Here is a 288,358-nt window from a genome sequence, read left to right as displayed (position 1 = left end):
ATGATCAGCAATTGTACCCAGGATTTAGAGGGTCAAAAATTAGAAATCCGAGTTGATGGAGGTAATCTATTCAGTTGATTCCAAGATATGAACAATCAAAAATCGGTTTCCCATGTATTCCCATGAGAATAATTATGGATATGATCGTTGCTTGATAGATTCCTCGCTACTGTTCCCGACAGAAAGTCTAGAAGTTCAGACCCCAGTCGCATCGACTAACGAGCCACACAAAACCTCAGGTGTTTCTGTTAGTGTTGGTCTTCGGCAAACTCCAACTCTTCGCCACTCACCTTATATCGCCGGCCTAAACCTTAGTCAGCATTTACGCTAACTCAATGGTACAGTTCTCTCCCCGAAAAGGACAAAATCTCCCCTGTTCGTAAGCTACACGTACCTGCAGTAGTTTTTTAAATCTGATATGGTGGAAGATGCTTTCTCCACTTGGAAAGGTTCGCTTGAAACGCTAATTTCTGACTTTATATCGCTTTTTTTTTTACTCTTTCTTGTTGTTGTTATATATTTTCTCTATATATAACAGTTGAGAAATTTTTGCGAAGGTGGAAGACTGCTTGGCTAATTTAATGCAGCTCGTAAATGTGCAGTATGTGACCTAGGGATTTTTTTCTTCTTCTTCTTCGATGCTTTTTCTGCGTCGATCTTGGCCCGTCTATTTAGATACAGTTTTGGAATTGGAATAACAGATGTTAGCTGTAAACGAGATGTTAGCAAATCCACCTTGGTTGCAAGGAAGCCATCAAATCCATTTTATTCTTAAAACATTAATTTGAAGTTTATTAGGAACATCGTTAGTAACATATGTCCTTTGTTAGTCTACCTTAATAAAATAATCGTTGTGAGGTTGTGTTTTACCTGTCTATGTTTTCATGTTTGTTTCCTCACCATTTGTCACATGTATGACGAACATTTTAATTACGATTGTAACAAATCAATTATTGAAACATTGTTTAGCATATCTGCATCAGTTTAGGCTTTTTAATAATTTCGTCCCCGACCTTCACATAATCAAAATCACTCTTTTTGTTGGTTGTTCCACTATTTAAGATTTTTCACATAGTTTTAGCTTTATTAGTAGATTTAAGTATAATGGAACTAATTAGATCGTAATTTAGCTGTTTTAATTACTCTTCTATATGTTTTCCTGTAGTTAAAAATATAATTGCGAAACTTTTTATTGTTTGTTGATTTATACAATATTGTTACAGTGTATTTTATGCGAATAACATTACATTACCTTTTTTCTATTGTTACTGTTATTATAGTTAATTGTTATATATATTTCTCTATAGTTACTATTCTATTTGTTCTTATTTTTATATATTTCTCTATTATTACTATTAATTCTGTTTATTGCTATCGATATATATTTCCTATTTATTGTTGTTATATATTTATTCTCACATATTTATTACATTATCTCTTCTTTTCGGCTTTTATTTATATTTTGCAGCAGTTTTTGGTTTCTTTAACTTTAAACGGACATATTAAAGTTAAAGAAACCAAAAACTGCTGCAAAATATAAATAAAAACCGACATATAGTCCGTGTTGATCGTGACGGGGACAAATAACCTCGATGCTGACGTCCTCATTAACCCTCAGCCAATCACTACTCGCACTGCGTTGAGATAGGCAGGTAGTATAATGCTCAGGATGCAGAATACTGATACGTCCAAGGAATACAGTGCTAAAATGAAATCAAATGATTTTCTTCTCGATAAATCTAAGGACCTAATTATTTTCTATTTTCATACATTGATGCAAAGATTCAAATTTCAATTTCGACATTGTGTACACTGTAACAAACCAAACTTTTTCACGTGGTGTACACTGTTGTCACTCCTACTTGTTCTTCATGTTAAACTATTTTAAAATGTCACTTTCTTTTTCAGCTGTTTGAAACTTCGGCAAAGGATGAATCGGAGTGTGACCATGTGGAAGCCATCTTCTTAACACTAGCTCATAAACTGAAGAATCGTAAGCCAATGATGCCTGTATCGCCTACATCAGCTCCACAGGGACTTCACAGAGCAGATGTGATATCAATTGAGAGGGAGTCTGTATCAAATTCTGAAAATAATAACGAAGCAGCTTGCTTTTGCTGAGCAAAAGCATATATGTAGAATATGTGGAGTTTTAAATAATTGTTACCAGTACATAAAATATGTATAAGAGTTTTCTTGCGATGATTATCAGTGGTAGTCCGTATAATGTATTCTGCTGTACAGTTATATCTCAGACTAATATGTAAAGAAAGGAAAATATTTTGATAAGTAAATTTAGTATAGAAATGATGCATTCCACGTTATTTTGAGGTTCAAATTCAATCTTCTTCAGTACTCCAGTTAGAACTTCAATGTAGGTATGTTTATTCATAAATAGTTTTATGATTGAGAGATATCGCGCAAGAATTGGATAAATGGGAACTGAAGCTGAGATCACAATTATGAAACATATCTGACTATTGTAAAAATGAATATTCTTTGTCAGATAGTTTGTATATAGTCATGTGTGTGTGTGATGAAAGGTTGTGCTTATCGTTTTTCGTGAAGAATTTATGATTTCTTACCAAACATTACGTGCCATAATGCTTCGTAAGCAGTCAGAAACAATTATTCCGTGTATTTAGCAAACAGTTAAGAATGTGTTGAGTCTTCTTGTATGTACAGTCACATTCAGAAATATTGCAGTTTTCATGTATCTTTTAATAGCCGTACTGTATATTTTCCTGTAGAGTTACTAGAAGCTTTAATTTTTGGATCTTTGTTGTAAGCTTATATCACTCTTTCTCTCTCCGTTTATCTTCTCGGGTCAGCTATCTTTTGATTGAGTTGACACAACTTTTCTACTCTTCCCTGTGCCGAACCAGACTTTTCATTTCCATGTACCTATTCTTACCTACAGTCTTGTATTATTTGGTCGGTATATTTCAGTCACAGCTTTCCTCTAAGTATTTTTCCTTTCTTTCATAGCTAATAGCGTGATTCCTCCGTGTCTCATAGTGTGTCCAATCATCTTTTCTAATCTTTTTGAAATCAGTGCGCTTACCTCTGGTGTCCCTAGTTTGATCCTTGTTCAAGTTAGTTTGTGGTGCATGACATCGTGTCCGTGGGTTTTCTCGGGGTTTTCCCGTTTACTGCCACTTTCTCATTCCACCAATTCTTCCATCATCATTCACTTGCTTTAATCTTCGTCTCCCTTAGTCTAACGGGCATAATCGTGGGACGTTAAACTCAAAAATTTAATTTTTTATCACTATATTCGTTTCTCTTATCATTTCCAGTGCCTTTTCATTTGATACTTATCCTCCCACCTAAGTGTTAACGTGTTAACATCCTTCTACAATACCTCATTTCGAAGACTTCCGTCTTTTATAAGATAAGTGAGTACTGCAATAATTACGAACGTGGCAACGTTTATAATCATTGAAATGTAGATATAAATTGTGAGAGTAGTGTATTTCTGTTAAATCATCTCTCTCAAATCTTTGTTATGGCTGTCTAATTCACGATTTGTAACGGTGCCCACACCATCTTTAATTTTTAGCCCTTTGTTTTATATGGAGAATTATTTTGCTGTTTTCTTTGAAATAAATTTTAATTTTAATAATGTGATTTTACTAATTTCTTACTCAAATTAGTTTAAATGAGGATCCCTTGCTTTTTCAAAATGAGTTTGCGTTATATCGGATGTTTTAAAAATGGCGCCCACAGACAGCAGAGCGCTATTCTACATGTTAAAGAAAAAATGTTGTATAACGGATTGGAACTATGAGCATTTTTCTACTTGGTTCTAGTATCAACGTCGATCGACTTTAATTGCGATCTGGAAAGAATCGATGTAACTGATTTCAAGGAGTGGTAGATCTATTTTATAGTTCTTCAGCGGCGAATTTGCCACATATAATTCGCGTCGCGTCTCAAGTGCCGAAAGATATATATATATATATATATATATATATATATATATATGTAGACGCAAATCCAAGGGGGGCCTATAGCCCTTCCTTGACGCTTAGGTACACACTGGATAAAATGGGCTTCAATCCTGCTTTACACTGGGTAAAGCTGCAAACTATGGTTTAGCCCCTCCCTTGATCATATCCTAGATCCGCCATTGGGTATATATATATATGGTTTTATTTTGATTTGTAGAATAGTGCTTTGTAGTCATGGGCACCATTTTCAGGACACCCGCTATATAAATTTAATGTTACTTAAACTAAATTCGATTATTAAATATATATTAAAATTCTGAATCACAAAATTTAATTTTCATGAAATGAAGGACATTTGAATACATTTGGGAAAGAAATTAGTAAGATCAAAATCAGTATTTAAAATCCAGTTCATTTAAAAAATAATAATTCCTATATAAATCAATGGGCTAAGAAACAAAGATGCGCAGGTATTCAGCACCGTTAATTAAAATGAGAGAAAAGAGGGTGGAACATGACTTTTGTGTTATTTATAGTGAAATCGATACTGATGATTTTCCTTCAGCAGTTACATCTAGTTTTAGGTAAACGGTAGGTTTAATGTATAAGGTACAGATTCATTTTATGCCAGCATACTTGCAACATTTAAAAAAAAAATAATGAAAAAGCACTACATATATATTTTTTCATATATTCACATATACATGTGATATACATTTTCACAAATTTAGACTTGCTGTCACGGTAGTCGTCTTGATCAGAATCTTCCAAGCTCTGCGAAACAAGGTTCCTAATCGTAGTATCTATTATTAATAATAATTTAATCCAATCTACTCTGATTTTTTCTTTTTTATTTACAACAGGCGTTATTTGTCAACTTTCATCTATTAATCCACTCATTTTAGTTTGCAAATCTGATGCCTAATAACGTAAATGGACTGAATAGACGAAAATCTAAAGAACCAAGATAAGTTTTCGTTTATAAGAGATCCTGGTCTGCCTCTGTAATTCTGTTTACTCACTGAAGATTATTCGAATATATAAAAAAACCTCATTCGAAAGTGAGGATCAGTATTCACTAAAACGATCATTCTTATGTATGTACGCTTTCTCTCTGTAAGAATCCGAAAACTCTGCTTCTCTTGGGAAAATTTAGTCACTTCGGCGATTTCGTATGTGTGCCAAGCACACATATTTATGTCTTGAGCTTCCTTATGGATGAGTGATAAACGTTTTCGCCTTTGTAGGAGTCCTGAGTTTGATTTTGTAAATGCGTGTGATTTGGATTGCATGTAAAAGTGCAGGTTCATGTCTAATGTAACCTTTGATTGGTACCAGTGATTTGTAAACAGTGACATGTGCTAGTCAACTAATATAAACGAGGGTTATTTTTTTTTTTAAGTAAGGTCTGTGTTGTAACAAAATAAAACAAGAAAACATTTATTTTTTTTAAATATACATACCATTTTTTTCTGTGTAATTTCCTCGTTGGTTTAAACAATTATCGTAACGAACAACGAGTTTTTGGATACCGTTTTCGTAAAATTCTGTCATTTTTTATGATAGTCTGTTACTTACGGTCATTTTCACGTCTTCACTGGTATCTAAACGCTTACTTCCCAGGAAGGTCTTCCGATGGCGGAATAGATCGGACTCTAGGTGGAAGAGCTGAACTGTATGGCAGATAATCGAACTCCTCCAAATGAAAAGATTTGATCAGATTTTGATTTTCTCTTCTCTCTGTAATCTGTTGAGTAATCTGATTTATTTTCGTCCGTTACTGTTTCTGATTGTGTTGTCTTCATACACCTTGCATATCCGATGGCGATAAATATTTTCAGCTGTCATGTTTCTTGTTGTTAGGAATTGTATGATTGATTGTATTTCATGGTCGACGGGCCGATCGATTTCTTAAACAAGTTAATCACACATTACGAAGTATACAGACACACGATGTGAATGCAAATGGCGTCCGAGTACACAAGGGATGTAGGGAGCCTGCGTATTTTCATCAGTATGTAAAATTTCAACCATCATTCACAAATGGGTTTTACTTAAAATATGACCCTCGTGTATTGGCCTCACACAACTAAGTAGAAAAAAAGTGTACAGTGCTGTGGACAAGTAACTAAATTCAAATCGCAATATTTCGCATAGATTTCAAGCTTTATAAGCTCGCCTAGTCTTAAGCTACAATTATTAGTTATTGTGGTTCGTATATTGTTACATGTCTAAACAGTCTTTTTTTTTTTTTTTTTTCGCTGTATATCTATAGTTTTGTAATATAGGAATTTCACATTGATATGTATGATAAGAAAATGTCCTTAGAACGGAACCATATCAGTATTTTTAACAAATTATTATTTTTCATTGGTAGTGTAAGGTTAGAAATAGAATTTGTTGCAATGTAAGATAAATCATTTGAAATGTGAAACGACCAGAGAAGTATGAAAGTTTACATTGTCATGTTTGCGATAGTTACTCATGTAAAGCCTAGATAAAAGTCTAAGAGAAATGTTAATCTGTAATTATGATCTAGAAATAAGTTTTTAAAAAATGGTTAACTGAAAACCTTTCATTATGTATATATCTCTGCTAAGTGATAACCCTTTATATGATTTGGTAATGGTTCTATCTAATAGTGTAGCTAGAATTGTAGGTTCATTGACAGAAAATTAATGATAGCTCTCATTAAAAAAAAAAAAAAAAAAAATCATTTATGATATTTAATACTCCAAGAATTAATAATTATAATGGAGGCAACTGTAAAATGCACCAAATTATTATGAAAATATAACGTAACTACGATAATTTTGCTTGGAGGATAGCTCGCGTAATTAAATAACTTCTGTTGTCGCTTTACTGCAAAAAATCCGAGTTTAAAAAGAAAAGAACTTTTCTCCCTGCTCTAATCCTTGGCTCTCAAACAGACAAGAGAACAAAGAGAGAGAAGGGAACTGAAAGATAGAGGAAAAGAAAGAAAAAGAGAGAGGACTGAAATATTGAGAAACAGAGAGATAAGTGAAAGAAAGAAAAGAGAGAGAGAGGACTGAAAAAGAAAAAGAGAGAAAGGGATTACTTTGAGTTTGTTTTTGTTTCATAAATAAATAAAAAAGAGACGAAGAAACGAATCTTGTTAAAGGAGAAAGAAAGAAAGAAAAAACGGTGAAGAAAAGAAAAGAATAGAAAGAAACCTAGCCCATCTCTCTAGCTATCTCTGTTTTTACTCCTTCCCTCTTGCTTTCCCCTTTTCTTCCTGGCCCTCCTCAGGGAAATGGAAGGGGCAGATGATTCTTTCTTTTCCAGAAAGATTTTTTTTTTAGAAAGAAAATGTTATCTGGGAACGAGAGGGAAGAAAAGGGAGAAAGGGCACTTAACCTCTTTCTTCCCTTTCCTCTTCCTAAAAAAAAAAAAAAAAAAAAAAAAAAATCATCTCTTTCCTCCTTTTCATTGAAGAAACGAAGGATATCTGGTGGGAGTTCACGTCTTTCGGACCTTACGTTAAGCTATACGTTCACGTCTGATGTCGGATCTGTGCACAAAATGGATGTTTAATTTTAAAGTTTGTTTTAATGAAAATTAATGAAAACTCCATCCATACCCTCTATCTGCCCATCTCGCTGCGCAGCTATCCAATCTACAAATTAATCGAATTATGTAACGAAACCGAAGAAATTAATATTTTGATTATTAAATCCTTGGCCAGCCGCACATTGAGGATGCTGAGAGATAGGACTGAGTGCATTGATTTCGTGTCTGAATCATAACGTTGGAAGGCCTTTGTCTAGCACGTGTTTGAGTAAATAAACACTGCGAGGCTTTGTTGCATTGTTCACATTACAGTATCTTGCCTCGACTGTCCTGTCCTCTGCGGCCTGCCTTACGATGTACACAAGGAAAGAGTTTTTTTTTTTTAATGTATATATATATATATATATATATATATATATATATATATATAACATCATCGTGTGGGACACGATATTTCAATAGTAATGTGTTCATCTCTAATAGGTAAAGTTTCTGGTTCGATCCCATACGTTTGCTTTCTCGAGAATCTGTCTATTATCTACTTACAAAACTCTGTTGTGGGAATTAATATTAAAAACAAAGCACAAGGAATAAATCTTTACCGAGTTCAATAATTCAAAGTTCCGTGTTAATTATTTATTCGCATGGAATTTTCGGACAACATAATAGCCAACGAAGAACTTGTATAAGTAAATTCAGTATATTTTGGACAATTGCAATCACCAGCAAAAATGTTCATATTATATTGAAGTACTAACTTGGAACTCTACTTTAGCACCCGTTTTATTTATTAATTTAATTATATACAATTCGATGGTTCCTTGCCATCATCATCGGTATGTAATTGTTAAGGAATTTTCGCATTACTTCGTGTACTCCCATTATCGTGAATTTTTAAATCATTAGAAAATACCTTATTTATATTTCGTTAACAGCTAAAAGCACAACTATGAAGTGAGTTCACGATTTAATTTTAAAAACTCCTTAACAGTCATGTACCGATAATAATGGTAAGGATTCGTCGAAACATATACAATTAAATTAATAAAGCAAATGCTTAAGTAGAGTCCATTGTTACGTAAATATGCATCTTATCAGTTTTTAGTACTTTAAGATCATACATGTGTGTTTGTCGATAGCATCGAAACAAATAATTCTATTTGAGTACATTTTTTTCTGACAGATAACTAACTTTCAGTGTGCAGGTAAAGGACAACGCTATTATTATTTTTAATTTTTCTTTTATTTAATGGAATTGAATGCCTACTTTATTTTTTCATTCAATGATTTAATGAATTAATCTTCTCGTTTTCTTTGAAATGAACTGAAATTTTGGTAACTTTGTTTTTAATAATTTCTTCTTTAATGGTTGTTAAATATCCCTTTCTTTTTCAAAATTAATTTTGTAAGATATACGATATTACGTACTGGGTGGTCCGGCGTACCTCTCCCCTTTAGTTTAGACAGAATAGTGTTAGTTATGGTAGAATGTCTGTACACATTTACCCAGTGGCGTAACTAAGGGGCCTGCAGTGCGGGGAGGCCCGCAGGGTTTGGGAGTCCACCGCGAAGCAAATGCCATGAACTATAGGCTACAGAAAGTGAGGTGAATACGGAATATCCATTTCCCTGAACAACATTATTTACTTTAGAAAAGAAAAATCTGCTCTGGGTGAAAATTGATCCATTCTAGCAACATCAGTTTAAAAAATCATCTTAGCACTCGAAGGTTAAGGAAAAATAAGTTTTGCCTTGTAAGGTGAGTATTAATTTTAATTGTAATTTTATTATATTCTACGGATTCATTAATCTTTGTCTTCTACAGGGACATTATATGGTGGGAAGGGGGTCCCAAAAATAATCCTGCGGGTGGAGGGGGCATTTTTGCGTTACGCTACTGCAGTTACCTTGAAGTCTTAAAATTTGTTAAGAGTCATAAACATCGGTATGATCACTATCCATGTCATAACACAGCTGAATTCTGCTCCAAGTCCAAACAAAAACTCCAATTAGGGGTACGCCCACTTCCGGACTACCATGTACTTTAACTTTGGCTATTAAGTATTAATAACAAAATGTAATTTTCACAAAGTATGGGAAATTTAAATAAATTAGAAGAAAAAATCAGTAAAGTCAAACCATTAATATTTATGTTTATTTCAAAGAAAACCAAAATAATAATTATCCAATCGAACTCAACACTAAAGATGGCACAGTTATTTAACACATATTCGAATTTGAAGTATATTAAATAGTAAGGAATATCTCAAGGTTTTTCGTATGAAATTGTTGATCTTAATAGGAAAAATGTAAAATAAGTAATTTTCCGTTGCCGAGAATTTATTTAAGTATCTAACGCATTATGCTTACTTCTAGGTATTTAATCTCCATAATAAAATCGTGCTCGGTATGTGCAGAAGAAGAGTATATTTAACTCAGGATTCTTGACAGGAAAGACTGCGCTGAATATTAAAATATTACATTAAGCCTATCTTTGCATGAGCTTTTCTATGAAAACCAAATTTTGTTGTCAGTATTTCTTCTGGTTGTTCTGTGTATGGGTTTCGTATTTTTTTGTAAAATGTAACATTAATAACAGTTGTTACTGTTAAATTTTCTTCAATTTGAAAATGTATCCAATATATACAGGTACGGAAAAAATTACTATCAAAATTTGGTGGGTGATTTCTTAAAACTAAGTAAAGGGAAAAAGTCGTAAAACACTTCTTCCCAAACTATAAGTTGTCAAAAATTGGAAAAAATCAGTTTTAAAGCACTTATCTTGAAAACTTTGGGACCTAGCCAACACAGTAAGATAAAATATACAGCAAAGGTTCGAAATATCCGTGTTTGTAATATACAGCAAAGGTTCAAAATATCCGTGTTTGTAAATCTTACCCCGCTTTCCATTACTCTTGCCAACTGCAGGTGGTGACAGATGGCGAAGGACCTCCAGGAATCCATATTTACTTGGCGATTTGGGGCGCTGTGAGACGAAGGTCGCATATGGATATGCAAATGTTGTTATGATCGAGCAACGGATCAGTGGACGTGAACGGGCGCTTGATATTTTCTTTATATATCGCCGTGCAGCTTTCACCGCTTCAGAAACTCCATCATAGTTGTTCGGGAAACGCCAAACAGCAGAGCAAGCTTAGTATATATCATCATTCGTTTTCGACCTTCTCTAATGGCTTACTGTTGTCTTATCCAGCTTTGCAGCTGTACTCTTAATCATATCTTTGAAATATTAAAGACGTTTGTAAAACAAAACAAATGTGAAAACTGTAAAAGGAAAGAAAGAAAATACATACAAAAGAACTAGTATCAGTTCCATGTAATTATGGGCAAAATTTAAAAATAATAATAATAAGAAGAAGAAGAAAGAAAATTTTCTCCTTCATCCAGTTTCAACCTGCTTTGCAGTGAAATGCATGTAGCTCGCACCATTTCCTGTAAAAATTTCAGCGCCCACGATGTGCTTAAAATTAGTTGAGCTCCCTCATGGCTAAGCGGTTAGTGTACGCACCTTTCGCGTGGGAGACCCGGGTTCGATTCCCGGCGGGAGCTCATGTGGTTCGGATTCCACGTTAATCAGTAGGTCCACGTCTCATATAGCCTCGCTGCTGAAAGGGACGCTAAACTAAAATCAACTCAACTCAACTTAAAATTAGTTATACTCTAAATTTGATATTAGGGCCGCAGTGCCTCAATGGTAGAGCGTTTACCTCTGGTGCGTGAAGTCCTTGGTTCGATCCCTATCGCGCCAAGTAAACTTTGTAGTGGACAAACACCATCTGCGTGGGTTTTCTCCGGGTTCTCCCGTTTCCTCCCACTTCATTAGACCATTTCATTCATTTTTCATTATCACCGTCTCCTTTAGCTTAGTCGGCATATCCGTTGGATGTAAAACTTTACGATATCATTTCTAAATCCGATATTGTCATATCATTTTGGCCGGTGCTGTAGTACCTACGATTTGCTAACATGGATTTGTATATAGGATTCGTAATAATTCCTGTGTAACTTATCACTGTTGAAACTAGATCCGATAGTTTTCAAGTTATGGCACATGAAAAAACTTACATTTTCGGCAGCTTGTAACTCGGAGAAATTGTAGATGATGACACGAAACTTTGTATTCAGTTTGAAATTATGTCCAAAATGTGATTAAAAGTGTGATGTGACGTGTATGCCGATGACATTTGTGTGCGCGATTAAAACCTTGAAAACGCTTTGTTATTGTTCAATAGTACTGAAGCCTATGCTTAACAGAATTTCGCAGTGTTGTTTTATTTTAATTATAAACAAGTTTCTACTTAATGTATATTATATTAAACTCAAATAACGTACAAAACTGCAGGGTAACGCAGTCAGTTAAGTACTATAGTGTTATTCACGTATCTGTGTTACCACTTCATTTTTACTTAAACTTTTTTGTTATAGTTCAGTCATGTTACAGGAGAACAGTAACATAATTTATAGGGAGTTATTGGAGTGAATGAAGAAAAAATAAGATTACCTGTTATTTTTCTTCGCCTCAAGAATGTACTATTATTAGTAGTATTCAATTTATATTTATTAATAACTATAAGTTTTTAATTCTTAAAATTTTCGGCCAAGTGAATTATCAGCAACATATCCTATAGAATCCTTCCATATCTTGATCAATTTCTTTGGATAATTCTTACTAAAAATTTTAAAATGGCCATATAGTAACCACGCGACTTACGTAAGTAAGGCGTTTCGTAAATCTTTACGTAACTTGCATTTTATGCAAGTCGAATTTGTAAATTACTTAAAGGTGTAACTTCGTAAGAAATTGCAATTATTATTATTGGTATTAGTAGAAGTAGTAGTAGTAGTAGTATGTGTATGTATATGAATGTCTTTATTTATAATTATTATTTTATAAATGAAACATCATGAAATAGTATTTACTTGATATTATAAACTTTAAAAATTTGAAAATATAAAGGTTCTTATATATAGTATATATTGTTTTATACAGAATAATTTATATTTCGTATGTCATGTATACTACAGTGGATGTCAAAAAAGCCACAAACATATTCATACGCGCCAACGTAAATACAAATTGACGTAAATCGCTGGGTTACTTTATTTACCAAAAATAAGTTATTTCTTCTTGGCATGTCTAATACAATAAGAGATTTAATATAGAGAAAAGGCCTTGCTTCTTTGTAAAAATGAAACTTGAAAATTTCTGTGGCAAATGAAACACCTTATTTTCGCTGTACTTTACATGCGCACACACATCATATACGTATTTTGTAATAATTACATGTTTAAATTCAAAATTGCATGAGTTAAATAGAAGCGGGTAGGTACCTTTGCACAGCTGTTTGGTAAATATTGATCTTATTCGGGCATCTGTCATCAACCATGGATACTTCTGGTAAAATATAGTGGAAAATTTTGAGGTCAAACTTTTTAAAGTTAAAACCAGTTAAAGGGGACAATAAAATACAGTTTAATTACATCTGCGTTTTCGACAAAGTACTTTCACGAATTCTATTATGGATGACTTAATACCTAAGTGTTTACAATCTGTAAAAGTAATAATAATAATTTCTACGAAGGAACTAATGGTACATAAGAGCGACGGTACATTTTCCGTTATTTAGAGTAAAAAAATTATCGGTTTTCGCGTTAGAGATGTTCAGCATAGGCTTCACTGTATCTTGCTTCCGTTTTGATTTGCTAGTTCCTTGAAATTGACTGCTGTATAGAAAGAAAATAACAAATAATAGGTTTATCGTAAACTTACCAAGTGTATAAAATATCCACATTTCACATAAAATGCTGTGGAGAATGACTTTTGATAAGCATATTCATTGTAAATAAAAATATAGGGATCAAATTAAACTGTATATACAAAGTAAATAAAAAGGTAAAATGTGATGTAGTTGTATTTAATTAGTTGTTTAATTAAAGCCAAAATTAGAGCTAGTCAACTGTGTACTGCAAAGCACACTTCCAACCTAAACAAATTCCAATATTCACTTTCGGAATAAAGAGAGAGAAATTTAAATATTTTATAAATTTCCTCCTTTTCTTCCTTACAGAAGAGTTTCCGGAAAATATTTTTCTTACTTTTAAGAGTTTATATATAGCGAATTTCACACTTCCAACTTGAGCATACTTAGATTGGTCCGTTTCTGAATAAAGAAAAGGAAATTAGGATATTATAGAAATGAATTACTTTCCATTCTTAGAAGCGAAATTTTAGGATCACTCAAAGACATATTTCCTTATTTAATTAAAAAAAAATATATATCAAAATTCACACCTCCTTGTTAAACGAATCCTTATTCGGCACTTTAAAATAAAGGAAACAAAGGGAAATTTGGATATAGAAATAACCCCGTTAGGAGCGAAATTTTTTGAAACACTGAAACATATTTCATTACTTTTAATTAAAAAGCCTATATGCCAAATTCCAAACCTCCAACTTAAGCGAATCTTTACATTCAGCATTTTCTGAGTAAAGAAAGGGAAATTTTAATATTAGAGAAAGACACCCCTTTCCTCTTTAGAAGCAAAGTTTCAAGAACGCTGGAACACTTATTTCCTTGTTTTTAACAAAGAGTCTTTCTTTTCGGAGACGTTGAATGGTCTTTCCGCTCCCCGAATTTATCACCATGCGATTATTTTTCCTATGAGCTATTTGAAGGATATTGTCACCAACGTCACACTATAAAGGAATCACAGTATTTTATTATTATTTTAGATCAATTACAACAGTTGTAAAATTCATTCCACTGGTTCAAATAACCATGAAAAAGTCATTGGTTTATTTAAATTTTAAAGGGACAGAACTTTAAATACTCATAAGATGCGTCGAACGGTTCTAGGAGTTAGGTGTACGGCGACTGGTTAGTGACAAGCAGAACCGATGAGGACTATGCTGAAAAGCTTGTGGCACTCTGTGTATACATCGATTTTTGTCATATCACTTCGATTAAAATGTATATCCTAAGGTAAAGTAAGGGGTTCAAAATATGTGCCAAAATAGAGTATCTCACAAGCTTTCATTTTACAGATTTGAAACTTGAAATATGAAGTCCTTAAATAAATTAATGTGCCCAGCGTTTTAAAAAATTCCCCTTCTAAGGGGAGGGGAGAAGGGAGTCATTTCTATAACACTTTTCTCAATATATAAAAACGATATCGACGTTGTCTCTTGACTAACATGAGGAAAGCGTTAGATGTATTTCGGAAAGTAGTTAGACTTGGACAGAGCTGGGTTTTTATAATTTCATGTCAATTCAAATGCGTATCCTAAGAGGGAGAAAAGGGATTCAATTATATCTTTTAAATATTTTGTATAAATCCATTTTTCTCTTGGAAAGAACATATTTCAGCTAATCTTTCCATGTTGCTTTCTTATCAAAGGTGCTTGCTTTACATTACAGAGAGTTGTAATTTTATTTAGGAAATGCGTATATATGATGGCGACATTCGTGGCAGTAATATATTTTATAATTTATAATACCTTTTCGATTGCATTAGGGAGAATTTCATTGAGTCTATTATTACTAGATAATATCGTTGTATGTTGTAGCAGTACGCTGGGAAATTGTAAGTCTGAATTGAAGTCAAGTTACAGGAGAAATGGGTGGAGTTAGGCAGATTTCTAAAGTGCTTTTTGTGTTGATTGTGGCTTTATCCAATACTAGTATTTTGTGTAGTCCCCATTAGCTTCTATTACCGCTTTTAATCGCCTTGATACGGAGTTAACTAAGCTGGCGACATATCGGCGTCCCTGTGCTATTTCTTCCCACACATTAAGAACTACCTTCCATAGCTCATCAGCTCTCAAAAGCTCAAAGAATTGTCAGAACAATTTTCTGTATAGGTCTAGTACCTTCTGCCCAGTGGCGTATTTAGGAAGGGGGGGCTTCCGGGCTTAAGCCCCTTCCAAAACAAAATCGTAAACACGCCACTGCTTCTGCCCATAAATTTTCTATTGGATTCGGGTCAGATGCTTTAAGAACCAGGTCGAATAATTAGGAAAAAGAGTATTTTCAAAATATATCTTGAAAAACATTAATTAAAGAATTTTTTAACTCTTTTGTATGTATTTTTCTTTTATATATATATATATATATATATATATATATATATATATATATATATATATATATATATTACTAGCTGAAATGCACGTTCTTCGCCAAAAACAGGAAAGGTCAATAGAGAACATTTGAAAGCTATATTTATTGAATTGAATTGAATTTCTCTTTATTTCAGCGGGCGAGGTTCAGCCGGAGGCTGCTCTGCCACCTAACCCTTGTCATCATTACAAAGAAAAGAAAAAAAAATAAAGACACAAATAAGATACAAGATACAAATAACAACATAACATGATACATTCAATAATACTAAGGATAAACAAAACACTCAGTAAATGTAAATGAAAAAAAAAAAACTATACTCATACTGCTAGTCCAATTTCAAACTGTAGTAAACATTTCATGTGTGCCAATGCTTTGTCTCTGATCTCTAAATAAATTTATACCTCCTGTTCCCCTTAGGATATTCATTTCAATTGAAGTATAAAATCCCAGGTGCACCGAAGTGTTAACTAGGCCCATATTGAAATATTCATTTATAAACGGTTCAACTGTTGTCTCACTTTCGCCTATTTCTGAATAAAAATGGGAAATCAAAATATGGACATAGAAACTGCCCACTTTCTTCTTCAGAAGCGGAAAGTGCTAACTCAATTCAAAAAAATTCAAACGTATTATCCGTCTTCTAATGACTATAAGACAAACTTGATGTATTGATAAAAAAAAAAATGGATATTGCCCTTCTTCCCTTAAAAGTATAATTTCCGTAAACTTTGTTCGCTTTTTCCTAATAAGGAGTTTAGATACCAAGTTTAATCTCCCTAACATGAGGAATTAATGAGATACTCTATTTTTGGCACACATTGAAACCCTCTCCTCCTTGGCACCCATTTTAAAAATGAGTTGACAGAACCTTAGTCCATCATATATATATACAGGGTGTTTCAAAACACCGACAACGTTTGGGAGGTGATTCCTAACACCAAGATAAGACAAAAAGTATAGACCAACCTAAGTCCATAAATGCTTCGTTTCGAAGTTATGGGTGCCGAAAACATGAAAAAAAAAAATAATTTTAAAGGTCCATAGCTCCAAAACGGGACCTACCATAGTCGGAGCAAGACTTTACTTAGGAACTAGTATGTGTCCTATCCAAATATCCGTATCTCAGAGTCCTGCGGTACTTCCGCAAAAATTTTTATAGAGGTACAGGCTCCAGATTATATGCCTGTAGCCAAACTCCTGAATAAAAATTGTTGCGTGAGTATCGCAAGATTCTTAAACATATATTTTTGGATAGCGCACATGTTGTTTTGAAACAGCATGTATATATATTTCTCACAATAAAACATTCTCTTTTGCTTGCAGAATAGTACAGGGTGGCCCAAAAGTAGGTATACAGTACCGTGCTCATCAACTCATTACATTTTATGTCATTTCTTATTGTTATGCATTAGGTAAATTTAGTTTCTTTATTATTTGTTCCTAATACATTTTTCTTAACTTTATTATTTGTTCCTAATATATTTTTTCTTATACCTTAAACTTTGAACAGTCGTAGCAAATAAACCCATAAATTCAAATGTTATACTTGATCAATGCGGGGGTGTATACCTACTTTTGGGCCACCCTGTATGTTTTGTCCCTTCATTATGGAAAATATGGGAAAATCAGTTCACATAAGCATTTGATTGACCTTATTAAAACTTTTAAAGCTGTAAATCTTAATAAAGAAATAAAATATGTTTGCAAATGCAGTTTACACAACACACAACAATAGTGTAACAAGCAAGAAAAACAGAAATACTTTTAAATGTTAAGTTTCGCACAATATAGATATAAAAATCATGTGAATGTTTAAATTTTATCGCAAGAGTGCAGCATGTAAATATTAGATATAGTTAGTATCGTTCTTACCCACAAATTTACTGGTGCGTGTTCGAATCTTCACGGAATACACTTTTTTCCTTTTAGAGTAAGGAATAGCTATAAAATGTATTACTGTTTTAGATCTTGTTTCATTCTGTTAGTTTTTCTTACTTTTTTTCTAAGATAATAGCAGCAAGTGTAAATCGAGATCAAAAATAAGGGTGCTAGATTTTCTTGCATTTATAAACTATAGAAATAACCTTACATCCGAAACTAAATATACACATAATTTAAACGAATCTAACGAGTTTCTACCACTTGACTTAACCAGTGTTCGTGTCTCTGTCCGTCTGTCTGTTTCACTATAATTCTCTTAAAGCTTATTCGATTTTAATGAAACTTGGTATGTGCCTGCTTCCAATTTTTCAAAACAACCTTATTGTTTGATGTTACAAGGATCTATCATAAATAAGGGAGAAAAAGGACATAATATCTTCCCAATGTTGCAAATTTGCACATAGAAAACCACTTCCTGGTAGGAGCTATGTAAAACTTATTTGATATTCGATGAAATGTAGTATACACCTTTGGGGTATACCAATCATCTCGCGGTTGATACCGGTCAAGGATTTCTGATTACGTTACTTATGTACTTTGTAACGTTTAAATATTGCTGACGCCCAATGCAATGTAGGAATCGGAGATTGACAGGCCCCCGATTCATATGCGTCCCGTTTCTGTAAATAAAAATTCTGATCACACGAAAGAGCCTCTAGTTCTAGGCATCTTTGTTGCTATCAATTAAACCACGGACGAAATATTCCACTGATTGAATGAATGAATGAATGAATGTGAAGGCGTGTGTTCAGGATCAGAGTAATATTATGTGTTGATTTATTTATTGAATCATGTTTCATTATTGTGAGTGCTATTACTTCTATTTTAGTAAAGAATGGTTTTAATCATATTTTCTTTTACAAAAAAAAAAAAAAAAGCATGCACTTTATTTAGGTGTGAGACTGTCGACTCAATGATCTCTTCCGGGTTCGATTCCCGGTGGGGACGCTCGATCGAAAAAGTGTAACAGCTTTTTCAGTCTAGCCATCTTTAGTGAGGTTTTCCTGGGTTTCCCCTCATTCACACCAGGCAAATGCCGGGAAGGTATAGTTACGAAAAAAATAAGTCAGCCGGGCAAGAGGAGAAACTATTCCCAACTCTGTTCACATGAGTTAACTTCTCCGAGAGACTTTCTGCTTTCACGTGGGGTCTGTAAGCACCTCTCCCAAACAAATCCAGTGTCTGCTGTAAAGCAACGTTCTTTTCGATACTAAGCTGAGTGTTTGTAGACAGAGAAGGAAAACAATACTTGAATTAGTTTTCGAGGAAAACAAATAATTCATACATAATAGTTTACAAATGCCAGATTACCTATTATAATTAATTTAGGTATCTAAATACTCGTGATCTACTCACAGGTAATTGAGTAGTGAACAATGAAAAGTGATTTCGGAAATTCAAGACTGCATTATTGGTCTAATATTATGAAATGAAATGGGAATTTTAACAACGCACGATTATGTCCTGGAGACTAAAGGAAGCAAATGATGAGTGAACAAGATGATTAATTAAAGGAACTGAGTAATGAAGTGAAAGGCAATAAAAATCTCTTAGAAACAAATGGACACAATCTGCTCAACACAAACTTACATAGTATAGTCTGGAATCGAACCTATAACCTTGAAACTAAAAGTGAGCGCTCTATTATTGAGCCACCATACTCTAATTGTAATGTAAAGGCGCTTCCGATTCCAACGTCGATTGGTTGGGTGGTGATTGATTGGAGTTTAGTATTCTGTTCAGCGCCGAGGACCTATATCTTAACTTGGAATCTTAACTACATAAGCTCCCACCAGGAATCGATCTCGGGTCTCCCGTGCTGAAGATAAGCACCCTAACTATTATGAGGGAATTCCCCACGGTCCAGTGGTGCTATTCAGCAGCTTCGCACCGGTTCGCTAGAACTGGTTGTTAAAATATTTTCAGTTCACAGAACCGTTTGTTAAATCCAGACAGCAGTAAATGTTACCCAGTTATACCCAGAAACAGTAAATTCTTGTTTAACTATCTTTGTTTTTCGAACCTCTTACAGCTACAGGGTTAAACATATGGTCTCTTAGAACAAGGTATAAGCGTTTATTTCTTAATCTCAAATGCTTGGATATCAAGAATGAGAACTGCGATTACATCAGTATGGTTGTGAGGGTTATGTATTCGAAACGCATACATACCATTATCAACAATTTTTGATCCATTGCTGGATTAAGGTCTTTCCAATATATATAATATGTCTTGGAAACTAATTATCCTATATAGGATGGTTGTAAAAATTATTGGAAAGACCTTAATCCAGCAATGGATCAAAAATTGTTGATAATGGTATGTATACGTTTCGAATATAAATAACCCTCACAACCATACTGATGTAATCGCAGTTCTCATATATACACAAAACCGCTTGTTAAAAAATTAGAATAACACCAACTGCCACGGTCACGACGTAAACTTCGTGACTTTTGCTAGTGTTGTTCACGAAGGGGGTCTCTCTCGTCTCGTGAAGTATCATGGAAATTCAATTTCGTTTTCAAAAAGTATTAACTATTTCTACTGGACGATGTCGTCTTTTCTCGTTTCCTCAGCAACACTACTTTCTGCAAACAATAACACACACAAATAGCATGTGTGTCCGTTTTCAGTATTATAGCGTTTCGCTTATTCCTCATACATTTCAATTAAAGTATCATATAGTTGTAGCATCTCTACTATCATATAGGTTGTGTTTTAAATATCCTAATCATCAATTGCTTAATTGCTGCTCGTGAAATTTTCACCAATTTCACGTGTTTAAATCAACAGGTTTTGTTATTTCTCTTTGTTAAGGGGGAAGTTTGGATTACAAATTCTTTGTAAGTGAGAGTAGGAGGTTAAGGAAGAATCTTGCTTAGACTTGAAGGAAGTAGTAAAAAAAAAAAAAAAAAAAAAAAAAAGAAACCCTTAGGCAACAGGAATAAGAGAGACTTTGTAGTTGAATATTATGCTGCCCACACCAAACGAAAAAAATTGTTTCCCGATGGAAATCTTCATCTTCCATTAAATAATCAAGGATCAGATTTCATGCAAAATGCTTCAACAAAACTGTTGATTTAAAGCGTTGAGAAATAAGATGTTTCATTCACTTGGTCAAAAATTTGTAACAGCTTTTTCAGTCCAGCCATTCTGAGTGAGGTTTTTCTTCGGTTTTCCTCATTCATACCAGCAAATGCCAGGATGGCACCTAACATACAGGTCCCAGTCCACTTTCTTCCTTTCCCATTCCTTTCTTCCTTCGTCACTAACTGACTCCATGTCTCCTCGAATCAATGTGATGATAGATAATCATGGTTCGTGGACACGCTATTAGGTTTAAAATTATAAGATTTTTATGTTTATTGAAAAGTGTTTTGTTCAAGACTAATATTAGTTTGAAGATATGAAGTGTTCACGAACAGAAGGAAAAAAAAAATAGTTCCAAGCATTTGGAATTGACAAGACAGAATGAAGTACTTTATCTTGTTCTTTTTGTTTAATAAGTGTAATTATATTTTTTTTCTTTTCCTATGGGAATTAACAGTTCTTTTTATTTCTTCATTTTTCTGTTTGAATTAGGAAAAACATTCTGAACAATTTTGAAACACACAAGACCAAGGCGTAGTTAAGTAGAATATTTTGTTTTGTTATCTGTGTGAAATATAATTTTTTCTTTCTTCGTATATATGAGAATGAACATTTCCATTTATTCTTATTATGGAAATTAGAAAATGGATATTCAGAACAGTTTTTGTTTTCAAACACTTAATGCCAAGAAGAAGGCATATCTCCATGAAATAAGCATATCTTTTTCTTTCTTTCTTTCTTTACTCTTATCTAGTCGATCGTCAGTAGTTCACCTGAAGGCAAAACATCGCACAGCAAACAAGCTGATTCGACACGTGCCAATGTACCTTCTGAACAGGGTTGGATGTTCATTTTTTCTCTTTCCTGCTTTCATAAAAAAAAATACATCTCTTCTGTACCTAACATACAGGTCCCAGGCCGCTTCCTTCCCTTTTATCGGTTAGTGTGCTCGCCGAGGGACGTCATCCATTATATACCTGACGGGCTAAATGATCTTAGATGCCGACAGCCCAGAAATCTCATTCCTAATCCTAATCCTAATCAACGATCTCTCCTTTACCACTTATTAATTGAGTCGTCATTGAACGCTATGGGACGAGAGAGCAAAACAATATTACCTCAGGCGTTCTATGAAATGCGTGTCTTATCTCTGTTTTAACTATGAAGATACTTTTTATACAAGATTCTGATACGCATTATGCCAATAGACTACTTGTCTGTGTATGAAACCATAAAGAGAAGAGGAGAGAAAAAAAACATTAGTCATATTCTGTTCGAGTGCTTTCAGTGTGTTGGAAAACAAACTTCGTCACTATTTAATCAGAATATGGTCAATAATCTAGCGTTGTTACTGAATGGAAAGACAATATGTATCTTGGAATTTTATATTCCATTCTCGTTATGGTGTATCAGTCTTTTCATTTGTATAATATAGATATATATTAATAATATTGGTGATGTCCTGTATGCATCAGTTATTCATTAATATAAAATATTAGTTATTACATTTAATACAGAAGAACATTTTCCATGTTGCCAACAGTCAAGTTGTGAATTTAGTGTTAAGATTTATCTTACGTTGAATGTAATATGTCACACTAGTAACAATTTAAGCTTAAATGCTGAAACATTGTTCAGTTTCATTTTCCAAGATACTTTCCTCCTTAGCCGTTATTCTGTCAATAGCTTACAAAACACTGGCACCAGATTTTCTACATGAATAGTCTTTAAAACTTTTTTCCCGTATCTTTGTCACAACTGTCCCAGGTGCTATACAGCTATAACTTTTACTATTAAAAATAACTACTTCTAAACTAAGGTACTTTTTATTTACGGACACTGGTACATGCATACAAACTTCAAAAGTACTTTTCTAATTTTTATCATCATGCTACTAAATAGTATTCTTCACAGTACTTCTAACAAGCCCACTTGCATACTCCAACTTCATTCTTGCTCACACGAACTCCTGACTCATGCCAAAGCCGGCCATACTCATGCCCATCACACACTATTGACGGTAGTCTAACACTCTTCACAGACTATTTGCTATACCACATTCTCCACAGATTATTCACTATTTAATTCTTCCACATTCTTCACAGATTATTCACTATTACACTCTTCCACATTCTTCACATATTATTGACTATTACACCAGGTTTAGTTCAATATTTTCTTTATCACCTTTTCAGTACTGAAAATTGTTCATCTAATAATTTAGCACTAGCGCCTAACTTTAAAAGTGTTTTTGATAAAAAGGAAAATTAAACTGAATACACATAATGTCATTTAGATTACTTACCTTGCAAAAGTTTCTTTCCTACTGATTCCATATATTCTTATTTCGTAGTAAATTATATCTTACTGCTGTAACTTGGGTCACAACTTTTCCATGTCGCATGAGTCTGGGTCTTACTGATCAGATTCGGTCTCATTCGGACACACCTGGTGATCCAGGCAAATCTAGCGACCCTGGTAGACGCGATGGCCCAGAAATAAGCCAAATATCATCTCTACAGCATTTTATATCATTAATGGTTTCCATTACCGAGCTTGAATATTTATGTGTTTCATCTCCGGTGTGACATTTCTTAATCAAGGTATTATGTTTTGACAATTTGAAACATAATTTCATGTTTATTTGTCTTCCCATACTGAAATATAATGCATTAGCTTTGAACACAAACTACCGAAAGATTTAACAAAGCACTGTATGGACTCAGTGGTATCTTTTATACTCTACATAACAAGTTTTATGGGCTCGTTTGATTAAATTTTGAGGATCCCTTATAAGAAAAACATATAACTTATCTTTTATGCAATTCTCGTGCATTTATACTCTTATAGACCTTGTAGCTATCTTTCAAGGCAATGTTTTGACATATACAAATGCAGATATCAAGAAAGAAAGAAGTTATAGGTTTAATGAGAAGGGAGGGGAAAGAGCAGAATCGTGTGTATTAGAATTACATTTAAGAAATGAAATGAACGTAAATAAGAAAACGTCTCGTTGTTATGCCTTTTACCTTAAAGGAGAGGGATGATCATGAAAGTAAATGTTAGTGAAAGTAAAAATTTAGCGATTTCCCATCGGGAATCGCACCCAGGACTGCATGCACCGAATTTCCACGCGCTGGTTAATAGACTAGCGGGAAGGACTATAAATAGATTAACAGCCTAATACAAATTTTCCGTATGTATGACGATATTTCGTCATTCCCGGGTCTGACTGCTTCCAGGTCACGAAATTCGTAACCAGTTTTACCACTGCTTCCCAATACCAAGTATAATATAACATTGGTTCCAACTTCAATGAGTAACAACTGATTGTGCTGTGATATCTTTTTGTTAAAATGGGCTTCAAATACGACGGGAGTTTATGTGGTTCGAAACCCACGTTAAGCTGTAGGTCTAAGCCTCATATAGCCTCGCTGCTGAACGGAGCGCTAAACTCAAATCAACTACAACAATAACTTTAAAAAAAGATATTCTAGAAGGTCCTCTACAAACCATTTCCTTTCTTCATAATGAAATTTTTTGGGGCGCAGTGGCTCAGTGGTAGAGCGTTAACCTCCGGTGCTTGGGGTCCCTGGTTCGATCCCAGCTCGCGCCGTATAGACTTTGTGGTGGATAAACGCCGTGCTCATGGGTTTTCTCGGGTTATCCCGTTTCCTCCCATTTTCTTCATTCCACCACTTCACTCATTTCTCATAATCACCGTCTCCTTTAGCGAAATCAGCATAACCGTGGGACGTAAAACTGAAAGATTTCATTTCATTTCATATAATGAAATTTTATTCGTATCAAACAGAACTAACGCCTGTGTATAAAACCCAAGCTTCTATAAAACCTTCCAAAATATTCACAAACATTTAAAAAGGTTGGATATATATGGGGTTCTATCAAAAATATGTTTTAACAAGCAAAGTAGGCTATTTCAGGCATTATTAAATTTGATCAGTTGCTACATTTGCTGATGAAACGTTGACGTTGCTTATTCTTTCTGAAATGCATGTAAAGTAAAAATAGGTTTTGACCCACACTAACATGTAATAATGTCATTGGTTATGTTAATTTATAAACAAATATGGAGAGAGGTGGTGGTTCAGTGAGGTACTCCCTGGATTTATCGCTACTTTAATCAGTTTGTAAAGACAGTATTATAAACAATGGACGTTTAATTTAAGTGAGTTTCTCAAGGCTTAAAGTTCTTAATATATTTCAGATTCTGCAGAGAATTGAATTAAAGATGTATATTTCAAGGTGAAATATCACGTATCTATTCAAGAAATTTGTGCTTCAGCATATAAGAAAGAATATTTTTGCATTCCATTCCAGTTTATTTTAATACAAACCATTGCTTATTTCATCAAAGAATTATTCTTAATGTTTGTCACATCATCTTCGACATTTTCAAGTACTATATAGATATGTTCATTTTTTTCATTTATTTATCTAATGAAATGTGAGCTCCCTCATGGCTAAGCGGTTAGCATGCGCACCTTTGTTGTGGGAACCACGGGTTCAATTCCCTGCTTGAGCTCATATGGTTCGGGTCCCACGTTAGTCTGTAGGACCAGGTTTCACGTAGGTCAATAAACCAACCATGGTTTACTTCTAAATCTGTTAATCTAAGCACTGAAAACTAGATATTAAACGAAACTAGCAAAGGGATTCAGAGATTGAGTAGAAATAAATTAAGACTCAAGGACTCTGACTACTTGTGGTTTGTCATTGTTATTATTATTTGCTTACTAATAAAATTCCAAACAGAACTGAAATAAGTTTTTTAATAGGGACACAATATCTTGGAAAGGAACTATCACAACATGATTAGGTAGCTAAACGGTCAATTTCATCGCCTACGGCATTCTTTGTGAGAATATATGGTTAGATTCTATATCAAACAATAGGTCCATGTGAACATCTTAACTGGTCACTAACTAATCCGCGAACTTTCTGCGCGTGTATGCCCACGTTTGATTCCTGTAGGAATCCTTATTACGTTTACAAATCCAAGTAGTAGATTGCGTTTCGCATTAAACAACAATTTACTTATTATTTGCTTCATGACAATTAACTGATTTGACCTAGATATTATAGGTATCACCTCATCACATTATTTGTAAAACTGAGAGAGAAGGTAAGAAATTCTACTCTTAAGGGGGAGGTGGGAAGGGCCAATTTCTATGATATTGAAATTCCCCCTTTATTTATATCCAAAGTGCAGAATGTGTGATTTGCTTGAATTTGTGATAGAAACTCAGTTCATAAACTCTTATATAAAACTAAGGAAACGCATGTTTCTTTTCGAAAATTCCGGTCCTAAGAAGGAAATCTGGGGCCGATTATTCTATGAGATCTACAGTTCCCTTTCTTCTTTCAGAAAGTGTCTAATGTAAGGGTTCATTTAAGTTGAAGATGTGATATATTCGGCATATAAACTCATATAAAAGTAAGTGAAAACGTATTTTAGCGTTTTCGAAAATTCCGTTCGTAAGGGGAAAAACTGGGGTCAATTCTATAACATCTAAAATTCCCTTCCTTTACTAAGAAAGTGCACTTGCTTAAGTGTGAGATGTGAAAATCGATATATAAACTCCTAAATAAAAATTAATTACATATTTCAGCGTCTACGAAAATTTCTCCTCTGAAAAGGGTAAGGGGCCGATTACTATAATATTAAGATGTCCCATTATTTGTTTACTTAATGCAAGAATTCGCTTAAGTTGAAAGTGTGAAATTTGTTATATATATATATATATATATATATATATATGTTTGTTTGTTTGTTTGTTATATATACAAGTTATTACAATACTGCTTTATCGTGTCTAAAATAATTTCATGGCAGAAAAAGAATGTTAAAGAATTTATGAAAGAATGTGAAAATGTTAAGTTCAGATTATTCCAGAGTTGGAAATTATATTTTGGATTCATATAGGACTATGCATTGGACTAAGTTATGAAACATAAAGAAAATATGATGTAGATCCATCAGTCTAAGACAATTAAACAAATGAAGGTAGCTGTTACGTTAAACACGAATACAATTATGGATTTTGGTTCAATATTGGCCTATCTCAGAAAAGCAAAGGAAGGAGAAGCAAACGAGCAAAATTTCTTATTTGTTTTCATCGGCGCAAATGGAATGTTATTAAATTTGAAATGACATAAATATACATAAGCTAATGAACTTCTAATAAGGAATGCTGTTACTTTCTTCTAGTCGTCAGATACTATTACTTTAAAATGCGTAAGGGTTATTTTAACATAATGAAACATCGGCATTATTCTTGCATTTTAAATATTCCAATTTCTTTTGCTGACAAAATGTAGAATTGCCATCAAATTTAGCTCAAAAACTTGAAAAAGCCAAGAAATTCGTACTCGCCAAAAATAAGTAGGATACTTAATGAAGAACGGAAACAAGACTATAGTTTTTCATGTAATATTCTTTTTATGAATAGAAACTGCTTTGAATATTTTAAGGAAACAGAAAATGACCTATTAAACATAAACCTAAAAGTTAATACAAGGAATGTACAATATAATTAACCTTTAGGAGAACCTTATCAAAGCTCGATAGGATAAATTTGCTATCTTTGGAGACATTTCCCATAACTCATCTACAGAATTTATTATTATTTTAAATGAATATATTAATTTTAAATGATATATGAATCTATCAATAATCATAATCAATAGACACACTTCCTTATTCGACAGTCAACAACCAAAAAAACTGTCAAGACTCAATAGAATACTCCAAAATAGACTACAATGCAACATTAACAATGATCTTGGAAGAGAGTGATTTATATTAAAAAAACCCTTTGCCTATGTTTCATTGGCTATGATAAAGTGTTTGACTCGTTAAAAATGTCAGCAATAATAGCAGCATTAAGAAAATATATCTCTGAAACAGATACCGAACTCGTAACATACAGTATACTGTGCGTTACGTATACTGTATACTGTATATATATATATACAGTACAAAAGTAACAGCAACTTAATTCTATAACTAACTTAATGCTATTTAGAAAACAATAGATATAATATCAATTAGAGGAGGCATAAGATAGAGATATAGTGTCCCTCCAAAATTAAATCATACTAGCTCTCCAGAATATGATTTAAAATGTAAATTAGGTTAATAGTGATATTAAAATAGAAACAGAAATATTAACGAACTTACGATATGCTGATGATATAATCGTTTTTGATGAGACTCCTAAAAAAATCTTGATAAAAATTATAAAAAAGTCTCTCAAAGAGTCTCTAGAGTCTCTCTGAGAGTAATAAAATTAGTCTCAACATATATATCAATGGAACTAAGATAACGTACAAAAGTTATACATTAAAAAATATATAATTTTAACAAACAAATTTCGAGAAACTGTTAACTTATACATACACTTGGACAACTGTTAAACTCAAAAAACAAAATAGAAGGATACATAAATAGAAGAATACAATTACTCTGGTTGTCATTTGGTAAAATTGGGAATAATTTTACCAGTCTGTCTGAAAATAAATATTTTTAATACTTACATTCCTCTAATCTTGACCTGAGGCCTAACTGAAAGCAAATTAAAAAAAAAATAAAAATAAAATAAAAATAAAAATAAAAATAAGCTTTAACTGGCACGAAGATCACTGTAACAGATAGAATGAGGAATGATTGGCTAAAGAGCCAGAATCAAGGAGTATAAATGAAGATGGGCTGGGTACCTTGCTTAAAAAGAGCATGGTCAACTATCCATAAAGTTTTTCTAAACATTCAAACATACTGATTTATATTTAGTCATCGACTAACGACTGACTTCGCTTCCGACTGCCTAGTCGTAACTCGATTTGGTCTTAAGTTGCCAGCTGGTAGCCTATTATACAGTGAAATACCATTTTGGTCAAACGTCGGCCGAAATATTCAAAATTGGTTATATTTCTATAATCCTTGTAACAGTAGCTTTTCTATAGACTCTAATAGACGCATATGTTACTGTCATTATTATTATTATTATTATTATTATTATTATTATTATTATTATTAGTAGTAGTAGTAGTAGTAGTAGTAGTAGTAGTAGTAGTAGTAGTAGTAGTAGTAGTAGTAGTAGTAGTAATAGTAGTAGTAGTAGTAGTAACTACCTAATTCAATATTCGTAAGCGATCGTAAGTAGCGTGAATTGTAAGTCGACGACTCTGTACATTGATTTTTTTTTTAATATTTTATTTCTGGAAATGTAATAAATAAAATTGTAACAGGTATTTCCACACTTTTAACTACAACTTCGTTAAGCTCTGCGGGCCGCGGTGGCTCAGTGGTAGAGCGCTCACCTCTAGTGCATGGGATCCCTGGTTCGACCCCAGCTCGCGCCAAGTGGACTTTATGGTGGACAAACATCCTGTGTGTGAGTTTTCTCTGGATTCTCCCGTTTACTCCCACTTCATTCATTCCACCAATGCATTCATTTCTCATCATCACTGTCTCCTTTAGCCTAGCCGGCATAAACTAAGACATTTCATTTCATTTCGCTAAGCTCTTCCCCACTTTTTTTTGGATCAAAAGATCCAATATATCTTAATGATTTTTTTTTCTTGTAGGCCTTATCTGGAGAAATACATATAGTGTAGCCAAACCCAAACTATTACTTAACTCACTATGATGTGCTTATTCCGTAAAACTCGATTTAGGGCCGTTCAAAAATTTTGTGGCCCTTGATCCAAAAACTAATTATTGGCCAAGATCGCAATCTTTTGATCCATTTTTCGGAATATTCCTAAAGTTCTTGGTCAAGATCTCAATCTTCTGATCCTACAACGACTCACCAAAGGTAGTCATCAACCCTAGTACAATTAATATAAGTATATCTCTAGTGGCAATACTCGTTTACACTTTAAAATATCTTCGAATGTTATATTCACTAAGATGATCACCTTTTTTTAATGAAATTACAAACCAATGATAAATATTAAGTAATTTATTCTTTGATTACCTTTTAACGTATGTTCACACAAACAACGACGTAGCATCCAACAAAACAATAATATATATTCATTATGTTAGAACATTCTTCTTTTTTTTATTTTTTAATTAACATTATAATAGGTATGGTGCTTGTGTAAAAGCACTTTCTGCCCGAGATATATGCAATTATGAATCGATACAAAGTATCTCGTTATAGAAAAATGCCGCTCGATAAAGGGACTAAATATAAAAGTTACATGGAAGCTTGGCTTTTATATTTAAGAATCACTGGTCCGTTTATAATAATAACATGATAATAGTTGTATTCTTTACATTTTAACCGTCCCTCATATATAACTTCGTTCAGTTACCTCATATAAATACATTTACAACAAAACTTTCATTCCACTATTATTTATCTTTTACCATTAAAAAGTCGTCGCTTACTAATACAATTAACGAAGGATTCGAAATCAAAAGCGTAAGAAATAATTACATTCTGAAACATAAATTACAATGATCAATAGTTCCAATCATCATTAAAAACGGCCATGTTAAAAAAAATGGTTGATCTTTCCAGAGCGAATTATATAATAATTACGTTAGATGGCATTTTAAAGTATGTATCATATCAATAAGGTGTCGGGATACAAAAGAATCTTATCCGAATATCATATAAGGTGACGCATGGGTACGGTCGTCGGATCATTAACTTAATAGAATGAGCCTTATACTAAATATAATCTTTGACAATAAAGTTTCAACACAAATCAATATAATATAAATAACCTTTGTTTTTAATCAATAATAAATCGAATTATAATTTTTCACATTAGCAAAACAGAATTAAAATCGTTTGGAAATGAATATTTGTTAATGAGAATTAAAGAAAATTAAATTAAGTAAAAAAATCAAAAATTAAATGTAACCTATGCTCGGGTGAGCGAAAAGAAGGAAATAAATTTATTTTCACACAAACAGAAGTCTCTTTTCCTTATCATACGGGAAATATGGTGAGAAGATAAAGGTACTAACTGATGAAAATAATGAAGCAACAAGATAGAGGACAAAATCACCCTTAGTTTCCTTCATTCTTATCTATTTGAGCAAGAATGCCAGGTGCAACTAACTTTTTTACCAGCTGCATCCATTTTTCTCTTGTATACTGGGAAGGTCTCCAAACCTTCAACTCGTCTATATTACGAAGTCCAATTGACGTACCTGGCGTTCAACAATTCAAAAACTTTAGGGTTTATTTCCTTGAAACATAAATAAGGACCTGAGAAAACGTCACAAAATTTATAAATCTTCTTTAACAACGCATTACTTTGTGGGTGTTGTTTAACAAAAACTAAGTCATTGGTCTTGATTCGATATTTTCCTTCTTGTAGAGACTCTAATTTAGAATTACGCTTCAAAAATTTGTTGTGTCTTCGAATTTTTACCATATTCACTAAACTTGAAGAATCTACGATTGCCGAATCTTCCAACTTGATATTAAAATGTTGTTCCACAAGGAAAATCAAATCAGAACCGTTATGTACATTAGCAGGAGACACGCCCAATGTGTCTGATATCGAATAATTCAAAAGATACGTGATTTGATTAACATGTTTAATCCATTCGGTATGTTTGTCTTTACAAAAGTGTCGAAACAACATACCAAAATTACGATGCACATTTTCTACAATAGAGCTGCTAGGATGATACGGAGTTACGAAATGAATTTTAATGTTAGCCTTATTCATTGCTTTAATAAACACATCACTTTTGAACTGTGAACCATTATCACATAATATGTGTTTGACAGGACCACAATGTGGAATGTATACATTCAAAATTTTATTTATGATAGCAGCGGAAGTTGCTCTACGCAGAGGGTAAGCTATTACATAGCGCGAAAAAATATCCATAGTGGTAAGTAAATAAGTTTCTCCTGTAGCTGCTCGCGGTAACGGTCCATATAGATCAATAGATATGAACCACGGATTAAGGTGAACGCTTCGTGAAGGCCTAATGATTCCATCTCTTAACATGTCTGCAATTTGTTGACGTACATTTTCTCTGTATCGGTAAGGAATTATATATGGCTTAGTCACAGTAGGTTTGTCTGTCTTAACCTTAAAAGAATAGATAAAATCCTTACAACATCCGGGACGTTGTGAAAAAACATTCTTGTGTTTATATAAGATATCCTTAAAGTGAGTTTTTACTGTATCCTCTATAAAGTCGAGGCTCATTTCAAGTGATTTAACACACTCAGAAAACAATACATCATCTTTCGAATCCATAAATTTTGCGCAACTTGTGTTAATTGATCATTTAATTTATCACTTTCTGAAATTACAGAAACATTATTCAATACATTAGGAACAATATTATATTGACAAGCAATATCATCAGATTTGGGAAGAAGTTTTTGAACGATTTCTTGAGGAATGCCGGGTATCGTTAAAGTTTGATTTCTGAAATCGAGCATTACACGTAATTGAGACAATAAATCTAAACCAATGATTAGTTTTTCATTCAATTCTTTTATCACCAAAATAGGAATAGATATCTCAAAACTTTGAATGGCTATTGTGATATGAGTAATCCCAGCTACCCTCTTTTTGTGTTTACCGGTAAAATCTACTATAATAAGATTCTCTGCTCTTTGTAATTTAAAATTTGAATAATCACTAGCAATTGCTTTCCACAACGAATACGATAGCAAAGATGCATTTGCGCCCGTATCCAATAAAGCTTCTGTGCTTAATCCATTTATTTTGACAGGTATTCTGGCAGTACTATAGGATTTTAAAAATACAAAGTTTTCTTCAACACTAAAACCGTCATTGATGTTATCATCTGTAAACCAACAATGATTTACTACAGGCACAAATTGATATTGACATCTATTGACTGCTATTTCCGAATCTTTATTTACACATACATCATGTAAAAGATTGTTTTCATTATTGACCTTAACACATAAATTTGAAGATAAATATTCATAAGAATCAATAGCTGATATGGGTTTAACCCCTACCACATCAGCTGCAGTCAGTTTAAATTCGTACTTGTATATGGTTCCAATAAAGTACATTGTATTGCACAATCTTGATTAGGTTCCGCATTATTATTTTGTACAGGAATTGCATTATTGTTTTGATTCTGATACGAAGTGCCATCTCTTAAATTAAAGTTACGTCTATCAATACGGTTTACAGTATTTCTAGAATTACGCCATACATTTCGTCTGTTTTGGAACCTACTTCGGTTAAATGGTCTGACATAATTATCATCACAATTAGTTAGGTTAGGTGAATTCGCATTATATCTTTGCCTATTCTGATTATTTAAATTTACTCTATCCAGGTTATGTTCCGTATTGTTTACGTTACAGATATTCATATTCCGGACAGGTACTGACCTAAGGTTATCTGAATTATTTCTAATTTTACCTACTCCAGTTTGATTATTCTGTGCCTGGTATTGACTTTCGTAATATTGAACAAGCATTAGCAGATGATTAAAACTTATGCACGGGTAGAAAGCAGAATTTGTTGCAATTTAAAAGGTAGTAGATTTCGGATAGATGCAATCACTCTGGATTCAGATTGTAATGGATTTACAACTTTTAATTCATTGTAAGTGTTCACAACAAAATCAACAATAGATTTGTGTAGGCGAGGATGAAAAGGTTGGTTTCTAATCATAGCGTCTCTGTTAGCAAGTAAAAAGTCGTTCTCATAATTTGCGATCAACGCTGCTTTGAATTCCTCATATGTTTTGACGTGCTCCCGTACTGCTTTGAACCATAAAGAACACGGTGGAAGTAATAAATGAGGGATTAGTTTCATATATTGAGATCTATACACATGATACTGCATTCATCCTGAAATTTTTCCAGGAAAGAAGTAGCATTTTCATTGCACCTACCACTAAACGTACTCATAGCTCGTATTTCACTCATTTTTACACTTAACTTTATATTTCTTTCACCATTTCGTGTTAAATGAAAATTTCTACCTACTGTGTTATGCGTAGTTCCACCATCTCTTTTCCGCCCATCTATATTCCTTCGCTGAATTTTTTCCAAAATAATATCATCATCGGATGGATTACTTGAAGAAGAGGTAAAGCAAGGTCCACGTCGATCTGCTTCGGGTGGATGCGAGGGCATTTCTTGTGGGTGAGGGAACTCCAAACGATCAGTAACAACGTTGTTGTTGTATGCATTGTCTTTAATCTGTAACGTCTTAATTTCCTCCTGTATGGTAGATATCAATTGTGTATTTGCACGTATTTGGTTAGAATTATCTGTCACCTGAATCTTTTGCTGACGAACAGAAGATTCCATTACTTCAAAATCTTTTTTTACAATATTGACTTCTTGAATTACATGATTGTAGTTATCCTTACAATCTTCAGATAATCTTTTTAGCTTTTCATCAAATTGTAACGTGATGTCTCTCGCAGCTTGTATTACAGATTGTTTCGTTTCTTCTGACTTTTGATCTATTTGTTCTAATCGTCTACTCAATTCTTCATACTGTCTACTAGATTCTTCAGATTTTTGCTGTACCGTTTGTTTTAATTCTTCGGACATCTGAGCTAAATTTTGTTTCATGGCTTCTAAATCATCCTTTCGGCTTTGTTCCAGTCGTTGTTCCTGTCGCTGTAACGCTATTAGGATTCTATCTTCTAGTGTCAACATTCCAGGTGTAATGGGAGCTATATTCTCCTCATTGTTAACACCGTCAACAGTTTCATTCTCTACTGTCTCACCAATCATGACTTTTCTTATGATTACTCTGCCACTTCTAAGAATAGTTGAGTTAATATTCATAAACCTTCTTATTATGGTAAATTCACCCTTACTTTAAACTTCGGGATATGAATTTACAAAATCCCGGGTGAGGTAAACCAAAAATTTTACAACGACTCACCAAAGGTAGTCATCAACCCTAGTACAATTAATATAAGTATATCTCTAGTGGCAATACTCGTTTACACTTTAAAATATCTTCGAATGTTATATTCACTAAGATGATCACCTTTTTTTTAATGAAATTACAAACCAATGATAAATATTAAGTAATTTATTCTTTGATTACCTTTTAACGTATGTTCACACAAACAACGACATAGCATCCAACAAAACAATAATATATATTCATTATGTTAGAACATTCTTCTTTTTTTATTTTTTAATTAACATTATAATAGGTATGGTGCTTGTGTAAAAGCACTTTCTGCCCGAGATATATGCAATTATGAATCGATACAAAGTATCTCGTTATAATCCATTTTTTGGATCATTCCTAAAATTCTTGGCCAAGATCTCAATCTTTTGATCCATCTTTTGGATCATTCCTAAACTTCTTGGCCAAGATCTCAATCTTTGGATTCATCTTTTGGATCATTCCTAAACTTCTTGGCCAAGATCGCAATCTTTTGATCCATCTTTTGGATCATTCCTAAAATTCTTGGCCAAGATCTCAATTTTTTTGTTCCATTTTTTATCACTCCTAAAATTCTTGGCCAAGATCTCAATTTTTTGTTCCATTTTTTATCACTCCTAAAATTCTTGGTCAAGATCTCAATCTTTTGATCCTTTTTTTTTTGATCAGTCCTAAAATTCTTATTGTATTTTAGTGAGTATTTCAAAAACAATGAAGAATATCAAAAATATAGAAAATAAGCTAGTTAGCATCTACAAAATGCTATTACATGCATTAATAACTATTGTTAAGACCTTTCGTATAGTATATAAATTTGAGCGTGCAATGTATGACGTCATAGTTAATTGGGTCTTTAAAGCAGTTATTATTTCATATAATAGCATTTTGTAGATACTACCTCGTTTTGATATTCTCGTTGTTTTCGAATTATCCACTAAGGTACAAAAAAGTGGGGATGACTTTAGCTAAGAGCCTTGCCTTAAGAACCTGACATACAAAAAATAATACAAAATTTACCATTTTTCTTTTGTTTGTTTATTCATAAGCGAAAGGAAATAATGAAATGCAACTTACCACAATCATACATAATGTTATTCTACAACAGAAAATATGAACCTGAAGAATTTTCAGTGATGCCATCCATAGAAATTATAGTGTTATCAGAATAACATTCCCCATGCCGTAAACGTCGCCAACACCTAGTGGCCCACTTGCCGGTAAATGTCGATCGTCGCTATAGCGATGCATCGAAGAACTGCCACTAGTGTGCCACTGGCGGCAGGGTTTCATCGAGTCGAAAGAGATATCTAGAGTCAGAGTATTGAAGTTACCACCGCGTAGCAGCGAGTACTTCATTTTGGTCCGCGCTTCTTCAATTCGTCGCGGAGAATCGCGAAGGGACCAACACGAACTATCGCCAGTCATGTGCATGCGGTTATTTTTATATATTATTTTTCCTGACGAATTGTTCCTAAAGTGAGCTACGGGGCTCAAGAATAACCCCTGCCTCTACATCATGAAGTGAAAAATCTTGAGATGAGTGCGTATAACTGTATGAATTTAGATGACAACTGTAGCAGATCATTTGAAAGTGAATATGGAAGAACCATGAAATTAAGTAAATAGACTCGCGTCATTTTGTTATAAAATTACATGGCAAACGGATTTTATCTAATCTCAAACGGTTATCGTCGAATATACACGGTTACAGGAGCACTCTGATTAGCTAAATTAGAAATACCTCAACGATTTATGCCTCTACAAACGACGTTTCCTCCATCGCCTCCGTGGCCAAGTCGGAAGAGCACGCGTCTAGTAATCCAAAGGTTGGTGGTTTGCGCCTACCTTCGGGCACTTTTTTTTTTTTTTTTTTTTTTTTTTACTCTCCTTAATGTAACAAGTTACGCATATAGGCGATTTAACATACTTTGGGGGAGTAATTTTGTTGTTGATTGGTGTTTCGTCGCGTCTCTGCAGCTGGTGGTATAATTTTCAAAATGGAAGTGGGGCCACCGCGGATCGTCGCTGCGGGGCCGCCAATTTTTGGCGTTATATCTCTAGTTGCCCATCGGTAGTCCTCCGACGCCTACGGCATGGGGTTTCTTCCAAAAGCTAAGTTAAGGCAGAGACTAGGGAAACGAGCTCAACTGCATTTGATTACGTATCATGTTGTTTTGGAATCATGTGAACTACGTTTTAAATAATAGTTGTATTTAGTTTGTAATAAACAAAATAGTTCTAACATACAGTGATTAAAATTAAATAATAATGTTATTTAAAAAGTAGTTCATAGGATACCAAGACAACATGATACGTAATCAAATGCAGTTAAGTTCGTTCCTCTAGTCGCTGCCTTAACTTAGATTTTTGGAGAAATGTTATTCTGGCAACACTGTAATTTCTATGGATTGCAACACTCAAAAATTTTTCAGGTTCATATTTTCTGTTGTAGAATAACATTATGTATGATTGTGGTAAGTTGCATTTCATTATCTCCTTTCACTTATGAATAAACAAGCAAAAGAAAAATGGTAAATTTTCTATTAATTTTAGTATGTCAGACTCTTAAGGATGACTAGTATATTCTGCTCTTCAGTTAATTTATTAAATTTATCAATTTTAAAATTAATCTCATATTTACCTGAAAAACAGTCATCATTTGACTCATATAAATAATAAAAGTATATTCCAACTGTTGCTCCTGTGTTTTCCATCCTGATTAAATTCTCATTAGATATATTTCTCCGCCTATTTCCCGCCAATTTTCTGATTGATCAAATTCCATGTTATAGGTGTGTTCTGCATAATAGTCTTGGAACTGAAAGGTTAAATTTGTATCAAATAAATGTCATCAATTATTTCTTTCTTAACCACATTGATTATAATTAGCTTAAGCTCTTTTTAATTATTTAAATGGATCTATTCATTACAACTAGAACAATCAATTACATCTTTTATTTGTCAATATTTAATTATATAAGTTTAACAACAATATGAAAAAAGAAAAATTTTAATGACAATGCGAACGTATATTTAGAACTTTTTACTTTCGTTATGTGTAGAATATGTCACCTTATTTAAATATTCTGTGTAAGCTGCAAGTCTTAAAAGTTTCGATATCGTAACAGTGTTCCTCACAGTCTGATAAAAACACTCATATGATGCGTAAACGTTACAAGATTTGTATGTTATTATTGTATCTGTAAGCCCTAACTTAAAAGAAACACATTTGTATTATGTGAATTCAAATTATATATTTTTTCGACTTTAATTTATAAGATTGCAGTTCTTATTTATCAATGTCTCCACTTATTACAAATAAAATGTATAATATTTAGAAAAAAAAAATGAAGGGTTTGGGCTATGTCATATTTGGATAGTTTCGAGAAAAATGAAAATTAAGTTTTCAACAGTTTCATTTTTTTCTCGGAAAATATTGTAAAGGAAGATCCCACAAATCTTCAACCAATAAAGTTCAAGTTTGAATGAATTTAAACGTAAGATACTGAATAAACGTAATGATAATAATAATAATGTTAGAATTGAAATTTGTAGCATTATGTTGCTCCTAGATTTTATTATTTATAGAATATAGACTTGAAATAAGATAGTAACATACCATATTAGAACGATTTCAAGAAGAATATTAATGAAGGTTCCAGAATATTCAAATGCTTTTGTTGACATATTCTTGATATATACTTAAATCTGAATGTTTGAAGTTAAATAAATGTGAAGAAAATATAAACACCAAACTTCTCTATAATTTAATTTTGAATAAAACTATAATTTCTATTCTACCTAAGTCCAGCGATATATTTAAAGTAAAATAATGTTTTCTCTGAACAATACAGAGTTATTTTTTCACATATTCTGAACATAAACTTAACTTCCATGTTTAACGACAAAAAGTGTCGTTTATATTAAACTTTATACTCTAGCTTAATGTAATATCGAATTTGTTGTACGTAGTAGATACGATTTGTTAAACAACATTCAAAAGAAACACGGTTAACTCTGAAATACGTTATTTTAATGGCTTGAACTGAATATTCTTTATACTAATTTTAAGCTAGGTTGGAGGAAATGATCTTAAGAGGGCTATCTTCAAATTTTGAGCATCTTGTGGATTTTCCTAGTTAACAAATTAAGTCCATTGTATGTTCTTCCAATGGAAAACAAAGGCTTGCGTCATCCCTTTTGTGTACAATGACGATTTTCACATGAAATTATGACAAAAGCACGTGTTGAAATGATGTACCACGTTAATGAAAACGTTATCTGGTGCCATATTATCTAAATCCTATTTTCTTCGGCGTTGATATATATAAACACCAATGCAGTGTGAAACAAAACGTGTACATTTATTGCTTTGAGCAATATAAAATTCTAAACCCACTTATTATATTTCACTTAATTAAATGAAATCCTCATTACGTTGTGATCGGATACGTTTCTTCATATATTTCCCGCTAATTTTCTAGTTGTTCAGGTTCCATGTTATTAGGTGTGCTCTGCATAATAGTTTCAAAACTAAAAAATTAAATTTAAATCAAATAAATGTCACCAATTATTTCTTTCTTAACCATATTGATTATAATTAGCTTAAGCTTTTTTTTTAATTATATTCATTACAACTAGAACAACCAATTGCATCTTGTATTTTCCAATATTTAATCCTACGACTTTAACAAAAAAAAAAAAAAAAAAAAAAAAAGGTTATCGGTTTTTCTTATGTTAATATTTATTTGTAACTGAGGTGTCCTCATTTGTGTATCACTCTGACTCTAATTTCAAGTATAACATTAAAAGAATAAAATAAAGTTAATGACAATATAAATGCATATTTAGAAATCTTTATTTTCGTTATGTGTAGAATATACTACCTTATTTCGATATTCTGTGTAAGCTGCAAGTCTTTTCACACGTTTCGGCATTGCAATAGTGTTCCTCACGGTCTGATAAAGGCACCCGTACCGTGACGAAACGTTACAAGATTTGTATGTTGTTATTGTATCTGTAAGCCCTGAGTCAGAAGAACTTACACATTTGTATTATGTGAATTCAAATTGTCTATTCGATTTGTAAGATTGCAGTTGATAATTCTCAATATCTCCACTTATAAACAAAATGTGTAATATCTATCTATCTATATATATATCTATATCTATATCTATCTACCTATCTATCTATCTATCTATCTATCTATATATATATATATATATATATATATATATATATATATATATATATATATAACTATTGAAGAGCTTGAAACAAGATAGTGCTATGTCACATTTGGATGCTTTCGAGATAAATAAGAATTTGATTTGAGTTGATTTTTAGTTTAGCATCCCTTTCAGCAGCGAGGCTATATGGAACGTGGACCTACAGATTGACGCGGAATCCGAACCACATATAAATGAGAATTAAGTATTCTACAAATTCCATAAATAGCAGTTTCATTTTCTTCTTGGAAAATATTATAAAGGAAGATCTCACATTTCTTTTATCAATAAAGTTCAAGATTAAGTAAATTTAATAATAATAATAATACAATTGAAGATTATAGCATAGTACCATTTACTCCTTAACTTTATTATTTGTAGAAGATGAACTCAGGATAAGATAATGATATGTCACATTAGAATGATTTCAAGAAGAAAGTTAATGAAGATTCTAGAATATTGAATGATTACCAGTTTAATGATTTTCTTGATATATTCTTGGTAGATACTTAAATTTGAATGTTTGAAGTAAAATAAATATGAAGAAAATATTACTTAAAGAAAACAAATTTCTTTATAAGTTGGATTTTGAATAAAACCATAGTTTCTATTCTACGTAAATCCAGCTATATATTCAAAGTAAAATAATGTTTTCTCTGAATACTACAGAGTTATTTTTCCACATATTTTTAACACACACTTAACTTCCATGCTTAATGATAAAAAATGTTATTAGCTTGTTCATATTGAACTTTTTTACTGTAAGTTTAATAATATCAAATTTGTTGTACGTAATTGATATGATTTGTTAGACATATGCTAACTTTTCAAGGAATACTAAGAGCCATATTCATCAACTACTTGTAGCTCAGTTTAAGAGAAATAGTGTTAACTCTGAAATGTTATTCTAATGGTTTGAACTAAGTATTCCTCATACTGAGTTTAAATTAGGTTCGAGGAAATAATTTTAGGAGGGTTATCTGCAAATTTTGAACATCTTGTGGATTTTCGAAGTTAACCAATTGAGTCTACTGTATGTTCTTCCAATAGAAAACAGAGACTAGCGTCACCCCTTCATGTATACAACAACGATTTTCCCATCAAATTAACACAAAACCACATGTCAAAATGGTGTACCACGCCTGTAAAAACATTATCTGATGTCATATTATCTAAATCCTATTTTCTTTGCCGCTAAACACCAATACAGTGTGAAATAAAACTAGTATATTTATTACTTTGAGCAATATAGTTCTAAGCCTACTTATTATATTACACTTAATTGTAACATCTGTTGGAATTAATTTATCATTGTTCATTGGAGCAAATAACTTTCATAATCTTAAAGTGAATCATCCAATGAGGGATTTACTTTATTATTTCAATAATATAGTATAAAGAAGAAGGTGTATACATTGAAGTGCTAAGACACACTATATTTAAAAAATGCTCCGTTTGCCTCAAATTCGTTTTTTTCCAACAAATTTTCTTCACCAATATGAAAAACATATTCCTCTTCACTATTGCAAAGTAAATCTTCAATATGACTTTCTCTCTCTATGTAACACAATCTCTTTTTTTCGCACGCTTTCTGCAGCTGCTTGTACTAGCATTCGCCATTTGCATTGATACGTGCTCCGATACGTGGCATAGGTTGTTCATGCTGAAATATTTACGACCACACGATGGGGGCAACATAGATTTATAGGGCTGGTGCTGTTATCTCTTAATATTCCTTGGAATTCCTTATCGATAGATAAAAGTATTACAGATGAGGACTCACAAGCAACTCTTAGTGTTTATTTTTAGAAAAAGTGTGGTATAACACTACCTTGCTCCGAGCCCTTGGATGAAAAAGAACTTAATTTAAAAATCTGAGTTATATTTGTTTTTGTAAAGTAAACTGATTTGTAATTTTCTTCTGCAAAATATTTTATTAATTGTCTAAAAAATATGGAAGATTGTAAATGCAGAAATTTGATTTTTCAATTCAGTATGAGTCTTGAAATCATTTACAATATTATTAAATCATTTATAATCACTTTTTAGGTTTAAATTAATTATTTTCATTAAAAAAATCCATCAAACAACTTAAGACAAATAGTGAAAGTGTCAAATGGATGAAATTTTGATTCATATTTATTAATATAGTTTTTGCTATCTTTCCAATACTTTGTCTGTTTCAAATTTTAATAATTTTCCTAAAATCTTTAGATATTCCTTTAAACCTGTAGAATCAACTTTACTCAATAGTCGATCCTTAAAAAGAAATGGTCATATTATATTTCAAGTTATATTTCAAGAGTCATTTTTAAATTATTAATATGATAAATTAAAAAATATAATAATAAGTTCGAATTAGTGCAGCTTTAGCAACATGATCTTTATTATGTACAAAATTAGAATTAATTTATTTAAAAAAAAAAAAAAAAAAAAGAGCATTTCAGATTGAATAAAATCACTAACAATTAAGAATCATTTCCTAATTTAGAAATGTTATAAATGAAAGAGTGCATGGTTTAGTTGAGGTTGTTTTATTATCTAAATACATATTGTTTATTTAATTAGTAATCTCATAATAAATTATTTTTTCTTTTATTCAATTTATTAGATATGTTTATTCGTAATTATAAATCAGAACTGAATACTGTACAATTTTATTCCCTTAATTCTATTTATTTAAGATTTTATTTTACCAAAAGGAAAAGTTGTTATATTGAAAAATACATTACATTATTACATAAGTCATAGTCTTCAAATTAATAATCAGATAAAAATAATAAGTTCTTCTAGATATTAAATTTTAAAATTTTTCTTACTGTAGTCATAACTATTTATATCTAGTGTGGTATTCATAGTGTCTAATAAGTGTAGAATATAAATTAGGACTGTGATGTCGTGACTTCTATAGAATGAAGCCTAATAATTTAGGTGCCCTTCTGCTGATATGATTGATACGTTCGTCAAAGCAAACGTTTGATGAAATATACACATCTAAAGCAGACATTGAATATATTATGTTCAGTTTGATTCAATTGATGTAATAGGAGCGAGTTGCTGCCTGACACAACAATTGACTTTGTGAAGGTTCTTAAGGTGTATTTCTTGAAAATTAGTATCATTTCCACATAAGGATGTCATCTAGCTAAATTCTTTGTATCTTGCTGAATTTTGAAACAATATTTGAAAAATAATAATACGAGAGGGGGGCTAGAAAATTCATGAAATCACCAAGAAAAAATAAAAATTGAAACATATCATTGTAGTCATTAGAAAGGTCATATATTGTGAACCTCTCATCCCGTATATGATCATTTTATCATGTTATTTTTTTGTTACAGGTTCTGTAAGAAGATATGGCGGAGGATCTAAGGGAATTAGAGAAGAATGAGCTTCGTAGTGTCATCAAGTTTTTTGTGCTGCAAGACAAATCATCTATGGAAATTCATAAATCTTTGCAGGATATCTTTGTAGATTTGTAGATTTGTAGATTTTGACATCATCTACGAGCCGAATTAGTTTGGAAGAAGGATTAACTAAGTGTTATGGGTATGTAAATAAAGTATGTCAATTTACTGGAAATATTCTTGAGAAACAAAGTTCGTGGAACGGAAAATATCTTCTTCCTTCCAGATTTGTTGCTGTATGACCTATTCAGTATTCTCGATTTTTCCAAGTGGGGAAATATTAAAAATTATATTTGCAAAATGACTGTCTGAAACGAGGTATGAAGTAAATTTCTGATATCCTTGTAATATTGCAATGTAATAATTTTTGGAAATAGACTATATAATATAATATATGTAGTGTGAAAAAAAATCAGGCCAATGTGTTATATCTGGAACTATGTAAATAAATAAACTGAAAAATTATACGAGACAAATAACTATACATAATTATGTGATTTACGCGTATTTAAAATACTTATTTAGTAGTTATAAAGAAAAACATACTTGAGTATGTTTCTACCAGATGTATTTTCGATGGGGGTTATTTTTCTAGAGCTGAAACCAAAGCCTGCATCTTTATTCGAATTTAAATAGCACATAATGTATCCATACCGTAGAAGCAAAGAAAGGACTCAGCACTGTTTTGATCAAAGAAGTTATTCATCTATTGTATATACACGAACGAAAGGTACACTTCATGTTCGTTATTTGTATTTACTTAAAAGAAAACTAGTATCCTGGCCCAACAGCCTAAGGGCTCAAGAACTATTAGCCCACTTTTGGCGTTCATGCGTTGGGAAGAACTGTGGTCAACAAATCTACTCCCCTTGCCATTGACGCTTGGTTTCTAGACCGGTCCTCACTACTTCTTTCTATCAAGTAGTTCCCCTGGTGAGTGAAAATGGTTACCCGTCTTTCCTCTGACCGAACCTACTTGACTTTGTTAACCTCACGAGAAGCGACATTCCAGTATATCTTAGGCGTTGGCACAAGTTAGTTATATTTCTGCTTCATAGTTACTTCATAGTTATTTAATTTCTTGTAAGTTTGAGTCGATGAGCGAGCATAATTTATCTCTTCAGGGTTAACTCCAGGTTTGACTACAATGTATCTTTTACTAGTTTATCACAATACCACCACCCATCTGAAAGCAGACAGAATAATAATCATATGTCACATACGTAGAAGACCGGAATTCTTCTACAGTTAATCACTGATTGATACGATTTGCGGTAGGCTTACCACATAAATCTCTCGCCATTTCTGGACCAGATACACACACTCTTACTAAATAGGATATATTAAGATATTCTCATCGTGCGATGGGCTGAACCCTATCTTCCAGTTAGTCTACTGGTCTAGCAAGGTGTCTAAAGAAACATCCATTGTCGGCACTGGAGCATTTAGGGCAAGCTCACTTACCCCTAGCGGTTTTCGGAGGCGTAAACACCATCAGACACTGAATACCACGGTTTCACCATAACCCTGTAAAATTCAATCCAAGCAGGGAACTTCCTGAGACTAGGGTAGCTTCCAGACCCCCGTCTTACCCACCTTATGATTACCGCAGCCATACTACCTGCCTTGCCTGGCAAAATTACATGGTCAATTCATCCATTTGTGAGTGAACGAACTTCTCTCCCGAAAGGGGACTAGTTATCTGTCAAGGGATCTGTCCATATCAGCAATTTTTCTGATATATGTTAGCATATAAGCATATCAAAATAAAGTTTCAATGAAGTCCTACTCTACACTCTAATTTTTTCCCTCCCGAGTACGATTTTCTAGAAGAAGGCCTATACTAAAGGCACTACTCGTAAGTACAGGTAGTTAGCTTTCAAATCTAGGGTAGTTCGTCAACATAGTACAACGATGGATGATGAAAACTTGATTTGAGACAAAGTCTCAATATGTGTCAATGATATTCAGTACACGTGACAGTGAAACACAAACAAAATTTCATTATATATATTTCATTTCTCATTCCTCTCTACGCTCCGTTAACAAGCAGCTCTAAACTCGAAACTGTAAGAATAGAAATAGTTTTGTACATTTTGACTTCCACGAACCGAATTAGTTTGGAACAGAGATTACCTGAGTTTTATGAATATACAATATAAAAAATATGGGTCAATTTACCGGGAATATTCTTGAGAAACAAATATTCGTGAAACAGAAAAAAATCTTTGTTTTGAGTCTGTTTCTGTACGATAATTCATTGTTGTTCATTGTTATCGATGTTACCAAGTAAGAAAATTTTACCTGTTATATTTGCAAAATGACTAATCCACAAATTTCTGATATATTTGTAATACTGCAATGTAATAATTAGTTGAAATAGTCAATATTAATATGTGGTGTGAAAGAAAAAAAGATGATCAATATCCCATACATGGAATTATACAAATGAGTAAGTAAATTGAAAAAAAAAAAACATATAGAAGATAAATAACTATACGTATTTTGGTAATTCACAATGTATTTCTTACATGGTAGTTACGAACTAAAACATACTGAACTATGTTTCTTCCAGATGTATTTTCAGTAAGGAATAATCTCTAGATTTGAGTAATAATGTTTGTGGTCCCGCATGTTGATTTCTGAGAAAGAAAAGCTTAATGTAAATAATAGAGCTTCTAATTAAGTTCGATTTTAAGCTATAATGTACAGCGAGACGGAGATTCGGACAAAACAACTAGTAATAATAGTTGTTACTTTACAGCCTTTGTAATCATCACCATATATATTTGGTAACATAAAACAGTCTAAAGTATGTTAATTTTCATAATCTTGTTACGCGTATTCCTAATTAAGGAAAGAAAGTATTTGTGATGAAATGTTAGCGAAGGACTTTGAAGTTCAAGAAGGTAAATATAGTAACAAGCGAAGACAACAATAACCACGCTTATGGAACATCAGACTCGTAACTTCCAAAAAGTTTTGGAGGGTTGAGTCACGCTGTATTTGTAAAGGTTTCTTCGGAATAATTTATAATTTTTCCGGATATAATAATTTTTAAGTGAAGGACAATACTTAAACGTCGAGGTAACTTTGAAAGATCATGCTTTTACAATATAAGGTTTGTGGTAAAATTATGATAGAGATCTCTAATAGACTAATTTAGAATTATCATAGTTAGAAATCAGAATGAACTTGCCATCTCACAAAGAGCATAGACGTCTAATGGAAACACATAAACTCTAAATATTGGGAAGGGAATTATACCTTTAATTGAGATAAAGAGATACCTGGTTTTCATTAAATGAACTAAAAGATTCTAAGAAATAATATCGTGGCGGAATCTTGGCTGATTGTTACTTTATTTTATCTTATTTATTTATTTATTTATTGTAAATATTTAAAGAAGTTTTCATCTATTGACAGGGTACTGATGTTAGCTGTTGTGTCACAGAAGCCGGTATTCAAAGAGTTTTTAGTTGTTTCAGAAATGCTTGGCCAGGATTCATGAAACAGCAAATACGAGGTGCTGATGATAGTTCCTTTGTCTCTTGTTTACTATGATATTTCTAGACAAAAATACATTTCTGTAAACAATTGTGTCGGAAAAGAGAGAAAGAGAAAACAACAATAGCGCAGTAATTTTTTTCAGGTCGGTTAACCACCAAATAGATAAGGTTGAAGTCCCTGTTTCGCATCCTAGCAAAAATCGAAAAATATAATGATCTGGAAGACTATTGAGCTCCCTCAATAGTAGATCTCTTACTGAATGACTGTTGAAGAGTGGAGTCGTAAGATAAGATCAAAAACGTAGTACAGTAAACAAACTATAGGGGAGGAAAGATGTGGACACTAGTTGAAGCGAATAGCAGCGAATTGACGCAACTGGAAAGCTGCTACAAACAAATGTATAAATTGTCAGTTAAAGAAGTTGTTACTTTAGTGTCTTAGTATATAACAGTCACAAGTTCTATCCGCTTTTAAGGATTTCGTACAATAAAAAAGTCCAATTTTTACTCAAGGGTTTTGTTCAAACGAAGATGCCTGTCTTCAGTGATGTTTTCACCACCCATCTTTCTCCTTCGTTGACGAACCATCCTAAACTTGAAAGCTAACTACCTGTATTTACAAGTAGTGCCTTCAATATAGACTTTCTCCTAGAAAATCTTATTTGGGAGAGCAAAATCAAAGTGTAGAGTAGGACTTCACTGAAACGTTATTTTGATATGTTCATACGCCAACGTATATCAGAAAAAATGTGGATATGGACAGATTCCTTGACAGATAACTAGTCCCCTACCAGGAAAGAAGTAGTTCGTCCCATTCACAAATGGTGAATTGTCTGTGCAATTGAGCTAGGCAAGACATGTGGCACGACTGCCGTAACCATGAGATAGGCAATGGGGTCTGGAAGCTCTACTTGATCTCAGAAAGCTCCCTTTTTTTTCTTTCTTTTTTCGTTGAATCCCACTGGGATATGGCGAAACCGTAGTATTTAGTATCTGGTGGTGCCGCTAAGGGTAAGCTTGCTCTAAAATGTTTCGGTAGATACTTCGTTAGAGGAACTCCCTCTATCAGTAGACATAACTGGGAAATGGGCTTCAGCCCATCGTATGATGGGAGTATCTTAAGGTACCCTATTTTAAAAGACTGTTAGTTACTGCTCTAAAAGTGCCGAGAGATTTATGTGGTACACCTACTGCAAATCGTACCAACCAGTGATTAAATGTAGGAGGACTCCAGTCTTCCACATATCAGACATATGATTATTATCTCTCTGCTTTCATATGGGTGGTGATAGGATGATAAACTAAAACATCCATCGTAGTTAATCCAGGGCAGGTATACTAAGCTCGTTCATCGGCTCAAACTTGCACAGATAAAGATTTTTTTTTTTTTAAATGGTTACGAAACATAAATACAACAAACATATTACAAGTAGCATACCGAAAATTTTAGATACTCTTGAAAAATCCATTTATTTACAAAAATCCTTTTACCGATTTTCAAAATAGTCTCCAAAACATTAATTCATTTTTGCATCCTTAAAAGACACGAGACAAATATTTTTAAAAATTCATTTGTTTTTGGAATAACAGACATTTCATTATTACACGGTGCGATAGCCTTTTCATTTATTTGAAAGCGGCGTCCTCGAAACTCTTTTGCAGTTTGGGGATGAAAGCAAAATCACACAGAGCTAAATCTGGAGAATAAGTCGAGTGTGGTAGAATAGGGACCACACTTTCCTGGCTGGGCACTGTCGTGATGAAAAAGATAGACAGTAGAGACTTTCGGTGGGCAATCTTCAAGCTTCAAAGACACTAAGAAGGCAATAAGTAACGTACCACCCTGCTGTCACTATACATCGATCATCTAACTATATAGTTGCTACATGCCTGGTCTTAAATAATAATAAAAAGATACTACCATAATTTAACCACTTCTTGATTGTTTAACTTTTGAAGGTGGAGTTTCATTTTGGAAACACCACACTGTCGGCTGTTGTTTTGTTTCGGTATCATAGTTGTAAATTCATGTTTCGTCACCTGTGACGATATTATAAACGTCTCTACCTTGCCCCTGCAAAAATCTGTTAAGCATATAGCAGCACTACTCTATGCTGTTTTTTTTTTCCTCCAGCGTAAGCATATATGAGACCCAGTGACTGCAACACTTGGAAAGATTGAGATTTCTTTTTTTTTTTCTTTCTTTTTTTAAAATTATGGAGTGAATTATCTTTCAAAAGATTTCTTACTGCTGCGGTATTTTCGTCCGTAATTGCGTGCTAGAACGCCAGAGCGAGGCTTATTTTTCAGGCTTTGTTGGCCACGTTTAAATTCCGTAAACTAATAAAGACAGTTGCGCCTTAAGGGACAGAGTCTCCAAAACAGTTTTCTAAATGACCATGGCACTGGTTTTGCGTTAAACCATACTTAAAATTGTAAAAGATCGTTGTACGAAAATCACGTCGCTTGAGCTTCATTCGCCGACTGACAGGCTCAAACTAACCTACACTTCCAGCGTCTAATTTCCAAACGAACAAACTTGCAGCCTTGTAGTTACATTTTTCACCACTAGAGGGCCTACACTTTTTTATCACTATACGTTTCAGTACGGCAACACTATTCTAATTTTGGTATCTAAAAACTTTCGACATATCCCTCGTAAATAAGAATGTACCAACGCAATAGCTATGTTGGAATACCGATTCTCGTGAGGTCAACGAAGTCAAATGGGTCCAGTCAGAGAAAAGACGGGAAACCATTTGCACTCACCAGGTAGCTTTAGCGTTGGAGCGTCCGACCATAATCATGAGGCCAATTCAGGAGCTGCCTAAAAGAAAGGAATAGTGAACTCAGATTTAGAAATCCACCATCAAACGACGAGGGGAGCAAATGTGCTGACCACTTATCACCCCAATGAGTGAGCACCACACACCGGCTGGTAGTTCCTGGCCTTTTAGGCTGTTGTGCCAAGAAATCAGTTTTCTTTTAACTAAATACAAATAATGGACATGCATTATATCTTTCGTTTGTGTATATACAATAGGTCAGTCACTTCTTTCATGAAAGCAATATTGAGTCCTTTTTCTCCTTCTACGATATGGATACATTATGTGCTATTTAAATTCGAATACATCTAGAAGAAATATACTTCAGTATGTTTTTAGTCATAACTACCACATAATTATTTTGAAATACGTGTAAATCACATAAATATGTATAGTCATTTATCTCTATATTTTTCAATTTATTTATTTGCTTAGTTTCAGACATAGCACATTGTCCAGATTTTTTTTTTCATATCACATAAATATATGATCTATTTACACAAATTATTGCATAGGTAATATTATAAGGATATCAGAAATTTACTACGTGGTCTTTTTTCATACCTAGTCATTTTGCTAATATAATTGATAATATTTCCTCATTTGGTAAAATCGAAAACAGTGAATTGGTCAAACAGCAACAAATCTGGAAGAAAGAATATATTTTCTGTTCCGCATGCATTGTTTCTCAAGAATATTTCCGGCAAAATCAACAAATTTTATTTACATGCCTTAACACTTAGTTGGTCCTTCTCCCAAACTAATTCCGCTCGTAGATGATGTGAAAATCTACAAAATTTTTTTTCTTAAAGATTATCTCCAACTTCAACAAGACACAAACAGCCTAGCTAGATGATGCCCTTCTATGGAAATGATACTAACTTTCGAGAAATACACCTTACCAATCTTCACAAAGCCAATTATTGTGTCAACAATTCGCTCTTATTCTATCAATGGAATCAAACTGAGCTGACCATAGTTAGTATCTGTTTTAGGTGTGTATTTCTTATCAAGCTTTTGCTTTGATAAGCATATCGATCATATTAGCAGAAGGGCATCTAAATGATTAAGCTTTATTCGTAGAACTCTCTATATTCACAGCCCTGATTTATATCCTACATTTGTTAGATATTATAAATATCGTACTAGATATAAAATTATAACTACTCTAACAATAGTTTTAAAATTAAATACCTAGAAGAACTTTTTAATTATTTATCTGATTATTAATTTGAAGACTATGACTTATGCAATAATGTAATATATTTTTCACTGTAACAACTTTTCCTTTTGGTAAAATGCAGTGGCGTATTTAGGGGGTGGCTATCGGGCTCAAGCCCCTCCCCCCCCCGAAATAAGTTTGTTATATGCATAACCTCATTAAAATTTGTACGTACCCACAAGAAAAAATATAAGTACTTATTCACATGTTGTGCATAGCCCCCCCCCCCCGAAACAAAATTCTAAATATGCCACTGGTAAAATGAAATCTGAAGTAAATAGAATTAAGGAAATTAAACTTCTGTACAGTATTCCATTTTGATTTGTAATTGTGAATAAACGTATCTGAGAAATTGAATAAAAGGAAAAATAGTTTATTATGTTATTATTAATTAAATAAACAATACATATCTGAGTAATGAAACATCTTCAATTAAGCTATGCATTCTTTCACTTATCTTATGACATTTTTAAGCTAGGAAATAATTCTTAATTATTAATGATTTTATTCATTTGAGTCTGAAATACTATTTTTTAAAAGAAATAAATTAAAATTTTATATATATTATGAAGATCATGATGCAAAAGCTGTACTAATTCAAACTTATTTTATTACTTAATTTATCATATTCATAATTTAAATATGACTCTTGAAATATAATATGATTATTTCTTTTTAAGGTTCGACTATTGAGTAGAGTTTAGTCTACACCTTTAAAAGAACATCTAAAGATTTTAGGAAAATTATTAAAATTTGAAACAGACAAAGTATTGGAAAGATAGCAAGAACTACTATATTAATAAATGTGAATCAAAATTTTATCCATTTGACACACTTAATTTGTTTGATAGATTTTTCTCAAAATAATTAATTTAAACCTAAAGAGTAATTATAAGTAATTTAATGATATTTTAAGTGGTTTGAAACTCATATTGAATTGAAAAATTAAATTATTGCATTTACAATCATCCATGTCTTTATAGGCAATAAGATAAACTTGAGTTCATTAATAAAATATTTTGAAGTAGAAGAAAATTACAAATCAATTCACTTTATAAAATTAAATATGACCCATCTTTTCAAATTAAGTTATTTTATTTTTATTTTTATTATTTTTTAATATTACATATTATGTTATATTATTACATTACATATAATAAATGGAGACATTTAAAAATATGAATTGCAATCTTATAAATCGAAGTTGAAAAAGTAAACAGTTTGAATTCACAAAATAAAAAAAAAAAGTAAGTTTCTAAACGGAGAACTAAAGGGAGAAAAGCCAGAGGTTACAAATGTAATAAAAACATACAAGTCTCGTAATGTTTCGGCACCAAACGGATGTCATTATCAGACTATGATGTCAAAAATTATGCACAATTATGACTGTTACGAAGCTAAAAGTTACGTATAAGTCTTACAGCTTACAAAGAATATCAAAATAAGTTGGGGTATTATATATAAAGGAAAGTAAAAAGGTCTAAATATGCGTTCATATTGTCATTAAATTTTTTTATTATTATTATTTCGTACTGTTACAGTTGAAATTAAAGTAAGAATAATAAACAAATGAAGACTGCACAGTTAGATATAAATATAACATAACGAAAATCGATAACTTAGCTATTATTAGCTGATAAATTTAATAATTAAACTCAAGAGGAGAATATACTAATCATTCTTAAGTTTTTGTTAAAAGTGTATGAATATCTGTTACAACTTTATTTATTATTTTCTCAGATACTAAACACTTTAAAAAAAAAAAAAACTTTCGTTGTGCAGTTAATCGTCGACTTACAACTGACGCAATTTACGACCACCTCATCTACGTTCGGTTGTAGAGGATAGTTGTAGATGGCTATTCATATCAGTGACCTATAATAATAATAATAATAATAATAATAATAATAATAATAATAATAATAATAATAATAATAATAATAATAATAATAATAATAATAATAATAATAATAATTTATTTATTTATTTATTATGAATGATTGCGACCACAGCCTAAGCCATAATGGTCATATATACAAATATATACAATAGAATATTACAAGAAAAAATACAACAAAACAAAGAAATTAAAATACATGAAATCATGACAATCAAGTAGAGAAAAAGAAAAAAACATTAACACAAGTTAAATTCAAACTAAATTACAAAATAAAATTACAAACATATCCTCAATTCAGTAAAGATTCAATTAAGTAGGATATATCACTAAGAATTTACATATGTAGATCATAAAATAAACAAATTTAAAAAAATTAGTAATAAAACACATGAACAAATATAAACCATAAGGATAAAAGAAAGACATGAAAATTCAATAGGCAATATACACAAAAAAGGTTAAATTATGTATTTAATTAAATATAACAATCCAAAAACTGTTTTCTTAGCACTAAAAAATTCGAATCGAAGAAATCAATTTTGAGTGACTTTTTGTTTATGTTGTCAACACAAATAAATAATGGCGAACCAATTAAATTACTATTACGCAGTATAGGACGATAAAACCTAGATTTATACAAGGGAACTTTAATAAACAAATATTCAATTAAGTTCAGTTTCGCATGTATTATATCATGAATAAATTTAATTTGCCTTAAATTACGTCGAACTTCTAGAGCAAGTAAATCCAATCTAGCAAGAATTGGGTAGATCGTATAGTTTAAATTTATATTTTAACCAGGCCAGAAAGGAAATCTGGACTGACTCCAAAACTTGAGTAATGCTAATGAGGTTCCGGTTCCAAATCAAGCAAGCAAATTCCAAATGGGAACGTACATATGCACAATATAAAATTTTGCAAGTTGTAATATCCTTAAAATCTCTAGCAGCCCATTTAATGAGTCCCAGATTCCTTCTAGCCTTGGAAACCATGGTTGAAACATGATGGTCAAAAAGTAATTTAGAATCAATCATAACACCTAAATCTTTGTTAATTGAAACAGGTTGTATTTTATACTGATTTATTGAGTAAGAAAAATACGATATATTCGTTTTCCTGGAGAACGCTATACTTTTTATTTTGCTCATGTTTAATGGAAGTGAATTTTGTACAGACCATTGGTAAACTGAGGAAATATCGGCTTGCAATTTAAGGTGATCCTGATTACTAGTTATTTCAGAAAATATCTTCAGATCATCAGCGTACAGTAAAAAAGGACATTTCAAATAATTACCAATATCATTCACATATATTAAAAATAATAATGGACCCAAATTGGATCCTTGAGGAACACCCGAAGAAATCCTGTAAACAGATGCCTTAGAACCCATATATCTAACTACGAATTTACGATCAAACAAGTAGGAAGCGAACCAATGAATCAAGGATTTAGAAATTTCAAAGAAATGAAGTTTATTAAGAAGCATATGATGGGATATTTTATCGAAGGCTTTAGCAAAATCAAAATAAATAGTATCAACTTGACCACGATTATATACAACAGGAGAAACAAAAGTCAGAAATTTATTCAAATTTAGCTCAGTTGATTTACCCTTCAAAAAGCCGTACTGTTCAGGTATAATAGAATGTTCAACGGAACTATAAAGATAATTGTAAATGAGCTGATCAAAAATTTTTGGTATTACATCAAGAATAGAAATAGGTCTATAATCAGTTACAGACCTACCATCAGTTTTCGGAATTGGAGTTACAACAACAGTTTTCCATACACTAGGATAGAAATGAGATGCTAAACTCCAATTAAACAATGATGTCAAAATTGGTGCAATTATTTCGGATATACCTTTAATTATAAAAATCGGGATTAGATCAAGACCTACAGAAGCTTTAACATTTAAAGATTTAATAACATCTGTTACCTGTTTGGTAGAAAAGAATATTTGATCACTACAAAATTGATTGGCCATAAGAGTAACATTATTATCATTCACATTAATATCATCATTATGATAAACAGCTGCAAATTGTTTGGCCATGGCTTCAGATATCAGTTGAGGGTCGGAAAGAAATTCGTCATCAACTAATATTGCCTTATGTCCATCTTTACCATTTATTTTATTACTCGTGTACTTCCAAAATCTTTTAGGGTTATTTTTTAAACTATTCTCAATCTTATTATAATATTTAGTTTTATCAATAGTAAGTTGCTTCTTAAAATCAGAACGAAGTTTAGAGAAAACATTATAATCTTGAAAAGATTGGGTTCTTTTATACTTCTTATGAGCATTATTCTTTTTTTTAAGCAAGTAAATTAAATTACGAGAATACCATCTCGGATACTTAGAAATTGATTTGGTTACTAGAGGAACATTGTTTCTGATTGCATTCAATATAACATCATTAATATTTTGAGCAACAAGATCAATATCTGTATTCAACAAAATATTGGCCCAGGGAAACCCTTGGATTTCTTTATATAAAGAAAGATAATCACCCTTTTGATATAACAAAAAGCTATCTCTAGGTATCTCCCGTATAAGAGATAATAATTTAACAGTAATCTCAATCGGATCATGATACTGATCGGGCGGAACCAGAGATACTACTGCATTATTAGATTGGACATAAGTGTTGTACAAAATTAAATCAAGACCAGATGTCCCTGAAACAACGTTCAAATTCATATCATCTAAAAAATTAAATAGGATTTTCGCCTTGGTTTTAGAATAATAGTTTATATCGTTTGATAGATTTCTATTCGTCCAGTCAACTTTGGATATATTAAAATCACCAATAATCACAACTTCATAATTCAAAAAGTTCACTTTGGAAACAATATAATTAAGATAATTCGTAAAACTTGTAACAGAATAAGTTGGATGAAAATAACAGCATGCCACTAATAATTTTTTCCCATTAGACGTGCCAATCTCAATCCAAACACACTCAATTTCAGATTCCAAATCAAATCTCCTTTGACAATTTATATTTGTTTTAACTGCTAGCAAAACACCACCACCTGCACTACACTGATCAATAGTATAATTCCTATCGGAGCGAAAACATTTATAAGTTTCAGGGAAATAGTCATCAGTATGCTGTTTATAATTAAACCATGACTCAGTTACAGCAATAATATCAAAAGAACAGTCAGCAACAGAAGAAAAGAATATATTTATTTTTTGTTCTAAGTCCTCGAACATTTTGGTACAAAATATGGACTTCCATATTGAACTAGTTGTTGTTATTAACATTATTAATTTGAGTTTCAGAATTAGTTGTTAAAAGTTTGCCATAAAATGGACCAATTAATATGCCACTGGGCCAAATCATGGGATCATTAATAATACCAAAGTCAGATTCAAACACTTCAACATGAAAAGAGGCATAAGTATCGTACTTAGTTTTTAATCTAGTACATTTAACATAGGTTACATTTCTATCACACACAATAGACTCAACATCACTTTCTTTTACTGATGGATCAAATCTAGTAACAAATAATGCCCTTTTTCTACTTTTAGCAACCAAATCAATTTTATCAGAACCACTACCAGAAGTCAACTTACGTTGATTTTTATGTAAGCCGGTACTCAAATTCCCTCTATTATCTGTCTCTCTTGGTCTTTTATTCTCTAATCTCCTTTTATTACGTGAAATAACTTGAACCCATTGATCTTTGTTCGCATCAAACTCAACCTCTTCCTGATTAGAGTCAACAAATTGTATATTCTCATTTCTAGTTAAATCAGGAAAATGATCAGGATCACTTATATCTACAACCTTAGGATTCTTTCGAGAAGGTGCAACTGATACCTTCCTCAAACAATTACAGGATTTATTCACAAGTAATTCATTAAGTTTTTCATTTTGAGACCTTAATTGCACTATTTCCTCTTTCAAACTTTCAAATTCCCTTAGAAATATTCTCTTCAGATCATTTAGTTTATTTTCAAAAATTTTCTCCAGAGAATCTTCCAAATTTGACTTTGGAAATAATAATAATAATAATAATAATAATAATAATAATAATAATAATAATAATAATAATAATAATAATAATAATAATAATAATAATAATAATAATAATAATAATAGATCTACTAGAAAAGCTATTGTTACCAAGATAACATAAATAGTTTTGTATATATTTGCCGACAATTGATCAAAATGCTGTTTCATATTATATGTACTATACAGTAGGGTACCATCTGTCAACCAGGCGTGAATAGTAGGGAAAGTCAAATCGGTAAATATTAGTTTTATCGTTTCATACTAAAGGAAGAAAAGTCACTTAATATTCAAAAAGTTGTATACAAAAATGAGATCATTAGTTTACTTGTCTTCCCTTAATTTGAAATAATAATAACAATAAAAAAAGAAATTAGCTTTTGCTCATGTGATTTCTCTCACGAGCCACTTCTGCTGACAATTTACTATCAAATTGAGTTATCACAAGCAGTTATAATTGAAATCGGTTGCAATTTGATTCTAACTATAATTCAATATATTTGAATGTTTAGAAAAACTTTATAGCTCACCTGCCATCCTTTTTTTTTTCAAGCAAAATTCTTACCCCTTCTCCATTTAGACTCCTTGATGTATTCCACAGTATCTTTGACTTTAGTCTGTCTTCTTATTCAATATTTCTCTTTCTATCTTTTAGAGTGATTTGCAACATTGATCTTTACATCTTTCTTCGTGTCAATTGGAGCATTCTTAAACTTTTTGTTTCTTTTTTTAGCCAACGTCTTACTTTCATATGCAAAGACGAAAAGGTTGACAGAAATTAAAACTTTTCTTTTGAAACAAATTGGTGAAAATATCCCTAATATTACCAAATGACAATCAGGATAGTGATATTCTTCAATTTATATATCCTATTTTCTTTTATGAGTTAAATAGTTGTTCAAGTATCTGTGTAAAGTAATAATTTCTGCAAATTTGTTTGTTAAAATTATATCCTTTTTTTCATGCATACCCTTTGAACATTTCTGGTCACAAAAACCTAGACTGCCTTTCAGAAACACTAAGCCTGAAAATATGACCCTAGATCCTTACGAATTCACTTCAGGTCTGCATAATTTTTCCTGCATTTTTGCCATAGTCAGGAATGAAAATTGAAAAATAAAGTTGCCAACACCATGACAGATTTATAAAGGAAAACTTAATGAATACAATGCATTGCTGATTAAGACTGAAGATCACTAACGTGATTTTAAATGACACAGGGTTTACGATCTTGTGTGTGAGTCAAGTCTGTTCATTTTTTTATACTACGGTAAACAGAGGATTTATGCAAAAACGTACTTACAGTTCATGTGAGTTTATAGTTGTAATTCACACCACATTTATTTGAAGCACTACCTTTTAGTGATTGCCAGAACGGAGAGAGAATGATGAGAGAACGACGAGAGAATGATGCGTTAGTAAAATTTGTTAGAGTTTTTATAGTTATTTTTTGAAAATACAAACCTTTTTATTTTTTATTTGTAATTTTATATTCACGGAAGCTAAAGGCCTTGAGGAAGGAATTGTTTATAAAAACGGTTTTATTTTTACCAAAGCCTTCCGTGTTTATTTAATTATGTATATTTATAACTTTATCTTGGTTGTTAAGTAAATATTTTTTGTTTGTTTATTTTGAAACAAAAGTTACTGTTTACCACATATGTGACATTTAATTCCACTTTTACTTTTCTTATTATTGTTTGCACTTGTGAAAAGAGTTCCAGTCTTTATTCCTTCTTCAAAGGTAAAGGTAAGCGCTTGAATTTATTATTATTATTATTATTATTATTATTATTATTATTATTATTATTATTATTATAATTTGAATCATAACTGTAGAACGTCGTACGAAATAACAATACAGGAAATTAGTGCGGTAATTTTAACCCTCCAGCACATCGTTTCGTCATTTGGCTACATCTTACTATAGCCGCATAGTACAACTCCAAACGTCTATATCATGCATTTACTATGCTCTACTGTAGTTCTAATTGTAAATTTTCTCATTAGATCTCATGTAATTGAATTTTGGTAGCGCGTAAACTCTACGTGGTAATATAAAAAGAAAAAAATTCAAAAATTCATGCACTGTAGGGTTAAGTTGCAAATTTGATACATTATTTACATTTTTAATCTAGAGCGATTTAAAAAGAATGGAAGTAGCAGAAATATCATAACTACAAATAGACTACAATGATTAACCATCTTCTTCACGCTATTTGCTAATTGTTTCACTGCTGTTTCAAGTGTTCCCAAATCGTACATTTGTCCGGTTACCTTCTTAGTAGCGAAAACGAAGGAGTAATTAAATAGGTCAGTTCCACTTCAATAAGTGGGATGCGTGGAGTCCCTTGTTCGATCCATGGCCAAGTAAATTTGTGGTGAACAACATTGTGCCCGTGAGTTCTCTTGGGATTTCCTCCCACATCATCATTCCACCGATTCTTCCATCTTCATCCACTTTGCCTTCATCATCCGTCTCCCTTAGCCTAAATGGCATAATCGTGGGACATTAAAGTAAATGTTTTCATTTTTTTTTATAAGTGGTATGGTTCTCTCCATTTTCTCGAAAACTACGCATGAGTTTATACAGTCACGTATATCATTTTGTTCAATGCAATAAGATATATTGATTGGTATATGTTTCATCTTTGGATAGTAATTTTTCTTAAACGTTAAGAACATTGTAGGTGTTATTTTTGGAACCTCTAGACTAAAGAAATAATAATAATAAAAATGTAGGCCTATACGGAAGCTTATTGCTACTTAGCATCAAAATGTCAAATAATACTTTTGACAAAGTAGATACTTTCAAATATTTAGGATCAACATTAACAGACCAAAACCCTGTCCATGAAAGTAGTCATGGGTTCCGTTATGACTCACTCCGCTGATTGGCTGAGAGAAATCATGTGACCTGATCACGTGCTTTAATCAAGAGTCCTTGATGTTGGGTTTTGGAGGGGAAACCTTGATGCGCTCTCTAAAATTTGGAAAGGATGCATAGGATCAACCACCTTAAATGTTGGAAATTGTCAAATTTAAAATTTTGTATGGTAATATAGGCAGTCTTGTGAAACAGGCCCGCAACCAGTGGCCACTCCAGATTAGGGTTGCCAGATTTTGTAAATATAAAACCGGGACACTAATCTCAGGCTATTTGTAAGGTCAAGGTTCCTACTCATTTTGGTTAGTAGCTTATTTGGAAAATGTAACCATCGTGTGTGTTCTTAGAAGAATGGATTGCCGACAATCACCCTTTGTGATCGTAAGAGATGCTTCTTATGGAGCTGTCTCGTAATTTGAACCTTGTGTCAATTAGAGAAATAAGAAGCTGTCACTTAAACGTGACATATGCATGTGTGAGAATAGTGTAACCGTGGGAGGCGAGAAAGAGATGTGAAATAGCTTTTAGAAACATTGGAAACATGAAAGAAAAGGATACAATTTGAAATTGAGAAGCTTCTTGTAACTGTCTCGTAATTTGAACCTTGTGTCATTAAAAGAAAGAATATATTGTCACTTAAACGTGACATATAGATGTTTGAGAATAGTCTAACCATGGGAGGTGAGAGAGAGATCTGAAATGACTTTTAGAAAGATTGGAAACATGAAAGAAAAGGTTAGAATTTGAAATTGACAAGCTTTTTGTAACACTGTTACAATTTGAACCTTCTGTCAATTAAAGAAAGAATATATTGTCACTGAAACGTGACATATAGATGTCTGAGAATACTTTAACTGTTGGAAGCCAGAAAATAGTGTAACAGCAGGACGTGAGAAAGTCATGTAAGCTAAGAATGGCGTAGGAGGGATAGAACCCTTTGATGTCTACTAAAGAAAGGAACATAGACACCTGCTTGTATGTGTGTGTTCCAAAATGCTGGAGGGGTGAACTGTGCTTTCCTATGGAGTAAAAAACATTGCTTAATTGGGGACTGTAACTTGCACCCTATGGAGAAATAGCAATCAGTATACTGAAGGACAGAGAATGTAAGAAAGAGATAGTTACGTGTCACTTTGTGAGAGGTATTACATTACCACATACTGAGAGACGGGGCATACAATTGCATAGGGGAAGTGTAGTGTCCTTTTGAGGAAAGGGTTGATTTTAAATTGGCGTGGGACTTAAGGAATAGTTAAGAACCTTAACATGTAAAGGGACATGTAGAAAATTACTACAATACAAAGCGAAACATTTTTTGTGCAGATGAGAAAATGTGATGTTACTTGCGACCCACCTGTATGTCCAACTCTTTTTTAGAAAAGAAAGAATTGAAATAGTTGAAAAAAAGATCTTTTAAGTTGTTAGGATGTAGAAAGTTATTTGAGAAAACGTATGTGACATTTATTGTTGATGGTTGAGACCCCCTGTAATTTTGAGTTGAACGTAACTCTTTTTTTAAAAAAAAAAAGATTTTTCTGACTTGTTAGACAGAAAAATGTTCCATTTAGCATGCCCTGATAGAATGAAAAAAAGAAAGAAAGAAAAACCCCTTTTTCTGGAAAAGATTCTTGTTAACTTTAAAGAATAGTTTTTGTACTTGTTTTTGTGAAAAAACGGAAGGGTGTGTGTGAACGCTCGAAACACCCAGGTTAACCAGTATATATAAGGAAGTTGAAATGAGACCAGATTATATAGTGTGCTTTTGGGCGTTGTGGAAACTTGGCTTCTGTATTTTTCTGTGAGTGTGTTGTTTGGAGAATAATTTTGGAATTACTGGAAGGGAAAAGGTAAGTTAAAATTTACCATTTATATAAATAAATATTGAACTTGGATTTTAAATGTATTTACATGAATTAAAATGACTTGTGTTTGCTTTTATTTATTGCACAAATGTCAGATATAATCGTTGTTATGATTGAAAAAAGACATTAAGATTGAAATACGCAAACCAGAAATGCTGTGTATTTTGTGGATATTTTAAACGAGAAGAATACCATAGTGAACGGACAGGTTATCTACCTACCTACCTACCAATAGAAGTATGAACGGGAACATATAACAAAGCGAGAGAGAGAGGGAGGAAATGTTGGAAGCATGCATAAACGCTGAGTGCAGGCTAGGGACCGGGGTGGGAGGTGTGGCGGTGGAATTTTGTGATTTTAGTTTGAAGGAAGGAGCAATAGAGACGCGAGGGTAGTTTGACGAAAAGAGTGCGAGCGAGAGAGAGAGAGAAAGCATGTGTGCAAGGATGCATAAATGCGTTAGTGTGCGTGAAAGACACAGAGACATAAAATGCGGGAAGCACACACACACACACACATATGCGTTAGTGTGCGTGAGAGAGAGAGAGAAAAAAATGCAGGAACCACACATACATGTATTGGTGCGCGTGAGAGGGGTGCGAGGGTATACAGGGTTAACCTGAATGCTGCCTCAGGCCCTTTTTTATTCTTAGCTGAATGGAATGGAATTTACAAGGAAAGAAGGAACACGAAAACTGGAAGTTTGTGTAAGCCAAGAGAAAACGAATACCAACTAATTGAATTAAATGAACGAAAACGAATAATTTGATTGTTGATATCAGTGGCGTATGCGCGCGTTTATTAAGATTCTAAGTGAATATGTAAATGCTTTTGAGTGACTATTTTTTTCTTTAGCGTTACTTTAAAAATATGTGTGCCATTTGAAACAACACAAATGGATTTATCAGATATATGTATGTAAAGTTAGATTATAATGTTATGATGTGTACTAAAAAGCACATGTAAAGTATAGAAATGTTAAAATGTTGATACTTACCTAACACAAATTGTTTTCTTTGATGTTTGAAGCACATACCAACAACTAATATATGGCGGGAAAAAAAGACGGGAAACGACAAAATATTTTTTGTCGGTAAACGTATGAGGCAATGCCGGTTGTACAAATAAGACTATTCCGATACGATTTGATGTTAACTGCACAAAAGCATGCATGGTACTGACATGTGTTGGTATATAGGTGGCGTTGATGTAAAAAGGCTAAGATTTTTCCGTATAATAAATTTAAATGAACATAAATCGTAAACGATTAATTGTACGATAAAATGGACTACAGAAATCGATTTGTTAGGTCAAAATCTATATAGAAAGACACCTTACATGATAAACTTGAACAATTTTTTGGGGGCTATCAGTGGCGGCTCGCTATGTAAGGGGTGTGCCATTACATTTTCGGCTTTTTAGGGCAAACTATTGGTCATACAAACAAAAGAAAGGTATTTTCTTAATCGTTAGGACCTAAGGAATACTACTATACAGATTAGAACAATGTAACTTGAAAATAATTTTAAATGGTCGTAGCTCCTAAACGATTTATCGTACGACAAATTGGACAACAGAAATCGATTTGTCAGGTCAAAATCTATATAGAAAGACACCCTACATGATAAACTTGAACACTTTTTATTTTTTTGAAATTTATATACAGGGTGTTCAAAAAGTACAGTTTTTTATTTTTTGGCTTTTTAGGGCAAACTATTGGTCGTAGAAACAAAAGAAAGGTATTTTCTTAATCGTTAGGACCTAAGGAACATTACTATACAGATTAGAACAATGTAACTTTAAAATAAAAATTTAATGAATTTGCGTAAACAATATGGCGTCGATTTTTTTGAAACTTTGGAAATATGCTTGTTAAAAGATATATTTTTATATGAATAGGTAAAATAAATAATATTACTAAAATAAATACAATTTTGCGCGTTTTTTTACAGCGACCGGTGCGCGCCGCGCGTTTTTTACCGCGACCGGTGCGCGCCGCGCGGTATTTGCGCCCGGAAAAAGTTTTCGCGACGCGGGACGCGTAAAATATTGCCGCCCGGAAACTGCGCGGGGTATTGCCGGTTATAAAAAACAAACAACACTCGGTAACTTGCTATGGTGCATGTACACACACGCACAGTCTTATACACACTAATGTAAATGTTATGGTACAGGTGGCGTTGTTTCAAGAAACAAACATGGCGGATGGATTTTAATGTGTTTTCTTTGCATTAATCTAGTATACATTATTTTGAAAACAGCATTAATTAAAAATTTAAACAAGTTAACACGAACTTAACCGAAGTTTCCCGAACATTGCCGAACATAAACATAAGAGTTTATTTACAATTTGTGTACATGTTTATACATGTATTACACAAACGGTTCCGAACTTAACCGAACATAAACATAAAAATGTATTATCATTTGCCGTACACGTTTAGTATACGTATACTTTGCAATAAATATAATTTAATTACCGTCAAAAATAATTATAATATTAACATGAAGTATAACGCTATTACTTGTATAGGCTACAACACAGTTTGTAATCTCGTACCCAAACGCATTTCGTTTTGTAGACTCGTACCCAAAAGCATTTCGTTTTGTAGTCTCGTACGCAGGTGCTTTAACATATTTTAAATTTAGTAACAGTGATATTACACAATATGATGTAATTTGTACCTTATGTTACTGGGTTTAAAAATTCCTTTGTTAGTAATGCTAGGAATTTCCTTTGTTTGCTTTGCTGCAGGTGTTTAAACTGGTTTAAACTAGTTTTATTGTTTTTTTGTTAGGCATTGTGTATATATACCCCGTTGCTAAGGAAATATTATCATATGAATGTTGGTAACCGTACCTTCAACACAATATTTTCTTACTGAATAAATTTATACAAACATATATTAAAATAAATATTAAAATATTATATTTAGAGAAGAGTATTAATATTAACTGTATTGTTACAGTTGTTGAAATTGAAAACAACATAAGAAGAAAAAACAAAAGAAGAAAGGAAGGAAGAAAGAAATCCTGATTTTTTATCAATTTTAGAATACATACCAGATTTACTTAGAAGATCATCGTAAGTATAATTATATATTATACATATTTGAATGATAATGTTTTTATACTTTGATTAAATATAGTTATAAAAAATATTATTTTTAAATTGTAATGTGATAAATATTTACAATAATACCCCATTTTAAAACATACGAAATTTGTTTTACCATTGCACAAAACGTGTTTTTAATAGATTTACACTTTATTTTAAGAACAAAGTTGTTGCAGAATTTAAATACGATTACATTGTATTTTAATAACGAAATTTTTGCAGAATTTTAAAAATGTTTACACAACATTTTAACAACGAACTTTTTGCTGAATTTTAATGATGATCACACTCCATTTTAACATTGAAGTTCTTGCAGAATTTTAATGATGATCACACTCCATTTTAACAATGAAGTTCTTGCAGAATTTTAATAATGATCACACTCTATGAGTGCTCTATTAACAGAAAAATAAGTAGAGCTTCTTAGAAGCAAACTAAATAATATTGTTAACTGAATAAGACTATATTGTTGTATTTATTTTAATGTATACTAATTTTTGTTTTTATATTTTACAGATGGAATTTCTCGGTGCATCATACGTAAATGAGTTCAACGAAATTGATGAAATTTACCTGGCTGGTGTTACAAGGCTTGCACACTAAGGAGCGCGTGTTGGAGACCTGGTGGCGTATTATGGATAAGCAACGCCAAGGATTTCGTGGCAGTGAAAGGTATGATACCTTGTTATCAGCTCTTTTTAATTTTTACCATGATAATCAAGCACTTATATTGCAATATGCAATGTCTAGTGCTGACATTGTTGAGTTATTTGTACACGGATTTTTCCGTGAGCAAATCATGTACCAGTGGGCACATGATAAATTCATTCATTTTAATTATTTTAATTGCGCACAAGGTGATAGGATGAATGCAGCAGAGGTAGCCGAATTTTGTAATTATGGATCGCGTTTTATTTTGGTTCATAATAATGTGATGCCATCTGTTGAAAATTCCGTAACCTCGGTCCACCAAGAAAGTCAACCCTTGGAAAACATATTTCAAGAAGAAGATTTTAATTTAATTGATGAAATTATTAATGAACAAATACAAAATGAAGCAGCAGATGGTACACAAACAAATCAAAATTCCGCAGTTTTAGTAAATTCCGATGAGTTTGGAACATCTGATTATGTGGAGGCTTTATTAAACGAGTTATGTGAAAACGGACAAAATCCTGTGGATGTTGTAAATAATGAACTACAGGTATCAAGTGTACAATGTTCACGGGATACTCGTGGTTACGGAATGGGCTCTCCACAGCCTAGTACTTCCGGTTACGTTCCTCCAAGTGAACGTAGCGGACATACAGATGTTCAAAATACGAGGGAAGGTAATTTCGAAGTAGTACATGAAAGCAGAAAAAGTTTCACTAAGTTTAACTTGGTGGGACATGAAATTGCGGTAAGGCCAATGGGAAATGAAGAAATTAGAAATCCTGCGGCCTATATTGAAAACCTAATGAACTTCGCATTGGATAATGTATTGAACAATGCGAGACCTAACGATTTTGTTGGAATGTACATTGATTCCTCCAATAGTAAGGATAAGAAAGCAGTGTATGTTCCATGGAGACGCCGCAAAGACATTTCTGCTAAGTCCGTTTTAGCTTCCATTACTAGAGTGTTAAATAGTAATGAAGACTTCCTTTTAAGTAATCATGTCCTCTTTCGATTTCATATAGTAAATTCGATGTTTGGTGCTGGAAGAACACGAGATAATAATTCCATACTAAACAAATATTTACCATTAAATGAATTTTTAGTACAACATTTGGTTGAGCTCCCGGGAACTGATAATGAAAAACTTTGTTTACCTAAAAGTATTGCTTGGGGTATAGCAAAGCATACCGAAACACGTGGAAATTTAACTCATTTAACAGATTCAACTAGAGATACATTAAAAGGTAGAGCAATTAAGCTTTGTACTGAGGCAGGTGTTAGCGTTAAAGGAAAAGATGGTTGCGATTTTAATGACGTAGAATTGTTTCAGAAACATTTAACTCCAAACTATCAAATTATTATTTATGAAAAAGTACCCGAAAGCAAGCGTGAATTTAGAGTACGTTATCCGGAAACAGAAGTACAAAGACCAGAGTTACAAAATGCAAAACCAATCTATATTTATTACGATGAAAGGGGAAGTATTGGACAATAACTATCCTATTCGTACAATAACGTCATTTTTAAGAAAAGAAAAGTATTGCTTGCATTGTTTAAAGGGTTTTAATGGTTTGAATCGTTTTCATAAATGTGAGTTAATGTGTTCATCTTGTGAACATATGCCCAAAGTAAATGTTACGATGTATAAAATGAAATGCAATGCATGCAATAGATATTTTACTAGGGGTGAATGTTTCGACAATCACTTAAAAGGTAATAAAATTGGTAAGAATGTGTGTGAATATGTGAAAGTTTGCATCAACTGTAATGCACTCTATGATTTAAGAACACGTAAATCTGATCATACATGTGGTGAATACTTTTCTAGTACGTGTCGTGAACATGTACAGGAAGGTCACTCATGTCATGTTATGTTATGTGAACCTACTCATATCAAGAGGTTTCTTTATATTGTCTTTGACGTAGAAACCATGCTCAAACCGGAAAATGAGCGTGGGGAGCGAGAACACGTTGTTTGCTTGGTATGCGTTAGACATGTATGTCATAAATGTATGAACACAGGCATTGATGAAGCCTGCAGTACATGTGGTGATGAAAACGGTAACCGTTCGTTTTCTTTTAAAACTATTGATGAATTTATTACACATATTTTATTAAATAGACCCCAATTTAGTAAAGTATGTGTCATAAGTCATAATGGTAGTCGATTTGATAACATTTTCTGTTTGAGATCTCTCATCGAGTCCCAGCATATCATTCCAAAAACTTTAATTCAGAGTCAAAAGATTTTTAGTATTTCTATTCATAATAAAATCATTTTTAGAGATAGTTATTTGTTTGTTGGTGTAAAATTATCAAAATTACCTAAGACGTTAGGCCTTTCAGAAAATTTAAAGAAGGGGGATTTCCCATACTTGTTTAATACAGTAGAGAACCAAAATTATGTAGGACCATATCCGGGAATAGAGTACTATGATCCTGAATCGCGATCTGGTGAAGAAAGAAAGCGGTTGGAGGGATGGCACCAAGAACAGGTGCAATTGGGAAAGCAATTTAATTTGCAAAAGGAAATGCTGGAGTATTGTGAAAATGATGTGAGAATTCTCACAGAAGCTGTTATTAAATTTAGTAATATCATAGAAGAGAAAACGGGTGGATTACAATGTTTTCTACTATCGTCTACGATTGCAAGTTTAGCCATGCAAACATATCGTACATCATACCTTCCAGAAGAAAGTATTTCTGTTATACCACCTTTGGTGTACCATTATAAAACAAAAACCAGTGAAAAAGCAATGAAATGGCTAAAGTATATGGAACACCAATTGGGTATAGAAATCCAGCATGCTGGACGAAACGGAGAACAATCTTTTGGAAGGTATAATGTTGACGGATACAATGCAGAACTTAATGCCGTGTTCGAATTTATGGGATGTTACTGGCATGCCTATAAAACGTGTTATCCAAATAACCGTAATTCCATAATAGATAATGCACATGGTCCGTACAACACATTTGAAAAAAGGTACGAACATACGGAAATCCGGCGAAAATATTTCACAGAAATTCTAAAAATGAATTTGTATGAAATATGGGAGTGCTCTTGGGATAATAAAGTACGCACAGATGTAGATTTACAAAAGTTCCTTAAAGAACAATGTGATACTACTGCAGACTTTCTTATTCCTAAGAGTTGCTACAACGGAGGCCGTACTGAAGTATTTCGTTCATATGTGAATTGTGCGGACGATGAATCCATTCTTTATTATGATATTACATCGTTATACCCCTACGTAATGGCAAGGAAACCTCTTCCGGTGGGGGCACCTAAGGTGCATAAGGGGCCGGTTTTCCCAGATGTGGGAAAAATTCATGGGATTGTAAAATGTACTGTATTGGCTCCTAAACAACTCTTTTTTCCCATCTTACCGTATGTAGCGCAAAGCCGATTAATATTTGGACTTTGTAGGCTATGTATGGAAGGAGAAACTATTGATAATTGCACACATAGTGATACTGAACGTGCATTAACTGGAACTTTTTGTACACCAGAGCTTCACCGTGCTCTTGAAAACGGTTATAAAATCGTCAAAATTTATGAAATTGAACTCATGGGTTCTGAAGATCGGAATTCACCTAGTTTATTCCGGGACTATGTGAATACGTTTCTTCAGATGAAGCAGGAAGCTTCAGGCTATCCTGCTTGGTGTAAAACTGAAGAAGACAAAGATAAGTATATTGACGATTACTATGCTCACGAAGGCATAAAATTAAATAAAGATAATATTAGGACGAACCCTGGACTTATACAATGCGCGAAGTTGTACCTCAATTCCTTATACGGAAAATGGGGACAGCGTACAGATATGACACAGTGTGTAATTATTGATAGTGGGGCAGAGTTCCATAGGTACCTTGCTACACCGAGATATGAGGTTCATCGTGTTATTCCAGTTGGTGATGAACATCTTATTCTAACATATAAAGACTTGGAAACTGAAAATGTACTTCTGCAATTTTCCAATGTCATCCTTGCTGGTTTTATTACTTCATGGGCCAGGCTACAATTATATGATTTACTTGTGACTGTAGGACCTGAAGACGTAATTTATTGTGACACAGACAGTATTATGTTTACGTGTAAAAAAGATAGGGAACCTCCGTTGAAGCTTGGAAGCTATTTGGGTGATCTTACTGATGAAATTGAAGAAGGGTGGGAGTTTGTGATGTTTATAGGGTTAGGGCCAAAAAATTATAGTATGCGGCTTAAAAATGCCGCAGGGGAATTTCGGAATATTTTCAAAATTCGGGGAATTACACTAAATGATAGGACCTCTCAAAGAATAAACTTTGAGAGTTTCTATGGATTAGTGACAGGAAATATTAATTGTACAATTATAGAAAATCCAAATAGCATTGTGCGAAAACAGGGCTTCACTATCTTTTCACGTAAAGAGACAAAAACACACCAAGAGGTAAACAAAAAACGTAAACGTATTGACGATATACAAACTGACGAACCAATACCAAAGACAAAAAGTTTACCTCATGGATATGTACAATAATAATTTTAGCTTGGCTTATAAGTGATTTGTTTTATTTATTTATTTATTTATTTATTTTTAACAGATCATTAGTAGAGTTTCACTATTTATTTATTTATTTATTCCATCGTTTGCTGTGCAAACTTATAAATTGTAAACCAAAGTATAGTCATAACATCAGCTAAGCTGTTATTCTAGTCATTTCAAGCTTTAATATTTATTTTTTAACTTATTCTTAATTTATTTTTAATTTATGTTGTTAATTGTGTGAGTGAGTGAGTGTGTGAATGATTGTATATAAAGTAAAGTATCTATTGTGTGCATTCAGTTTAATACAAGATGTTAAAGTTTCAACATCCATCAACCATTTTAATTGCTGGTCCTTCACGTGCAGGTAAAACATGTTTTGTAAATCGATTATTAAATGAACGTGATCAAATGTTTACTATGAAATTTAATGAAATTGTTTGGTGTTATGGTGCAGTCATACCAAATTTAGATGAAAGTTCAGAAATTTGATTTATAGAAGGTATTCCAGATATGAATAATTTTGAAATACAAGAAAATTCATTATTAATATTAGATGACTTAATGTCTGAAACCAATGGTGATGTTGCAAACTTATTTACAAAATATGCACATCATAAAAAGTTAACAGTAATATTTATTGTTCAAAATTTATTTCCAAAAGGAAAACATGCTCGTGATATAATTTTTAAATGCACATTATATTATAGTATTTAAAAATCCTCGTGATAAATTACAAATACAATATTTAGCAAGACAAATTATGCCACGATATAGTAAACAAGTTGTGAATGTGTTCGAAGATGTAACACGTGAACCTCACACTTATTTGTTATTTGACTTAACTCAAAAAACAAATGATGCATTACGATTACGTACAAATATTTTTCCTAATGAAACACTGCATGTATATGCAAATGTAAAAGACAGTAATTCAGTCGTTTACGTTTAGTTTAGTTCAAGATGTTGAAGGTGAAACAACACTTTGATACTCTCCGTGCTTTGTGCAAATGCAAAAGCGCAAAGCGAAAACAAATTATACGACATGCATCTGGTGATTTAATACGTACTATTTCACAAGTTGCTAAAAACACAATAAAAGGAAACATTCCGTTGAATTCGCGTCAGAAGCAACGTTTACGTAGACATAAAAAGATCTTGCGTGCTTTATCTGCACAACGTACAGCACTTAATAAGAAAAAGAAAATTTTATTGCAGAAAGGTGGGGCATTTTTACCATTAATTTTAGGACCATTACTTGGTGCAGTAGCAAGTAGTTTGTTTGGTAGATAAGTATGTCGGAATTTCGTAAAATGATATTAGTGCCTGAAAATGCAATGCAACAAATGCATGCAAATATAAAATCAATAGATTCACATCAATCGCGTTTAGATGAAGAAATGAATAGTATTTTACAACGTCGTAATCTTAGTATTGAAGAAAAATGGAAATTGTATCAGCAAGCATTACAACAATATTTAAATTATACTTCATCAGTTTCACAAAATCCAATTTCATTACCTATTATTGAAAAAGATGTTCCTCAAACATCATCATCAACATCATCTCAAGAAGAAGAAAAAAATAATTCTATTTTACCCTTTGTATCAGACATTTTACAATCAGTACCAAAAACACAACGAAGGAAAACAGATCTCTTATTAAAACAGTTAACAAGTTCTGATAAAATTCATTGGGATCAATCAGGAACAGTACGTATTCAAGGAAAAATAATACCAGGTTCTAATATTATTGATTTAATAAATGATGTTGTTCGTACACGAAAATATTCAAGAAATCCTATAGGCATTCACGAGTTTAAAAATTTATTGGATAATCTTAATGTACCACGTGAATTTATTTCTACTCCTATAGTGAAATCACATAACAAAGTTAAAAAATCACAAAGTCCAACACTAGTAACAAATATTTTTAAAAACTGGAAAGAATATAAAATGTAAATAAAAATGGGAAAATTGTCAAAATTATATTATGATTATACGAATCCTACTTCTTTATCAAGTATTAAAACATTACAAACAAAAACAAAATTATCAAAAAAGAAAATTAAAAATTGGTTAGCATCTCAAGATGCATATACATTACATGCACCAGCACGTAGTGTTTGAACGTAAACAATATTATGTTAGTGCACCAAATGAAACATTACAAATGGATTTAGCAGATATGCAAAATATTGCCAAGTATAACAAAAATTATAAGTATATATTATGTTGTATCGATATTTTTTCACGGTATGCGTATTGTGTTCCCTTAAAAACAAAAACAGGTCCTGAAATGGCAAAAGCAATCAAAAAAATTTTAAAAAATTTTAAACTACCTGTGTTTAATGTACAAACGGATTTAGGTACAGAATTTTATAATCGGCATGTAAAACGTTTATTTAAAGAATACGAAATTAATCATCATAGTGTACATTCAGAAATTAAATGTGCATTAGCTGAACGCTTTATAAGGACATTAAAAGAAAAATTATATCGTTATTTTACGGCTAAAAATACATACCGTTATATAGATGTCTTAGATCAATTTGTAAAAAATTATAATCATTCGTATCATAGTAGTATTAAAATGGCACCGGCAAATGTAAATTACTCTAATGTTAATCAAGTTTTGAATACGTTGTACGGTAATAAAACGAATAAAAACAAATTAACATGTAAATTTCACCCTGGTGATTATGTGCGTGTTAGTAAATAAACATAAATTAGAAAAGGGATATTTACCAAAATGGTCACAAGAAATTTTTTTTGTTGATAAATGTATTCCGACAAATCCTATTACATATAAATTAAAAGATTGGAATGATGAGGAAATTAAAGGAATATTTTACACAGAAGAATTACAAAAAGTAAATGTAAATTCAAACAAAACATTTTTAATTGAAAAAGTACTAAAACGAAAAAAAGATATGATGTATGTAAAGTGGTTGGGATATCCATCAAGTATGAATTCATGGATTAAAACAAATTCTGTTCAGTCTTCAAAATGAGTTCAATGATAGAACATGATTTCTATGTTACTCTTCCTTCAAATGCTAGTAGTGAAATTTTTACTAATAATACAACTTCTTCATTTATAGTAAAGTTAGCACAACCTATTCACTTAAGTGAAGGAGAATGGTATGTTGCCTTAACGCAACTTAATGTTCCTTTTAGTTTTTATAATGTTGGTAAAAATGAAAAAATTGTAATTGAAACCATCGTTAATGATGAACTTCAAATTGTAGATGTTCATATTACACCAGGATACTATACTTCTATTTCATCCATTTTAGAAATGATTCCTGAAGAATTACGCATGTTAAAATATTATAAAAATAAAAATCAAGTTGGAATTAGACATTTTTTAAAATTAAAAGATTTTTGTGTTATTGGAATGACACGCGGGTTACAACATTTACTTGGATTTATAAATGAAAATACAACAGAGTTTACAGATTCTGTTTTTGTAAAACCAGTTAATGAAGATGTTCCAACCGTAACACGTGCAAAATTTCCATGCAATTTAGAATATAATATACCAAACGTTTTTAATGTTTGTGTTGATATTGTAAAACAACAAGAAAATATTGGACCAGTACTTCGTAAAGTTAGTGCCTATAATATTGAGTACGGAGATGTAAAATGTTTTCTCTTTCACACACCACAATATGTTAAAGTTGTAAAATCTTATTTTAATACAATTGAAGTAAACTTAAAAGATGAGCACGGTTTAAAATTGCCATTTGAATTTGGAACTTCAAACTTAACACTTCACTTTAAACGAAAATGATTTCTGAAAGTATTGATGATAGTTTTTACATTACACTTGTATCAAACGCAAGTACTGATGTATATCCTACAAATAGTCCAACACATTTTATTAATCAACTAAAAAATAATATTCAATTATCAGAAACCGATTGGCATGTAGGATTAAGTGAATTACATGTTCCTTTAACATGTTATAATGTTAACGATGGAGAAAATGTTATGTGGTATAAAATAAAAAATGAAGAAGCACAAAAAGGTAAAATTGTAAGTGGATATTATCACTCTGCACATCATATCATTGATGAATTAAATAAAATATCAAAAGATATAAAATTTTCTATATCAAATATTGTACAAGTAGATTGTAGTGATCGTGTTGAATTGGCCTTATTATCAGCAACATTAGCAATGCAATTAGGACTTCGTCAACATAAAGATCTTGTCTTGTATAAACGTGGATTTAAACAACCATATGTTGATATTGGATATCCTCATCAAATTTTTATTTATACTGATATCATACAATATCAGTTTTTAGGTGATACAAAAGCACCTTTATTACGTATTGCAACAATATCAAATGTAAAATACGGTAAAGTGAAAACATTAACATTTCAAGATATTCATTATCTTCCACTTGCAAAGTTTTCATTTAACAGTATTGAAATACTATTAAAAGACCATGCAGGACGAAATTTGCCATTTCGTTCTGGGACACTAAGTGTTACACTTCATTTTAAGCGCTCTCCTAATAAAAAGTAATTAATTAATTATATTTTAAAAATGAAATTTAGACGACATTACGGACATGGTATCCCATACTTTTCAGGACCTGTATATCAACGGGGACATGGTATAGGTAGTTTCTTCCAAGGATTATTTCGTTTTGCATTACCATTTCTTAAACAGGGTGCAAAAACTTTAGGTCGACAAGCATTACAAACGGGAATACAAGTAGCGGGTGATGTATTAGAAGATAAACCATTTAAAGAATCTGTTCGTGCACGTGTAAAACAAGCTGGTGAAACATTAAAGACAAAAGCTGCTAACAAAGTTGGTCAGTTATTAACTGGAAGTGGTAAGAGACGGCCACGCAAGCGTAAAGCTCCGGCAATTATTCGTTTTGGACCTCCAACTAAACGTAAACGTACAAACAAAAGCAAAAGCAAAAGAAAAGTAAAAAGAAAAATAAGTCGTGTTACAGATATATTTTCATAATGGCACTACTTAATTCGAACAGTGTGGAATGCTGTACCAACGATTTCGATTTATTTAGTACTCCAATGACACAAACTGCAATTGAATCTTGCTTTAATGCTGAATACCGTCCAATTTCAACATTAAGTTCTGATGGACCTATTGAATTTTTTATTCCCGGTGAAACAGGAGAATTTATTCATACTGCATATCTTTATCTTTACGTACGTTGTAAAATTACAAAACCTGATGATACACCATTAGCTGACACTGATGTTGTAGCACCAACAAATAATTTCCTACATTCATTATTTAGTCAAATTGACATTTCATTAAATGATAAATTAATTACTTCTTCATCAGGATTTTATCCTTATCGTGCGTACTTTGAAACATTATTAAATTATTCCCGTGATGCTTCTGATACACATTTGAAATTAGGTATGTGGTATAAAGATACTGCTAAACAATTTGATAGCATTGGTAATGCTAATGTAGGTTTTCAACAACGTGCTAATTATATTAAAAATAGTAAATCGTTTGAAATGTATGGTCGTCTGTATACAGATATTGCTGGATTACCAAGAGCACTTGTAAATAAAGTAGGTCTTCGTATAAAATTACATCGTAGTAAAGATGCTTTTTGTTTATTATCTCCTGCAAATACTTCTTATAAAGTAAAACTTGAAGATGTTACTCTACATATACGTCGCATTGATGTTGCACATCATTTGGCAATGGAAATCAATACTAATATGAATCATGAAACAGCAAAATATCCCCTTACAAGAGTACAAACAAGATCGTATACTATTCCTGCAAACGTTAATTCATACAATCTTGATAATATTTTTCTGGGTAACGTACCTAAATGTGTTGTTATCGGGTTTGTTTCTAATTCGGCATTTAATGGAAAATCTGAACTAAATCCATTTCATTTTCAACACTTTAACGTTAACAAACTGCAGCTACAAGTTGGATCAAAATCTTTTCCTCCCAGTCCCCTCATCCCCGATTTTCAAAACAATTTGTACCTTCTAAGTTACCATTCTCTGTTTTCCGGTACTGGTTTATATTATAAAGATGATGCACATACTATTACTCCTGAAGAATATCCACACGGCTATACTCTTTATGCATTTATTCTATCACCTACAGCAACATTAGATGATTGCACTTGGGACCTTGTGCGTGATGCGCCTGTAAATGTTAAAGTTTCCTTTTCTGAAAATTTAACTGAGCCTATAACATGTATTGTTTACGCTCAGTTTGATTCTTTATTTCAAATTGATAAAGATAGAAATATATATACTGATAATACTTTTTAAAAGTATCATTTTAATAAAAGAAGTATAACTGTTCACTTCTAAGCATATGAATTACATGCGCCCTACTGGTACAAAGTGTGTTAAACATTGTATATTGTAATATTTTTGCTTGATTATTCAAAGAGTTGCAAGGTATCATACTATGAAGTTTCTCAAAAGTATTTTTTATGCGTTAGCACCATTCATCGTTATTGGAAAAGTTATAAAAAATCTGTCATGAATATTTTAAACATATTATTTCGTTTTATGAGAATATTCCATATACTCCACTAGGTCTTCCAACATATACGCGTATAAAGTGATGTAAAGTGAAGTGAAGTGATGTAAATTTAAAAAGAAAAGTTATGTACACGGATGATTTAATAAAAGTGTTACTTCGTGATAAACTTACTGGTGCAAATGTGCATGGCATTTATCCTATTGATAGAATACCAAAAACTGTACAACCACCGGCTGGACTTATTATAAATTTAAGCAATTCATCTTCAGGTGGTACACATTGGGTGTATGTATTCATTGATGAAAATCAAAGAGGATACTATTTCGATAGCTTAGCTTTACCATTTCCAAAAGAAATAAAAACTTTTTTAAATAAAAATTGTAAAATATATTTTACAAATAGTTCCGCATATCAAGATGATAATTCAATCTTGTGTGGACAATTTGTGTTGTACTTTCTGCATCATATTGTACGAAAGAAAAGCTTTCAAGAATGTTTAAATTTATTCAGAAAAAATAATCTTAAACAAAATGATAAAATTGTATTCAATCATGTATCCAATATAATGAAAAAGAAAAACAAGTAGATTATTTTAATAAATTTTTTATTTACAATTTAAAATCTTGTATTTTTATTTACAAGAACATATCATTTCCTTTTTACAACTTTGCAAATGCATTAGTTAATGTTATAGTACGTTGAAACTTCCACCAATAACATAACTGTTGTGCATTACGAAATGCACATCCTGATTTTTTCTCAAGTTTAATATTTTGTTCATGAAAAGTACAATAATCATTAAATACGTTTGCATGCAATGTGTTTAATGGTGGACACTGTTTACTTTCCAAATCAATAACATTAGCTAGTGCAAAAATATTTTTAATCCAAAGTGTTTTTTCTGCACCTTTACAATAAAAGGTTGCATCTTGTTTACAAAGTTGATATATAAGGTTACGTATGTGTGATACAGTATAACCGCATTTATCATTCCAAGTTAATCCATGTAAGTTTAATGTTAACCATTCAATTTGTTTTTGACAACCTAATGGAAGTATATTGTATTCTACTGGTGATTTTATTAAACAATGCAAATTTACTGTATCATCACACGCAGTTAAACAAAATTCACGTATAATAAATTCATGATTTGAAATCTTAAAACCTTGTATGTCAATAATGTATTCATTAACACATGGTGAAATTTTATGTTTACGTTCTAAGAAAAATGGTATAATTTGTCCAACAAATTCAGTGTTCTTTAAACAATCACGCACTTTGCGTGTAAAGTTTATACTTGAAATTTCACTATGGTGTTCTTCAAACACTTCAAATAAATCAATAAGAGTTATGTCGTTGGATAAATATCCAACAGCAAAAGTTCCAATATCTTCGTGAAATAAACATTGATGTTCAAGATGCAGCAAACATTGTTCACAAGAAATATTATTATTAAAACGTAAGTATGCACTTATAGTTTTTAAAACACAAACTACACTAATATGTTCTTCACTACATGATACACAAAAATTATTTTCGAAATACATTATGTACAGTATGTTTTCTTAACACACCTCACTATAGTCGTTCGATCTGTCTTTTTCAAGGAAAATACTTAAAAGTTCTTTTCGTACATTCACATCCACTGATAGTTCACCAAATGTAATATTAAAATAATCTCTTGTTAATGTTGTAATAACTGTATGTGTTTCTGCATAAATATCAAATAATTCCTCCTGTACACGTGGATTCACTAACACAGACCAAACACGAATGTCTAAAACGTCTTCATTACAATAAAAACATTCATGAGACCATTCACATGTATCGTGCCAATAGCATGCATAGCATATTAAATAATCATTTGGTTTCCATTTTGCAATGCAGTCTGTTACACAGTTCACATCCACATAGTTAACACTACATTCACAGTTCAAACTTAATTCTGATAAATCAGGTGAACATGGCGGCGTATCCACATTTGATACCACTTCGTCATTTGATTCCGCCTCAAAATCTGAATTATCTTGCGAAACTTCATACACTTCATTATCTATTCCAGCCTCACTATCACTTGTATAAACTTTTATATTTTCGTTTTCATATCTTTCTAATTCATTTTCATCAAATGTACAATCTGGAGAATCTGGATATTCATTCTCAGCGTCTAACTTATGCTTCGCATCAATGTCTTCTACAAACTGACGGTTCTCCATCACTAACAAAACTATACATGCATATTTTTAAAACCAATATTTAAATAAAAATTTCAAATGACGTCACGCGCTCGCGCCCGCGTACGCGGGTATTTTCCGTTCGCGCCCCCGCGCCTTCCCGCCCCGCGTCCGCGTTTCCGCCGCCGGTTTAAAAATTCTTTTCTTTTTCTTTATAACAACCCGCTATTGTTCGTCACCTAAATTAATATTCTTTAACGCATACAGCTGCAAGGTTTCTCTTTACATATTGTTCAACAAGTTTCCAAGGTTTCTCTTTTATTATTTTAAAACATACAGCTGCAGACTATTCTATAGTTCTATTATTTCTTTATAACAAGCTAGCATTGTTCAACAAGTTTTCCAAGGTTTTTTAAAATCATTTATCTTTACAACTTGACATCTTTTATTATTCTCTTTTGTGTAACTTTTATACATACAATAGTACACCAGCCATTACCTGTCATCATATGTCATTTAAACAATAGTGTATTTCTATACAACTATACTATCTACCCATTGTCTGTAGTGCAACCCGCTGATGCTTCACTATTATGAATACAAAAGGTTTCTATTGTGTTTACCTCCCCCAGTTTTGGTTACATTTTCCAAATAAGCTACTTTGGTTAGAATAAATGAATTACTTGCCTTTTCCAGGTTACTACTCACAATTTTCCAGTTCATTCTATACAAAGTAGGATGGAGCGACTTTTTTTCGAAATTCGAATTTGGATAGGGGGCAAAAGTTGCATCATATCGTAGTACTTTACCATAGAAAACTTCAATTCTCTAAAATAATTTTTAGCCGGGGCGCAAGGGGCTTCAAATTTGAGATTTTAGAAATCAATTTCCATTTACTATGTAACTATTTAGCAAATCTTCGATGAAAGTAGACTTTAATTTGTATTGTGTATAGAGGGCAAAAGATGCATCATTTGTCAATAGATAACAACATGAATTTTTAATTCTCTAAAATTATTTTTAACCGGGACGCAATGGTCCTGAAACTTGGGAATAATAAGACGAAAAGTGATCAATTATAAGCATTTTGCGAGTTTGTCATAAAGAAGCTTTTTGCTATTTAATAAGTCTTCTGATATCCTACAATGAACTTTCGGCAGTATTGTTAATAGTACAATAGTTTGGTATGACAGTGACGTAACTAAGGGGGAACGGGGCTTGTGACCCGGGCGTCGAATTGGGGGGCGCAAAACTAGGCAAGTAATTATTTTCACTATAAAGCAAGGAAATGAGTTTTAGCAAACTAAAGATCATAAAAAAAATACCTCAGAAACTTAAGAGGGCAACAACGACTCACCAACCTTAGGATCATATCCATAGATCATAAGTTAGCTTCAAAGCTATGTTTTGAGGACATTATAAAAAAAAACTTTGTATCCAAAAGAGGCCGTAAAGATAAATTTTAGTTCCAGCTTTTTGTGTTTTCATTTAACTTACATCGATTTAAGAGATTTGTAAAATGTTCGAGTATATTCGAGACAACAGCTTCATTGTTTTTCATAATTAAATATTCTATTTTAAAGCAAAGACTGTTGATTCATTTTTGTCAAGCATGCTACTCTCAGATCATTTGTCAATCAGTTACAAAGTAGTTTAGTGTTTTATCTTGTAGTAAAAATTAAAATATGTACTACAATTTTGAAACCAAGTTTTATCACTTGAAACTGTCTGATGCCAATATCAGGTATAGTTGGGGAGCCTTTTGGTTTGGTTGATTGGGGGAGGGGGCGCTAAGGCGAGTTCTTGCCCCGGGTGATAACTAGCCTAGTTGTGTCACTGGGTGGTGAGTAAAAAAATTATATTCGGTATTATTGATACTACTTGGACAAAGAAATTCAAGAAAAGAGAAGGAAGGAAAGCCAAAAAGCGATCTTACGGTGAAGCTTTCAGCCAAAGAGTATTATACTCTACTAGTTACATTATCGAATCTTCACACTACTTGTCTTCGGAAAAAAGATAGGAAGGTAGCAAAGAACACACTGAAGCTGGAGGAGATCATATTTTAGTTGTAAATATCCTTTGAAGAAGACAAGAGAGCAAGCAGAGGTTGGATGCACGCAAATAAGAAAATTCGTCCCAACATTAGCAAAAGTGAAGGAGAAAACCGGCATGACTAGAAGAAAAATTGCAGCAATTGCTACTGTGGTTTTGGAAGATTTTAAATATGTGAGTCTAGAGCAGTCGCAAAACATAATTGAAAGAAGTAAAATTCAAAGAGAGATTGTGAAAAATTGTATAAGTGTAAGAATTGAAGAGACTGTTAATAAAGTGAAACCTCGCGCCGTCTATTTTGATGAAGAAAGACCAAACGCTCACGATGTCCGGAAGTCAGAGATATGAAGATGGAAGGACATTATTCTCTCCGTGTAGAAACGGGTAACAAATATCTCGGCTATGCCGGAAATGCTTTGACCGGATCGGCATGAGCAAAGAATATTGCTAGTTTCATCTGCCGCGAATTACAAGAAAATAATGTGGACCTATCAGATGTGTTAGCTATCGGCTGCGATGGCACTAATATTAATGTTGGGTCAAAAGGAGGAGTGATTAGAGTGCTCGAAAACCATTTAGGGAGGCCCTTGCAGTGGTGCATATGTTTATTGCATTTCATTGAACTACCACTTCGTCATTTACTAAAAGAAATTGATGGTGTAAGTACTGGCCCTTACACTTTCTTTGGCTCTATTGGTAGATCATTTGTGAATTGTGAAACAAATTCAGTGTACGGCTTCGAAAAGATTTCTTCAGAACCTCCTACACTTCTAAATGTGCGTGATCTCAGTTATGATCAGAGGTACTTGTGTGAAATACGCCAATCTGTCATAAAATGAGACTGATAAAAGCCTAGCAGATTAAGAAACCTGGGCATGTTCGCTGGTTAAGAGTGGCTTACAGACTTTTGCGTCTATAGCTGTATATATCAATGCCAAATCCTTCAGAGAAGCTCAAAACTCTATCAAAGTTCGTGGTAAAAGTATATGCACCAGTATGGTTCAACATCAAACTGAAACCTCTTGTCAAATATGGAGCTAAACATTTGTTCCTGACCATAAAACTTTCGCGATCTTTGCAAGAACCATACAAGACTCCAGTCAATAAAGTAATTTCCAGAAATGCATTCTATGCGAATTCTTAAAACATTCTCATTGCCATAATTGGTGTCGACAGATCAACTACACGAATCCTTGCTGCTGATAAAATATTCCAATCCAGAAAGAAGTGTAAACCTTCTGAAATTCGTTCCTTCGAAGTGCCAGTATTAAACTTCGAGACTAATAATTACACAAAAATGATAAACTGGAATGGGTGTAACATAACAGAATACTAATACTGACTCAAGAGACAGATGAAAAATTGCAAGAAATTCGCGCTTCAGAAAATACATGTATTGATATCCATGAGTTCAAATATCACGTAAGTAGTGGAAAGATTAGTGGAAATAATTAGTGAAACTTCTTTCAGTATGTGGGGCACGAGACAGCGATTTCTTTATTCGTTCCAAAATTGACTCGAGAAAATACATGCCTACTTTTGAGACAAAGTCGCAGTATTTTGCAGGAAGACGTGAACGAAACTTATGAAACATTCAATCTAATCTTGGCGGGTGTGTGGGATTAAACTCGACGGCAGCCACCTCTTAATGGTGAATTCTGGCTTGATGTAGCCTGTAACACAGAATATGAACTTCGGTAGCTTTAGAAATTCAACTCGTCACGACATCGAATCTTACACCCTCAAATTACAGTCTATTTCAAGCGAAAAGCTGTCTAATAATTACACAAATACACAACAAACGTGTATTTGTTTACAAAATCTACGCAACTTAAGGCTCATTGAGCCCCGACTGAAAATATTTTAGAGAATTGAAAAATTTTCCAAGGTAAAGTACTGCGATATGATGCAACTTTTGCCCCATATCCAAATTGGAATTTAGATTTTTTTTTTTAATTGGCGTCTTTTCACTTATTTGCATAATCTATCAAACTTAAGGCCCATTGCGCCCCGGCTAAAAATTATTTTAGAGAATTGAAATTTTCCATGGTAAAGTACTATAATATGATGCAACTTTTGCCCCCTATCCAAAATCGAATTTCGAAATTTTTTTTTTTTTTTTTTTTTTTTTTTTTTTTGCCTCTTTTCACTCCACCCTAATACACAGTTAACACGAATGAAGCCCCAGAAAGGGTGTTTAAAGACTGTAAAAAGGTAACCTAAGAAGAGTTGCGTGGCGTCCCTTATTCCGAATTCTGATTTATCGTATTTAACAGGTCCTAAATATTGCGCCAATTACAACACACCCTCCCATTTATGATTTTTTATTTTTATTTATTTATTTTTTGCCTCATCACTCGAGTCGGAAACACTACCCTAAAAGAAATAAATACTTACGCTAAATCCAGAAAGATAAACAAAAAATAAATATCTTTCAAAACTCACACAGACTCTTCAAAAGTTTGTCAGAAAAAATCCAGTATCAAAATTAAACGACACATATCTTTATGTGTTTACATGTAATTCCTTGTGCTAGAGTAAGTTATTACAAAATATTAACCTGAAAGTTACTTAAAATTTTAGCAGGATAAAGGGGGAGGGGGAATACGTTTAAATCCAAAATTATTGAATGCATGTACAGCATCTTTAGGAATATTTATCGAATATTTTCAGGACAACCCAGTTCTGTAATCGTTAAAGTGGGATTTCAAATGAAACTTAGATGTAAGACTACGGATCTAAATGCGACAGACACTTAGGTAACCTTCCATTTTATTCTTACAATACTAGCAGTGAATTGATCGAAAATTAAGCAGATTCTTCACATCAAATGTATAAAACACATAAGAGATCTTTCGGACTCAGATTAATTTCCAAAAGTAATATAGCGAGCGAAAGCTTAAACTACCTACCCCTTCGCAAGAACACGGGTTTTGCTATTACACAATATTTTTCACTGGTGTAAATTTATGTTGGCAAAATTTATCTGATTTTGAGTTTAGCGTCCCTTTCAACAGCCAGGTTGTATTAAACGTGGACCCACTGATTTAACCACATGAGCTCCCACTGGGAATCGAACCCGGGTGTCTCCCGCCAAAGACGCGTACGCTAAACACTTATCCACGAGGGAGCCCTGCAAAAATTATCATTTTATTATTGAAGTGTTCTAAATTTCCCTGCTCTTGCTCAGGGGCGGATTCAGGACAGACTTCTGGGGGGCGGTGGGTTGGAATACTGCTACTTAGTTACCTATAAGAGGTCCAAACTCTGGGATTGGTTTTATTTATACATATAAAATAAGAAAGTTTCCCCTTCTGGGGGGGGGGGGCGATCGCTCCCCTTCCGGATCCGCCACTGCTCTTGCTGCACTAATGTTCGCAAACTTCTTGAACTCTTTTCCACTAGGTCGTAATGTATAATGTATATAGAGGCTCAGTTAGTGTGATTTCCAAAACAAAAATACTGAAGCTAACAATGGATTTTGTCACTGTACGCCCTGCTTGAAAACAATAATAATAAAAGTGGAAATTTAAAACTACGAGTCGGTATCTCTTTCAAGCACGTCTTATAAGAAATGTCTGATGTAGTAGAATGGAAGTTTAAAACTACACGTTCGGAGTTACTCTTATGCCAATACCTTGACTGTTCCAACTTCACGCACTCCTCTCTCACACACACATTATATATATAAAACTTTTTGTTGTTTGTTTAGTAAAATTAATTGGCTACAGAAATCTTTCAAAACCTTCCGTTTTTAGTTGAGACATAGTAGTTCTTCTAGGTTGATTTTTTCAGTCTGAAGAACGAAAACCTGGACAAACAGGAGTCCCGAAAGCCTTTTTCGGGACAGTTAATTATTTCATTGAAAACCGGGACGTCTGGAAACCCTACTCCAGATCTCAATACAAAACGCTCTTATTAATACAAAGAATACAATTGAAATATTTTAAGAGAATTTTTAATGACTTGGCCTCCCCTAATTTATTCATGGTCTCCTCGAACCTCTGCTGCTGGTTGCGAGCCTGTTGGGAAGTAACGTAACGGAAGTAACGCGTTACTTTTTAGTAACGTTTCCTAGTAACGTGTTACATTTTTTCAAAGTAACTGTAACGTTAACTCGTTACTAATTTTTAAGTAACGTATCCAGTTTGCGTTACTTTTTGCGTTACATTTCAGATGAGTAACTATTAGGTGCTTGAAATAATTCCCGCTGTTTTTTAATACCAATCATAAATTGTCATTCCACAAGAACAGAGCACTATCTTTCCTGTACAATACAAGTACTTTCCCTCGGTAGCTACAACTTTTACCCACTTTTTGGGTAACAAATGTATTCCGTGATAAAAAAAAAATGCGGGTTCCTGTGAGACAATCCACCCATTAAGCTAGCTTTGGATATCTTCGACAGTTCTGAAGTGTTGGTCAGAAAGGTCTACATCTGGTGAATATGGCGGATGTGGTAAGAAATCCCATCGCAAGGTTTCTTTCGCTACATTTGCAACATGTGTCTGACATTGCCATGGAGCAGATTCACTTTGTCATGTCATTGGGCATACTCCGATCGCTTTTCTTGAAGTGCTTGATTCAGATGTAGTAATTGTATTCGGTAATGATAGGCATTCATCGTTTGACCCAGTGGAAGCAGCTTATAATAAACCACACCGACTTGATCCCACCAAATGCACAGCATGATTTTCTTTCCATGAATGACCGGTTTTGGCATTGATTTTGATGGTTCTTCGGGCCTCACCCATGATTATCTGCGCTTGGGATTGTCGTTATGAATCCATTTGCATCGCCGGTTACAATGCGATGCAAAAACGACTTCCGTTTGTCTTTTGAAGCAGTGCTTCACAAATGGTTGCATGTTTCGCAATATCTCTTTCCGTCAAATCATGTGGCACCCAGTTTCCCACTTTTTGGTTCATTTCGATGGATTGTAAACGCTTGCCAACAGTTGATTCATCAACATTTAGAGTTTCAGACAAGTGTTTAAGCGTCTGAGATGAAACTTCCAGTAGTGCCTCTAAGTCCCAATCTTCAAACTTTTTTCGGCTAACCAGGACGCACTTTGTCGCTCAAGTCAAAATCATTGTTTTTGAATCGTCCAAACCACTCTACACGTTGTTTCCAATAGAGCATGCTCTCGCCATCACTAGCAAACGATAGCTTTCTGCAGCAGATTTCTTAAGATGGAAGCAGAAGAGTATTGTTTTTAGGCACAAAGCCCGCCATGTTCAAGACACTAAAAACAAATGTTCTTTTCACTTCACTCGAAAGTCAAATAATGCTCTGATAGCGCATATGCTGCAATAGCACAACTAGTGCCCTCTGTTCGTCAACAGGAGAATTAATTCAAGTACCCATATACAATGCATACTTCGTAAACATTTTTTTTTAAATTTTATTTTTAAGAATGGAGCAATGGAGCATGAACTTTGTCAGTGATCGGCAGTCAGTCATCGACAAGCAGAGAAACAAATAAGATCTTAGTTCTACTTGCTGTTTTTGGAAGATGATTACAACCTCAGGGAAATCGGGTGTACTAATTGCAAGCACCTGAAAGATTTTGTCGTAGAGTTTGACAGCTCCAAATCAATATATTCAGTAAGTGGACTGTGAGTGTTGTGGTTATCTAGATTACTTTGGTTAGTATTGTTTTTATAAAGATAAGAGAACATCCGAACATTTAAAAAAAAAATACTTTTTCTTAAAAGCTGAGGATGATGGTGGACAGAATTTACAAGTAAAACGTCTGAAGTGCGCTGGCGGAAAATATTTATCAACAGCCAGGAGTTCGTCTACAAATTCAGGAAGAATTTAAAGTTTTATTATTATTATTATTATTATTATTATTATTATTATTATTATTATTATTATTATTATTATTATTATTATTATTATTATTATTATTTGCTTAAGAGTTAAATTTCTGGAGTAGATCGAAATAGCACCCACGCAAACATTTGGGATCAAGCTATTGTCCAAATATTAGTCTAATAATTTGTTTACACGTGCTCTTAATACTATGATATTAATGCTTTCTTCAATAATTCATTTTTGGATAGTGCTATTCTGTTTATACTTATGGAAACTTTAGAAGTTGCAATTTCTTCGGGAAAAATGATTCAATTGCAACTAAGTAAGAAATAAAATTCAATTTCTCAAGAGATTAAATAAAGAAATGTATGTTGAGTGTAGATGAAGTAGGAAGTGTAATATGTTGATTGGTTATCGTGATAATGATATAGTGATTTTCTATGATATACTCTCTCAACTAAAATAAGTAGGTTTTAAATTAGTAAGCGAAACGTCAAAACTTGATGTAAAAATATTGTAAACTGGTTTACAGAATATGATTATTCTTATAAATCAATAATTAGGAATCATGGTTAATAAAGTTTTTTTTTTTAATTTTTCATTTTTTTATTTGTCAACAAACATGTTTACATTATGCTACAGCAATTACACACGCTGTAAAAAAATATCCTACACTTTTTGTACGCGTTAACAGCAACAACATTTGATCATGAGTGCAACAGGAATGCAAATTGTGTACAAAATGTGTGAGAAATGTGCAGAACCTTTCAAGAGAGCAAGTCGAGTACATTTTTCAGACGTTTTGTACACACTTCGCACTCCTCCTGATGTACAAGTATATACTTGTAAAAGAAAAGAAGTGATCAAAAATCGTTGCAGTTTACGCCTACAAAAAGTGAACTTTTTTTTTTATATAGAATAGTATAGCGTTTCAATAATAGCGCATTGTGAATATGTTTGTTATTTGTCATAATTAGCGATACATAGTAAGAGATTAATATAAATAAACTGCGACTGATAAGCAAGCCTCCTTTTGTTGATGGTATGTGATATTGGAGTTATTTCAGATCAGTTTGCTTTCAGAGTTCCGTTGATTGTAGAGTTTAGTACAAGCTTTAAACAGTATGTGTCGATTTTAGAGATATTAGTAAGTCTTGATTCACTTCCAGTTCATGTATTCTAATTTCATTAGTTGTAGTGTAATGCAGTAGGACATCAATAATCCGAACGTCAAAAATCCAAACGCGGTCCTTAGAAGCTTTTTACATTTTGTCTTAGCGCTAGCGATAAACAAACAATAGGGTTGTCCGTTGGCGTTGTGTGAAGTCAGTGTTTTTACAAAAGCTCATTCATATGTAATAGTTTGTCATACATATTTTTTTCCCCTTAGGCCTATATAAGTTAAGTTTTAAGTGTGAGTTATAACAACAGTGTAATTTAGTGTACGAGCAGGTTCTTCAGTACTGTATGTACTGTATAACCACTGTATCGATAAAAGAGCATACGTGCAGTATATTTAAGCCTAAATGACATTTTCTTGGTCATTTTCGAAAATCCGAACAATTTGAAAATCCGAACTACCTGTGGTCCCCAATTAGTTCGGATTTTCGACTTCCTACTGTGCTTCTCTATGTTCTGTATCTTCTTTTTTTTTTTACTTTACATAACAATGTTCTTATTATTTTATAATTAGTTTAGCAGAAAAATAATGATTAGTCAGTGTTACCTTATATAAAAATATTCATATAGCTGTCAAGTAAGAATTTGTTTTTGTATCTACATAAAACAATTCAGAACGTGCAACATTGCCTGTATAAAGTTAACGAAGCACATCAAATTTCCAATAAAGTAACTGTCCGCATGAAAGAATAAAGCAACGCTACTATCATCAACCTACAGCTCTGAACATTTGCGATGATTGAGGAAAATCAGAATGTGCAGTAATAATAGGGGGTCTAATAATAATAATAATAATAATAATAATAATAATAAATAGTGGTTGTAGTAGTAGTAATAGAAAAAATTGAAATAATAAAAATGTTTATATATATATATATATATATATATATATATATATATATATATATATATATATGGTAGTTGTACCGATTATGGCCCGGGTCCCTAATATGGCCCAACCACCATATCTCTGCAGATTTACGTTGGTGCTACTAGATGACAATATAAACTATGTCCTCATGAAAAGCGTATACGTATTTGCGCGGCTCAAAGCACATAGTTTATATTGTCATCTAGTAACAACAACGTAAATCTGCAGGGATATGGTGGGCGGGCCATATTAGGGACCCGAGCCATAATCGGTACAAGTACCATATATATAATATATGTTCAAAGTTTCGGACCTAAAAGTATCGCGTTACATTTTGACAAGTAACTTATCCAACAGTGAGCATAGGACCAGGGTATGTGCCTCTATAAGTTTGGTTAGTCTATCCCGTTTTCTTCATTGATTCAAATTTTGTAGGTTTTTTACATTTTATTTTCATTGAAGCTGAAGATCGACAAAGGTGGAAGAAACGCCAAAATCTAAAATTGAAAAAAAAAATCCTCATAGTCCTAGGACCCGCCGAAAGGCAGAATACTTAATAATAATAATAATTTCATTGATGAAGTTTTATTATCTTATATGGCTATATGAATGAGTACAGGGATCCATTCCCTTTCATAAGACATGGGTAGATTGATGCACCCACTTTCAAAATTTGAAATGGGTATATTGACCCATTCTTTAAATTTGGGAATTGATAAAAACTAAAACTTTGGTAAATGTTCTATATGATTCGTATATACATACACAGCATCAACAAATTTGAACACAGTTCGCGGGGAAGAGATGATTTAGGGCAACAGGAGGATCATGTTACAGCATCTGATGGTAGAATTGGGAGTGTTGTTCGGAAGCACCTAGAAGGCCGTCGCTTCGCTTCAGACGAGGAGATGAAACATTTCGTGACAACGTTGCTGAACACGCAAGGACAGGAGTTTTATCAGGAGGAAATTTTCAAACTCATCCCACGATTCGACAAGTGCCTCAACCGACATGGAGACTGTCGAAAAATAACGTAATGTACAGTCTGTACTATTTGTTGGCTGTATGAAATAATATAGGGTAAAGTATGGTATATTCGTGATAAATCACTATAAAGTCGATATTTCTACTAAAAGTTAAAATCTAAGCAAAAAGTAAGGCTGCATATAGATTATGCGTACATTGCTTTATACTGTTCCGCTGTATTGTTTTTTTTTTTTTTTTTTTTTTTTTTTTGCATACAATCTGTAGTGTGTATCAAGTTAGTTTACAAAATGAATACGTGCATACGTAATTTCGTGAGAGGTAGAGAAAGTTCGTAGTAGTGGGTAGGTATATTCGGGATAACACTGTAATTAGTACAATATAATAATGCTGATTGAACATAGGAATGAAATATCAGCAAGAAGCTCCTTCCAGTTATAAAGCGTTTCATACACAAAATACGCTAACTAATTGACAGGACTACCTAGGACCTATCCACTATGATGTGGGTATGTAACTATCTCTCATCAATTCTTAATAGCAAATCATACATAGAAACAAACACACAGATTAGGTGCATCACAAATAAAAACGAAGTTCGTTTGAACAAATTCGTGTAACAGTCAGCCCTCATCAGAACTTGAAGGAGTTGTGGCGCACACATAAACACATGAACACACCCGAAATGTCGTCCTGCTTTTGACAACGCACATGGTATGGCACTAAACAGAAAGAACATTGTATCCACTTATCCCCTGTCTTATCATGCGCATTGTCTTCATAGCTTTCACCATACACATCACATTCCCAATCATCATCACGAATTGCCTGTTTCTAACGTATAGGCCTAGCTTTATTGTTATAGGAAGATCGTGAAGTCTAAGGTTGATGAGCAGAGTTTCTATTTTGCACGTTAGTAGGGTTAGAAACCGAGAGCTTTCTCGGTCGACCAACTTGCTTTCTGTCAGTAGTAGTAGGACTAAGTTCGTTCAGACATTTTTCGGATGAATCTCTCTGCTTTCGTCTTTCGGATGGAACTCTCAGATTTAGTCCGTATCTTTTCTTGAACTCACCCCACCGCCATTTATTTGCACATTCACTTTCAGTGTTAGTGATATTTTTCTAACTGCTGATATAGCAATCTTGTATGCGAGACTCCTGATTTGCTTTACCGTAAGTCCAAAGCCAGCTTCCTGCATATTATCGATTATGTAGTGATAAACTTTTAATTCCAGTTCAGGTGTCAAAGTAATAGGTCTTCCCATTTTCGGCACTACAGCATATGTTTCATCTCCAATATAAGCTAGGCCTTGTCTCTTGAGGAAATCGTTTAGGATACAGCACGGAATTTTCATCACTTTTGAGGCTCTTCACACAGAATAACCTCCCACGTTCACCATCTTAGCTGTCCTCACAAAGTATTTCTGCTCACATGCTCGGTATTTTCCTTTCTTGGGTTGCATTTTGAAAGGCATTGACGTTTGGATAGGCATTTTGAAAGTCATTTTCAGTGATCATGTCGAGTATATCCCTTGGGTTGGACTTATTGAGATCAGGCAAGAATATAACAACCTGGTCTTTAAGACTCAATTTCTACACACAATTCTGCAGCATTCAATTCATCTTGGTATTTGAAAGTGAGATCCGCGCACGATTTTTCAAGTCCTTCGGAGACATTTCACACAATTAGCTTTCTCTGAGGAAGCTGAGATCCTTACTTACTTCTTTGATCCTGTTCTACTAACGAGTTCTTCCCGTAAGAGATCAAGAATTCTGAAGAAAGATTGGCTAAGGCGATTCTCAACAAAACGTATCGTTTTACCTCCTCCATTCTCTCATGATATTCTCGTCTTGGGATACGCTTTTCTCTGAACTGATCTTCCATATCTATCAAATTAACAATAACCTTGACTTCCGACAGCCATCCGTCGAATCCTTGATTCCTGAACCAGGAGACTGTGTTCAAAACACCTGATAATAAATCAAGATACCGTTGCAAAGTCAAATCCTTCTTCTGTATTTGTTTGTTCACTCGATATATTTCATGCAAAATTGTGTCCCAAAATACTAAGTTAATTACAAATTTCAGTTCTTTGATTTTTTTTTCTTTTTACAACCGATTTGACTTCTGAGTTAGAGGAAGTAGTTATAATTTCATCAAATGCTGAGTGAACATTTTTCAGTTCAGACTTTAGGGCTGTTACTGCTTCTGAGTTTGCACTCCATCTTCTGTTCGAAGTATCTTTGAGAATGATTTTCACCTTTTTTTATTTTTTAAGATATCGTACTTTATTGTCGATGAAATAAAATACGTACACTTTCTGAACGATGCTAAACAGGTTTTCAGCTTCTGGTTTTGATTTCGATGCATATACTCCTACAATATTCAAGGAATGTGCTATGAATGTCGCAAACAGCGCAAGGTTGTTTAAAGATTGAATCCTTGCCTGAACTCCACGATATTTTCCAGCCATATTTGCACCATTGTCATAAAACTGTCCTCTACATTCTGCTAAATTGAGACCATTTTTTTCTATCCTTTGTAAAATATTTCCCGCTAAATCTTTGCCAGTTTTTCCATCCACTTCAATGAAATCAATGAAGTTTTCTTTTAATTCACTCTTCCTTCCTCTATTTTCTTGAAATGTAACATAGCGCAGAACATGACTCATTTGCTCAGTGTGAGATATATCTAGAGTACAGTCAAACATTATGGAGTAGTATTAAGCCTTCCGCACTTCATTAAGCATTTCTTGCCTTATTCTGTTAGTTATTAAGCCAATGAATTTATTTTGAATGTCATCTGAATTGTAAGGCACCTGGGTTTAAATATATATATATATATATATATATATATATATATATATATATATATATATGGTGAGACAATCCTGAGCTGGATCACCAACTTGAGACGTCCATGGCTGGGTACGTCAACTTGAAACAACACAATTTAGATCCTATGCTAGGTTGTCAACTTGAGACGATACATTACTCTAAATTTTGAACTGGGGTGACAAACTTGAAGAATACGAGTTCGATTCTATGGCGGAGTAGCTAAACCTGTAACGACCTTATGATCTCGTGGCTGGAAAGCCAACTTTGTAATGTACAAGTTAGCACCAATTATTTACGCTCTCATTCGTAGCTAACATTATGTTGGAAAGGGGAACAAAGAAAGAAAAAAAATCAATTGGGTCGCCGATATTATTTCCTTTCTTAAGCTACGATTATGGACCAGTGAGCACAACGCTATTCAATTCCAGACTCTTGCACACTAATGGTATTATCGGTACCATGAGAAGGAAAGAAAAAAAATCATTTCAAAACAACACCACATACGTACCTTGCAAATCATGTTTATTTAACTCTCCTGCAAATAGCATATAATAATGAGAATTGCATCGATATTAGCGATCATGAACAGCTAGACTCAATCGCCAGAAAAAAAAATCATACGTATTTCAGTCCTTGAAAATTCCAAAAAGTTCTCACGCCAACTCAACTAAGTAATTAGTAACAACAATATTTAAACATTATCCTCAATAACAATAGAAGAGTTTGTTTACATTCCTCGACCAAGTATTGAGACAAAATCTTTAGTAGGCTACATCACAGCGAGTGAAGGGAGATTACAAAATACATTACTGTTTACAAAACATCTCACCACAGAGGGAGTAAGTGCGCGGTTGCGTCGACTAACCTTCCTCCCCACAAGCATAACGTTTCCACTACTTTTCCGCAACCAACTGTTAAGAGGGCGATTTCCCTCGACATAGCTTACAACTAAACAGCGGCGGTAATAATAATACATACAGTAGAAACATTTATAGGAAGTACAAGACCAGCCAGCAAATTAGACTCTACCCCTGACACCATCACATCTAGGTGTGAATACTATCGCAATGCCCACTGTCTTCGACGCGTCCAACTGAACTAGTAAGTAGCTTTATAATTAGAGATAAGACATGAAGACAACTCGAGGATTTACATAGACCTTTCCTTGCGTGGCGACTTAATACTTAAACTACGAACTATATATTATAGTAACCAATACGGAATGTCCACTACTGGACGAACATGAGCTAGCTGTCGCTAATCAAGCTTTAATTTCACCAAACCTAATACTTATAAAATAAACAATACGGAGTACCCACAACTGGGACGAACATGAGCTAGATGGTAGCGAGTGATACATTATACATCTACGCAACTCGGAAGCATAATTTCATTTAAAGCAAGAGAGAAAATGGTGTTGACATCAGACTACCCCGTCGGCGTATGAATTGACTTACTGGATAGAGGCTCACTTCTGTCTACTCAGACATGTTACGGACAAAATTTACATGAGAACAATAAAATAGACACACGACATTGATAATATTGCACCAGATATTATGAACGGAGACAAACACTTGAATGAATTATATGAGTTATAAACAAAGTTCCTTTACAGTTCCCGGAATGGCGTTACTTCTTCCATAGATTGAAACAGAAATAATAAAGACAGAGTTATCTGAAACGGTGACCACAGCTCACCCAACCGCTACTTCCAACACCTACTGGTAAACAATACTGGCACCACGGGCCAGTTCAAAGAGCACAGCTTCGGGCAGCGACCAGTCTCCGACGACCTCTCAGGCAGCTCAACACGCGGTAATCGCAAATTCTAGCCACAGGTACAGATTAACCAAATGGCGACCTTCCTCTTAGTTAGCAGCAACTAGAGACACATCATCAACGTTCACCAGATAGACATAAGTTCACCGTATAAGTCGTTGTAGCACCTTTGCTCACAACGACAACCACGGGCGACGATCTAACAAGGCGACAGGCCTGGGTCCCACTGAAGCAGGTGGAGTCAGTCGGCAAAATAATAAAGGACCAAGTCCCCAATCAGGGAAAGGAAGACGAGGAGTCGCTACGGAGAATAACCACGTTGACAACGTTGTAGGCACTATATCTAGGAAAGAGGCAGCAGGCCAGGTTAAAACTTAATCGAAGAAGTGGTTCCCGATGTAACTGTCATATTTCCACCTATGACACGACGAACTGTTAGCGAGCAGTAAGCCAAACTCAATAGTAACCGGAGTAGGCACAAACTGAATGTTTTCAGGCTAATTTGTTATAGTTCATCACACGTTACGCAGACTTTCCTATCATTGTTCCGTTATGACATCTCCTATCGAAAGGTTTGTGATAGAGAACAAGTCACTTCACTGCATAATATGCAGTAACTCCATGTTTAAAGGACAGGACGAAACACTATCCCTTCTTCCTCGTCGCCATGATGTTTTGTTCAGAGAGCTAAGACAAAGGAGGACGCGCTCGTAGATCCCGCTCGTTCTCTGATTGGCCGCTCCTTTTTACGCAACAGAGCGTAAAACTAAAACGACGATTTTTAATATTAACATATATATAACTAAATGAAAATAAAAATTACGTAAGTTAGTATTTATATATATATGTCCATAACAAATTACTCAGTTTAAACGAAAAATAAATTCCAGTTTATTTCAAAACAGCCAGTGTCATCTACCGAGATTGTAAGATATCCACCAGTGTTGCCAACAAGTTGATACAAAAAGTCGCTAAATAGAAGGTAAAATTACTCCAATTTTGGGTGAAAAGTCGCTAAAAAATTTTCGTGGGATTTTGCCTCTTTATATATATATACAGTGGCGTATTTACGATTTTGCTTCGGGGGGGCTTTGCTAACTTTCGGGGGGGGGGTTTGCCTGAAAATGTAAAAATTCTGCAAGATATTTCATATACTTTACTATAGTAAGTAAGATTTCGGGGAGCTTAAGCCAGGAAGCCCCCCTAAATACTCCACTATATATAAAGTGTGTGTGTGCGTAATATACGTGATCAATTCAAGCTATAGTACTATCTACACTACAAGAACGTATATGAAAGACTCATATATAACTAACAACAATTTGCTTTTTATAGATATTTTTAACTTTATGATCACTTTTGCTTCAACAAAATCAAATATGAGTTTAGAAAAACGAGCAATATTAAAGGTCTATAAAAAAATCTTGGTCTAAAAGGTCTACTCACGCTTCTACAGATAATCTGTTTGCTATCGGTAATGTATTATTTGTGCCTCTAAACGGAAGCTCTAAATTAAAGGGCATTAAAAGCTGGAGTTGGTTCCCATTAGAAGGTAAGAGATAACAGCAATCAAAGCGGGAATATAGAGATAAATGTTATGTACTTTCCCAGCTCGTCAACATTACACTGAGTCAAATAAGCAAAATGAAAATAAACATATATCTGAATTGATTCGAGCTAGTAGTACTTATTTTAGGACAAGTTGTTCGCAGCACAAAAGTCGCTAGATTTGTAAGTAAGTCGCCAAATCGTCATTCCAAAATCACCAAAAAGTCGCCAACCAGAAAAATTATTTTTTGTCGCTATCCTGGAAGACGAATCCCCTAGATTTAGCGACTTTTCGTCCAAATTGGCAACACTGATATCCACTCGATGCAGGCCATAGACGTACAAAGAAAGTAACATATTTCGATTACACATACTAGTCCAATTGTCGACCATCTTGAATCCTTCATGAGGTCGAGAATTGAGAGAATATAAAGAAAGAAATAACACTAACTAAGAGCTGATTAAATATCTCTATAAAGTAATCTCTTTGAGAAAATGTAACGCTCAAAGAGGACCGTTACAATGGGTGATTCTGAAATTAAGGGGAATTTTCAGTCCCTCTGATTTTTCAGCCTTTAGATATGCAATATTAAAGTAACAAAGTTATTATTAAATAAAAAATAATTAATACTTTGTGTTCCCAGATTTTATTTTAACATTTATTTTATTTTTCTGCTTTTAAAAAAGAGAAAAATGAAATGTTACCTCCGTGGAGTGTCCCCACCAGCATTTTTCAACATTAACAGAAGAGAAAAATATGTTTTCACTAGGAAATTTGTGAAAAATCCGCATAAGTTACTACTGTAAGACATAAATAATGAAACTACTTAGCAAGAAATTAAATTTTAAGGTCATTTTCATGGCCTATTTAATGCGAAAATATTGTCCCTGGGTTGTGAGGTAACCTCCATGGAGTACTTTTAAAATTACCAGAAACTCTACTAAGAACCAACACTGTCCAGTCTCTAGATCTGAAAGTGAAGCTCAGAGCAGCCATTTTGTGATTGATATGTTGATAAGTGTGTGTGTGTGCAGTATTGTGTTTGTGAAAAATCTTCACATCTTGTGGAAAATAGGTGCGTACTCTTTGATCTTGTAACCTCCATGTATTTGCTAGTTTTATTATTAAAAATGTTGAAAATGTTTTTTCAATTGATCATTGTTAAAATAGCAGTTTTCCTACTAAAAATGAAGTAATTGCATATATAGTCTTCTAGCTTTGAGTATCATGCTACTATAATATAAATTACATGCTGTTTTCAATAATATATGATTTGGCTGATGAATATTGAATTAAAATTTAATTAAATGTTATACATGAGTAAAATTTCGAAATAGAACATATGTACTATTTGTTGTTGCTTATCTCTTTGAACAAAAGCACTAAATGTTTGAAGTTAGGTGTTAGGATGTGCACTTTGTAGAGTCCAAGCTAATAAAAACAGGTTTATTGCTGATTAAACTTGGATTATTAAATTTATTGATTTACTTTTTCATTTTATAGAGAGAATAGCACGAAGAAAAAAAGAATGGTAGTGAAAAAGTAACAATGGAATCAAATAAAAGCGTTAATTGTGGAGAGAAAAAGCCAAGTAAGGTATCAGAAGTAGGAAAATGAAAAGGGAATCAGAAAGACGAAGAAGAGAAAGAATAAAATCAGATCCTGTATTATACGAAGAATTCAAAATAAAAGAGAGAGATAGATACAAAGCCAGAACTACAAGCGGAATAATTTTAAAAAATAGCAGACATGAGTAAACGAGAGAAAAGAGCCCAGAGAAAAAATACGTGAAAAAGTTAGAAGGCATAAAGAAAAGAAGAAACGAAGAAAAGAAGGAAGCAGTAAATAAAGTGCTGGAAGAAGCAACTCTTCCTGACAGTGATAATGGTGGTAACAATCGAAATGTCGTAAGGGATGATATTGTTGGGCTTAATTTTGAAGGGTAGAAACCAGCCGAAAGAAAAGTGGTAAGAAAATTGCAAAACGAAATAAAACTAACAAGGAGAAAGCAGACTTTGGTAAATGAGCTTCGGGGTCATTTTTCGCGAAGTGCTAGTGCATATTTAGAGTGTTAATATTACAAACTGGGAGAGCGCAACAGCCAAATATTACGGAGAAAAAGCGTCTTGAAGTTTTCGACTGACCGCATATATCGTACGACGCATTAAGTTATCAAGTGACGGCGTGTCAGATTGAGGAATATCTACGACTCACGTGCAAAGGGCGCCGGGTTCGGTTTCCGCCCGAGTCAACTTTACTTTTTTTTTCTTTTTTGCTTCAACCAATAAAGTAGCCATTTGTAGCTACAAGTAAACTATTAATTCTCTATATGTTTATAATGAATAAAACAATAGATATGTTGAAATCAGTTGTAAAATCCTTCAATGTTCCATGTTAACTATCAACAAAATGTAATCTATTCCGTAAATATATTGGTATCACGGGTTATATTATGGTTGCCGCAGTCATTGTGTAAAAAATGTTCTTCACGCTTTGTGTTTACATCTATTGACAATGTGCGAATTATAACTGAAATGAGGGGGGCAATCTCCTTTGGTTATAGCTACCAAAGGGGATGGAAGTGCCGTCAAGTGACATGGGGAAGAAACACATTGGTATTAAATATGCGCAGACTAAGCTGCTTTCAGTGTAAACCTGACACTAAATGCAGTCATTTTCATGAGGGACAATACAACTCAATGCCTGCTGCACAGAGAAAAATCCGTTCTCCAGACAGCGGTAATAAATATACGGTATCATCTTGCTTACTATAGAAATCAGTACGGAGCATACGTTATCCGCATGCTACATAGGCACTGCCCTTAGATGTTACATCATGCCGTTGCAGGATGTCTGACATCTAACAGTTTTCCGAATATAACATGCATATACTTCTGTTACCTTCGTCAGCTATATCTTATATACGTACATTTGTATGTGAGATCCTGACCGCCGACATTGTTTCATACGGAAAGTACGTATAGATGGAACACTTACACAGAAAGTATTATAAAACATGCGTTTTCAGTTATACGTCTGCTGTACGTTGTCCAAAAACTACAGGAATTACGCATGTAACCTTTTTAAGTACGCCACCTACAATTTTTTTCTCAGTGTGTTTCAACCATAACGTGTATTCTTTTATGTAACAGCATTTATGAACTGCTACAGCTTGTTTTCAGATCTTCGTACTCTTACTCTAATCTAACGATGTTCAGAAGTTTAATTATAGTTACGTGTTAAATGTTCCGTATTTTTACTTAACTACTGCATCCAGTACCAAATAAATCTCAACAAACGTTGTTATCAAGATGTGTAATCCGCCAGTGACAACGAAAACGATGCCAATTTTTTTTTTGGGATATCGACAGAATTTACACAGCAAGCTCTTTTGTTATGTTGAAATTATGTACTCCAGAAACACCATCAGACATTACGTAGCCTTAAAATGTCTACTAACATCTCCGAATAAAGTCGAGTTTTTTTTTACAGAATAGAGGCAGAACTCATAATTGTGTTTCCCTCAAAAGCAAATAGAGTCACTGTGGATACTAAAGACATTGTTGCGGGATTGGAACAGCTTTTCTTGGAAAATAGAACATTCCGGTTTACGTTTACTGCAATTTTAGCTGTGTGCACAAATCTATATTAAGCATTCAATTCAAAATATTACATTGTCTTACATTTTACCAGTGAATAAAACTTAAATATATCTTCACTGAGTATGTTTTGTAACCTCCTCCGTGGATATTAATGTAACCACCGTGTTTGTCAAAATAATAAATTACCATTTAAAAAATATATATATATATTTTCTTGACCTCATCCACTGTAATGATTGTATTTGTTTAGCCCTTAGGCGTGTAAAAAATAAATTATACATTATTTCTCCGATTTTTAATTTTAAGATTTTTCCAATGCCAAAATTCTCCTTAATTTCAGAAACACCCATATATATATATATATATATATATATATATATATATATATATATATATATATATATATATATATATATATATATATATATATATATATATATATATATATAATCTTTTCTAGTAACATAGGATTCAGAGGCGCAAATCTGTCGCAACATTGGGGGGTACGGTTGAGACCGTTCCCATATTTTTTTTTTTTTTTTTTTTTAAGCGACGTTCAAAATATTTATGAAGATGAGAAACAATTCTGTGGAGGATCAGGGGAGCAGAGTTGTATTCAACATTGGGAGGCGGGCAGATTTGAGGCTTATTCTAGGGAGAACATCAATTCCTTCTCACTTTCCTTTTTGGCAATCGGACACAGATCATCACATTTCTCCACAAAAAAACACATTTCAAATCGGATTATGGGGGGGACTGTCCCCCCAGTTCCAAGATTGGAGGGGACATGTTCCCCTAATTCTCCCGGAATTTGCGCCAGTGGTAGGATTGTACTTTGAGAGAAGAAGAATGAGGTTAAGAAAGTTGCCACTCTAGGTCAAAACGAAACGGTCAGAGCAACGTAGTTCTGTGTTCCCTTTTTTACTACAACGGAAGGATAAGCAACTTACTAATAAAAACAACACCGTATCAATAATTATCGATAAAACTTCCTTCCACTTCTCTTTTTCTCTTCGAATACATTCCACTTGTTTGTCTAAATTGAGGGAGTTCAGTAGACACTTCCATTTCACAACAAACTTCTTATGGGAGACTGAAATTTCATGATTTGGTATTCTTTCAGATACTTTCTGGCAATCTGCCCAAAACTTGCTAATTTTGCTATGGCACTAGAAGACGAAGATGTAATTTGTTTGGAGTCAGAACTTACAGGGAAAGCAAAGGAGAGCATTTTCACTTTTTAAATACACGAAACAGGACCAGGCCCGTATTCAGGGGGTTTAAGGGGCCGGGCCCCCTAAAATTTTCAAGGTAGGCTTGCAAATGAACTATAATATGGGGATGAACTATCATATGGTTGGATCGCTCGCCCTAACTTCAGCCGGGCCCCCCTACATTTTTGGACTGGCTACGGCCTCGACAGAACCGCTTGGTTTTCGTCCCGTTTGGAAGAACTTTGTACCACATGTGGTGAGTTAATTGCTTTCCTTTTCTGGTGGTATATACAAGAAAAGTCTATGTTGTCTGAATTCAATGACGAAACCATGAAATTTTGTATAAAAGGGCAGCGTACTTTGTCTGATATTTCGTTTGGCCAAGTACTAGGATCTTCAACGCACTATCAACTTTTTTCTCGTGTCTTGGACTTGAAATTTCTTGTTTTGGTATTTAACTATGTTCAGCAACTGGGAAAACAGTGTGTTCCTCTGGTTTAGAAGAGCCGTCTTATCATTGCGAGAAAGAAATTCAGGAAAATTGTCTTCATTTTTTGCAATACTTTGAACTGGTGAACTGTCATTTTACGATTTTCCATACTTTTGGAAGAGGAATCATCGAAGCTGTGAAAGTCATCCTTTTTGTCTAACCACTTCATTGCCATTTCATATACCTTATTTTCTTCCTCTCTTAGTTTCCTTTTGTTCTATTCCCGTTGCCAGAGAATTTCTTTCTTCCAGACATCGAAGCCATTTCGTCAACATTTCTCTAACCTACAACATAAAAACACTATGCTCTTTAAATCGAAGAGATACTCTAGTTTTATAACGAACAGTTTTGGTTACGAAAAGTAAAGTAAAAACAAACAGAATTGTGCGTATCAAACTTAGAAATTTTATACTCTGACTATGAGTAATTTTGTTTCCTATTTCTTCTCCATCTACAACAATTATAATACTGTCAGATTACTGACAAATTATCAAGAATTATAAACTCTTTTGCCCAAAGTAATTGCAGTCTTGCCTCAGTAGTCTTCAATCTTCAGAAACACCTTGAGATAAATGTTTTGACTGATTTTCTATAATTTTCCTATTCCTTTCTTAATTTGAAATAGTAGCATTTAAAATGTTTATATATTAAAATGTACTTAAAAATATGTTTAGCACATTCAGCTACCTTTATTATCTTCATTAAATAAAAATAGAAATTGCATTTGACAAAATTGAATTATTATGCGTATCGCGTAAAAAGTAATATCAACCAATTAAGAAAGGAAAAGTGTCTTTTCGGCACTTTTCATAAGATCAATTGATTTATTTTTGGCATTAGAAAATGTAAATCCATTGAACTAATTCCAGTGAACAAAATTAATAAATTTTGGAAACCTGCCAATACTCCTCTTATTTGACTCGTGTGCATTGGTTTTCTCGGAATTTTCCCGTTTCCTCCTACTTTCTTAATTCCATCAATAATCCCATCATCGTCCATATGGCCTGAGCCAAACTTGCCAGTATTAATCTTGCATTCGATATGGCGCCCCCTACATACTCTCAACCTTTTGCAGCCCGGGGCAAAAGCCCCAAATTACCCTCCCCCCGTAGATCCGGCCCTGCTATCAGCCATTGAGGTGTTTCATAGTCTAGCCCCACAGACTAGCATTACATCCTCATAGGGTTTCCAACTGGCTAGTATTTCACCGGCCTAGCCGGAAATATTGCTGTTATTTTGATTAAGGCCGATGACTGGTATAAACTTTTTACGGGTTACATGCTTAGGATCGAAATAGCATAGGACCGAAACGGCATAGAATCGAAACGGCGTGGGACCAAAACGGCATAGGATCGAAAACAGTTACTTGCATACGATGGAAATAATAATAATAAAAAAAAAAACATTATTTTATAATCACACAATATTAAATACCAATCATTTTCTTGGGGGAAACCGTCTAGCCCCTTTATGACCGGTATTTTGAAATCTGTAATTCAGAATAAAACATCGAACGTCAAAATTCTTCAACAGTGCCCTTACAAATACAAATTTCCGTTGTATTATACATTAAGCGGCATTGTTAAAAAATATATTGCAGTTTTCTTTTTCAATTTCCTATAGTTGAGGTACAAGTTTAAAGAGTAGAATTCAATTTGTAAATCCAAAATTGTCACGTAAGGATTAATATACTTTATTTCGTCTGTTTCGATTAGGGTTGCCAACTCTGGAAAATAATAATAATAATAATACGGCATCCCCTCAAAATTCCCTATGATATAGGTCAAAGTGTGAAGTATCTCTGTTCGGACCCATCCATGGGAAGGAAATGTAGGGGAAAGTCCTCTGGTATCGGAGAGCGGGTGGTATCGGACAATAGCAGTTTTCGTTATTTCCTGCTTAAGGCGGCACCTGTCAAGCACACATTTGGTTTATCGGAATGGATTAGCCAAACCCACGCCATAATGGATTTGTCCGATGAACGGTGTATCTCGTGCTTCAAAGTTTTTGTATTTTTGGGAGTAATCAGGTGCATGGAGATAGATTTGTGTGGCTGCAACTTGCCACAAAGTAAATGTATTGATATATTATTGCTATCACAGCATTTATTAGGGTATATATATTATAATTTAGGCGTATAGTTGCATTTTTGTTGTTACAAGCCGGTAGTTAGCCATTCATAAGTTGCAAGTCTTTCGGCTGGTATCGGACAAAATGGAATCGGGTGGTATCGGACAAAACATTGGTAAGTAAACTTGACGTTTTTAAATGGTTTCTGGTTTTTCAAGAAACCATGAGGAAAATAGGTGGCAATTTGGATGACGAAAATATGAAGTTTGCCATGGGCAAAGTTATTTCCAAAGAAGCACGTGCGGCCAGTGATAGATATGGTGTTCCTTAGAGTACTTAGGAGATCGTGTTGAAAAATTGTCGGAAGGGAAGAAGACAACAGCTAAGCCTCGCTGCTCGGATAAGAAAGGCACATTTAGTAGAACGTGATCAAGAAGAATACTATACAATCGTGTAAAGGTTTTGTATAGTTAACTAGTCTAATGCCACTAAGAATAACAGAATATTTAAAACTAGTTCACAAACTTGCTGAAAAATTAACATTATAATCTGCGGGGAATCTTTTGATGATTGGATAAAGCGCCATATATGTAAGGATTTGGTCCATGAACAATGTGCAAATTTTGAAGGCAGACTGTTTTATCATTGCGATTTGTGTCAGAATAAAAAATGTCAACTCTTGATGAGACTAAGAATTATGAGATCCATTTTTATTTTTATTTTAGGTTGTATTACTAACCGTAATAAAACTGTATTTTGTGTGTAAGAACCCCTGTAAGCAAGTAGCTAATATTTGCAATTTGTTCTCTTATTAAATTACCTCAAAAGATCAATTCTCTGTAGTTTTATGTTTGTCCGATACCACCCTCCACTTTTTTAAGAACGCTAATTTGTGTTACCTTTGATTTTTTTTTTTTTTACAAAAATATATATTATTAGTTTTTACCTGTCAAATCACCTTTAACATCTTCTGTATAACATACCAAGGTATCATTTTGTGCATTAAGTAATTTGATATAGCTATTTTTCAGCCTGAAAAACTAAAAAAAGCTAAGGTGTCCGATACCAGACGACCTTCCCCTACTGTCAACAAAAGGGCATTATCCCCTGTATTCTGCATATCCTTAGTACATTCACTAATAAGCTTAATAGATACATCGTGCTATAAATGAAAAGCTGAAATCGGCATTGATCATTTTATTGTATTTACCAGTAACTGCCACTTCTTTAAAATTATGGAAACAGATGAACGAAAGTATATTAATCTTTATGTGACAATTTTGGATTTGGAAAATGAAATTTATTCTTTAAACTTATACTTCAACTGCAGGAAATTGCTTTAAAAAGTCCCTTTTGACTCTCAACAAATGTATAAAATTCCTTACAAGTAAATTTTAAATTTCCCCTGATACAGTCCCTGTCATCTCTTTAAAATTATCTAAACAGATGAACAAAATATATTAATCGTTGATAAATGATGAAAGGTGACCGTTTTGGATTTACCGAATGAAAGTTATTACTATTTTCAACCTATACTTCGAACTACATGAAATTGCTTCGAACTAGATACAAATTTGAAAAAAAAAAAGAAAAAGAAAAAAAAGAAAAAAACGGTCATAAAGAGGCTGGTAAGAAGTTTGTACAGGTCACCGGCTTTAATCAAAATAGCAGCAACATATCCGGCCAGGCCTGGCCGGTGAAAAACCGGGCAGTTGGCAACCATAGTTTTGATAATTTTAAAGTGACAGTTACTCCTAAATACTCGTACAATCTAATACCGATTTCGGTTTCTTAATTTTAATACAATGTATCTAGTAGGCTTATTTGTGAATGTACTAAGGATATGCAAAACACACGTACTAATGTACTTTTTTCTACGATAGTGCATTTTCTTCCCATGGATAGGTCCGAACAGAGATATTTCACACTTGTTAGTCCTATATCATAGGGAATTTTGAGGGGGGGGCGCTAATTTTATTTTCCAGAGTTGGCAACACTACATCCTCATGAAATTTATATGCGATCATCAGGAAGCTATGCTCTTTCAAACAAACAAAAAGTTATCAAAATCGGTGCACCTATTTCGAAGTTACGAGTGAACATTGACACAACATGTAGCTATCTATATAAACCTGATTCGAATTAAGAACTTCTTGTTTTCAAGTCGGTTAATTAAAAGTGTCGTCATCCCATTAAAATTCCCTAATACTGAATTTCTTCCGACGCCACTGTTCCGTCGGATGCTGAATGAACTAAAGAAATCAGAGAAAATATTTATTAAAAAAAAATAAATAAATACAAGACACTGAACTAAATAAGCGCGACTTCTCATCTCAGTCCATTTTCATCTGTTTTTCTAATGCTATTGGAATTGGAAACGGAGGAAGATACCAAGAAATTGTTATCCAATGTCCCGCAACAAGTTTTCGACCAATTCGAGTCAAAATAACTACGTCGTTGATGACGAAACAGGTCTCTTTGCTATGCTGACTCATCTGCGTAGTCGGGATCTCTCATTGCTACGTCACATTAACACACACACGCATAACAATACTAAATATATGCAACAAAACTATGGGCGAGCAGACGAGGCCGTTGTAGCTTATCGGTTTATAAGCCTAAAAGGCAACTACCAATAAGGTTCAATTTGCTTGTTATCTAATGTAAAAGTACTACCCTGCTGGTTCTTATTATTTTCAACCTTACGGATCAATCTTGTTAGACAAGCATGCGCATTCGTGGAAAGATCCGCTGTGATGTGGAACAACTGTTCATGTCCATATTCCGAAAAGGTTGCGGCAAAAAGCGCGTGAAACATTAAAGTGATGAAAGTATCACAACTACAAAGTTGAGAATAGCCAAAATAAACTTGGTCAAAACAACAGACGATTCTAGAACTTGAGTTTCGTACTACCCACAACGTTCAGTGATTCACGCATCTTTCTCGATCCGTCTATATCATTGCCGCCTTCAAGGTTTTACAGTGCGAGTTAGGTATTTCTTGCAGTCAGTACCGGCAAAGGGTGTTCTCGAGACATTACATACCACAGACACCAAATCTATTTAAGTACACTTGCACAGAGAACGTCGCAGAGAGCAAACGTTGAAACTACGTTGCTATAGCTTAGCTTGACAGAAGTTTCTAAACGTGTTATCTTGTTCCAGATAATAACGAAAAGTTGTTGAATCAACACTGTTGGCTTGTACCGAAGAAGTAATAGGACGTTTTGTTTTGTGTGTGTCAATTTAGCTAAAGGAAAAGAGTGTTAATCTGCAATAATGGCTGAGGGCGGAGTGAAAAGGAATATCCCCATCAAACTTGGAGATTTCAGCGTCATTGACACTGAATTCAGCAACATCAGGGAGCGGTTTGATGCTGAGATGAGAAAGATGGAAGAAGAGATGTCCCGGTTCAGATCCGAACTCATGAACAGGGAGTCAGCGTTCTTCAAGAGCACAACAAGGTATGTTTAGAAATGGTTCAAACTTTTTGTCTAACAATAATAAAGACTGTAATATAGTATTATTATAATGAATACTTATTTTAACATTTTATAATTAATACTAACGTTCTATTCTAGATAATTATTTTAACTCACGTGAATACGTATATTATTGTGGAAAGAAAGAAAAAGAAAGTATAGGTTGAAACTATTCTCTTGAAACTTGATCAATTGAGTTTACATTGAGCGGAATAGATTCGCGGTTAGCGTTTTCGCTTCGCATTCGTCAAGGTTCTGGATTCGAATCCCGCGGGAAGCCAACCTGTCCCGAGTTTGATTCAGAGTTGGCGCCACTAGGCAAATACGGAGTAAATATCTTTCAATATGAAACCCTGATTGATCCACTTCCTTTCATTATTCCTTCGCGTATCTCGTTGTTAAAGGTTTCCATTAACTTTATCGTTACATCATTAGCTAGGTAAATAAATAAATGTATTTTAAAAGTACCTTGCAGGTTTATAAATTTATATAATTTTTCTTAACTGTAATGCTTTTATAACTATGTGCTAGAGAATATCCATAAATACGTTCCACTACAATCGGAAAGTGATGAAATTAAATTTTAGTTTTACGTCCACGTAATGTAATTTAGGCTGTTGGGGACAAGTCAATAATAAATAATTCGTGAAATGAGAATGTGGAAGGAAATGGGAGAACCCCAGGAAAAACCACGATTTATGTTGTCTACCACAAACATATGATTTACAGTGGCTCAGTGGTAGAGCGCTTACCTCTAGTGTCTGGGGTCCTTGGTTCGATTCTCGGACGAGTAAATTTGTGGTGGACAAAATCGTGTTAGTGGGTTTTCTCAGGGTACTTCCACTTTCTCATTCCATCAATGCTTCCATTATCATTCACTTGCTTTAATTAATCGTCTCCATTAGCAAGCAGGGCATATTCGTGGGACGTCAAACTGAAAGATTTTATTTAATTTTTTCACATGATCTGGGATCGAAATAGAGACCTCGTGCACCAGGAATAAGCACTCTATCACTTATTCAAATTTTGTATGTTGGGGGCACGGTGGCTCATTGGTAGAGCGTTCACCTCCGGTGCTTGGGGCCCCTGGTTCGATCCCAGCTCGCGCTGTGTGGACTTTGTGCTGGACAAACACCGTACTCGTGGGTTTTCACGGGGTTCTCCCACTTTCTTCATGCCACAATTTCATACATTTCTCACCATTATCGTCTCCTTTAGCGCAACCAGCATAATCGTGGGACGTAAAACTCATAGGTTTCATTTCATTTCATTTCATTTCAAATTTTGTAAGTGATTCTGCAAATTATTTACCAATCCCAAGATAAAAAGCGAGCAATTCGCCTTCTTGGCGGTTGCGAGAGCAAGGAAAGATTCAAGGAATTCGTTCAAGAAAATAACACCGGCAACGCTTAATAAATAAATGACCGCAGTGATATAAACAATGGCACCCATAGATATTTTAAAGCCACCCCCTCAAAACCGAAAATGTGCGTCCTGCCTTTCCTGTAAGTTAATATAATCTTAACTTTAAAAAATGAAATGAAATATTTGAGTTTAAGGTCCCAAGTTATGCCTGTCAGATAAGAGAGACGCTAATTAAAGTAACTGAATAATAATGGAATAATTAGTGGAATGAGAAAGTGGAAGGAAACGGGAGTACGGCGAGAAAACCCATAAGCACGATGTTGTCCACCACAAGCTTACTTGGTCGGGGATCGACCAGGGACTCCACGGACCAAAAGTAAGCGCTCTACCATTCAGCAGCCACTGTGCCACCCCACTCTTCACTTTAATTTCTTCTTGTAGAAAATGTGAACTAACTTAGCGTAACCCTTAATGTGGACGGGGCACTGGGTCAGATAGTACAGCACGGCGCTCAGTGGTTTGATCTCAGGCTATGAAAGTTTCTGGTGAACATATGGATTTTTTTGCTTCTTTCGTTTCCTCCCACACAATCATTCCACCAGTTATTCCATAAACATTCACTTTCATTAAGCATCCGTCACATTTAACATGAAGGTCATAACATAGAATGTAAAACAGCAATTTCATTTCATTAACCCAACCGAGAGTTTAACGTACGGCTGTTACTCCTTGTAGGCCAAAGGAGGCTTAATAAATGCAAGGGACTGTTAATGGAAAAAATATAAGAATTTATGAAATGAGAAATTGGAGAAAACGGGAGAAATGTAGAGAACACACTGCCATCATATCGTACACTAAAACTTTAGGCAAAGCATCGAATCAAAGATCTTTCATTAATCATAGCAACGTTGCTCTTCACCATAAAGTTCGTGAAAACGTTCGTATCCATATCTTTTTTTGATTACACCTATCCATATTTATTTTTAAAATTAAAAGCGTGATTGATTGATTTGATTTGTATTCACGACGTCATTCATCAACAGCGAGGCTGTGTTGCTCTCTGGAGCCCCAAATGACTCCTTATTCTAATTCCTGATTATCTTGAATCACTTCCGAGAGGTTCCATGATTTTCAATCCAGTGCTTTAAAACGTCATGTTTGTCATTTTCGGTGGTTTATAACTCCCGATCCATGTTTATTAAACTCCTCCCTTTCATTTGGTATAAGGAATAATCTACATTTATTGTACTGGCTTCATTAATATTCTTGGCCGCAGTGCCTGTGGTGGAGCTTTCACTTCTGGTGCATGGGTTCTATTCCAGCTCGCGCGAAGTGGGCTTTGTGGTGGACAAACCCTATGTGCGTGGGTTTCTCGGAGTTTTCCTGTTTCCTCCCACTTTCAGCATTCCACAATTTCATTAATTCTCATAATCACTATCTCCCTTAGCCTATCCGGTATAATGTCGGTTGTAAAACCGAAAAAATTCAGTTCTTTTTATTATTATTATTATTATTATTATTATTATTATTATTATTATTATTATTATTATTATTATTATTATTATTATTATTATTATTATTATTATTAAAACTATGTGTATGAGGAGAAACACAGTGTAAATGGGATTTGGACCATTGTACTGCATTGGATATTCTTCTGCCGATAACGGAAACCTCGTGCATTAAAGGCAAATTCGTTAGCCGACCAATGAAGTGGGCTAATTGAAAGCTTGACTATTTACAACAGATCAACAACTCCTGTCCAAAGCAAACTAGCTCTTTTTCTTAAATCTATAACCGAGGATTATTGTTGTTAAAATTATTCAGATGAATTTAATTCGGATAAGGAATATTCGAGAAATCAATTATTTGGGTATGCGAATAATTAATTACTTGAATTTTAACAGCATTGCTAAATGCTTCTGTAATTTGCACAGCACTGTTTCTTTCTTGTTTGCTTGCTAAGTTCTCTTTTCCATCATCGAGGTTCTATAAGATGTGGACGTGCATCTGAATTTGCTATTTGAAGAGATGCAGGCAGAAGTCTTTTGATTGTTCTAGTGTGAAATCTTTATCATATAGAATTTTATACTTGAAAGTATTAGGAGAGGCACGCTTGGAAGCCCGACGGTTAATAAACAACTCGAATTTGTCCCTTTTTAAAGTACGTAAGGTTTCTTATATACGTACCTAAAATTGTTAGTTGGCGTGGGAATTCCAGTGTATTGTTGAGCGATATCTTTCGTTATGAATCTTCAGTTGAATTACCTAATTTTAAAGCAAATTTGAAGACACATTTAATTAAAGCTTATTTTCGTCTGAAGGGGGAAAGATGAAAGAGGAAATCAGCAAGAATCAAGAAGGGAAATAAAGTAGAAAATATGACAGAAATAAATTGAACTTCAAGCAGTGATAACTCAAATATGAGAATATGAGAAGTTGAGTTCTTAATAAGAGTTTTGTCATACAATGACTAATAATTCAAGTTTTGCATCAGGGTTACATTACAGCAATGGTATTGTGTGTGTGTTGAAGTTTCGTGTTCCTTTCAGCACCGAGGATATTTGAGACGCGAACTAAACTTTAATTGTGAATGCATCGTAATGCATTCAAACTTCAAAGGATCACTCACCGGAAACCGAACCCAGGACCCCGTACACTAAAAGGCGCGGGAGGAGTTGTCATGAAGAAATGTTGATTTAAAATTGAGGAAATAGTGTGAGGGTTGAGGAAATATAATTCTATGAAGATAAAGGGAGCTACAAAACAGCTACGACAGTATTTTCTTCGGTAATTTTGTATTGTATAGAGTAGATACATTAACATAAAAACAAGGCTGTGGAATGTGGATATGAAGAAGAATAAAGATCATATTAACTGAGTGAATGAGAAACTACTAGGAGCTGTCGGGAATAGTAGTTAAGGAAGGAACAGAAATAAAAATGCTGCAATTGATAGAGTGTTAATGTGCATAAATCTCGCATCGTCACGGCCGCGGCGGCTCAATGGTAGTTTTCATCTCTGGTGAATGGGGTCCCTGGTTCAATCCCAGCTCATACCAAGTAAACTTTGAGGCGGACAAACACTGTATGCGTGGGTTTCCTCGGAGTTCTCCCGTTTCCTCTCACTTCATTCATTCCACCATTTCATTCATTTCTCATCATCACCGTCTCGTTTAGCCTAGCCTGCATAAGAGTGGGACGTATAACTTAAAGATTTCATTTCATTTTTTTCTCGCATATTCAAATAAAGAGATTAAGTGAGAATCATACTGCATGGAAACTTTCATTATTATAATACTCTTATTTGGACATTCCCTCGAATGTTCTTGTGGGGACCGTTTAGCCTCTATGATGTATCCTGATCATTGAGAAGCTTTCTTACTACCCTGCTTGCTGGTAGTGGAACTGGATTGTGTAATTTAGGGATGAGCTACTTTGAGCGTTTGCTGTGTTTAGTTCTTTCATCAGGATTGTTGATGTAAGCTCTACGGTAGATATTAAATATGTAATTTTGCAATTTCTTGTGTTTATATAATTGTCTGTGACGGTGAATCTATCACAGTATAGTTTGAAAGTTTTTTTTTTTCCCTGACTGGGTGAGATTTATTTGAAATACGGTAGTTTCTTTATTACATTATGTTATCGTGAACACCTGTGTCTGTTAGTAGAGCTCGGTCATGACTATATACATGGTGTTTCGAAACAATATCGACAACGTTTGGGAGGTGATTCCTGACACCAAGATAAGACAAAAAGTACAGACCAACCTTGGTGCACAAATGCTTCCTTTCGTAGTTATAGGCTGCCAAAAACATGAGAAAATGAACTTTAAAGATCCATAGCTCCAATACTATGAAACCTAACGGAGTCGGGTCAAGACTATTTAGGAACTAGTATGTTGCCTATCCAAATATCCATGTGTCAGAATAATACGATACTTCCGCAACAATTTTTATAGCGGAATAAGTACTTCAGATTATATGCCCGTAACCAAACTGCCTTCATAAAAATTGTTCCGTGAGTACCTAGGATGCTGAAACATGTATTTTTGGATAGAGCACATAATAGTTCCTAAGTGAAGTCTTGACCCGATTGCCGTAGGCCACATAGTTTTGGAGTTATGGATCTTTGAACTTCATTTTTTCATGTGTTTGGCAGCCTGTAACTCCGAAAGGAAGCATTTGTTCACCCAGGTTGGTCTATACTTTTCGTCTTATCTTGGTGTCAGGAATCACCTCCCAAATGTTGTCGGTGTTGCTTTGAAACACCCTGAAGATAGCCTACGGAAGATCCGGATTTGGTTCCGTCGGGAGCTAATGCGATTCAGATTTCACTTTAAGCTGTAGGCCCATATCTCATAACCCTTGGTGTTGAAAGGTACGCTAAATTCCAATCCAACCAATGAATCTGCTTCCATATGGTTAATCAGAAATTGGAAATACTTCATATGAAATTTGATAACTAATATACATAAAGCCCTAATAACTAAGAAGAGACCCCTTCATGTTATTTGTTTCAACTAATATAGGGCCTACATAACTTAACAAGGTACCCTTTCGTGTTATTTTCTTCATGTACTGGATGCATCTGCTTTGCGAAAAAAAAAAAAAAAAAGAAAGATACAAAGATATCTTACTTTAATCTCCTTTTATGCCCTTCTAACAATTTCTTCCACTGGAAGAACTCACATTAATAGCTCATGAGAACCTGTTTTCAATTCGAAGCGAGTGCAGTTTGGATACATGTAAAAGCATAAACTTGCTTTTGGACTCAGAGACCAAGTTCCGATCTAACAAATGAAGTTGGCACTTCACAAGAACAAAAGATGTTGTTTGTATTCACGAAATACCTGAGAGCTTAAATTGTCCGTGAATACGTCGCTGTCTATGATTGTAAAGCGTCTTGTGGCAATTAGTGCGTCAGAATTCCTTCGTTAAAATAAAACTGTCGTGAGTAGGAAAAGGGCAGAGAAACAATTCTGTTCGGAGTTTTGAGCTCAGTAGTGGAACTATTGACTGAAGTCCCCTCAGCTGCAGGAGTCGAGGGGAAACGAAGCAAGGGAGACGTGAGCAAGTGCATAAAGAATGAAAAGTTCGGAGGGCAAAAAAGGGGCGAAGGGAAGGGGAGACGACTTTTAGCAGGAAATTCACAGAATAATTCGTACAGGAACCTGAAACTCGTGTTTTGGACTGCCGATTTATTAGAATGTTCGCCTTGATTGTGTGTTGGTCTGGGTTCGATCACCAGTGGACACAGTTTGGTATTCTAAATCTAGTAATTTGCAAATCAAGGATAAATAAGTAAATATTATATTTAAAGTATAATCTAATTGTTAGTTCGTATACAATAGTATTATTAATTCCTGAAGTTCGAACGGGTTATTTGTTTCCGGCAGTAACTTACAGTAGTTCAAACGGATCTCATTAGATCCTGTCTTATTAGTCTTGAGGGAACACATTTCGGTAATATTAACATTGTGTCGCTATAAGCTGTATACAATTAGTAAGTAGGTTGTAGCGATGGGAATTCCCTTAAGAGCCGCCACTGTATCACATATACAGCTCACAGATGACGAGAAGAGCCCTAAAAAAGGGTAGCGGGGAAAGGTCAACGACACGTTCAAGTCCATTTTCGGTTCTTGAGGTGTGGTCTATACTTAGATGTCGTCTGCTACTCCGGGTAGTTATCTGTGTGCTATTCCGTTGTGTCATTTGAAACCTCCGTGTGAAACGTGGGCGAGCCCATACCTACGTCACACTACTTCTGCTAGGGTTCTTCTCTTCATCTGTGAGCTGTAGTTTCAGTGCGGGAGTTTAAAATTTCAATCGATCGATCGATACAAAATGCGTAAAAAAAAAAAAAAAAAAAAACCACTAGAATCATGTATAATGTCATTTAATGTGACTTTATATTCTGATGCCAGGCAGAACAGGACTCGAACCCGTCTGGTTACCCTATTCAGAGACAATATTGTTCAGATTGACATCATAATGGTTAGGATCGACTCTGACATTGTAACCCTCCTTTCGAAGTTGAACCTAAAACACGCGATCTAATGGTGAACGTGCCAACTAAATGTAGCGATTTCTTCGTTGCATGAATACATTCAAAACAATGTATCTACATCCGGTACATGTTTTTATCAATATGTGTTGATATTGATTGAGGAGAGCAGTTTTTATGGTAGCTATGATATATATACACTCTACTTTATTGATAATTCATCCAGAGCAAGTTTTTGTTTAGGTATGCGTCATGAAATCACATGTCAGTGCATTGTACTTTCCGATCTGAAGAACAATGCATTGAACTAATATTTCATTTATCTCTCTCTTTTTTATCATTGAAATCATACAAAGATAATGAAAAATCTTGCATATAATAATAATAATAATAATAATAATAATAATAATAATAATAATAATAATAATAATAATAATAATAATAATAATAATAATAATAATAATATAATGTGCTCTCCCCCTGGTCTAATGGTAAGCACCTGTACCTTTGGTGCACGTGATCCCAGGTTCCATTCCCGGTGGGAGAGCACAAAAAAAAAATCAATTCCACATTGATCCACTTTCAATAATCATGCCTCCAGTTAGGCATAATCTTTCTTCTTAGCACTGATTCTGTATTTGAAACAAAACCTGCTGTATAAAGCGGAATCCAAATCTACTCTTATATATAGGCCTATCTGAGACAAGTGTCCTCACCGGATTCCAACCCGGAATCACGAGTACGGATAGCGCGCGCGTCAGCCAATTGACACACGAAGGGGTGCTTGGTATATTGAAATCTACTAATATATGTAAAATATAGTCATGAGTTTCTCTTGAAATTTTTAGAGAATCTTATTAGGACATACGTAATTTTAATAATGAGAAGATAACAAATGTAACAGCTATACGTGTTAGTGAAATGACTGGGATATTATTTTTTTTTAAAAAAATGTAATTTTGTGTAATATACTTTATACCGCAAAACATTTACCTTTTAAGTTACAATTTTTAATATCAATCAATACCCGTACTCTGTTGTGTTAGGGCTCTGAATGAGAGTGAAAAATCCTTGAAATTTTTTTGTGGTTAGGCATTGCGAGCCACAACATATAGGATGCTTATTTTTTTGTTTAAAACCGGAAATTGCTTTCAGTTGCGCATAACAGCGAGTGATAGGTGCAAAACACAAAGAATAGATTGGATTTAGCAAGGCCTAATGGGCGTGGAGAATTATGTAATGACTGTAATTTTTTTCAGCGATTACTAGAGAAACCACTGGACGGCCTTGCATACAAGATGCAATTTCTACTGCATTGAAACCCATATTTTCAATGGAATCCCAATTTTTTTTTTTCATAACGTGTTCAGGATTGTAACATAAAAGTAAAATTCTGCAATTATTACTGTGTAACGAAAAAAAAAAAAAAGTTCAAAAACGAGACAAACCAATCAATAGATTTCATTGAGTTGAACAATTAATTTTGTAGTTGAGTGTTAATCCTCATGTGTAGTTTTCGAGAGAAAAATAAAACTATCTCCTAAACCTAAAAATTAATTTGAATCGTAGCGAGATGGACATGTAGTTTTAATCCTTATTCAAGTGATTTACTACATGCTGACTAAATCCGCTGACAAGGTTTTATTTCTGCTTCGGTAACCCTTAAAATTTCTCTAAAAATATTCTATTTATTATAATACCAGCAGAATATCCGTTCCTCGTACAGAGATAATACGTTTTATTTTGGACATAAAAGATTGAATTTGGATTTAAATCGCATCGGAAGTGTCGCTGTTCATCTCAGCGACAGCAAAAACTATTGATTCGACACTAATATTGGTCATTGTCGATTGTTTATATATATATATATATATATATATATATATATATATATATATATATATATATATAGGACCGGATCCAGCATTTCTTGAAGGGGGTGCACCAATAACTGCCACTACATTTTATTTAAATTTTTTAAATGCTTTTAGGTCTCTGTGGTGTGACTGAGGACTATTACTTTGTTCAGTGAACCCTTTTCCTTCAACCTTCAGAAAATCGACTTAAACTATTGCTTTTGCAAAACTAAGCTTTCTTCTAAGCCTCAAACGGACACATGACAGCAGAAAGTTTCGGAAAATGTTGCTTTTTCACTGCTAGGTTCTCATTTTAGATAGTATATATTTACAGTGAAGGGGGTGCATGTGCTCCGGTGCCGGTGCATCCCTACATCCGACCTCTCTCTCTCTCTCTCTCTCTCTCTATATATATATATATATATATATATATATATATACACCCTCCCCCAAGTTGCGAGACTGAATTTGGATTAAAATTGCATTGAAAGTGTCACTGTTCATCTGAGCGACTCCGAAAATTATGGATTCGATACTAATATGTCATTTTCGATCATTTTTATATATATATCTCGTTCTTCCCCTAAGTTGCACTGCCGAAGTAAAATGATAAAAACTATCCCAGGCCCGAACCTCATCTATGTTGAAAATTCGATCGAGATCGGTCGGGTGGTTCAAGAGATATGAAGCTTCAAACATAGTCACTTTCATTACTCTCATAAGTCCAATCCTCGTTGAGAACGTGTGACATCCCATGTTGCCTCCGTGTTGAAAATTGCCATGTGTTAATGTACTCGTACGCTATAAAGACTTTATTCAAACAGCATCGAATGTACGTAATCTATCGCAGAATTTCAATTTCATCATTTGCAACACGCGAGTTCTCTGAGGAGAACGAAAGAGTGTTTATTTACGCTGTGAATGTCTAGTTGATTAGCTGCTATGGAATAAAATGGGCGCGTTACGAGTAACAGAATATTCCAATTAAGCAAGAAGACCTCATTTAGTCATTCACAAATGAATGAAGTGCTTATTCGGTGGAACACTTTTGATGAAACGCTTCTTTCCAATTAAGCTGCAATTTACACCAACAATTTCCATCCTTTGTGAATATTATTCTTTTTTTTTTCTTCTTCCATCACTTCTGCAAGAAATGTTCAGCCACCAATGCTCTGTCACGGCTGTTCTTGCATAATGCAAGTGACGTCACAGTCTAAATTTATACATTTTCTATCTGCGAGGAGATGCGTTGTTGAGGAAGATAAGATGACGTCTCTTGTAGTCCTTATACACCTACCTCAGTTAAATGGTTTCAATCGGTCATGTGAAAATATGAAAATGAATATAAAGATTTTTCCCCCTCCCGCATTGTAAGTAAGATTAGTGATTCACGAATTAACCTTCTTTCTGAATTGCTTACGTAATTGTGGATGGAGAAGTGAACTGGAGTTTAATAAACAAAGAATCATTTTGCAGGCATGAGAACGTGCCTGGTTAATAATTCTGGTAGATTTATTATTGTATGTTAGTTCATTGAGTGACATTTCATTTCTAAAGTGAAGCGTTCTCTCACAAACGTTCTGTCTCGTTATGTGCGAACTCTTGTCATAAGGCTACTTTCATGAGTAGGTATCAATAAACATTCAGTGATGAAGGAAGTCACTCCTTCCTGGTCTTCCGCTAACCTCTTCGTCTTCACGGACGATTTTTCTGTTTTGGTATCATCCATTAAGTTCGCCCCCTCCCTCTCTTTCCTGCCACCATATTCTCTGGCATGTCCCTCATGATATAAAGTTTTTTCTTAGCCAATGTCTCAACCAGTTCATCTTCGTCTTCTTAATAATATTTAAAACTTCTTTTTTTCCTCCACCATTTCTAAGTTCCTCTCATTCGTTTTCCGCTCGAACTAGCTGATTCTCTCCATTCTTCTTCAAACCGACATTTCGAAAGCTTCCAGTCTGTTTTCGTACTTTGTGTGTAATGACCATGTTTCTAACCCATACAGTACAATACTATATATTTATATAACATTCTTTTATATACAGTATAACTAAGGATGTGCGTATAATTCCAAATATGTTTAATTTCAAGCTTGGCACAATTAGTAGTCTTTCATCTTTTTTTAAGTTTTACGTCCCACGATTATGCCGGCTAGGCTAAAGGAAGCCGTGATGGTGAGAAGTGAATGAAATTATAGAATGGAGAAAGTGGGAGGAAACGGGAGACCCCGAGAAAACCTACGCACATGGTGTTTGTCTATCACAAAACTCACTTGACGCGAGCTGGGAGCGAACCAAGGCCCCCATGCACCTGAGGTAAACGATCTACCACTGAGCCACCGCGGCTCCCACAATTAGTAGTATTGCAAGGGTTTTGATACTATAAAACAAGATTCCAGTTGAAGGTTCACCATACTCTCATGTTTGCTTGTCTTTTTAAAATGAAAATGTATGGAAATTAAATTCTTCCAGCCAGTTAATAGCTTTAAAAGACAGAGATAAAATGTTAAATCTTCGTTTATATATTTGGAAACGGGAACAAGTTGAAAACATTTTCACTAAAATATTTATATCGAATCGATTTGTCTGCATCTTATCAAATTTTTAACCCATATCACGTGCATTCGCGTGATGTTTTTTCTTGCGGTTGCAGTAAAATAATTTTTGCATTTTTTTTTTCTTTTTAAGTTTGTGGAGACCAACAGGTCTAGTTTAACTGATGATGCATTCCCAGCTTCTATGTATCTAGGGAACTGCTGCACGCGTATTCTATTTTTTCTTTCTTGCTTGCTTTCGGTTACCATGGTAACGGCCTGCATAGCGGTGCTGTAGGTCATTCAACTTCCGTCGTTTGAGAACGGGAATTGCGTCTGGCATCAACGAGCAGGTGTTTCCAGGAAATAACCAAGAATCGCACCCAGGACTTTTGATGAAATATTAACCGTTGAATCAATATTTCGTCTTTTAAATTTCAAAGAATAATGAAATAACTTACAAAAATTAACGTCGGTTTTCTTTGCTGTAACTACCTTCCACATATGCATGTGCCAGTGGCGTAGGCAGCAGGGTGAGATTGATCTGGCTCAAATCTCTTTTCGTTAGTACAGTGATATAGATAGGTTTCTGCTTATGTATAGTATGTTCTATTTGTGATTCCTGATGTTAGGATCATTTTATAATTTATCACATAAACAAGTAGACCTATTGGACTCTCATAGTAAATAATAATAATAATAATAATAATAATAATAATAATAATAATAATAATAATAATAATAATAATAATAATAATAATAATAATAATAATAATTTCATTTTCCCTCTCCTTCAAATCATCTCGTATCTTAGCCTTCCATCTCATCTTGGTTCTTCACCTTTTCCTTCTTCCTGTTACTTCCACCAATGGATTTATCTATTGGCACGTTGAGAATTTTGGGAGTAACTGCCTATAAACCTAAACCCCCGATTGTCTTCCTTGTCGATACGGCCTTGATTACTACAATCTAATCGTATTATAATCTAATTGAGGAATAATATTAAGTAAGCAAATTCTATACAAAGAAATACTGAAGAGTGAAATAAACAAGGAAACCAAATATTAAATAACCATTGACACATTCCTAGCATTATTATCGTTCATTCAGTTGTTTGTGAGCATTGTTCTTGGTCATGTAAACAGAGATCTTGTCAACACCACTTTGTCACACGTGGAACGCAAGTATGCATTGTTTTGTGTCCGAATTGAAACAACGAAAGGAAGTCTTCACGGAATTCTTTAATGTGCTTTTTGACTCATGCATTATTGTCTTTTCTATATTTATACTTAGGCGCCAGTAGCGCGCTTGCACTTTGAATCACCTCAAGAATCTTTCCAGCTCAAATTCTTTTTCACTTGTTTCCTTGGTGCATCAGCTAAATTGTTTTGGCAACATTACAAAGAAACGATAAATTGTGTGCTAAAAATAGTTTTTTAAAAGAAAGTCAAGTAATGAAGCTACCGTAATTATTGCAACTAGACCAAGAATTATTTAAAGTGAGTGCATTTAGTACTGGCGGTCTTTAAAAAAAATAAAATGAAGTACGAAATGGAATTACAGTATATTCTTAAAAAATAACCAATAGATTAATACATCTAATGCTGCAATAATATTAGATTAAAAAAGAAATCTCTAAATGAACACACATAAGAATCGATACATTTTATTGGGCTGGAGCCAATGATATTGATGACTGAATCCTCATGCGTAGTTTTTGAGGCGGTGTTGTGACTTTCAATCACAATTTTGTCATGAACTTTTAAGTCTTATTCTTATGTCCACCCTAAAAGGCATTCTGCCAGTATTTGCAGGTCTTTTGCGTAAATACGTAATAAAATGTCAAATGCTTTTCATGTTTGCAAAGTATCTTTTAAAACATTCGAAACAGAGACTGATTGTCGTAAACTAATTTGATTTGAAAAGCATTTAATTAACGTATATACTTCCTGTCTGAAGTCTCAACCCCACATAGCCTATATAGTAGACGACAGGGAGAACATGCAAGGAAGACACACTTTTTACAATGAGCTTTTACGGTTTATATGACATAAATCCATTATACATCGTTGCATGCTACCATATTTTATGAACCAAGATATCACGTCAAGTTTTCCTAGTATGCCTCACCTAGTTTCAGATGAATTCAGGGAAACATTCTAGGAAGGAGTCGGGAAGACTGGCTTGTCTGGTTCATCTATTTAAACCGGTCGCATGCCTCACGCACTGTTATAAACTTTGTATGTCGTGTATATAACACTATCTTTCTCTCCGTCTAGACGCATCGATCATTCGATAAAATACCATTATCTTCAGAAGTTCATTGATCGCCTCTGCGTAAGAATGAATTTAACAAAATCGAGTCAAATATATATCTTTTATGAGGCCCTGTTTTAAGGGTCCATAATCGAATTTATATTGTACTGTCAGCTCATTAAATGAAATAAGTGGGACAATTTGGTAGTTGCTGAAGCAGAAATTGTGATGATAAAGCTCCAGGGGTTGCTTTTTATCGCAGTTTCTTTTCTAATCTTGCCAGTCATGACATCAAAAGTCAGGGAAGTTCTTATGGTGCATTTTCTCTTAACACAAGAGAAAACCATTTCTACCACTTCGGTGAAAAAGAACATTAAATATTTTATGAAATACTTTTTTCTTTTTCTTTAAACTTTTCATTTGATAGATTTTGATCTGTCGTTTGTTCTACTTCGTTTACCTGCTAAACACATTTCAATACATTTTTTCGTGAAATTATCCATCTTTGTTGTATCATATGTCCCCCACGAATGAAACAGTTAAGTTAACGAAGAGTAACGAAACATTTAAATCCAGTCTCAAAATTCAATTGGAGACGAATCTCTTCAAATCCAAGGTCGCTGATAATCTATTTCGGAACAATATAGAAACAATATACGGACTAAATTTATACGCAAAGGTTCGTGCACAAGAAATAGTTTAACGTTGAACGGCTCAAGTAATGATGGAAGTAGAATTTTGTCTCTAGTGAGTGGATATGCAAATTCTAAATTAAAAGAATGTTCTAGTTTAACGTCCCATGTTGTACCCTTTAGGCTAAAGGAAAATATGAGAGGAAATGAAATATTTGAGTCTTATGTCCCATGATGATGCCGGGTAGGCTAAAGGAGACGGTGATGATAAGAAATGGTGGAATGAAGTAAGTGGGAGGAAATGGGAGAACCCTGAGGAAATCTACGCACACGGTGTTTGTCCACCACAAAGTTCACTTGACGCTTTTTGGGATCGAACCAAGGACCCCATGCACCAGAGCTGAACGCTCTACCACTGAGCCACCGAGGCACCGAAGGCTAAAGGAGATAAATGATTGATGAAATTGAACATTTATCAATGACTTGATGGAATGAAAATGCGGGAGAAAACGGGAAAATATCGATAAAATCCACGGGCACAATATAATCCCTATAAGCTCACAAGGAATGGGGTAGAATCAGGAATCCCTCATGAGCTTCTTTATGGCTAAGTGGTTATCGTTCGCGCCTTTAGCGTCAGAGTCCCGGGTTCGATTCCCGGCGGGAGCTCATGTGGTTCGGATTCCACGTTAATCAGTAGGTCCAAGTCTCATATAGCCTCGTTGCTGAACGGGACGTTAAGCTCAAAATCAACTCAAGTCAGGAAACCCTCATAGCAGGGTGAGTGCTATACTAGTGAACCATTGTATCAAGAACGGATATGGAACTTATTTCTGGGGCTTTAAATCCATATCAAACAAATAGCTGTCACGTGTACACCACGTAAAAAAATCTGGTTAGAATGAATGTGACTTAGTATGCAACCAACTTGACGTCTAAGTACAGTTATGTACAGTCCTATATCATGTGTGTTTGTGTGTGGAGTAAAAAATAATGAAGAAACGAAGATTAAAAACACTGGGCGCGAACTCCTAACCTTGGGAATAGCGCGCAGTGATTTTAGTGTTATTTTTCTATTAATCTCCTGAAGTTGAAAACTCTATATGATTTCAATGTAGGAGCTTACGTATTTTGTTTTCTAAGGATTATTTTACATGACTTACCATCCAAAATTTATGCAAAAGGATTTAAAAATGTGAATATTCAAACTCGTAAACCTGGAAATTAACGTCCGTCGCGTTGTCAGCAACCAAACTCATTTCAGTGATATTTGGGTTGTATAAGAAGAAGACACTTGATAATTATATCTAAATGATTAATATTATTAATTGTGTCCTAGAACGAAAAACTGTATCGAAAATTACGTGCAAATATTGTATTGTCGTTAGATTTACGTATTTGTGCAAAATTTTTAGAGCTCTATATTATAGAGACGATCTGAAAAGAAAATCAATAGGGGGTTCGAAAACTTGAAATTTTTGAAGAATATCGGATGAAAATAAATGTTAGAAAGACAAAAGCCATGGTCATTGGAACGAAGCAATCTGTGTCAAATATAAAAGTGGGGGGGGGGGAGAAAATAGAACAAGTGAACAGTTTTCGATATCTGGGTAGTATTCTTAGTAGTGCGAACGTGAAATAAAAGCAAGGATAGGAATGGCGAAAGAAGGCTTTAGGACGAAGAAAAGTTGTTTTGTGGACCTTGAATAAAGAGTTGAGAAAAAGACTTATAAAATGCTTCGTATGGAGTGTTTTACTACATGGGGCGAAAACATGGACATTACGTAAAAGTGGTGAAAAACGACTGGAAGCCTTCGAAATGTGGAGATGGAGAAGAATGGAAAGAAGTAGTTGGGTCGAGCTGGCTGGGACATTGCCTGAGGACAAATTGTATCATAAGGGACGTGCTAAAGGGTATTGTGGCAGGAAAGAGAGGGAGAGGGCGAAGGAGGCTACAGTTAATGAACGATATCAAAACAGAAAAAAAAAACATACGTAAAGACGATGTTAGCGGAAGACCGTGGAGCATGGAAGCTTCTCAGCTGCGGCAAATGACCTACCAATTAGGGCAGAATACCTATGATGATAATGATCATGATGATTAGTGAAGATGAAAGTGAGTGAAATTTGAGTTTCAAGATTTGACATTAACAAAGAAACAGAAAAGTAAGATAATTAAGGCACTGAAAGAAAGTTGGTTTTACGATCTGTAAATGTTACAGCATTCGCTATCCGAAAATAGATAGTTGATATTTTTATATTACCTACTTGAAATGTGTATCTTAAAAAAAATGTTATAACATACCACCACATTATGTTTCAACTAACTTTATGATGGTGTTTCTAAGAAATTATAGATTGTGCTATATTGACTCAATGTTCCAGGAAGAGATACCATGTAACAATAACCACGCACAATAGTTGTGTATCTACTGATGTCATTTATTTCTTCCGAAGGTCATGCAAAGAACTAGGAACATGAGACATTCTTTGCGTTTAATGTCATGCTTCGATCAACTTCATGGGCAGAAAGTAAGGAAAACAGAAAAGTACAAACGGAGCTGAAATACAGAGCAAGGCGTGTTGGGGTTCTACAATCGATCTCTTGTTTCCAGAATCACAGCGCCTTCGCGCCACTTTATTATCTACTTTTTTTTTTCTTTTTCTAGTCTAAAAAAAATGTTTTGCATGAAATGTCGACAACTGTTCTAGTGAGTGACTGTTTTTGTCTGCTTGATATAAAAAGAGGAAAGTAATGATCATAGGGAAAAAAAGAAAAAAGAAACGCGACGTCCATCATGTCTTCCTGGAACTATAAGAAGTAAGGCAATGAGATCTTTATGACTCTCCATCACGCATCAAAAAATCAAGAGAAATCATGGCGGGACAGACAAAGGTTTTACAGTACTACGCTTCGCCTTCATTTCCTTGTACCCATGGCAGTCGGAAGTGCGTGCAATTTGGTTAGACTGAAATAAATGCTTATGCAGTATATGCGTGGTGTGTGTAACGTGGAACAGAAGCGACCAGAAAAAAAGTCCTTAGTTACAGAATATATTTATATGTGTGATGTGACAGGGTCCGTACATCAAATAAATCGAATGTTTCAGATAAGACGTATAAGTTAAATGTTTATAAATTACAAATGGCTGGAGATAGAAAAAATTAATAAACGAGTACGTGAGATAGGAAAATGTTAAAACGTACATCGAATGGAGTTTGCCCTCACAAGACCCTTAATCATGGGGTCCTGGAGCCAGGGGCGGATCCAGGACGGATTTCTGGGGGGGCGGTGGGTTGTAATACTGCTACTTAGAGCTACTTTTAAAAGCTACAAACTCTGGGATGGGTTTTATTTATATATATAAAATAAAAGTTTCCTCTTCTGGGGGGGGAGATCGCCCCCTGGATCCGCCACTGATCTGAAAATTTTAAGTCTGCAGGTGTGCCATTGGGAACATTATAAAGAAATCTTGGAAAACAACTCTTGCGGGAGAAAAGTTGTTCATGCGGGGCATTTTCCATTCATTTTTTGGGCCCTCAGGGCCTCAAGGTAGAGGGTCGTGTGCGGAACAGAACGTCCATTTAATTCACCCAATGGGTACATTCCTAAATCAGTTTTTGTTTCGTCTTTTTACCTCTAGCAGTTTGATTTTTTTAGCATTGAACCATAGCTATCTCCTAAAGACGGCTATGATTGAACACTATCTGAATCACCAGGTATACACGTATACGTATTTATTCCTGTGATTGCTCCAAATTAAAAATCATAATCGTCCAATTTTTTGTTGAAAATTATTATTATTATTATTATTATTATTATTATTATTATTATTATTATTATTATTATTATTATTATTATTATTATTATTATTATTATTATTATTATTTGATCGACAATACTTTTCCGTGAGAATTTTGCTAATGAACTACTTTAATTTTTATTTTATTGCTATCCATAGAAATAGCTAAATAATAGCGTTTTCGTCTTCGGTATAGTGCGCACATATTCCATCTTTCGGCCATTCCATTCTTACGGACGGGACATTTTAGCTCACGATTGTAACAAAAAAACAAAATTCTAAAAAAATATACAGGATTGTTTATATATCTTAAGATTGGTAGCTTGGCCCTTTTTATCTAACCTTATTTTTTAATAACAGAAATCGATTTTACCGTCTTTATGATGATCAGTAAGTAAACTTACGGACGGGACATTTTTTGGACACATGTTGTTGTAGACGTCAACTTGAGCGTCATTTTCTGCGAATTGCAAAATTTTAGCAAGCTTATTTTTTTTTCTGTGAAGTTTAAACTATTTACCTACATGTTGCCTCACATTTCATCTGAGAAAATTTATATTTCACTCAATTATAAAAGAGTCAGTAATCTTACGGACGGGACCAAGAATTATCTTACGGACGGGACAAAAAAAAATAATTGATAAAAAGGGCTTCTTGGAACACACTTTACTGTCTGAACTGAGTTATTACTCACTAAAGAACTAAAACTAGACATAATGTTTACAGATTCGAGAAACAGAAAGAAATTATGCACTTGAACTCTTAAAAATTAACACAACTACATGTAATAAGTACATAGCAAATTACTCTTTTAAATTTGCAATATTACTAGAAAACTAAAAATATTTCGTCTGGCCTACGATATTAAGATAAGGAGATTGGATGAGACTTGTAACTTCACAGATTTTTTTACTTGGATGTAAACCGTTGAATTCACATTTTAAAATATTTAGCGCGTACAAAAATTCAATAACATCATTCTTCTCAACACCAACTTAAGTGACAACAATTGTTTGTGTGTGTGTTTAATTTCTTTGAACACTTTAACCAATTTGGCTACTTTTAATGTCACTCTGCTTAACTTATTGGGGGTTATCACATTATTATTCAGAATCCGAGTAAATATCACTGAATTTCACTCGCGCTCCTTTAGGATGGTCTTCAATCTCTTTACTTGGATCTAAATCTGAAGATTCTAGCTCAGCATGCTTCCACACTTCGTATCTAAATCTGAAGATTCTAGCTCAGCATGCTTCCACACTTCGTAACAACTTGTCTCAGATTGAATAGTTCTTCCGGTTTCAATCTGACGCTCATCAACAGGGCGAAAATAATGTCGAGACTGAACTTGCATCATAGAACAAACGACGGTCCACCTTTTCTCGAGAATATCCCTGTGTTCACTCACAATTTCTTCACCAACGAAGACTAACTGAATTCTGTCGGGCTTACAAAGCTCAGTGCAGCATTTGAAAAGTTCCCTTGCTGTAGAAACCTCCATCTGTCGAGACTTAACCCTTTCCCACACCATTCTCTTGAGTGTGCCTCCTACACCGTCCACGGCTCCTTTCCCGTGAGAAGTTGCAAAAAAGTTCCACTCACCAGTCACCCCAAAGTCATTTTTATCATACACATGTTTGCCAGGGTAAATTTATTTTTGAACTCCTTAGCACAGCCATCTGAGAAACATTCATATGCTCAATTTTGTGTTTTGCTTTTAAGTCAGTAATTAAAGTTTTCAAGAATACCCACACACAGGACTTGCCGTGACTCGTATTGTCACTAATAATCGCATAGCACTGCTTTGAATTCTTCATTCAGGCCACACCAGGAAAAATAGTGACTTGAGTTTGGTTCCAGTTTGTGCTCTGTATTTCTTCTTGTGCCACACAGGAATAATTTTCTGCAAAATCTACTTGCAGAACAACTTTACCACACTTCAAGTTCTCTTTTTTCATTTGAATGTAAGATTCTTGGGTCATCTTAACAAAGCAGTGAGTCTTAAATTTTAACAAGCTTTTTCGTATCACATTTACTGCATCTGGAACAGTCCCATGGACAGTACAACGAGTTGGGTGTCCGTTCACATCAACCCACTGCTTCCAAAAAATTTCTTCACTTAAATCACAATCACTACCAATGAAAGCTGAAAGATCTGTTGGAGAAACAGTTTCCAGTCATGTAATTTTCGTTGGTCACATCACAGCAAAGGCCTTTAAGATCTTTGGCGGTTTTAGGAAAACCATGTATTGCCTTGACCAGTTCACTCACAATGAAATTGAAGTTCGCGTGAAGCTTACAAACACAAACATTATGTGGCATATTAGAACTAAGCATAATGTGTGTTGGTCTTAATTCGTAGAACTTACTTTTCTTTACTTTAATTTCAGGATACTCTGTACGAAACAAAGCAAATGTTTCTTTTACTGCCATTAAAAGGTGTCTCTTTTGTTTTTTAATTTTTCCATTATCAGTTTTAACGCTCTTGAAATCGCGCTTTCCAGGAGCTTGCCTACTTATGTCGTCACAGCTGTAGAAATCTTGAACCTTTTGTATAGTTTCATTGCTGAGGATTGTAGCCCCCCTTTCAGTGATGGCAACAAATATTAACTGTATCGAGTACTTCTTACGGACGGGACATATTTTCTTAATTCGTTTATTTGTTAAATATGAATCACTGGTTGATCATATTTTGAAAGTAAATTGAAATTACATTTCTTCCTTTACATTTGTTTTTTTCAGAACGTTATTATTATTGTACATGACATAGAAAGAACTTCTTTACCTTTTTTCTTACGGACGGGACATCCGAAACACTTTTAAGTGCTGAGCTATTTCTAGGAGTATCAGAAGTGATAATCCACTGCCGAACACTGCATCGTACACACAATAAATAGACAATGACTTTTCCCCTCCAAGTGTTGCTTTCTCAAAGTCAGTAGCATGGATAAATAAGTGTTGCCAACAAACGCCTGAAATATTTCCCGGCAATGCACAGGCAGTTCAGTAAATTCAAACTGCCAAAATTGGACAAAATAAATTTTAATTGAGTTTATTTATTTTTCACTCAATGATATACATTCTTCGCTAACTTAAGGCATATTTTCAGTTAAATACCAACATGAAAATTTCACTACAAGGTCTACTTTTGCATGGAATGGCCGCTTTCCAGTTTTTTTTTGTTTTTTTTAACTACTCGCTGAGCAAACAATACATTTATTATATCGCCAACTGTCTACTTTGGCTTCATCAGGCACTAGTGTTTGATAGTGTCTGACGAAGCCAAAGTGTTGGCGAAACTTTTACACGTTAATAATTATTGCAATAAGTGTATTGTTTTGTTCACCGAGTAGTTTAAATCAAATTTACGTATGTTAAAAGCAAAGCTTGAACAATGGAAAACATTATTGGAAGTTATTGTGGTTTGTTCATTTGTTTATTTCCTTGAGTTTTATGTCCTTTTTCAGCAGCAAGGGATTTGAGCTAGTGTTTTGTAGTAGATGGAAGAAAGTACTGTAGAAACAGCTGGAGTCTAATCTGGGAGCATTGTTGAAATCTTACACATGTATATGTCAGCTGAAATATTTTGATTACAAAAGTTCTAATAAGCAGTTCATATCAGGAACTGAACGTGTGAGAATTATTTGCATTTTTCTCTCAAAATCCTGTGATCTGGTATGAGTTCAGTACATTTATTAGTGCAGTATCTTGCATAAACTATACAGTGAAACTATCATATAACCCGTATAAGTGTGTAAAATATTCTTTGATGTACTGTATATTAGTTATACCTTTCTAGTATAGGTTGATTTAATTTGGTTTATTTTAATTTAACATTTTAATACTATATGAGGTTGAATCTCGTATTAAAAATGGGATCCTAATCACTACTTGGGTTTGTATCTGAAACAGGAACCCTAACCGAATCGAGCCCAAGACCTCGCGTACAGAAAGAACAGATGTTAGATTTTTTTCTCTCCTTTTTTTTTTTTAAAAAAAAAAAAAAAAAAATACTTCTTGTGATTACTAGAGTGAACAGGAGCACGAACACAGAAGTATCGAGACAGTCAAAAAGACCCAGCTTTTTAAGAGAGTCTCGAACTTCAGTCTAACCCAGTGGTTTCCAACCTAGGGGGCGTGAAGAGCGAGCAACGAAGCTATCAGCTACGGACAGAAATAAACTACATTCGTAATTACAAATATTACGAATGTTGTAACTTAGAATCGTTAGCTTAAATACCGTAGAAATACAAAAGCAATTATTGAATAAGAACTGTAGTTTCGTTAAGAACAAAGCTGTACAATACTATGTTCAAAGCATGCCGGAAATAATATAAATTGGCAAGATTATAATAATAATTATTTAAGACTTGAGAAATCGAAGAAGAGGTCCGACAAGAAGCACATATGGCCAAGGAACGGGAAGAAGAGGGCGTGAAGTATGCAAGGTTTACAAAGGGGGGGGATTACTCTCAGACCCCTCGGCTACACCACACCGGTATCAGTCACTGAGGGGTACATCTAGGGTAGGTAATTGTGGAAGACCTCCGTGAAGACAATGCATCGATTGGTGTATATGTATTTACCTTATATATATTCGGTTAAATCTCAAACCGTGCAAATTTGTGGCAGTGGCGGATTTAGCCATGGGCCGGGGAGCCTAGCCCCCAGTTTTTTAAATAACAAAAATAATTTAAGCCATTATTTATATATATATTTGAAAGTTTATAATAAACTCACGATATACTTATCATAGTCTTCGGCCTGGCTGGCCCCCGAGTTTTTACCAAGGATGTTATAAAATAGATGATCTGCCCATACAACAAAATCGTGAACCCATACGTCACAGTTTCGCCACGTCTACTCTGCCCGCTCCGCGCCACTAAGATCGCAATGTTTCGAGCCAATAATCATGGCTGAAACGAGAGTAGCCATTCAGACGTGCCGGTTCAGACGGATGTTCGGTTGTTTCTTGGCTTCACTGAGTTCATAGGATGAAGATAGGTATGGGCAGATCCTCTCTTTATAACATCCTTGGTTTTTACCTTCTAGCTACTGGTTTGTGGTAGACAACATCCTGTCTGAGGATTCTTCCGTTTTTTTTTTTTCCATGATCTATATATTTATTTATTTATTTATTTATTTATTTATTTATTTATAACATTAATTATCTCTTAATCTTGGAATTGGACTTAACAATCCGTTTCCTTTAGCAAACATAGCCAAGGGCGCCCGAAGAAGATTTTCTAGAGGGGGGACCATCTTCATGGTTGCTATATTACGTCTGGTATTTAATATACAGTACGTAGTTTGCTATATTATGTATACATTTTCGTGAGCCAGAGGGGGGCCCGGGCCCCACTCTACCCCCACCTTCGGACGCCCATGAACATAGCTTAACCACCGACGAAACAGTAACCTAAACGCTTTATTTCACAGCATTTCTAAAACATCAGATATTTCTCTGATTGAGAACCAATTATGCCTAGAAGTGCACATATGTGTTCTATAAAATCAATTTTTTTAAAAATGTTCAAGACAATTGAATTTGGCAATAGAATAAAAAAAAATATATGAAAGTTATTTGAGGGTGAAGGTCGTACATTCACATAATAAAAAGATACGTAAAAAAAAACCGTTAACATTCTGTTTTACTGTCGCATTTATACAAAAGCAAAGAAATAAAATAAATAAAATTGTTTTAACGTTCTTGGACAAGTTTCGGAAGCTCTTTGGAAAGAAAGAAAAGAAGAAAGTTTTCGCTGAAGCGAAATATACGCGGTGAACTTGAAACTAGAATTAAATTAAGAAAGAAAAGAGAATTTAAAAAAGACATACATAGGTCTAATAAATTAGAAAAGAATCAAAGACGATTTTTCGCTGTGTTCAGTGACCTTGAGAGCTATTAGGAAGAAGTCACGTACATCCCATAATGGGCAAATATTTACAAGACAGGCGAACACGCTTAAGATCCGACCAAATAAGGTAGGATGCTGTCGCGGAAGTTAAAGAAAAACTCTATAATGACGTGATGTTACGGGATTCCTTTGGGTGATGAATGAGGCGGTTTTGCTTGTTTATCGAGTTTTCCATTTTATTATTATACAAATTCCAACAGCGTGTGATGCGACTGAAAGAACTTTAAATATACATATATATCGCAATTATATTCAACACGTCTAAACTAAACTCACTTGAACATAATCAGTATATCAGAACTTTTAATTTTTCACTAAATTCAGAATTTAATAAACAGAACCAACAAGAAATTGGTATAAAGTAAAAACGATTGAGTTTATACATAAGGAACTGTATCAAGGAACCGCGGTTATTTGGCCTTCCATAATTTGGGTTTCTGGTAGGGAAGGTCAAAATTTTCCGGAATCAGAAATTTCAGTTTCCTGAATTCGGAAAAATGTCCCTCTCGAGACAAAGGGCGTATCTCATTTTCTTAATTTTCCCAGGAGATAAGTTTAAACCTTTTCTCATGATTTATTCTGTCATCTTCTTTTAAAATTTAATTTGATTTCGTAAGTTATATACCCCAAATGAAGGAGATCAAACTAAATTTTAAAAAACGATAGAATAAACCACGAGAAGAGATTTAAACGTGTCACCTGGAAACATTTTTTTTTTTTTAAAAAAAGAAGAGATATGCCTTTTTGTCTCGAGAGGGACGAATTCCGGATTTTTTCCAAAATCCGAAATTTTTCCGATTTTACTTTCCGAATTCCGTAAAGTAAAAATTCTGGAATTGGCCATCCCTAGTTTCTGGTATGTTGAAGCTAATTTTCGGTCTTTGAACCTCTGGTACAGATTGTCCCTGATTTGATCCCAGACCATATGAGGTGGACAACATTGTCGAGGTACTTCCGTTTCGTCGCACAATATCATTTCACCAACTGTTTCATAATTATTCGTCTCCTTTAGCCTCTTTGATTTAATTTCATTTACAATAAATCTGAAAAAAAAAATGCTTATGAAGAAGAAAGTAGGAAAAATATGAAGAACTAACTCAAAACGTAAGAAAACAATGAAAAATCAAGAAAGTGAAAATACTAATAGTAGTATCGGATACCGAAGTGGTTTACAAGACGTAGAAAAAGACGTTTGAAACAATCGGATGAAACAAAAAGAAGAAGAAAAACGTAAAGAATATATATAGACGAGCGTATCTACTGGACGCATGCAGAATAGTAAGAATATTCCTGCAAATCCAAGAATAAAATCACACTAAAAAACAGTAATAATACTTGGATGCTACCCCTTCATCCTCGTATATTACTATATAGGGTGTTACAAAAACGTGTCAATATTTTGGGAACAGGTTATTCACATCAAAATAAGAAAAAAAGTTCATATGGACCCGTGCTCAAAAGCGGATAGTTTCGGAGTTATAGGGTGCCGAAAACGTGAAACAGGTGACCTATGAGACCTATTGCAGTGGGGTCAAGGCATCACTGAGAAACTGGTATGTGAACTATTCAAATATTCCTGTTTAAGAATGCTCCAGTATTTGCACACCATTTTTTTTTAGAGAGATAGGTGGAGAGTGATCAAGTACTCCCAAACAGCCTCTAAAAATGTGCAATGTTCCCTTTTTTCTTCTTTATCGAAAGGATAATGTCTTCTGTAATCTGACTCCACTAAACTTCTTTTATATAAATCTCTTTCGATAGCACACTATAATAAAAGCTCGCATGGACGGGTTAATTCGTTTGTATATTAAATTAGTGCTTATTAATATATTATATAATTATATTTTGGCGTTAGATATTGTAATTGTTACAATGTCGCACGGACGTCTTTACACTAGGATCGTACCTCTCCAACTAACTTATTGAACTCTCTTTTCACACTCAGTGTATCCAACTACAATATAATACCACTAATTCAATTCTTTTCTTTTTTTATGCATACAAAATAATTCAACTGATCTTTACAAAATATTAAACACTACAAATGATCGTGCAAGTACCAGAGGTTCCTGAAGATGGATATTTGTATAGTTCACATACTAGTTACTCAGTGGTGTCTTGACCTGACTACTATCGTTCCTATAATAGTGGAACCATGGACCTTTAAAATTTATTTTTTCACATGTTCGGCACCCTATAACTACGAATCTATGCACTTCCGACCACAGGACCATATGAACTTTTTTTCTTATTTTGATGAAAGGAATCTATTCCCAAAATATTGTGAGAGATTTTTGTAACACCCTGTATAACTTGCTCAGGTGAGGAGTGAGAAAACAGATTATTATTATTGGTAATAATAATAATAATAATAATAATAATAATAATAATAATAATAATAATAATAATAATAATAATAATAATAATAATAATAGATCGTACCTAAGAAACTAAACTGGTCACTTATGGCTATAGACCCCTAATTAACAATAGGAAACGTACGAATACAAATAAGTATATGCCATCCGTCAACTTCTGGTCTGTGTGCATTCGATTTCTGACTAAACTGACTGTACATGGTTCACCGGGTGGAACGTGGTTGCTGAAGTTTTTTCCGCATCGAGAATCTAAAATCCAATATTACAATACACAAGTTCAATGACTTCATTCCATCCCGTGTCTTTGTAAGGATTCAAGAGTTCGTTGCATGCATCGAATATTTAATAATAGTTCTGAAGCCTGATAAAGCAGCGTGATATAATATCCGTCTCTTTAAGAAATAATGAAGATTCCATTTCTTATTGTTTTTTTCTGAACATTTCGTTTTGTTTTCGTATTAGAAACTTTATTCTATTAATGATTAAGACTTAAATAGTTCACGATTAGATATAGTCTAGATAGAAAAAGATATGTTCCACAGAATCTAGATGACAAAATCAACTCATATGTTACATATCTGTCTTCTTTCACAAAGTTAGGATTTCGTGACTGACTTTTTTCAGTGGCGAAACTAAACATTTCTTCTACAATTCAACTATTGTGTAGACTTTTCCAAGTGGTGCCCTTAGATTCTCTATCTCCCTCTTTCTGTAAATTACGTAAGATATAAATTAATCTTAAACAAATTGTAAAAAAGAAGTAAGGATCGTTAAAAGTCCCTGGGAGCTCTTTTTTCCTTTCTCCCCCTCTCCGTAAAGTGGTATTATTCTTTTATCACAAGGTTGCCAATAACATGTGATAACGGCTGCAAAGGAATGTTAATTTATGCTTGCGTTTACACGTAGCTACATGTACTACGGAGTCAGTTTGTTCGGTTCCCATATTATGCTGTGGTCTGCCGTCTACAGCTCATACAGATTCGGTGATAAAAAAGCAAGATGTTTAATCTCAAACTAACAAAAATAAGTTAAGAGTCTTCATCCCGGCGAAATTAAAATACCGCTAATTTTACAGTAATTGTGATATCTTCAAATAGATCAAATATAATCGAAATGTGGAACAAGAGCGCTCTAGACAATATTATTTTACATGAGAAACCGTTATCACAACTCACTTATCTGCTTTCGATTTCGAGCCATTTTGAAAATCGGCATTTATTTTCGCGTTTCTAAACAGCTGAAAACGGAAAGCCACTAGGTGACTTGTGATAACGGTACCTCACGCAAAATAATATTGTCTAGGGCGCTCTTGTTTCATATTTCAATTATCTTTTATCTATTTGAAGATATCACATAATTACTGTAAAATTAGCGGTATTTTAATTTCGCCGGGATGAAGACTCTTAAGGAGAATGTAAAGTATAAATAACCTTTAAAGTAATGACTGATTTGATGTATATGATCTTTCGAAGTGTTAGAAGATTTTTACATTGTAACAACTGCTTCCGAGATACACAGTCGTAATTTGGAGTAAGCTAAGCACCTCAATATCTGAGTGGTTTGTCTTTTCGTTTTGCTTTCGGCATCTATGGTCATATCAGCCCATCACATATGAGAGATGACGTCCCTCGGCGATCACACTATCCTAGGAAAGGGAAGGAAGCAAGCGGCCTGCGACCTGTATGTTAGGTAGTAAGTATCCCGGCATTTGCCTGGCGTGAATGAGAAAAACCCAGGAAAACCTCATTCAGGATGGCTGGCCTGAAAAAAGCTCTTACACTTTTTCGGTCGAGTGCCCCCCCATCTGGAATCGAACCGTTTAGATTTCCTTTAAAATTGTATTTGTGTAACTTTCGAGCCTCTGACATTCAGATACGGTGTCATAATACGTTAATAAAACTTCAATATTTGGGTTGGCGGTATGCAGAAGTCGTACGCGACTACTTGAATGATGAGCTTTTTATACGCTGGATTACTGAAGGGTGCTTGTAAAGTGGGCAGTTGAGCAACACGATCAACTGACTTTATCCCTATTTAGTTTGTTATTTGGAGAATTGTTCATTCTGAAATCTATGCTGTGAAAATCTGAATTTTAAATTAACCATCGCAGTTGCTATACTGGTTCTTCATATGCTGAAGAGAATTAAAATAAATAAATAAATAAATAATGACACATTTAAATTAGTATGCTGAGAATAGTGACAGACGTGTGGAACAGTTTAAAATTAAAGTATGGATGCCCATTCCCACAACGAATATTAGATAATGTTTTCGAATTATTTTGTATAGCTATTCCGTGCCCATGTCCTGTTGTATGTAGAGTATGTCATATTCTGTCGCGCTTAGCTCATGATCTCTGATTCTACTGTTCCAAAGAACTTTTAAAACTTTGAAAATACTTTGAAGGGAGATTTTTTTTTTTTAAACTGGAACAGTTGTAGCATCGTAGTAGAACCCATTCCATCCTTATTCTAGGAAATCACACAGTGTCGCCACATGATTCACTATTTTGACTGAGCTACAACAAATAAAAGGAAGAGCAGCAATAAGTCAAGACATTTATTAAAGAGGAATAGGGGAGGGATCCAAGAAAAGAGGGTGCAGTACGTCTAAAAAGAAACAAAAAAAAAACTTAATCATAAAAAGTACATCGTTTCCGCGTCGCGTGCTTTTTGTCAAGAAAGCGATTCAGTTTTTTTGTTATCGCACTTTGAGGACGAAAAGAAGACAAGGGAAGAAGAATGAAAATGGCGAAGTTGTTATCATTGAGAAATAAATTGACATCTTCAATCCCTTGTTCTATGTCACCCTTATGATCCTATCTGTCTTACAATACCAACAACATAATAGAGACGGATTTTTATCTTACTGCCAAGGAGTTATATATATATATATATATATATATATATATATATATACGAAATTTGTAGGATTGACGTTATGTATGTACCAATACGTGAAGAAAGAAAGGACTGTATTAAATCAGAGAAATATTTAGTCTTATGAATGAGGTTGTCGTTTGTGTATTCAAAGCTTTGAAGTAGAAAGATTTAGTTCTGATTTTACTAATATGGAAACTACATATTATTTTTCATCACCATATTATAGTTCATTTGCAAGCCTACCGTAAAATTTTATGGGGGCCAGCCAAAGTTTAGGGGGAGCCGCCCCCTTGCTCCCCCGTGGATACGGGCCTGCTCCTTTGGTCAGTGGGGAGCTTTAGTAATTCCGGAAAATTCTCAAGGTTAATGCGTTTTCAAACCAAATAATTCAGTATACCAGATTAGTTTTCAGGAAGAGAAAAGTATGTACATACATTGAACTTACTGTAGTATTTTTTTCTAGTACTGCGTATTGTTATAATTACTTTATATATATTATTTAAAAGTAGCTCTCGTGCCATTGCTCACTAAAAATTTAATGTCAAGCAATACTAGAAATCCTGTTCTAAAAATACACCAATCACACATATTTTCTGTAAGTTGACGATCTGTCTAATAGGGATGGGCACGAGGAAAACTCGACTCGAGTCGAATCATAGGTAATTTTCTCAAGTCGAGTTCCGAGTCGAGTCATTGTTTTTGAGGTCGAGTTTCGAGTCGAGTCGTGTTTGATGAGTGGCTCGCTCGTTCAGCTCGTTTTAACTCGTTTTGAAATCATGGTCTGATTAGACTGAAACGCGAAAGCCATGAGAAATGTAAGGGACACTACTCGCATCTTGTCTCGTCTCAATAACGACACAGATTTTTATCACGAGACAGCCTCAAATGTCCTGAACACCAATATAAGTACATATTGTAGCACCTACCATCAAGGCTGAGACCTGTACGGTCGAATTTTTGAGCCCAAGCAGAAGCCCAACCCGGGTAGTGACGTCAACCACCTCGGCGCGGTTCAACCGAGCTAACAGCTCGAGCCGGCTCGTTTGGGATGAGCCATCGCTCGGCGTAAATGAGCTGATGACTTGAGCCGGCTCGGTTGGGACGAGCCATCGAATCAGATCAAATAAGCCGATGGCTCGAGGGGACCCATTTGGTATGAGCCACCGACTCGACTCAGGGGGGCCATGACTCCGTTGAAACGAGTCCATCAGCTCGATTCAACTGAGCCGATACCTCGACCTGCTCGGTTGGAGTGACCCGTCAGGTCACTTCAGTTCGGCTCTTGTGAGCCCTCGGTTCGAGCTGGCTCGGATGGGTGAGCTGTTGGCTTGACTCACATCTCCCTTCCAATCAATAGTGAATAAACTTATCAACTGAAATTTAAGTAATGTTTTACAAGTAACTTATTTTTGGATTAAAATATGTATTTTTGTGGAAATGGGCGATAATGATGACATGAAAAAATGGAAGAAATCAGAACCCGAAGGAAACACATGAACACGATGTTTGTCCACTGAAAAGCCCACTTGGAAATGAAATGAAATCTTTAAGTTTTACGTCCCACACTTATGCCAGCTAGGCTAAAAGAGACGGTGACGATGAGAAATGAATGTAATACTGGACTGAATAAAGTAGAAGGAAACGGGAGAACATCTAGAAGACCCAGGCACACAGTGTTTGTCCACCAGAAAGTCCACTTGGCGCAAACCGGGATAGAACGACGGACCCCACGCACCAGAGCTGAACGCTGTACCATTGAGCTACAACGGCCCTAAGGTCCACTTGGTGGGAGCTGGGATCGTACCCATTCACTCTACGCACCAGAGGTCAACGTTCTACTACTAAACTACAGCGGCCCTAAAGTCCACTGGGTGGGACCTGGAATCGTACTCATTTACCCCACGCACCAGAGGTAAACGCTCTACCACTAAGCCACAGCGGCCCTAAAGTTCACTTGGTGGGAGATGGGACCTTACCCACTCACCACACGCACCAGAGGTGAATGTTCTACCACTAAGCTACAGCGGCCCTAAAGTTCACTTGGTGGGAGCTGGGATCGTACTCACGGGCGGATAGGGCTACCGGGCGGCCCCCAGTGCGCCCCCTCAACGAATCACCCCCAAGATGCAATATATAAGAGACAATTTCGGACTGAATGAACCAAACTTTAAATTGTGAAAATCGAAGCGTGGAAAGAAAACAACTTTATTAGAAGCTGATGCTGTTGCCTGCAAAAAGATCACATAACCTATCAGTGCCTTCAAGCCTGCAAGACTATCAGCTACTGTGTGCGAACAAACTAAACACAGTATTAAAGTTAGCGATCCTACCTCATCTGCTACGAATGCTACTGTCAGAGTAAAAAAGAAACAAGGAGGTTACACTTTTGTGAGTCTTGAAATGAGTGCGCTTCCAACATTAGCTACCATTGTTACTGATAAAGAAGGAAATGAACAGAAAAGCTCCAGTTCTAGTGATAACTATTCCGAAGTTAGTGAAAACATTAAAAAGCGTGATGCAGCAGGGAACAGAGCAACAAACTCTTTCATATGTACACAAGAGGACGATATTCTCAAGTTTATGAGTTCCATCAACCATTTTTTTTTTTTTTTTTTTTTTTTTTTTTTTTTTTTTTTTACAAACGAGCAAATGGCGCCAAAAGGGCTTGGCTGTCATATTGTCCTGCTCAAAATGAGTTTTTTTTTTTCTATGTGTGCACTGCTTATTCTGCAGATGGAACAAACACGTTTCTCAAAGGTTCTGTGCGTGACGAACGTAACACTAAACACGCTTAACAGCGACTAAGAGAACATGAACCTTCCAAAATACATCACACCAGCGCGGAATGCTTACGTATCTAAAAAAAGGGAACCTAGTATTAAGAAAATACTTCCTCATGGACAGATAAAACAACGAGAGTAGACCTACAGGTTGAGAAGAACAGACAGATAATGCATCGAGTTGTCGAAGTGCTGTAACTCATTGGTAAAAGACAGGATTCACTTACAGAGGAAAAGGAAATGAAGTAGCCTATAGACTGAAAGACACAACTACAGATCATGGAAACTTTTTTGGAAATTATTCTTTTATTTAGCAAATTTGACCTTCCACTTAAAAGTAATTTAGAAAAGGTCATCGAGAAGAGTAAACTGAGTCATGTTCAAAGAAGTAAGCAGGATAGTGGTCTTATAACTTTCAAGAGACACGGTGAATTACGTTTTGGATGCTATCAACACACTTATCAGAGAAGATATTTCGAAAGAAGTCTCTGAAGCTGGAATGTTTTCTGTTCTATTCGGTACTACTCAACAGGCCAGCGATCTGTTGTTTTACGGTATGTTGTTAAAACTGTTGTTAAAGAAAGAATTATTGTTGGAAATTCTGCAGAAATTGAACTTTCGTTAGATATTAAGAAATGTACTGGAAATTCAACCGATAGCGCAAGTAATATGCAAGGACAATATTTCAAAAAAGCTGTGATCAGTTACACGTGTCGTGTTATGCTCATATACTCAATCTTGTCATATGCGATCAACAAAAAGTTGCATTGATTCTGTCTCATCGTTTATTATGCTGAATGGCTGGGAGTATTTATGCGTGAGTATTATTTGCGAATGCACATTTGAAAGATCAATGTCAACAGAAGCGTCTTGCGGAAACAAGATGGTGGAAAACACTGTATTTTGCAGAAAAGTTTTGGTAATTTTTCGAACCTAGAAAGTGCTTTGTACATAGAGTTGACCATAATAATAAAGAAAATTGCTTCTGCAGAAAATACCAAACCAGAAGCTAGATGTAAAGCGAAAGAATATATAAAAGATATTCTCAAGTTCAAAAGAATTCTGACAGGTATATAGTATATAGGTACGTATATACGAAGAGCATCCAGAAAGTAAGTTTCCCATGCGTCCCATAGCTAGGAAACGGTGCGGAACTTCCCTAGTGCTCTCAGTAGCGTCGTGGCAGTGGTTGAAGATGGACGTTCCTATTCCAGCTCCCGCCGCGTGGAAAAACACTACTAGTCCACAAAACGCATTTTGAGATATTTGAAGAAAGAACTTTCGTTTGTTAATGCCACAAATGTACAGCCGACATTATAGCATTCTGCTATAACGTACTGCTCTTCATTACAACTTGTAGTTCTACATCTTTAGTGTTATTTTTGCCTCTTCTTCAAAATGGCTTATTTTGGACTCACACTGTTTTCCCACTCGCCGATTCAATTCTAACGTTATTTCCGAAAAGTTATTTTTTATTATTATTATTATTATTATTATTATTATTATTATTATTATTATTATTATTATTATTATTATTATTATTATTATTATTTGGATATGCACAACCAGAATTCTAAATACACATAAATTCACGTGAATAAACACATAATACTTATTAATGGGCATGGAAAAAGTACACATTACGGGGCCTATCTTGCGTACAAGATAGCCCCCAAATGTCATGTCCTCCTCTTTCTCGAAAACTATCAGAGTACAAACAAAACTTTTTTCGATACAAACGGTACAAACGATTTACTTTCGAATGGTGTATTTCAATTTTTTGTGCTGTGATACGGGGAGCTATCTTGGCGCCGAGATAATCCGCCCCAAATGTCATCCCCTCTTTCTTGAAAACTAACAGGGTACAGACAAAACTTTTTTCAGTACAAACGGTACGATTTCGAATTGTGTATTTCAATTTTTTGTGCTGTGATACGGGGGGGGGGCTATCTTGGCGCCAAGATAGACCCCCAGTTGCCCTCTCAAGTAACCCTATAAGGAAAATGGTACAAACGAAAATATTTTCGTTACAAACGGTACAAACGTAGTACAAACGAATGACCTAGTCATTGTTTTAATTTTGTAAAGTGGGGGCCTTCCTTGCCATACGTGAAATTTTATAAGAAAAGAGAAAATTTTCTTTTAAAAAACCTACAAACACTGTCCTTAATTTGTACAGGTCCAGTATAATTTGAGAACACCAAATTATACTGCTAAAAGAGTTTAAAAATAAATTGTTTAATAAAAATCAGTTAGTGTTTATTACAGCAGTTGAAGTTAAAGGATTTAATCGAATTTCTGTCTAGTATGTAAGCATTACCTTCCATGTGTGTGAATTAGAATTTTGTACGTAATATTTCAGTTTTTTCTAACTACCATTGTTAACTATTATTTGTTTCTCATTATTATTGAGTATCCAACAACTATTTTTTGCCTAGTAATTGTAAAATAATTTTCTCTTATCTGCGGAATTAGCTAGGCATACACTGAAGTAAGGTAAAAACATATCCACGCGTCTCTCGTACCGCTCTTTTTTTATTTTGAACTTTATTGTGAAAAAAAAAATGGCTCAAAAGATTGTCTCGGCCCAAGATTCTGCAACATGTATAGCTCCATTTGAACAAATAGCCATAAGTTGTGAAAACTCGTTCAGGGAAGGTCTTCGCGCACTCATTTACTTGTGGATGCAGGCTGGTTATTCACCCTCATATATTAGAATGAAAGTTGAGAGCGTACGTGCGCGCATCAGTCACGTCATAGATGACATTCGAGAAGAAACCGATGTCAAGAGTGACATTCATGATAATAGGAGCTTTTTATATGCTGAACCTCTACCCATTACTCAAAACAAAAATCAAGAACAGTTTGTAGAATCTAGTGCGATAGATCAGGTCAGTGATAAAAAGCCATTAGTAGTCTGGGAACAGTTTAATCTGCACTTATTAGACATGAATTTGAAGGTGGAAACAGTAATATGGATGGTAAAGTCAATTGAAGCGTCTCCAACAATGTTCTTATACCGTATTGTGATAGGATATAATATTGTGAAATCGCATCTGAGCGAATTCTCTTTATTAAGCCAATATTATCCGGCCATTTCATACAAGAGTGCGAAACCACGGACAAGTGGTATTACAAACTCCTCGTCATCAGAAAATCATGCTATCACTGAAAATACTTCCAGCGTTACTTCGGAATCGGATGTGGAAAAAGCTTCAGCTTCTCTTTTAGGATTTGAGTCTAAAGTTGAGTGCGTCGCAGCTTCAACGACAACCGAAGCAGCTGTTGATCATATGCAGCCATCACAGGGAGTTGCTGTTGGTTCTTTTCCCGTTCCTCCACGTTTGCCACAAGTGATCTCCAGCAATAGTATACCATTAAGTGAATTGCAAGCTCCAATTGATACCCAACATGCAAAGAAACAATCCACGAATTCTCTGAGCACCATAGAAAAAGTAGAAACTCTTGAAGCGTCGTTGCCAGCAATTGAAAAAGATCCAATATCATATGCAGTAAGTGATGCAATTGATCTTGCTGGTGATAAATTCTCTAATAAACATGAGAATTACATATCTTATAATATGGCGTTTAAACCACTTCACTGCTATGAGTTTGCTGGTCCTTACTTGCCACGTTTATGCTCTCAAGAGACTGCAGAAGATTCATCATCTGAGCAGGATTCTTTGCAACAGAATTTGGAGAAAGTTATACAGATGTATCCAACGGAACACGATCTAATAACGCATTTGGAGGTCTCTCCATCAGGCACAATAATACAACGTGAACCACTTAGTAAAGAAGATGACGAATTTGTGAAAGACAGCAGCGTGAACAACGAAAACATCCTTCTGTATTACGATCGTCATGATCGTCTCGTTCCATCAACAGTACCAAGAAAGGTGTGGAATAAATTGTTATTAATGTCACTACAAGAACAAAGTACGTCTTTCCCTACAGACGATGCAGAGATGGATGAAATTAACAAAATACTAACACAAGCTATTGAATCTCCATCGTGCGTATTGGTTAACAGATTATTACAGGCTCTCTTAAACTTTAGATGCCACGAGGTGTATTTGGAAGCAGCAAAATTGCTCCAAACATATTACACAAAACTGGTCGCACAAGTTCATTTAAGAATGCGTCAAATACAAGAAGAGCTTATGTTCTTCCCCACCCCTTTGGTAGAAGCTTATCAGTACTGCTACCCTCTGGCGAATCCATATCATGCCAGCATAGAGAAAGAAACACAAAAACTAGTCGACGCCATTGGAAAATCCATTATCTCCTGCATTAAAATGATTAGGTCTATGATTCCGGACTCTGACTTCATGACAACGCAGAACAATCAGTGCAAAATGATTAAGTTATGGTACAAACAGGAAATGAAAACTATACAGAATCTGCTGAAGGAGATAAGCGCCACGTACAAGCCACAAAGGCCATCTGGACTGCGTGGGAGAGTCGCTGACGTGACCAGAAGGCTAAGGCGGTGCTTTGCTCGAATGGGCAAGTGCTGTTCAACAGCATCCTAATTCCCTTAGGAAAGAAACTTCAATAAATAAATAAAAAAAAGTACAAAAAAATAAACCAAAATTCTCCGTTTTACACATTTCGGCCTCCTCATATAGATATGTAAACATTTCTCCACGGATAAACAGGCGTGGTTCACCCAGTTTGAAAAATAATCACACCTGTTAGTATTTATTCGTCTCAAAACAAAAGCCACATTTTTGGTTCTCCCTCATCACACAAGGCTTTTGAATCCAGCCAATGGATCCCTTGCGCATGGTCTTAGTATTTCGTTAGAAAGTTCATTTTAATTACTAATTACAGCACTTTGCTGACAGTTCATATTAAAAATCAAATTGAAAAGTGGATCTCTTCCAAGATTTTCGGCGAGGTGAATGGATGGTTATATCTCCGTTTTGGTTTGGAATCTACCTCCATTCTCTCAACTTAATTGAAAATATCCATAGAAGCTGTGAAAAGTAATAGTAAAATTTTCAAGATAAGAATTCAATACTCCGAGTGGTGCTCTATGTTATTCCCCAGCAGCTTCCGCCACTCATTTGGAAGAATAGTAGAAAGAAGATTGTATTGTGCCAGCATAAGAAAACGTGAAGAAATGTACCTTCAAAAAGTTGCCCATAAGTAGCAATTGAAACTCTTTTGGATAATTCTCAAAGCTTATATATTTTGGATTTCACCCTTATGATATATAACGGAAACCTTCTTCATGGAGTAACATGTGTGGCCATCCAATTTTTTAGCAGGATCACACATGGAATTTAACTACTTTAACGTATCAAAAGCAACATTTGGGATGCCCCATCGAAGAACACAGACTTTAGATCCAGCCAAAGGATCTCCTGTGTATGGTTGTAACATGTCTTTGGATTATGAAGAAGATGCTTGTTAAAACTCAGTAAAATCATCAGGTGGAGTAATAAAGATATTTCGGCGAGCGAGAGGATGGTTAGATCTCCATTTTGGCTTGGATTGAACCTCCATCTCAACGTGATTGAAAACTTCCCAAGGAGCTGCGAAAGATATAAATCAAATTTTCAAGAAAACGAACAATTCTTTTGAGTGGTGTTCTATCTTCATTCCCCAGCAGCTTTTGCCACTCACGTTTCGACGCATATTTAGAAAGAATACCTCGCATTTTGCCATTGTAAAACCCATGAAGAAGAGTAGATACATTTACAAATAAAATTATCAGGTTATTTTTTTTTAAAAAAAAGCACTTGTGTGTTTTATTTTAATGCATAGTAGTAGTAGTAGTAGTAGTAGTAGTAGTTTATTTAGTTTATTTTAATACATTGCTTTGAAGCTTTGAAGTAGAAAGAAGATTTAGTTCTGATTTTACTAATATGGAAACCACAAAATAAATGAACTTATTTTGCAATGAGATGAAAGGAAGTATTTAATAGTTACTCAATGGCTCGGCAAAATATTCTTCGAATCAACTCTTGTTGTGTTAACAGTTGCATTTTCACAGTTACATCAATATTTTACATCAGTTAGCGTAAATTTGGTACGGGCGAGAGGTTCATCCAGTTAAATTTAGTTTTTAAATACCGTGTTTACTCACGTAATAGTCGCACTTTTTGTACCAATTTTTTAATGCGAAAATCCAACTACGATTATTACGCGAGGAAAGCTGCCATACAGTAATCATAACGATTAAAACAATGTCGAATGTTGATGCATACAGCATTGTGTCAACATAAAAAAATATTTATATATATATATATATAGTCTACATACGGTAAAATATTAATACTTGTAAAAACTAAACTCGTAACTTACCGATTCGTGGGAGATAAAAAAGTTATCTTGGCATTGACACAAAAGAACGATATATTTACATAATCAGAAAACAAAAATCTCGCGAACTGTGACTTTTATCCGGAGATTTTTTTTTTTTTGTGAATGTTTTTACTTCAAACTTATGTGGTTCGGATCCAACGTTCAGCTGTAAGTTCACGTCTTATATAGCCTCACTACTAAGCGGGACGGTAAATCTAGAACTGAATTATTATGAAATTTGCGTGACTGATAGACTGATACGTCTCCCTTTCATAGTAAGGATTAATAATATAGAAATATATTATCCTAGGGTTTTATGCAACCTGTAACTCTTACATGTTTTGAGGTTTACAAATTAGCGTTATTCACAGATTGATGTGTCTTGCTATTATAAGGATACAACTGTTTCTATGCTTCATAGCAGTATTTATTTTAACCGAGAATTTATTTCTTAGAAGTAGAGTGGATGCAACTGGTAGGAATGTGTGTGCCACTGTAGAAGACGACATTTAAGAATAAGTCGATATTCTACTGGCAAGAAACAGTATACTTTTTTTTTAGCGCCAAAAGAGAGCGATTTTATCGAAAACTACACATGAGAATTCACCCGTAAGCGTACCATTTTGTTCAGCTCCATTTGATCTATCAACTGATATATTTTGAACAATGTTATAGTCTATATTTACAAAAATGAAAGTAACTAAGTTTGTGACGTCATACATCTTGAACCTCCCGACCGATCTCGATCAAACTTTCAGCATAGATGAGGTTCAGGCCTGGGATGGTTTTTATCATTTCACTTTGATGGTGCAACTTAGGGGAAGGAGAGATATTTAAATATGATTTTAAAAAAATGACCGATATTACTGTTGAATCATAGTTTCATGTGTGATCGCTGAGATAAACAATGACACTTCCGATACCGTTTAAATCGAAATTCACCCCCGCATCTTAATGGAGGGAAAGATATTTATTCAGTGGCGTATTTAGAGGGGAGCTTCCGGGCTTAAGCCCCCCCGAAATCTTACTTACTATAGTAATGTATATGAAATTTCTTGCAGAATTTTCACATTTTCAGGCAAAGCCCCTCCGAAACAAAATCGTAAATACGCCACTGATATATATAATATAATATTTTATATATATATATATATATATATATATATATATATATATATATATATATATATATATATATATATATATATATATATATATAAAATCGAAAATTACCGATATTAGTGCCGAATCAATAGTTTTCGGAGTCGTTGAGATGAACAGTGACACTTCCGATATTGTTTAAATATAAGTTCACCACTTTATGTTCAATATAAAACGTATTCTCCCCGTGCAAAGAACAGAACAGAATTCTGCTTGTTTAACATAAAGTTTAAGTGTTAATTATAACTTCAGGCAATATCTCGTTAACCATGTAGTGAAGTGACGGCTTATTAAGTTTCATAATGAAGAGCTTGATGAGAGTATGATCACAAATTATTAAGATTACAAAATTATTAAAATTTTCTCGAAAACTATGTATGAAGATTTACATCCACTATTATCATTTTGTTGATGTCTTAGTGATCTTTCGATGTAATGTTTCATATGTGGACAATTTTCTCCAGTAAACACGAATACTGTTGTAGAATTTCAACCGAGAAAGGTAACTTCATATTAAACATTACAATGTAATAATCCAGTGTAACTGATTCAACATTCAGCAGTTTATAATCAGTGGTGTTATTCAGCTTGTTCGCCAGAACCGTTTGTTAAAATATTTCGAGTTCGTCGAACCCTTTGATATACGCAAACGTACTGTAATAGTAAATTTTACCCAATTATACCCATGTAGTTTAACTACCTTGGTTTTTAGAAATTCTTACTGCTACAGGATTAAACATATAATCTCTCAGAACAAGTTATAAGCGTTTATTTCTTAATCTCAAATGCTCACACAAGAATAGAAACTGTATCATGTGCGTATAGTGATGATGAGGATTATTTATGTTTGAAACACACATATACCATTGCTGAATTATGTTTTTTCCAATACTTTTCGACAGCCATCTATCTATTTCGGATAATTTATTTCCAAGATTTTCACAGTGCTACCTAATTTCCTGACACCACCTTGCATTAGATGCTGTGTAATTCTCTACTTGTCAGTTGTGGTATCCAGTAAAAAAAATTGCTTTTGGTCTAATTTGTATGCTTCGTTTCTTTGTTTTCTAAGAAAAGCTATATCTATCCATCTCTCTCTCTCTCTCTCTCTCTCTCGCTCTCAAGTCGATGTACCAAAATGTTCAATAATTAAAAAAAAAAAATATCAGTCCTACTACTTCTGGATACGACCCTGTATCCAGAAGTAGTAGGACTGATTTTTTTTTTAATTATTGAACATTTCGGTACATCGACTTAATATTCTTCAAAATAGGCTCCTTGGACATTCACACACCTCTGGTAGCGAGCCTCTTCTGGAAATCGTCCTCCGGGATGTCGTTCAGCGCCCTCGTCGTCGCCGCTTGGACCGCTTCCACCGAGTCGAAACGATGTTCCTTGAGCTGCCTCTTGATACGGGGGAGGAAAAAGTCCGGCGGTGCCACATCAGGGCTGTAGGAGGGATGAGGCAATGTGAAAACGCCGAATTTGGTCAGGAGCTCCCTTACAATCCACGCCCCCCTACAGCATGTTATGGTGGAGCTTCCATTTCCACACCAGGTCTGGTCGCACGCGTGTGATCCGATTTCGCAGCCGTGTGAGCACTTCCACGTAAAACCTTGCATTTATACTTTGTCCAGGAGGAACAAAGTCCTTATGGACAATGCCACGACGGTCAAAAAATGCAATCAGCATCGATTTCACTTTCGATTTCGACATTCTGGCCTTCTTTTTACGAGGTGATTGTGCGGCTCATGGCATCCTCCTTAGGGCTGCGTAAGCATGTCCTTGGTTTCGGTCGCTGATTTTCCCAGTTTGACGCAAAACCTGACGCGTACCGCTCCTCCAAATTTCGCTCCATCGCAACTGACGACGAGGCGTCACAACAGGAGGTCACTAACACAAAGGTCCAACGCACGCAGGCGACTGCCGCTGGTCGACACCTGTTCCCAAGGCTCCCCTCCATAACATCCGGCCTTGCAGCCCCCCCCCCCTATATTGCTCGCGCGCGGGAAAAAATCAGTCCTACTACTTCTGGATACGACCCTGTATATACGTATACAGAACCGGTTGTTAAAAAATAGAATAACACCACTGTTTATAACAAAATGTAATCTGAAGGTGAAGATAGAAGTATTCTTAATTATATGACCAGTAGCTACTCAAAAACTTTTAACGAAACGAGGTGTGATAAAACTGATCTGCACGTGCACCACGTAAATATTAATTTTCTTATACAAGAATTAAACATTCATTGGTATCGAAACAAATGATATCACCAATAATTTTTACATGAAAATATTAAGTGCGTGCCAAATTGATAAAAAGATAATGTGTAATAATAATAATAGTAATTAAAAAACAGTTAACACAAGTCATCAATGCCATCGAGTAGGTGATGTAATGTTGCTGGGTTGGGTAGTATGCATTGAAAATTATTCCAATTTTGATTGAGAAATCGTGTTACAGAACTTGATTATATTAATTAATGCAAGAAGAAAGTAAATCATGTGAACACACCATCAGTGTATGTATGACATGAAAAGAAGCATGTGGGTAGACGAAGCGTAGGGGGCATCCTTCCAGGAGACTTCGTCTTTTACCAAGTTGCTTGACCTCCATTCGACGTCCTTGTGCAGCCTTTTTTAGACGTCGTCCTCTTGTCCCGTGTTGGATGATGCTACACAATCTCTTGATGAAAGATTCACTCCACAAGTGCTTTTCACATGTATGTATGTATGTACTTGTTACAAGCACAGTTTTTAATTCTTATTTTATTAAAGGACAAAGAGTTTGGTCCTTCCCCCCCCCCCCCCCTGCACATCCTTCTTTTAAATGTACGAGCTGACCTGACCCGACTTACTTTGAAGAAAAGAGATGTAGAGTTTTTTTTTTTTTTTTTAAATGAAAAGAACTTCCGTTTTTTGTTTCATCGCTATATTTTTTGGAAGCCATAAGCATTTTGTAGAAACTAAAGCGTCACATTTTATATAGGTGCTTGTCGCTCTTCCTTCTCGATTTTAGCACTTAAAAGTACTGAATTTTATGGTTTATATCCGTGGCTTTACATGCACGCTAAAGCCCGCATTCGACTTATATATATCGTATTTCGACTTTATATATATATATATATATATATATATATATATATATATATATATATATATATATATATATATATATATATATATATATATATATATCGTACTTTGGTAAAAAGAAAAAGTGTCACAGACGAACGTCCTGATGCCATATGATATGTAGTTGATAACTGTGCTGTTATTATCGCTGTAGAAAGAAATTTTAACATAATTTCGGAACGTTAGCGTACAGAGACAGCATTTAAATTTGGAAATACAGTGTGTTTATTATACAGGGTATTTCAGATAAAACATTTAGTGCTTATAAATCAGAAACGGTTGAAGATAAATAGATGAAACAAAAAGTGAGGCAGGGAAGTGTCATATGCTGCATTGAATGGAAAAATGAAATGAAATCATTTTAAGTTTTACGTCCCACGGTTATGTCGACTAGGCTAAAGGAAACGGTGATGAGAAATGAATGAAATAGTGGGATGAAAAGAATGGGAAGAAACGGAAGAACTTCGAGAAAACCCACGTACACGGTGTTTACCCACCGCAAAGCTCACTTGGCGCGAGCTGGGATCGAACCAAGAACCCCATGCACCAGAGATGAACGCTCTACTACTGAGCTACTACGGCCCAGCGCATTGAATGGAGTTCGATGTTTATGCTTTTGAGTCCCTATAATAGAGCACTAGGGTTCACTTGAAAATTTTAAGTGAGAATGTATGTCATTTGATATATCATTGACAAGATAACGGAAAACAACCAACATTTGCAGGATTTTTTTTTTTGTTACTTTGGTGCACCGTTCACAAAATGGCCACCATTTAAATGTGAGTTCTTGCACACTCAAATAAAAGTCCAGTGCTAATAAATTACAAACGGCTGAAGATAAAAAGATGAAATAAAAAGTAAGACAGGGAAAAGTCATATGGTGCATTGAATGGAGTTTGATGTTTGTCCCACTGAGCCTCACTCACAGTCAGAAAAAGGGAGGGTCTGCAGGGTCCCAATACATGACGGTCCATCTGCATTGCAAGCCTTCCGGGTCCTATCGTTACGTCGCTGCCTCCAGAGCATAATCGTGGGACGTCAAACTAGAAGTTTTATTTCATTTAATCAGTAATCATATTTTTAATTGTAATATGCATGTTAATGCATCCTGATGTTTCTTATGAAATTATTTTATTGATTTATTCGGATTAACGTGCCAGTAAAACCAAAGAACACAGTCTAGTCTGTATATTAGCATCACTACAAACGTCTGTATGTTTACAGTTATCATCTTATTGGGAAAACTTTTATTTTGGGGGATGCTTCGTAGATTCCTTTCCACAGAAGATAAAAGCGTCCGGGATACGCAGTCGTCGTTTCCTTTCTCACGGTATGAACAGTAGGTACGCCAGAATAGTACAGAAGTATTTTGGATTCTTTCCAAAATATGTTTTTTTAATATATTTTTTTCAAATCTTATATATAAAACAAGAAGGTCAATGAGAGAAAGCAGGACTGGAAGAAGATCACAGACAGGAGACGAATTTAAAATTAGTTCGCCGACAGACAATCTGTACAGAACCTGCACCTGTATACGTAGACGTACCAGTCTCAAATGGGCGTGTGTCTGTCTCTATAGACTGAATTCTTCAACAGAAAGCGGAGTGAACTGGATCTTTCTACTGTTCTTCCCCAATTCTAAGAGACGAAAGTAATGATAGTTAAAGTTCGGTGCCAAAAATCGTAGTTGTTTTGTAGAGTTCCGGTTTACACACTGCAGTAAGAGCAAATCCGCTGATATTCTTTTGACACCATGAGCATGGTCTCACATAAATATAACACTATTCACACTATTCATTAAATTGAAACATATGGGTGTTTAACACGTTCCGTAATTGACAATACACAGGGTGTTTCTGAAGTATGGGAACAAACTTCGGGAGATGAGTCTCCAAGTGAAAACGAGACAAAAAAAAAAAATCTATCAATCTTTGTTCGACAATGAGTAGTTTAGGATAAGTCTAGGAAGTAAACGTGGACGCAAGTGAGCATATTGTGACCCGTGCAATGCACGTATCATTGTATCTTGCTAACGAGTACACCTCCGTAGCCCTCATCAGTGCACTAGTAGGTTCAATTAGAATTATTCAACCGATTCCTGGTTCATGGAATAGCACCTTCCCACTCCAAGTCCGATCGAGCGACCGAATGACGTGTAGCTGCCAATTGCTCGCGGAGCATAAGGCATCTACACCTCTCAACGAATTATCGTTCAATAGTGATCATTTAAGCCCATGTTTACTTCACAAAATTGTCAAATATCTTTTTTTAGCCGTATGAGGAAATCCCATACGCTGTAGGTTACTAACCTATAATGGGGACATATTTTTTCAGTTTTCACCTCGAAAAGTTCATTTTCCCCACGATTTCGGAAACCTGTAACTTCTGAACTACTTATTCCCGGACATTGGTTAATGGGGTCTGTTTTATGCCTTGTTTCTACTTGTAGAATCACCTCCCGAAGTGTGTCCCCATAGTTTGGTAATACCATGCTATGTATTACATGCTATAATATGGATTAATATGTATATCATTTTATATACACTACTTACAATATTAAGGGGAAAGGACGTAAGGAAATGCATTTAAAGATTAAACGTTCTCGATTTTCTCCCACTCGTGTCCGTTGGTGTCAAATCGAAAACGTCCTCCTTCGTAGCCTTGACCTCAGGCTAGCTTTTCGTATTTTGCAATCCATTGTAGATTCGATTTCCACTGAAGACCATGAGAATTTTTAATTGTTGCTACTTTGATTTGTCATTATTTTGAATATTTTGATTAAAAAAAAATAACGGCAAATCAAAAACTTTCTTTTAATTCTGAGTAAAGAGTAGTTCTTTTCATCAGGGACGTCGAGGATGAAAGAGTTTTAAAGGAAAATCTATAAGGCTCTATTTAACTTTTAAAAATTACTTTTAAAAATTACTGTTAATGTATGAGTTTTAAAGCAGATGAAAGATTATTTGAACTAGTTATTTCTAAAATATACAATAATGTTTTGATTTGTGTGCTTTATTCAATGTAGTTGTGCTACTTTCTCGCAATTAAGCTGCCACAGTATTATATGTAAAGTAACATTTTATGTACTGTGTATTAATAAGTTATTGCATGAATATCTATAAGCATATAGAGTACCATTTAGTTCATAAGATTCGTATTATTGGTAGAGCTAAATACACTTTGCTTCTTATCACTAACTAATCACGCATTATGCATATTATTAACGTTTCGTTACGGATAAATAATTCAATATCCACGTCATATGATAGAGACAATAGATTAGTATAGAAACTGATTTAGTATGTAAGTAGATGTAATTATGTATTGAAATAATGATTTTTACGATTAGCATTTTTTTGTAACATTCACAAATATCATTAACAGCTAATATGTAAAACTATGACTTCTTTGTTAGATATACTTGTATATAAAAGTGAGGAGGAAAAGGTCTCAGTTTGTCTGCGCATAAATTCGTTTCAAATAGCAGAACGTTTCAAAACAACATCGACAACGTTTGGGAAGTGATTCCTGACACCAAGATAAGACAAAAAGTATAGACCAACCTGGGTGCACAAGTGCTTCCTTTCAGAGTTGTCGGATAGGTTGCGGAAAACATAAAAAAATTAACTTCAAAGGTCCATAACTCCAATACTGTGGGACCTACCCTAGTCGAGTCAAGACTTCACTTTAGAACTAATATATGTTCTATCCGAAAATACATCTTTCAGAATCCTGCAGTACTCACGCAACAATTTTTATAAAGGGAGATTTGCTAAGGGCATATAATTTGAAGTTCTCACCAACTACCTCTATAAAAATTGATGCGGAAGTGCCGTATGATTCTGAAACCTGGATAGTTGGATAGGGCATTATTATTTCCTAAGTGAAGCCTTTACTCGACTATGGTAGGTTTCAAAATATTGGAGCTATGGACCTTTAAATTTCATTTTTTCATGTTTTCGTCAGCCTATAACTCCGAAAGGAAGCATTTGTGCACCCAGGTTGGTCTATACATTTTTGTCTTACCTTGGTGTCAGGAATCACCTCCTAAATGTTGTCGGTGTTGTTTTGAAACACCCTGTATATATAAATGAAGCTATTTCCAAATCCAGTTAGATAAAAGTATTTTTTTAAAGGTAATGGGTATCTTTAAAAGTGCGGTCAAAGCCTTAAAAAATTGCATTTAACTGAATTAAATTCATTTATGAGCATCCCATCGTGTTATTTTTTTGTCAAAAGGGAACAGTGATATAAAACTTTACCCGTGGAATTTTGATGATACTTCACGTCCCCAATTAACAATCTAAATGATATAGTGTGATTTTGCATGTGAATACAAACAAAAAGATAGGAAAGTTGCCTATCGACATGAGTTCGGAATTGCTTTCTTTCTGAGCTAAGGTAGTTTGAAAATTAAAACGCTTGGTTTTAAAACTAGCATATCTTTGAAATCGTTGCTAGTATCGAATAAGTAAATCATAATTTAAAAAAAAAAATAACTGTAAGAGGAATCAGATTTAGGCACATCTTGCATAGGGTAATTCTCTGTAGGGAATCTATTGATATTTAAAAAAATCTATCTTTAAAATGTTACCTTGAATCTTTAAATACCCTGTAGCGCATTCGTCATGCCACAGTTGTGAAGGTGCTTAATTGCGATTTTTTTGTTCAGTCGATTCTCTGTGAATAATTTGCTAAGTTTGTCGTGTCTTTGACATTCATAAAATCTGTCATTTTAGTTGTCAAACTACCCTTGCTAATCAAACTTGGAAACAAAGTCCTTACGAGCCTATATTAGAAGATACTTTCGTTTGGTTTTAGAAGAAGAATTACGTGTTTAATTTGGATTCTATTAATTGAGCCATCCTGTAGATCATATTTAAGATTTATAGAAAGGAAATAATATAGTATTATCGTCCGACTTGCAAACGTGCATGCAAAATTTAAGGAAATTGGTAAAGTAGGTGAAAAGCTTGTGGCAAAATTTAATACAAATAAACAAACGAAGAAAGTAATTTGAATAAAATTATGTAAAGTATTCTTTGTAATATTGGAAATTTCAAGAAACTTTGCTTATCTTTTATCTGCTATTTAAAACGATTTAGACTATGAGGATTGAGATCTTTTCTTTCTAATTTTTGAGTAAGTATTCTAACAGTGTTTTTGCATATAATATAGTGTAATAACTTTCTAAAAATGTATTTTTTAGAGTACTAATTATTATTAATATAGTTTATATGTAGTTGTGCACGGGAATTCTGGAGCTTAAGCATTCAGTTATTCTAATATGGCAAAATTTGTTTGAATTTTGCTTAAAAGTATTAACAAATGTGTTGCGCACTTTACTGTTACTTTTTGATAACACAAAAATACGCTTCACACCTCGCTTTTTCTTGTTTAATCGAGTTTATCAGCTTATAAATACTTGTACACAAGCAAGCAATGTTGATATGCTCTTAGCTTTTACAAGTTTCTAAGACACTAGTGTTGTTTAACAAAGAAGAATTACAATTTTTGATTTCAGTTTGTTCAAAAAAGTTTAAATAACATGTTACAATTGTGATGCGAGCGTGGAATTAACTGACTTAGTTTCAAAATCGCTATTTGCAAATAACGACTCTCTTATTACTCTTGAATTAATAACATTTAATTATATAATAATTTAAATATATTTTAGTGCTTCAGTCATTGCATTTGATTTTATATCCATTGTGCTTGCGATTCTGTAAAGAATTGTGGTTGTTTTTGTTGTTGGTCATGTTAAAATAATGTTTTGGAACATACTATTGTGTTTTCTTTTGTTTCGAAATGCAAACGTAATGGATTTAAAATCAAATAAAATGCAAATGAAACACAAACACCAAAAAATAATCTCAAAACACTACATGTTTATATCCAGGAAAAATTGTCACAAAATAGATTACATTTAATTCATTTGGCTTTAAAATGATTAACTGCTGTTGCTTGTTCATCAGAAGTATAGTCTGTCTTTGAAACACATGAACTATATGAGACGTAAACATACAATTTGAAGTAAAATCCGAATCGAGGATCGAAGCTTGAACCATGAACAACAAGAACAGAAAGTGCTAGTCAGTCGGCTATGCAAAACAGTTTATTGTTTCTAAGTATCCAGTTAGCATATTCGTTAAAGAAAGAGCTGAAATACTATGCTTTAATCATCATTCTCGAGTAATGGGATCTCAAAAGCAATAACAAACATAAAATTATTAATACTTACTTGCATAAATAATGTATTTCTATGAGAAACATTTCCTACATATTACACATACTACAAGACTATACATTTCATGCTATTGAAAACAATAAAAATCGAGAAATTAGGAACCTTTTATGAATACAGTAAATTCTCTGTTGAAGCGTTCATATTTCGAAGAAAAAGGAATATAAGCCAAAAACCAACCATGTGTAAGTTTGATTACGGAACCAGAATTCTCGATGCCAGAAATCAAGAGAAATCAAGGGTATTTTCTTTCCACAACTTCATATAAATGTATCCTTTTTGTAAAACAATTCCATTCTTCTTTCTTCTTTTGTGCCTTGGTTGGGGTGGTTGTATAATAGCCATCGATCACACTCGTCAGAAACGAAGTCGTGGGCTGACGGCATCGAGATACCTCAAATGGAGGGCTTCACCAGTTTTTCCAGGTGCTTAATATTAACGTGATAATAGTAGGTCTTACTTTCTCTCTTTTCTTTTGGTCTTGTATTATTATTATTATTATTATTATTACATTTTCGTAGTTATCCCCTAGATTTGTCTTGTTATTGTATTTTTGATACCAGTAATGTGATAAATTATGAAAAAAATGTCGATATTTTGGTTGATATAAAATGAAATTTATGAACTATGTCGTACTTTCTCTTTTAATTAGTTGTTTAGATTTTTAAAAGATAACTATAAATATACCAAGAATTTTGGAAAGTTTCCCACCTAACAAGTAAAAAGTTTTTTTTTGGTCATATTGTTCATTGCAACGTAGTTCACAAAATATCAGCTAAATAACGAGAAAAGTCCTTTGCGTATCAACATGAGAAAACTCTTAGGATAAAAATGTCCAAATTCTTAATAGATAATGCTTTTAAAAAGAATATTTGACGCACATGATTTTTTTTTATTATTATTGTATTTCAAAGTTACGACCAAGTTTAATGAAAATTCATATTACAATTTGTATAATCGCATTGGTTAAAGTGAGTTATAAGCAGTGATAACTATAGGCGGATGCGCCCATGAGATTGTCTTTTGGAGGGGAAGAATTTTTAATTAAAAAATATCATAATTGAACTTTAATTACCATAATGATGTTTGGAAAAACGTTACATCAAATAAACTCTAGTCTACAAAATAAATTTTTATCCTACCAATTCCGGGCTCACGCCTACTTCTTCTTTGGAGAAAGGGGGCAGGCATTACGCTCAAGCACTTGAGGAGAATGAGTAATCACTGGGTATAAAACAGTTCAACTCTGTGAAATGTCCAAGTACACTTTTTCCACATCGTCTTGTCTGGATGTTTTCTAACATTAATTTGTTTTTACAATTTTCAAAATAAACTAAAAAGAAACAAAATAAGATAATCAAAATTTGGGATCTGTACTAATCTAAAAGTTAATTCCAACTGGCCAATGTGTGATGTGGGAACACTCTTTTACGATCTGAGAAACAATAGTGAGAAACAGGTAGGAGAATGGAATAAACATATGTTCACAATGTACGACCAGGTATGAATACACGATTAGTGTATCTGCAAAGGCATCAATGCTCTTGTTTCCCTGTTATCACTAGCTTTTATCAAGACCAAGTTTTATATCTGCTCCTTGTACTCTCCTTGTGATTCATTGGGAATAGAAGCAGCAGGCTATAACGTCGTAGAGCATCCACTTAGAAGTGGCTAATTGAGAACTTAGGAAGTATTATAGCAATGAAGCTCTTAGAATTTTTAAAATTTGTTGTGGAATTTTCCAACAATCAAGTTATGCAATAATAATTAATCCACATAGACTTGCTTTTAACAATTTGGACAGTCACTTCGTAAAGATTTTTTTTTTACCTTGTTCTTGATAATTCAAACGATTAAAAACTACTACTGGTATATAATGAATATTATTATAGGTAACGTTAGAAAAATCTAAAATGTCTAATGTGCATAACACTAAACCCCATGTTTCCTGTTAGGTGTGGAACATTTCAAAATTTTGTATTTTGTCTTACAAATGATGCTATATATCATCTATAAAACAAATACTGGCCAGCTTTATTCGCAGTTGTATCTGAAGATAATACGATGATTCGATCAATAGACTTGATACAAAGACTTAAAGAAATTAGATAAAAGTTTTTTTATTTTTGATAATTCTATCTGGAGATGAGAGTGTGGTCCCTACATAGGGTGACCCGTATTTGTTATATCCTGGACTGCATAATTTGTTATATTTCACGTGAATTGTAATTTATGTGCTATTTGATTGTGTGAGTGTTTGCTTATTTTTTCTTTCTTTTATGTGTTATATGTGTGTCCGTGGGAGTGATTATTTTGCTTTTCATATGTGTAACGTGTTGTCTGTTGCATGTCAATATTCTATATTTGTGTTATGAAGCTGCAATATATAACATGTATGCATGTGCCTCTTGTTTTACTGTTGGTAATATAAACAAGGAAAATGCTTCAAGTATAAAAATACATTCTCAATTAAATATAATGTTTACTTGATAATATTATTAATGCTATTGGCGAAACAGGTAAGGAGAAAGAAGGAAGAAATATATGATGTTATGGTAAGATTGATGAATGCTGGCGAATGTATGCTATTGAGGGAGATTCAAATAGCTATTTTAGGAGAATCCATGAGAAGTATTAATTAGATTATAACAATAAATAAGTGATGAAGTGTTAGTAATAAATCGATGTGGTAACAACAGCAATTAGAATTAATAAAGCAACAGTAACGATATACCTTTAATCATTCCTTTCTACTAACTTCTACACCACAAATTGTAGAACTGAGTAATTGTGGCTTCATTACAAATATATTTATGTGCACACGTCAATTCTTGGATATTCTGACTTTTTATAACGTCAAGATATTGATCCTTGATATAGAGGAGGTAAGGTTTTGAAAATTCCACTCAAATTCATAAATTTGCTACGAAGTTATTGACTTAAGATCATGTATGGGGACATGCACTTTTGCTACCAACTGTACATACATATATGCTTATGAGTCTACTGCACTTGAAAAACAATCGTAGCAGTTACAATCAGAATTCCAATCACCACAACAACAACAAACCACGGCAACAACTTACAGTGTTAAGAAGGAAAAGCGTGTAATTTTATTTTTCTTGCTTCTGAATTCTTTTTACACGTTATAAGGAAACTATCAAACGTATTTGAGCTTAAAACGTCATCAGAATCTGTGAGGAGAATTATTTTGCGCAAGAAATCAAAAGTAGTTAAGTAAACAGTTATCACAAGCATCGTGTTATTATGTTTCCTTTCAATGTTCACATATTTCCGTCTTTTAAACCACTTATTTCTTATTCGTTACGCGCCTTCGAACAATTTCTGTCTCGTCGCAGTAGTAGGCAATCTAGCATCGAGAACTGCTTTAATGGGTTGTTAACAGTGCTACATTTTGAAATGGAAGTGAAGTGAAAAGAGGAAAGAATGTTTGTAATTGTTTCTTCTGCAGTAGCTCAAAATTATATTCCTTAAGCCTTCAACAGTCACGCAAGTAAAAAAACAGATTTCAGAAAATTTCTGTTTTCTTGTTTCGTGCAGAGCTATTATATGGTAGAACGTGGAGCCTTTTTTTTTTTTTTTATCTTCATTCTTTGAATCTAATAAAGAATTACCGCAAACCTGCAAAATCAGGGAAAATTGTAATAAAGTGTTCTTGATTAGGAAATATGTGTTATCTATCTGTCGCTTCTTAACTTGAAAATATGAGTTACGCTAAATTATAGTAGCTCTTTTACAAAATCATTTTATCATCATCTCTGAGAGATCTACAGATCTTTTAATCGTTTATGAATTAAGCGAAGAACATAAAAGTGATTAATGTGATATAAATTTGCCCGATCATAGTGCTTATTTTCTGTGACTTTAGAATATATAATTTTAAAAAAATATTGAATTATAACATTGACAATAATTGAATCAAATCCAAGAAATGACTATTTAAATTATGCCCAAAGACAAATTAAATCATTGTAGTCATGCGCTTTAATAAAAAAGGAATTTCGTTACGTTGATGATTAAGATACGTAGTTTAAACTACTGGACACATGTTGTTGAAGCGTATAAGTAATTACTCTTCATACAGTAATAAAATAAAATAATTACAAAATACTCAGCTTATATTTTGATTATTGATTCAGTTTGCTTTCAAGTAAAGTTTTAACATCTGTATTCCATATTATCGCATACAAATGACAATTTGTTTTCACCAAATAAATAAATAATAATAATAATAATAAACTAAATAAAAAAGAAAGAAAACTCAGCATCACGTCGTTCTAGGTATTCAATACTACTTTTCGGGTTTGAGTAAAACTCGTCAGTTGGTATGTCCAGAAAAAAAAAAAACATAGCAGAGGAAAATTACTACAGGCAAGAGCATATCTAGTCGTAAATTTGTAAAAACTCATTAAAAGCTAGACCTGTAGTAGTTGCAATATTCTTTTCCTTATATTGTTCTTAGAATTGCCTGTAACTAAATCATTAGCACGCATCCTAAATTTGACACGCCCTGCTACGCGTAATTATTGCTGTACCTTTTAGTGAGGTTTACATTTAGGACGAGGTGCAATATTTTTTTACCTGGAGTTATCGTACTCATCTATGATTTGTCATGAACGTACTAGTTAACGAATTACTTTTAAGTTCGAATCGTACGTAGGTATAATATTGAATACTTTAGACGTACGAATGGTAAACACTGCTTGAAGTTATTTAATAAATTTTAACATCTACTCAGTGATCAAATGCGATCGGTATGACATTCGAGCAGTAAATTAAGATGCATAAATGATACTACCTCTGAAGATTTAAAAAATAAGCTCTACTACGTATATTGAAACATACGTTTTACAGGTCTGTGCATTACTACCATATCAGTAGTAATTTATTTCCAATTCGACCATTGCGTCTGTCGTTTGAATTTAGTGAATTATTATGAATATTATCACTCCGTAAAATCGTATCCGTAATATCCGTAAAATAAATATTGCAAACAGAGGAATGATATGCCATCTATTTGTGCTCGTATATTCATTTTAAGCCTGACGTCGTAGATCTTTTCAGTGATGCCAACCCACAGGATACATCCCATTTTGTAGAATATTTTGACATTTTTCAAAAGGGATAAAGGGAATTTTCGTTGAAATTGAGAGCGTAAATGGGACTTTTCATATATATATATTTCATCAACGCCAACAAATTTTTCTATAAGTGGGAAGTAGACTAATAAATCTTCAAAAAGCGTGAAATCAGTGTAAATTATCAAATTTTGTTTCAAAAAAATGCATGATAGTGTGGAATCAATTGTGATTTTAAAAAAAGAAAAAGCCCCAAAGGACGTAGATTGTGTTCTGGTATGCAGTTATTAAAAAAAGAAAAAAAAATACTTATAATTATTTATGAACTATTTGACAAACGTTGATCAAAATTTTTGGATAATTCACTCATATATTGAAGAAAGTCAGTGACAGTTTTATTTTTCATATTTTGAAAGTTTTGTAATTAGTATAATGTGGAGACATTCAATAAGAAAATGGGAATTTCTGCTTCTCGAGATGCCATTTTATAATGTTTGAGATTTACATCACTGTGTCTGTAATATACTCGCGTGTAATATTAAATTCCAATTGTACATTTGAGCCCAGAAATTTCGAATCTTGCACACTTTTAGCAGATATTTTGTAAGTCTATAAAAGAGAGCAGTGCTCTATTATAACAACCGATATTATACCCTTTTAAAAACTACAAAGAAGTATGAATATACGCCAGCAACATAAACCAAATAACGTAACTTTAGCAGTAGAGGAGTTTATATCAAAAATAACTAATACCGGTATACTAGGCACAATGCAAAAGCAAAAACCGTTCTGCCGTTCTGGTGTAGTCATAGGTCACGGAAATAGCGAAGCAAAGTTGTACCACAGCCAGAAACGAAACATGCGTGTCACTTAAACGTTGTGACATCAAGAAACATGAGGCTTGCATGCTGATCTAAAAATATGGTACGTTTCCACTTCTATTTATTTTCGTAGAACATATTTTTATGTCATGAAAGATATATGAACTTTGCGGTTAGGCTAGAGGAGATACATGTAAACAGTATGTGTCAGAGAAATCATTCTATGATTAATGTATTTTGTGGCTTCAGTCTGAGAAGTGATGTTCCGGGAAGAAATAAAGGAAAATCAGAGAATGATTAATTCCAAGAAATGCTTGAATTAATTAATTACTTAAATAAAAATGAAGAGATGAAGAATATCAAGTAGAATGAAACTGAAACCTAAATCACATTACATATATACGAAACATTAAAAGAAAATATTTATTCACAAGTCTTGTAAGCTAAAAGTTTTATAAATCGAGTAATTAAAATCAGTTTCGGTTTTAAACTGTAGCAAAAGCAATCAAAGTGGTTTATCTGGAGAACTACAAGATTCGAATATAATATTCTTTCCTTGTGTACTCAGTTAGGTGAATTGTTTATTTATATAATTTCAGCATATCCTCACACTTGCATTAGTAATTTGTTAAAAAATTTTTTACACTAGACTCGTTTGTGGAATCTTACCTCCTGTGGAACTATCCTAGAAGAATAAGGTAAGATCCAGAAATGAGTGTGGTGTATAAGCAATTTTTAAGAAGTTGCTGATGAAGGCATCAGAGCATGCTGAAATTTAAATAAACAGACAATTAACCTAACTGGATACTCAAACTAAGAACACTATATCCTATATATATATAACATCCATTAGTAAATACGTATTTCGAAATTCATTTGTAATTGATTCTGCACTGTAAAATGAAAATAATAATGAGTAAAGGGCTATCGTATATCCTTACTCAAAATTTACTGGTAAGAAAAATCTGAAAAAATTTCGTCACAAGAACATTTACATTAATTATGATAGATTTCGTAAAGAGTTTTTTCTAATATGAAACATGTAAGTTCATATTTAAGTCCTAGTTGATTAACTATATTGGAACAATATGCAATCTGGTACATTGAAATGATCGGCCTTCATTCAATTTGCAACACATAATTCTATGCCTGTGGCACAACGATCACATAGAAAACGATCGTATCTAGCAATTTATCTAAGTTTAGAACAACACTGCGCTGGACACAGTATGTTGATGGATTCGACTGTGTCTGATATCGTAACATACAAAAGGCATAGCACAATATAAGACGATATGATATTCTTGCAGGGTGGGATGGCTGTGTCATATATCATTTCATTAGGCATTTAGTCATAGATGTAATATCATATCATAGTGTAATCATATCATAGTGTAATTTAAAGATTAATCTTCCCTTTGATGAGACAGAAAAAAAGAAGTATTATAAACCGAATAACACTTGTTCCTAAAGATTCGAACTGAAGGTTAAAAATAGCTTATTGAAAGTAATATTAAAGTGAAAGAATTTAAAAGAAATTACAGTCGAAATACTTGATAACAGTAAACAAAGAAAAGAAAAAATGGAATACTAAAAAAATCTGGAATTAGTGTCTTGAAATATCTCTTGTGCTCCCCTTATTTTTTTATTTTTCTCCTCAACGAAGAGAAACACAAACACAAACACAATGGATAAACTTTGATGTAATCCGTCAATTAACTTGACTTTTGCTAAACAAAGGTTTTGAAAACGAGAAACGAGCACGAACAGTACTTTCCATTGTATATATAGTACGTAATCTTACCTTTTAACATCAAACTATTTAAAAAAAAAAGTCTTTTTAAATCACATAAATCCATAAAAGTCATATGGCTAATAAAACACATATCAACACACACTCACTTCTTAAAGTTTAAACATTGGTTGTGGGTGGGATATTATTAGCAACAAAGAGCAAAGATGTGTCTAATGAGCAACTGTTTGTAGAAGCCTTTTTCGTTGTTGTTCTTCCAGCAGCTGCTGCGAAGATGGATATACGATGATCGGGTGGCTCACGACTAAAAATGTCAGTTGAACGGAAGTTGGGGAACGGATAATGCTCAGGATAGCATTTCGTTTCTTAATCCAAAGCACACACTGTTCGCTTAAATATTCTTCTTTATTTGATTACTAGCAGCGTTCACCCCGCTTCGCTGCGGTCACCCCGGAACGCAATAAACTTTGTTACTTAGATAATTTTTACTTTTTCGCTTTCAAATTGCAAGCGCCTGTCATTTATGTTAACCCGCCGAGTCACGTGGTCATGCGGGTTGCATATACATACGTTTATTTTTACCTATGATGAACTATGGAGACTTGAATGGTCCATTATCTCAAGACACTGGTAATTAAAAATTAAAGTGATATGATAAAAACCATCTAGGGTCCAAATCCTAACAACCCCCCAAAAATGAAAGAAATCGGTTCAGCCGTATTAGCGTGATGAGTTCACAAAGGATTTGTACGTTCTCTTTTATATATATAGATTTTGATTAAGTACAGTAAGAAATATAGGTAGTTATAGGTTGAAAGAGGTGCTACAGTTATCGCAGCGTTGACTTTTTTTTTTTTTGGTACGAAATGCCTTTTGGATCAATTTTTTTTTTTTTAAAGTAAAGAAAGTAACTCTTGCCGCGCCCTGTGTGTTTTTGTGTATAACAAGAAAATTGAAATTAAATTTTGTAGTTTAACGTCCCACAATTATGTCGTTTAGACTAAAGAGAGAGATGATTAATGAAAGTGAATGAAATGTGAAAGTAAATTTTTTGTTCGCCCACCAGGAATCGAACCCGGGAGGGACTACATGGAGAGATACACGCACTTTTTTGTGTATGAATTCTTCACATTTTTGTAGCATTTACATCATCATCTTAGTATTAATGTGGTTGATTTACTGCGTTAAATATTTATGAAAAAGGCGGGAGGTGCAAAATTCATTTTTGTGCGTTTGTTGTTATTTATCAGGTGCTGGGTTGGCTACAAGTATCGGAGAACAGAGAAAATGTATCAGAGGAATAGTACAATAATATTGATGTGTTGAAATAAATATCTACGTAATGAAGCCATAATTAGTTCTTTTGTCAGTAATCATAATTCTCCTATTTTCTTTCAGCGCTCTTTTAACAGCCTAACATACCAAAAATAATTCAAAATTTACCATTTTTCTTTTGCTTGTATATTCATAAGTGAAAGGAGATAATGAAATGCAACTTATCATATAACGATCATAGATACTGTTATTCTACAAAGAAAATATGAACCTGAAGAATTTTTAGTGTTGCCATCCATAGGAATTACAGTGTTGCCAGAATAACAATGCCCTCAAAATCTAAGTTAAGGTAGCGACTAGAGGAATGAACTCAAATGCATTTGATTACGTATCATGTTGTTTTGGTATCCTGTGAACTACTTTTTAAATAACATTATTATTTAATTTTAATAACTGTATGTTAAAACAATTTTGTTTATTACAAACTAAATACAACTATTATTTAAAAAGTAATTCACAAGATACCAAAACGACCTGATACGTAATCAAATGTAGTTGAGTTCGTTCCTCTAGTCTCTGCCCCAGATGTCCTTCTTCTAGATGTTTCGGGATAAATTAACTTGGGTACCAGCTATTAGTGTTCTAGTTGCAATATATAGTAAGGGTATTAACCTATAGTAAGGGTATTAACCAGGTATTAACGAAACCCTGTTGTAATCGCCTAACTTATTATACGTATTTATTAAATGTATTGTTTGTATTGAATAGTATATCCGTTAGCTTAAGTCAGTATGTAATTCCTCGTGTAGTATTGTTACATGTCCAATCCAATGAATCGCTTATAACATTTAATGTATTGTTCTATGATATTAATCAAAATATTGTCCAATTTTAAATCAAATTTTAACTTCAAAAACTTTTGGAATCTGTCCGTGCAAACTTAATTGGCTTGAAGTGCTTGCACTATTGGAAAGGCTTGAAAGAATTAAGTGAAGTACAAAATTATATCTTTTTATCGATAAAAGTTTGTTGTATTGAACAATAGATAAGAATTCTCTGTTTGGAAATGGCTTAAAACGCATAAATATCTAGGTACTGAATAAAACCTTGTCGCAGAGCAACTGATATTGATATTCTTTTAATTTATTTGTTGTTTAGCTCATCTACCACGACGTCCACGTCCTCCTCTGACGGTGGAACTCAGAGAACAGAATCTAAAACATGGCTGGATGGACTGAACTCTCCTCTGATCCAGGATGAGGGAGATCAAAAGATGCTCAAACTTAGGTTCGACGTCAGTCAGTATGCTCCCGAAGAAATAGTCGTCAAGACAGTAGACAACAAGCTCTTGGTAAGTGCAATAAACTTCATTCTTATGTAATATAGTCAGAATTATTTTATTATTTTATGTGCGTGTCACTTGTCGTGCACAGAAATGTTTCGAATTCCAGTACTTGCGGAGTAGATGGGGAGATTCTATAGTCCCTTCCAAACTTAGAAAGTAGTAGGCTACGTATTTTTAGGTGAGTGCTTATTTCTTAAGATCAGTGTTGGATGGAGAGTCGGTTTACCTTTCCACTAGTATTTCTCACGAAACTCGAGACGAAACGAGAAATATCTCGAATCTGGTGAACAACACAAATATGTCCAAGTCGTAGATCATAAACATTGTTTTAATGTTACATGCTTCACATTATAAGATTTATAAAGTAATTGTAGGAACACAGTGAAATGTTCTATCAACGTTTAAAGATAGCAAGTTATTACACAATATATTCCAATAATTAGTATGATTTAGATGTTTTTATATCACACTATTCGTGGACCTCTCTTGACGCGGAAGGATTCTAGTAACTTAACAAAAATCATCTCGCCTCATCCCTTTGCCCTAGTGTCCTGACCTCTTGTGAAAGAGGTGACCTGTACGTGTATTAGTAAAAGAAGATTGGTAACACAGGGTGGCCCAAAAGTAGGTATACAGTACAGTATTGCATTTTATATCATTTCTTATTGTTATCCATCAGGTAGACTTAGTTTCTTTATTATTTGTTCTTGATGTGTTTTTACTTACATCTTAAGCTTGGAAGAACCGAAGCAAATAAATCCATAAACTAAAGCCTGTGACAAACATCTTGGCATTTCAGCTAAACGAATAAAACGCAAGCTCTGACGCGTCGTTGCCGAATGCTAAGGGGTGTGGCTATGGCTAAGCAAACGAACTACAGCGCGATCAGGTGGCAGAGGATAGACGTGGATGTGTACAAAATAAACATGGCAATACCGCTAGCCTCTCATTTGCTATCAGCATTTAATGGGAACTTGGAGCACCGCCTTCAAATGCCAAGATGTTTGTCACGCCGTTTAGAATGTTATACTTGATCAATGCAGGGATGTACAGTATACCTACTTTTGAGCCACCCTGTATTGATAAGTTTATTCTCTCGATTGAATTTGTGTTATGTACGTATTATGTGTATCTCTTGTTGGCTCTGAAGTCTACAACGTGGATAATTCTCTCCCCTAGTGTGTTCTAACAAAAGTGCGTTGTTAGCAATCTTTCTATTTGCATAGCAGAAGGAGGGATCCAATTCCTCTTCTTCCTCCTTAATTTTGCACTCGTTAGTCAGTAGCCAAGTTAGCTGCAATGGAAACTGAAAATGAGAGCAAACTGTTGTTGATGATAGTGCACACGCCCTGTGTTTGCCCCCGCCATGAACTCAAATAGATGACATCATTTCCTGAGTGTCTCGGATCGCTCGTCAACTGTTACCACTTGAATTGAATGATGGAGAGGAAATTGTTGCGGAAGTTCGGATGAAAATCTACCTTACCTCTGCTTCTGCGTGTTTAGTTGAATCCAATTCCCCATTTGTTCCTGCTTTCCTATCTTTTCCTATTCAATTCCCATTGTCATACTCTTTTTTTCTTTTCTTTCTTTCTTTCTTTTTCCCTCTCTTTTTAAAATATGTTCCGATGTGATCGTTTTCAACACCATCGGACGAAATTCCAGACTTCATTCATGCCAGGTGCATGAATATTCATTGGCTTGTTGCAGGGAGCTTTCGACTTACGAAATTTCCTAGGCGAGAATTTTATAATGAAGTCAAATGGGGATGATGAAATCGTGAAGTAAAATGGAAAATTAGTTAAGAGAAATGCCACAGCACAAAATGAATAAATAAATTAACAAGGGATTTTGTTCAAAGCAGTACTTTCAGAGACGTGTTTTAGAATTATGGTAAAGACAACGTTATTTTAGTTAACTAATTCAACGATCTTTTTTATTAATGCTTTCAGAACGCGCAGGACGTAATCTATAAACTGCCAATTCAACATATTTACGTCAACCCAGGAATTGTCAACTTCTAGACTTTTGTGTTTACAGCCGAAAAACGATAACCTTGCATGTCCACTGTCAAAAATGACCAATTAATTAAAGGACATGGATGATATCACCAAAAGAAATTCGTGTTGTTTCTCCATTTAGATCCTGATTTATAATAAATAGAAGATTTGCGATTTACATGTATCTTATCGGCAAAATAATCACATAAAGAAAACTTTAAAATTTCTTTAATATAAAGAAAATTCTCATTCAAAATTCTTCAACACAGATGTTCGATTTTCGAGGGTTTCGGTGGTGTGTATATAATGTGTGATTTGAAAAATATCAAATTTCGCGTTATTTCGGTACTCAAAATTGCGTGAAAATGGAATTTTGTTGTGCTTATTTGAACTAAGTTCCGTGGGTGTTACGCGATATTGCGAAAAATTTGTCTCCACTGATGATCTGTTCTGAAGTATGCCGTATCTCTGAAGTTTCAGCCAATTAAAGCTCACAGTAAGGGATATCACTAATTTACGTACAACTCGAAAATCACTTCACTTGCAGTATGCTGTATTGCTCTCTTTTCATTGCGTTTAAATTGGCTATAAACTACCAAAAGTGTACTAGAATAAACTACTGCTTACTTCTCTATTTCTGTAAATATATTGCGACCCTGGTGGCTCAGTAGTAAAGCTCTCACCTCTGGCGCTTAGGGTCCTCGGTTCGATCCCAGCTCCCGCCAAGTAGGTTTTGTGGGGACAAACACCGTGTTCGTGAGTTTTCTTTGTGTTCTTCCGTTTCATCCCACTTACTTCATTCAGTTATTGTCATCCATCTCACCATCACTGTCGTCTTGATGCGTAATCGTGCGACGTTGTGTCTCAATGTTTTGGGGACATTTCTCACATCAAAATACGAAAAAAAAAGTTCATATGAACTTGTGCTCAAAAGTAGATAGTTTCGTAGTTATAGGGTGTCGAAAACGTTAAAGAAGTGAACTTTTAAAGTTCATAGCTCCACTACTATTTGGGACCAATTTTTGGAGAGGTAGGTGGAGAGTGATCAAATGTTCCCAAACAGCCTCTTTAACAATGATTGTGCAAGTACCGGAGGTTCTGAAAGATGGATACTTGGATATTTTACACACTAGTTCTTTAGTGATGTCTTGACCGACCACGATCGGTCCTATAGCAGTGGAACTGTGGACTTTTAAAGTTCATTTTTTTTTTTACGTTTTCGGCACCCTATAACTACGAAACTTCCGACGACAAGTCCATATGAACTTTATTCTTATTTTGATATATGAGGAATCTATTCCCAAAACGTTGTGACAATTTTTGGAACACCCTGTATATCGACTGATTAATTGAGTAGGATTATTCTTTAGTGGGGACATTAGCGGCTAATCTATGTCTCCGTCACGATAAACCCAATGGCCGATACACGCTATTCATAAAATAAATAAATAAAAGTAGTGTTTAACTATGTTAGATTCACCACATTAATTCAGTACCGCTCATAATCAGGGGTGCCCACAAGGGGGGGGCTATGACGCAAACTGCGTCATTGAAATATTTGGGGGGGGTTAAAATCTATATATATATATGTTTGAGATGGTGTAAAAATTAATCATAAAGATTTTTTTTTCATGGAAGAACACCTACGGATAGGCAGTTGAGGGGGGGGGTGCGTCATAGATATGAGGGGGGGTGGGCACCACTGTCATAATATAACTTATAATGAAAAAAAATAACAATAATCAAATATTGTGTAAGAAGATTGTTCACTTTTCTCTTTATTTTATATTTTCCTCTTGACTAGTGGATTTAATATGAAAGGAAAACGATCTTTATTAATAAATATCAAAGAGAATTTAGAGAGCCTCACATCTTTTAAGAGTCTTCATCCCGGCGAAATTAAAATACCGCTAATTTTACAGTAATTATGTGATATCTTGAAATAGATAAAAGATTATTGAAATATGGAACAAGAGCGCCCTAGACAATATTATTTTGCGTGAGGTACCGTTATCACAAGTTATCTAGTGGCTTTTCGTTTTCAGCTGTTTAGAAACGCGAAAATAAATGCCGATTTTCAAAATGGCTCCAAATCGAAAGCAGATAAGTGAGTCGTGATAACGGTTTCTTATGTAAAATAATATTGTCTAGGGGGCTCTTGTTCCACAGTTCGATTATCTTTTATCTATTTGAAGATATCACATAATTACTGTAAAATTAGCGGTATTTTAATTTCGCCGGGATGAAGACTCTTAAGAATTCACATGATGTTTAGCACGACATTGGATAACGTTACTAAAGTACGAAAATAAGTGTAAAAAATTAACATCCCGCAGAATACAAATCCCTGTATCTTTTTCCTTTTATGTGCCTAAAATAATGTAAAATCCCAACCAAGTATTTGTGTCTCTTTGGCACTGGTTTGCTTGCGTATTGTTTCTCTTTATTGAAGTGAAGCTTAATGATATCCCAGTGCGTCGTCGTAGCAGTGTAAGATGCAACGGAAACAAAGAAATTACGGGCGCACAGAATTTATCTATTTCAGTCATGCCGTTAAAAATATAGCAGCTTGTTCTGTCTAACAGAAAAGGATGGTATTAGAATCTTCAAACAAAGGAATTTGAACAATGGACTATCAGATCATTTATGGTAACGATTCAGTTTTGCCAATCATCCAATTGAATATGCATGGAAGAGGTAAGACAAATGCATGTATTCGCTATTAGCATACTGGTCCTTCTTCTTGTAAACTAATTTACGGACTGATCTTAAAAGTGGTGTTTGGAACGCACTGCTATTAAATAGCATCATGGCTCGTATTTCATCGGATGGACAGACAGAGAGCATCTTCTGCTGTCTATTCAATTTATACGCTCTCTTGGCAAGAGTGGCGCCATTATTCTCCGTTGGCGTCTTCCTCCTCCTCGTGCTCTTTCTGTCAAATCTAGCCATAGGAAATGGTCCTGCTTTCATCGACCAATGTAATCAATCGGTGCAGGGGCTAAACGAAGATGAATAGGATTTTTTTTACTCTTCTCGATCTGTCACATTTTGACATTCACCGATCAATTCTTCTCTTGGGAAGTAAATGCAATTCTGAGAGGGCGGGAAAAATGCGCGTGTATCAATTTTTGTCGGTCTCTATAGCAACAAATCTCCAATCATTTCTCAGCCTATTCATTTTTTTGTTGTTCCTGAAGCGTTATAGTTCTTATGTGATATCCACCATTGTCATCTTTCCCAACTGCGGTGAATCCGGATTATTGTTAATAGTGCCGTTCTTAAACCATACCCTTCCAATCGGTCCACGTTTACGCTAGCTGGAAGATTAAAAGACTGTCTAAAATAAATATTAGTCACTTCCCTTCTTTCAGAAGTGATAACTCTTGTTCCTTGTGAAAAAAAATGTTGAATCAGACAACTTTCTTTCATCAACAGTTGAAAAGCATTCTTTAGAATTATAATTTGTCAAGTAGAGACGGGTTCAGTCAGTACTTGGATGAGAAAAACAGATAATGTTGGTAGTGTAGAGTTCATTCAAGTTTAGTTAGTCAAAATTTAACGCCCCTTTTCAGCACTGAGGCTATATGAGACTTGGATGTCCATTTTAAGAGCCTGACTTCCTAAAACTAATACAAAATTTACAATTTTTCTTTTGCTTTTTTTTCATAAGTTAAAGATCATGAAATGCAACTTACCTCAATCATAGATAATGTTATTCTACAACAGAAAATATAAACCTGAGGTATTTTCAGTGTTGCCATCCATAGAAATTACAGTGTTGCCAGAATAATGTTTGCCCCAAAATCTAAGTTAAGGCAGTGGCTAGAGGAACAAACTCAACTGCATTTGATTACGTACCATGTTGTCTTGGTATCGTGTGAACTACTTTTTAAATAATAGTTACATTTAGTTTGTTCTAAACAAAATAGTTTTAATATACAGTTATTAAAATTAAATAATAATGTTATTTAAAAAGTAGTTCACAGGATAGCAGAACAACATGATACGTAATCAAATGCGGTTCAGTTCGTTCCTCTAGTCGCTGCCTCAACTTAGATTTCGGGAGAAGTATTGTTCTGGTAACACTGTAATTTCTATGGATGGCAACACTGAAAATTCTTAAGGTTCATATTTTCTGTTGTAGAATAACATTATCTATGATTGTGGTAAGTTGCATTTCATTATCTCCTTTCACTTACGAAAAACAAGCAGAAGAAAAATGGTAAATTTTGTATTATTTTTAGTATGTCAGGCTCGTAAATTGAAATCTCAATTGCATGAACCCCTACTGGAAGTTGAAACCACGTCTCCTGCGCGGAAGGTGCGTATGCTAACCTGATAGCCATGATGTATATCTCATTACTCAGTCAATGGCTTATGTTCGCAGTATTTCCCATTGTCACTGAATATGTCTTCAAATAAAGCAAGTTGAACGAAGTCGAACAGGGCGTCTGGTAGAACGAAGTACAGTAAAAACTTAAAGGTTGGAGAGACTTCAGGACGACCGGCCTCGGATTTTAAATCTTGAAACCTCCTGATCGAGAAGCTAGAGTACCGACCCATAGCTTACACTTGCCTTAAAAATGTAATGAAATTACTCTTAATCTGAGAAAGGAAGTCTGGATTAGTATTACCATTTTGTATGAAAGAATTCTGTCAGTTGTACGAGAAGAAATCTTGAGTCAGACAAGATGATGGATGATGGCTTTTAATCTCATGCCTATTTTAAGGAAGTTACATCAAGGATCTGACTCCTTGTAAGAATTAAAGTGATATATGCTATGTTAGAGAAACGTTAATTGATGTGTACAGATGAATAACTGTGCAGTGAAGCTATAGTTACTAACTTTTTGTATACGAAGTATCTTGAATCCAAATTCTCAATCTGTTCATTCTCATTCAAGTTCTTCTGTGCATACAACATAACGATACTACTAAAATAGTAGCGTAGATAATTTTTAAACATTAATTCCCGTTTTTAAGCTTCTTTGCTCGATACAAAAGCAATTTTTAACCTTGGTCTTACGCAGAAAGATTTGATTGAAGGTATTCTTTAGAACAGATGATTATGTAACAATAATCCTAGTTTTTCTCTATTTTTTTTAAATAATTGTAATTTGTTTAACGAATTGGGAAGTTTATTGTATATTTTTATTCCTATGTTAGGGTTCACACTGACCTTGAAAGACAGAAATTGAAGTGAGTCAAGGGATTTTTTTAAAAAAAATGTGTCGAGAAACAGGGATATTTGTTGTATTTCACTGAAGAGAAAGTTTAAAAAAAAACACCTTAAAGAATCAAGTTATATTCAAACAGAAAATAGGGACAAGGCTCAAAAAAATCTTTAGAAATAAGGAAGCTTGAGAAGTGTCGAAAGGTGTTAAAACTTCAAATTTTCAAAAAAAAAAAAAAAAAAAACAATAAATTAATCAAAAATTTAAATGATGGAGAAAAAAAGTTAGGTTTGTTGGTTGTATATAATCAGAGATAGGCCAAGTTATAATATACTGATGTGCTTACTGGCTTACTGAAAATGCTGAGATATTGAAAATATCTTTAGTTTTATCTATTGTTTGGCACTAGTGTTTTATTGTATTCGGAATACAGGAAGTTTCGCTCATTATAAGTGTTTCCAGTAAGAAAATAAGCTTACATCGTATTCCGAAAGTAAAAATTAGTGCGTCAGGCCGGCCAGGCACGCACCCAGAAATTCTTGTTGGGAGGGGTCTAAACTTGGAGGAGAGTCCAATACTACATGCATTATTCCGCACCCGAAAACACAATAAGTAATTATAAAATACTTCCACCTATATTTTCAGAAAAAATGATAGAAGTAGATTGTTTTTATAAGAGAAAGAGTAAAAATGAGGTGTAAGATCAAATTTTCATGCTACATCAGTAATTTCCCTGTTAAGTTGTGAAAGTGTACAACTGTATTGAGTTAGGAAGTTTTGGGGCAATCCGGACCCATTGGACCCCCCGTGGGCACGCCCCTGCGTGAGACAGCGATGAGAATGGTGCAGACCAATTAAAAGAATGATTTTGTAAGACGTAACCGTAAATGATAGTGTTCACAATCAGAGATGGAGTGGGTCGGTGGGTCAAGTGGGTCAAGTTTTCTGAGTGGGTCAGTGGGTCGTGGGTCAACAGCATGTGACCCACTGCGACCCACCACCCACCATGACCCACTGCGACCCACCACCCACCGTGACCCACTGCGACCCACCGACTCAGTATGATCTACCGACCCTCTCTGCTCACTGCATTGTAGACAGTATCTTCTGAAGTCTGGTAAATTTATCTTCGTTTTACTTCCAAGACCTTCATTTCCCTTCCTTTTCCACTTGTTTCTGTCTACTTACCTGAGGTGAGTATATCTAACCAAGTGAAAAAAGAACTTCAGGCGCTTTTGGATATCGATATTTTTAAGACTTATACTACTACTTGGCTTTCGAGATCTGTGAGTTTTTAGAGGAGCTAACTACTGGAAAAAGTACATTTTTGAATCACTGTGATATATAAATTATTATATAAAAAATTGAATGTAACTATGTGCGCCTGATCATCACGGTCAAATTGCAAAGTCAAATGAAATTACTTTTGGTATATAGTTAGGCCTTAATCCAAATTGGGATGTTGTATTGCTTCCATTATAATAGCTACATATCCTAAGGAGGGTGAGGATCCGAATTTTTGCGAAAAGAAAATAGTATCTCGCAAGCCGTTATAGTTACTGAGCTGAAATTCAGTGTATTAACTCTTTATTGAAAATAAACAAAATGTGTAATAGCATATTTTTAAATTCTCCTTTATGGAGGGGGGCACTTTCTATATATGGAAAATTGGTAGTGAGTTGGTTTGTAAAAATGATCGAAAACGATCGATGTTATTTAAGAAAAAAAGTCAGAAACAAAAAATTACAGTGCTTGGCTTCATATATCCATTATTTTCTACTATAATAATTGCTGAAGCTTATGTTTTATTATATGGAGCGCTTACAGCACAGGGCAATCAACCCAAAAACTTGTGACTAAAATAGGCATAAAATTTGTACTGTAAGCTTAATTACACGGAAATTTTAAATTTGGGTTATACGCATAATTATATGGAAAATTTTACACTTTTTTCCCTTTACGTTGGTCTACTTACCTTGATTTGGAACTTTCAAATTTCATCCTCTTTTCCACTGAAAAGTATTGATAATTTAACAAGGAAAGAATTATACTATGATAATTTAATTGAAATTTATCGTAATTTGGCACATGGCAAACAGCAGTGTGGTAATTGAAGGGGAAGAAGGAGAGAAATTCCCATTCACTTCTGAACACTTTCCAGGAACCACGTTCTCTTTTGCTTTCTAGACGGGAGAGGGAACTTCATAATGGCATCAAACCTTCATGTGTAATTACAAAAATTAAATTTATAAACAAATAAGAAATCATCAGTTCATCAGGCTTTAATTGATAATTTATTCACAAGATTCCCTATCGAAGGCGTGGTAGGTGAAGTTTCTGTTCTCCATGAGTCGACATTGCCAACTGACATGGTCGATATGGAAAATATGTTGTATGGTGATAGAGAGATTATACTTCTTGCTGAGTATTTCAAAACTGACCAAGGAAAATTGTTATCAGACTTAAGTCTAACAAGCAGATTGTCGATGAGGAGTTGAAGAAATCGGGTAGAAGTATTATCAATTTCCATGACAGAGTGCGAACGGGGACTTCCCCTTATGAATTTACAGATGACTGATATTAGAAATAGACTAAGTGCTCAAACATTTATTTTATTTTCTCTGTGGCTCACGGAATCAAACTAATAAGGGATAAAACGGAATCAAAAACAAAGAAATAGTGCCATTGTTGTTCATCAATGTTAAGGCCCACCGCTAGACAAGCTCGAAGTAGACAAGCTATTTATTTCTTGGCCGAAGGATGGACACCATTCCGCTGCGGATGATTTACCACGAAAATGTTACCAACAGGAAATAAACCCGATTTCAGGTTTGTTTAAAGTGGAAAATTACGAGCTATAGAAAATGTATAGGCCTACTTGTATTACTAATGGCTTATTTGTGCTATTCAACTTTGTACCTATTTTTTAGTAAGTCTCTTCTTTGCTTTAGGTAAACTACTTCGAATAAATATTCATAATAATTGCAATTATGCATATTTGTAACTTAAGTTTAACGTGGTGTTTAGTGATTACACAAATTACAATTATGAGCATACTTTATGGAGATGCTCTCACATAGGGTACCCGAGCACCTTTATATACTATGAAAAACTTATTTTTCAAGTCTTTTGTGAGAAAAATACTGTGAACTAAGAAAGCATAACACTTTCCATATTGTACAGGGGTATTTTCCTGCGAATAGAAGTTTCTTTTGGAATGCGTTGAGAAATTAACACTTGCAAGAATACTCTCTTAGTGCAAGTATATTTTACGCAAACACTAATATCCCCTCACCTCGAACTGTTTCAATTTCCTCACTGACAAACACTTTACCATTTTATATCATAAAGATCAGATCCACCGTTATTGTAACAGAGCGGTGCTTGAGCGATTGACTTGAAATTCAAACTCCGATTAGTGACAATTTCACAGTTATGTTTTATTACAAGTGTAAACTCTTTAGTCAGTACAGAAGAGGCCGTGAATCGTGTTTAGAGTTGATGATGATGAATTTTGGTTAGTCAGAATAGGTCACAGTGGATGAGAGTGGTTCACGGTGGGTGGTGGGTCAGAGTGGGTCACCGTGAGTGGTGGGTCAGAGTGGGTCACGGTGGGTGGTGGGTCAGTGGGTCTTGGGTCATGGTGGCTCGTGGGTCAAGTTTTCATTGACCCACGCCAACTCTGTTCACAATGTCACGAGTCAAGGAAATTTAGGGAATTTTACGTACCCAGGGAAATCAATACCAGAATTTCAGTGTGCACCCTGTATATAGTGTATCGAGTTTTGACTTTTTGTTAACCTAAAACATCCTATATGAATATGATCGATCGTTCTCCTATTAAATATGATATAAAACATAATTTAGTTGAAAATTTTAATTATTCGCATGTTTCCCGGACGCAGTTAACAAGGCATCTATAAGTCCCGTTTACTCGTAGGTTATACATAATGCTGCTACAGTATTACTGTGTTGAGTACTGCATATAGGTTTTAGGGATGCGCACGAGACGAGTCGAGACAGGACTTTCCTGACAAAATTTGAGTCGAGACACAGCTCTTCCAATAGAAAAATATACATTTTTCGAGTCGAGACATCACTTTTACAGTACATTTTCGAGACGAGACAGCCACAAATCTTGTCTCGTGCGCATCCCTAGTAGGTTTGTACGGAACTACTACCACGAGAACGCTTCACTAAGAAAACTCTTTCCATTTCTTCTAGCGTAAATTAAATTCTTTGGAGTGGAAAAATGAAGGAAGGGGAATGTGTGTTTTTGTATAGCAAGGGATTATTTTTAGCCGAATCGGAGGAAGTAATTCTCAAGAGATGCTAGAGCAAGGAACAAGAAAGGGGGGACAAGAGCTACATTTCAATTTTCTCTCTTCTGCTTGGCTTCCTTAACGCTTGAAATAAGTAAGAATTTACTATACTTATATCCCATCTTTCTTTTATTATAGGTAATATTTTTGTATATGGCATCGAACGCTTATTCCACTTTCGTCTCTGTAGTAATTCTTGCAAGAAAAGGGGGACAAATCGGCTCTCTGAAATAAAGACGTGTATTCTTGATTTAGTAAGAAGTATTCAGTGTTGATAATTATATTGGAATTGAACACGGAAATTTTCGAGTTAGTTCCCATTATAACTTCATATATTATGCTTATTACGCTTCTATTGCGTATAATTGGGTTGTTATTTTTAATTGGGTTGTTGTTGTTATTATTATTCTTGTACATTTTTTAAGAAAACAGAAATATATATTTCTTATATAAATCGATCAGTTAAAAAAAATATAGCACAGATATTCAGCGCCGTTGTTAAATTTTAGCATCTATGTACGAAGAATGTCATCGTTTACAGTGATTTACAGCTTTGTCGCGTAGTGCTGCTACTGTCGGTTCAAAGTTAGTTTTATTTTTTATTCCAATAGAGGCCCTGTTGTATGTCCTAACCACAATGGGTTGTTATACGTGTATTACAATAATTTAAACACATTTCTTTCAAATATGATTAAGTTAGAATTAAGAGTAGATTTGAGCTGCACGGTTTGTAGCTTTGGATTTGCTGGAAAACTGGATTATTTTTAGAGGGTTGTGGACTTGTGAATGGTTTCGTTGTATCCATTTAGTCTCTTTTCGGTTTTACGTTCCACAATGATGTCCTGTAGAAAAAATGAAGTTACATGGTTAATTAAAGTGAATGACCATTAAATGAGTTATTGGAATGAGAATGTGGGAGGAAACAGAAAACACATGAACATATTATCTACTCACCACAAAATAACATGACCTGGCATCGACCCAAGGATCCTTACCAGCCGAGGCGAGCACTCGACCACTGAGCTACCATGCCTCCCATTGTTTTTGTCAGCAGACTAAACAAGTAGTATGGGCTGTTAGTAAACTTTTTTTTTTTCTGGTAGGGTGCCGACAAAGAAGCGGCACAGGTCTCAAAATGTATCATTTAAATTTTAAGAACTGGGTAAAACTTAGTTCAAATTTTAAAATTAGCAATTAAAATTGAGAACTAAAAATATAACTGCCGTTAAATTGTACAGAGATTATTTGCATTTTTAATTTGATGTCAATAAATATATGTTAAAACCAGTGGTGTACGCAGGTGGATTACCGGGTTTTAACACTCCCTTGTTGCAAGCTACTGGTGGGAAAAAATAATTTATACCATATTAAGGTGTAAATAAGAAAAAAATACACGTCTTGAAGCGATGTGAACTTGAGTGCTTGAACCTCTGTTTTGATGACATTCTGTGTACATTACAGATTAAAAGTAATAAAAATCATAAGGTTTGTTTTACCCTAGCTTGAAAATGTTTAACTCGTAGGCTTAATTTATGGACATAAACGTATCGACATATGTCGTTATAATAATTTCAGTATATACAAGTGTATATATATATATATATATATATATATATATATATATATATATATATATATATATATATATATATATATATATATATATATATTTCATAAGAGTGAAGGCTAATCAGTGGGAAGTAGAAAAAAAAAGTTCACCTACGTAAATTACGTACTCATAATATCTACACACATAGACAGGTCAAAATTACGTTTGTTAAATCCATATAGGGCTAAGTGCTATGTATGTATGTAACCAGAGGCATTAATTCGCTCCTTGAAACGAAAGCAGCCAATCCTACATCGAAATCATGTTCCTAAGGTGTGTAGGCGACATGTTGAGGGACTCACGGACAATGCTTGGCGTGTGGGAGCTAGGCGTACCACGTCACGTAGTCAACATTCTTCATTTCTTAATGTCATTTTTCTCCCCTTATCTCTAATCAATACAGAATCACGCATAATAAAACAAAGAAAAATACAGCAAGTAACAAATGACAGTTTTTTTATTTTTAAAAGTAGTATTGGTGTCACTAAATCGAACAACAATATATAAAATATACTATTTAACAGTTTATATTGTTCATGTACAGTATAAAATAAGAGGAGAAATTAAATGTCGACTAAAAGAAGGGAATTCATGTTATTATTCAATTCAAAAAAATTGTCGTCACGAATTCTGTCAATTAATTTGAAGCTTAGAATATATAAAACGATAATCATGCCTGTTGTCCTTTATGGTTGCCAAACCATCGTCGCATACTCTGAGGGAAGAACGCATGACTGAAAGTATTTGAGAATAAAATTCACAGACGCATATTCGGACCGAAGAGGAACGAGAATGGGAAATGGCGGAAACTTCATAACGAAGAACTACATAATTTATACCGTTCACCAAACATTGTTACGGTCATCAAATCTAGGAGGCTCAGGTGGGCAGGTTATGTAGCCAGAATGGAAGAAAGTAGGAACGCTTTCAAAGTTTTGACTGGAAATCCAATAGGAAAACGACTATTAGGAAAACCTAGTCCCAGATAGGAGGACAATATTAAGATGAATCTCGCAGAAATAGGAATATAAAGTAGAGACTGATCCAGTTCCATATGCCATAGAGTCAGTTTGTTAGTAAATGAATAAATAATCTATTTATCATAATAAAAACTCTCAAATGCATCAGACTAGCAAAGAACGATAGTTTTTAATGTCATATAAATTCTGTTTTCTCGAAGATTACGCATTGGAATTTGCTCTAAAGCATTTCTTTTTAATTTGATGTGATCTGTCAAGTGAAATGTCATTATTCAAGAGTAAAGTTTAGAAAAAAAATTAAAGTTTAACTATTAATCATCATTTTTGAAAAAAATGAAATGAAATCTTTGAGTTTTACGTCCCACGGTTATGCCGGTTAGGCTAAAGGAGACGGTGATGATTAGTAATGAATGAAATGGTGGAATGAAGAAAGTGGGAGAAAACGGGAGAACCCAGAGAAAACCCACGCACACGGCGTTTGTCCACCACAAAGTTCACTTGGCGGGGGCTGGGATCCATCATTTTGGAGTATGTGTAGTTAACTACACTGTATAGTGTTATCTTGATAGTGTTATGATTAAAATCTTGGTATAGTTTAGTATCAATTAGGTATTCAGTTATTAATATTTGTTTGCCAATGACTGACGTTCACCATGCTAACTGGGATGTTACTAACAGCATATGATATATATATTCACACCACTCAACACGGTTTCTGTGTCACAGGCCTGTGTTAACCGCAACACCAAGGGTACGAATCCCTAGTATACGAACCGCGACGGGGCATTATCAGTTTCATTTTAATAGTTAACAAAGCTATTGTACAATATTATTTTTTAGGTTTACAAAAACGTTGGCTTTTCTCGAGGACTATGCCTTAGGATTTAATTTACACTCAACCGTAGGCCGTAGCTTGTGGGGGGTGGGTGGGCAGGGGGCAAATTTCCCTCCAGAAAAGCTCCCCGCCGTTCGAGGGGGTCATTTTAAGACAAAAACTTCTTACTTCATATACGATACGAACATGAAATTATAAATAAAGCATCAAACAGGTTCACTACATTACATAAACAAATCAGGCCACAAAAGGCAAATGAAACAAAAATGAGTCTTGGGCTCATTTCAGAGAAAAAAGTCTACTATTAGAGGCCCTAGAAATAATATTTATTCAAATGGCTTTGAGATTTGTCAATATTGTCCCCTTAATTAGTTTGTCATGTATGTAACGGGCCCAGGGACCCGTATGATGTTAACACCTTGCTGTGCGGGAGGACCCACAGGCTCCGGGGGCCCATAAAGAGTAAGAGAAAGATGGAAAGAGGTAGACAAGAATTAGAAAAACTTCTTCCAAGGGGCCCAAATACGCGTATTAATGCTTGCTTCCCCCCCCCAGAAAAATGGCGTTGCTCAAATGTGTTATTTTATTCAGATGTATAAAATCTATCGATTGGTAGGATGTCTCACCTTGGGCGAAACTTGATCTCGTTAAAAGTTAATAATATTGTGTGTAGAATTTGAGGCACAAAAAGTAAAGTAACAGAAAAACATTATGAAAGTAACTGTTCATATTCAGATCCCATTTCTTTTACAAAGTTCGTTTCATTTGATTCGTTAAGAACAAAATTTGTAATTAGGATTAACTCTAGCAAAGTAAATTAACAGCTAATGAAAAAAGAGAAGAAAATACGAGTTCATTATTCACAATGTTTCAGGTCATTAATTAAAAAGGAAATGTATTTCCTGTACAGGAAGTGATTTGTTATATATAATTATTTTTAATGAACGATTTATTTATTTGTGTATTAATTATATATTTCTTTAAAGTATCAAAACAGATTGAATCATTTTTGTTTGCAACTATGGGAAAGAACAACAGCAGCGTTAATTGTTTTGATGTTAATTACGTTGAAAGTTTTGGGTAGTCTAATCTCGGTTAAATGATTAATTATATGTTTAGTCGATATAATATATATATATATATATATATATATATATATATATATATATATATATATATATATATATATATATAAAAGAGAGTAATTAATATTGAAGATGTATTTAACGAAATGTCCTGAACTTTGCCACAGGCAGTGTGACCACCTAGGAAAAATATTTCTTACTAACCTATGCAGAAAAAAGTACTAGATGTGGGGAAAAAGCACTAAAATTTTATTTGCTCTCGTTTCATCCTATGTATGACATTTTACGATATTAATATCTTATTAGAAGGTTTCCGACAGTTCCTCCTCCGCTGTGGATAGGGGAGTGACCCCCACATTCTTGAAAGAACAACCAACTTCAAGTTTTTTTTTTTCAGCCAAAATTCAATACAAACCATACAAACCACTTACACCCTTCCAACTTTGACTTTACAGCCCAAACTAGGAATCCTGGCGGAATCCCTCCTTAATTGTCATATTAGAACTGGTTGTAAAACCATTAAAGTAACACAAGTATGACAAATATAGAGGATGTCGGGAGCAAACAAGAAATATCATAAAACGGGCTTATTGAATAATACCCCGCTCTTATAAATACCGCTGTTGAAAAGAAAGGAAAAAAAAAGTCAGAAAAAGTTACCAGGAACAGTGAATTTTTCGTACATTGCCTAATTTTCATAAGATTCCCTTTTTCTCTCCCAAATGTATTTATAAGAAAAGAAGAGGAGGAGAAAAATACTGGATTTGTTGGTTAACATACTAGAACACAAAAATATTATAAAAGATACTAGATCTAGTACGAAAGTACTAGCGGTGGTCACACTGGCCACAGACAGTAACATAAATCAGCGTGATGAACACATTGAGTGAAGTAGTTAAAAGAATAATGTCCGGGTCGCGTTCGCAATTTATTTTAAGCGATACAGTACCACCAAAGTGACTATGAAGAGCTTCCAGACTATTATGCTCCATTATGTATGTTTCGATTGTTAATGAGAAAATAGAAAGCTTTCGTTTTTCTGAATCACCAAATAGGGAAGATCAAAAGTTTACTTTCTTGTAGTTTCTTAATAAATACACAGCAAAACATAATGGTGGTAAAGCAACTCAATTTTAACACAGGCCAGTGATCCCACCATGACTACTACTTTAGTCTGTTATTTCAACTCCAAAGTTTCAGTGTTCGGGTTAACACAGGCCTGGTATTCTGGATTTGACACAGAAATAGTGTTAAGGAATGTGAAAATAGCTCCGCGCCGGTGTTACAGAACTAGGTGATTAAACGAAGAAACGCAGAAATAGGTACAGCTCCACGATGTTATTTCTATATATAGACCTATACACACAGGGAATGCAAGTGATTGATACACTAATACGAATAACTGTATTATTCGTCAGTGGTCAGCTAAACCTTTCACTTCGCAAGAACAATAAGTTAGCAAAGGTATAACAGCCAGTTTAAAATCCTGTACATCAGGTAGACACAGTAACATGGTCTCTGAATTTACGAGACTTCAAGTGGAATGTTTCGGGAAAGGGGTTTAGTGGAAATTTTTAAACTCTTTTCTACTGCTTCCGTGTAGATTAGTGTACTTGCATTTGACGTATGTGATCTTCAGTTTGATTCCTAATTGAGGCACATTCGATAGTACATAGCATTGACTCCTGCTCCGTAATCTCAATGAGGCTCACGCTAACTGATACTTGGACTCTCGCAGGCTTTGGCTTACTGTCCTCATTGAGTCTCGTAGGTAACTAGGAAAACATTTGAATTAAGAGGTTGCGAATTTCGATCTAGGAATTCAGACGTCATGATTTAGGAACCAATTGGAAACCATGTGCTGTCCATAGCGTTTTGTGGGCTGAAACGCCAGGGTATTTAGAACTCTCTGCTGTACTTTTATTCTTACAAAGCGTTGTCCAAGAGTCAAGAATCTGGACGAGATTAGAAATTTCTTCAGTCTCGTGCGGAACACTAGTTCATCCGAATCCAAACCCTGTTTTAGTATTACATTATAATAAAAACTATAAATTGATCAAGTGATTGAACGATCATAATGAAGAGCATTCATCAACGTTTATAGATACACAAGTTGGAACACAATATACTTCAATAATAAATATGGTTTGAATGTTGTTGTATCACGGACCTTTTGTGACGCGGAAGAATTTATCATAGATTCTGGGTAAACTTAAGAAAATATTAGCTCATAAATTTTGTACAGGAGTTTACAAAACGAGACGAAAGGAGACAAGAATCGAGACTAAAAAGAATTCTTTGAGAATCAAGATGAGACAAGACTTCTAACAATATTTGCGAGAACGGGACGAGAGAACCTTGTTTCCCGTCTCGTCTCGTGAGCAACACCATTCTTATGTAGGCCATTAATTTTTCTGATGCCAGGTATGCATCAACACTGATGAAAACAATTATAATTCATTAGCACAATGATGAATAGTACGGTATGTTTGCGTATACGTATTTACGTTCAACAAAATTGTTGTCAATAGATAATGACTGGTAAAACTATACGTTCTATTTAAAAGCTTTTACGTCTACTTTTCGATGGAACACAATATAATGAACATCCTATATTTCACCCTTATGAAACGAGTATTAATTTTACCTCGCGTTGAACTATTTTTTTTTAAATTTCGACTTTTCTTAAATCATTCATTTAAAACTTTCGATAAAAAAAAGTGCATGGTTTCAAGTTAATCAATAGCAGTAGAATTAACGGATGTATGTTAGTGACATTTATGATCAAAAACGTCTACAGTGGAAAAAAGTTCGGCTATTTCCATCCAGTACAGACCATCAGCGTTTGATTTACTGAGTCTGGTCTGGATAGCACTTCAGCACAAGGAAGAAAAAGTATATAGTTTTTCTTCTTTGTGATTTTATATGGTATTTTCTGGCTTTTTAACTTGAATTAAGTCCTTATATCAAAATTTGTTGAGAAATAAGTCCTTCTGTACCAAAAATTGTATCATAATAATTTTTAAAAGATAAACTTATTGTAATAATGTGTTGCGTAATATTCACTATTATGATATGAAATGACAGTATTTTTTAGTTATTGCAAGTGCCGTCATAATTTAAATAATTACTGTTCAAGTGCCGGGGGGAATGTGCACAACATGGGGAAGCAGGGGGGGCAGTTGACCACCTGAGTTTGAGAATTAAATATGGAACATTTCATGTCAAATTAACAAGTCATCAGATTTGACCATCTCAGATTTTTGTAAAAATTGGTGCACGGTTTTATTACAGTGGGAGATGAAAAAATCCCAAATATTACCTCTCTCCTCCTGAAAGTGTCCCCATACAGGGTGTTCAAAAATTTCAAAAAGCATTTTTCAGTTACAGTAATTTATAAAAATTGTCATAAAATGGTTAATATACGCACTAGAGACATGGAACAAACACCATTGGAAAGCTTAAAAATTGCTCTACAAGTTGTACTATATTGAAGAAACCCGTACAGTAAAAAGTAACACTTCAAAAATTCAAATTATAATTTGAATTTCGCACAGAAATGTCCCTGTGAATTTGTTCAAAATTGCCCAGATTGTAGTCTCATATATGTACTAAAACACCACAAAGTTGCATTTTGGGCACTCAATGGGATCATATTCAAAATTCAACATAAACCAAACATTGCAAGATATTGACCATGTGAATATCTGGGTTCAGATCGATAACCATTTGCCTGTAGCTATTTACCTGCAGCATCAAAGGAATTTATATTCAACTTCATTTGTTTCTTGATATATTCTTTTGAATTTACGCAATTATCCAGCTTTCTAGTTATTTAGAAAGGTATTACGTTTCTGAACACTACTCAGTACAGGTCATTATTCTTGTCAGTCAATATAGATGTTTCTATATTTATATTGGCTACATTGGTACAAGTCATTTTCATTAATTTGTTTCACCTGACCTTTTATTCACATGGTCAATATCTTGCAATGTTTGGTTTATGTTGAATTTTGAATCGGATCCCATTTAGTGCCCAAAATGCAACTTTGTGGTGTATTAGTACACATATGAGACTACAATCTGAACAATTTTGAACAAATTCACAGGGATATTTCTGTGCGAAATTCAAATTATAATTTGAATTTTTGAAGTGTTACTTTTTTACTGTACGGGTTTCTTCAATATAGTACAACTTGTAGAGCAATCTTTAAGCTTTCCAATGGTGTTTGTTCCATGTCTCTAGTGCGTATATTAACCATTTTATGACAATTTTTAATAATCACTGTAGCTGAAAAAATGCCTTTTTTCGAAATTTTTGAACACCTGTATGGGGACACTTTTAGGAGGAGAGAGGTAATATTTGGAATTTTTTCATCTTTCAGCTGTGCACCAATTTTTACAAAAATCTAAGATCGTCAGGTCAGATTTTGTCATTTTATTGGTTGAATTCACATAGAATGTCCCATATATTTCAATTTATGCATAAATTGAAGTTTTAATGGCAAGAATTGCAGACTGGTAAATCTTATGTGATATAATACGCACAAAAATTTAGCAGTGAATCTAACATTTTATTCTAATCATAGAAGAAAATGGAAGCATCCTCTTGGCCTACCTAATTTTCCGGGCTACTTATTCTCTCCCTCTTGATTTTCTTTAATTCAGAGATTTACCTTTGTTTATAACTAAACGATGTAAATATTCCTTTGCTGTAATAACTAAATTGTATTGATATCTGTGCAAGTTGGTGTGGAACACCAGTTTGGCTTATCAGCTCCTCTTAGTTTTGGTGTTACTGACGACGGCCGACTTGAATCACAACTAGCAACGGTCGAAAGTATGATAGGGGAAACGAAAGAAACTAACAACTAAGAAAAAGAAACAGAAGAGTTTCTAGATTCTCGTAGAAAACACTACAGTTCACTCAAATTTTAAATTTCAAACTCTGCACTGTTCTAGTGTTACCGATTCGAATACGAAACGAGGAAAACTTATTTAATTGTTCCATTTCGTCTTGTAGGCGACACTACTTCAGATACAAAGGGTACTTGGCTGTATTTCTGGCGGCGAAGCATCATTCTATGAGGAAGTTTTCTCGTTAGTACTTCCATTTCCTTATTCTGCTTTCATTCTATCAGTTTTCTCATTATCATTTTCTTCCAAGTCTTCTTTATAGCGTACAGAAGGTAACCGAAGGACGTGAAAGATTTAATTTTCTAATAACTTAAGTTAAAGATAAAACTCTCAGTTTCCACATTAAACTACGTATGAAAAGATTATTTCAAGTCCGTCTTCCCTCAGCCCGCACGGTATACTACTCGTATGTTGTAAAAATGAATGTAATAAACAACAGAAACTTAATACCACACCAGGTGTTCTTCCATTTAGGTCGAAAGGTGTTTTTAAATTGCAACATAAAATGATATGTGAGAAGTTATGTTGTGGGTCCGTTACTATAGTTGAATTATCATATTTAGTAATGGACCACTTTCTCGCAAGTGAATGGAATCAAGCAGGAAGACAGCCTGAGAAATCCTACCTCGAGTTCATTCTACGAGTGGGCAATTCCATTGTAGTAGAGTGTAGTTTATTTCCATTGAATGGTTTTTTTGTGTGTGGCTGTTGGTTTCATTGGGTATAGCTGGCCTTCTTAAGTGGACAACGAGGAAGCTTTTTATGCGTCTCGTTTGTGTGGACATATATGGTTTTATTTAACTAAACATTTACATGCTTATTATATAATACGGCCTTGCAAAAGCTTTCGGGTAGAGGAAATAAAAAGACAAAAAGTTGCCGGTAATCCTTTCTGGAAGAATCTCCGTGCTCGTGTTGGTGGCGTTGAGAAATCTTTTGGTTGAGGAGATAAAGGTATGCGGGGCGGTGCCCAGATGCAACAAGGCAAGGTCGTGGATGACGGCGACTGATTCATTGCTACGCCTCATATCTTCTTCCAGCGCTACGTTTCAATTTTTCAGGCGTTCATCTTCACGACTGCAAGGTGCAACGTTGCCAACTACATGAATCTGATTATGTAGCATTACAATATTATTGATACTTTATTGGAGTTGATTGGGTAGTGATGTGCATCTTGTGCATTCGAATTATTTGATAAGGAGCGCGGTGGCTCAGTGGTAGAGCGTTCACCTCTGGTGCATGGGGTCCTTGGTTCGATCCCAGCTCGCACCACGTGAACTTTGTGGTGGACAAACACCATATGCGTGGGTTTTCTCGGGGTTCTCCCGTTTCTTCCCACTTTCTTCATTCCACCATTTCGGTCATTTCTTATCATCACCGTCTTCTTTAGCCTAGCCGGCATAACTGTGGGACGTAAAACTTAAAGATATTATTTCATTCTATTTTCGAATTGTTTGATGCACAGTGAGGCACAATTTATGAGTTGACGCGTCATTGTGAGACAATTGAAAACTGCTTCAGTTAACAGGTATCGGACTCTGCCCACAAAGTCACGTTCGGAGCCAATGTCTTGACTACATCACCCAATTGGACATACACCATCTGGGCTGTAGAACTAGTACATTTTAATTTAGTTCATTAGTAAGAACCGGTACCATAAAGTTGCAGACATATTGCTATCCATATTACGAGGGTCATCCATAGAAAGGGAACGTTTTGGTGTGAAAAAGAAACTGCATATGATGTGTGCAAAAGGATTATGGTGCAGTAACGGACCATACCATACTTTTCAGTATATTATTAATACACATTGTAGCTCTTAAAATTACGTGATACCAGTTTCTCTAGGCATAGGAGACCCGGGTTCGATTCCCAGCGGGAGCTCACGTGGTTCGGTTTCTACGTTAATCAGCAGGTCCACGTCTCATAGCCTCGCTGCTGAACTAGACATTAAAATCAACTCAACCATTTTCTCTATACTGTGATTGCAGTTTGTTGTCACCGGTGTATTCAACACTCGACGCTCTTTCAAAAGTTATCAAGAGGGATGGAACAGACGTGATCGAAGTGTTCTTCAACTCAGTCTTCTTCCAGGAAAACTGAGATACAGGACGATACACGATAGCTAACGGTCAGGATTTGCCACAACCGCTTGTGGCTTTGCTTTTTTTTTTTTTTTTTTTTTTTTTTTTAATTGTTAAGGGTGCCAAATTCGTTACCATAAACCTGAAACAACTTTCTGTATTTTATTGCTTACCTTGGTTCCACATGATTTGACACCTTCATTGTTCTCTGTAGGAAGAAGTAATTTTTATTTACCTCTACGGCCCATGTAATTCCAGACTCGATCTTACATACTTTAGATCAGTGTTCATTATCACCACACAAATTTTGGTCTGGATTGTGTGGTGTGGTGAAGTGATTTTTCAGATGATTATTCCTCCGTGGCACTCGCGATTCTGAAAATGACCATCCTGTGCTGTTCCCACCAGTGGTTACTACTACCGTACAAAATTTAGTATACATAATTGAGCTATGTGTAAAAGTAATGCACCTGAAAATGGCTGTTTCGTATTCATGGCTATTTCGCTCTCGCGCGCTTTCAAGCGCAATATCGTCCTATGAAGTCGTTGTCAATAATCTTAATGAGGTTCTTCCTAGATAAATGTCATGCTTATTTGTCTCGTTGGGGCTCGCTCCATCCACTTTTGTTCTGCTCGCTCTCAATTATTATTAAGCTTGAAACCGATTCAGCCCGAGAGCCGGACTCGCGAACTTTGACATTTCTGACAACCACTGTACATGAGTTCAGTGGCGTACACAGAATTTCATCAAAGGGGAAGGGTTCAACCTCTTCAAGTTCATGTTGTTTCAGGAATTCTTTTGTACATATCTTATATGACAGATGTTTATTTTCATATGCTATTCTTTAACTTAACGATGGTTCAGCCTGAAACCTTGCAACGTCATACAATGATGAAAGTTTGCATAGCGGTATATTATTTGATTTTTAAGATCGATATCAACCTTTTCGTATGCTACCAGCTTTACTCTTGAGTAAAGCAGGATTATGTAATAATACGCAGGAGTTAACATTTGCAAGTTCGAACATTATTTCAGATTTTCACAATTTTTCGTAACACATCTGAAAAAAATATAAAGCATGCTTTCATTTAAAAAAACAAAAAAACAAAGCAAGTCATACTAAAAAGTAAACAAAATAAATCATACTGGAAAGTAAAAAATAAGTATATCTTCAAGAAAATTACTTTATTTTTCTATTTATATGCAACAAAAAAGCGAGGGAAGCACTTTTATATAAATCAATTTATAAATTCCCCAATTCTCATGTAGATTTAGTAAAAATACATTAGGCTACAGTTCTCCTCAGGTTTTTGTTTTCAGTTATTATTATTATTATTATTATTATTATTATTATTATTATTATTATTATTATTATTATTATTATTATTATTATTATTATTATTATTATTATATAGTTTTCTAAAAGCAGTTCTTTTTCGTAAACTGAATTTTCAGTTTTTGTACGATTAATTTTGTTTGTTAATTTTTGAAAGGAAGTATGTCTTTTTTTTTTTTTTTTTTTTTTTTTGAGAAAATAATATCTTGTTGCAGTGGGAGTTACAACCCAGAAACACTCGCTCTGCGTACGCCACTGCATGAGTTGGGAGAGAATTACATTCTGCTCATTCTGCTCCAGTAAACATAGTCGAATTACGGCATCCATTATGAACATACGTACGTAGATTCTGGTAATGATTAGGCCAAATATCTTTAAACTTGGAACTAAATTTCAGAGAATTGATGTAATCAAAATGTTTCACTTTTTAGATTACGTTCCTTCTGTTTCTCTTAGGCGCTTCTGGCTTTTTTCCCGAAGCATATAGAATTTCAGTGTTTCACCGAAAGATAACTTTATCAACATACATTTGCGAATAAAAGAGAGCTTTATGCGGTGATAACAATTCTACTCGCTGTCTTCTGTTATACAGCATCTTAAAAACTTTGTGGTCGAAGTACAGCTGGTTCATTTTTGCTGAATAACCGAGTGCAAAATAGATATTTTTTCATTGCCCGCCTTGTCTGATCCGTTGAGGAATTTACAGTTGCTTATCATTGGATTTCGAAGTATTTAATCACAAACCAGAAGGAAAATAAAAGTTAACGCTTTATGGGATGTTTACAGCTTCTGAATATTCATTTCCTGCCTTGGCCATACCTTTTGTGTGCATTTGTGTCTTATTATGGCCAAATGCCTAAGCGCTTGATTTCTATGCACGTTGTCCTGGGATTGATTCCCGTTGAAGTACTTGCCTTGAATACAAATCCGAGTAATAGTTCGGATACTGATAATATGAGTCATTGGGTCACTATAGTCACGATGTTTGTCCGAGTCACCCGATTCTGGAGGTCGATTCTCAGATCCAGTTATCTACACAGACCCGAAGACTTAAGTTTTACAAGCTTTTTCAATTAAGTTTTTACGGTCGCTCATAAGAAAAACGCGTAGCTTTTCTTTTCTGTGATTTGTACACGTTTATACTCTGATAGTACATGTAGTTTTATTTCAGTGCAATGCTCTGGTGCACAGAGGGGTACAACAAGAGAGAAAATGAAAAGAGAGATGAAAGAATCGTTTTTCTTAGATTTACATTATTATCCTTATACATACAGTACTTTTCATGTGTATAACGATATTTTGTCGTCTCCGGGTATGTCCAGGTCGCTCTGAGTCTGATGGGTTACAGGCAGGACCGGATTTAGGGGCTGCAAAGGTGCATGTGCACCCCTTCCCCCTTCGTTGTAAATATACACTATCTAAAATGAAAAACTAGCAGTGAAAATAGCAACACTTTCCGAACCGTCCTGCCATCATATTTCGTTTGGGTCTCAATAGAAAACAGAGCTTTGCAAAAGCAATAGTTTATGTCGATTTTCTAAAGGTTGAAGGAAAAGGATTCACCAAGCAAAACTATATATCATTTGCCAAGTACGGAAGAAAACAGAAGCCTGGAGGAGAGAACTTTTTTTTTCAGCATATCACTTGCGACCCTATTTAAAATACTTTCCCCCGTTCTATGCATCAGCGTTATCAGGAATAAATAATATTGAGGTGAACGCTCTACCACTGAGCCACCGCGCCCCCCTTTGAAGAGTTTCAGTGTGATTGGTTATTTTGTAGTTATTGGTGCACCCCCCTCCCCAGACAATCCTGGATCCGGTCTTGGTTACAGGTTTCAATGGTTACGAGTCTTCTGGGTCACGGGACATGAAATTCGTTTTTCGTTCTATCACTGGTGTAAAGATACCTGTCGTTGTTCCATCTGTCTTTATTTACCGTATTTGGCTCGAAAATAAGCGCACATTTTATCTACACTTCAAATATGAAAATTTAAGTACTGCTTATTTTTCCCCTCGAAATTAAAGAAGGCGTTTTACATGTTTCTGTCCCCTCTTAAATTTTAAAGGTATTACGTATTTTTGGAACAATACGGTACATTAAGGTAATTAACTTTGGTTAGGAGTCTGTCTTATTGACTTAAAACATGAAAGAACGTTGTATCAAAAAGAGTATTAACCGACATGTGCAGTAAATATCTGGGGATATTGTACAGTTCTTGTACACGTAGTATCGGTGGTAACTCAAAGGGGGACTTGGTTTTAAATCCCTCCTCCTCGGTAAGATGTTATGTGAAAATAAACATTTACTATCTTAATATAACTATACAAAAATCACGCGTGTCCTGAAACAATATGAGTTTGCTTGCTAAAGTTCCCCTCTCCTTGATGAAATTCTGTGTATATGATGTGTGGTATTCCAAATCTTTATTATCAATCTATCCCAATCTGCAACTCCGAAATTTCCAGTTTTTCAGAAGGCCTCGGTGGTAGAGCCCTCACCCCTGGTGTGAAAAGTCTAGTTTGAATCTTGTCCATATGCATTTGTAGTGATCAACATTGTGTTTGTGGATTTACTCGGGGTTCTTCCGTATCCTTTCACATTTGCATTCCACCAATTATTTTATAATTTACGTTCATTAATCATCCATCTCTTTTAGCCTACAGAATGTAAACGTAGGACGTTAAGCTAGAAATTTCATTGTCCTGCTTTTTCACATGTATACCACAGATAAAAGAACTGGGCACCATAACCTTGCAGTATTGGTCTAGTGACGCGGCTGCCACCGACATACCTGCATGCAAACAAAGTTTTGCAAACGTTGGCAGAAGCATATCCGTTTGATTTGAAATAAATTCAGCTCAAATTATTTGCACATTTATCAATAGTCAAACATGAAGTTCATATTGAAACTAAGTGAAATGTTTTTACCATCTTTACTGCATTTAAATCCCCGATATACTTAAATAAATTTTTACGCAGAGCTAAATAAAACATCATTTCAAACTTATAAAACATCATACATGATATTTACACTATAAAGATACCTTAAGAGTGTAATTAAGTTATTGGCATTCGAGTGATTTATGAGACAACAGGATAGACGATAAAACCAACATGATTTTGACCTTGAGATGCGTAGGTGAATGATCGTAAAACTTGTTTTTACAGATTTTTTTTCTGTGCTGTTTATTTGAAACTGTAGGGATGGCAACAATGATGAAATAGATCCGGCTGGATACATACCAAATAAGGATACTAGCGTTTGGAACCTACTCACAACTCAAAACAACAAGTAACGTAGTGGTCGTTGATCACCTCAGTATTAACTTTGTATTATATCTTGATTTTTGTTTTAAAAGAAGCAAAAAATAATTATGTCCATTACATGGAGCTGTTTTAAGTTACATTGACCACCCTTGTTCGCTGATAAATTCAATTTTCGTAACTCAATTAAACTTAACAAACCAATTGGATATATGAATTATTTTGGCCTTCAGCGTTATTTTAATCAGTCATACGTTCAAATGATACAAAGTAAAATTATTTTAGTCTCTAAGGGTCGTTTTGAAGTACGATTAACGTCATAATAAATGCCTGACTACTGCAGGAAACATGTTAGTCGAACTCTTTAGTATGTCAGTAATCATCCATCAGAATGACTCTGCATGAGGCTCTAAATCATCACACTGGTTAACACTGATTTTGTAGAGAAAACTGAGATGTGAAATCAGGAAATGTCCATCATGTTAAGCAGGGGCGGATCCAGGACCGACTTTTGGGGGGGGCGGTGGGTTGTCATACTGCTACTTTTAAGGGCTCCAAACTTTGGGATGGGTTTTATTTATATATATAAAATAAGAAAGTTTCCTCTTCTGGGGGGGGACGATCGCCCCGATCGCCCCCTCTGGATCCGCCCCTGATGTTAAGATTAAAACTTATGGAGCCTTATGCAGAGTCGTTCTGACGCGTGATTAGTGCCATACTAAAGAGTTTGACTAACATGTTTCCTGCAGTAGTCAGGCCTTTAGTATGACACTAATCATATGTCAAAACGACTCTGCATAAGGCCCATGGGCTACAAATATAACATTCGTGCAATTTACTATAAGTGGAAAGGTAAAAACAAACAACAAAAATGGGTATATGGTATACCAATAATATGGCCTGAAACCAAAAACCACGTTGACGGTTGCTACATCTGTTTGACCAATATTACCGGCTTTTCGAACAAGAACATAAAATAATATTGAGAACTCAATCTCCCATAAGCATTTTTTAGACGTATTCAATGGTACTGTTGTATCTATGTAGGAAGAAGACATTCCGTTAGTTTGTCTGCATGTTTATTGAAGTTTAGCTTGCCTTTTCAGCACCCAGGCTGCATGAGACGTGATTCTACAGTTTACGGTGATTCAGATATCACCGTAAATTGTAAGCCCATGTCTCATATAGCTACAGGACTGAAAAGGGACGGTGATCTTAAAGAAGCAAATAAGAGAATATCCAAAACAAACAGCACATTTAATAACACGAGTGGAGTGATCTATAGAGCAGCCAGCAAGAGAAGGTCTCTGACAGTTTGCAGTGGCATTGTTATTACTCACGTGTCAAGGCTCTTTTCGGTGCATCTATAATGGGAATTTAATTATTGGTGTAAGACAGAGTGACCGTGGTTGGTAACACTAGCACAAAAAGTAGGGGCTGCATTTTCTGTCCGTATGTGTCAAGAAACTTCAGAGACCATCTCTTGTTGGTTCTGCTATAGTTCGCTGTTTATACTTATCCAAGGAACAAGCTGTAACTTTATCTTATGAATAATTAGCATGGGGAAAGTTTCCATCAGGACATATAGAAAATATCTACATCCGTTGTGGAAGAGAACCATCACCCAAGAGCACCACTGCACCATCATCTAACAAATGAATGTTGTGTATATGACTGTATAAATCAATGTTAGGCCATAATAGTAAGTTTATTTAGGCATGAAGTACTAAAAAAAAAAAAAAAAAAAAGTTCTAATTGTAAGAGCTGTGTAGGAGTATATATTCCATCATATTTCGTAGAAACACTGTAACTAAGAAGTGGAGGGTGATAAGGAAAAAGGAAAAACTAATCACATTTTCGTAATCAGCAGGCTTAAATTAGTTAGAACTACTATGTTTCATCTCTGTATCTGACGATTTTTTTTGACGTGTTATCAATAACTTACGTGACGGTTTTTAATTCTTTTAAACCAGGAGCAAATTTTTCATACCTTACAGCTCCTGGCGTCTGACGGCGCTCTATTACCGTTTTCAACGTCTTGCAGCAGTTATTACGTTGATCAACACATATTGCAGCATATACTTCAAATATATAATCAATTGTAATTTAATTATAAAACGGAATTTTTGAATGAAGTATGTTGGGTTGCATACGAGAGAAGAGTTGGAGATGTCTCGTCTCGGAAAGCCCTGTTTTTCTACTGGAAAAGCTGTGTTCTGTCTGGTTTCGTCTCGTGGGCAACGCCAGAAATACGAGGGCTATCCAGAAAGTAGATTACGTTTTCGTCTGTGTCCGCTAGGGGCGGGGCTAGCGCGGCCATCTTGGGGTCAGAGCGTTGCGCAGCTCAGTCGGCATCTAGCCGTGCTAGTGAGAGGTTCGTGCTGTGCTCCGTTAAGATACTGTGACGGTTTGAAATGTCTGCGTTAATTGAAAATCCCGCGAGCTGCGAGGTGCGTGCAGTAATAAGGTTTCTGACAGCAAAAAACTGTAAACCGATAGAAATCTATCGGCAGCTGTGTGAAGTGTATGGGGACAACATTATCACTGAAGGTGGAGTGCGACAGTGGGTCATAAGATTTAAAAATGGCCGAACCAATGTTCACGACGAAGATCGAAGTGGGAGACCCAGCAAAGTGACTGCCGAACTTGTCGAAAAAGTCGATGTTAAAGTCCGTGAAAATCGAAAGTTCACAATAACGGAACTTTCTTTGAGTTTTCCACAAATTTCGCGAAGTTTGTTGCACGAAATCATCAGCGAAAAGCTTGGTTACCACAAGTTTTGTGCAAGATGGATTCCAAAAATCTTGACAGAGGACCACAAAAATCAGCGAATGGCTGCAGCGTTGCACTTTTTGGACGCCTACAATAAGGATGGTGACTCTTTACTCGATCGCATCGTTACTGGTGACGAAACATGGGTGAAACACGTGAACTGTGAAACGAAATTGCAATCAATGCAGTGGGGGCACACAGGTTCTCCCCAAAAACCCAAGAAATGCATGCAAACAATGTCGGCAAGGAAGATGATGGCGACTGTTTTTTGGGACAGAAAAGGTGTGATTTTGGTGGACTTCCTGGAAAGAGGCACTACAATAAACGCTCAAAGGTATTGCCAAACTCTGCAAAACCTCAGAAGAGCAATTCAAAACAAGCGCAGAGGAATGTTGAGCTCTAAGATCTTGTTGATTCACGACAACGCCCGGCCCCACACGGCAAATGTCACGCGTGAAGTTCTTGAATCTTTTCAGTGGGAGTTGTTTCCTCATCCGCCGTACAGTCCCGACCTGGCACCGAGCGACTTCCACCTATTCCCAGCAATGAAGAAGTGGCTGGCTATGCAGCGTTTTGATGACGACGAACAGCTGCAAGAAGAGGTAACGAAGTGGTTGAAGTCGCAGGCGGCCGAATTTTTCGACGAAGGAATTTCCAAGCTCGTACATCGCTACGATAAATGCCTTAATTTGAATGGTGACTATGTCGAAAAGTAGTATTTGTGTGTGGCTTTCATCTGTATATAATAAAATTTGTTTCCTATACTTTGTTGATTTTTTATTCCAAAACGTAATCTACTTTCTGGATAGCCCTCGTATGTTTGAAACCAATTTAATATTTCTATCCTTTCTTACTGCCCACCCAGTTTTGTAAATACAAATACGGAACTTATTTTATATTGTAACAACAACAACAATTACAAACTGATAAATAATCTTTCGCTCCAATAGCGACATCATACGACGCTCTGATGACCTTGCTGCTGTTTCATAAAGTAGTTATTATATAGATATATAGATGGCGGGAATATGCTACACTTGTGGCGCCGTCGCGGCAAAGGTAACAACTATGTGATTGCCCCAAATCCACGCTGGTACTTGTATGTCGAATGCTTTGTCTATTCTATATTCTAAAAGATCGTTCTAAATCTTTCTCAAGGAAACAAAATCTTTCCGTTTTACATCCTACGATTATGCTGTATATACAATAGGAGACGGATGATTAATGAAATTAAGTGATAGTCAAAGAACTGGCGGAATAAAACTGTTGAGAGGAAATGGAAGAATCTCGAGAAAATATGTTGTCAAACACAAAATCACAAGACCTGGGATCGAACAAGGGATTCCTCGTATGAAAGGTGAGCGCTTAATGATTGAGCCACTGCGCTCCCCTTGAGTTATTGTTGTAATGCGTAAGACGTAGTATTATTCTTTCATTCCTATAAAATAATAATAAAAAAAGAAGTAAACGAAAAGAAGAAAATTTTTTCTGAAGTGTGCAGTTGACCCTAAAAGACTAATGCTTTACAATTACTTCTCTACACTTAATGATTAGCATTCTCACGCGTCGTGTGGGACTTTGATTCCAGGTGAGAGTGCATATACTGTAGTTTGAATTCCACGTTAAATTATAGATTCATTTCTCATATAGCCTTGGTGCTGACAACATATGTTAAATTCCATTCAAACAAAATTTGGTGTATATTATCACATGAAGTATGCCGTGTGCTTTATATGTATACACCCTGTGTAATACACTTTACCATGTTAGGCGAAAACTATCTTTAGAAAAATTCAGTTTGTTTCTTTTCGTTGCTATGAATTGTGTTTGGTGACCAAAGACATGGCCCATTGGATAGATTGCAAAGGAAGAATAGAACGTTGTAGTTGTAGTGTACTTGAACTGAACCCAACCAGTGTCTACTTTTGTGGTGTGCGGGCGAGATCTTGTCTTTATATTCGTGACGCAAATAGTTACCTAGATTGACAGGAGAGTCGTTGTTTAACAGATAGGTCGTGGGAGAGAAAAGGGACAAAACTACTCCAATCTTCCAGAGTCAAAAACCTTGTTTCATCTTTTTTTCCCCTCCCTTCTTGTTTCCAATAGTAATCTTTTTACAGGGAACAGCAGTCAGTTGTCACGTCCTAACAGAACACACAGTTAATTTAATTTAGACCCTTTTGGTATAAATGTTTAGGAAAGGACCGTAGCTAATTTAATTATACTGTAGGATCCTGTTATTTAAATTATCTTTCAAGTGATGTTGTAAGTAAATTATTCAATGCTTGGTACTTATCAATGCCTTGTTAAGAGTAATGGTAATTTATTTATTATAGCACTTTCTGGCTGAAACAAAACGAAGGGAAACATAAAAAAAAAAAAAAAAAAAATCATTCGATAATGGGCACCAGGTATTGGGAATGGGTTCGCAATCCTCATTATGTTACATTTTGTTGTGTATTTCTTTTGATTATATCTAAAATGGAATTTCTCAACCTGGGGTCATGATTCCCTAAAAATATATAAGGGTTGCAAAGGAAGGCGAAAGAAGATTAATGTAGTTATGATCTATTTAGTAGCGGGAAAAAATAAAAAGATTATTTTAAATGTCTTTTCGTGATGACATTTTTAATTTTCGTACTTATTGTCAAACTCTTATTCCCGTATAAAGGTTCACACTGCACGAAGTACTCCTGCTACAAAAATTAAAGGTTTCACAGATTTCCTCAAATATCTTAAACCGATTTTGTGACTAACACAACGAAAGAATGTTCTTAATTTAGCTGGAATTATGACTAGTACTGTATTTAAAAAAATAAACATGCTTATACAGGATGTTTCAAAACAACACCAACAACTTTTGAGAGGTGATTCCTGATACCAAGCTAAGACGAAAATTATAGACCAACTTGGGTGCACAAATGCTTCCTTTCAGAGTTATAGACTGCCGAAAATATGAAAAAATGAACTTTAAAGGCCCATAGCTCCAAAACTTTGGCACCTACCATAGTCGGGTCAAGACTTCACTTAGGAATTAGTACGTGCACTATCCAAATATCCATGTTTCAGAATCCTGCGGTATCTCTGCAACAGTTTTACAGAGGCAGTTGGTGAGTACTTGAAATTATATGTTCTTAGCCAAACTCCATCTATAAAAATTGTTGCGTGAGTGCCGCAGGATTCTGAAACATGTATTTTTGGATAGGGCACATACCAGTTCGTAAGTGAAGTCTTGACCCGACTACGATAGGTCCCATATTATTGGAGCTATGGACATTTAAAGTACATTTTTTTTCATGTTATCGACAGCCCATTAGGAAAGGAAGCATTTGTGCACCCAGGTTGAGCTATTCTTTTTGTCTTATCTTGGTATCAGGAATCCCCTTCCAAATGTTGTCGGTGTTGTTTTGAAACTCCATATATATATATATATATATATATATATATATATATATATATATATATATATATTGAGAAGTATACATATTACGGTAGAAAATTTCGTTGTTACCGGGGCGCTACTTTGTCTCTTCATAGGTCTGGTGAATGATTCTGTAGGTCAAAGGAGTCTGGAATCGAACTTAGGATCAAGCATTCATACTCAAAAGGAAACGTCATTAACCATTCTGCTATTTGCGAGTCAGCTTGTCATTAAATGCTGAATATCCCTTCATAAGCTGGTTTAACTTTAATGTTCGTTCACCTAGCACTTCGTAAACCTAACTGTGAGATAACTAAACTGTTCTTTGGCAGTGAATGTTAGTTTTGAACCGATTCCAATAATAACTATGGGCTCGTATGCAAAAGCATTCACTGCATTCAAATGATTTCCTGGGGTTAGCTACTACGCTAAATTTATTCTTAAAACTTTGGTCAGTTCTAATGAGTGTGAATGTTGAGCAAGCGAATACCACATTTCTTATATTTTAATAACTGTCAAGCACTGAAAATAGTAAATTCAGAGTAAATTTGCCTTTATATTACTGAAATCAAAATACTTTTCGGCGTGTGAAACGAGCTAGAGGAGGAACTTCAATCTTTCTAAAAAGTGTATTTCAGTTATCGTTGTCTTCTTTTAAATGATTCAACTGATTTCAGTCAAATTTCTCATTATCATCAGGGCAATCGACAAGGGCAAGAAAAAAAAACTCCCATGTACTATAGAGGAGTGATATACTGAGAAAACCCATACAAGTGAACGAAGCGAAGAAACTCCTTTAGTCGTATGCAACCAGTCATGCGTATGCGTCTTGTAGTGTTGCATAACTTTTAGGAATAATGAGCTTCTCTTGTCGAAATAACTGAACTGTAGAACATTTAAATACAGGATGTTCGATAACTGTAGGCAATAAATATCCAGACGATAACATGGAAATAGTTACGGACCAACTTGGGTGTACAAATATGTCATTTCTGTAGGAGTTGAGGTACGCCGAAAATTGGTCCGAAATTATATAAGAAGGGCGATAACTTGAGATATCACGTTTCTAGGAGACCTAATGAATTTCCTTCTATGCTTCGAGTCCTTGAGATCTGTCGGCACTCCTGTTCCACATGTGCAGTGATACTGTACCTTTGTTTCCTCTTTTTTTTTGGGGGGGGAGAGGAAGAGAGTGAAATCCAATTCTTTGTATCTGTAACAACATTTTGCGATCATAGTAGGTAGTGTTGTCCACAAGACATTAAAAACGAGGCGAGAAGCATATTTTCAAATTCGAAACGAGATGAAAAACATGCCGCTTTTTCATCTCGTGGGCAACACTAATTTAAACAAGTCTTAGATTTCAAACACAATTTTAGTGTTACATGAATCATAGTGCAAAACCCTAAATCGATGAAGTGATTGTATGAACACAATGAAGAGCATTTAAAGATATGCAAGTAATCCAATAATGAATTTGGTATCAAATGTTGTTTTCGTGACGCGGAAGAATTCTGATAACTTCTATACGAAATTAAGAAAACATTAGGGCATAAATTAAAAAAAAAAAATAAATAAAACGAGAAAACCTTATTTCTTGTCTCGTCTCGTAGCAACACTAATAGTAGTCGTAGTATACTACAGTATTTAATTTTTTCTCTCTTCATTTATGCACTTGTGCACTGCATATTTACGAGCACGTCACAAGGCCACAGACATACTATTAAAAGAATCTTTGTTTGATCTTTGATGTAACGTTACGTTTGATTTATTGCAGAAGCAGAATGACTTTGCTATAAAAGATCCGGTAAAAGCGGAATACAGAAATGACATAAAAAAAAAAAAAACGTGGCAGCCTGTGTGTGTTCTTAGGTAGATTTCTTTCTTTTTTTTTTTAAATGTAGATGTATAATTATGAAGAATATGTTATTTTCTTTCAAAAGAATCGGGAAATATCTTCTATCTACAGGTGTATAAGAGTATGTTTATTGTAGTACACCGTTGAAGACAAAATAATTCTAAGACTGAAGGGTAATAAGATCATAATTGAGGCGGCAGACAAAGAACATGAGACAAGATCATCCACAGAAATGATCAGAACGTAATTCAAAACCTTTCCATCACAAGAGTTCCTTCAGTTGATTGCTTATATATGTATGTATAATTATATGTACTGTACCGTATGTCCAATAAAAATAATAAATACGCTAATAAATAACCTAATAAAGAAAATCATCAATAAATAATAATGATAAATACTGTATAAAATTTCCTATGTATCCATCCGTATGAACCGAGTTTTTACTTATCCAAGTTAAATCCGGTCCACATTAGCTCGGATAATTGGGACTCTACCGTATTATCGAAATTAGTCTCGTCTAGGCTTGTAAGCAACACTGCTTAATCCATGCTAGATCAAGTGTATCTACTACCACTACTACTCCCTCTTATGGAATATTTAAGGCTCCCTCAGTAATTGATGACGTTCTTGTATGAATTCAGTCTCAATCAAAAGTTCTTTGGGATGCAGAGAATTAACCGTAGGTTTCAGTTTGAGAAGAATGCTAGTTAAATTTCATATTATTATTATTATTATTATTATTATTATTATTATTATTATTATTATTATTATTATTATTATTATTATTATTAGTAGTAGTAGTAGTAGTAGTAGTAGTAGTAGTAGTAGTAGATAAAGAAGAAGAAAAATTAGTGGTTGTTCTTGTTGGTGATAGTCAAGGGCGGATCCAAGGGGGGCTAAGGAGCTATAGCCCCCCCCTTGACGCTCAGGTTTATACTGGATAAAATGGGTTTCAATTCTGCTTTACACTGGATAAAACGGCAAATTATGGTTTAGCCCCTCCCTTGATCATATCCTGGATCCGCCACTGGTGATAGTGGTCGTATTTTCTCCACTCCTTATCTTTGCAGGTGGTTATAATAATATTCAGACCATCCAAATGTATTATTGTTTCTCTGTGTTTTTCCCTTTATTTTGGAGTTTGCAGGGAGTGTCTTAGAATTCTTCATATGTCCTATATTAGACTTTTTTGCATCTTTATTTTATTTTTTAAATATAATCGTTGAAGTGCGTTTTTTAACGTCTCGTGCACCACTTCGGCATTCGATACCATTATTGGTATTATTTTTACATGTTTGGTCTTTCTTTTATGTTTTGTGCCATTTATTTGTATTTTTATATTTTTTTTCTATGCGCTTTCTGCTGCTTTGCTGTGTTTAGTGTTGGGATATGTATTATTATTGTTATTTCTCGAATAAATACAACTAAAGTAATCAATGCTAAAAACACAAATTGTGAAGTCTAAAACATTCCAATATTCTATTATATAGCCTATAGGTATTTATTTCTCCTATCGTCACAGAAGTCTAAATTCCTTTCCAAAGATTCCCTACCTTAAATAATGACAGTTACACCAAGTCGCTATCACTGTATACACCAGGCGTAACGTAGACTCCCCCTGTTATGTTAGAAAAGATGACAGATGGAATAGGGTAGGGATGGCGGTAGAAGCGAAGTTAGTTATAGATATCCCATCACTTGTGGTGACAAGGCATGTTTGGTTTCGACAGACTGCAGATAGACGAAAATGTTGACATTTTGAACCGATCACCGGCTTCTCAGATATCCCTTCGAGATGTTTCCTTTCCACAGTGGTATAAGAGATGTTTTCTCACCCCTTCAAGAGAAGGAGGCGGTGGGTGCTTACCAAAGGAAATTTTTTGTTATGTATATCAACAAAACCACGCGACAACACTTGATGAAGAGGGAAAGATATTGAATTTAAGAGAGGATTCTTTGACACACTCCTTTGTATTACTGTCTGTTCAGTCGTTCTGGTGGAATAGAGAGAACAGCGTTTCTGGTACATTTATTCCAAGTAGTAATATCTTATACTAGTATTACAGACCTTCTTATATTACACATATTTACGAATTGGTAATAGGCGAAAAATCCAAATAAAAACAGTTAAGAGTCTTCATCCCGGCGAAATTAAAATACCGCTAATTTTACAGTAATTATGTGATATCTTCAAATAGATAAAAGATAATAGAAATATGGAACAAGAGCGCTTTAGACAATATTATTTTGTGTGAGGTACCGTTATCACAAGTCACCTAGTGGCTTTCCGTTTTCAGCTGTTTAGAAACGCGAAAATAAATGCCGATTTTCAAAATGGCTCGAAATCGAAAGCAGATAAGTGAGTCGTCATAACGGTTTCTCATGTAAAATAATATTGTCTAGGGCGCTCTTGTTCCACATTTCTATTATCTTTTATCTATTTGAAGAAATCACATAATTACTGTAAAATTAGCGGTATTTTAATTTCGCCGGGATGAAGACTCTTAAATAGAACATGCTTGTATACAGGGTGTTACAGAAATGTGTCACAATATTTTGGGAACAGATTCCTCACATCAAAATAAGAAAAAAAAAGTTCATATGGACCTGTGCTCAAAAGTGGATAGTTTTGGGGTTGTAGGGTGCCGAAAACGTTAAAGAAGTGAACTTTCAAAATTCATAATTCAACTACTATGGGATCTATCGCAGTCGGGTCAGGACATCACTGAGAAACTAGTATGTGAACTAACCAAATATCCATCTTCAGAACCTCTGGTACTTGCACTATCATTTTTAGAAAGGGTGTTTGGGAGTACTTGATCACTCTCCACCTACCTCTCTAAAAAAATTGTTGTGCAAGTACTAGAGCATCCTTAAACATTGATATATGGATAGTTCACATACTAGTTCCTCAGTGATGTCTTGACCCGACTACGTTAGGTCCCTTAGTAATGGAGCTATAAAAACCTTTCAAGTTAACTTATTTCAGGTTTTCGCCACCCTATAACTCCGAAACTATCCACTTTTGAGCACAGCTCCATATGAACTCCCCCCTTCCTTATTTTCATGTGAGGAATCTGTTCTTAATATATTGCCACACATTTATGTAACTAAGCGGTTAGCGTACGCGCCTTTGGCGTGGGAGACCCGGGTTCGATTCCCGGCGGGAGCTCATGTGGTTCGGATTCCACGTTAATCAGTAGGTCCACGTCTCATATAGCCTCGCTGCTGAAAGGGACGCTAAACTAAAACTCAACTCAAAACCAGGGTGGATTGATTTAAATCAGTCTGATTTAAATCACGATTTTAATCAAGATTTAAATCACTTGATTTTTTTAATAAAAATCGTTGATTTAAATCAAATTCCGAAATGAATTAATTTAAAGTGAAAGTAAGTAAGATCTCGTTTCTCTTCTGTTATTTCGATTATGGAAGATAATAATCATAATACAATGAGACTCAATGTATGTAAGCACAGTATGAAAACGAGTATCATGTAGGGAACTATCGGGAAAAATCCCGTTTGAACGGGTTACGGGTGAACCCTGCTTCCTTCTCTTTGTAACACAGGGTTTTAAAATTTCTATTCCAACGGGGAAATCACCATGGACATTTAAGATAAAGACTCTTTTGTGTCCACGTCTATTTGTTTGTTTCCAGATAATAGGGGCGTATTTAGAGGGATCCGTTCCCCTCTCCGAAACAAACAAGAAAAAAAAAAAAAGATTTTAAAATTTTGGGCGAAATTTATGTACTAAATACATAGAAGTTCCTCGTGATCGTAATGCGAGAAATTTTGGATGCGTTAAAATATCGAATAATACTTATAAAATGGATACTTGACCCCATTGCAGAACATGCTGCGATCTGCGATGTGATCGCAGAAAATTTGCCGCGCCTGTGCAGGAAAAATTGTCAGAGGAAATAAAATAGCCAACAGAAGAATATAAAAACGTGCCTGGTATGTATAGATGCTTAAATGCACGAACAACTCGCATTTGAACTGTTTTTCACGTCACATAAAGCATATTTTTAACAATCATAAGTGTTGTTTCTTCTGGAACTGATCATCTTGATTTTTTATTTTGGAATTCCTGCAGGAAATTCGTGTTATTATTCAGTTCAAAATCTCTTATCGTCGCGAATTGTGTCGAGGAATTTGAAGCTTTAAAATATATAAAACGATAATTATGCCTGTTATGCTGTATGATTGTGAAACATGGTCGCTTACGCTGAGGAAAGAATGCAGATTGAAAGTATTTGAGAATAAAATCCTGAAACGAATATTCGGAACCAAAAGGAACGGAAATTAGGAATGGCGAAAACTTCATGATGAGGAACTGCATAATTTATACCATTCACCAAACATTGTTAGGGTCATTAAATCTTGGAGGCTCAGGTGGGCAGGACGTGTAGCGAGAATGGAAGAAAGTAGGAACACTTTCACAGTTTTAACTGGAAGTCCAATCGGAAAATGACCATTAGTAAGACCTAGGCGCAGATGGATCTCGCAGAAATAAGATTACAAAATAGAAACTGGATTCAGTTGACTAAGGATAGAAGTCAGGAGAGCTTTTGTGAACATGGCTTTGAACCTCCAGGTTCCATAAGTCATAGAGTGAGTTAGTTAATTTTAGGCGAAATTTGTGTACTTGATATGTATTTCGTGCTGCTAGCTAGTTCCAATTGTTAAAAATATGCCCCTGCCAAATATCAGTAACTTTCGTGAAAAGAAAAGTGTTATGTTGATATACATTGCTGTACTTTTTCCTTAATGCTTTGGGAATTAATTCAAAATTAAAACCCAATACTTTCACTTAAATGACATAATTAACGTTTAATACAAATTCCTAATGTTTTTTCTTCAGTTCGCGACTTGTATTATACGAAGAAAAAGATTTGATTTAAATCAAAAAAATCGATTTAAATCAAAAAAATCAACAAAAATGATTTTTTTGAAAAAAATCATGATTTTTTTCCACCCTGCTCAAAACTCAACTCAACATTTATGTAACACCGTGTATATACGAGGTCATGTGAGTTTATGGTGAACAACATGCAAATGAAAGTTTCCGTGGCTTTTCTCGAGGTTCTAATTCATCATTTCCATTCACTTTCATTAATCATCTTTTTTACTCAACAAGGCAGAATCGTGGAACGTTAAACCGAAAGATTTCAGTTTTCATTTACAATTAAAGGTATTTATTTTTATATGCAAGGCGTTAATGATCTATATCGACAAACTTTAATAGGTGATTCCTCACATCAAAATAAGGAAAAAAAAGTTAATATGGATCTGTGGGGAAAAGTGCATACTTTCAGAGCTAGAGTTATCCTAAAGCGTGGTAAAAAAAATAAATTACAACACGTGTTATTTCGGACACAGTCCATATTGGCGTAAAGGAAGCCACATACTCCACCCAAAAATGCATATATCAGCAGTGTGCAGTGGTGCTCAAGGGATCTCCCAGAGATTTTCCCAACAGAATTCCTAGATGTGCATAGATTTAACGGTGGGGGCAAAGTAGACAAAATATAAGTCTTAACAGCTGTGAAGGCAGAAGTGTTAAGAACCACCAGCAACTCCGCGGTTTCTCGTGCTGTAAGGAACACTTAGGTAGAGTTGAAAAAGAAAACAGTAAAACCATATCATTAAAATGCAAGTTCCTTTCAGAGAAAAGAGAAAAATAAAAATAATATAAATCAATGGTATTTAAAATGAAAGATGGCGTGTGTGTGTGTGTGTGTGTGTGCTGTACACCAACGTTAAAGACGTAGTGCTCAAGAATGACGAGCTCATAAGTTCTCATAGCTCATAAGTTATAATTTACAGCATTTTCCAAATATTAAAAAAAATTAAAGAACTTATTTATTTGTTTCTTGGAATGTTTTGTTTTTTTTAAAATACGCTGTACGTTTCAATACACAGCCCAAAGTAAATAAGAACACTATTTTTATCTTCTATAGGTCGATCTTCTGAAGACCTAATTGTAGTGTTCTATCTGTTTCCATAGCGACAGTGTCAACAATACAAAGTTGAAGCAGTGTCGCACGATGGCACAAGAAATCGATTACGGAAGATGTATGTACAAGAGAAAAAAATACAAAGGAGATTTTTTTTGTCAAAAAAAGTAGGGAATTGTGTCAAACAAATAATATTTAAAAAAAAAAAAAACTTTTCCTTTTTAGCAGAATTTCGAAAGGCGTGAATAAGTAATGGGATTATTTTTTTTTTCCTTTCCCTTATTGCTTTAGCATGCTCGTGAGAAAATTAGATATTCGCCACTTTATTGTCAGTCGACACACGTGTCTTGTGTTAGTGTTTTGTTGGTTGGGTGCTATTAGGTTTACAAATCTCGGTTATTATATTTGCCTTCGAGCTCTCTTTTTTATATATTACTAACTTTTATATTATGAAGCTCTTTTTATGACACAATATTATGAGCACTTAGCGATTCGTGTGTTTGTTAAGCTGTTTCAAGAGGAGTTGCCAAACACATTTTCGTAAAAGAACCTAAACAGTTTCAGTTTAATTTAATTGGCTGTAGGTTTATAAGGATGGGATAAAATGCTTAATTGCATTTTTTTTAACTCATCATCTACATATCCTTCAAGAGAACGAAATATCGATTTTCAAGTTCATATTTTTCAGTTTTTTTTCAAAATTTGTATAAGAGTTCATGTCTACTGTACAATTGTTGCAATTTAGTAATACAGAATTATATTATAAAGTTTCTAAGTTTCTATTAAAATCAGTGAGATTCACGTCAATTTATTTTACGGCTTCTTATACGGCTACAGTCTTTATAACTTTATTTGTGTATCAAAATAGTTAATTCAATAGCATTCCATTAATTAATATTTATAGCTTCGCACTTTTAAGATTGGGTATCTGGTTTGGTAATATTCAACGGACTTAAAAAGTTCGTTAGTGAACTTTCTGTCTCTGTCTCTCTCTCTGTGTGTACGTATGTTATTTTGGAATTTTTCAATTTTGAGCCCTCCATTCGAAAGAGCATCAAAAACTATCTGAAAGATATCATGAAATTTTTCACGTCACTCTTTATCGTTCCCAAGATACTGTATTGGCCAAAGAGTTCCGATTTCCGGAGATTTAAGGAGCCATATCACGGGAATTGTAAGTCACAGAGAGATCATAAGATCATATTGGTGTTAATCAATACCTAAGATGATGGTGAACATTTTGGTACCAAATAGTAACCGGTGGCCATTGGTAACTGGCCATCGTTCCCAAGATATTGGCCCAAAAAGTTCGGATTTCGGGAGATTTAAGGAACCATGTTTTGGAAACCGTAAGTCATAGTGAGATGATATTTTGCGAATTTTTCAATTTTGAGCATATGTCTTCGTAAAACAGCATATCGTAGAGCGTTTTAACGGAACTCCTATATAAAACATATGGAAAGAATTCAGAACGCAAAGAAATAAAAAATTGATATATATATATATATATATATATATATATATATATATATATATATATATATATATATATATATATATATATATATATATATATATATATATATATATAGAATTGTTTAATAATAATAAAGTACATATAACAATTGGCATCTATAATGCCTGTAGAAGTTCATAAGAAAAAATAATTCTTTTTAAGTTCTTGCTTGTGGAGCATTCTCAACTGGTTTAATTATAAAAGCATGCTTTGTTTGTTTATTGAAGTTAAGAATTTATTTCAGCACCAAGGCTATAAGATATGGAATCCGAACCACGACAGTACGTTCACAGTTTCATGTGTTAACCACTAGACCAGCGGGGAGGGCTTTTAAAAGCATATTATTGAAGCAATGAGTTCGATTCCTGCTCAGACCAAATGTTTTGATTAGTGATTCTTATTACCCTTTGATACAGGAATCGCAGAACGAGGCTACATAAAATTACAATTACCGTAGTTAACCAAATGTACTTTCGTAATTTAGGATTCGATTACCAGTAAAGGTAAGCCATAAAAAGTGTCAATTAATGTCTATTGTCATCAAGCAAACACTACTAGAATGCAAAGGCAGCGCTTGATGACTAATTCAGAATTTCTCTCCTTGTTTTAAGTGCATCGTAAAACATAACATCTCACATTCTAAAGCCAGAAGATTGTTCTAGATCCAGAGTCTACAGCTTTCACGACAGATATCCTTTTTATAAAGCTAAACCAAATAATCCAAGGCGTGCGCTATTGCTAGGTGTTGACGAAAGCTAAGAGGTCAGATGAGTCATTCATCAACGTCTTCCTCGCTCTCTGTTCTTTTCCTAATTAGTTTGCGTTCGTTGGCAGCCATGTTCTGTGTTGTAAGGGTAGAACTGTGTGTGGATAAGCGAAGACCGCTTGTTGAGTTGTTCGTACTGTGATGAAAACATCCATTATGGCAGTGTTGCAAAAATACTGACTTTGAGATTTTTTTCTGCATATACTGATCGCACAGATGTGTCAACGTTAACATATTTTTGGTATGCTATGGCTCTGGGAGCGGAATTTAAATTGAAAATTAACAGGATGTAAGACAGTTTTAAGAAAAACTGCGAAGAACGTGGATTTGAAAAAAAAAATATTAAGATGAAAGCAATAGTGATCGGAATGAAGGAATAATAGTTGGAGAGGTTTTGTGTTTGAAATGCAATATCTATTCCCTGTTCAGCATAAGCTCTAAACTCCGATAAACAAAATATTTGTATCCTTCCGCTTGTCACAAATACGATTGGCTAGTGATGTATCATTCCCACTCCCCACGTGGAGGAGCAAATTATACATGTGCATTTTGACAATATTGTCTCGTGTTGTCCAGATACTTACAGTAGCAGCAGAAAAAAAAACTCGAAAGATTAAAGAAATATAGGTATTTTAATTTCACTGGTAAACAATTGTTGCTTAGTGAGTAAAGGTTTACCTTGTTGATGTTTCACCACAACACTCGCTGAACCGGGATTCATGTCAGCCATCTTTCAGACTTAAAAGCAGAACACACCCTCACAGTTGAATTAGCGCCATAATTACTGTGCATGCTTATGGGGCGTTTACACTTAGTCGATTTAGTCGCACGACTAAATCGACTCGCTGCATTTGCCACTAAATCGAAGCAACTAGGCCGAATCAGATTGATGGATGTGTTCAATTATTTCAACCACAGAAAATAGAACGTCTTTTAATTCAGTTGCCAGTCGATTAGTCGCCTTCGATCAACAAGCGATTAAGTTGAAGTCCCATTTACACGGTCGATTAAGTTGAAAGTGACGTCAATTCAACTGAATCGAACGCAAATCGACTAAGTGTAAACGCCCCATTAGTGTCTATTTCTATTGTTTCACTAGCCACACTCCATTGCAGTTTTATTAGGTAATCCATATTATATTTCTGTCATTTATAATAATGTAGCAGTTTTATATGGAGCTTCATAGCAAAAATAATAATCAAATCATATGAACTATTTTGCGGAGGAGTAGAAGCGTCGGTAGGCCAACAGCAAATCAGCGAGATTTAGTTTCACGTGGCTTTGTTTATCGCAGTTTAGAGCTTACGCCGAACAGGGTTTAGTTTTATGTTGCACGATTATGTTCTTTGGGCTAAAGAAAACTTACAATTTATGAAAGTTAATGGTTATGGAGTGATCAGTGGAATGAGAATATGGGTGAAAAACGGTAGAACACACGAAGACAAACTAACATGGCTGGGTATCTTTGCATCAAATATGAATGCACTACCATTGAGTCACCGTGTCCCCAGGATATTATAATGTTTTCAAATGGATACCGGTGTTTTAAGTGGTTCTACAGTGCCGTGTCATGGAGGCGAGCGGTGCGACGGCCCGGGTGCCGAAGTAAGGGGCGCAAAATTCGAGAGGAAAACAAGAAAAGAAGGAAAGGGAAAAAGAGAGAGGAAAATATTACTCAAAGGGATCAAATTTACACTTTTTGCATCCCAAGACACTAGCTAAAAGCGTCCCACCTGTCTATTTACACCCGAATCACGCTAGGAAAATGCATGTGCACATATATAAAATGGAAGGAAAAGAGTAATAAAAAGTACTCAAAATCAAGGAAAAGTAGGGTTTATGTTTAAAAATTTTCTTACGATTCGTGCCAACCATGGTGGCGCTTCGCGACTGGTCTGTCCACCTCACTCATATATACGGGGGCGCCATCATACACTCTCGCTCCGGATGCTGATTTTCCACGGCACAGCACTGGTTTAATCAGGTTTTCTATTGAGAATGTATCATCTCTCCAATCTAATGATCACCGCCCTATTGGTTTGGTCTCTTTTCACCTATTGTCTTTCCCGTTTTCGGTAACGTTCTTAATCCTTGAATGATTAATTGGTCACGTTAGCTGATAGTTAATTATTAATTGCAAGAGTTATCTTGAAGTAAAATGTCACGTCTCCCAAATGATGCAGTGCCTTGTCCCTACACCACGGATGTCCAAACTTTCGAGCTTTCCCTCGAGCTCAATCAGGCTTGAGCTCAATAATTGAGAGCCAGTGCTTGCGAGCGCGAGTTATATAAGTGGACAATGAGTTAAGAGCCAACGTCTAAGTGGGTGCGAGAGCTACTGTGTTTAGTGATCGGGAACGCGAGCGAGTGTAACTTCCATTGAGGACTGAGCCCAAGCCCTTAGTAAGGTGCGACACTAAGCATGCACGACCCTGATTGAGATTAGTGAGTAGGATCCTCTTTGAGGATTATGAGCTTGAGCCCGACGGTTGCAAAATGGCAATCGCTGTTATACACAAATATCCAAATCCTGACGAAAACCCGGCTTCAGAAGAGTTAAGGGACAACTAAGCTTCTCCTAGTTGATGTAAAGAGCACTGATGAGCAATTCATCCGAAATAAGAAATTTCGCGTTATTGTGGAGACTTAAGAAGCAAATCAAGCTTAATGTTTCGCTTCCCGTTTGAATTGGCGACGTTTCTCCTTTCTTAACTGTTGTGGAATGTTATTTTCGCGTCGTTTGGCAACGAAGAAAGTAACTGAACGGATGACTCAACATCGAATGGATGGAGCGAGGAAGTGATGTCTACAGCTGAGAGAAGAGAGATACTGACATGGGTTCTCTCTTTTTTTGCTGATGACTAAGCTAGTGCAAGGGAAGAAGGCGGTCAGCGAGTAATCGATCAACTCCCACGATGCTCATTTTATGCCCCAAAATCTCCCCTCATCATAAAAACGTGGGTTCCTTTGTGAATACGGTCCCCCTTCCTTCATCGTACCGCAAATAGATGCAATGAAAGAAGTTGCAGTACAGTAACTCTGCTATGTACGGGAACTTAGAATATGAAGTGATTACTGACAGAGATTGTCAGTGATCCCAACTAACATATTCAAAATAAAACAATACGATGAAAATGGTTAGCATGCCATGAACCAAACGTAACTAAGGACGGGTTCTGTTGATTGTGCTCTTATGACCGCATGAGAATGCCGCTTTTGGTCCAATATGAGTGGATGAATATACGATGTGGTATGTGTGTATGAATATAAGATAAACTCGAAGTTAATTCTCCCCCCCCCCCTCCCCCGAAATTGGGAGCTATTTAAGTTAAGAGACAGTGAACTTCAGACGAGAGGTAGGCTTAAAATCCGGGTTTTGAAAACTTTCAGAAAACCTGTTTTTCAGAACCGATTTTTAAAAAAATTAAAGTTGTTTGTTTTAAAGCTGGTTCTGTTTTCTATCAAACCGGTTTCCGTTTTAGAACTGAAAATCACATTGGTCTCAGTAAAAGCTTAAAACTATTTGAGAAAAGTGAAAACTTTTTCGGTGAAAAACGGAATCGGTTTTTGGAGATAACGGATGTTTCTATAGAAACCGGTTTTACTCTCCCTACTCCGGACTAAGAAACAAGAAGTAACAGTGGTGGAAGTGATGCGGTGACTATACCTAACTTAACTGAAAGCCGTCTGGTCAACCATGGTCTTGTATCCAAGGAGTTTGAGTTTGATGCCGGTAGAGCATGAAAATCCCTGGTTCGATTTCGGGTCATGTAAAATTAGTTCAGTTTCTATGAATAGAATAGATAGTAAATAATTTCGGTAAACTGTATGCAAAAGCTAAAAGGCAAGAGTGTAAAATCATATATGACTCTAATACGTGAAGTGAGTTTCTGGCAAGAAGAAAACATATAGGGAGCACTTAGGTTTGTAGATGTACCCCATTGAAGACCACGTTCTCAATATAAATTGACGACTTTTAAAAAGTTTGTAGCCAACAATTTTCCTCTATTAACTTCTGAGACGACGTAGTCTTACGATACAGTCTTCTGTAGGTGCTAAAGGAGGTTAGAACATTAGCGATTGACGTTTAGTTTGTTGCTTATAGTCAGATTTGAGCTCCTATGTTTTGGCGAAACACGAAAATATTAAGTCGTCTCTTAACGGTCTTGAGATAAGTTCGAGGAATACATAGATATACCATAAATACTTTTGTGAAACCTTGCAGGGGCGGATCCAGGGGGGATCAGGGCAATCGCCCCCCCAGAAGAGGAAACTTTCTTATTTTATATATATAAATAAAACCCATCCCAAAGTTTGGAGCCCTTAAAAGTAGCAGTATGACAACCCACCGCTCCCCCAGAAGTCAATCCTGGATCCGCCCCTAGATAATAGAGAAGCAGTCGAATGGAAACCTCAGCTCTATGTTCAATTCCAACAGTTATCTGATGTAATAAGGAAAGTTCTTTATAACTACAGCCCGGATTTATATGCAAAATGCATGTTTATATTAACATGCAGAAACTTATGGAAAGTTTTTTTTTTTCGTTCCGACAGACTTAAGGATTCGTTTCATACGCATATGTTAGCGCATATAAGTGCATATTTTGAGTGAATTTCGATGTGCATGCATGTTTCGTAAACTTTGCAGGATACTGCATATTTCCGAATTTTATTGTTGCATACTAGCATATTTCAGAGTATATAACAAGAAAGTAGATTACATTTAAAGTGAACTAAATCACTTTGTAAACGCAGGTGTAGAAAAAAATTTGTTTTTCAGAAAAATGGCGTTGAGTTTGTTGCTTACAATCCTAGCACTTTCGATTGCTTTCGCGTTCGGTGTTTTTCACATGCACCAGTGACTTTTGTAGATGATGTAGTTGATGTAGAAAAGAACTTTTCGATCAACAAAACGTTTCTCACTGATAAACGCAGAGGGCTTACAGAAGAAAACCTAAGACAATATAACTTAAGCAAGAGAGGTAATTAAGATATTGACAGAAACTTAAATTTTATTTTCTTAGTATATATTTCAGTGCACACGTTAAAATCTTAATGCACATTTTAGTGCATATATTTTTTTATCTTTTTCATGCATGTTTGCATGTATATATCGTGGTTTGTTTGTACATGGAAATCCGGGCTCTATTTATAACTTACCTATGATCGTCAGATTATGAGATCTTTAATCCAGGCATCTACTCAGATATTTTCTCCTGCAACTTTTAACCCGTTTCTGTTGGCATTAATACAAGATTTTGCAACACTGCTCCCTCATAAAGTGGTTTCCATCATCTTCGGTGCATCACCCGCTGTGACCAGCAGTTGATGTGTATCAGCTGGAGTTCTTTTACATTGCCTTACATGTGAATCGTAAAATTGTAATGACCCCTGTATTATAGAGGGGAAAATTACTCAGGAAGCAATCAACGAACCGTTTTTATGTTTTTCTTGAATTACAATCCCTCCTTCAATAGACTGTTTTTGTGGCAATTAGATTCAAGTAATAACAATAATCGTACATGTTGCCGCACAATTAATAAGAGGTACTAAACAGGACAGTTTTATCTTCTAGTTTTATTTAATAGGATTTTTTGTTAATAATGAAAACGGCGATATTGTATTATACACGCCAAATCAATACAAATATATAGTGCAAGAATAAATACTAATTTTCTATCATTTTAGTATTCTTGTTCTATCCTGAAGCCCTCTCGTCACGATATGGTTAGCAATATTATTGATCTATCCTGAAGCTTTGTTGTCAATACGTAATTATAATATTCTTGACCTATCCTGAAACTCTTTCGTGACTATACAATCAAGCCTCTCCCTGATAACAAACATTAATAACAAGAAAACAGAGAATGATAGAAGCACTCGGTCTGAAAACATCGTTTGTATGATACTTTAAGATTTTGCCATAGCCTGTGCTGCCAACTACTGCAGCTGACCGCAGCGTGACAGTCATTTGTTTAAAAATGGCGTCGACGTGTGTGTTGTGGTCAAGGATCTTATAAAATAGAGGATCTGCCCTTATAACAAAATCTTGAAGCCATACGTCATAATTTCACCACTCTTACTCTGCCCACTCCGCCCAATAAGATCGCAATGTTTCGAGCCATTAATCATGGCGGAAACGAAAGTAGCCAATCAGACGATGGCGAAAACGAGAGTAGCCAATCAGACTTGCCGATGCTAGGTTGTTTTTTGGCTTCATTAATTTAATACGATGAAGATACATATAGGCAGATCCTCTATTTTATAACATCCTTGGTTGTGGTATCACGAAACAAAATCTCCCGTCACAGTTCAACGAAAATTCAGGAGAGAGTATGGACAGCAGCACAGCAGCCACCAGATGTTAAGAGCATAAAGGAATGGTATAGACATAGACAGGGCTCCCCCAACACTGGAGTACTGATGTTCGATCATTTCTCGATGAAACTTCTCCTGACCGATGGATGGGGAGAGATGGCCCAATACCATGACCCCCACGATCCTCAGACATAACTCCCGTGACTTCTTCCTGTGGGGGTTACGTTAAATACAGGGTTTACGCGATATCTGTCCGTGATATTGCAACACTCAAAAACAGGATAAGGGTCGCAATAGACCCACAGTGACTCCTGAAATGTTGAGTAACACATGGATGGAAATTAATTATCGCATGAGAATTTCCACTAATGGAGCACATGTGGAAATTCTCTAAATCAGGCAAAATTAAAACTTTTTGAGTTTTCCTATTATTTGCCGCAAACCGCATGCTTCTATCATTAGTAGTTTTCTTGTTATTAATGTATGTTATCAGGGAGACTTTATGTTCACCATGTATACTTAGCAGTATTCTGGATTTATTCTAAAGCTTTTCCTAAAGCAATATTTTCGATCTATTCTGAAGCTCCGTTATAGTTAGCAGTGATATTGATATATCCTAAACTGTAGGATTAGCAGTATTCTTGATCTATCCGGAAGCTGTCTTTCATCACTATGTGGTGAGCAGTAATTCTTAATGTATTTGGTCTAGGAATTAATTCGTGCGGTTGGTACGCACACATTGAAGCTGTAGTACAAACACAAAATACATACATACCTTAAGAAAAATATTGTCCATCGCTAGCCACCACTTTCGCCCATCTGTCAGGCAATGTACGGATTCCGTGGCGAAAGAAGTCCTCATCCTTGGAAGCGATCCAGTCAGAGACCCATGTTTCGATATCTTCTGAAGAAGTAAACCGCTGTCCAATCAAATCGTTGTTCATGCAATCGAACAAGTAGTAGTCCGAAGGAGCAACGTCTGGTGAATACGGCGGGTGGGGTAAAACTTCCCATCCGACATTTTCTAAATAGGTTTTGACCGGTTTTGCGACATGTGGGCGAGCGTTATCATGTTGAACAATAAGTTTATCATGTCTGTTCTCCCATTCTGGTCGTGTTCTGGCCAGAGCTTGCTTCAAACGCATTAATTGTCGTCGATAACGTTCTCCATTCATAGTTTCATCCGGTTGCAGCAGCTCATAGTACACCACACCTTTCATATCCCACCATATGCACAGCATAACCTTTGCACAGTGAATATCTCGTTCTGGTTGTGATGGACCTGGTTCACCTGGTTTCACCCAGGCCTTTTTTCGTTTAGGGTTCTCGTAATGGATCCACTTCTCATCACCCGTAATAATTCGATGCAGAAACCCCTTTCTGCTCTGTCGTTGAAGCAGCAATTCGCAAATGGTTTTTCGTCTTTCAACGTCTCTGTCTTTCAATTCGTGTGGAACCCAATGTGACATCTTTTGAATCATTCCCATGGCTTTCAAGCGTTTGGAGACTGTTGTTTGATAACGCCTAATGCTGCTGCAAGTTGTTCCTGCGTTTGACACGAATCCTGCTCGAGCAATGCTGTCAATTCTTCGTCTTGAAATTTTTGTGGCTGTCCAGCTCGCTCTTGGTCTGCCAAGCCGAAATCACCACTTCTAAACCGTGCAAACCACTTCTGACACGTTCGCTCAGCTAGAGCATGGTCACCATACACTTCCACCAAAATACGATGACTTTCAGTCGCACTTTTCTGCATGTTAAAGTAATGCAGCAGGACACCCCGCAAAAACACTTTATCAGGCACAAATTGCGCCATGTTCACTTAACTACAAACTGGTGTTGTTGACGCTTTAATCCACTGCCCTATACTACGAACGATACGCGATGACAGGGGTTTGCAACACATGTGTGGATACACGGAACTGTGGGACGCTCCGTTCGTTGCGCCATCACTTGTCCACCCGCACGAATTAATTCCTAGACCAAATATTTTTAAGTTTTCTTGTTAGTATATGGTTCACAGTATGCCGCTGAAAGGTAGTTGCGCGACTCGTTGATACATCACTGAATGTTACTTTATACTTTTTCCCGCACAATTATGCACCAAGGCAAAGCGAGATGTGATAATTACATAGATGATGAAAGTGGAATGAAGAAGAAAGTGGGAGGAAGCGGGAGAACCCGTAGGAAACCTATGCACACGGTGTTTATCCACCACAAAGCCCACTACCCGGAAGCTGGGATCGACCCAGGGTTCCCATACATCAGAAATGAGCGCTCTACCACTTAATCACTGTAGCCCCCTTGCTACGTTTCGTATGTCCTTCTAGCCATTTTTCGAAATTTAAAACGAAATTAACACATCACACAACTCATCATACGCAATCACGTCTCACTGAACATAGCACGATCTCAAGTGAATAATAACTCTGTGACGTCATCGTAAAATGTTGGCACATGTACGTGCAATGATTTCGAGCTACAATTAATAGTTCAAAGAATCTGTGAATTAAATGAACAACCATTGCAGTTGTTCAACAAGACCTTCTTTTGGTGTGGCTTTGTGTTCTGGTGTGTTGATTAAAAATGAAATCTTTTGAGTTTTACGTCCCACACTTATGCCGTGCGGGCTAAAGGAAACGATGATGATGAGAAATGAATGAAATGGTGGAATGAAGAAAGTGGGAGAAAACGGGAGAACCCCGAGGGAACCCACGCACACGATGTTTGTCCACCACAAAGTTCACTTGGCGCGAACTGGGATCGAACCAGGGACTCCATGCACCAGAGGTGAACGCTCTGGCACTGAGCCAGCGCGGCCCCTTGTGTGTGTTGATTAAATGAATTTAAAAAACAGAAGTTGAAACATACTATTTGTAATTTGTACTTTGTATTTTGTGTACATTTGTGTACATTTGTTTGCAGCAAATTGAAGTCGATAAAACAAATTGATTTATAATTGGATTGCATTATTCACATCACCTATCCAAAATCAGGCTGTGCTTTACTTTATATATATATATATATATATATATACTAAGGTGCAAATAATATTAGTCAATACGACGTGGACACTAGCTAAAATTGTGTGGGCAGTGCCCATCTTCTACTAGCCTTTATATACATATATATATTTATATTAGATTGTTGCGAAAAAGAGATCATGGGTAAATGCTTGATTCTGTCAGTGTGTTCTGCCTGAAATGTGCACTAGCCCATTTACTTACCGTCAATAATCCAGAACAGCAGAGGGTTTTCCTTGTGTTTCTCTTAAAGGTATAGGAAGAATTGGGAATTACGAGTAGGTGGAGAGTCAGGATTTCGGATCCAAACATATAAAAAGCGAGTAACATGTTCCTTTTAGTAGGCATATAGCCAAGAGCTGGTTCAAGATTCGACTCACTATGAGATAGACTACAAACCCCGAATAGTGGTTCGGATCACATTTTAAGAGAGAGAGGTTCTTCGCAACTACAATCAGTCAATCAAAGAATTGAATATGGTGATACCATTACTGAGATATTTATCCGGAGTAAGACGTGTGACTTACTAGTGTGTGAAGAAACCAATTTCTTAACGGAGTCACTCATGTCGCCAGGTTTCAATTAAAAATGAATTTATCAGCATTATGTCGTTCTTCTTTGCAGAGGATCTCAAGATGAAATTTTCTGACCCAGACGTGCTTATCCGGTCCCCTTTGCTTGTCCTTCCTGGTAAAAATTCCTTGTAACTTCAGCCAGAGCTAAAATTAACTTGGCAACTTGGCAGCATCAGCATCCGACCACATTCAGTCAGTGCAGCTGATGAAATTTCCTATGTCTGTTCGACAAACAACTCGTCCTTCATTGTTGCCAGATTATGTAACCTAAAAATTGCATAGGGAACAATCAAACATTGAGAATTATTCATATAACATGAGTATCTGATATCTTCCACACTGACATATATTGTCAAATGTTTAAGCTTTACACAAACCACGTGTGAATTTAGTTCTGTTGCCTCTGTCCAATCGCCCTTGAATCTAGTTTTTTATTTGTTTGGAAGCTAACCAAAGGAAAATAGGCAATTAAATAGCTTTTATGAACCGGCAACGATTTCGCCTTGAATATTTGAAACAAATGTTATTATTACTACTTCACGGGGAATCGTGTAGCTAAAGAGACATTAATGGTGAATTTTTAAATGTTCGTATATCATCAAAGACGTAAATGTACTTGTTCCAGAGCTTTAGAAACCTGCTTATTTGTTTGCTTCATTTGAGCGTGAAATTTTTCATAGGTTTTCAGTCATAATTGGCATGAGCGTTTTATAAATTAAGAGCGTTACCAGTACCTTCTTTCATGAATATTCTTCTTTTATTTATTCTTTAAATTTATTATTATTTTGAGATGTCAAAGTCTGCATATTTGGCGGCTGTTTTTGAAAATAAAGCTTTTGTAGGTTAGAATTAATTGCTGATGTAATTTCTTTTTTGTCTTTTATGGAATACTTGACTTCGTTTGTCTGATATATGCATATAAGTAAGATATTAAAGATTTGAAATTAAGGCAATCCACTTGTATTAGCAAACCCGGAACACATTCGTTAACAAAAAGGTGTATGTCATAATAATATTCTATGAATTTGTAGACATTAAAGTTGGCGTTGCCCAGGACAGAAATATTTTCCTGTCTTGTAAATTTTGTAAGTTTCTATTATCGAAGAATTCTCTCACGTCTCGTCTTGTTAAATATTTCTCGTCTTGTTCGGAATTTTTACTCGTTTGTTTTTGTAAACTAACATACAAAGTTAGTGCCCTGATTTTTAATGAACTTAAAAAGTTCGTTACTGAATTATCTTTGTCTCTGTGTCTGTCTGTTATTTCCGTATTTTTCAATTTTGAGCCCTCCATTCGGTAGAGGCATCAAAAACTATCTGATAGAAGTCATGGAATTTTTCGCGTCACTCTTACTGTTTCCGAGTTATTAAAAAAAAAATCGGGAGATTTAAGAAGCCATATCTCGGGAACCGTCAGTCTTACACGGAGAAGGCAGACTTTGGTAAATGAACTTCGGGACCATTTTTTGCTAGGTTTTAGTTAACATTTAAAGAGTTAATATTACATTGCTCTCTCCCAGCTTGTAATATTAACTCTTTAAATGTTCACTACCACCTAGCAAAAAATGGCCCCAAAGTTCATTTACCAAAGTCTGCCTTCTCCTTGTTTGGGAGATGATACTGGTGTTGATCAATACCAATATCAGTTGTTGATTCAAGTATGACGTCATTAGTTAATTAAAACAAATAAATTTAATATACAACTTCATATAAATTTCGAAAAAAAAAATATAATAGTTTTTAAGTTCGTTTTGGCAATGCTCTTCGAGCATTGAAAACGGATTTTTCGCTTAATTTTGTCAAGAAGTTACCAGAATCCTTCGTAACGATAGGTCAACGAAAGGTGTGATATATAACATTTGAAATCATGTTTACTATTGGAGTCTGTTGTGTAATGACGTGTATATCTTTAAACGTTGATAAACCCTCTTCATTGTGTTCAGGGGAGGATCCAGGACGGACTTCTGTAGGGGGAGGTGGGTTGTAATACTGCAACTTAGAGGTACTTTTAAGAACTCTAAACTTTAGGATGGGTCTTATTTACATATAAAATCAGAAAGTTTCTTGGAGGGGGGCGATTGCCCCCTTGATCCGCCCCTGATTGTGTTCGTATATTTACTTTATATACTATGAATCATGTAACACTGAAACTGTTAGACATTCAAGACTTGGATGAACATGTCTACGAGATTCGTGAAATGTTTCGTCTCATGTGCAACACTAATGAAAATGTAGACGGGATATGATGATTCATTATAGAGACATGTTGGTCCGTGGTTCGATCCCAACCTAAGTTAGTCTGTGGTAGACAACATTGTATCTTTAAGTTTTCGTGGGGTTCTTTTATTTCTTCCCAAATTCTAATTTCATGAATTCTTTCATGATAATTCACTTCCATTAAATCTGTCTCCTATAGCCTTCAGAGCTTAACTATGGGAAACCTAAACCTAGATATTTTTCGATGTTAATGAGCTTCTATATACGAGTACGGTTATTAACACAGAAAAAATAATTTATATTGAAGTATTGTAAGCTTTAGTCTTCTGTAATTGATTTTCTTACAGAAAGATTTTTTTTAATAACACACTTATTGACGTTAGACCTTATAAAAAGGAAACTTTTTCACATGGTGGATCTTTTGAAAGATTTACTAATCTTTTATTTTCTATATCAAAGGTATTTATTAATTACAAAATAAAAGTTCTGTGCACCGGACCCCAGGATATGGATTCAATGTATTTAGTCACACAGAATCCAAATTTCGAAACCTCAAAAAAATCGGTCATGTCAGTTTTTTGTTATGGATGCAATACTTGAGCGATTTCGGATGGGGAAGATACACGTATTACAACTATGAAAAAAAAAATGTACAGCGGACCCCACGGTACGGATTCGATATATTTTGTTACACAGAATCCAACTTTCAAAGCTCCAGGACGATTGACAGGAGTGCCAATATTTTTTGTGGGCGAAAAATGTATGTCCTTCTTATCTAAAATTGCTCAAATTTCTCGCCCATAAAAAATTGACACGGTCAATCGTCCTGGGGTTTCGAAAGTTGGATTCTGTGTAACAAACTACATCTAATACATATCCTGGGGTCCGGTGCACAGAACTTTTATTTTATTTTATTTTATTTTTATTTATTTATTTATTTATTTATTTATTTGGATTGCTCAGTTACTTGTATCCTCCCTATTCAAAATCATTCAAGTTTTCGCCCATAAAAAATTGGCACGATCGATGTTTCTGGAGTTTCGCAATATGGATTCTGAGTTACAAAATACATCAAATCCATATCCTGGGGTCCGGTGGACAGAACTTTTATTTTATTTTATTTTATTTATTTATTTATTTATTTATTTATTTGTATTGCTGAGTTACTTGTATCCTCCTTATCCAAAATCGCTCAAGTTTTTCGCCCATAAAAAATTGACACGATCGATGTTCCTAAAATTTCGGAATATGGATTCTGAGTAAAAAAATACATCGAATCCATAACCTGGGGGTGTGGTGCACAGAACTTTTATTTATTTATTTATTTATTGTATGTGTGTGGCTGTGTTATTAATTGAATTAGAGTCCAGCTATTTTTATTTCAGTTCTTACATTATTATTACGTCACTCTTCGATGTAGTGTTTACTGGGATAGAAGATTCTTCTTCCTAATATAGGATATAAGTTCTACTAAAAGTGTGTTTAAAGTATCTTGCCTAAAAATCGTGCACCTCTCTGTCACTTGCGAATTAGGACTGAAACCGATAATGATTTGGTCTTATAATGCTAACGTAATCGCATAAAGAAGATTCCATTAAAAAAAAAAGAAAACAAAAACAAAAACATCGTTTCAAAAGTACATATTATCGCCCTGCTGGTACTATATCGTCGCATGCGAACCAGAGGAACGTAACTTCATTTTCGTAGGTTTACAGGCGAGAGGGCAAAAATATTATTTTCTTAGAAAGATGTGTTTTTAATAAGATGATAATTGATCTACATTCCAACAGATGATCGACAAGGAGAACAGATGGCGTTACGTTCCATTTACACCAAATGGGGCTTTCAAAATAATGTCTAAACATAAAGAAAACGAAAACCGCATTTTTGGAGTTACGTTCCTCTGGTTTTTATGCAACGATATAAATTCTATCTAGATACAACCAAGCCAAAGAATTTTAATTCTGACACGTAAGGACAGGACAACGCCTTTATAATGTGAAAACAAAATACTGAATAATTTTCAGTATTTCGTTTGAGGTTTCCGAAATCATGCGTAGGCTAATCAAAGTAGTTTTTAGGATGATCTTAAAATAGTTATTTCCGTTTGTCACATCATCTTGTATCCTCTGCCAGGGTCACCTAAAAATAAAAGACAATAAATCTATCAGCGGAGTTCTGTAAGGTGCCAGACCACGGAATACAATGTGGCATACATATAGACAATAGTGTTAATAGTGAATCTTGTAATTACTGATACGGCCAGGACTTCAGAGATAACCTCGATCGCCATTCTGGAATATTTATATTTTCGAAACGTAGAGGATGCTTCCAGTAATGATTTGTTCACGAAGTTAATTTGTGAAATGTTTACTAAATATTCTTGGTGCACTAGATACAATACCAAGATTCCCAAGGATGTCCTTCATCAGGGGTGCCAATCCCACCCCCAAAGTCTGTGACACCAATCCCCCCTAAATTAACAAAGTATCCCCCTCATATTTAATTTTATATCTCTTCCTATCACAACACGTGAAATCTTTGTTAAAAAGGAAAAAAAATGACTCAATACTCACATTGTAATCACACAAACTTTAAATTTAAGTGTACTTTATTTCAACGTATATATAAAATTGCATAATTCCAAAAATTACACCAAGTTACACAAGTAAAAGTGAATAACAAAAACATTGAACTTAATTAATCTAACGTTTTAACAACAATTCTGGGGGGAATTTGATTATATTTGTTATATGGTTCTGTGTTCAATCGAGAAAAATCAGATTACAAGGCAGAAAAACATCCATTAAAATGGTTATGGTATTATGGCATGAGGGAGAAAGAGGGGAGCAGGAAGGTATAATAATGTAAACATTGACTGAGACAAGTTTTTTTAGTTTTTTTTTGTCTGCGTGAAATGAGGCAATTTTGATTTTTACATTAAAAAATTCCCCCAATAATTTTTAATGACGCCATTGTGGGCACCCTTGTCCTTCATTATACAACGCAATTGCCAGGGTGGTTCGAACTAAATCTGTATTATTGAGTTAACACTTGTCGTCTAGTTGAAGGCATTTATCAAGTTTATTATATTTCGGTGCCTCCTATAGAAGACATAGACGCTTTAGCTTGTATCACATTCTTAAATCCTCTTTTTTATGTTCAAGATTACGAAACAGAAATTTTAGCAATTGCGCGTAATGTTATCTAATGTCAATAATTTATTACAGTTGAGAATTGTTCGAAAGTATCTTATGACGTTCTAGTTTAGGTAACTACTATCGTAGCAAGTAAAAATATTCATACATTATGGAATTGTAATTTGAAATTGTTCTGTGGTCTTCTACTGTTAAAAATGAGGTTTTTCTTAGAGTTTTTCACAAATATTAGGTTGTTTATCAATACGGAACAAATACAAAACTGTGTACTTTTGCAAAGCATTGTAATGTATGTTTATTATTATTATTATTTGTATATTTCTTTTAATTTGTATACATATTGATGAATTCCTTTAAATGAAAATTAAACCAATTTACATTCTTCCAGAAATGCTGTATTAAGAAATTAACTGTTTTGACTTAAATTTTATTTTAAAAACCAGCTTGAACATTGGAAATGTGCATATTTTATCTTTCTGAAAAGGGACTTACTCTGCTTAGTTTACAATCAACTTATATTTCATTATATACTTTCATATTGCTTTTTCTGAGTCTGTTGTAAATGATTGCATATTGATATTTTTGCCTAAGATATGTTCGCAGCACCGGAAATAAAGTTGTTCTTACTATATTTTAACGTTATCGTTGCCATGTGTCATTATACTGATGACTCCAATATTTCTTATACTTGCAGGTTCATGCAAAGCACGAAGAGAAGTCAGAAAGCAAATCCGTGTATCGGGAATACAATAGGGAATTCTTGCTTCCCAAGGGAACCAATCCAGAAACCATTAAGTCTTCTCTCAGTAAAGATGGAGTCCTCACAGTTGAAGCACCACTGCCAGCCCTTACAGCGGGGGAGAAGTTGATCCCCATTGCACAGAATTAGATCTCTCAACCACCTCCCCACCTACAACTGAGGATAAAGTCTTTTTGAAAGTCAACTGCTGATCAAAATTTTTCAGAAGAAAATAAACACCGCGTATTAAGAACGTTAGGCAGCGTTACACCATCATCAGAAAAAAATATGTGTAACTATAGTAGATTTCTGTATATTTCTTAAATAGTGTACTTTTTGTGTATGCTATTTTAACACTCAAAAATTTTGTTTATTTTATGTGCAGCTAATATCTCGGACCAACATTCATATATTTTTATTATCATCACAATTAATTAATTGTGTATGCTTTTCATCCTCTTTTTTTGTAATTAATATAACAAATTTTGCGTTAATAATTGTTTAAATGCCTTTCTTTCCCTAGTGAATTAATTCCTTTCAGAAGAATTTTTACCGTATTAGTCAGTAGAACATATTTATAGTACAGAACAAAAACTGTTATAGTCAGTGAGATAAATTTTAGTGTGTTTATATAAACAATAAAAATGAAACTAAATATTTTCAGTGTTAGAGCTTTCTATGTCAGAAAACAGATTTAGTTTGAATTTGTATCTGTTTTAATACAAGCAGTTGATTTCAAACACAATACATAATCATTTTTTATAAAGTCAAAACTGATAGAAAATCTTCGAGATGTTTATACCAATAATATTACTTATTAGATAATAGTAAATAAGTAGGTGTTTTAAAATTTAGAATGACAAAATATCAAGCTATTTGTTGATGCCTAGAATAACCAGTGAAACATTTTCTAAAGTTTTTTATAATGCAAGAGGTGAAAAAAATATTTTAGTACTCATAAACACTGCAGAACATAATTTTGTAAATTTTGTAGTTACTGTGAGATTGGACATCAAGCGTGTACTATATGGTTTGAAATTGTTAATGCACATTTTACATTTGAATATTTCAGGTCAATAAGTTTCGTTGCAGTTTCAAGTTCATAATTTTAATTTTATTACAGGTTATTTGGGAAACATTTACCTTTCTTAACAACTCAGACTAACGAAATGTGTACCTACTCGAAAACAGTAGCAGTAAATAAAATGTGTTAAGAGTGATCAGTTATGACAAATGGTTTTAGTCAAACGCACTATGGACATTAGAAAGTTCATGATATTTTTGTGTTAAAATGGAAAACCCAGTGTTGCTCGGGCTTGAACACTTTTCCTTCAATGTAAAGACTTGTGTGTCCAAAATATCCACGGTGTTATTATTAGTAGTGTTGTTATGCATTGCATGCAACTTTTTTTTTAAAAAAATGTATTTAAAAAATATTGTAATGCTTCTAAAAAGTATGGATTTTATGCGTATGTGCTTGAATTTCAAATGGGCTTTAATTTTAAAAACAGACTTAACAAGGGGATGAAAAGTAAATAACAGGTTGTAGTAAAACAATACTCGTGCACATTAAATAATATGACTGCCGCTTTGGAAATCTTTGTATGTATACACTGTAATGTTTAGAAAGAAAAATCAATAAGATGATATTATTGTGATTTTACAGTAATATAATTCCAGCTGTAAAAAAGAAATCACATCACAATTTAATTTTTTTTCTTATAAAATACTCACAGTGAATTTATTTTTTTGTTTGGTTATGTTATTAATTTTATTGTAAAGTGATGTGCAACTTTGTTTGTATTGAATTGCTATACGTGTTGGATATTTTCAAAAAAAATATATTGAATAAATGTGAAATTTATCTAATGTCATGCGTTTATTTATTATGTATTTAATCCTAAAATTCTATCTCCGTATCATGTTTCAAAATTTTTCTGTACTTTTACATATAATAGTGGCATAACTGAAAATGAATCGATTTCTTTATTCACGGAAGTAATGGGTGAAACTCCTTTTCAGACATTTGACATCACGTGAGATAATCTTCAACAAAATTCGGACTTCAGTCGAAGACGAGGACCGGAATGAAGAGAAACAGTAATTAACCAAAAGCAGCGAAACGAAACATATACACAATAAAATACAAAGGTTTCAACATTTTATTCGTTTACCATACCAGTTGTGCTCTAGATACCATGCCAGATTTATTATACATAATAAGTATACCAAGCAAATATCAATAACATGTGAATGATTTCGGGATTCTTGACACTATCTCTTTACAGTTGAACATGACGAAGAGGAATCACTAAACATATTCACGAATTTGCTTTGTGTTCGCTTTTTTTTATTATTATTATTTTAAAACAATATATCAATGTTCGATACTAAGAACGCTCATTTTCAGAAAATGTAAAACGGTTTGTTTACACACTTGTAATTAGAAAAGAAGAGTTAGAAACATTACGTGAAATTTTACGTGTAAGTCTACTAAAGATTACCACACAACATATTAAATTTCCGAGGGTGTATCCTCTTTCTAAGGGCATCAGTCCGAAGAGTTAGATTCACACTCGTATAACACAAGATTTCTTGTACAGTACAAATATTAAATCGTCACCGATTCAGTGTCAATTATTATAAACCAACTGAAAGTTCTACCATTTTGGGCATTTATCTCATATATAAATCATTTAAAATACGATCAATTCGACGTTAATGGATAAAATAACAAAATGAAAACTTACTTGGTGTCAGCTCAAAAAAAAAAAAAAAAATCTATTGTGTAACCTGAAATTTATATGGTGTGACAGAAGAAGTTCGTCATCGAATCCGTGGATCGAGGGTTTTAGCAAGCCATATTATTTTCGGATCCAACTGGTTCGAAAATAAATTATCTAACTTATAAAACAAAATAAAGAAGTAATGAGTAATATTATTTCACTTCTTTTCATGTAAATTAAACAGTTCATAATCTTTTCAAAATAAGATTTCGACGTTCTCTCAATTGTATTTATCAAATTTTCGATGTGTTATATATTTCCAGTTTTTCATGTAACCAATTATAACAGTAAAAGAAAAATAATAAAATTCATGTGGATTTAGATTTTACAGAGAACGGATTCTTTATTCGTACGTCAGCCATCTTGAATAATCCTAATAATAATAATAATAATAATAATAATAATAATAATAATAATAATAATAATAATAATAATAATAATATATTACTAAGATTAAAATGTCATTAAATATACTATAATAGCGGTAAATTAACAATACATTTACAGTTGAACAATATATTAAGTTGGTGCGAACGAAATGCCCGCTTTGAGACCTAGTTGAAAACTCACCTCAGTACGAGACAACAGAGGGACGGACTAAGGTCGCACATCTAACATCACAAACTTAGAACATGTTCAGAAAACAAGCTGGGGTACCGAGACAATCAGGAGGCAGTGCATTGTTGAGCAGAATCATATGAATGTGCAACCGTTCAGAACACAATTGTGAGTAAATGTTCTTAACAAATTTAAACTAGGACATTCTGAACAGCAAGCCACAATAAACATTAACAGTACATTTGGACCAGGAATGGCAAATGAACACATCAGTCACTATTAGTTTGTAAATTTCGTTCTGGTAACATGGCACTGCCAGTTGTGCACTCTTGGAAAAGTGAAAAAGTAAGGTGAACACGTTGGGCTTTTCGGTGGCACTAAGTTGATATCGACCAACAAGAATCACCGTCTGGAGGTGAGCAGCTCTCTGACAAGGAACGGACATGAACGTGTCATCCGAATCAAACCTAGTCCATTCGATAAGCATAACAAAGATATTTTCATGCACAAACAATTAGGTGCCATGGACAAAACAGTAAGTCCCTGGAGCCCATTAACCCTGTTAGTATAAAGAAAATCGTATAAAGTGAAATAGTTACTGCATCAACACTGTTAATTGGAAAGTCATGGTTTATAGTTCATTCTCTTCAGCATAAAACAAGCTTTCCAGAGGTGCCATGTATTGGGACTCATAACGTACTTGAACGGGGAAAATTCTCTCCAGAAATCTCGCCTATCAATTTTAGATCCTCTGGGGTGGCCCTGGGTAAAAGTACATAATCCAAATGTATCTCGAAAAGTACTATAAGGGTTAAGAAATGTGTGTACCAAGATTTGTATTAATAGACGGAATAAGTACGAGGGGAAAGCATGTATTGTTATACAAGCTTTTTCTTCATATATGTTCAGTCTACCAATACAAAACTTGGCATACAGATTTCTCATCCCGTATAGTATTTTTGCAGATATATATTTGGATTATGTACTTTAAACCAGGGTCACTCCACATAGGGCCCAAAATTGATGGGAGGGATTTCTGGAAGAAATTTTTCCGACATTTTCCCTGTTCAAGTATGTTATGGGTCCCAATACGTAGCACCTCTGAAAAGCTTGTTTTATGATGAAGATAATGAACTATAAACCACGACTTTCCAATGAACAGTGTTGATGCAATAGTCTACGATTTTCTTTATACTAACAAGGTTAATGGATCCCAGGGACTTACTCCTTTGTCCATGGCACCTAATTGTTTGTGCATAAACATGTCTTTGTTATGTGTATCGAATGAACTAGGTTTGATTCGGATGTCCGGATGACACGTTCGTGTTCTTTCCTTGTGAGTTTTTGGAATAACCGCGAAAGTTTCCTGCATCGGATTGTCACTTTTGATGAAAAATGAATCTGCCACAACAATCGTAAACGATCAGGACAATGGTTGGATCTTGATTAGTTTCCAGGACGGTTTCCAAAACTTAGAAGATATTGTTGCTAGTAGGGTTATCTATTTTGGGATTGATCCATCATGTTTTTCTTCGCCGAAACGAAACCATCGCTGCGGATCTTTACAATACTGAAATCAATGAAATGCATCGCAACTTTGCTCGTAAGCACTCAGATGTTCAAAAGACATTGCGTCCTCATGTTGCACGACATTGCGCAGATTCTACATGATTTGCAGCATGTGTTTTCCCTGTCCACCGTGTTTTCCTGATTTCTCTGTCACAGACCTAGGCAGAATGAAATGGTCACCCAGTGCTTCATTTTCAAAAAATTAAGAAAAATAAACGACAATACCTGGTTAATCAACATGGGCGCCGTCTGCAACCACTCATTTTTGAAATCGCTCAGCCAATGATTGGGTTCCGTGGTGAATCGATTATAAGAAGTCCTTAACTGCACGTTGCACCTCCCAATCATCAGAGAAGGTCTTCCTTCACAGGAAGTAATAAGAGATACCGGAAGAGGTGGGAGAGAATCAGGAGAATATGATGGATGAGGGGGGTTTCATTCTGCAACTCATCGAGAGTACATACCGTTCTTTCCGAGACGTGTGGAGAACATGAGTAATCATGCTAGATGCTTACAGACACGTTTCCGATACATTTCATGGAGTTCAGCATTATAACGATCTGCAATAATGGTTTCACCTTGCCTAAGAAAGACTGATGGATTTCTCCTACCATAGACTTCCAAACCACCAACACCTTCTGTGGGTGAAGAGGTAATTTAGGAACCCATCCTGGACGTTGATGACGATTCAACTGGCTCACTTCGAGTCGTGAATCTGACTGCATAAGTCTTTCTTATCACGGGTTGCAAATTTTGTGACTCATTCCGTCACTGCAAGCAGATACAGTGGTACCACGTCCAGGGACGGCGATTAGGAGGGCAAGAGGCAGTTGCCCCTCTCACTTTTTAAGTAACATCTTAATGTATATAGTTTCATTTGCAAATGTAAAGTTTTTGTGTGTATTACTTGTCCAAAGAAAAAATGGTGCCGTATAATATTTGCCGTTGCGTGAGTACATATTGGTTATTTGTCTTCCCGTGCAGTTAAGAAAGTTACAGGAATTACGTTTTAATTGCAATTCAAAGCAATTAATATTGCAATTGCGTATTTCTTTAAACGTCGTAGCATATGCTTGTAGTATTTACTTTCTTTCATTTTCTAAGAGTAATAACATGCGTTTAATGCCATGCGTGGAATTAAAAATATGTTATTCATTAATCCCCAGTTTCAATATAACTTCTACAAAATAAATCTCATTATTCATTACTATGATTAATATTATCCTTTCTATTTATTTGTTTTGCAAATTTGTTATTAAATAATGTGATCACACAATTTTGCAGACAGAATTTTACGATATTCATGAGCAAGGAATTAAATAGTTTCTTACACTTTCGTTGTTTAAGAGTACAAAGGGCTAGTACTAACTTGCGTTGTTCTTGTCAATTTACTTAACAAAATATGAAACACAATATACAGCATTTTAACTGAAAAAGATAGCATCCTATTAGTTAAACAACATTTCGTCAAACAATGTATTAGAAACAACCAGGAAAACTAACATTTATATACAAATATTCAGATCATGACTTGCACCCCACTTTTAACATCCAATCGGCGCCACTGCTTAGGGCAAAGATGTCTCCCAACTATGATTCACATGCTACATTACCGTGGAATCACATACATTCTCCTGATTACTTTTCTTAACAATATGATTATAGGGCTATCATATTCTGCAACTAACACTTTAAAATAAATAAAACAGTTAATAATTGTTAAATAAAATTAATTCATCTGTTCAAATAGTCAGCAATAGGGACCGGATTTTAAGGTGCAAAAATTGTGAAGGAAAAAGGGAATAAAAGGGGCTGAAAAATCATTCAAAAAGGTGCAAAAAAAGTGCTAATAAGATATCTTTATTGAGTGGTATAGTATACAGTTACGTGTACATTCTTTATTCGTTACACCAGCAAATATTGTTAAAATCTTGGCTTTAATCATTTGACATAAATTGCAAAATTGTTTTATTTAATCTCAAACTTGTACAACATTCAACATTCTTGTAATAAAATTGAGATTAAAACAAACTCGGTATTTAAAAAAGAACAACTACTTAGCAATATTGTGGCTTGAGAAACTGTTACATACTACTGGGTCTTCAGAAACTGGTTATACTTGATTATGCACAACATTTCTGTTTTCGAATGTTAGTTTCTGTCGCTTGGAGCTCAGAAGATCCTTGTATGTGGAGAAATTTCGCTCGACGTCAACGGAAACCAGTGGTACAGTACACATCTTGTAAGCACATAGAAAGTTCAGTTGACGTTGCAAAGGTTTTTATGTCCGGATAGTTTCGCAAATCAGTTCAAATGTATCCCTTGCAAATCCGTCAAGATTGCGTCTAAATTTATGGAATGTTACATGTAAACTAGACTGAAAATAAAACATATTATTCTATCCAATTTTTTTTAAAAAAGAGAGAAAAAAGGGACAAATAAAAGTGCTGAAGGCTAAAAGAAGTAAGAAAAAGGGAAATTTTATGAATCTAGCGAAAAAGGTGCAACAAAGTGCGTTCATTTTAGTTCGTTTTATGCCCGAAAATACTTTGAACTTTGGTTGTTATAACAACCACAATTTTAGAAAAGGTGCTGCACCCTAAAATCCGCTCTCTAGTCATGGATTAAGATATGTATGCGTGGGTTTTCTCGGGATTCTCCCGTTTCCTCCCACTTTCTTCCTTACACCATTTCATTCACTTGTCATCATTACTGTCCCCTTTATCCTAGCCGGCATAACCGTGGGAACCGGATTTATGTATAAGCTAAACAAGCTATAGTTCTAGCTTAGAGCCTTACTCTCCTGAGGGTCCTCAAAATTAAAGAAAACTGGATGTACATTTCCAAAATATAAGAAAAATAATAAATAAAATAAAATCCACGTATGGCAACAGTGCTTCGTATTGTGTAAGTAATGGGGCCCCCTCTGCTAGCGTGCTTCCTAAAATATCACTAGTTTCTTCATTTCTCTACTTAGGGTGGCTATGTTCATCTTGATACTTAAAGGGCCTCATTACTTTCAATAGCTTAGGGCCCCATTAAATCTAAATCCAACTCTACGCGGGCCGTAAAACTTCAAAAAGAAAAATTGGATTATGATAATTGGTGGTGGCGCTCAGGACAATCGTATTTATCCAAGGGGGTGCTAAGCAAGAAGTGGTTGAGAACTACTGCTTTAGATTACCATATTACTACAAAATTAGAAAAAGGTGCTTAATAATAATGCTCTACACATTGATTGGTATCATATATCTTTGTACTTCCTTTCTTCTAGACTATAACAGCACATTTTTATTGTTATTAAGGTGTTTATTCTACACTTCTTTCGGATTAAAAATATAGAAAACAATTGATTTTTACTACGTATACCGGTTAATCATGTTGATTTTTGTTGATAGATGGAGTAGAGTGATATGTAAGCTATCTTGTTGTAGCGACAACAAAGTTCAAAATCTCATAAGTCAATGATCCGAAGACGTGAACATCATTGATATTTGTACGCTAAAACACGTAGACGTTTGTGCCAGACAAGGAGTATTTGCGGGAAGTGTTAATTCATTACTTCATTTTGAATAAAAGTACTGCTCAAAATCATCTTAAAACTTCAGGAAGCTTGCTATGAACATAAATGTCTTTTAAAAAATGTGTGAATGCTGGTTTAAACTCTTTTAAAGTGGTGATTTCGATGTCAATGGACAAGGAATGGCTAAGTGAACCGAAAATGGTTGAATATCAACACATACACAAGCATTCTTGGATGAAGACGTGTTAAACCTGAAAACAACTTACAGAAAGATTAAACGGTTCGCAACAACAAATGTCGATAGTTTACAACCAATGTGAATTATGTTAAGGGATGAGAAATGGGTGTCATGTAAACGACCGAAAGAGAAATGGAAAATTAAAGAGTCATCCATAAACTGTTGCTTGAACGAAACGAAAGAAAGTCCTTTCAGCATTGAACAGTTATTCGCGATGAAAACTGGATTTATTTTGAGATCTCAAAATGCACAAAAATACTGTTTGATCTAGGTCAACCATCAAGTCAACTTGTATCGGAAAGAAGACAATCCTCTATGCATGGTGTGTTACGGGAGATGTGGTGTGTTATAAGCTTCCAAACAAAGTGAAGCCTTAATAGTGATAGCTACTGCCGACAGATCATTTTGAACCACTCTTTGAACAGAAAACGACCATGTTGTGTCAAAAGACGCAGCAAAATATTTTGCTTCATGAGAATGCATCATTACACTTCAAAAACAGTTAAAGACACGTTGAAGGATCTTTGCCTGGGAAGTATTAACACACCTGCCGTGTTCACTAGACTTTGCGCCTTCAGAATATCATTTATGCATCCAGCGAAATGTATTCTATATGCTGATGACATCAGTATGATAATATCAGGAAAATCAATAGAAGAAGTTGAGAGGAAATCTGACATTTTTACGGACAAATTAGTAAAATGGATAACAGCGAATAGGTTAATTATAAATCATGATAAATCGATCCTCTTACATTTTCATTTTCCAGGAAAACCGCGTATATCACCTAGAATAAAAATATCTTCTAACTTACTCCAATATTCTTGCATAACAAAGCTTTTAGGTGTAATCATAAGTGATGATCTTTCATGGTCTGCTCATATCTCCACTTTAAACAAGAAACTAAGTAGCGTGTGTTTTGCCTTATACAAACTTCAAGGTACTGTATCGAGAGAAGCACTTCTTAGCTTTTACTACGCCAAGTTTAATTCATTAATTAACTTCGGCATAATACACTGGGGATCTGCTGAAAATAGTTTAAGCACTTTCCGATTGCAAAAGAAAGCGATTAGAATAATTTTTGGGTTACCCACAAAATCGTCATGTAAAAAGGTTTTCATAGAAGCAAAAATTTTAACACTCCCCAGCTTATACATCTATAAATCTATTCTTTTTACTGTGAAAAACAAGCATCTTTTTATCTTTAATAAAAATGTTCATAGCCATAATACAAGACAAGGTAGTGACATATTTGTGATGCATCAAAAATATGCTAATATAAGCAAAACCGTGTACATGAATTGTGTCAGATTGTATAATAAACTTCCTCTGTACTTGAAAAATATGACCAATGTTTCCATTCTTGGTAAGACTTTATATAATCTACTCACTGAGAAGTGCTATTATACAATTAAAGAATATTTAAATGACTCATTAACCGAAGAGTTGGAAACAGATACTTACCCGTGAGTACATGCCTGGTGTGGTAGAAACAGTTACCTAATTATGTGCTTTTGTATTTTGAGAAAGATTGCATGATGTATACCTCTGGTACTTGATAATATTGTATGTTTTTTTTTCTCTTTCTTTCTGACAACTGTAATGCTTACATGAGAATTTCTCATGCTTTGTAAGCTAATGAAACAGGCAAATAAATGAAATGAAATGAAATGAAATTTATTGTGATCGATGGAACAGTGACTTTCTAAGCAGCACTTCAGAACGTACAATCAAGTGGCTTCTGAATGGTTTGCCTCCAAACAAGCAAAGTCCTATTGGGACAGTATCCAAAAATTGCCTGAAAAATAGGGAAAATGTGTAGTTAGCTATAACTATTAGTTTGTGTAAAACATTTGTGATCTGTGGTCTCTTTCAATTACCGTGTTTCCTTTGCTTACAAAATCCGCATTATTAACCGGTACACTAGATACTTTTTTTTACTATTTTGAAGAATTAGCTCCATAGTAAAATAGACGATAGACCGACGACCCAAAACCCTAACGGGTACAGGGGAAGGATAAAGAAGTTTGTCTCAAATAAAGAAATTTGTTGCAAAAGCTCATATAATAGTAGCCATTTGCTATATGCTAACACGTTTTGCACCCGTAAGCATTGTCAGCTTTTTTCTACAACTATTAAACCAATATGAAGAAAAATATGTTAAAATGAATAATTCATATCTTGATTTGAAAAAAAAATATGAGATTTCGTTGATTATAAATCACAATATTAAGTTAATGAAAGTTTACAGTAGATTCCTATATGTATTCTTCATCTTGCTATCGTATGCATTTTGTTTCCTTTTCCGTTAAACTCTATAAACCTGTTTTCTTTCCACCCTATTCTAATATGTAAATAGCAGTATCACATGTCTCTGATAATTAAGTTTCCGTGGTTTTCTACGCTCATCTACCTCAAAGTACGGGAAGAGGGGTGAAATTGTGCACCACACCTTTCACCAGAGTCCCCCAAGAGAATATTTTGCAGGGCTGATCTTTCCTCTTGTTAATGAAGGTAACAAGTTACATGAGAATCATTATACATGAACGTAGAAGGGTAAATCACGCCTAATGTATAAGCGCTGTATTATTAAGAGAAGTTATCACAGGCTGTATTATTTTCAGCATTGTTTTAAAAATGAAATACGTCCAAGTGGGTAAATGTGCTGTCACTATATCCGTTTCATTTTTTTCAGAGGGGGAAATACTTTCAACCTTAACCAAAAAAATTACCAAATCCTTCTACTTGTAATTTGTGTAAGGACAATTCCACAGAAATGTCAATTTTTTAGTACAAAAATTGGAAATTTTCAACATGAAAATAATGCTCGGACAATATGTTGAAAGATTTGATCAATTCATTATACCCGGAAACTGTATGACTAACACGTTACCATTTTCTGGGTACATGATGAGACCGTATATATACTCCTGCATCGCAGCTTGCTACTTAAAAACATAATTTTTGAGTGCGACGCCAATGAAAAATTGAATAACGGAATACATTAAAAACACAGCCACAATAAATAAATAAATAAATAAATAAAAGTTATGTGCACCGAATGAATTCGATGTATTCTGTTACATACAATCCAAATTTCGAAACCCCAAGATGATCGAACGTGTTAGTTTTTTTAATGGGCGAAAAACTTCAGCGAATTTTACGTACGTAAGACAGCACATACGTTTTTCGCCCATAAAACAAATTCATTCGGTCAATCGTTCTGGGGTTTCGAAATTTGTATTCTGTGTAACAAAATACATCGAATCCATACCCATGGGGGTCCGGGCACAGACGTTTTATTTGTGTGTGTGTGTGTGTGGCTGTGTAATTGTATGTTATTATCTACTGAACAGTTATTTTGTGACAAAAATGTATAGAATTGTTTTTTTTTTTTTTTTCATGATTGAACAGTTTTCTGATCTCACACATAGTTACAGTTCGGCAAGAAATGGACTCTCGAAAATGTAATATTGTCCCTTTAAGTATTCTTCTGAATCTAAACAATAACAACGCAGACCAATCACTGCGAACTACACTGCATATCACTGGCGACTGACCGTAGAGTTGACAACAAAGATTCAGTAATTGTAGTTAATACCACATTAAGAGATGCGTAGAATTTGTATCTTTTCCAATGAATATGATTCAGAACATTTGAGAGTAACTCTTCTGATGCAATATTTTGAAGATATTTGGGAAGTTGTACTACGGTCAACATTTTAAATGTACGACTTAAGTTTAAAAATGGAACTAATGCTAAAATTAAAGAGGCTAAGAATGAGTCAAAGACTTTAATTGCGTTATACGAAGTTCTGAAGGTGAATCAACCTAAGTACATGCATAATCGATTTGAATTCTTAGGAACCTTTCACTCCATACAGACACGTTACAAAACTAACCAATTCTATGGCCTATGGAACCCAGGGTTTCAATACCGCATTCACGAAAGCTCTTCATTATTTTCTGTCCCTAGCCAACTTAATCCAGTTTCTACATTACCTGTATTACTATTTCTGTGAGATCCATCTTAATATTGTCCTTCCATCTGCGCCTAGGTCTTCATAATTATCATTTTCCGATTAGAGTTGGGAAAATTTTGAAAGTGTTCTTACTTTCTTTCATTCTGGCTATGTGGTCTGCCATCATGACCCTAACAATATTAGGTAAATATATAAATTATGCAGTTCGTCTTTATGAAGTTTCCGCAATTCCCATTTCCATTCCTTTTGGGTCTGAATATTCGCCTCAGGATTTTATTTTCCAATCCTTGCAGACTGCATTCTTCCCTCACAGTTAGCGACCATGTTTCGAAATCATACAATACCACGGTATAATGATCGTTTTAAATATTTTAAGCTTGAAATTCTTCACAGAATTTGCGAAGACAAAAGAGTTTGGATTGAATGGTAATACGAATTCCCAGCTTCCAGTCGACATGTAATTTCCTCGTGGATATGGTTTTGGATAAACACTTACAAATTGAAAGTGTCCAGTTCGTCGAAACTATTAAGCGGTATTTTAATGTATTCATAATTTGCAGTATTGCAAAGTAGTTGTGGGCAAACTACTCGCCCAAATGAATATTCATGAGTGTGTACTTTTTTGACATTTTAGCACTTCCTAATGCACGTTTAAAAAAAATGGATACACCCTTTTACGCATACTAATGACACATAATGTATGCAGGTGCATCCGGAGGTAACATGACATATAATAAATGTTTCCGGTTAAAAGAAATGTTAATGGGACAAGCAGAATACAGAAAAGACCTTTTCGGAAATAAAATATGCAGATCACACACGTAGAACAAGGTAATTCATTAATATTCAGCACATGTAACGCGACAGCTGCTGCTGGAGAACATTCTAGAAATTTGGATCGTTGGTATGGGATATCACGTGATGGACGAAGCATATTAAATAGCCGGTGTTTTAGTGAAAAGGAGTTATAGATTGGTTTTAAAGCATGGATTCAATGAAACCGTTGGATCTTAGTACAAGAGGTGAAAGCGATCTCGCAGAATCATCATCTTTGCCGGGGACAGAGGTTTTATCCCAACCGGTGGTGAGCCCGCATTTTCCGCCATTGGAAACAGAAGCTACTCCGTCTAACTTGGATGTATTACCGGGAACAGAAGTTTTATCCCAACCGGTGGTGAACCCGCAACCTCCGCCACTGGAAACAGAAGTTACCCCGGCCAACTTGGATGTATTACCGGGAACAGAATTTTTATCCCAACCGGTGGTGAGCCCGCAACCTCCGCCACTGGAAACAGAAGTTTTCCCGTTACTTGATGTTGAAAACGAAATAGAAGAATATCCCCCTACACCTTCACCAACAGTGAGTAATTCCCCGGTGGAGAATTGGGAGTTGGAAGAATTTTTGAATTTGCCATGTGAGTGTACTGTGGAACGTACATCATTGGATTGTATAAAAGACTGTATAATATACTGGAAACCAGACGATATTTGTATTTGTTTTGCTTGCGGGTTCGGAGACGGCAGTCAATGGACACATGATTGTTTGGTGTTGGATACGGAATCTCTTGAACGGAAAGCTATAGAAGCTGTAACGAAATTTGAAGTTCGTGAAGAATTATTATCAATTTACAGAAAAAAGCATGGACAGCCTTTTGCGATGATATGGAATTTCATTGAACGTTTCCGAGATCTTGTGTGGGACTTTGAATACAGACCCATTCTATTAAAAATTTTACTAGAAAAAGATTATGGGAAATACGTGGACATATGTTAAATTGTGTATTGTTTGATTTCCTTTTATTAGTAATCATGTATTGTGATAGTGAGAATTGTGGACAAAACATTAGTGAAAATTGTGTGTTAGAAACGATAAGTGTATACTTACGCTCAAATGGAATAAGTGGTATGCAGCATAATCCTGGAACTTTTCTTGAAAAGCACTTGTTGAATGATAAGACTTTAGTAGAACTCTTTGAAATTTTTCATGAACGGCATCGTGAAATTTCAATCACAAACTTTATGTTAAAAACTGGTGAATGTTTAAAAAATACTGAATTTATTGGACAACTTATTCCAGTTGTCATGGAACGTTCGTGTGAAATTTCAGTTTGCCATAAAATGTATATTGTAGACATACAGGGATTTAAGATTTCCCCGAATGAATTTGTGATACGTGAATTTTGTCTTACTGCGTGTGATGATACTTTAAATTTTCATTGTTTAGTAAAAGTACCATGCGAATTTAACGATTTACCAATAGGTTGCCAAAAACAAATCGATTGGCTTACAAACCACTTGCATGGCTTGTCATGGTCTAGTAAGACTGGCTATCTCGTATCACATATTAGGAATATTATATATGAATTTTGTGCATCAGATGCAACTTTCCTTTGTAAAGGTGGGGAAAAATCCATTTGGATAAAGAAAATCTTTGCGTTAGCAAACGTTGTGGATCTGGAAAGAAAAGGTTGTCCACCATTAGCAGAATTACAAGGTACCGTTTGTAATGAAATTTGTTCATTTCATAAGCAAGTAGAATCAAAATCGGCATGTGCATATCGAAATGCACAACAATTGAATTATTGGTGGAAAAATGAGCGATCCACAACCCTTACTAAGGGCATAGCAAGTTTAATGTTTTCATTGTAATCTTAAAACTATTGTAAGGAAGATATATTTTATGGAGAAATAAAAATATAAAAGTTTAAAAAATTGGTATTTATTTATTTCTAAAAAAAAATCTACAAACATCTACTTTTTTCTTTTTCATTATGTTTTCTACATGTTTTTTGACAAGCTTATCATTATTTTTTAATTTTTTATGATTAAACATTGCAATACATTTGTCAAATGAAACACCACGTATCATATAATACAGAAAATATAATACAAAATATCCACACATGATAGAATGATTATCTTGAACTTGTACACTATTTACAAAATAGAGTTTACAATTCCTTTGTAGGAACTGTTGAATTAGTTTAGGCACACCCTGTGCTAGAGAATCAAAATAGTATCCATGTTTATTGTTATTGATATAGATCGCTACCCAATGGCTACCAGGTAAATCAGACTTGTCCAAATTAATAATCAGTCCTACAGGGTGTTGAACAAGTATAGGTAAACGATCAATGGGATAAATTCCAGTCACATTTGCACCGGTAATACAGTCCTTTAGTAACACTTGTAATACTTGATCACTATACATGTTTATTAGTCTATTTCATCCTTACTTTCCTCCTCTTGTTTTATTTTTGATGGAACATACGTTGCACTATTTGGATTTACGTATAAAACATAACCATAGACTTTTAAGTATTCGGCATATAATAAAGCTTCACGCACACAACACTTAAATTGTCCAAATCTATGTTTTAAATAAGCACAAGAGTAAACATGAAATCCCAAGGAAGACGCTTTTGGGCACTGTAAATCTTCTAAATTCACAACAGTCCGTTCCAATAGTTGCTGCAGATAGTCCTGACGTGTTTTACCATAAGTATACAAGGTACAGGTATTAGCACAATATTGTTTCAATATAGTAGGTAACAATGAGTAATCTACATCGCCATTGTACCAGTCAATACCATAATCATGTTGTACTAGATGTTTATTCGAAAGTATGAGCGGCACACGTAATTCATGTAATGGATATGGTGGTTTAAAAATCCAGCTTTGTACAAAGGGGATATCCGGATTTACAATTGCAAGTTCTTTAATAATAATATGATCATCATTATCGTTGAACGCGGAGAAGTGAACAATAACCCTCATGGCACTCAAATGACGAAATTTTACATTGTATGATCAGTATATACATTCCTGTCTTTATCGATTTGAATGAGAGAGTCAAATTGAGCGTACACAATACATGTAATGGAATTTTGTAGAGGTTGAGAAAATGATAATTTTAAATTGACAGGGGAATCACGTATAACATCCCACGTAGAATCATCTAATGTTCCTGTTGGAGATAGAATGAACGGGTACAAAGTGTATCCATGTCGAAATTCTTCACGGGAAATTGTATGTGAATGATCTTGATAATATATACCGGTACCGGAAAACAGAGTGGAATATGTTTGAACATATAATCCATTTTCAAAATTAGGAGTGAGGGGTGTCGGTGGAAATGATTTTGAACCAACTTGTAATTGCAGTTTGTTAACGTTAAAATGTTGAAATTCAAAAGGATTTACATGTGGTTGACCATTAAATGCAGCGTTTGATACAAAACCTATAACAACACCTTTTGGTACTTTACCCAAAAATAAATTATCGAGATTATATGAACTTACTTCTGCGGGAATGGTATAGGTACGAGTTTCAACACGAGTAAGAGGTATGCTGGCCGGAGTGTGTTCCATGCCAGCATTGATTTGCATAGCTAAGTCGGCAGCAATATCTAGACGCCGCACGTGAAGTGTTACGTCTTCAAGTTTGACTTTATATGCTGTATTTTCAGCAGACATTAAACAAAACGTATCTTTTGTACGATGTAATTTTACACGTAAGCTTACTTTATTAGGAAGCATACATCCCACACCGGCAATATCAGCATGGATACGGCCATACATATCGAATGATGCACTATTTCTAACATACTGGGCACGATTTGTAAATCCAGTATTTGCATTACCTAATACATTAAATTGGTTTGCAGTATCTTTATACCATAATCCCCCAGTTAAATGGGTTCGAGCGGCATCACTACCATAATTTAATAATGTTTCGATATAAGCACGGTACGGATATGAACCAGATGATGAACTAATTAATTTATCGTTTAATAAAACATCAACTTGACTAAATAACGAATGAAGAAAATTATTTACAGGTGCAACAATATCCGCCGCAACTAAATTTGTATTATCGTTTTTTGTAATTTTACATTTTACATAGAGATACAAGTATGCAGTGTGAATAAAATCACCAGTTTCACCAGGTACAACAAATTCAATTGGTCCTTCTGACGATAAAGTAGAAACCGGACGATATTCAACAGCGGAAGATGACTCAATAGCAGTTTGAGTCATTGGAATAGTAAACAAATCAAGTTCACTTGTACAACATTCAGGACTACTTCCACTGAGTAAAGCCATGATTAACTAAATATATCACCGGAATATTTTCGATTACGTTTGACCGGAGGACCGAATTGTACAATAGCAGGAGCCTTACGTTTTCGTGGACGTCTCTTACCACTACCGGTTAACAACTGACTAAGTTTATTTGCAGCTTTAGTTTTTAATGTTTCTCCAGCTTCTTCTACGCGAGCACGAACGGATTCTTTAAATGGACGGTCTTCTAGTACATCACCTGCAACTTGTATACCGGTTTGTAACGCTTGCCGGCCTACAGCTTTGGCACCTTGTTTTAATAAAGGCAATGCAAAACGAAATAAACCTTTAAAGAAACTACCAATCCCATGACCCCGTTGATAAACTGGACCTGAAAAGAAGGGAAGGCCACGTCCCCGCTGATAATACGTATGTTGCTTTTTCATTTTCCAGGAGAACGTTTAAAATGAAGTGTCACTGTCAATGTCCCGGAACGAAATGGTAAATTTCGTCCTGCGTGGTCCTTTAGTAGTATTTCAACACTGTTAAAGCAAAATTTAGAGAGTGGTATATAGTGAATATCTTGATATCGTAACGTTTGAACTTTTCCATAAGTCATATTGCCAACAGTTGCAATACGTAGTAAGGGAGCTTGCGTATCTCCCACCAATTGATATTCAATAAGATCAGTATACACAAAAATTTGAAAAGGATATCCAATATCTAAGTATGGTTGTTTAAATCCCTGTTTTTGAATAATGAGGTCATTTTTTTCATGAAAACCTAGTTGTATAGCCAAAGTAGGTGAAAGTGTTATAAATTCAACGTTTGGTTCAGAAGTAACATGAATAATATTGGAAGCGTTAAATCGTATAAATTCTGAAACTTTATTTAATTCTTCCAGTATGTGTTCAATGTTTGCATAATATCCAGGAGTAATTTTACTTTTCATAATTTCATGACCTTGTAATTTGTACCAAACGATATTTTCATCTTCGGTGACATTATGACACGTTAAAGGAATATGTATTTCACTTAATCCGACACACCAATCCGTATCTGTTAAACGTACAGTATTTTTCAAATTATTAATGAAATGAGTTGGACTATTTTTAGGATAAACATCTGTACTTGCATTTGAAACCAGTGTAATGTAGAAGCTGTCTTCAATGCTTTCAGAAATCATTTTCGTTTAAAGTGAAGTGTCAAGTTCGAAGTTCCAAAACGAAATGGTAAGTTTATACCGAGTTCATCTTTTAAGTTTACTTCTATCGTATCAAAATATTTCTTTTCAACTTTCACGTACTGCGGGTTATGAAATAAAATATTTTTGATTCGTCCATACCGCTCGTAAAATATACTAATTTTACGAAGTAAAGGTCCAATTTCTTCTTGTTGTTTTACAATATCCACACATACGTTAACTTCTGTTGGAATATTATAATCAAGGTTACAGGGATATTTTCCCTGAGGAGCCAAAAATTGTTCCCTATGATGATCTTTTATATACACCACTGAATTATAAAAATTTGAATTTTCATTCATAAAACCGAGTATATGTTGTAAACCTTTTGTTATGTCTAGAATACACCGATCACGTGACCGGAAGGAATGTTGAATATACACTTGATTCTTAAAATAATTATATTTTATTATACGTACTTTCTCGGGAATTAGATTTAAGATGGCTTTAATGGATGCATAATATCCCTCCGTTACTTTAATAGGATATCGAATATATTCACCATCAATAAATGTATCGATTGTAATTTGTTCACCCGGACCAACATTATAAAAACTCCACGGTATATTAATTTGTGTTAAGCCCACAACCCACTCTCCGTCCGTTAAATCTATGGCCCTTGCAAGTTTTACTCGAAATGAGGATGTTGTATTATCAAAAAGTGTACTACTTGCATTGGAAGGTAACGTCACGTAAAAACCGTGTTTCAATGACGAATTCATTATGCAGACTGAATACTAGATACTCGAATCCACGAATTCATACTTTCTGGGTAGCCTAACCATTTTACGAAAACCCACCCCTTCTTACGTTGAAGAACTTTTTCAATTAAATAGGTTTTGTTTGAGCTTAGAAATATTTTTTGTAATTCTTCAGCATAAAATATTCCTTTAATTTCATCACCATTCCAGTCTTTTAATTTATAAGTTACAGGATTTGATTTTATACATTTATCAACAAGAAATATTTCTCGAGACCAATTTGGCAAATATCCTTTTTCAAGCTTATGTTTATATTTAGTAATACGAACATAATCTCCTGCTTGAAATTTACAAGTTAATTTCTTCTTATGTACAGTCTTTCCGTACAGCGTATTCCACACTTGATTGATATTTGAATCATTTACTTCTGCGGGTGCCATTTTAATAGTTGAATGATAACTATGATTATAATTGTGTACAATTTGATCCAACACATCAATGTACCGATAAGTATTTTCTGCAGTAAAATAACGATATATTTTACTTTTAATGGTACGAATTACTCTTTCTACTAACGCACATTTCATTTCCGAATGTACACTATAATGATTAATCCCAAAATCTTTAAACACTTTCTTTACATGGCGATTATAAAATTCTGACCCTAAGTCAGTTTGTACGTGAACCAGTAAGGGCACTTGATTTAAAATTGAAGTTATTGCATTAGCCATTTCAGGCCCTTTCTTTGTTTTCACAGGAATGCAATACAAGTACCGCGAAAAAATGTCAATTGCACATAAAATATAGCGATATCCGTCATTATACTTTGCAATATTTTGCATGTCCGCAAATCGCATTGTAATGTTTCATTAGGACCACTAACATAATATTGTTTCCGTGGAAATGTTTTTCGTATTGGAGCGTGCATTGTATATGCATCTTGTGATGCTAACCATTTTTTAATTTTCTCTCGGGATAATTTTGTTTTACGTTCTAATGTACTAACACTGGATAAAGATGCAGGATCTGAATACTTGTAATAGATTTTTGATAATTTTGTCATTTCTTATTTACATTTTATATTCTTTCCAATACCGAAATACGTTAGCTGCAATTGCGGGAGATACTGCAGTCGAAGAAGAATGCCGTTTTCGAATTTTACTGCCAGTCACTTTCGGGGTTGTAAAAGCAGGTGAAGGCGGTCCTGGTGTACGTGAACTAATAAATTCCCGAGGAACATTAATATCATCCAATAACGTTTTAAATGGCTGTAATCCTACTGGTTGTGTTGAATACTTCCGTGTACGAACGACATCATTTACTAAATCGATAATATTCGAACCGGGAATGATATTTCCATCGATAGCTACTGTACCTGTTTGATCCCACGAGATTTTCTGTGAATTAATGAGTTGTTTAAGTAATAAATCCGTTTTCCTTCGAAGTGTTTTTGGTACTGATTGTAATATGTCGGGTACAAGAGTTAAAATACCACTATCTGTACGACTACTTGCATTTTCTGAGTCAACAATGGGTAGGGCAATAGGATTTTCCGGTGTGGGACTCGATTTATAATGTAAATATTGATGTAATACTTGCTGATACAATTTCCATTTTTGTTCTCTACTCAAATCTGTACGATGTAAGATTTCGCTCATATCTTTATCTAGTCTTGATTGATGTGCTTCATGCGTCTTTAAATTAGATTGTATTCTATGAAGTGCATTTTCTGGAACTAATAGCATTTTACGTAATTCCGACATGTTATCTTCCAAAAATTGTTGAGGCTAAGGCACCAATGAGTGGCCCGAGAATTAATGGAAGTAATGCACCACCTTTCTGTAGTAATAATTTCTTTTTCTTTTTAAGAGAAAGTTTTGAGGAGAGAGCACGTAAGATCTTCTTATGTCTACGGAGCCTTTGCTTCTGAATTAATGATATGGGGATATTTCCTTTTATAGTATTTTTTGCTACTTGTGATATGGTACGAATCAAATCACCCGGTGCGTTTTGAAGAATAACTTTCCGATCGGATGGCTTGCATTTCGCAAGCGTGCAGAGCGTATTATAATGATGTTTTACCTTCAACATCTTGATGCCAACTAAACATAAAACGGTGTGGCCGCGTTTTTAACACTACTGTACACATGCATTATTTCTCCGGGAAATATATTTGTTCTCAGTCGTAGGGCATCATGTGTTTGTTGTGTAAGGTCAAACAATAAATACGTGTGTGGTTTTTGTGTAATTTCCTCAAAGACATTTACGAGTTGTTTGCTTTCACGAGGCATAATTTGTCTTGCTAAATATTCAATTTGTAACTTATCACGTGGATTCTTAAATACCACTATATAATGTGCATTTAAACTAATATCTCGAGCATGCCGGTTTTTTGGAAATAAATTTTGAACAATAAATATTACGGTTTATTTCTTGTGGTGAGCGTACTTGGTAAATAATTTGGCCACATCATCATTTGTTTCTGACATTAAATCATCTAATATGAGTAATGAATTTTCACTTATATCAAAAGTATTTATATCGGGGATTCCTTCCAGAAAACGTATTTTTGCATCAACGTCCAAGTTTGGTATAACTGCGCCATAACACCATACAATTTCTTTAAAGGAAACATTAAACATATCATTTCTTTCTTTGATTAATCGATTCACAAAGTGAGTTTTACCAGCACGGGAAGGGCCGGCTATGAGAATAGTGCACGGATGTTTAAAACGTAACATCTTCGTTGCAAATGACACAATGTGATAGAAACTCTGCTTTTTATTCCCCAAAAAACGAGTCTCTGGCCAATCATTTATGAGATCTATAGCCATACGGAACAGTAACACTTTTTGGTACGTCAGTCACAATGTCAGCGTCTATTCGTCTGCGTTTACTGGTCACCATTTGATGTGTCTTTAGTTCTCTTCGAGAAAAGATGCGCAAATCTGGTTTCCGAACAATTTTGGATGGCATTTCGATTACAGTTGCCTCCCGATTCCCCGTCACTAAATCATAAAAACTATCAAAATTAATTTTATCACTTGTTCTGTGATTTAATGTTATTCCACGTATTTTATAGACATATTTCATTTCCCCACTAGCATTGCGTAAAGCGTAGGCGTAATTCTTTGCACCTAATGCTATTACTTTACGTATTTCCCAACCTTCGGGAACTTCATTTGTTAACCCACCCAAATACGAACTTAATTTTAATGGGAGTTGCTCATCTTTTCTTTGTATAAACATGATACTGTCCGTATCGCAATAGATTACATTCTGTTCTCCAACACTTGTTAGTAGATCATACAGCCACAGTCGTGCCCATGAGGTTATAAATGCTGCCAGCACAACATTTGAAAATGCTAATGGGATATTTTCACTCTCACAGTCTTTATATTGAACAATTAAATGAGTTTCACCAACTGGTGTTACAGCTTGAATTTCATATTTAGGATCTGTTAAAATTTTTAAAAAATCTTCTGCTGTATCAACCATTGTGCACTGTGAAAGGTCTGTTCTTTGTCCCCATTTCCCGTACAGCGAATTCAAAAACAGTTTCGCTGTACTGCGCAGGCCTGGATTATATTCTATGTTCTCATAATTTAACTGTATTCCCTCATGCCTGAAATATTCTTGAATGTACTTTTCCTGCTCTTCTTTTGTAGTGCATTCTGCAGGAAAGCCTGAAGCTTCTTGTTTCATTTGTAAAAAGGATTTCACATATGACCCAAATAATCCTTCACAAACATCTTTTTCCGGGACTAATAAATCAAACTCCCATATTTCATGAATTTCAATTAGCTCATACCCATTGTCTAATGCTTTGTGCAGTTCGGGGGTACAAAACGTACCGGTAATGATACGTTCAAGATCTATGTGCGTACATTCATCATCATTTTGTTCATCCATGCATGATTTACACAATCCAAAGATTAATCTTCCTCCCGTAACATACGGGAGGATTGGAAAATATAAATCGGAGGGTGGAAGAACACTGCATTTTACAAGTCCATGAATGTTTCGCACATTGGGGAAATTGGGGCCATTGTGTACTTTAGGTACATTCACAGGCATGCCTCGTTTACACATTGTTGCGGGATAAAGCGAAGTGACATCTACGTAAACTACGTATTCGTCCTCTGCACAGTCTACATATAACTTAAAATTTTCTGTTCTACCTCCTTGATAGGCAGATTTCGGAATGAGAGGATCACGAATATGTTTGCACCGTTGTTCGAGGATCTTCTGTATATGTTTATCACGTTTTACCATTGCATCCCATTCACATTCCCAAATTTCTATTAAATTATAACCTAATTTTTTCAAATAGTTGCGGCAGTGCACTGTTTGTTCGTATCTCTTTTCAAAAGTGTTGTACGCACCATTTTCTTTGCATAAAATGCTATTTCTATTATCTTTATAACAGCTTTTACAGGAATGCCAGTAACATCCCATGAACTGATATATAGTGTTTGTTTTAGCGTCAAAACCATCGACTTTATATCTGCCAAACCGTTCCTCCAACGCATTATTCGAAGTAACAATAGATCTCTTTGTTACATGTTCCATATACTTCAACCATTTTAATGCTTTAATACTCTGTTGTTGAGTAAGTTGGAACCCGTTTGGAGGAATAACTGGAATTGTGTTTTCAATCAGGTGATGACACCGGTACGTCAACATTGCTAGACTAGCGATCGTTGTGCTGGAAATAAAACATTGAATACCATTTGTTTTCTCTTCAATCATGGAGGTAAATTTAATTACTGCCTCCGCCAATATACGCACATCGTTCCGGCAGTACTCCATCAATTCTTTCTGAAAATCAAAAATATCACCATTCCGTACTCGCTCTTCATGCCACAGCATAAGTTCTGCCCGGTCTGCCGTACTACGTGAGTCTGGGTCATAATAATGCAATGCCGGCCATTCTCCAACATAATTTTGATGTTCCTCTGTATTAAAGAGGTATGGAAAATCTCCTTTTTTCAATTCCACATTCAATCCTAAGGTTTTCGGTAATTTGGATAATTTTACACCAAGATAAAGAAAAGTGTCCCGAAAATAAAAACGATTACTAATACTAATTTGAAATATCTTTTGACCGTGCATAAGAACATGTGGAGTTATTTTTTGTTTCTCAATAAGTGTCCGCACACAAAATAGACCATCATATCGCGAATTATTGTGAGCAAGTGCCACAATAATCTGATACTCTGGTCTTTCCATAAGCACATGTTCAATAAACGCCTCCATGGTTGTGAAAGAAAACATACGGTTCCCGGATATTTTATCTCCGCACTTGAAACACAAACTATCTACTCCAGTATTTATACAGTGAAAACATACATTCAAACAACAACATAAATTTACGGCATGCTCCCGTTCACCTTTCTCATTTGGTGCTAATAGCATGGTTTCCACATCAAATATAATATACAAAAACCGTTCAGTGCGTTTTAGTTTACACTTTTGAACGAAACATCGATGGCCAACAGTTACGTGCACTTTACAAAGACTACAATAGTAGTCGCCGCATACATGAGCTGATTTTCTTTTTCTCACATCATAAATTACACCACATGCGTTACACAATTTTACGTAATCACATGTGGATTTCTTTACTTTATTTAGTGTTAAATGGTTATTAAAGCAAATGCCTTCAGCAAAGTTTCTATTACATTGTGTACAATGTACCAATTTCGCGTTAGTTTCTTTACTATGAAAATGTTCACAGTACGAACATCTCATCTGACATTGGTGAGCACTACGATCTGATCTAAATCCTTCCAAGCACGAAAAGCAGAAATTTCTCTTACCCATAAACGAAGTAATATTCTTAATGGGCTGGAAATGGCCCACAGTATCCCCTCTTTGATACAGAATAAATATCTTTTTCTCAGCATTTATTCCTGGGTAGCGTACCACAGGTGTTCTGGAATTTTCCGGTAATTCATATACTACAATTTGATAATTCTTTTTCACTAAATAATTTTGAAAAGCAACTACATCTTCTAAATCAAATCCCTGTTTCCGTTCAACGTACATTTTCGCATCGTTACACAATTGTTGTGCTTTATTAACCCATGTTTTCTTCGTAGGCAAGGTCATATTGTATAGTGCATCCTTACTTTGTTCATGTTTCGTAATCCAATATACTATGGATTTTGGCAGACAAAGAAAATCGCTAGCCTTTGTGGCCACCACATGATCCTTGAAAAACATACTCATTTCTGCATATTTTCTTACCGCTGCGCGTTTAGATATACCCTGTCCGTGTAATCCATCAACGATGTCAAACCGGAATTCTAATTGATTTCCTAAAAGGAATGATTCATTGCTATTTAGTACGTTCTCCACCGTTCTAAGAACCACATCGGTATTCAAATTTTGACGTTTTCTCCATGGAACAAACACTTCTTTATTCAGAAGATCTCGGTCGGAATTTATTCTTAAACCAACAAAATCGTGGGGCCGTGTATCCCTCAGAACGGTAGAAAGCGCATAATCCATCATGGATGTAATATAATCCATGGGATTTGTAATTATATGTTGCACCGTTGGTTTTACAATAATTTCCACCCCTTTCATATTGAAACGCGGGTACTCTCTCACATTTCTCCCCACAATTTCAAACATATTACACTCTCTTTCATTCCCTCCATATCCTCGCAATGGAGGGTGCTGAGAAGTTGTGGGTCGCATATCTTCTGAATAATGTGCATTATTCAGACGATCAACACGCGCATTTTCTTCCTCAATTTCTTGTAATTTTTGCCACAACATCTCTGTAAAGTCAGTTTCGGAATTTTGAATTTCTACTGGTTCATCCAAATTAATTTCATTTAATAGTGCCCAATCAATATGTAATGAGTCATCATCATCATCATCATTATGTTCTGATTGAACATTTTCTCGATTTCCCGTAAATGAAAAGAACGCGGATACACTTTTGTCACTCACTCGCTCTAACTGCCCCTTCTCAGAAGCCATATAATTTAAATATGACATAAATGCCGCATCATACAGTCGATCTTCACGGAAAAATCCGTGGTCAAAAAGCTCTATAATATCCGCTGCTGAGCGAACATTATTCAGAATGATATATTGATTATTTTTATAATATAGGTACAAAAGCGATAGTAGATCACTTACAATTTCAGACGATCCAACATACCCTGCTGCTTGCAGGTCCACTACTTGTTGCCAAGTCTGTAAAACACGTTCAGCACTATCCAAGCCTCTCAGTCTTCCCTGGAAAATGGTTTCATCAATCACGTTAAATTCCTCAAAGTAAAACTCCATTTTTCTGTAAAATACAAGACAAAAAAAGTGCAATCAATATATGTATACAATGACTAAAAACCTGAAAACAAACAAAATTTTGAAAATAATAATAATAATAATAATAATAATAATAATAATAATAATAATAATAATAATAATAATAATAATAATAATCTCTGTTTAAGTGATAATCCAATTGAAATCCACGTCTTTCGTGCTCTCTGCTTTTTCTCGTTTCTATCACTTATTTGCTTCAGCACCTAAAACAGAAAAGAAAAAAAATGCAATTAGTTACCGTATTACGACTTTTCAAATTACAAAATATGATATTCAACGTAACACTAACGCTCAACCATATTGGCTTTGCATGTAAGAGAGCCATGGTTCGATTCGCGGTGCAGATTCTATTAACTACCTATCCAATATAAGATTGTAAAATATACCATTTATAACTGACAAAAGTCTACAATGCAAGCAAGTGTGCGGTTCTCCACGTAGAATAGCACTGGTTCGATTCCCGGGAGCACATTCTGCTAACTTTCTGTACAATATAATTTGTATATACCTGTTGTGTCATACACAATTCATAGCTACATATAAGTAATAAGTTCACACTGCAAGCATAAAATTTAGCGTACGGTTCTCCACCTGGGAGAATACTCATTCGATTCCCGGTGCAATCATGAATGTTGATTCCCTACATATTACATTATACTATATCTTAGACAAGTTATAATTCCATAAAAGTACACCGAGTCATATCATTTTTCAATGCCGGAAATTCCGCAATCAATTTTCCGATAAAACAAAACAGTTCCGTCCCCTTATACTTCCAACAATTACAATATGTCCCTTTCCCATATAAAAGTAAACAAGTATAATACAAGAAAACTACAATGTTAGTACTTACCAATCTTCCAATCTCTCCTAGTAGTAAAATATCTTCTTCGCAAAGTTAACACTTGATGCTCCTGCTGTCTTCTTTCTAAATGTACACATCATGCAAATGCATCAGTATTTATATGCCCTTCAATCTTTCTAGAAGTTTCGAGTGTGTTCTTCCCCCTATTCCAACAATAATAAATTTAAAAAAGATCTCGAAGTTTCTAGTACTTTCTTTCACTCATACCAACGATCCAAATTTCTAGAATGTTCTCCAGCAGCAGCTGTCGCGTTACATGTGCTGAATATTAATGAATTACCTTGTTCTACGTGTGTGATCTGCATATTTTATTTCCGAAAAGGTCTTTTCTGTATTCTGCTTGTCCCATTAACATTTCTTTTAACCGGAAACATTTATTATATGTCATGTTACCTCCGGATGCACCTGCATACATTATGTGTCATTAGTATGCGTAAAAGGGTGTATCCATTTTTTTTTAAACGTGCATTAGGAAGTGCTAAAATGTCAAAAAAGTACACACTCATGAATATTCATTTGGGCGAGTAGTTTGCCCAAAACTACTTTGCGACCACGGCAAATTTGCACGTATACAAACACGTTCTAGTGAATTTTTAACTTTAGTCAAAAAAAATTATTCGATTTTTTAAAGTAGGTACTTTATGTTAACGTAATTCAATCCCTGATACAGTTGAAAACAATTATTTCTCTATTTAGAAGAAAATTAAAATAGCATTTTGTTGAAGTAGATTACCAGTAATCAGTACTACATAAGTTATTCTCATTCCCCTGTGCATCGCTTCTCTATTTTAAAGTTTTCTCTCTTTTTTTCTTCTTAGTTACAATATTCTTTCTATACATTTTGACTTGTATTTGGTATTCTCACATTAATATGGCCTAGGGTAAAAGAAACCAAAGTGCCTATTTACAATAATAGTTAATAAATTAATAAAAATAATGAATGTTTTTATCTTTAAGTGAGCTGTATAAAAATATATTGTATTAAAGCAACTCAATTCCCGGCTGACTACCACTTTAGCGTATTTTCAACATCAAGGAACTGGTGTTGCGGTTAACACAGGCCTGGTGGTACCGATTTGACACAGACATGGTGTTGAACTATGTGAAAATAATACCTTGGTTGTGTTAGAGAACTAGGTGAATGGACAAGGGGACGCGGAAATAGGAACAGTGCCACGGTCCACGGTGATCTTTTACATATGCAATGTGAAAACTCATTGATATATTAATATTAGAGCCTTTTTACAGGGGGTCCAATATACAGTGAACCTTGGAGTTTTGGATAGTAGAACTTTTGAACCTGAAGCGATACACAAATAATGGTTACACCAAAATGAAGCTTTGTTCATGTATATATTTTTAAACTAGGAAGCAGTCTCGGACTGGGGATATAGGGCCCCGGCAGGAACCTCATTTGAAGGGCCCCTTCTTCCCTTCCAATGATTGAGGTGGCTTTTTTTCATAAAGCTGTCAGCTTCATTTACGGGATAATGGTGTCTCAGGGTGGGGACCTGTTCTGTTTCTTTCTGGTGTTGCAATAACTTGTCAAACGATTAACAGAGGTCTCCGGCAGTACTTTATAAAGCCAGTCTCATTTCGGCATTCACGGGACCCGAATACACATTTAAACAATATGATGCTGGGGCCCCATTCTTCATATTGTTGAAATATATTCTTACTAGGCCACAAACAAAGGACCCCAAGCAGGACTTTATAATACTGTAGTTTCATTCCAATAATGGGACCCCAAGATGACATTCAATGTTGGGGGCCACCGAACTCTGGGAACGGAACAAAGTACAACGAGTAACTATGCTCCAACACAGAGAGGGCCCCGGCAAGGATTCCTGCCCTTCTGCCCTGGCCAGTCCGAGCCAGCTAGGAAGCAACGATTGGAGTATACTAGGATCCAAACAATGTTGCTAGATGTAACCGAAAGTGTTTTTTTTTTGCAAAACATGTAAATTGACTCATAACTCATACATATGGATGTTGTGTCGTTAATTTTCAGTTTGTTTACTTGGAGTAGCTTGTAATCTATGGAGCAGGGAAAAGATTTTTTTTTTCATTTCTACCAATAACTAATTGGATGAGGCCTCTGTAAAGGGGAACTAGGGAAATCGTAGTTTTCATAAATTAACACTGAATTGGCAACACTGCTGATGTTTCAGTGTATCAAACGGTGTGTTAAGGGTCTATCTACATTATGCAATTCCTGAACAGAATGAAAAAGAAACTTTGAAATTACTATGATAAAACTTACGAATTTAACAAATTTATTTTATTTTTGAATTTGCCCACCAATCACCTCAACTTTACATCTTATTAATGCTCCAATCTAAATATGGTTACGGCTCTTGTCCAATTGTGAACTAATTCAACTGAAGCAATGCGGTTTTTAAGTTGCAATTAAATCGTCACAATAGTTTTAAATCGGCAAATTACCTGTACGTTAGGAATATCTACTAGTGTCAGGCAGGCAAGTGATAGCGCAAGTAGTTACATCTGTTAGCGTGACTATTATTAGATATAGCGTGACGCATAGATTGAGACGTTTGCTGGGAAGTCTTTACTTTGGCCATTTCATTTATTTTTCGATTCAGTGATTTGTTCTTTCGGTTCCGACGCTTCAGCTGCGCATCGATAAGTACGACCGCTGTAAAGGGTATAGTGTAGTAGAGTAGGATAGAGTAGGGGTAGGAACGGGTTAGGTTAAGGTTAGGAAATGGTATTGACCCATTTTTATAAAATTGTGCGGAATCAAAAGAACAAATCACTGAATTGAAAAAATGAATGAAATGGCCAAAGTAAAAACTTGCCTCTTTGCCATTTATCATTAGGATTTGTTTGAAACATTATACTAACGATCAATGAGCGTTTTAGTAAATGTAATGGTATTTTTCTGCTTAGAGCAATCTTCTCTTGAAGATATATATTAAATACTCGTACATACTTCTAATTGTTTCTTTATGTCACTGAATATCCCTAATATATCATCTACGAATCTAAACTATGTCGTCTTGTCTTGTCTTCTTCACCATTAATGGTGTTTTAATAGGTGCATCAGCTTTATAAGTCAAGTATGCTAAAAATGTGTGTATTTTGAATTACTTATTCATAAATTGTATTATTTGTATTAAAATTTACAGATGGTGGATGCCGCCATTTGCATTTGTCGGCTTTTCAGTCGAATTGCCTGTTAGGTATATAGTTAAGAAAATGTATTAGAATAAAAATTGTCATTGTGGAAATTCAAAATCATAAAAACAGTTTGTCGAACTCAGTGAAATAAATATATAGTCACAATAGGGTGTAATAATAGTCTAAATAGGGTGTAACTGCAGTCAAGATCATGAAGAAGCTCCAACGGGAAGAAGAGGGCCAGCCACGCAGTTGGTCAGGGTATGAAAACTGATAAAATTGAAAAATAAATGAAATGAAGGCGTGTAAAGTAGTTGTATGTGGATGTATGTGTTTTCATGAGTATTTGAAGAGATGTGTAGAATAAGTGTACGATGAAAAATGTTCACTTAACTATTTCCTCTTCTGCACCTCACTTTCCGAGATGTTGACACTATCACATGCATCGCGGAACTCACCAAATTATGTTGTTCACGTGTTTGCATATTTTCTTTGATTGTTCATTTACAGTCTTTCTTCTTCTTTTGTTTTAATGCTTGTCACCTACATGTTTTTAAATATTTTCCATGAATGAATGTAATATTTCCAATATTTCATGTGTGTGGTAGTTTTTTTACAGTCAGGAAAAAGGTTCTATACAAACAAAAACATGTAAAGAACACTGAAACATAGGGAGTCCAGCATCCTCTACGACAATACTGAAAAGGGGTGGCTGAAAGGATCTGAGCCTCCTTAACTCTTCTTCAAACTCTGTCTATTACTCGTTGTCCATAGAAAAGCCGTGTCCCGGATTGGTTATAGATAATCTTAAAAGAAAAAAAAATAACCTTGCGTTGATCATGTAGTGATTTGGAGAACACAAAGTTAATTTCTTTTACAACATCACAGACTCCCTCTTATAAAAATAACAGCTAGTGATGAGAAGTTTGGTGGGTGGGGAGAAGGATAGAGCCAATAGTGTATCATACTAAGATAAATTATACATGGCCCGGACGAAGTCGAGATGCCCGTATTCTAGTTATGCACAGAGCCAACATCCAGAACTCCTCGCTTACTCTGCTATTAAAGAGCACATTGTGATACATAGGACAGAGACAAATACAATTCACAATTAGGAGCGCGTCTGGCATCTTTTGTATTTATAATATTTATTTTATTTTTAAATGTTTTTTCTTTTAGGTAAAGGTTGTTTTCTCATTTGTCCTTTTTTTACTATTTTTTCCATCACGAACGCAGCGACCGTAACTTCTTGTGCTCCTGGGCACGTGCCCTTTATAAGCGTTTACAAAAGCAGGCCTGCCAGTATAGATTCATGTGTAGGACCCACGAATCACACTCGACAATAACTGCAATTTGCTAAATTATGCAGTAGAAGATTAAAGATATTGGTTCATGTTTCACATTCTTAACAGAGTGGACTTTATTTAGAGATTTTGTTATTTCATACTTATTTACTTCTACTTCTGTCATATGGTCATCTTACCATGAAACAAGTACTGAACACAATGATTAGGAAACTAACTTATGATGTAAATCAACGAATGTGTGAAACGCACTCATTATTTGATGTCTTCCTTACACTATTAGTTATTAGTCAAATTGCGATCGTGTTTAAAGGGCTTAATCTTGTACATAATTATTCATGGCATTTAACTATGTTGTTATTTTAATCTATATTGTTTTAGTTATGTATTGTAGTGGAGGTTTATTAGCTGTTGATCAAAAATAAATATAGTTAAAACAAGCGAGTGCATATGAAAGAAGGAAATAAAATATACTACTTTCCACATTTACTGCACCTCCATACAAAGTAAAAGAGATCTGTTTTATGCTTGAAAGATTTAAGTTACTAGCGTAAAACCATTACAAGTGCCAAAGGAAGTCGTATTTCTATTGATAATTCTGAATATTTACATTAATGTTAGCAACAAATAATTTATTGTTTATGCACGAAGGTTAACTTCTATATGGCATACTCGTTCAAACACTTCGAAAAACATATTAAGATACTAGTAAATACATCATACAATTACGCTCGAAGTGCAACACTAATTGCATTGTGAAGTGTCAAATCGCCATGGTTACAACAATGTTGTACAATACCACACTGTCAAAATTCCCGTAATTCCATGAAAACCTCCTATCTTAAGAAACAACTTCTGAAATACTACGTGTGAATTTCGTGATAAAATAATTGCAAATATTATAATAGGATAACATGCAATCATTTCCAGGATACTTCAGTTTGCGAGCATGTTATCAATCTGTACGAAAATATTTGTTATTATTCAAGATTGATAACAGTACAAAATGTCTTATTAAAGCAAGAGAAGTCAGATATATATTTTTTTATTTGATGGAATCTTCTTTTTTAATATATACCCGATATCCTTGTATATTAAAGTCTCAAATCAACAAAAATATTAACAATATCTTCCAGTGCAGATATTAGCTTTTCTTTTTTATTATATTGCACACTTTGAACATCAGATAATTATGAAAAAAAAAAAGTAATAAAAAGATATATATTCAACAACTGCCGCTCTGTCTCACGACGCCATCGTTGTTTTGTATTTTCTTGCACTCAACTCTAGCGCTGATTGGCTATTGAATACTCTTGAATTGGATTGTTTAGAACAGGACTGAAACGAAATCTCTTGAATGAAATTATTGAATTCAAGACACAAATGACGTCAGTCCTGACTCTTTTTCATCAAATAGTCTTGAATGGTCTTGAACAAGAGTCTTGTTCAAGCTTTGTTTGATCGTCTACAAGCAGTATTAGTAAATATTCGTTTACACTACTCTCACATCAACCATCACTTCAAGCTTGCTTCCTACAGACATAGTCCGCACTCCCCTGTGGGCCTACCATCCCCACCCTACCCTGACAGAAATACATATGATATTTGCATGTAATGACCACCCATCACAACTTGGTGCGTGTTTTTCACATGAATATTTTTTATGGCATATCAGTTTCCAAGATTATTAACCTGTAGTCCTACGCAATGATTCGAGTATATATCAAAAAACAAAACAACACCCCATAGTGCATTAGACTATTATTTAAAGCAAGAATAGTACAGAATTTATAAAGTAGATAACAGGGACTTATCTCTCAAAGCTACTAGTTTTTAATACTATTATAAAAGTTTTCAAAATCAAATATTGTACAATTTTAATACCATAAAATCATGACAAATTAGAGGTATTAGCATTAGTATTTTGAAATAACTTTACTATTATTCTAGAATTTCTACGTCATGATATATTACGACTAGTGAAAATTAAAACAATATTGATGCTTTGAGAAATAGGCCCCAGTTCGTAAAATTAAACTTTTATAGTCATTGGCCTATTGAATTCTTGTATGTTTGAATCATCATTTGGCATCCTAATATGGCGCCTTGTGCTATGTAATTGTATGACCCGCTCGGGAGAGTAATACTCCTGGGAGTATGTTTTTTTCGCGCCTTACCCTAGCCAGCTGTTTTAAGTTGGCCACAAAATTTATAGCATAGAAATCAAGGTGGAACAAAACGAGCCCTGCAGGGCTTCTAACCCATTCCTCCTCCTCCTCCTCCTCCTCCTACTACTACTACTACTACTACTACTACTACTACTTCTTCTTCTTATCTGCACACAAGTAGGTAAATAATTTTTTAGAGTATTATTTTCATCTTATTTTAATGAAAAAAGCGTTATGAAAAATTTTTAAAAACTTTCCTTCCGTCGGGTTTGAACCCACAGCAAAAGCGATTTCCTTTGCTCACTCGGGATATAGTATACGTCAGTGCTCGTTATTTACCGAGGACGCACGAAGTGCAGTCTTTTACAGATTATTCATTGACCACCTAGGAACTTAAAAATGGGGTAACGAAGCGAGTGTCGTTCACTTTCCTGGTGATACGAATATAAAAAACAACATAGGTGTATTCACCTTTGTGATCGTACTTCTTGTTTGGTTTGTTTGACGGCGAACGCTCTTCAACTGTTTGAGAGTTGTATGCAGTAGTAGCAGGTCTAGCGTGATTGCTTACCGGTTTTTGTGAAGAAAACGAAAGGTTGGAGGGGTTATTTCGTAGAGGTTTGCGTCAAGGTTTGGGGTCATTCCGTAGAGATTTTTGTGAGCTGAACGCAACGCGATGTTTGTTTTTTGTTGTTTACTTTCACTTACTGGTAATTTGCATTTTCGGGAATTTTCTTGCGGGCCGTATACCGTTCTGCAGTTCTAGCCAGAGGTTCCGCCCACGTGGAGTTGCCACTTTTTATGGTTCTGCGTACATTGACGTAGCTTGTGCTTTGTTTTCTGCAGGTAGGTGACAGCACGCTGGAGTAGTATCAGAAAAGAGAGAATAAAATGGTGGTAGAAGCACGTGTAAGTACAGTACGTGGATCGTGAACCAGGTGTACGATTTTTATCTGTTTTTGTATTGGTGATTTGAAATCTTTTCTTCTACTTAATGAGTGATTATTTTGTGTGGATTGAGTGTTTAATATTCTATTAAAATTTCATCACATGGGCGGTAAGCAGTTCTATGTTGCTCAGTAGGTCATTGTAGGCATTAACTTTTACAGTGCTTTATATTTCTTGATTAAAAATAATATACCCCTTGTACTTATTCTGTGCGCGTTTTCGCTTGGTACTCCCTCCCTTATTTTTATTGCATTCTTGAAATGTGCTCTTGTACTTAAAGATGTTTTTCTAGGAATTTATATTTTTATATGGTATGCGAAGAATAATAATGTGCCCTTGTACGTTGTGTATGAGTATATGTGGGGCATTTGAAACACATATCGCATGTCACGTGCACGTGGATGCTTCTTACTGTTGCACTACGTATAAAAATGATTTTATTTGATGTAGAAGTGGTAATGGAACACATAAGAAACGCAGATCACGGTGTGTTCACACTTCACGTTGGAATGTGAATACAACATGATCTGGGTTCCTTGCGTGTTCTATTACCACTTGTAAATGTAATAAAATCATTTTTATACATAGTGCAACAGTAGGAAGTGTCCACACGCACAGAAGATGATGAGAACCCGTTGTATACTATTACCCTAACTCGTAGCGTTAGCACGCTCGGCCACGAGGAGAGACAGCAATGAGTGTTTGATTTCTGCTATATACAATGCTGAAGTCGTCTGCTGTGAATTTTACTGGTCGCAGCCATATTGGTTACAAACTGTTGCTAGGGTGGTTCTAAGGCAGTTTCAATGGCGTCGTATGTAGCAGCAGCGAGTCTTGTGAAAGACGAACTTAAAATTATGAGAAAAGACAAAAGTTTTCACGAATAGCAGTGAATATATTTACTCTATGTGTATAGGAATTCTATATTTATTATAATATGAAACAAAATTATACTACATTTTAATTACTGCAATCGCCAATAATTTGCTGGACAATAAGTGAATGACAATCCCAAGCCTGTATATAGACTACGGATGGGCAAAACCGGTTTCTATAAAAACCGAAACCCGAAAAACCGACATTTCGGTTTTCTCCAAAACCGGTTCGGCTTTCCACCGAAACTGGTTTCGGTAAAAACATTTCGAAAACACATAAAACTATTTCTGTAGAAATGGATTCGGTTTCCGGAGAACAACGAAACACCATTCTGGTCAGAAATAGAACAAATTTTGAAAAAAACCGGAATCGGTTTTGAAGAAAACCGAAACCGGAGTAGGTGAAAACCGAACCGGTTTTGGAGAAAACCGAAACCGGTTTCGGTGAAAAACCTGTTTTTGTGCCCACCATTAATAGACGCCCCTTAATAATAATTTTAGGTTGAGTTTATTTAAAATTATTGACAATTATTATGCTATATACTTTTGTCATATTGTTTGTTTAGCTTCAATGAAAATGTTTAATATGGAAGAAACTTGATTTTTTTAAAATTAGTGATTAGTTATTCGAAGCAAAGGAGTACAGCCCTAGAATAAACAATGCATTTTAAAACGTACAATTACGAATACTTGATCTCAGAAACTTAACATCTCTTCATGGAAATAATTTTCTAATTTATTCTTTATTATTTTGTTAGCGGGTGTCCATTCCCTGCTTGGCACTGGTAAAGCTGGAAGGCGTCACCAGAAATAATTTAAAAGATATAATACCTATCATACTATATATTGAAACTTATAAGAAAAACACATACCTTCCAGCTTACGCTGGATGGTCACTTCTCGTAACAATATATCTATGATAATTCAGGGCAGATTAAAGCTCGAGCGCATGAAAGGATGCCTCTGTAGGGAGCAGGCGGATCAGTAAAGTTCGATATACATAAATATATATATATATATATATATATATATATATATATATATATATATATATATATATATATATATATATATACGAAAAGCATACAGCAGCCTGGGTTAGTAACCATTACAAGTGGATTTGCATTTCAATTTCTTAGTAACCATGACACTTTTTTAACGCTGTTTCTATGTTCTCCCTCTACATAAATAATTTTCTTCCACAGATCTATTTTTGTACATTAGACGTAAATTTTAGACTAAATTTTCGAAAAAAAAATGATCCCATATTCTTCGTGCGCACTTAGCGTAGATCGATATGATGGAACAATTAAAGTTTATGTCAAACGAAATGAGACAAATTAACAAGTCCGGTTTAAACTTTACTATATTGCCAACATTCATATGCGGTAAGGTACGGTTAGGTTAGCTTGTGCTTGCTTAAGTGAGGTTGTCTTACATATATGTGTAACGCCGATTTACCAATTTTAAAATCATCCATTGCCTACAAATCTCAGTTTACCAAGAGTTTCAATTTTTTACACATACATGTTACACAAGGGTAAAATTGTACTCGAACTTGCGCTAGTGGGACTCGGAAAGAGCGGGGGCAGGCGAGTATCACACTTCATGCTGAAGTAGGCACTGTTCGAAGATTATAGTATGTCTTTAAACATGTGATTCAGTTATCAGCTTACTAAGAAACGATATTAGAGTGTTCTGAATGTAAATAAATATATATTAAACAGTGAAATTAGTCTAAAAATGCCACAAACAAACCAACAACAAATGACAGAGCAAGGGTGCTTTTGGTAAAAAAATATATGTATTTTAATTTCTTTGTGGCAGAATATGCAAGGAGAAAAAGAGTTTTTCAAAAAGATTGAGATATAGCTGTTCGCCCAATAAATAATTAATCATTATATCATTTGTTGTACAGTGTAGCTTCTTATTGTTTCTCTTTAATATATTATATAGCACAATATTTCTAATTTCATTCTTGGGAAAACGAATATATATATATATATATATATATATATATATATATATATATATATATATATATATATATATATATATATATATATATATATATATGTATGTATCTCTTAAACTTTATGGTTATATCCAAAAGCGAAACAAAAAATCATTTTCAGAAGCAAGTACCACGTAAACTTCTTTATATGACCCGCTCAAAGCTGATTTGTTTGTAACCAGCTAGCTAACAGGAAGCAGAAATTACGTTTTCTTCACCAGCGTATATGTATATGCTACGTGGCAAGAAACAGATAACGTCAACCAATCAGAACCGTGTATTTAGTTCCTACTTCCGGGAGTATTACTCTTCCGAGCTAGTCCTGCAATCGTAGTGCTGTGACTATATTATCCATGATTAGAATAGAAAGAATCTTGATACGGGTATATTATTGTTATATATAGCTTGTCAGAAACTAATTCTTTAATGAATCCTAACCAAAATAAATCAATATATCCCCCCCCCAAAAAAAGTGATTAGACAATACATATATCATTTTTTCCCCACTAATGCAGGAGTGGAAGGCCCATTTGCTCCAGTTGAAACGGTTGGAAAATTATTGACAGAACTTTGCAGCTCATTTCTTTTCTTTAAATAATAATTACTGTCACCAAATAAAACACTTATGTAAAACTTCTTTTTTTAAAAAAGTAATAGAACATGATGTGAATATAAAGCACTAGTGGATCCAGAAGGGTCGTTTGTATGGGGCAAATCGCCTCTTAGACTATCAATATAGCCTTGAAATACGGATTTTGCGTCAAATTTGAATAAAGTAGTGCAATATTTTATATGTAGACCTATAAAAATGTAGCCTTTGGGGAGATCATCCCCACTGATCGAAATGAGACTATATGCGGTGGTATGCCATACCGCCTCTGGTTTTTCAGAGATCAAGACGTACTCTCACTCGAGAATAGATGCGAAATCCTTTAATAAATCCATTTTTTATACACAATAATTGACGAATAGCTTGGCGCATATAAAGATTTTATTTCTTATGTAGAAATAATTTCTAAGTTGACAACACAGACATTTTTGTTATTCTTTGCATTGAAATACAGTGCACCATCTGCTCATAAAAAAAAATAAAGAATGAAAAGTTCGCCAACCAGCCCCGGTTCCCCCTATATATATATATATATATATATATATATATATATATATATATATATATATATATATATATATATATCTTACTCTGAGGGAAGAACATGGACTGAAAGTATTTGAGAACAGGATCCTGAGAAGAATATTCGGACCCAAGAGGAACGAGAATGGGGAATGGCGGAAGCTTCATAACGAGGAACTACATAGTTTATACGGTTTACCCAACATTGTTAGGGTCGTCAAGTCTAGGAGGCTTAGGTGGGCAGGTCATGTAGCTAGAATGGAAGAAAGTAGAAACGCTTTCAAAGTCTTGACTGGTAGACCCATAGGAAAACGACCATTAGGAAGACCTAGGCGCAGATGGGAGGACAATATTAAGATGGATCTCGCAGAGATAGGAATACAAAGTAGAAACTGGATGCAATTAGCTAAGGATAGAAGTCAGTGGAGAGCTTTTGTGAACGCGGCACTGAACCTCCGGGTTCCATAGGCCATAGAGTTAGTTAGTTAGTTATATATATCTATATATATAAAAGAGAACGTACAAATCCTTTGTTAGCTCATCACGCTAATACGGCTGAACCAATTTCTTTCATTTTTGGGGGGTTATTAAGATTTGGACCCTAGATGGTTTTTATCATATCACTTTAATTTTCAATTACCAGTGTCTTGAGATAATTGACCATTCAAGTGTCCATAACGTAGAAATCCTTTGTTAGCTCATCATAGCTAAATCTAACCGTATTTATATGCAACCCACATGACCGTGTCACTCGGCGGGTTAACATAAATGACAGGCGATATAATGTTAACATTTACTGCAATCTTCTATGGTTTTTATCATATCACTTGAAAGCGAAAAAGTAAAAATTATCTAAGTAACAAAGTTTATTGCGTTCCGGGGTGACCCCAGCGAAGCGGGGTGAACGCTGCTAGTATATATATATATATATATATATATATATATATATATCAGTAGAAATCTTAAATCTGAATGACTTACACCGTAGAAGTAAGAATCATTTTAATTATTTTTTTTGCGTATATTTATTACAAATAGCGAAAGTAATTTTAATCTCTTCAAGGCCTAATGTTATTTTTTTCCGTTACAGTTCTATTTTGTTAAATATATATAATCAAAGGAGAATAATACTTCTTAGAGACTTCTAAGATAACGGGCGACTGCTGTTGTGGCTCGGATCTGCGAAACATGTGTAGATAGTAATCAGCCACACAGTGGTGTGAGTGAGGACTGGTGAGTGAGTAATTATTTTTAGGTTGCAATAAAAAGTTACTGAGTGGACAGAAGAATGTCGTGCGGGGTTCAAGATGCACACCGAACAGACAAGTAGTTGAATACTAGGTCTCAGATTCCAAGTTTTTGAAGTTTAATTTTTTAATCAGTTTTACTTCCAGACGAAGTAACAGTTTGACACATAATTAAGCTGTTTAGCATAACATAACAATGTCCGGCGCCACTACCTCCTACTAATTTTACAATTATTAGTGATAACTTTACTTAGAACCGGCCATTCGTTCATGTGGATGTGCCATTTTGAAACTGAATTATCTAAATGAATTTTCATAATTAATCAATATTAGTGACAAAGTCGACTAGGCTATATAGCAGCGACTACATATTGGCCTACAATAAAATACCTGCTTTGGTTAGAAGAAGAAAAGGTCGTGATAATATGAATGCTGTTCCTAAGAAGAACTGAGGAGCTTACTGTAAGAGAAAAAAATTGACATCGAGAAAAGGAAAAAGGTCGGTTACAAGGGTACGGAATCTGTCATAGATATAAATAATATGAATACACTAAAATCAACTAATTAGGAAGTTGAGGATTATAAATATGGTGTTGTGGTATGGTCAGTGTGGACTCTGATGGATTGAATTCAATTGTCTGTGACTGGTGTGGGTTATCGTTTCACATTAGATGCATGAATGTTTCTGAATAGATTTGTTTTGAGTTGTAATGCAATTAAATGGTATTGTGCTAAGTGTAAGTCATTACATAGTAATGAACAAGATATGTTAGTAGAAACTGATACCAGAGAAAATACGAAAGTAAGTAAATCTAACATTACAGAGTCAACTGAGGAGACACCGATAAAATCTCAATTTCAAGTTCTGAAACAGTTGTTTCAAATGGATGTAAGTTTTAACCAAACAACGAGCAACATCAAGGGCGACATGCAAGCTATTCAGAATGAACTAAAAGCACAATATCAGGAATTATGTTCGAAAATAAAAACCATTGAAACTGGTTTAAGAAAAGAAATCCGAACAGAAATTACGAAATTGGATGGACAGATAAAAGAAATGAAGGAAAATGTGCTTCGAGATGCAGGTAGAATTAATAAATTGGAATTTTCTGTGAGCAGTTTGACTGAACGCAATAACAAAATCGAAGACGACTTACGATATTTGAAGATAGAATCAAAATCACATCAAGAGGCAATTGAAGAGATACGAAGACAGATTATGTGCGCAGGCGTCGAAGTAACTAAGAATTTCGATAACTTAAAGGAAGAGTTAAAAATGTTAAAAGATAAATACGTAGATTCGTGCCAATTTATGTCTAAGCCCAGCGTAATTGCAAAGGAAACCCAAGCAACTCCTGAAGAGATTGAATATTCGACCAACGGTTCACAAAACCAGGTTAGGATTGGAACGAAAGACGTCCAAAACTTGAAATTTAGACTGGATCCAAGAGACATTAAGGAGTTCCCTCGATTCAATGGGGAATTAACTCCTGGAGTAGCACGATCTTTTCTGGAGGAATTTAATGGATGCGCGGAATTGCTTAAGCTATCTGATCGGGATAAGTTACGTGTAATTCCGATGTGTTTAACAAAGTCTGCCAAAGTATGGTTTAGATTTATATCCAATAACATTGCGGATTATTCCGATTTTGTTAAGCATTTTCGTAGGCAGTTTTGTTCTCCCAGAATGCAGCGTGCGCAAAAGCGTCAGTTATATTCTCTCAGGTACGATGAGAGTAATCATGAAACTATAGTAGATTTCGCATATGACTTGGTGGAAAGATATCATAATATTTCCGACGATTACGATGAAGATGAATTAATTGATATACTTTTAAATTGTCTACCGCAAGAAGATGCACGTTTACTGAGCGTATGCAGAAGTGTTCAGGAATTATTATTCACGCTAACTGAACTAGAAAGTTTTGAATCTCGACCTACCTACCCAATATCATCTCCACAAAGCAGAAACCTAACGACATATGGCAGACACAATCAAATGCGATAGATCAAACAAACGACTCTCCAGTTCAAACAATGCCTGAAAGAGGACTTAGATATGGAAACATTTTTTTTGTGAAGATGATTCCCGACTAACTACCAAAGGACAACTGGAAATGCTCAGACTGCTTGATTGTTCATACAAATTATAATCAAATCAATAATTAGAAAATTCTCCAAGCTGTCTCCTAGCCGGTAATAAACAATTAGAAGTAAATTCACCGAGTATTGTTTATCTGGAGCAAAGCTAATCTCCAGACTCTTCAACCACAATTACCTTTCATCCTAAGTCACCCTAAGTGTCAGTTTAAACGAGTACCTTTTATTATTTAATATGAATAAACTAATTTAGGAACAACATTTAGATCCATCGTTTGAATTGCTAGCGTTTGAATTCCTTAAAAAACTATTCTAATTAAAATTATATTGCCAAAGGAAAAAATGTTACTTAAGCAAACTACTAACAATTGGTTACTAGTGGTCTCTAAACTGTTGGTGCTAGACATAGTAAGTAAAGTAATAAAAAGGGTTATTTTAGATTTAAAAAATGTCATGTGATTTATCGGACTTTTCTTTTGGAAAGGACAGAGAAGAGACATAGGAAACTATCTTTGGGACTGTACTATTTGTGCCACAAGTAAATGAGTTAACAATTGTTTTGTTTGCAATGTATATAATATTTAGGCCGAACATTGGAATGTAAAATTTTGTTTAGATATTGTAGGAAAACTCCCACAAAGTAATGGTTATTATTATGTACTAATACTAATTGATCTTTAATTGCGGTTTATTAATCTTTATTCATTACATAATGCTCATACAATAGGAATAATCAATGTTCTAAAAAAGGCATTTTTTATCATTTCTCTTACCTACTTATCTGATTGCTCATATAGGAACAATTTATCTCTAAAATTAAAAAAAAAACTGCCAGCAACTTAACGCCGAACATAATACGAGCCCTCCGTACTCTCCTCATCGCAATGGATTAATTGAACGGTGGGATAGAGAACAATAATACCGATCGCCTTAATTGTAGTGAAGACAATACACTAAATGAGGTAGTCAACTGAAGGAAAAATAAGGTTTGCTACAACATTCCGTCTGCTTTAATAGTGAAAAATTTGTCAGTGAATGGTCAATACAAATAGAAATTTCCCTGAACATCTATCTTAGGGAGATTGAATTTTAGAGGATAAACAAATAGTAGACTTCGAATATAAGAGAAGAAAACCTAAACATAACTTCAATGATTATTCTCACAAATTGCTGCAAATATAATGCAATCAACAAATATCGTCATATCATAAACATCAGGTCCATAAATATTTAAAATGGTATACTAGTTCGTTCTTTGTTTGGAAGATATTTACAAATTGTCCTAATATTAAAAACTTTGAACAGGGAGATTAGTTAAAAAGCAAAATTTTACGAGTTTGAAATAGTCTAATTGCTCGCTGTAGAAATTACGTTTGATGGAGAAACATAGTAAATTATATTGTTTCACGAGTTTGATAGTCTAATTGCTTGGCTGGAGAAATTACGTTTGCTGGAGATACATAGTAAGTTATGTTGTTTCACGAGTTTGAAATAGCCTAATTGCTTGGCTAGAGAAATTACGTTTGATGGAGAAACATAGTAAGTTATATTGTTCCACGAGTTTGAAATAGTCTAATTGCTTGGCTGGAGAAATTACGTTTGATGGAGAAACACAGTAAGTTATATTGTTCCGTAAAGCTGTGGTTATTGTAAAGGACCCATTGTTCAGTGGTTCTCTTATAATATTATTTATTAACCAGATTGCGTTCATATTTATGCTGATTAACTTTGTATTTAATTGTTCATGTTATTTAACTGTGTAGCGTTGTTTCAATTCATAACATCCGTTCATGTATCAACGTTGATCTATTGTGTGCTTGTACATCTAACTTATCAGTTATCATTGTTTGTGTTACCAATGTTGTACCTTGTGTTCTGCAAATATAACATTGCTAATATCTTATCCTGATTTACCATGATTACAAAAGAAAAATATTTGTATATATTATTGTTTTTTTTCTTTTTTTTTGCAATCGTATTTATTTCATATGTTGTCATAACTTACCGGTAATGTAACCAAATCTTCTCTTATGATTATAATTTTATTGTATGTTTGAATTCAGTAAAACGAATATCTGCTACTAACTGTTTTGCAATGAATCCGTTTAAACACATATCTATTATCTAAATTTGAGTTAATTGTTTGTCTTTAAACTTATATTTGGAATAGGTTATTGCCACAACTCTAGCTCCAATTTGATTCTAAACTGTCTGCCTAATAATAAAATTAAAGTAAGGTTCAAACAACTTATCCTGCGTTGTATTATTTCTGCAATATCAACTAAACTAACTCTATGACCTATGGAAGCCAGAGGATCAGTCCCACGATAAAAAAAAGTTCTGTACTGACTTTCGTCCTTAGCTAAGAGCATCCAATTCCGACTTTGTAATTGTATTTCTCCAAGATCCATCTTAATATTGTCTTCCCATCTGTGCCTAGGTGTTCCTAATAATCTTTTTTTCCGATTGGGTTCCCTGTTAAAATTTTGAAATCATTTCTACTCTCTTTCATTCTGGTCAAATGACCTTACCATCTGAGCCTTCTAGATTTAATGACTCTAAAATGTTAGGTAAACGGTATAAATTATGCAGTTCCTTACCACGCAGTGATACGAGTGGGAAGTTTGTGGTGTAATATATATATAACACACCATTACATGACTCTGGGTTACGAAAACTTTTTACAAAAAATAAATAAATAAATAAAACTAAATTAATAAAATAATGAATAATGTGAGATGAATTGTTGTGTAATGATGTTCACAATCCTTAGGACTATGGACTGTGAGAATATTACTGACTGTGGGCCGCGACACCAACTGGGCCCCGTACAGGTATGCTACCAATAATCACCAACTCATTCATTCACCAGACCAATCGTCCCCGGAAAATGGAACTCAAATTTAGTCCAAAGAATATGGTCCCAGAGTATCTTCCATCACAACTCGAAGCGTGGTATCCAGGCCTGTAGTCTGCTATCCGCAACACGTCGTGAGAGAGGTTGCGAACCACAAACCACCAACACAGGATGTCAACCTCCCAGTTGAGTTGGCAATGATGACTGCCGAACTGAAAATTGGTGTGTGTAATGGCCCTACCAAAAAGAAAATCCACAACTTCTAACTAGAATTTTAACGCAACGGAAAGAAAAAAAATAAAGTAAAAGAAACGAAAACTCAAACTGGAAAGAAAGACGTAGGTCGCACCAAGAAAACTTTTATACTTGAAACTTGTGAAATCTCACTTTCCACTGAAAATTAAAATGCCTCTGATACTGCTCATATATTTTGCACCTTGATTATATATCTAGGTTTTACTGTATATATTTTTCTAGCTTAATACACATTTTTAAATTCCCAATTCTACTTGAAAGGAAAATTATCAGATTACAACATCTACATTTAATTGAAGAAGCATTTTAAGAATTTATACAAATGCTGCAGCTACATATTGAGCAGTATTGAAGGGAAAAATAAAAAAAAAAAAAAAATCATTCATATCGATGATTCTACAGGTTGATATTTGATTTCATTGTTTACAGGAAATCTGGCAACATGTATTTAATGTTTCATTCTTCTAATGTAAGCAAAATCTTTAATTGAATCATGACATTTTCGAGGAATAATAATAATAATAAAAAAACTTGTTGACATTTGAGAATCAATATTACTAATAACAGACTGTCCTTAAACTGACATCAGTATACGTAATCAATTTTTTTATACAATTACTTAGCAGGTAATTGGTGGGCTAGAACTTTTCAAGTTTATTGTACTTTACTTTACCTTGTGTCTTTATACAGTGGCTCCGGCGGCAGGATTTACACACATTTTTTCTACCTGTACTCTATGCACGGAGCATCTTCACTTTGCTATGTCTTTTATTATATATTTTCATCACAGACATAGTTTGACACAGGAAAAGTAATATATATAAACGCATATAGTAAAACTTAACCTACACCTAACCTAACCTACTCTAACCTAATCTAATCTAAACTAACTTAACCTACTACAAGAGAAAACTTGTCACTCATATAACATTCCTAGCCCCCACATCACACCTTAGTTACAAAGACATAAGTAATGTCAACATTACGGACAGACCGAAGAAATTAATATATATACATATATATTTCCAGACGAAATTAATAAATACAGTATTAAATATTTTAGCTATATTCTCTTTAAACAGGATTGGATAATGTTCACGAGCTATCCAAAAGAAATTCTGTTGCCAGAAGATACCATGATGCACCCACAAAGTACACCTGCACGAGGTTTTCAAAGTAAATATGGTACGTAATTGGGAATCTTAAATATTTTCATTCGAATATACTACTAACAAGTCAAAATAGGTGTTTAAATTTTTATGTGCGTTAGGAGCAGTATTTTTGTTACATCAGGATAATCTAGCTTCTGGTAAAGTATTTTTCCTATTGAATTACATTATCGGAATGTTACTAAATAATACTGGGAGGAGACTTGCACTCACGAGGAGCACCAGCCTGTTTATTACGACAATTAAATCAAACTGTTTAAAATCCCTTCCCCCGACTCATCCGCGTAGGACTCATGTTCACATGATAGATGGATGTGATCACAGTCTCTAGGGAAACAAAATTTTTGTTTCAGAACTGCATATTAATATCATACACAAACACTAAACACATACAAGCCATCACTCTAGTCCAAACAAAATTTTGAGGTTAAAAGCACACTAAACCACAGATTTTTGTGTCCATGTGGAGAGGTGAAGTACAACAGCCTAAAGTTTCCATCCTATGGTTAACTTTACTACCGACTTCTCCGTATATCTTCACATCACATTTGACTAGATAGAGAACAGGAAAAGCGTTTACCTTAAATTCTAAAACAGGCCTTTAATCTAGAATCCCAAGCAATGTGCCCTTAATAATAAAATGCCTAATAATAATAATGCCTAATAATAATAATGCCTAATAATGCTTAATAATAATGTGCCTAATAATAAAATTAATGTAAGGTTCAAACAACTTATCCTGCGTTGTATTATTTCTGCAATATCAACTAAACTAACTCTATGACCTATGGAAGCCAGAGGATCAGTCCCACGATAAAAAAAGTTCTGTACTGACTTTCGTCCTTAGCTAAGCGCATCCAATTCCGACTTTGTAATTGTATTTCTCCAAGATCCATCTTAATATTGTCTTCCCATCTGTGCCTAGGTGTTCCTAATAATCTTTTTTTCCGATTGGGTTCCCTGTTAAAATTTTGAAATCATTTCTACTCTCTTTCATTCTGGTCAAATGACCTTACCATCTGAGCCTTCTAGATTTAATGACTCTAAAATGTTAGGTAAACGGTATAAATTATGCAGTTCCTTACCACGCAGTGATACGAGTGGGAAGTTTGTGGTGTAATATATATATAACACACCATTACATGACTCTGGGTTACGAAAACTTTTTACAAAAAATAAATAAATAAATAAAACTAAATTAATAAAATAATGAATAATGTGAGATGAATTGTTGTGTAATGATGTTCACAATCCTTAGGACTATGGACTGTGAGAATATATTACTGACTGTGGGCCGCGACACCAACTGGGCCCCGTACAGGTATGCTACCAATAATCACCAACTCATTCATTCACCAGACCAATCGTCCCCGGAAAATGGAACTCAAATTTAGTCCAAAGAATATGGTCCCAGAGTATCTTCCATCACAACTCGAAGCGTGGTATCCAGGCCTGTAGTCTGCTATCCGCAACACGTCGTGAGAGAGGTTGCGAACCACAAACCACCAACACAGGATGTCAACCTCCCAGTTGAGTTGGCAATGATGACTGCCGAACTGAAAATTGGTGTGTGTAATGGCCCTACCAAAAAGAAAATCCACAACTTCTAACTAGAATTTTAACGCAACGGAAAGAAAAAAAATAAAGTAAAAGAAACGAAAACTCAAACTGGAAAGAAAGACGTAGGTCGCACCAAGAAAACTTTTATACTTGAAACTTGTGAAATCTCACTTTCCACTGAAAATTAAAATGCCTCTGATACTGCTCATATATTTTGCACCTTGATTATATATCTAGGTTTTACTGTATATATTTTTCTAGCTTAATACACATTTTTAAATTCCCAATTCTACTTGAAAGGAAAATTATCAGATTACAACATCTACATTTAATTGAAGAAGCATTTTAAGAATTTATACAAATGCTGCAGCTACATATTGAGCAGTATTGAAGGGAAAAATAAAAAAAAAAAAATCATTCATATCGATGATTCTACAGGTTGATATTTGATTTCATTGTTTACAGGAAATCTGGCAACATGTATTTAATGTTTCATTCTTCTAATGTAAGCAAAATCTTTAATTGAATCATGACATTTTCGAGGAATAATAATAATAATAAAAAAAACTTGTTGACATTTGAGAATCAATATTACTAATAACAGACTGTCCTTAAACTGACATCAGTATACGTAATCAATTTTTTTATACAATTACTTAGCAGGTAATTGGTGGGCTAGAACTTTTCAAGTTTATTGTACTTTACTTTACCTTGTGTCTTTATACAGTGGCTCCGGCGGCAGGATTTACACACATTTTTTCTACCTGTACTCTATGCACGGAGCATCTTCACTTTGCTATGTCTTTTATTATATATTTTCATCACAGACATAGTTTGACACAGGAAAAGTAATATATATAAACGCATATAGTAAAACTTAACCTACACCTAACCTAACCTACTCTAACCTAATCTAATCTAAACTAACTTAACCTACTACAAGAGAAAACTTGTCACTCATATAACATTCCTAGCCCCCACATCACACCTTAGTTACAAAGACATAAGTAATGTCAACATTACGGACAGACCGAAGAAATTAATATATATACATATATATTTCCAGACGAAATTAATAAATACAGTATTAAATATTTTAGCTATATTCTCTTTAAACAGGATTGGATAATGTTCACGAGCTATCCAAAAGAAATTCTGTTGCCAGAAGATACCATGATGCACCCACAAAGTACACCTGCACGAGGTTTTCAAAGTAAATATGGTACGTAATTGGGAATCTTAAATATTTTCATTCGAATATACTACTAACAAGTCAAAATAGGTGTTTAAATTTTTATGTGCGTTAGGAGCAGTATTTTTGTTACATCAGGATAATCTAGCTTCTGGTAAAGTATTTTTCCTATTGAATTACATTATCGGAATGTTACTAAATAATACTGGGAGGAGACTTGCACTCACGAGGAGCACCAGCCTGTTTATTACGACAATTAAATCAAACTGTTTAAAATCCCTTCCCCCGGCTCATCCGCGTAGGACTCATGTTCACATGATAGATGGATGTGATCACAGTCTCTAGGGAAACAAAATTTTTGTTTCAGAACTGCATATTAATATCATACACAAACACTAAACACATACAAGCCATCACTCTAGTCCAAACAAAATTTTGAGGTTAAAAGCACACTAAACCACAGATTTTTGTGTCCATGTGGAGAGGTGAAGTACAACAGCCTAAAGTTTCCATCCTATGGTTAACTTTACTACCGACTTCTCCGTATATCTTCCAGCGGCGGCTGGTACTATATGTTGCATGGTTGTGCAACCGGATATTTTTTAATACTAAAACTATTTTTAAGTATTAAAGTAGTGTATTAGTAAAAAATAAACCTCTGCTCTTGAGCGCAAAACAGTATTGATGCATTTCTGAAAAAAAGTCAATTAAAAAACGGAAAGAAAGAGAGAGATTTACATTTCCGGTGGCAGCGAACGTTGCCACTGGAAGCAGTAACATTGAGCATATGGCAGCGAGCTCCTATCTCTTAACATGGGGAAGTGGATTTATTCTTGCATCGCTCCTATCTTCCCCTATTGGTCTCATGCGGTTGCCTTTCTTACCGCAACTGGTCAGCTTCTGTAATAGTTACGAATTCCTCCGCTTAGCAGCGCTTGACTCAATTGATAGGGTGAACGAGATACAGACGCTTGGAAGAAAGAAGTTATTCACAAAACAAACTCGCAAAGAACAAATATAAGTCTGGTGGTAGCAGGGACGGATCCAGGTTGAAAGTTTGGGGGGGCGGTCGTTCCAAGTCAATAGATTTTATTTAACATTTATAATACAAAGGTGAAAATTCTTGGGATAAGATTTATTTTTTAAAAAAATCCTATTCTGGGGGGTCGATCGAGTCTCGAAGAAGAAAATGTCTTACTACTGGTCTAATTCCTAGCTCTGTGTCTTTCGTGCACATGATTCTGTGTTCGATTTCCGGCGGAGAGCATAAATTAATATCAAATCATTCACTTCCAATACTCATCTGTCTTCTTTAGCCTAATTTGCTGGAATGTTAAACTACTTTATTATTATTTTTTTTCCATTTTCGAAGGAAAACATCTTAGATTTCATGCTTCTTTACAGACAAAAATACGTGGTTTCTGAAAATGGACTTTTTGTACCGTATATTTATACAAAGAAATGCTAACAAAATGCATATTGTCGGAGGAGAGAGGTGTTTCTGGACCCTAAAGAAAATAAAGCGAAAAATATTTGCGGTAGCGATGCTTTCTATTCAGAGAAACTTGGCGAGCAGCATTTCAGATTTCAATAAAGTCATAGAAAAATGTGAAGCCCAAAAGATGGAAGAGAAGATGGACCTTCCATTCTAAAATAATGCATAGTTTATATAATTAAATACTTTTGTTTAACTGCGTGCATGCAATTTTCTTGCTTTTTTTCTTCTTTTCGGATTAACGCCATCATCCATGGTTTACAGCACATACTATATATTCGATTTATCTCGTGTTCAATAACATGAGTGTAGAGGTTTTGTATATAAATAGTGTATAAACGTACATTGATAGTACATTAAATCAATATTAGAGAAATAATTTAATCAATAACATACAAATAGAGCTTAAAAGACTTTCCTCTTCATATTTCCTGAATATTTTTGGATAAGACTCAAGAATGCTGGGGGAGGGGAACACTTGCGCGTACCTACATACCTTTATATTGCAACATTGCAACCGGTGCTTGTACAGACTACGAGCCGCTACTGATATCTTCACATCACATTTGACTAGATAGAGAACAGGAAAAGCGTTTACCTTAAATTCTAAAACAGGCCTTTAATCTAGAATCCCAAGCAATGTGCCCTTAAAAATTTTTAAAGAAAAGCGTCCATCTTCAAGCCTATCCTCGACAGCCACTATACAGCGATGCTAATTTGTTTAACTCTTCACCGTCCATTGAGCAGTGTATCACCGCAAAATTTCTTATTTTGTCAAATTAGAGACCATTTGGCACTAGTCACAATAATTATCATAGACTTTGACACAAAACTTTCGACGTTCTGCACAATTTCGACGAGAAATTGAATTGTATGTCCGATCTCCGACACGGCTTTAGGTAAAAGACAAAGAATAACAAGGAGAAGAGAGCTAATTGGTTCTTTGGTGACGCAACAAAAGGATAGTATCAATCTCGACACATCAAAAGAAGCCGAACCAATGATAAAATCTGGAATGAGCCTCAAACCAAACTGAGATTTCTTTGCTCCGATAAGAAATAATTTCTAGCTAAACAAAGGGATGTGCCAAAAAGACATCATGGCCGAATTTCAGAATAAAATTTTGAAGAAATTACAGAATTAAATTTTAAGGATTTCCTTCTAAAGATTCCCTACGTATAAATTCCCTTGAAAATAGAACAAAACCTATAAGAATCTACAAAATATACGCTTTTGAATCCACATAACTTAATAATAAGGACAAAATATGCAATAATAATAAAATATTGTTATATGTATATTAATTTTTCACGAAATATTACACTTTTAAACTAAACTCTAAAATATAATAATGATTTACGATAATTTTCGATTGTCTTTTGACTCTAAATATGAACATAAATATACAGGTGGTTCAAAAAATCATGGACCATGATACATTATACTTAAGTATAATGTAACTAACTGTTCTATTCTTTGAGAACTGCTAATGAATTAATATTTTCTGTTTGAAAAGGATGTACAAGGATTTGAAGAGAATGTTTCAGAATTTTCTGAGTTAAAAAAAACTTGACAACATATGAACACATATTAATAAATCCTGCTAAGACATGGAAGTAGATCTAAACACAACACACCAATCCTACCAAATTTCTACCTACTGTTAAAAAAAAAAGTCTAAAAAATTTAAGTTTTGAAGGAGTAATTTATTCAATCAGACAGCATATAACAGCCCAACATGAAACTGGAGAAATTCCTCATCTTTTATACCTTTTAATGAAATTTATTAATTACTTCAAAGTGGTTAGACATACCAAGAACTGGCGGCTGAATTTAATAGGATGCGTAATCAGTATTTATTAAAACTGCACTTACCCAAAGACTGCCTAGCAAGTGCACTTGGAACTGTACTTAGTTCTAGAAGCAACAACAGTACCTAGGTATTAAAAAGATAATATATGCTGAGGATAGCAAGAAATGTTTGCTGAAACGTCCACAGTTAATTTATTATTGGAGAGGAGAGGTAAGTACAAAAATTAAATGAAGTTAAATCTTTCAGTGTTACATCCTACGGTTATGTCCTGCGGACTAAAGGAGAAGGTGATGATGAAAATGAATGAAACCGTGGAATGAAGAAATTGGAAAGAAACGGGAGAAATCCGAGAGAACCTAAGTACACAGTGTTAGTCTACCACAAAAGCCGACTTGGTGTAAACTGGAATCGAACCAGAGACCCCATACACCAGAGATGAACGTTCTATCACTGAGTCACCGTGGCTTCTAGGAGGGAGAGAGGTTAACTACAGTTTTAATAAATATTAAATATGCATAGAAAGAGGGGGTGTTCAGGTACAAAGGAAACAGAAGAAAGTGATTAACCGGATGTAGTTCTACAAGCAGTGGTGCTATTCAGTCGGTTCTCACCGGTTCACTAGAACCGGTTGTTAAAATGTTTCCAGTTCGCAGAACCGTTTGTTATACCCAGACATGACAGTAAATTTCTCCCTGTTATACCCAAGATCAGTAAATTTTAGTTTAAGTATCTTCGTTTTTAGAAATCCTTATAGCTACAAGGTTAAACACTGATCTCTCAGAACAAGGTATAAGCTTTATTTTTTAATCTCCGATGCTCAGATATCGAGAATGAGAAAACTAGGATCACATGGGTGAAGTGGTAATGGTTATATATATTTGAAACACATATATATCATTATCAACAATTGTTTATCTATTCCTGAATTAAGATTTTTTCAGTACTTTTTGACAAGCATCTATTTTGGATAAGTTCTTTCCCAGATATTCGCAGTGCTACCTAATTTCGTCACACCGCCTTGTATTCGGATGCTGTGTAGGTCTCTACTTGTCACTTGTGGTATTCAGTAAAAAATTTGCTTTCCTCTACCTTCTATGTTTTTTTACCCTCTGAGAAAGTTATATCCATCTATCTACCTATCCATCTATCTCGTTCTTTCTGTCTGTCCGTCTCTCTCAATATATTGTAAGGATCCGGTAAGATTGTAAAAAAAGTAAGAAAGAAAGAGAGAGAGAGAGAGAGAGAACCGGTTGTTAAAAAATTAGAATAGCACCACTCTGTACAAGCAACGTTAGTTTTCTGAAAAGATCTGTACTGAGGATGGCAATAATTTTTTGCCGAAACGTTGACAATTGAAGTATAATGTGAATGTTTTTGAATAAGTACAGTTTTAACAAATACCAAACACTTGTTTGAAACATTAAGGCAAACAAGAGAATCAATCCTAAATGTCGACTATACACATCAGATATAAAGAAAAACCTTTATCCCAGTATCAATCCCCAAAGAGATATCAAATAATTACTAATTTCTATGCTCTCAAAACTTAGATGATTGAAAAAAGTATGTGATCAAGAAGTCCTCTCACCACCAATCCATGTCTAGATTAAAAAAAGATTACTTTTAACAAAAATCTTCCTTCAGATCAGTCTGTTCAATTACAGGTATTAAACAAAATAATGAAAACATATCTACACTGTGCCTGGTAACACTGATCACTTCATAAATCAACCGTCTTTTGTTTGCTGCAGATAGTATTGACTATTCACTATTAATCGAGTAAGCTAGTTTGGTTGTGAACATTGTGTACGTGGGGTGAATAACCAGTTTATCTGACCTGACAGAGTTTCACAGAAGTCCAATTGTTGATGCCCGTCTAGTCGGAGCATCAGTGAGCAAAGCAGCGATGACATGCATTGTAGTATAAGATACGGTCTCAAAAGTCATGACCGCATACACAATGTACGGTGAAAAGGTTCGACGAAGCACAACAGAAGTCCAAAGACGAAGCTGCAAGACAGAGGCCACCGGGACTTGAAGCGTATTCGGATGAGATAAAAGAAAACGGCCAAGATAGTGAGTGTAGTACTTAATCATCACTTAAACACCCCAGTGTCATTATAACACTGAGGTTTAAATTGTATAAAATGGGTATCCGTGGGCATGTTGCTATTGTCAAGCCCTTAATAAATGATACGAGTCCGCAAAGATGACATACAAAGTACAGTGTTCAAAAAAACTCGACATTGGAGGACTGGCAACGTGTCATTTTTCTGGACGAGTTAACTTTTACCCTCTCCCAGAGCACTGGACGTATATTTGTCTAGCGAACACCCACTGCAGCATACGGTATGAACTGTCAAACATAGTGGCGGTTCTATTATGATCTGGCCACTATGTCATGGTATTTGGAAGTTCCCTTTGTCATATTGCACGGTCGGGTCACGGGAGTAGTATATGGAGAACTCTTGGACAACCAGGTCCAGGTCCAAATTTCATTTCCAGACGGGAACGCCATAGTTCAGGATGAAAATGCCTCATTCAAAACGCTGACCCTGTTTAAGAGTGGTTTCAAGAGTATGCTGATGACAGTGATACGGTTCAAAATCTTCCCTGGTTTTCCCAGTACCCAGACCTGGTTAACGTCGAGCCTCTCTGGACTGTTTTGGAAAACAGGATTCTGTGACGATTTCCATTTTCTTCGTCTGTACCTGAACTGGAAGCTGTACTGCAAGAAGAATGGCTTCAAATTTTACTCACCACTATTCAGGACTTGAGTCGGTCTATTCCTTTCGGAATACAAGCAGTATTGCGTGCTGAAGATAGACCAACACCGTATTAATATGATACTGGATATTTCAACTTTCACACATGTTCCCATTATTTTGTCGAATTCCTGTATATCATTCATTGGTCATTAGTCAAACGTCGCGTCTATCAAGAATAGGACCTAATAAAAATAAATTATTTTATTTAGCTTTGGAATTCTAGTGTGGAGGATATCCAATAGGTTCTACAAAGAAAGAAAAAGAACAAAGAGACAAACAAAGAGACGTAAAGTTCAAATATCATAATGAACAAAATAATAATATCTTTTAGTTCAATTCTACTTTGATTTAAAAAAAAAAAAAGGACTCCGAATTCTTGTGGAATAAAAAAAATAAATAAATGTATAAATAAATAAATGTATACAGCTACAGTGAAAGTTGAACCCAAAAATAAACAAATAAAATAAAATGAAGTAAAGTAAAATAAACGGGAAAATGGAAGTTTAATCCATAACTTTCAATATCCAAAGAATGAATTGTAGAGCTTATCTAAATTAAAACTAGAGAAAGGAAAATCTTTTTCAAAAAGAGAATTAATGAATTACAAATAATTATAAAAAAAGTAAACAAATATAGACAACAAATGGAACATACAACAACTTAGAAATCTATATTTATAATAATTTGTGAACGTACTTTTCTATTTACTGTATCTAATATTTAATATATTTTAACGGTACCGTTTCGGAGCTCCCTGAAACATTCCTTAACGTATCTGGGCACCTTACATGGGATTCATCTAATTGTTTAGAATTTTATCTTACACAATTTTGTGTGCACGGTAAAGAATAATGAGGTGAAAAAATTGATAATATAATGAGGTACATTTCTTGTACTACAAACCTCTACTTTTGAAAGTCTTATTGCTGTGAATAATAATAAAAAAAAATAATTAAAAATTTATGCAGAAGAATTTTATAGTGTTTTGCTAATTTGTAGAAATTTTGCCCATTTCTAAAAGGCACTTTATAAATATACTCTTATAATCGTAAATCGACGTTAAACGTTATTTGTACGTTAAACTTCGCTGATTACACAATTCTTTAAACTTGCCACAGAATTGTTCAGAACATTTAAATGTTTACGTTAAATAGTAATAACAGTGTAACTGTAATGTTTTTAAGTGTTTCCTTTTTCTTCTGTTTGGTGAAATGACATTGAAATAAGTTCCATGTGAGTTGCCCAGATCTCTTGAAGAAGATATCAGGGAACAGCTAAACAACGCAGTTAATAGTGTGTTGTTAAAGAACACATTTAACTTTAAACACAGTAAATGAAAGAATACGTTTATAAATCATTAACTTAGAAGAAATCAATTATGAAGTAAGTATACGGAAATAAATAAATGAAATATTCAATTTAACGTCCCTGAGTTATGGCTAGGCTAAGGAGACGAATAATTGATGGAAGTGGGAGGAAACGAGAGAATGACGAAAAATCTCCTGCTCACTATGTTGCCAACAATAAATTACTCACATGGTCTGGGATTGAACCACAAAGCCCTTTTACCAGAGATAAACATCTTATCACTGAACCACCACCATATTCCAATGTAAAAAGAAGTACGAAGGAAAATAATGACGTCATCAATGACTGCAAAGCATTAAATACATCAAAATGAAAAATACAATAGGAAATAATATATAAATTAACCCTTTAAGCTCATAGCATATTGGGATATTGTATTTAGTTTTGTTTGTATCTGGTCTGATTGTAACATTTAATCACTGTGTACCTTTATCTACCTAGATACGACGATCACCCACAGCTTTTGTTATCATACTTGGTTCCAATATTTCGATAGATGCAAACCTAGCGACGTACTAAGTACGTTGTACTGTAGCACTTGATACAAAACTAGCATCGTACTGAGTATTCCGGACAGATCTGAGGGGTTAAAAAATACTTTAAAAATTATTATTCTATTTTAAAAAAGCAGAACGAAAAAAGGAAAATAAAGGATTTTAATAATACTATCTCCATTTCTTTAATGTTTTACGAAACATTACGTAAATCAAACTAAAACTAAAATTGCTCTGCGTAATTATTTAGTATTTAAAAAGTATTTGCGTTGTTGACACATTCTTCATTGTCAAAGAATACATCTTTAAGCTAATTATGATGTTCTAGTAATTGCTAATTGTGCTTTAGAATACATATAGAATAAATTACTTACCTTGTATCCAGAGGTTTAAAAACAAATCTTTCAAATCATTTCGATACTTTCTGACATTTTTGTTAATGACTCCGACTCGCTGCTAACTTGACACGCTGATGGACAAAACGTTTACCTAACAAAACATTGGCAGGAATCTAAACATCGAGTTGGAAGCATCCAAGTGTTACATCCAAGGTTCATCCATCAGCGACAGGAGTGCATTGGAACATTTTTTCATAAAAACTGAGGAGCCCGTATAAATCTGGACCGCTATAAAGTAAATTTGGACCATTCAAGAAAACACAGATTTAATAGATTAAACTTCAGTTTGTTACACTCTTGTACATCTGAGCTTTCCAACAGTTCATATTTTGCTATATTATCAATCTCCTCAAAATCAAGAAAATATTTACGCTGCCTTTAAAATCGGCAGCATAAAAACTATCATCTTTTTGATTGTTTGGGAGCTCATTGATAAATCTGAAAAGACAAATTAACATTAACTATTTCAAATTATTCACAGGCTTTCTAAGTTTACATTCACCATCTCCATGTTAACAGACAGACAAGTGAATTAACGTAGTTAAGAACATTGTCCCAAGTTTTTAATTTTATTATTATTATTATTATTATTATTATTATTATTATTATTATTATTATTATTATTATTATTATTATTATTATTATTATTATTACTTTACAAACAGGAAAAGTACAGAGTGCTCCCTGCTGGTATAGCGGCTAGGGCATGTGCCTTTGGTGCACGTGGTCGCGGGTTCAGTTCCCAGTGAAAGCACCAAAAAATTAATTTTACCATCATTCACTTTAATTAATCGTCCGTCTTCTTAGCCTAACGGGCGTAAACGTCGGACGTTAAATTGAAAAAAAAAATCATTTCATACTAAAGAATGGTAAAGTACATATCAACTTTTAAATACTGGAAAGCCTACTCACTTTGTATCGTACTTTTTCAAGAAGTTAAATTCCAATAGTTTTAAGAAATGAGGATTTCTTTTGCTTTTTATCTCATAAAGGTTACCAAAGGAAGGCAGGAACCTATTCACAAGTCACCAGTTTAGCAACGAGTAAAAAGCATTGACAAAGGTACCAGAAAGCATCGAAATAATTTAGAAGTTTTCATTAGAAAAAAAAAAATACAATGCAAGAACGTTTATATTTAAGTTATAATGTCATAGGCTTAAACTATGAACTGAGGAAGAATGAAGACTATCACGAAAACATAAACTAAATTCATTCAGTAGAATTTTGTACGTATTAGAAAATTATGCAGAGAATTTATTACATTATTCTTTGAGTTCTGCAATATCTTTATAAAAGAAAGTCTCGACAGAACTGATGCATGCTTTGAAAAAAAAAAGTGAGAAAATTCACTGAAGTACAGCGAAAGCTTTTTAATTCGAATAAACGTTTATTACCCTTAAAATCTGTATTGAAAACAATGATAAAAACTTGTGGATAAAATGAACTTTTGAATCTCTTGTTTGGACAATTCGAAATAATTACAGTATAAGAATTTTTAGTGTTCAACAGATTGCAAACAGAAGATTGTAGTATCAACTGGTTTTCTGTTATCCAGAGCCGCCCATACGGAAGATTGATACAAAAGCATAGACTTCATCCGTCTGATGATGATCAAGAGGGTGAGAACGAGATTAGCGATGAAGTAAAGAAAGTGAGTATACCAACTTCATCTGAAGCTTCCGAATTGGTTAAAAATTTAAGATTTATTGAACATCAACCAAATGTCACTAATGATGCATTTCACGCTTTTCTTTAGTCGTGTAAAAATAAACAAATCAAAGCAAACGAAGAACACGAACATGTTTAGGTGATAACGTAAATAATTAAAGTTGTTGCTGATTCTGGTTTATGTTAATTCTATGTATGTGGTACTACACTTAAATATGTTTTCCATAGTACGTGTGGCTTAGTATATGTGCGAGTAATTGTAGTTAGTCTGTTTATAGTATTGGATCAAACAAATAGTATATTGCCTTAAAGTTGAAGTCTACTGTATATTTATTATTTCTTATACACTAGTTTTATCCCCTTGATTTTAGGTATTAAAAAATACATATTTTAAGATATTTCAATTTTTTTTTCGTATTCTTTTGGACTTCGCATTTTAAAAAGTCCATTGTACATGAAGATTATGAACTGAAGCTTTTCTGAAATAAATTACAGAACTCAGGACAAACTATATTAATTGACAGTTAAACAATTGCTCGAACTCAAAATATACGAGGAGCGTTTGATAAGTAATTTGAAATGAAATAATTTTGTTTGTAATGAAAATAAATACATATATATTTTTCGATAAACTCTTCTTTTCGCTCGATAAGCTTCGTGTAACATTTTCCAATATTTTTTGTGTATGGTATAGCCGTGTTCAAAATATCTTGGCCACCAACCTTGCTTTACGGGGTATTATTCTGACAATACAAAGTTTTAATACTTTGGCTCAAAATAAAAAGCTCTGTTGATTAAAGAAAATCCACATTTGTTTTCTTTAATTACAACTGTAGGCAAGACTGCAGATCTTTTCAAAAGGAGATAGGTTCCCAGGATTTTTTGAACAAGACTGTACCTAGATACACACAAAAAAAGAAGAAGAAGAAGATTTTTCAAACTCTGCAAACTGCCTTTGTTTCAACCATGGTCCCTTATTAGATATAAATCGAGCCAGATCTCGAGATGTTTGAAGAGAAAAAGATCGAAGGGAACTGTAAAATATGGTAAATGAGGTAGTAGTTAGTGGCATAACTCGACAGTTTTAGGTATAGCAGTTATAGAGGTGTGGACCGAAGCATTATATGATAAAGGAGAATTTTTCTCCTTTGTTAATGGGGCTATTTTTTCATCAATTCTTTCTGAAACCTATATACAAGGATGCAAAGTATTGACTTGTAACAGTTTTACCCTCTCCAAGATAGTGGATGCAAAGTATGCCATTGGAATAAATAAATAAAAAAATAAATAAATAAAAAAAAAAATCAATGAATGTCAGTTGATGAAACAGTTCTATTTTTCGTAGAATATTCTTCTGTTGAAATCTACTATTCTTTGCTCTCTGATTGGTAGTAATGTATCAAAGTTGAATCAATAGTGACTTTTTTTTTTTTTTCAGAAATGATAAGCGGAAAGCCAAATCATTACATTATTACTATTGACAGAAAAGCCATGACCAGAAAAGCAAAACTTTCTTTTTATTTTCAAAAGAATAGCTAAATGTTTATTAATAAACTATAAAGATGGCTACTAATAAAAATATAAAAGACAAAACTAAATTAATTTAAAAAAAAAAAAAGTAAATCAGATATAAGCTAGCAATCTATATAATGTAGGACTTTTGAATATAAAGTAAATTTTTACATCTTCCTAATTGGTCCCTTATATGGCGCTTAACCTGTTAAAAAATATTTGTATGCTAAATAGTACATTATTTCTGTTATGATTTGTATTGTGTTTTGGTATGTATCAATATCAAACTGCATTTTATTTACTGTATTATGGCTAATCCCTTATGAGTGTATGTATAGTTAAATGTACTGTACTGTATGTTCAATAAAATAATAAATACAATAGTAATAAAAAAATCTAATTAAGAGAAATAATCAATAAGCAACAATAATAAATACTTTACAAAATTTTCTAACCCCTTTTAGGATTTCCACTTTTTGAGGTTAATTTTAGACTTTCATTCAAACACTACTGCTTCCTTACTATTTATCGTAGGGTCATGGTTCATACCTCGTTTTTTTCAGGATAGACCATACTTTTCAACACGGTACCACTCTCTAGTTCGTATTATACACCAGACAGAAGATAAGTGAAAAACCAGGAGATTTTCCGAATTTGTTTCGAAACTTTTGTGCCCCTCTGGCCCGGGCCTGGGTTGACGTAGGGATCTGAATTTTTTCTAAAAATACATTGTTATATACGTAATATGTGTACAAAATTTCGTTCTTGTATCTTGAAAACTGATGTCGGGAGAAATTTTTGAAAGTCTGAAGGTGACCCATTTTTTCATATATGTATAAAAAAAATAATTCAAAAATGTACTGCGTCATTCCTATTTGACCTAGAGTCATAGTTCAAACGGCATTTTCTTCAGAATAATAAGCCCTTTCCAACAGTGGCACTCACATGATCGTATTATACATCTTAACCGGAAAATTAGGGAAAAAACCCGGAAGTATTTTTGAAAATCCAACAAAATATTTTGCCCCTCTGAACCAGGCCCGCGTTAACGTAGGGATCTAATTTTTTTTCTAAAAATACGTTGTTATATACGTAATACATGTACAAAATTT

The 288,358-nt window shown here is 34.5% G+C and overlaps 2 protein-coding genes across 4 annotated transcripts in view; both read left to right on the top strand.

Moving 5' to 3' along the window:
* Window positions 1-13,409, top strand: part of LOC145670131 (putative Ras-related protein Rab-33) — a 26,745-nt gene extending 13,336 nt beyond the window's left edge. The window contains exons 4-5 of one of the 2 annotated variants that reach the window (XR_014128236.1): window positions 1,909-2,378; window positions 9,861-13,409. Coding sequence is in view for 1 of the 2 variants with exons in the window: in XM_081738502.1 (XP_081594628.1) it covers window positions 1,909-2,121 (213 nt within the window). In the remaining variant the exon portion in view is untranslated. Of the gene's footprint in view, window positions 1-1,908 lie in introns of both variants that reach the window. The other variant, XM_081738502.1, reaches the window with a different exon arrangement.
* Window positions 13,410-105,730: 92,321 nt separating this feature from the next.
* Window positions 105,731-227,761, top strand: LOC145670038 (alpha-crystallin B chain). 2 transcript variants are annotated; one of them, XM_081738383.1, is made up of 4 exons: window positions 105,731-106,377; window positions 156,002-156,085; window positions 165,767-165,959; window positions 225,848-227,761. In XM_081738383.1, the coding sequence occupies exons 1-4, from the start codon at window positions 106,193-106,195 to the stop codon at window positions 226,040-226,042; spliced, it is 657 nt and encodes a 218-aa protein (XP_081594509.1). In that variant the 5' UTR covers window positions 105,731-106,192; the 3' UTR covers window positions 226,043-227,761. The 2 variants fall into 2 exon arrangements, with proteins under 2 accessions (XP_081594509.1, XP_081594510.1); XM_081738384.1 differs by lacking the exon at window positions 156,002-156,085 and having other exon boundaries at window positions 105,744-106,377.
* Window positions 227,762-288,358: the final 60,597 nt, after the last annotated feature.

Source organism: Thermobia domestica, chromosome 14, assembly GCF_964235325.1.
Source record: "Thermobia domestica chromosome 14, izTheDome1.hap1.1, whole genome shotgun sequence".
NCBI lineage: Eukaryota > Metazoa > Arthropoda > Insecta > Zygentoma > Lepismatidae > Thermobia > Thermobia domestica.
The sequence above is the reverse complement of the archived record's forward strand: the minus strand, read 5'-3'. Positions and strand labels throughout refer to the sequence as shown.

What these genes read in the sequence shown, in the direction of transcription:
- LOC145670038 (XM_081738383.1), top strand. Translation starts at nt 106,193, where the DNA reads ATGGCTGAGGGCGGAGTGAAAAGGAATATCCCCATCAAACTTGGAGAT. An exon ending in TTCTTCAAGAGCACAACAAG is followed by an intron (nt 106,378 to 156,001) that starts GTATGTTTAGAA and finishes GTTGTATAATAG; the next exon opens with CCATCGATCACACTCGTCAG. An exon ending in GGCTTCACCAGTTTTTCCAG is followed by an intron (nt 156,086 to 165,766) that starts GTGCTTAATATT and finishes TTTGTTGTTTAG; the next exon opens with CTCATCTACCACGACGTCCA.